This window comes from Sorex fumeus, unplaced genomic scaffold (assembly GCF_029834395.1).
Source record: "Sorex fumeus unplaced genomic scaffold, SorFum_2.1 ptg000044l, whole genome shotgun sequence".
Classification (NCBI taxonomy): Eukaryota; Metazoa; Chordata; class Mammalia; order Eulipotyphla; family Soricidae; genus Sorex; species Sorex fumeus.
This window is the reverse complement of record NW_026606101.1, coordinates 13,256,862-13,502,336: the sequence shown is the minus strand read 5'-3', so window position 1 is coordinate 13,502,336 and position 245,475 is coordinate 13,256,862. Positions and strand designations below refer to the sequence as shown.

At 54.8% G+C, this 245,475-nt stretch overlaps 2 protein-coding genes across 3 annotated transcripts; one reads left to right on the top strand and one right to left on the bottom strand.

Annotated features, from left to right (window-relative positions):
- The first annotated feature begins 25,775 nt into the window (after positions 1-25,775).
- ASXL1 (ASXL transcriptional regulator 1) lies at positions 25,776-89,623 on the top strand. Its single transcript, XM_056121418.1, has 12 exons — positions 25,776-25,920; positions 31,865-31,947; positions 36,175-36,283; positions 77,226-77,346; positions 77,423-77,520; positions 78,118-78,211; positions 78,652-78,804; positions 80,031-80,194; positions 80,524-80,620; positions 83,416-83,521; positions 83,855-84,491; positions 84,943-89,623. Exons 1-12 carry the CDS (start codon positions 25,864-25,866, stop codon positions 87,820-87,822), a joined length of 4,599 nt encoding a protein of 1,532 aa, XP_055977393.1. The 5' UTR covers positions 25,776-25,863; the 3' UTR covers positions 87,823-89,623.
- A 5,935-nt stretch (positions 89,624-95,558) lies between these two features.
- NOL4L (nucleolar protein 4 like) lies at positions 95,559-222,811 on the bottom strand. 2 transcript variants are annotated; one of them, XM_056121385.1, is made up of 11 exons: positions 222,384-222,811; positions 169,031-169,186; positions 162,718-162,829; positions 152,853-152,962; positions 113,146-113,287; positions 101,107-101,378; positions 99,772-99,957; positions 99,482-99,673; positions 98,622-98,744; positions 98,134-98,335; positions 95,559-96,519 (listed from the first exon to the last, which is right to left on the bottom strand). In XM_056121385.1, exons 1-11 carry the CDS (start codon positions 222,702-222,704, stop codon positions 96,299-96,301), a joined length of 2,037 nt encoding a protein of 678 aa, XP_055977360.1. In that variant the 5' UTR covers positions 222,705-222,811; the 3' UTR covers positions 95,559-96,298. The 2 variants fall into 2 exon arrangements, with proteins under 2 accessions (XP_055977360.1, XP_055977361.1); XM_056121386.1 differs by having other exon boundaries at positions 95,561-96,519; positions 222,485-222,606.
- Positions 222,812-245,475: the final 22,664 nt, after the last annotated feature.

The window sequence follows — 245,475 nt, the reverse complement described above, 5'->3', positions numbered from 1 at the left end:
GCAAAAGAAGGAAGCCAAGTTGTCAGGAAGGATTTTTAAAACACGGCCCAGAGGGGCTGTGTGGTGGTCTAAGAACCACGAAAAGAAATCCAGGGGTTGGGGAGCTGTTCCCCACCCCCCGCCCCCAGTCTCTGGTGCTTTAGTTCTCTTAAAACGGATCCGATCGATACTTGGTGAAGATAGTAGACGGTGTTGCTGCCACCAGCAACCTGCTGCTTTGGGCTCTGAAGCACGTGGAGGATGGACAAAGCCCACGAGGGAACCGGGCTTTTATGTCTAGAGCGATGCTAGAATCTTCCAAGCTACCTGAGAACCTTTAGGCCAGCGACAGCTTGTGACGTCTGGAAGCAAGTCTAACGGATCTAAGCCGATGGTCCGGGAGGAGGAGTGTGAGACTGCCCTCCATCAGTGGGCATGTATCTGGTCTCACGATTTCGCCGGTGTCTCCCAGTCCCTTGGCTCAGAACCCAAGGCACACACCCTACGCCAGAAGCACTTTCTGCAGACTCTGACCCCATATCGGACTGTTCCCACTTGAATGCCCGCATGCTGCTTGAATGGCTCCACCCGCCTGCGTGGCCCAGATGCCCAAGAGTCCCGTGGTTCAGAAATGCGCCCCTCGCGTGACTCCTGGAAGTCCTCCCTCTCTGAATGTAGAATCGTTGCCAAGTTCCTGAGAAGTGTCCATTCCCTGTGTACACGGGAGACGTCAGCTCCGCCTCCCATTCCCCAGAAGGGCCAGGCTCCCCGGGAACCTTACCTCGGGCCATCCGAACACCATCAGTGAGTGAAAACGGGGCTATCAATATACTCTCAAAGCCATAATCAAAGTGCTCAGAGGGAACTGGGTAAGACGAGCGGGCCTGGCATTGTCTGTAGCGCAAGGTTTTGTCTTGTACTGTTCAGAAAACTACCACCTTTCCTCCCCACCCTGTGTCTGGAATGAAATGCTCTAAAGGTTATTTATGGAAGAAGGGGTCCCTGGGCAGGCGGGAGGGTGGGCATGATGGCTCCTTAGAGTTGTTACTGATCTTGACCTTCTCTTTGGCTACCTTGAGACAAAGAATCTGCCAATACTTGGGGCTCTGAGTTTTACAGTTGATATTTATTTGTATCATCTCTTTGTCTAGGAATGTAAAAGTGATTCTAAACTAAGATGTGTAATAAAAATCAATCAGATTTATTGTACCTGCGAAAAGGCGTTCTCCTTCTTTGGAAGCTCTGGAAGATGGCATGTCTGCAGCTGGCACACTGGCATTCTCAAGTTTGGCTGTTTTTTTTTTCTTTCTGTTTTTTTTGGGTCACATCCAGTGTGCTCAGAGATTACTCAAGGCAGTGCCAGGGATTGAACCCGGATCAGCCACGTGAAAGACAAGCACCTTAACCTCTGTATTATCTCTCTCCTTGGCACTTTCTGTATATACTTAATTTTTTTTTCTGGTGAAAGGCCGGCAGGGGTGGTTGTAGGTTTAAAGATACAGCAGCAAGGGGCCGGCATTTGTCTTCCATACAGCTGACCAGGGTTCAATCCTTGGTATCCCGTATGGTCTCCTGAGCACTGCCAGGAGTGATTCCTGAGTGCAGAACCAAAAGTAACCCCTGAGCATCACTGAGTGTGACCCAAAAAGCCAAAAAACAAAAAGATACAGCAGGAAGGTAGAGTGTGTGATTGAATCCATTGGCAGGCTGGAATTTCTCATGATTGCCCACTGGCACAGGGACCCAGGAGCAAGCAGTAAAGAAATGCTTCCCACACTTCTCAGAGAGGGACCTGAGCCAGGCTGGTGCCACAGGCATGAGAGTTAACTTGTGGGGCTGGAGCAGTAGTAAGTTGATAGTGTGTTTTTCTGGCAAAAGGCCAACCCAGGTTTGATCCCTGGCACCACATATGGTTCCCACACCAGGAGTGATCCCTGAGCACAAAGCCCTGAGTACCGCTGGGTGTGGCCCCCAAACAAACAAAAGTTAACTTCTATTTTAAAAATGTTAACACAAAAGTATTTTGCTATTTATAAACTACTAAGGACGGAGAAAGAGAGAGAGTGAGTACCCTGAGCCCTACCAGGAATAATCCCTTAACACCACTAGGTGTGACCTCCCCCCCCCCACACACACACCCCCCAGATAAAGGAGTATAGGATTAGAGAGATGGCTTATCAGGCTGGAATACATCCTTTTGCATACAGGATGCTTAACCCCTAGCACCACATGGTCCCCCAAGCATTGAGTCAGGAATAAGTAGCCCCTGAGTACTGCTGGGTGTGTCTCCAAATAACAAAACGCAGACCACACATTGTGATGGCTTCTCGGGTGGGCGCAGACTGCTGTGGGTATGGGGATCCTTGGGATTGGGAAATGCGGACTTTGTAAAAAACAGCAAAACCTTGGCTCTGAGCTGGATTTTATTCTGGTTGCGCCTTTGCTTACTAGCTGTGTGTCTTTGGGTAACAATGTACTTATCTGAACCTTAGGCTCCTGGTCTATAAAACAGAGTAAGAAGATGCCAGAGAAGTAAGGCATTTGCCTTGCTTGACTTCTGTTCGATCCTCGATCCCTGGCACCTTGAATACCACCAAGAGTGATCCCTGAGTCCCGGACTACTCCATACCACCATCCATCCCTAATGCCAACTTAGAGGGCTGCAAAGATAGCACAGGGGTTAAAACACTTGCATGCCAACCCCAGTTTGGTCCTCAGCATTGTATATGGTCCCCCGAGCCCCCCCCCCCCCCGGAGTTATTCCTGAGCACAGAGCCAGAGGTAAGCCCTGAGCACTACCAGATGTGGCCCAACACACACACACACACACACACACACACACAAACACACACGCACGCCAGCTTACACACACCTGCCCCTCCATGGAGTAATACAGCGTCACAAGGGCCACAGTGAGGACTATCACTTAAAGCAACAAGAACCCAGGTTTGTGGACTAGAGCAGACAAAACATGGTCTCAGTGTGAGAGAGCCTGTGTTTAGAAGACATGGAAACAGTTTGTATCCCAAGATGCTTGCAACCTATCCTGGGTCTCTGAAGAGAGCAGCTCACCCTGTACAATTCTGCACCGACCTTTGTGGCATTGGTGCTGGCCACCATCCCTGCCTGTCTGGGGCTTGCTCTCGAATGGGGAGGGAAGGAGCGTAAGTATGAATTCAGAACATACTTGTCTGTAATTGCAAAACTTAAGAAATGCCAAGATGTGCTGTTAGGGTCCTCATGTCAGATGAGGTGCCTCCTAGAAATGGCCTCTTCAGTGAAAACTAGAGGCCAAGGTGTAGCTGGCCAGAGGGGAGGGGTAGAAAGGAGCACAAGGTGAGGGGAGCAGAGGGGAGCATCTGGCTGAACCGAGGCGGCTTCACAAGCTGTCTGCAGTCCCCTCCCACCCTCACTAGAGGGAAGCCTGGAGAACTATTGCAGACCAGATCCCGCGAGGACTTGGAACAATGCTTCCCAGTGAGGCAGGCGTGCAGAGAGGCAAGGGTTCTCTACTGGGGCCACTCCCGAGAGGCTTGCCTGAGTGCAGGCCTGATGGTTTCCTTTAGTCCTGGGGTGATGGGTTGCCCCAGGACCACCGTGGTAGCACTCTGCGGGGACTGTGTCAAGTACGAGTATCCAAATTGGGGTCTCATAAATACTAATTCTCCCTGCAGCCTGCATAAGATTTTTTTTTACAATTTAGCAATTGAGATACTGTGGTTTGTAGTACTCCTTTTTTGGTTTTATTTTTGGGCTACACCCAGAGGTGCTCAGGGCTTACTCCTAGCTCTGTGCCCAGGGATAACTCCTGGCAGGGGTCGGGGGACCATATGGGGTGCCAGGGATCCAACTCCAGTCAGCCACATGCGAGGCAAGCTTCTTGCCTTCTGTACTATTGTTCTGTCCCTATAATTCTATTAATAGTATTAATACTGTTAATAATAATACCATTAATAACGGTTTCTCATGCACATAACACAAAGGATTTCTTAATTGTGCCTCTTCATAATGTATCCTCAAACTATGTTTAATGTCCCTATATCTGCCACCTACCCCCCCAAAAAAAGTTTAAATATCTGGGTTTGTAGAGAGAGTACAGATGTTAAGGCACTTGTCTTGCATCCTGCCAACCTCAGGTCAATCCCCTGCACTACATATCATCACCTAAGCACCTCTGGTTGTGTCCCCAAAACAAACAAACAGAAAAAAAATGTTTGAAATCACAGAACTTGGCATAGCTTAAATTGGTTTAGAAAAGTTCAAAACCAACCCGTAAGAAAGCAAGAATGTGATTTGAGCAGTCCAGGGAGATGGCATGGGAGAAAGGCTACTTACCTTAAACTCAGTCTACTTGGGTTTGATCCGTGCTTGGCTCCACATAGGGTCCCTCAAGCACCACCCTGAGCACAGAGCCAGGAGTAAGCCCTGAACACTGCTCAGTGTGGTTTCCCACCAAAATAAATCAATAAAGTGATTTGAAGAATCATGAGTGAATTATTGAAAGCGATAGAATTACAAGTAGACCAGGGGCTAAATCATCAAGGCAGAAGAACTCACCAAGTTCTAATTTTCTGGATTGCTAGAAAGATGGAAAAAAAACCTATGTGAACCTTGTGTGATCATGATAGGACACACGTGTTTGGGATTTCTCCCTGAAGAGCTTCTCCAGCCCTCGGAGACTCCCCCGTGACAGGTGGCATGGCAGGGATATTTTCTCATATCTTAAGAAGCTCCCTTCATACTGTGCCTGGGTTGATGCTGAAGGGACTCAAGGAACCATTCTTGTGGCCGGAGTGAATGTCAGGTAGGGGAGGGAGACTGGAGAGTGAGCTAGCCACTGCTGGCTGGGAATGTCATCTTTGAAGGGTGGATGGCTTGGGATGATTCATGTGGGGAGACGGGCACAATGACTCCATGCCCTTCCCCTGTGCCTCGCACCTTGCATCATTTCCATTTGGCTGTCCCTGAGTTACATCCTCTATCATCAACGGCAATAGAAACTGACGTGCTTTCCTGAGATCCGTGCACCAGCTTTCTGGCACAACTCAAACCTCACGAGAGGGCTCCAAGAACCCTCTATTCCTAGCTGGTTGGTCAGAAGTATAAGGGGCTGGAGTGGAGGGATGTTTATAGCGCTGAACACCTGCATTGTATGCAGAAGACTCTGGTTCTAGCGCCGAACTGCCCGGTGTGCCCAAGCAATTGGCAGAAGTGATCCTAGAGCCAGGAGTAAACCCTGAATTCTGCCAGGGGTGCGGCCCCAAACCCAAAATACACACAACACACACACACACACACACACACACACACACACACACACACACACACACAAAACACCTGGGACTGACCAATTAGCATTGCAAAGTGGAGGCTGATCTCGCAGGCCTGATGCCTCTGGCATTAACTTGCCTGCTTTGTGTCAAAACAGAGTTGTAAGGGCTGGAGCAATAGCACAGTGGGTTAGGGCGTTTGCCTTGCACGCGGCCAACCCGGGTTCAATTCCCAGAATCCCATATGGTCCCCTGAGCACCGCCAGGAGTAATTCCTGAGTGCAGAGTCAGGAGTAGCCCCTGAGCATCGCTGGGTGTGACCCAAAAACGCCAAAAAAAAAAAAAATACAGAGTTGTAAGATGCCTGACCAGGGTCTGGAGCGTTGGTGAGTGGGTGGGGGGGAAAGCCCAGACATTTCACTGTCAAAAGTCTTGTGAACACAAAAAAAAAACTACTGACCTTGGGACCTGCATTTTGAATCTCACATTGATCCTTTCAGTCTGGGGTGCATGATTTTTTGGCAGGCACCGGTTCTAGAGGTGACATTGGACAGCGTTTATGCTGAGAATCTGGTCTCCAAGGATCCTGTGGTGGTCACATCTGCAGTCGGGGGTTGCCAGTGGCTTTTGTCAAGAACATGACTGTTACTTTCCAGGGCAGCTGCTTCGACTGCTTCTGTTCTCTCTGCAGTCTTGTGGTTAACCGGCTGGGCCTGCCGTTAGGGCAGCTGAGCAGGGGACTCACTTCTGGGGTGGGGGAGTAAGCAGAGGGAGAGGCCGCTCACCATTCTGGGGACAGAGAGGCTCCCCGAACCTTGCTGGGAGCCTCAAGGGCACCAGACATCTTGCTCTGCCCTGAGGGCAGAAAGGAGTAAAAGTTCTTCCAGGCCTGTGGAGGAAAGGGGAGAGAGAAGCACACAGTGAAGTGACTCCCAGGAATCAGGGCGGCTGCAATCCACACGCTGCTCTCAGCATACCTAGGCCCTTGTCATGCATGCTTCCATGTGTGTGTGTGTATGTGTGTGTCTGTGTGTATGCTGTTGTTGGTTTTTAATAGGGATCACACTCAGCAGTGCTGGAGACCTGTGGCCACTCCAGGTAGTGCAAGCCCAACAATTTGATACTGGTCCTGGTGATGCTTGGGTGTCAAGGGTTGAACTCAGAGTCCCCTGAGCACCCCCAGGAGGAATTTCTGAGTGCAGACAGTAGGGCCTTAGCCTTGCATGCAGCTGACCCAGGTTCAATCCCCAGCATCCCATGTGGTCCCCCAAGCACTGCCAGGAGTAATTCCTGAGTCCAGAGCCAGGAGTAACCCCTGAGCATTGCTGGGTGTGACCCAAAAAGAAAAAAAAAATCCCTTCTATTCAGTTACAGGACCCCCATGGAGTTGTGAGCGCTAGCTCCACTCTGGAGAAGCAGGCAGAGTTTCAGGCAAGGGGAGCATGCCGGAAGGAGTTGAGGGGGCTGGAGGAATGGGGAGTAGAGAAAGAGAAAGTGCTGGAAGCGTGTAGAGAAAGCGGCAGAGCCCTGGGCGGCTTCTTGCACTCGCAGAGGAGTGGAGCTCAGCCTGCTTTTCCAAGAAGCCTGTTCTCCTGAGCCCGCATCCCAGGCAGGACTTCTTCTCTCTGCCATAATGGAGTGGCTTCCCTGAGTGCCACTGTCCGTGCAGGCACCTGGGGCTTGGCCAGGAGCTTTCCCTGCACAGCTCACTACCCAAGGAATTCCAAGGAGCTCTTGAACTGAACTTCCAGGTCACGGTTCCCTGGGAATAGGGTCGAGGTGTTTTTCCAGGGCAGTGGACTGGAAGGCAGTTTCATTGCTGAGTCTGGGAATAGAGAAGTTAAACTTCTGCCAATGGTTTCGAAATTTATCTTCCTGTCTGGTCAACAGATTTTTTTCCCCTTGGTGTGGGGGTGAGAATTTGGACCACACCAAGCAGTGCTGGGGGCTGTTCCTGGCTCTGTGGTCAGGGGTCATCGCTCCAGGCCATGCTGGGGGCCAGAGGTAAACTCAGTCTTTACAATCGCCTGCATCTCTAGCTTTCCAGTGCCTGGTCATTGGAATATCTGCCTATGCTGGTCAAGACCATTGTGGAGTGACCATATAGTGGGTAGGGCACTGGCCTTGCACATGGCCAACCTGGGCTTGATCCCAGGTACCACATATGATCATTTGGTGTCCTGAGCCCTACTAGGAATGAACCCTGAATTCAGAGCCAGGAGGAGGAAGCCCTGAGCATGGCTAGGTGTGGCCCCAAAATAAAAACAAAAACATGCTAACTGGATCCATGTGGCTCAGGGTACCCCAGTTCCCAGGGGCATACAAGTACAACTCCAAAAAGAAAATTTGAGGCGAGGGGGGGGGTAGAGCACGTGTGAGGCCTCAAGTTCTTTGTCTTGTTTTGCTTTGTTTGGGGACCACACTCAGCAATGCTCAAGGCTTACTCCTGGTTCTGTGTTTCGGAATCAGTCTTGGTAGGCTCAGAGAATCACATGGGGTGCGAAGGATTGAACCTGGGTTAGCTGCATGCAAGGCAAGCTTTAACCTCAGTATAGTCTTTACAGCCTGAGACCCCAAGTTCTATCCCTGGCACTATTAGGCCCTCCCAAGCACCCCATCCCCACCCGAAGTGCCCTGATTTAAAAAAACAAAATAGGAACATTTGTTGGGAATGGGTTTTGTTTTGTTTTGTTTTTGGGTCACACCTGGCAATGCTCAGGAATTACTCCTGGCGGTGCTCAAGGGACCATATGGGATGCTGGGAATCGAACCCAGGTCAGCTGTGTGCAAGGCAAACACCCTACCCACCGTGCTATTGCTCCAGCCTCTTGGTGGGAGTGTTTTAAAAGGAACTTTCTGGCTGTTGCTATGGGGGGGGAAACAAAGCCTAGGCAGCAAGGGGCTGGGGGGAGAGGCAAGGAGAGGGAGGAGGATTTAAAAAGGGGTGGCAGGAGAGATAGCTCAAAGGGCTGGGGGGCGTGATTTCTATGCAGAAGCCCCAAATTTGAGTAGCCTGGCACTGCATGGTCTCCTGAGCACCTCCAGGAATGTCTGAGCACCAGCCAAACTGGGAGGAGATCTTGAGCACAGCTGGGTGGGAGCCCCCAAAAAACACCTCCTCAAAAAATTAAAATAGAAGGGGTGTGGTGATTGGGATGAGAGATGCGTAGTTGGCAGTGGGAGAGAGAAGGGGTAACATGCCGTGGGCTATATTTTGATTGCTGCTCATTTGATATGAGGCTTGAGAGAGGAAGAAGAGGCCACGAGCATTCCAAGATATGTGGATCTGCAGCTTCTGGAAATTCCACCTCTGCCGCGTTGATCAAGATAGAATCCACCTACCATGCAGTTCACGCCCTTGAAGGGTAGAATTAATTTATTGCTTTTCAGCATATTCATAGACCTGTGTAGCCTCCATCATCATCCACTTTAAACGTCCTCCCTGCCCTCCTCCCCACCCCGTCCCCCAGTATCTGTTAGTAGTCACTCCCACTTCCCTCTTCCTCCCATCCCTCCAACCCAAAGCAACCCCGAATCTACTTTGTCATCTTCTGTCCTAGGAACTTCAGCGTTCTCACCTCCCTGCAACCTTAGAGGATAATTAGGACTTTTTTTTTCTTTTTGGGTCACACCCTGCGATGCACAGGTGTTACTCCTGGCTCTTCATTCAGGAATTACTCCTGATGGTGCTGGGGGACCTTATGGGATGCTGGGAATCGAACCCGGGTCGGCCGCGTGCAAGGCAAACGCCCTACCTGCTGTGCTATTGCTCCAGCCCCTAATTAGGACGTTTTAAAAAGAATATGAGAATATGAGGGGCTGGAGCGATAGCACAGCAGGTAGGGCATTTGCCTTGCACACGGCTGACCCGGGTCCGATTCCCAGCATCCCATATGGTCCCCCCCACACCGCCAGGAGTGATTCCTGAGTGCAGAGCCAGGAATAACGCCTGAGCATCGTCGGGTGTGACCCGAAAAGAATAAATAAATAAATAAATAAATAAACAAACAAATAAAAAGAATATGAGCAGGAGGGCTGGAAGGATGTTCACAGAGCGGAGTGCAGGCTTTGCATGCTGCAAGCCTGGGTTTCATCCCCAGCATGCCATGGTCCCCTGCGTATGGCAGGGTGTGACTCCCAAGTAGCATACTGCCAGGATTCTTCCCCACGTATCTTGAGGTGTGACGCAGAAATCCTCCTCAGAAATGAAAAAGAACATGAAAACACAAGAGTCGGCCTTAGAGCAAAGCCAACGCTCGCCAGATGAATAAAAATGCAGAGTTTTTCATTAATTAGCTTTGGACTTGGATCCACTGGTGCTCAGGGCTCCAACCAGCTCTGTGGCCTAGTGATTTTATTTTTGGGTCACACTCCCCCCCGCCCAAGGTGCTGAGGGATGACTCCTGACTCTGCACTCAGAAATGACTCCTGGCAAAGGCTCGGGGGACCCGAGGGGGTGCTGGGGACCCAACCCAGGACCTGCCACGTGTGAGACATAGGCTCTACCACTTGAGCCACGTTCCTGCTCCTGGAGTGTGGATTCCGAGCTCATCCCTCTGAGCTGTGTGATGGTGGCAAAGTTTCTTAGCCTCTCTGAACCCCAGACTCCTCAGTCACGGAAAAGAAATCCTAACAAGGCTTCCTGAGCTGCCATGAGTCCAAACATGTCAACATCCATGTTAAAATCTTCATGATAAATGGGTTGGAGAGATAGCAAAGGGATTAAAGCGCTTGCCTTCCAGAAGGTCAACCGGGGTTCTATCCCTGGCACCCCTTTGATCCCTTGAGCACCACCAGGAGAGATCCCTGTGCACAGAGCCAGGAGTAAGGCCTGAGCACAGCCAGGTGTGGCCCGAAAACCAAATAAATCAGAGTAAAGATTAAAAAATAAACAAGGGGCCGGAGAGATAGTACAGCAGGTAGGGCGTTTGCCTTGCACGTGGCGAACCTGGGTTCAATCCCCGGCATCCCATATGGTACCCCAGCACTGCCAGGAGTAATTCCTGAGTGCAGAGCCAGGAATAACCCCTGAGCATCGCTGGGGGTGACCCAAAAAGCAAAAAGTAAAATAAAATAAAATAAAATAAATAATAATAATGATAATAATAATAAATAGACAACCAATACCCATAGTAAATATCTGCCTGAGGGTCAGGTGCTTGATCTGTATGTAAGCACTGCAGATAAACCAAAGACCCACGAGAAAGATCTGTGAGGAAAGGGAGCGGACCAGAGACCTCAGGCAAACGGTGTCTCAAGGTGAAGGCAGTGTGTCACTAGATCAGCAGAAATGTCGAAAATGTTGACCTGGCACTCTGTACCTGAGCAAGCTGTTGTGCCTCGGTGGCCCACTTCATACTCACTCTGTTATTCACACTTGTGAAAGGATAAAAAAAAAAATCTATCCAACATGGCGCAGTGGTAAAGCGCTTGCCCAGATGCAGTCCCCAGCACGGCATCACAGGGTCTCCTAAGTACTCAGGATCCACTCCAAGCACAGAGCCAAGAAAGAGGCCCTGAGCACCGATGGGCATGCCCCCCCCACCCCCCGCCTCACATAGGAAAGAGTTCATCAAATATCTGACACTTAGACACACACAAGTTCAGTGCTGGGGGCAACAGCCATGTTCAACAGCTTTCCCTGTTAAGCAGATCTGTGTTCAGATGCTGACTCCTTTCAGAGCAACGGCCTGAACCTCCCCAGCCTTGGGCTGTTTCACTTCCTCCTTGGGCTGTTTCACTTCCTAGGAAATGAGTGAATGAGGGACCAGAGAAATAGTACAGTGGGCAGGGTGTTGGCCTTGCACGTGGCCGAGGCCGACCTGGGTTCAATTCCCAGCACCACATATGGTCCCCGAGCATCTCCAGGAGTGACCCCTGGGCACGGAGTCAAGTGTCATCCCTGAGCAGGGCCAGGTGTGGCCCAACAAACAAATAAAATTAATGAATGGTACATTTTTCTGTATGGAGTATATGTTTCTAGGCTGTATAAAGGGCTTTTAGTTAAGTGCTTTTGGGAGGGAGTACCATGGGTGGGACCCAGGACTTCACATGTACCCAATCCCTAAGCTACATCCAGTCTGTTACATGCTGGTATTTGTTTGCTTGTTTACCTGGGGTATTCCAGAGGGCCACTCCTGGCTACACTCAGCCTGTAGCACTGTAATTCAATGCAGTGCTGCTTGGGGACCCATGGTGCCTAGTACCACGAGGGCCACCCCAGTCAGAGGTCATCAGGTTGCTCTCAGTAATATTCCTGGTGTCTTTGTGATGCTGGGTATAGATCTGGACTCCAGCATGAACCTCTAGTCCCAGTCTCTTAAGTCTCTTAACTATTATTGTCTTTTAGTTTCGGAGTCACACCCGGATGTCCTCTCGGCTAACTCCTAGCTCTGGGCTCAGGGCTGACTCCTAGCTCAGGAATCACTCCTGGTGGGATCAGGAGACCCTATCCCCAGCACCTATCAGGAGGTGCTGGGGATCTAACTGGGAATGCAAGAGAAGGTCACTAGTTGTCCAGACTCTTAAGTACGATTTTAAAGTCATAGTGCTGTGAGATTTATTGAATATGCTAATTGCAAAAATGATGGTTACATTTTTTAAATAGTAAAGAAATTTAAAGTCATGATTGCAGATTACTGAAAATTCCATTACTGGCACTTGATGATCAATTTCTTTACTCAAACTTTCTTAGTTTGACCTTGATGGTTAAATGAAAAACATGGGTTAAATAGCTCATTCAATACTATGTTGTGGTCTATAGATTTATGTTATTATTTAAAAAAAATTTTTTTGGCTACACCTGGAGGTTCTCAGGAATCAATCCATGTGGTGCTAGGGATTGAACCCAGGGCTCCTGCATACATAGTATCTACTCCAGCCCTTGAGCTGAATCCTACATTATTATTTTTAATGGTTACCTAGTGATCTATTGTGTGGTATACCAAAATTCACTTGACACTACTGATTGTCACTGAAGTCATTTCCAGAGTTTCACTGCTCTGCACAAAGCAGTATGAAACAACCATGTTCACAGATTATTGTTCATTGGCATAATTTCCATGCTGAGGTCAAGGGGGGTTTTCCTTTTATGAGTTGGTACATATTGCTATACTAGCTCTCAAAATGACTGTACAAATTTGTACTAGCGCCAACAATGTATAAATAATGCCTATCTCATAACCTTGCTAATACTGGGTTCTGCCCATCTTTCTTTTTTAATTTCATTACTTTTTTTTTTCTCTCTTGGGTCTTCCAAGTGACATTCAGGGGGCCAGGATGGGGTTCATTCCTGGCAATAACTGACCAACTGGGCCTGTGGTTCAATGTGAGACACAAGAATATGGGGTTGCTCAGGCCCTGTGATTCTGGGGACCAGCAGGGCCACCCCATGGTGCTTGAGGGCCTTCACTTCAGGGCAGCATCCAGAGGTCTCTCTGGGAGAACATCACGCGATTCTTAGGAAGACATGTAGAGTCAAGACCTGAACCTGCTGGGGTCGGAGAAATAGTACAGTGGGGATGGGGGGGGTGGGGGTGTATTTTCCTGCACCTGAATGACTTGAGTTCAATTCCCTGGCATCCCCTATGGTCCCCAAAGTACCACTGGCGGGAGTGATTCCTGAACGCAGAGTCAGGAGTAAGCCCTGGGCATCACAGAGTGTGGCACCCCAAAACAAGAAAAAACAAAAACAAAACAAAACAAAAACCTGAACCTGTGTTGGGCACATGTGCAGACCTGTGAGGCCACTCTGCCAATCTTTCACACTTTTTCCTGTTGAGTCTACGGAAATATGGTATTTCATGGCCAGAAAAATAGTGGAACAGGGAGGGCACTTGATCTGATTGCAGCCAACCCAGGTTCAACCCCTGCTACCGCATATGGTACCCTGAGGCCTGCCAAGCTTGATGAATTATTAAGCATAGAGCTGGGAGGAAATCCTAAGCATAGCCAAGTGTGGCACAAAATCTGAAAGAGGAAAACAACAACAAAAAATTTTTTTAATTTAAATCTGTAACTCATAGATTACTAATAAAAATGTTTTTATTTATTTATTTATTTATTGGCTTTTTGGGTCACACCCAGCTGTGCTTAGGATTACTCCTGGCTTTGCACTCAGGAATTACTCCTGGCAGTCCTCAGGGGACCATATGGGATGCTGGGAATCAAACCCCGGTTGGCCGTGTGCAAGGCGAACGCCCTACCTGCTGTGATATCGCTCCAGCCCCTAAAAATGTTTTTAAAGAATTAAAATTTTTTAAAAATTTTCTTTTCCTGGAGCTGGAGACATAGTATAGCTGTGCTTGCCTCGCACAGGGCTGGCCCAGGTTTGATCCCTGGCATCCCATATGGTCCCCCAAACCCTCAGGAGTGTTTCCTGAGTTCAGAGCCAGGGGTAACACCTGAGCATTGCAGGTGTGGCCCCAAAACCAAAAAATTAAAAAATAAAATTTTCTTTTCTTTTTCTTGTTGTTTGGTTGTTTTTTTTTTTTTTGCCACTTCAATGGTGTTTGGAGCTTACTCTTGGTGCTATGCTCAGAGATCATTCCTGGTTGGATTTAGGGAACCATCCATAGTGATGGGGAATTGAACCCTGGAGGGCCACATGAATGGTAAGCATCCTACCTGCAGTACTCGCTCTCAAGCTTCCATTTTTGTTTTTAGGCTACACTCAGCTCCATGTTTGGAGTTTGCTCCTGTGGTACTCAGGGATCATGCAGATCGACAAATGACAACCATGTGCCAGACATGTGGTTGACCAACCAAATCACATGCCCCACCAAAGCTATTCAGCTCTGCCACTGAGCGCCCGCTCTGGCCTGTGAGAAATGGAAGTTCTTTGTCCACTTAAGTGATTAATATTTTCTCCCTCTTCATTACTTAACCTTTGTATTTTCCTCTTGTTTCCACGTAAAAGAGCCTTAATTTTATGGAGTCAAATGTATAGCTCTTCCTTGATGGAATGTCGGCCTGTGCCAGGGAGGGAGCCCAAAAGAACATGTGCTCCACCAGTGAGCAACACCCCAGCCAAGGATGGATTTTTCTTTCCTTTAAAGCTTCCATAACTTCCTTTGAAAGACTTCCAATTCCGGGATTAGAAAAACACTCACTTGGTTTCTCTTTCAGTACTTTGTTTCTTTTATCACATGTTAGTCTTTGATTTCTGTGGAATTTAAATGTAAGGCAAGGAGGTGAAGTTCCAAGTCAAAGTGGCTCTAAAGGTCTAGCCAGAGGTCCTGTTGTACTTATCGATTTGCTTCTTTCCTTCACCAATTTGAAATATTGCCTTTTCTGTGCGTTGCAAGCCCCTAGCTCCATTTCTGTACTCTGGTTTAATCAGTCTGTCTCTTCCTTTGTCAAAATGGCACCGTTTTAGTTGGTATGGCTACCTCATGCATTTTAAATAACTGACAGAAACCCCGGCTCATTTATCTTTTTCAAACTTTCCTTGGCAGTACGATACAGTGATTAAATTCGTAAGGCTGGGCTGGGGAGATGGGGCAGGGCGAAGCTGTTTGCCTTGCATATGGCCGATACCAATTCGGTCCCTGGCAACCCATGGTCCCCTGACCACTGAAGGGTGTGACCCAAGCTGCCCCTTCAGAGCTTTGCTTCATTCTGACAGTCTGAACACTATGTCCCGTTCAGCCATTTATTAGCTTTAATCTTGGGGAAATTACTTTCCCCTCTCCGAACCGCAGCTTCTTGTGTGTATAATACTAAAAATAACCGTACCTGCCTTATGGTGTTTTTTTGTGAAGATGAGATTAAATGATGCATAGTCCTGGGAATGTGGTTAGTAGTTGTTAGATCTTTCTCTCCTGAAAATAATGCATCTACTTTTCCAGTTTAATTTTAGGATAACTTGGATAATAAAATCCGGCACGACCTGATAAGCAAATATGGAGAGTAATTAATAGCCCGATATTATCGGACCCTCTAGTCTAAAGTAAGCTGTGATCTTTATCGGTCCAAGACATTTTTATTTGGGGGCCATATCCTGTTAGTGCTCAGGACTTACGCCTGGGTCTGTGCTCGGGGATCACTCCTGGCAGGGCTCAGGGGATCATATGTGGTACCAGAGAACAAACTCCTGTAAGGTAAGTGCCCTATTCACTGTACTATTGCTCCAGCTCCTTTATTTCTATTTTGTATAATGGATTCTTTTCCACATTGTATCGATCAAGGTTTACTAAGTTTCCTGCCATAATAGATTTTTTTTATATGCTTTGGTATACAAAGTTACGGTGCCTCCACCAAAGCACTTAGGACTCTCCATCCATCCTTACATCACTCCAGGTTCACCTCTTGCCACCAACACCCCTTCCCCCAGCAGGCCCCCACCTTTGATAGACTCAGTTCTGTAGTCAAAGTCCAAGAGTATGTTATCATTAGATAGTGTCCTTTCCCTTCTTTTGTATCTTTATGAATTAAGAATTTTAAAAACAACTGGCATGTAATTGCCATAAAGCTTGCCATTGTAGGATGACTTAATATTTGTCTGTATTGTAACACGATCATAACAGGATGTCTACTTAGCATCCATTACCACACAGTTATAAAAACTTGTTTTCTAGGCCAAGGAAATAGTACAGCCTTGCATGCAGCTGACCTGGGTTCAATCTCCAGCACCACATATGGTCCCCAGAGCCCCACCAGGAGGGGTCCCTGAGCACATTGCCAAGAGTAAACCCTGAGCAGTCACTTGTGATCCCCAAGCAAAACAAAAATGATTCAAATAAAATAGTGAACCACTATTAATCCAATACTTGCACAATGAAATGTGCTTTTTGTAAAAAGAAAATGATTGGGGGACTGGAGCGATAGTACAGTGGGTAGGGCATTTCCCTTGCACGCGGCTGACCCGGGTTCAATTCCCAGCATCACATATGGTCCCCCGAGCACAGCCAGGAGTATATTCCTGAGTGCAAAACCGGGAGTAACCCCTGTGCATTGATGGGTGTGACCCAAAAAGAAAAGGAAAAGAAAATGTTTGGGGATTGGGAGCCACACAGCAGCCCTGGCAGTGTTCAGGGGCTACTCCTGGTTCTGTACACAGGAAGTCACTTCTGGTGGTGCTCAGGGGACAATCTTGTGGATGGAATCAGGTTTTTTTTTTTCTTTTTGGTTCACACTCGACGATTCACAGGGGTTACTCCTGGCTCATGCACTCAGGAATTACTCCTGGCTGTGCTCGGGGGACCCTATGAGATGCTGGGAATTGAACCCGGGTTGGCCGCGTGCAAGGCAAACGCCCTACCCACTGTGCTATCGCCCCAGCCCCCATAGTTACCTATTTCTAATGCTCATTTTGCTCCAGAGTACTTCGAAGGGTTGACCTGGCAAATCATTTCTTCCCCAGATAAAGTCAGCTTTGAGCAAGCCTCTTCCTCTTCTGCAAGAGCACTTAGGCTTCTCTCCCTTGGGCATTGATTGACTTTCCTGGAAATCCATGTATGGAACCCAGAAACTGTGTCTAATTGGGCTGGTAGGCCCCAGGGCAAGGCTCAGAGCTTGCATCCTGGTAGGAATTTATCCAGGCCAACCAAAGAAGGTGCTGGATGCTGTGTTGCTATTCACTGGTATGGAGTGTCTTTTCTAGAAGGCAGGGCTGGCCTGCATCTCTGACTTCATATATGTAATGGTTTATTTTTTGTTTTTGGGTTTTGGGCTACACTGACGATGCTCAGGGGTTAATTCTGGCTCTGCACTCAGAAACTACACCTGGTGGTGCTTGGAGGCCCATGTGGGATGCTAGGAATCGAACTGGGGTGTGGCCAAGTAAAGGCAACCCCCCTGCCCACTGTACTATGTTTCAGCTTCTATGTGGATAATAATTTTTAGAGTGAATTCTCAAACCTAAGAGAGTGCTTGCCTTGAAGGTGGCTGACTCAGATTTGATCCCCCAGTATACCATATAGTCCCCCAAGGACTACCAGGAGTGATCAGGAGTGACCCCTGAGTATTGGGTGTGGCCCAACACCTTTCTCCTCCCCAAGAAAGTGAATTGTTCTTCTTTATATTATATATATAGATTTATGTATGCATATATATATATATAGTCACATCCGGTGATGTACAGGGGTTACTCCTGGCTCTGCACTCAGGAATTACTCCTGGCGGTGCTCAGGAGACCACATGGGATGCTGGAATTAGAACCTGGGTTGGCTGCGTGCAAGGCAAATGCCCTATCCGCTGTGCTATTGCTCCAGCCCCCATCTTCTTTATATTTTAAAGGAAACTTCATGGGTTTGTCTGTTCTTTTTTTGGGGGGGAACTTTGGGCCACCTTGAAAAACCCCATATAGTTTATGCCCAATTTAATCAGATTCATCAATGACTGAATAAATAGCAGTACTCCTACATTATATATCTATATAAAAAAAATACTGTCTCCAGTGCCTGAGGGTAACTTAGGAACTGATGGGAGTGCAGAGGAATTTAGTGAGCAAGTCAGTCAGCAGGGAAAGTCTTGATGGAGGAAAATGCTCAAGGTGTCTGGGATGCCTCTGTACCCCAGTCTTGTGCCACTCTTCTCTAGTGTAGACCCATGTTAAAACTGGTTCTGCTTAAGTGACCCCAGTTAGTATATGTCCACGAGCACCTGCTCTGTGTCAGGGCCTGCAGTTGTGGGAGCCACCATCTGAGCTCGTCAGAGCCCTGGGGATTTCTGGTTGCACGGAAAGCGATCTTCCCTCCTCAGGTGGGACCTACTTCCTGTCCCCTGTGCACAAGCCCCATTCTGACCTCTTCTGCTCCTGCCCCGCCAGATAGCAAAATGTTTACACACAATTGGAGGCTCCTCCGCTTCCCTTTCCCTCATCAAACTCCTTTCCTTTCCGGCCCGGAACTCCTCTTTCCTCTGGGCCTCTAAGGCCCAGCTGAAGTACCAAAACCTCTGCGATGCCTGCCCTTCTGAAGTGCTCCTGCTTCCTAGTTCAGTCAGCATCGACCACAGACCGTCACACTGTCTACTACTGTTTGCTTCTGTAACTAGAACCCTGCGAAGCCCAAGGCTCAGATTCCGTGATGTTGTCTTTGTCTTTTGGGTGAATTATAACACAGATGGGCTCACTGGGGCATTGCCGTTAAAAATGGAGGCTGAGGCACTTAGAAGGGAACCTCTTCTAAGTGGGAGGAGACGGAGAAGGATGACTATGAGGGTCTGGACTCATGGGAAGCTGGGATGGAGGCTAGCTACCCACAAGGCCTTGGAGTTTGTGATGGAGTTTGGGGTTTCAATCTTTTTTCCCCCCCTTTTAGATCACACCCAGCTCTGCTCAAGGCTTACTCCTGGCTCTGTGATCAGGGATCACTCCTGGAAGTGTCAGGATCAAACTGGAATTCGCTGCATGCACGGCAAGCACCTAACCCCCTGAGCTCTCTCCAGATCCTGGCGTTTAAATCTTGACTCAAGCAGCAACTAGTTGTATGATTTGGGGAAAGTTCCTTTGCGTTACCGGTCCTGTCAGTTTTCTCATTTACCTCACATGATAATTTAAGATTTAAGAGGTGCGAGAAGCCATTTGAGCCCTTACTTTCAGATTCAGACATTCAGGCGCTAAAAGAGTAGGAGGGAGAAAAAACATTTGGGGCAGGGTCTCACAGAATGTTTTCATTCTGAAACATTGAAAATAAAGAAGGAGCCCAGCTCATCACAGTAGGAGCACCACTCTTAGATTTTGGTGTTGAAATGCACTTTAAAGTTTCTTTTCTCTACTTTTGCAGAGAAGGAATGCAGGAAATGGCCTGAGACCAGAAAGATTAATGATGGATATGAGTACAGATCTCTGGCATTAAGAGAGATTATAAATTGGAACTGGCCCCTTAATGAGATCCTGAAGTTTCTACCTTAAAATCTTAAATAACCAGCCATAGGTGGTTATTTTCATAATTTTGAGAACAGTTAGCTAAAGCCATCATTTGAGGCGGGGAGGTATCGCAGATCTTTTAAAGTAATGAAAGTGGAATTTATTATTAAAGATGTTTCTCACACTGAGAAATAGAGCTTTTAAGTTTTTCATCATACTCATGTGTATGACAAGCACATATTCATTCTAAAAGTTTTGGAAAATGCAGACAAGTATAAAGAAATGGAAAACATTACAGCTGTCACCTAAATATAAGTTCTGACTTGTGGAGGAAATGAGAAAGTTTTTTTTTTAATTAAAAATGCAACAGGGGCCAGAGACTTAGCACAACTAGAGAGCTTGCCTTGCAGGTGGCAGACCCAGGTTGGATCTCTGGCACCACACATGGTCCCTAAGCCCCATCAGAAGTGGTCCCTGAGCTCAGAACCAGGAATAAGCCCTGAGTCCAGCTAGGTGAGGCACAAAAACAAAACACAAAAAGCAACAGGGCCAGAGCGATAATACAGGGGTTAAAGCATTTGCCTTGCATGTAGCCAACTGGGTTTTTTCCCCTGACACTGCATGAGGTCCCCCAAGCACCACCAGGAGAGATCCCTGAGCACAGAGCCAAGAATAGCCTTGAGCACTGCTTGCTATAATCCAAAAATCAAAAAAGAAAAAAAAAGCACACAAAAAGTAAAAAGTAACACTTTTTAGTTCAAACACACATACATATAGCCATAGTCTTACTTCCAAGAATATTTATTTTTATTTGAAGTAACATTGCATTGTAACAGAGTAAAGCTTTAGATGTCAATCATTATAATGAGGAAACCATTTTTTTGTGCCAAAGACCAGGAACTCACACATGCAGAGCATGAACTGGAACGCTGCTGTGCATTCCTGGCTCTTGGAACTGTGGAGTAGAACAGAAGTTAAACACTTCTCCCAGTTTCATGGAAGACTGAGAAACAGGAGTAGAAATAAACCATGTGTGTCAGGTCAACTGAGTTAGAGCTGTTTATCACACCAATAGAGTCTATACTTCAGGACACAGCAAGATGATGAGGTCTTTATCCCTGAATATCTCTATCACTTGCCAAGGCATGACAGCGGGGAAATCCCACCCCAAACCTTCCCAATTCCACCTGGGCAGCTTCCAAGAACTGTTTAGGATTCATTCAATGAGAAATTAACCCTCAGAGATTTTTTTCCCTGCAATAATTATTGTGTAAGGTCAATCATTCGACAGATTGTGAACCTGTCAAAACTGTGCCAAATGCTGGGGGTCTGATATTAGCAAGAGCAGATACTAAACCCCCCAAAAATCATATAGAGAAATAAAGCAGGGGGGCAGAGGATGTGGCCCTAGCGGTAGAGAATATGCAAAACGCGCCCCGTGCTCCCACCCCTGGCATCACCCACCCTGTCCCTGGTAGCTCCCAACATAGTAGGGACACTGGGACAGCAGGACGGAGAAGTACATATCTGTTCATCATTTGTTAAACTGGGAGTTTGGCAAATGTGATCTCATTTAATCTTCTAGGACCTCAGGGAGGTAACTTGACCTCTCTGAGCATCAATTTAACTTGAAAATGGGGACAATTGTTGAAAAAAAAAAAAACATTTGTTGTAGTGGCAAACTTTGTTCCAGGATTTGGTTTTCTGACAGGATAAAAAAAAATTTTTTTTTTTAACGCTTCAGTTACTAAACCATCTTTTTTTTTTTTTAATTAGTGAAACACCACAGTTATACACTTACATATTTTTGTGCTTGGGTTTCAGTTATACAATGATCAAGTACCCATCCCTCCACCAGCGCCCATTTTCCACCACCACGGGTCCCAGTATCCCTCCCACACTAAACCATCTTAAAGGCAGATTATTTACTGGTGTTTATGAAGGTCTAATTTAATCCAAATCTCACTCTTTGAGTTTGTAAAATGTCTTGTCCAAGTGATGGTTGGGAGTTCATGAGAAAGGTGTTAGAATCAGGACCGGGGAGATAGTACAGCGGGTAGGGCACTTGGCTTACACGCAGCCGACACGGGTTCAATCCCCAGCACCCCATATGGTCCCCTGAGTATCGCCAGTAGTAATTTCTGAGTACAGAACTAGGTCCCTGAGTATTGCCATGTATGATCCAAAAAGACAAAAAATAAAAAGTGTCAAAATCATGGGTCCAGAGTGATAGCACAGCAGGTAGGGCGTTTTCTTTGCACACAGTCTATTGGGTTTGATCCCCAGCACCCTGTATGGTCCCCCAAGCACTACCAGGAGTAATTCTTGAATGCAGAGCCAGAGTAACCCCTGAGCATCACTGGGTATGGCTCCCAAACAAAAAAAAAAAACATAAAAAGAAAGGTGTCAGAATCTGACCAAGGCCACACGGCTGGTGAATGACTACAAAATTGAAACCCAGGCCTGTTGAAGTCCAGAACCAGTGTAGTCAATCTCACAGAGTGGGTATGAGGGTGGGCGACTAATGCATCCCTTTGGGAATTTCTGGGTATCTGCTGGTGACGTGTTTGCTATTCAAATTCCCGAATATGAGCTTTGCTTCTAACTATGCAGTTGGAAGAGTGACTCATCCTTAAACAGGCAGGGTTGATTGTCAGTCTTGCCTATCTTATATTGCCCTATGGCATCTGTGTTGACTTCAGAAAGACTTTGTAATAAAAGCACTATAATGCAAGATGGAAACAGACACATCAAAAAATGTGTACTTAAGTGGATAAACTCATAATAAGGCGTACTCAGGGAGCCACTGGACAGTCCTGCTGATCCTCAGACCAGTGCTTTTCAGGATCAGCATTGAGGGGTGTGTGTGTGTGTGTGTGTGTGTGTGTGTGTGTGTGTGTGTGTGTGCGGCACTCGGCAGCCTCATGACTTACTCCTGGTTCTATGTTCAGGGATCACTCCTGGGTGGCTCAGGGAACCATATGGGGTGCCAGGGACTGAACTTCAACCGGCTTCATGCTAGACAAATGCCCTACTGCTGGACTATCACTCTGGTTCAACCAGGTAGGTTTTATTGAACGAAACTTGCTTAGATAGATGTGAGAGGGGAAATGTGTTGAAAAGAGCACACAGGCTTCTTTAGAGTGGAAATGAGCAAAGAAATCAGAGAGACGGGGCTGGAGCAATAGCACAGCGGGTAGGGCATTTGCCTTGCATGCGGCAGACCCAGGTTCGATTCCCAGCATCCCATGTGGTCCCCTGAGCACCGCCAGGAGTAATTCCTGAGTGCAGGAGCCAGGCGTAACTCCTGTGCATCGCTGGGTGTGACCCAAAAAGGGAAAAAAAAGAGAAATTAGAGAGACAAGCAAGACACATGCTCAAGGGAGAACCTGGGCTTGAAGGACAGTTTAAGGTTTTTTTCTTTTAAGGTTTAGGAGCCACATCAGGGCTACTGACTCTGTGCTGAGGGGGCTGCTCCCAGTTGTTAAAGGATCTTGGGGTACCTGAGATCCAACTCAGGCTCCTTATGCGCTCAGCCCATTTTGTTTTCCAGCCCATGTTTAATTTTTTTTTTAATTTTTGGGTCACAACCAGTGGTTATCTGGGCTTACTCTTGGCTCTGTGTTTAGGGTGCTCAGATATCATTCGTGGTGATGTGCAGGGGACCAGAGGCAGTGCTGGGGCTTGAACCTGGGTCAACTGCTTGCAAGGTAAAGCTTATCTTCAGTATTGTCTCTCTGACCCCCACCCCCATACTTTTCTTTAAATTATAGCTATTTACGATTTAATAAAGAAAACCAATTTTCTAATACAACTTATACTGTCTTCCTGAATGTACTCTCCTTCCACACGAAATGCTGCCAAGTTTGATCGACTCTGCGGAGGCAGAGACCCTGGAATATTGACACCTGAATTCTCTTCATGGCTTGACCCATGAGAATCAGACAGTACTGGCTGAAAGAACGAAATAAAAGCATTCATAGAATTGAATTAGTTTTCTTTCTCTACAGGAAGAGTTGATGACAGATTTAAAGGTATGAAACAACATCCATTTGGATCTTTCATTTCTGGGCCATATGGGGTACCAGGGACTGAACTTGAATCAGCTTCATGCAAGACATGGAACCCTTGTGGCTCAGTCGATGCTCTGCTTGAGTGTCCAATAGGGCTAAAATCAAGGGGTTGGCTGGACTTCCTCCTTTCTGTGGGTTCTGGAAGTGGTGACAAGCTAGAACCAAGTTCTTCCAGGCTGTCAGAATTTAGTTGCTCTCTGTGGTTGTAAGACTGAGGTCTGGTTACTTGCTGGAAAGGTTTTTTCTGTTTCTGGAGACTGCCTACAAATTGGCTCCCTTCAAAGTCAGAAATGGTGGGTCCTGTCCTCCCTCACCATTCTGATTTGCTTCTTCCTCTTCACTTCATCTTTCTATACATAGCATATCTTCTGTTTTTAAGGGTCCATATAGGGTTATATTGGGCCCACCCAGATAATCCAGGACAATTCCTTTCTTTTAAAGGTTCTTAATTCCATTTGCAAAGGTTTTTTGTTTTGTTTTGTTGTTTTTCTTTGCCATGGAATGCAACATATTCACAGATTCCAGGGACCAGAGTGGTTTTTTTGTTTTGTTTTGTTGGAGGGGGATAATTTTCTGCTCACCACAGTCCCAGTACTAAACCTGTAAATTTAGAGCATATGTTCTCCAGTTACTCCTTGAAGCTAAGTGGTGGGTGAAGCTACTGAGAAGAAACTTTTTGAAACAAACTAAATGACTTGTCAAAGGTTCCTGGAACAGTTGTAGATTAAAAAAAAATCTTTGCAAAAATTCAGATCAAACATTCTTTTCAGTAGTGTTAGTTGGTTTTTCCTTTTGACCTCTTAGGGCAAAATTACAGATTTTAAAACCTAACTGTTCTCACCTCCTAAGCCCTATTCACTTTGCAGGATCTTGCAGTTAACTGGGCATGAAAGTCTCTTGTTTAAGGTACATTAGATGCAAAATGCAGCGAGTTCCTGGAGTTAGTTAGGGGTTGGCAGCAAAGCACAGTTCGCTTTTCCTTCTGCAGCTCTCTCTGTGGCTAAGCCGAGGGAGCAGAGGAGGGTGATCCCTGGGAACCTTTCAAACGTGATCATCGATCCTGCTGCTGTTTAGGATGGATTCAAAGAATGAGGGCTATTTCTGGACAATGATTTCACAAATAGGCACAGAAAACCTACGTGCTGGATGCTCAACTCATTTCATTTAACGCTCTGCACTCCAGGCTCAGAGAGGCTAGGCACAGTGCCAGGTATGTGCCCCTCAAGTGTACCAACTGCTCTATGCCAGGAGACAGCTTCCACGGACCTAACCCATGGTGTCTCTTCTTCACCCTCTCTACCAATCTACCGGTTAACTTCAATCTCAATAACGCTCACAGGGCATAGACTAGTGGTGCGGATGGCAAAATCGAGGTGCAGTGAGATCTGAGTTCCTGGTTTGAGGCTCCTGTTTGGGAAGTGGATTACACAGGATCCTAGTCTGGGTCTCTGACTCCAAGGCTGGTGTTCTATTGAGCACTGATTTTATAAAAAGCCCCTCGGGGCGTCCAGGTTGGTAAGGCCCACCAATTCCGTTACACGGCCCCGTCAGCAACAGCAAGTTCAGGCCGCTTTGGCCTGCGGGTGCAGCTTCTGCAAACACACAGCAGTATGAAAGCACAGGCGGAAACGAGGCTGTCTCGAAGTATCAATCGTGGAAAAACCGTTGTACTGGTATGAGAGTGTTTTTGTCTCCGGCTCATGCTGCAGTGAGTCATTTAGGAGAGTACCAAAAGGGAAAGTCCTGCCTCTTGTCACCTACGAGAAACGTAGGTGAGAATCGCTTAGGCGGGCCGAGGCACCAAGTGGGCGCTGGGAGCCCGGTTACTCATTCTCGAGCCCCCACTGGAACCCGCCCAGCGGGCCGGCGAGCGTGCAAGGAGTTAAACGTGGCCAGCGGGGGCCAGCCACCGCCCCTTCCCAGCATCGCCTCCCAGAATGCCCCAGGCCCCCGACGAGTTCCCGCACCTCGCGAGACTCCGCCCAGCCCCTTCCTAGAACGATAGTCCGCCCCCCACCCCCAACCGTGCGAGAGGCGGAGCGAGGGCGGAAAGGCTCGGCCGCGCGGCACGCCGGGAAATGTAGTCCCAGCGTTTCCCGCAGCCATATTCTTCCGGAGCGGGGGAGGCCAGAGAGGCGACGGGGACTACGATTCCCATCCGCCCTTTCGGTTTGTTTTTGTTCAAAAAAAAAAAAAGACCCACACTCCCCCTCCTCACTCTTCACACACTCACACACTCACACACACACACACACGCGCGCGCACGCACACACACCCACGGCCGACACGCACACAGCCCGGGCGCCGAAGGGAACGCCGCGTCTCGCCCGCCCGCCCCGTCGCCGGAATCGTCTCGGCCGCTCCGCCGAGCGGGCGCGCGGAGGCCGGAGCCGTGACCTCTGACCCCGTGGTTATGCGGAGCCGCCGCATTCCTTAGCGATCGCGGGGCCGCCGCCGCCGCCGCCGCCGTGGGCGACTGACGCAGCGCGGGCGCGTGGAGCCGCCGCCGCCTCCCCTCCCCCACCGCCGCCCTCGGCCGGGTCTAGCGCCCGCCGGCCCCCGCGCGCCCGCCCCCTCTCCCGGCCGCGCCCGAGCCTCGCGCGCCGCCGCCGCCGCCGCCGCCGCCGCCACGCGCTCCCCGCCGCCGCCTCAGCCCCAGCCCCGGGCCGCCGCCGCCCCAGCCGCCCGCGCCGCCCGGAGGTCCCGCGTGGAGCCGCCGCCGCCGCCGAGGATGAAGGACAAACAGAAGAGGAAGAAGGAGCGCACGTGGGCCGAGGCCGCGCGCCTGGTGAGCGGGTCGCCGCGGGGGTCCCGGCGGGGCGGCGGGGGGGGGCCGGGGGCGCCGCGCCGCGCGCCCCCCGGGAGGGGGAGGGGCGAGGCCCTGCCCACCGCGGGAGGGGGCGGGGCCCCGCGCCGGGACGAGCCCGCGGGCGTGGGGTGGGGGCGGCCGGGTGGGATGTGGCGCCTTTTTTTTCTTTTCTTTTTTTTTTGCACGCCCCCCGCCCCCACCCACCCCACCCCACCCCACCCCCGAATTCCTGCGGAGGGGCGAGCGGGCTGCCGGCTCCTCCCCCTCCGGGCGGCGGGCCCTCCGCCGCCCCTCCCCCACGGTTTGGCAGCCACTGGGGGTCTGGGGAAGCTTCGTGTTTGCCCTCGGGGGAGTTGGGTTTCCGGGAAGGGTCGGAAGCTCCTCCCTCGCTTCCTGGTGGGCAGCGGGGTGGTCTGTTTGATTCCGGGGGGGGGCGGTCGGGGGCGGCGCCGGGGAAAAGGGCCCCCCGATTTCAAGGACGCGGGGGGCGCTTTGAGCGTTCCCAATGTAAACCAGGTGTGAGCCGGGAGGCCCGGGATGGCTCTCGGCTGGGACCCCCCCCCCACCCCCGAGCCCGGGGTCGCAAACTTCGGGGGTCGGCGGGGGCACCCGCTGGGGCGGTGGGTGGGAACGCTCGTGCTGGGGAGCTCCCGAGGAGCTAGTGGCCCCGAGGTTGGCAAGCGAGGGCCCAGACTTTTCTATTTAACCGGCTTCCCGGCTTGATTCCGATGCAGGTGGTCTGCCGACCTCACTTTGCAAAAAATGCTGACTGGGGCGTTTGACCCGAGAGAGCTAGACTGGAGTCACTGCAGAAAACAGCCTCCACTTTGCAAAGAATGTGTGTCTGCTCGCTATTCCTCAGTGTCTCGGGCATGTCTGCTTGAAGTGCTGGACAAAGACCAACATCTGAAGATTCCGCTCGCTGAGGGCTTAGCTAAGGAGAGTGTATTAGGTGTTTGAAGCTGCCCTTGCTGAGTGCAGTTTATTTGCAAAGTGTCAGAGGATTTTCAGTGAAATGTCTTCATTCTTTTGGATTTGCCCAGACGCTTTGGGACAGGTTCTTACAAAATAATCTTGCTGATGGCAATCACAACAGATAATACCTCTCGTGGAGATGGTACTTTCTCAGAACTGTCCCTGGGCAGGGTTACAAGCACAGATCACGTACTTGTCTCGACACCCTGTAGTTTATATGTAATTGCTATAATTTACTTTTAATAGTGAATGAAGTTCGACCTTACAATATTTCATTTTATTGGAAAGTGAGGTTCCTGTAACAAAGGTGTTGTGTATAAAATATCTGAGTATGTGTTGGGTGTTGATCGAAAGCTTGCTTTCTGAGAGCCTATAAAACTCAGTTATTGATTTGCAAAAATAAAAGCTGTTCGGTCTTAAGGAGAATTATTCATTGACTTCCCATTTTCCTCGGGCAGTTGTAGTCCATAAAACAAATAACAGTTGTTTGTTAATTATATGCTTCGAGTAATTTATTTTGGTTTGGCATGCGAAATTTGAAGATTCTGAAGTTCTCAGTATTTTGATACGATCCAAATTGGAAGCTCTGGAGCTTTTGGAGTCCTTGGGAATTTTAGGATTTCTTGTTGCTTTACCTGGAAACATTCAAGCTTGCAGGAGATGAGGGTAGAACTAGAGGATACCAAGCTTGGGGATTGGACTCTTGAGTGTCCGTTATGCACGTGTTTATGATTCTGGGCACCCAAAGAAAATTTACTTGGCCAAGCTTTATTTGTTAGAGATAGGTGAAAGTGCCCTTACCTCCTGTTTTTTTAAAGCCATTTTGTCTCAAAGTTCTCTGTAAGACAGTAGGAAATTGAGGTTCACCGTTAAGCATCTTTAGGGTCTTATTTTTTAGTTGATCTGGTATTTGAACGCCAGTATTCAGGTTGCTATTTCTGTTTTGGCATTGGCCCAACTTCATGGCAGATTATTGAGGTTCTTCATTTTCTTCCAGTTTCTTCACTAAAAAATAGTAACATGAGGGGCTAGAGAGTGCTTGCCTTGCATACAGTCAACTTGGGTTGGATCCTCAACATCCCATATAGTTCCTGGAACCCCACCAGGAGTGTTCCCTGAGCACTGCCAGGTGTGGTCCCAAAACAAAAAGCTACATGAAGTGTAGTTATTACTGTTTGGTGCGCTTACACGTGTGAAAAGAAATTCCTAATCATATGGAATAAATTTTGTTACCGTTTTAGAATTTTTTGTCCTTCAGAATGGTGAATGAGGGGGAATGTTTGGGACTCCTCTCCCTATTTCCAAGAAATTGGTGTAACATTGTGTAGTGGAGAGTTTTAAGCACTTTAACCCCTAGATGGAGAGAAACTGAGTCATAACGGAAGGGCAGTAGGTTAGGTCTGACCACTCTCTGGGCAGGTGAGTTTTTGCCATGGCAATTGGATATATTTGCTTCAGTGGCACAGTTTTATTAATATTTTGGACCTTGTTCAGATTGGTGGCTAGAGTGTTACTGGTAACCTTTTGGAAAACTATTTTAGTAGGAATAGTAGGAAAATAGAGACAGGAGGATTTTGGTAGTAATTTCTCTCAGGAGGTGTTTGGGTTTTTTTTTTTGCAGAATTATGTTGAGAAGGTGGACATCTTTCAAACATTTGGTAGTTTTGTCTTTTCTTGATGTAAGCGTTGGATGGCAGAGGACAATGAGTATAAATCCTTCTGTTTGTTAGAAATTGTTTGTTTGGGACAGATACTGAGGGGATTTCCCGTTAAATGAATGCCCATGAATGGATTCTCCCCGTCCTGGAGAAGACTCTTCCTTGCATGCTTATCTTCCACTTTGATTCATGACTGACCATTCTTACATCAAACCTTTTTTTTCTCTTTGAAGTAGAAGAGACTTTTTAAAGTGTGCAATAGAAAGAAACCTAGAACACTGCTAAATTGTAACTACACTAAAAGCTGGGATGCATATAAAGATTTAATAATAGTACTTTGTATCTTCTGATGTAATTTCCTTTTAGAGATTTGTTTCCTCTCTTAGATTCTCAGGCTTTTCCTAACTGCTGTTTAAATAAGCCGTAACTAACTTTTCAGAGTCATGCTTTTGAAAGAGAAAATCCCACAAAATTTGTTTGCTCAGATCGCAATATGTATAAGAGAAATAATATCTGTGGTAGTGAACATATGTAGCTTGTATCCGAATTTATGGTGGTTTAAGTCAGCACTTCCTAATTTGGAATTTGCTTAGGTTGAATAAAAGATAGATAAGGTTTGCCATTGAAGAGCTTGTGGTCTTCTGGTAATTGGGTGGGTTTGGACACATGAGTAGAATTTTACTTAAGGGCATGGTAAGGGCCCACATAGGTATAAGTGGTAAACAGACATTCTGGTTCCTGCTTATTCAGGCACAGTTATGAATAGTTCTTCCTCTCACTCAGAATGTTCCACTTTGGAAGAGAAATTGTTGTTTTGTGGAACTGTGAGGAGGCTGAAAAAGATACATAACTCTACCTGGGAAAATCAGAAATTGCTTCCTGAAGAAAGCTGTTTTATACACTGAATCTTGAAGGGTCGGTAGGAGTTTGGCCCATCACCGGTGTCAGCAAGAGTTGATGACAAGTAAAAGCAGAGTGCTCCGGTGTTTGGTGGGTGGTGACTCTGGAAGTTAGGTATAACTACAAATAGTTATTGCAACATAAAGTCTGTACAGTAGCAGTGTGACAATCAGGTAGAGAGATACATCAGATTATGATACAATAGCCTTGTTTGCCAGGCCAGTGGGCACCTACTTTATGCCAGGCACTGGAGGCACTTATGTTATCTCTAGTCTGAAAAAAATAACTGTGAGAGCAGAGAGGAAATAGTATCCTTTTTTCACAAAGGAAAGAAATCTAGGTTCAGGCTGGCTAGAGAACTTAACTTCCGAGGGGGCTTTGAAGGCCAGAATTTTAATCTCCTGTATTTCTAAAGCCTGTGCTTTCCAAGTCGGCCAGTGGATTCTCCAGAACTTCAGCTTTTGTTACATAAGATAAGGTTTCTGTTGAAGGGTTGGTTTTGTGTGTGTGTGTGTGTGTGTGTGTGTGTGTGTCTCGGGGGGGGGGGGGGTCCACACCCATCTGTGCGCAGGCTTTTTCTTTTCTCTCTCTTTCTTTCTTTTCATAGCTTTTTGGGTCACACCTGGCAATGCACAGGGGTTACTTCTGGCTCTGTACTCAGGATTTACTCCTGGCGGTGCTCGGGGGACCATATGGGACTATGGTCCCCTGAGCTGGGAATCAAACCCGGGTCAGCCACGTGCAAGGCAAATGCCCTACCTGCTGTGCTATCGCTCCAGCCTCTGCTCAGGCTTACTCCTGGCTCTGCTGCACTCAGGAATCACTCCTGGCAGGGCTTGGGGGACCACCTGTGGTGCCAGGGGTTGAATTGTGTTGGCTGTGTGCAAGGCAACACTTCCTATCTGCTGTGCTGTCTCTTTGGCCCCTTTTGGAGGTTTTTTTTAAATGGGAAAGGGATGAGTACAAATTGATTTTGTTGGGTTGGCCTCAGGTTTTAGCGAGAAAGTTCTACAAGAGTAAGTTAATTTTGTTTTTTGAGGAATTCCTAGAATACTCCCTGGCACAAAGTAGGTCCTTCATTTCATTTCTGGAATAAAGGACGGCACCAGAGTCAGAGGGGTTTGAAGAAAGTAGGGTGGGATGCAGACATTGGTGAAATGGCTGTTGTGTCAGTAAGAAACTTGACAGTGAAGGTGGGCTTGGGTGGGGGAGCTCCGTGAGCGTGGTATCGAGGTGTCTGTGTGAGATGATTAGAAAGGCTGTTAACCAAGATTGGCAATACTGGAAGAAGACTCTGTCTGGTGGGAGGGGTGGGCCGAGGCAGGGAATACAATTGGAGTTGCTGATTAAGTGAATTAGAGTAGAAATTAAAATAGACAAGGTGGGGTGGGGAGTGTTTAGACTGAACCAAATATTGGAGGATGAATCGGCTTGGGGTTAGATTTCTTTCTGGATCTTGGGGAAGAGATTTGGGAGTTACCAAAATTTAGGTAGTTGAAGCTGAGAGACAATGGTGTTAACCAAGGAGAATGTAAATACTGAAAAAAGAAACTAAAAATGGAACAGAGGGGGGTTTTATTTCAGCCGTGACTTCTCTAAAATTTGTCATACTTAGTGCTAAGGTCTTGTACTCTTACAGAAACATCAGCAGTGGTTCTGTTAGACTTCCTATTTTTATTTTTATTTTTTTTTAATTTTTGAGTAGTACTTAGTTACCATGGTTGTTAAGTGACTACTTTATTGGTCTGATTTGGTAACTGTAACTATCTGTAGAGAGGACAGAGATACAGATAAACCTCTCTTAGATCACATTTCTGAAACATCTTTTAGATGAGGATGCTGCATTTGTTCACTATAAAACTACTGCCATGACTACTAACAAAAACGGGATGTTTGGCACATTGTTTGCTTGTGCCAGTTACACAGAATTACAACATCCTATTACCAAATGGTAAAATCTGCTATGGCTGTTAATATTAGAATTTTGCAGTACGGTGGCAAAAATCATTGACAAACACAGGTACTAGTCACGCTTCCTTGGAAAAGAAAGTCTGGATGCACTTTTGCCTTAACAGTTTTTTAATATAGCAGTTTATTGTTTCAATCACATTAACAGCTTCTTTAAGTAGTAATCAGGGTGCTAAGGCCTACATAACATAACATGTATGTTAAGGAGATATGTTTTTAGAATGGAGAGGTAGAATATTTTAACTACTTGCAGTACTTTCAGTAAATGGGTATGTGTGTAATTTTGTTTCTGAAGTAATTTTACATGGGTAGTTTTAACTTCTCAGCAGTGGTCATTTCATAGCAGAACTGTGGTCCACGGTACAGACCGCTGGGCATAAATGGAAATTCCACATTGAAGTCAGACATTTATATCTCTTCAGGTACTAGAGAACTACTCGGATGCTCCAATGACACCAAAACAGATTCTGCAGGTCATAGAGGCAGAAGGACTAAAGGAAATGAGGTTTGTATTGCTCTAGTTTCTTAATAATGTGAGTATCTTTCTGTAGTTAAGTAATGGTGCAAGTTCTTCTTGTCTGTAAGTTACACGCACACCCCCACTCTCCTGCTGGTAGGGTTCGGCTGTCTTGGTTCTGCATTTCCCTGAGCGGAGGGTGGGAGTGTATAGCCATTCCCAGTCCTTGTGTCCCTAATCTGTTTGTTGGTGGGGCTTGGGGAAACCAGGTGGTGCTGAGGATTTAACCCAGTCCTCCTACGTGCCACTGTATGCACTTCAGCCCTTTGAGCTGTCTCCCTGACTTTATTTTTTCATAGTAAAATACTTGATTGGTACAGTTTTATGTCAGTGTTTCCATCGGTAACTTACCTCTTTAAATTAATAACTAGCATTACAAATACAGAAGAAAAGGTCAGTTTATTTCTGTCAAAAAGCAGACTGCAATATACCTTTCATGTAAATTAATTGTCATTTTAAAATCATTATTCACTCGTCTTCATAATAAATGTATGTGAAAAGAGACACTGGCCTGAAACATTTTACACATCTTTTTAAGAAGACTACATACAACCCTGACTTTAGAAACTGTGAATTAGGAGTTTCTGTAAAATCAAGATCATGTGGCACCAAGAAATTTGAAATTTATAATGACTTTAGGAGTCGATTTACTGAACTAAAAGAGTTAATAATTATTTTTGGTTTTTTTTTGGGGGGGGAGGGCCTAATGTACAAAACTTTAGTATAGATCCATGATTTTAAAGGACCCAAGACTAAATTTTTTTTTTTTCAGTTTTTGAATTATACCTGACAGTGCTCAGGGCTAACTCCTGGCTCTGTGCTCATGGATCACTCTGGCAAGTGCTTGGGGTTGAATGATACGTGGTTTGATTGATCTGGGGGCTGGAGCTATAGTACAGCGGGTAGGGTGTTTGCCTTGCACGCGGCTGACCCAGGTTTGATCCCCAGCATCCCATATGCACCGCCAGGACTAATTCCTGAGTGCAGAGCCAGGAGTAACCCCAAGGCATTGTTGACTGTCACCCAAAAAGCAAAAAAAAAAAAAAAAAAAAAGAAGGATTGATCTGGGGTCGGCCTCCTTCATTGCCTTAGCGTTTGTGCTATCTCTGGCCCAAGACATTTTTAAAAAATGAAAGTGAGGAGCACATCATAATCACTTCTTGGGTACTTAGGCAAAAGGCAGATCTTATTTTCTCAATAACCTTTAGTTATGTTAAGTTAGCCTTTTTTTAGGGTCAAAATATCCTTAATTTTGAAATAGTATGCTTGCCTTGCATGCGGCTGACCACGGTTTGATCATTGCACCACATATGGTCCCCTGTGCAACACCAGGAGTGATCCCTGAACCACTGTCCCCCTACTCAGTGGCCGCCATCATGGATGCCAGCTGCTTGAAGCCTATCAAATTAGCCCAGGTCACCAAGGTCCTGGGAAGGACTGGATCGCAGGGACTGTGCATGCAGGTGCGCGTGGAATTCATGGAGGACACGAGCCGCTCCATCATCCGCAACGTGAAAGGCCCAGTCCGCGAGGGGGGCGTGCTCACCCTGCTGGGGTCGAGCGAGAGGCCCGGCGGCTGCGCTGCGCTGAGCTCAGGCCGGTCCTGGATCGATCTGGCTCGACCCCTTGGCCACCCGCAGATGACCTGTCACTGTTGACCTGCCACTGTTAATAAACCGATTTCTACCATGTGTGTGGGGGGGGAAGGCGTGACCCCTGAGCGCAGAATCAAGCATAATCTCTGAGCAGGGCCGGGTGTGGCCACTAATGTACTCCTCCCCTTCTCACCCCCCAAGGAACAAAACAGCTTCACTTTTCTCTATTTCACCATTCTCTAGTTTTGTTGGGAGAAAAGATAGGATTGTTGATCATATTCATTTAAATTATACCTGTGCATGATGTGTTATAATCACGTTTTATTTTTGTTTTTCTGGGTTATTTCCTGTCATGCTGCTGTCTGTACTGCTGTTGGACCCCTATGCATATAGAAGGTAAATTGGTCCCTTTGGGACAAATAGAATTGAGAACTGAACTTGTTTTTTGCTTCTTGCTCTTATAAGAATTAGGAAGCTGTAGTGGTGCCTTTGATGAGTGAGCAGCACTGTAATTTGTAGGCAGAAGTATAGTGTGTAGGAGTCAAACTGCTCCCAGGACTCTGCCAGCGTGCCGTTCCCTCTTGTAGCAGAGATGTTAGCACACCCACTTGCTACTCTAGATCTGCATAAGGGTTCTTTTAGAGATTGGTTCTCGGTGAAAATTTTTTTAGCACCCAGTGTGTTCCAAAGCAGAATAAGTAATAAGGGTTTTTTTTAACTTCTTTTTTTTTTTTTGACTCAATTTATTTTTAACACTGTATAAATTAGGGCCTCTAGTTCTGAAAAAATGCTTAGAAGCTTTTCTTAAGATGCTTAATGTATTTTTAACATGCTGGGGAGAGGGAAGAAAATGGGCATGGGTGAACTATGACACTTGCTAGAGCCAAACTCAGTTAAAATTAATAATGGGGATTGACCGATATTTTGGACAGTTTATTTTAAGATTCATTAGGTAGGGTTTTTTGGTAGTGGTGGTTTTTTTTTTTTTTTTTCAATTTTTTGGGCCACACCCAGTGATATTTAGGGTTTACTCCTGCCTCTGTACTGTGGAATTATTCCTGGCAGTGCTTGGGGAAACCAGGGATTGAACCTGAATCAGGCACGTGCAAGGCAAGCGCTTTATCTACTGGACTATTTCTCCAGCTCCTCAGTAGATAGCTTATAACTCACTGACTGGTCTTTGTTTTGTATCTTCATGTAGCATGGACCAATGAAATGACATTTTGTCCTTTCTGTTTGTTTAGTGTTTGAGTATTATTGGGTACCAATTTCATTTGACTCACTTTGCTTTTTATTTTATTTTATTATTATTTTTTTGCTTTTTGGGTCACACCCAGCCGATGCTCAGGGGTTACTCCTGGCTCTGCACTCAGGAATCACTCCTGGCGGTGTTTGGGGGACCATATGGGATGCTGGGAATCGAACCCAGGTCGGCCGCGTGCAAGGCAAACGCTCTACCCGCTGTGCTATTGCTCCAGCTCCTTACTTTGCTTTTTATATTAACATTTAAATGGTTGTTCCTGGGGAAATGTTGAATAAAACCCTCCTTTCCACTTCCCAACAGAAAAGAAAGCAGATGTAGTACTGGTTGATCCTTTTATGTGCTCATTAGGAAATATTTAACTGGAAAAAAAGATGTGCTTATTTTCTCAGGCTAACCTCACATCACTTATTTCATGATCTTTCTGTTGATAATGTTCTGTGACAGTTTCTAAGTGTGTTATGCAGGTTGAGATACAGAAACAGGAAACACAAGGTTTTTTGCTTTCAATTGATACTTAAATTTAGCACCACAGAGCTAGTGCAGGGGATAAGGCACTTGCTTTGCATTAGATCTGGTTTGATCCCTGGAACTGTATATGCTTTCCTAAGCACTGCCAGGGGTCGTTGCTGAGTACCAAGTCAGGAATAGCTAGCTCCCGAACACTGTTGGGTGTGACCCCCTGCCAGATTGAGTGTTTTCAGGGGGTTTTGGGAGGAACTCCTGGTGATACTCTGCCAGCCAGGCTGTTTGTTTGGTGCTGCTTGGCAGTGCTGAGAATTACCAGGGACACTCTCTTGGCAGCCTCCAGGGCCACACCCAGCAGTGCTTGGGAGGCTGGGTAGTATCAAGGATTGAATCTGGTTTGGGTACATGATGTGCCCTAATTCTTATGCTGAGATCTCTGGCCCTTTTTCTATATATATATATTTGTTGTTGTTTTGGGGCTACACCTGGTAGCTCAGTAATTATTCCTGGCTCTGTATTGAAAAATAATTTCTGGTGGTACTCAGGGACAGTATCGATGCTGGGGATTGAGCCGGGGTAGATACATGCAAGACAAACACCGTACGTGCTATACTGTTGCTCTGCACCCCCAGTTTCTAACTTAATCTTAAGATTGGTTCATATTTTCAGAATACACTAAGGTGTCAGTATGGAACAAGGGTATTATGTGATGTTACAAAAGAATGAATGTTTTGTTTAGTTACTATTGAGCTACTTTATAGTGAAATAGTCACGGGATCTTAGGATATCTACTGTGGGTTTTTTGTTTTTTTTTTAAAGAATGAGTTAGATCTTTGAGAAACAGGTATATGCATTTGTATGGCCCTCATCTTTCATCATATGTTTTCACAGTGGGACATCCCCTCTCGCGTGTCTCAATGCCATGCTGCATTCCAATTCAAGAGGAGGAGAGGGACTGTTTTATAAACTGCCTGGCCGAATTAGCCTTTTCACACTAAAGGTAACTAATATAAGCTCTGGTGTACTTAAAATACGTAGTGAGTGTAAGAATCACGAGGTTTGGGGAGATAATTCAAATGGAAGAGACGCTTTGAACCTAGCATTGCATAGCTGCTATAGACACTGTGTGGGGACACCTCCCTCTGCCTCCCCCCAACTCATGACACCTTGATTTTTGTTTGTTTCGGTTTTGGGGCTCAGGACATATTCCTGACTGTTCAAGCCCTGCCGGGGCTTGTGGGTAACCATAAGGGGTATTGGGAATTAAACCCGGATTGGCCTCGTACAAGACAAGTGCCCTATCTTCTGTGCTGTCCCCAGTTCCTGAATTTTAATTTCAAATAAGCAGTAAGGTAATCTTGATGGTATTTTACAAATGGAGCTAGATACTTGCTCCATTTATACAATTGGGATTTATTTAGAATGATGTGAGTGGGGAGAGAGGGAGGAGTACATGTTCAGCCGTAAACACAGGCTTCTCCAGAGTAGAAATAGGCAGGCAAAGAAACACTGCAAGCAAGCAAGCTTCATGTTAAAGGGAGAGCATGGACTCGAAGCTCAAACCTACTGGTACAACTGGTTCTGTGGCGTGTTCTATTTTTTAAAACTTTGAGCCACCTCGATTCAGCTTGATATTACTGGAGTGAGTCATGTATACAGTATACCAACCCCCCTCGCGGCCCCCCCACTTCCCCTCAGAGAGTACCCTCCTTTCAGCTTGCCCCTCCACCTCCCATTTGAAATGTTCTGTTACGAATTAGGGTATTAGAAATTATTTTGTCTGTGTTTAGCGTTTGCTTGTCTGTAGCTTTGCAGATTGTGTGAAGTAGAGGGATAAGTCACTGTGACAAAGTTGCAGATGTGCCTTGATGAGGATTTTGTTTGTAATAATATTGCAAAGGATAAATTGCTGGGCAGCTAAAGTATGAATTGTTCAATGGAAAGTAACTGAAATAGCATTTATGGAATTCAATAACAGTAGTTATTGAATTTATTTAGCATTTATTAAATGATACTAATTAAAGAGGAAGATGATATAAATCAGGTAGCATTTAAAATAAAGCTCAAAAAGGGTTGAAATGTATCGGCTAAATTTCCTGCTATTTGTGCTACAGGTTTTTTAAAAAAATTTCTAATTTATTTTTATAACGTTCACAGTATTTGATACATTTAATATTCGAACAACAATCCCACCACCATTATACCTCCCAGCACCGTATTTCCATCCCAAACTCCAAACTCTGCCCCCAAAGCAGAACCAGAATAATTTATTTTGCATTGCTTGTTATGAATAATCTACTAAAAATGAGACAAAAAAGGCTTCTTAGTGGAAAGTGTTTGAAGATTGTTGAATTTCACATAGGAGCCATTAAGCCCTTCTATAAGAGGTTCGTAACATGTTGTTAAAGGTTGAGCCTTGTGTGCTTATATCTATATCTGTATATTTTCCCCTAAGATTGGTTGCCTTCTACTTTAAACCCAATCAAATGTGGTGTGCTACTCTTGGTATATTGGGGATGTAATGAGGTATATGAGGTATATGAGGGTATGAGGGTGTCGGCTGCTGGAACTGGCTCTGTTGGGGCGGGGAGGGGCCTCACCCACCCCCCTCTGGCTTGCCCGAAATGAAACAGCCTTGTGCGAGGGTCTGGTGGCATGGCTATGGCGTGTCGTTACAGTTACTGTTTACACTGGGAGTCACCTGAACACAGAGCCAGATGTAAGCCCTGAGAACCTGGTGTGGCCCCAAACCCAAAATACGTAAATAAACGGGGTCATTATACTTAGGGTTTTTTTTTCTTTCTTTTTGGGTCACACCTGGTGATGCACAGGGGTTACTCTGGCTCATGCACTCAGGAATTACTCCTGGCAGTGCTTGGGGGACTATATGGGATGCTGGGATTCGAACCCGGGTCGGCCGCTTGCAAGGCAAACGCCCTACTCGCTGTGCTATCGCTCCAGCCCCCAGTATACTTTGTTTGTAAAAAGCCGGATAATTAAGATTTTGCACACCATCTTTATTTATATCATAACTGTTCAGTTATGCCGTAGTACCAGGAAAGCAGCCATAGAATACCTAAAGAAATGTGCTTGAATATTTCAGTAAAACTTGATTGTGTGTGAAGTCTTGGGTATTAACCAGGGGCCTCACACATGGCGAACAAGTGCTCTACTGCTGAGCCCTAGCCCCTCCATTAAAATCATTCACAAAGCAAGTAGTAGGGCAGATGAATTGTGTTGTTGACCGTTGGTTTAAACTAAAGATGATTTGTTAATGGTGAGGAAATTGAAAATTAGATACCAACCCTCCTGTTATTCCATAGTTAATCATAAGTCACAGTAGCGATGCAAACCTTTTAGTTTTGTTTTCTTGATAGACTTGTCTTAATTAAAACACATGAACATACAGCTCTATGACTTGTAGGTATAAAACTTGATCTTCATGATCATATCAAGTGCATCTTATGTTCAGATGTCTGCTGGTTTTTGTGCTTTTTATTTCTAATATTTTAAACATTTTTTATTAAGAGGTAACACAAACTAATTTCAGAACCCAATCCTCGGTGAAAGAGTCCTGTGTTCAGAGTCTGGTAAAACAGAACAGGGATAGGATCCGTGTCTTGCGGCTGACCCGGGTTTGATACTTGGTGCTGTATAAAGTTATCTGAGCACCACTAGGTGTGATCCCTGAGTTCTGCTGGTAGTGACCAATCACAAACTCCCCCTCCCCCCAAAAAAAAATTCTTAGTTCAAAACCAAACTTTGTAACTGAGATGAATTTAACCTCTCTTCATGAGGGTGCCAGCACCTCTGATACAAAATCAGTTCTTGGGAGGACAGAGAGACAGTACAGAGGGGTTTTGGCACACTTGCCTTGCACATGCTCGATCAGGTTGGGTCTCTGGCACCACATAACAAACCAAAGTTCCCTCAAGTCCTAGCAGAAGTAATCCCTGAGCACAGAGCCAGACGTAAGCCTGAGCATAGACAAATGTGAACCAAAACACGCCTCCCCGGAAAGAAAAATAGACAACGAAGTCTTTAAAAGGGGTAACCTTGATGGTTTTTCCTTAGGTTCCACCTCTTTAATTGCTTGTTAATGGCATTTTGTTACATATTAATGTGATTATTTGTAATTATCTGCATTATATTATAAATTATGAATACTCTTACTGATTACATTTCTAATTTATTGGGGGCCACTCGTGGCAATGCTGGGTGAAAGTGGAGGCATGTGGTGCAAGTCCTTCCTTCCTCTTACTAAGAACACAAAAATGTCTTTTCCTGTGAGCATAGGTAGTTTTTTGTCTTTGTGATGCGGTTCTGTGCCGAAATCTTGGCATAGTTGAGGCTTAAGTTAGGAAATCAGTTTTATTTTTAAAATTAATTAATTTGGGGGGAGCTAGAGCAATAGCACAGTGGGTAGGGGTTTATCTTGCATGTGGCCGACCCGGGTTCAATTCCCAGCATCCCATATGGACCCCTGAGCACCGCCAGGAGTAATTCCTGAGTGCATGAGTCAGGAGGAACCCCTGTGCATCACCAGGTATGACCCAAAAATGCAAAAAAAAAAAATTTTTTTTGTGATGCCAAATAGTTTTATCTTGAAAAATTTACTTAAGGAAATGTGTGGGGAGAGAAAGAGATGCATGTTCAAGAGAGAGGGGCTGCTTTTCCAGAATGGAAAAAGCTAAATTTAGTTTTTCCTTTTATTCTGTGTGCTGGCTCTGTATTCTTTTAGTCTGTAGCCCTTGTCTGGTTACATTGATGGAAGACATGCTCATTTCACATCTGCATTTGGCTTTATGTTGTTTAGTTTTTGTAATATCTTATTCATTGGACTTAAATGTCAGCTACTATTACCTTTGTTCTTTTGGATTAATGTTTTGCTTCTCTGGTTCTCTTAGACTGAATTCCTTGAGGGCATAGGCTACATTTTATTTTTATGCTAGTATACCAAATGAAGTAGCCATTAATAAATACATATTTAATGAATGAATTAAGAACAGATGCATGCTAGTATTGCTTTGTTCCTCTTTGGTTTTGGCATCTGATAATAAATACTACTCATAATCCTGATGACATTATCATTAGATCTACCTCATCTCAGCTGAAATGAAGAATGCTTACTATGGTGGCTGTGCTAGAATTGTAGCTTGGTTAATTATTTGTGTTTCTTAATATTTTGACCTTTTATAAAACAGTGTATGCAAGTACAGCAAAAAGCAGAATGCAACAGAGAAAGTAATAATATTCTGCTACCTGTAATCTTAACAGATTATATCCTCGTATTTGAGAAAATTGGATTATTTTGTACCAGATAGGTCAGTGAATGTTGGAGGCCCAGGTTTGATCCTCTTGGTTCTCTAGACACATTGCTGGTGGGGGTAGTCTCCAAGCACCACACAGTGTGGGCCCACTTCCCAACTCCAGAACAAACAAGCAGACCAATTGGATTATACTAATGTAGCTTTGGTACATATAGATGAACCTTATTATTCTTTTATTTCTTTTGATGAGCAGGAGATTGAAGCATCTCAAAATGCAAATACCTCCTCCCTGAAAGTATGTGCTCGCTACGGCTGTACTTTTTTTTTTTTTAAGAGTGTTGTTGGAGCTGGAGGAATAGTAGTGGCTAGGGAACTTGCCTTACATGTGGCTAGTTTGAATTTAGCCCTCAGTATACCATATGGTACCCTAAGCACCCCCAAGGTGTCTTCTCCGCATACTGAACCAAGAGTTAAGCCTTATGTATCGCTGGGTATGGCTCAAAACAAAACAAAAAAAAGTGCTGTAGGCTGGTCCCATTAGCATGCACCTCCCATCTGCTCGGGAGGCTGGAATTGTTTGAGTTCTGGAGTTCTCGACTTTAATGTGCTGTGCTGCTAGAGTGTAATATTGGGTGTCTGCACTAATTTTGACATCAATATAGTGGTCTCCCAGTAGAGGTAGACAGTTAGGTTGCCTAAGGAGAGGTAAACTGTCTCAGGATGGAAAATCAGAAGATTGTTGCAGGATTCTAGATTCCAGCTTATGTATTTGTGTTAATAATTAGGTCCCTGGTTTTCACACAAGCTCCTAGCAGTTCTGTCACAACTGACTTTATTGCTGTCCAAGAATGATGGCTAGGAAAAAGACAAAAGAATGATGACTAGGAAAGGCTAAAAGAGAAAGAATTCTGAACTGATTGCCTTCTGTTTTTATTTTGGGCCACACCTGGCTGTGTTCAGGGCGTGCTCCTAACTGTGCTTGAAGGGATCATATAAGGTGTCAGAGATTGCACCTGGTTTAGTATCCTGCAAGGAAAGTGCCTTACCTGCTGTATTTTCTCTCTGGCCACCTGCACCTGATGGCCAACTTGATCACTGAAGAACCCAGCTCTGACCAATAAACACTTGAGTTTAAGATATGGTCTAAGTTATTAAGTATATTTCATTTAAAATTTTTGAGACTTTAATTTTTTTCCTCTTTTATTGGGAGGTGTGTGTCTGTGTTTGGGGCCACTCCTGACAGTGCTCTGGGTTTATTCTGGCCCTGCTCTCAGGGCTCACTCCTGGCAGGGCTGAGGGGATCTTATCCGGTACCAGGGGTTGAACCAGGGTCAGCTGCATGCAAGGCAAGTGCCCTATTGGTTACTATTGCTCCAACCCTTATTCAAATGTTCTTGTTCCAAAAATATTCTTAGAACTTATTTTTAAATTCACCATCTAGTCAGAAATTACTTTCTCAGACTGTGGAGAACGCTTGAAGGACTGGAGCACAAGGCCCTGAGTTCCATCCCTAGCATAGGTTAAGTCCCAGCACCTCTGGACCCAAGCAGGGAATTGACCTAGTGTTCTGCCCCATTTGCCCCTTAGTTCCCTCCACCCCAAAGTGGAGGGGGGGAGGGAGAGAGAGAGAGAAGAAAAAAAAGAAAAAGAATTACTCTTGGCAGAGCTCAGAGGAAGTGGGATCAAACCTGGGTCTGCCGCATGCAATGCAAACACTGTACCCACTGTACTGTTGCTCCAGCCCCTCTTTATTGTAATTCAGTTTAATTTTTTTTTAATGAAAAACATTTCCTTTACCATGTTTTGTCTTTTATAGCATTGATTTTAGGGGTGTTGGGAGATTACACCCAGTTTGCTGCTCGAAATCACTTATGCTGTTGCTGAAGGGAGGTGAACCCAGGACTCCTACATGCAAACCATGCTTTCCAGCTTTTTTTTTTTACTTTTTAGGTTACACCCAGCAATGCTCAGGGGTTACTCCTGGCTTTGTATTCAGGAATTACTCCTGGCGGTGCTCAGGGGACCATATGGGATGCTAGGTTGTCTGCGTGCAAGGCAAACACCCTACCCTCTGTGCTATTGCTCCAGCCCCGTGGACATTTTTTTTATTGTGTATTTTATTCATGTTTAAAGTTGTTCACAGTACTTTATTACATTCAGTATTCCAACACCAGTCCCAACACCATTACACCTACTCACCGTCATTATTTCGAATTTTCTCACCACCATCCAAGTCCCAAAAGCCAGTCCTAAAAAACAAAATATCTGTACGCAGGGCTCAACCTGTAACGGCATGTTAGTAATCTCTTACATAAGGCTTTAATGGCTTCAGGGTGAGATACAGAAGTCTTCACACACTTTCCTCTCAGGAAACTTTCTTGGATCATTTTTAGCAGATTATTGATAGTGATCTTTTTAATTGTATTTGGCTTGTGTAGTAAGATACATTTTAGAAATGCTTAAGTTGGGACTGGAGAGATAGTACGGTGGGCAATTTGCATGAGGCCAACCCAGGTTTGATCCGTGGCATTCCATATGTTTGTCCAAGCACTGCCAGGAGCAGATTTCAGAGTAGCCCCTGAGCATTGCCAGGTATGGCTCCCCCAAAACAATAACAACAAAAATGCTGAAATAAATCTTGGCTATTTTGAGACTCGGTTAGTTTGTACTACTAATCACATCTATTACTCAGAGCCTCTCGCCCATGGAAGATGGAAATAACTCTGTTACCTAATGAAGGGATAACGTAGTCAGATCTTACATGTAATATGGAACGGGAAGATTATTTAACTCTTTCTTTTTGCATTTGGTAGGATATGACTGAAATCCTGTTGGCTTTGTTGTTGTTTTGCCTAAAGTTTGTTTTATTAAGGAAAAAGTCATGATACACAGTCGAATTTTTCTCCTACTTGGAAGTCTTTTTGGCAGGGCTGGGATGGAGTTTGTTACCCAGCAGTGTTTCTGATCCCATGTAATAATGCCAGAATTGAATTTCAGTCTCCTACATGCAAAACATGTGCTCTGGCCCCTTGAGCTATCTCTTTGGCCCTGTTTCTGTTTTGAGATGATACCTGGGGAGAGGCGGTGGCAGGAGGAGGGAACCATGTAGTGCTGGGGATTGAACTTGAGGTCCATTGGCGAAGCGTGTGTTCCAGCCCTTTAAGCCATCTTCTTGGCTCCTGCAAGTTATTATTTTTTTTTTCCCTGCAAGTCTTTTCTAGTGGATCGTCACAGTCAGAACTATTTAACCATGTGGTTTTGCAATTAGTTTTTCCCGCCATTTGTATGATGACATCCATGATTACCAAACATTTTGATAAACTGGTATTTGGTGGCGGTGGGGATGGGGCTGCTCAGGGAACATTCTGGAAAAAGTTGTTCTGGGTAATATGACGGTACGTTTAACACTAATATACAGATAGAAGGTTGCTTTAGTCCTCAGGAGTAGACGGGCTAGGTGAAATATATATCCAGGCTTTGAATTGTTTATTTGCTTTGCTTTCCTAGTTTTTCTTAGTTTTTTACACTTGGCAATTCTTGTCTTCATCAAACCTCTCTGGACTTCTTAGTATGTTTTTAGCACTTTCATGCTGAGCTACTATGCTTTTCTTTGACCTGTGTTGGTAAATGGTCATTCTGGCTCTCGCTATTAAGTATAACTGCAGTCATCTGAACATCGTTCAGTGTTGTGGAATGATGCTCAAATGTCATTGATATCACTTATGGCTGTGTGTACCATGTGGTCATACAGGGCTCAGCCAGCCTTCAGAGTCTATTCAATTCAGTTAGTAAGCTTAGTTGAGTCTTTTTAAATATATAGAAATCTCTGTATGTGTGGTCAGGGATTTGTTCTGAGCTTTTGGGCTGTACCTGGTGGTGCTTGCAGTTGCTCCAAAATGTTCTCATGCGGTGCAGAAGATCCAGACAGGGTTAGCCACTTGCAAGGCAAACACCTTAACCCCTCTGTTATCTCTCTGACTTGGTGCCATGGATTGATTTATTTATTAGTGAAACACCATGAGGTACAGTTGTAGACTTACCGATTTTTGTGCTTGGGTTTTAGTTACACAGTGATCGAGTACCCATTCCTCCACCAGTGTGCATTCTCCACCCCCACCAATCCCAGTATCCCTCCCACTCCCGATCCCCCCCACATTCAACCCTGCCTCTGTGGCGGGGCATTCCCTTTTTTGGTGCCTTGGATTTTAAGAGTTTTCTTGTGTGTATGTGTTGAGGGGGAGGGCACAGGTATTAGGGCCACGCCTGGCAGCATTCACAGAATGGCTTGGTGTTTGGGAGTTGCTCCTGTTGGTGCTTAGGGGAGCATGTGGTGCCAGGAATTGAATCTGGGCCTCCTGCATACAAAGCATACGCTCCAGCACCTGAGCTGTCTCTCCGGCCTAGTGCCAGATGTTGAACCCAGGGCCTCAAATGTGCTAGGTGTGTGGTCTGTCACTGAGTTACATTGCTGGCCAATAAGTACTTTTTACTTTTTAATGTATAAAACCCAAGTAAAAGATAATTACACTTAAACTGTTCATCCATTAAAATTCGTTGTATGCAAGTAAAAATTTATAGACGTAGGAAGAAGAGATTATTGCATCTCCCAGTGTTACTTATTTAAATTGCAATTAAAAATTCTTTGATTGGAGTCAGAGCAATAGCACAGTGGCTAGGGTGCTTGTTTTACAGGTGGCCAACCTGGAATTGCTCCTGGTGGTCTGGGGGAGTGTCTGAGTTGTGAGGGATTGAACCCTGGTCAGCTGTGTGCCACGCAAGCACACTACGCTCTGTACTATCTCTGACCTCGAGTCAGTGTTCTGTTGACAGGCACTATATAAATAAATACTTGGGTGTACAGCAAGCAGATTGATCTTTCAAACCTGCAAATTAGATTACTTCTCCACCAGCTCGTCTGCCTATCTTACTTGCAGTCCTCATACTTTTTCCTTGGTCAGTACTTTGCAAACACTCCCAATTTGAATCCATGCTGTCCCATGCTAGCTCATTACTCTTTGGTAGTGTTTCTTCATTTAGTCTTCGTCTAAATGTATCTTCTCATTGAGGGTTTCTCTACTATAATCTATAATCTATTTCCACTCCATTATGAGGGTTAGTTTGTTAATCCTCTCATCATCAGAAATTACTTCAGTGTTCTAGTTAATTATTGGTTATGGCTCATCTCTGCCAAATAGTATTTCCCACTCTTTTATGTCTGGCCTTTGGTAGATACTTAATACTGACCAAGTGAAAAGTAGAAGATAAGACTGATCAGAATCTTTTTTTTTTTTTTTTTTTTTTGCGTTTTGTGTCATACCCGCTTATGCTCAGGGCTTACTCTGGCTCTGCGCTCAGGAATTACCATTGACGGTGCTCAGGGGACCATATGGGATGCTGGGAATCGAACCTGGCTCGGCTGCTTGCAAGGCAAATGCCCTACCCGCTTGTGCTATTGCTCCAGTCCCCAGATCAGAATCTTTTTTTGGCCACACTCAGTGGTGCTCAGTGCTTACTCTTGGTTCTGTATTTAGTGGTCACACTTGGCAGGGCTCAGGGGATCAAATGGGGTGCCAGAGATTGAACCCAGGTTAGCCAAATGTAAGCCAAGCACTTGACCGACTATATTATCACTCCATCCTTGATCAAAACCCTTTTTTTTCCTTTCCTTTTTTTTTTGTTTTGTTTGTTTGTTTGTTTTTGGGGCCACACTAAGCGAAACTAAGGATACTCCTGGCTCTGCCTCTGGAATCACTCCTGATGGTGCTCAGGGGACCATAATGGATACAGATATTGAACTTGGGTCAGCCGTGTGCAAGGCAAGCACTCTAGCCACTGGCCCCTGGTCAGATAAGTCTTAAAAAGCAAGTGAACCCTCCTTATAGTTCATAATTCTTCACATCAGTTTCATTATAACAAATGCATATTTTAGGTCGTTTTTTTTTTCCTGCTCAGCAGTGGGCTTCAAAGTACCTTTTCCTCCATTGTCCTCTTTAGAGCAGTTTTTTTTTTTTGCTTTTTGGGTCACACCCAGCGATGCACAGGGGTTACTCCTGGCTCTTCACTCAGGAATTACTCCTGGCGGTATAGAGCAGTTTTATATAAATCTGTGAAAGAATATGCTGACACCTGAAATAAATCTTTCCCAGGCACTGACCATAATCTGGTTTTCTTCTTAATTGCTGAAGACGTAAGTCAGACTGTAGGTATTTGTTAGAAACATTATTCCTTTAAGGGTTTTGAACTTTGACCACCTTGCTTGTCAGCAAAAGTAATTCTCCTTTCATTTGAAACAGTGGTGACATTTTAAGATAGTGTCTTTTATAATGTTAGCCTTATCAATTAGCATCGTTTAATGCTTAGAATTCTAAAGTTTTCATGTGGGAGGGGTGTCACATCATCCGATTGATTTCCATTTTGCAGGTGGAAAACTGAGCTTCTAAAAAAAAGATTAAATGATTTATTTGAGGCCTTATATCTGATAAATAAATGGATGCGGCAAGTTGAGTTTTACCTTGGGTTTTGATTTCAGTATGTTGATACAGAAAGAAACTCGTTTCTTTTTAGATTTTACTCTCTTGGACAATTTTTTTTCTTTTGAAACGTCAGTGCATCCCTTACTTTTTCTCAAGATCGTTTTACTCTCAAAATGAAAATTCTTAAAATTGTTAAGCAAAATTGCTCTGCATAGTCTTTATTAGTTTGTCTTTAAATAATTCATTTTGCATATTGTGGGTTTTTTTTTGGGGGGGGGGGCACACCAGTCAGTGCTCAGGGGTCACTGCTGGGGTGCCCTGGGAACCATATGTGGTGTTGGGGATTGAACCTGGGTCAGCTGTATGTAAGGCAAGTGCCTTTCCTGCTGTTCTATTGCTCTGACTCAGTATTGGCTTTTTTTTTTTTTTTTTTTTGGCGGGGGACACCACACATGCAGTTGTGCTCAGGGCTTACTCCTGACCGTGCCTTAGGGGATCACTCCTAGGGGTGTTCAGGGGACCACCTGGGGTACTGGGAATTGAACCTGAGGCAACTGCTTGCATGGCAGGGCACTGTGTGCCAGGCATGGCAAGCGCCCTGCCCTGCCCGCTGTACTATTGCTCTGGACCCCAGTATTGCAATCTGTTTCATGTCAAATGAATGATACGTGTTGTCATTAGAGGTCAAGGTCTGGTAGCATTTCATGGATTAATTATATCCACTTATCTTTGTCTCTAACACTGAGGAGTTTGAAATTGTTAGATTTTATCTGATAAAAGCAGCTTCGGAGTATAAATAGGTGACTCTGAAACTGTTGGAGCTGCAGTAAGCACAAGGGCCATATCAACACCTTGTAGGTTCAGTCATGCTGATCCTCTGCTCTGGATGTCTTTTCCATACCCTGGAGCTCTGCTGAAAATGTCCTATAGTAAAATTTGTAAAGTTCCTATCCTTTGCTCACATCTTTGCATCTAGACTCTTCTGAATAACAGTCAGACCTGGATGTTTTTCTTCTATAATAATGTTGGTGTTTGCCGGAAGCAGGTTCCTTACAACCCTCTTGGCTGTGTGCTGTGGAGTCTGCGCAGTTAGAGCGGCAGTGCCTTTTGCACAGGTTAATTGTAGCCGGCTTTGGTTTTGATGGAGGCTTTGACCCTCTCAGTTGGTAAATGGTTTCTTAATCGTTTGAGTGACTCTCAAGGGATGTCAAAGCCGCCTTTGAATGAAAGGGGGTATTTTATTGTCTGTTAGGATTCCCAGGCAGCTTGGGGAGAAGAGAGAACTTGATTGTTTTCAGAGCCCTGGTCAGACTCTGGTTTTTTGCCTAAGAGATGAGTTGCCTTTTGTCCTAACTTCTGGAGTTCAAAGCCTATAGAAATGAAGTGTGAAGATCAGGTAACAGTTTGAAAAACACTACCACAGTGAAGATTTTCAGGAGGGTGGGTAATAATTTCTGGGTTGCTAGTACTGTGTATTTTAAAGATAAAAACAAAAAAAGATTAGGTTTTATATGTTCCTGACTTATGTGGCCTTTGCTTTGGGTTAGCTAATATGAAAACTGCATTTGATTGATTTCTGTTCTTAAGATTAGACTTTTGGGGGAGAGTTATGTGAGGAACTTGTTTATTCTAAGACAGTTATTTCTTTTCTAGTTTAGCTAAATCTAGAAGAAAAGATGGAAATTGATGTTTAATTGAGTGCTAACTATTCCAGATAGCCATGTTCTTCACATAATTTTTTAAAAAAATACTAACATGTCTTCTCTTAGTGGGGAAATAGCCTGAGAGAATTTGAGTAAATGATACAAAGTCTCACTGTCGGTCTTTTGAGAAACTTATATTTCTCACATGGAAGACAAATTAGGAATTTAAAGTTTCTGAGTTTTCAAATGCTTGAAAAGCAGAGTTCTAGAAAAATCATGAGAGAAGAATTAGGGAGCAGAAAGATGTCTGTTTTCTTTGTCTGCTTTGATGTCATGTCTGGTGGTGCTTGGGACCTTCTGCAGTGCCAGGGATTTCGGGGAGTTGGGGGGAAAAACGCATGCACTGTGAGTACCTTACCTCCTGACTGTCTTTTCAGCCCTAGAAAGATGACTTTTTTTTGTTGGGGGGGGTGAGGGTGGGAGATGGTGGTGGTCTGTTTCATTGTGGAGCCACACCTGGCTGCTCAGGACTTAACTCCTGCCTCTGCACTCAGGGATCACTTCTGGGAGGTGTATGGGGGACTACAAAGGGTGCAGGGGATTGAACCCAGCTTGGCCCTACTGCTGTACTATTTCTCCGTTTTTTTTTTTTTAACTACTTTATTGAATCACTGTGCAATAGACCCTTACAGAGCTGTTCATGATTGGATTTCAGTCATGTAGTGTCCAACATCCATCCCTCCATCAGTGTATATTTCCCAGCACCAGTGTCCCTCCCATCACCCCCAACCCCCTGCCTGTCTCTATGGCAGGTGCTTTTCTCTTCTCTCTCTCTCTCTCCCCCCCCTCCTTCCCTCCCCCATGACTCTTAATGCCAATTTTCCTTTGGGGAAAATAACACTTGAAAATTGTTTTTCTTTTAAGACTCGCACTTTGTGATTTGTTCTCCGTTACCCTTGGCTCTGCCTTAACTTAAATTACCTTTTATGCTACGTATACTGAAGTAGCACTTGCCTGGTTTGCTTGTTTCACTTTGTCCCCTTAGGATCTAGTTTGCTCCTCTGTAATCTGCACAGCAGCCTCAGGGTGGTCTTTGTTTTTGTTTGAAACATGTGAGACTTTTCTGATGGGTAGTCTTGCCGGTAGTGGTTTTCCATGGCATGACAGAACTAAACCGTGCTCAGCCACACTGCCCTTCTTTTACTGCTTCAAATTCAAATTCAAATTCCATCAGTCTCTTTTCCAGTTTTAGGCGCTCTCACTTAGAACTCTTTCTTTCCACTTTGACTTGGCTCTGAGTCTCGGCTTAAATGCCTGTTCTCAGAGGAACCTCTTTTTTTCTCTCTCTCTCTAAATTGGATTTTCCTGTTGTGCCCTGAACTTCACTTTTTGCAATAATATAATTATTTAGATGATTGATAAATTTCTCCTGACATCGGACAACAGTCACATGCAACTTAATAATGTTTCAGACAGAACAAACAGCTCTGAGATAGTGGCTCCAAGAGTGATAGCCTTGGTGTGTGATGGGCGCTACTGTTTCCATTTGTGTAATTAAACCCTTGACTTCTGCAAAATGACAAAATTGCCTATGGATACGTTTCTCAGAACATAACGTGTTGTTAATTTACACTTGGCTATTTGTTTTTGATTATGTCCTTGGCATCCATCATCGTAGGCATTTAATTAATGTTTGTTGGATAAATGCAGTGGAAAAACACACAGAAGGGATTGTTAAAACTTGATTGTTGCCAGTATTTGTCAGACAGCTTTATTGATTTCGGGATAGTAACTTTTTTTTTTTCCTTTTTGGGTCACACCCAGAGATTCACAGGGGTTACTCCTGGCTCATGCACTCAGGAATTACTTATGGCAGTACTTAGGGGACCATATGGGATGCTGGGAATCGAACCCGGGTTGGCCGTGTGGGAGACAAATGCCCTACCCACTGTGCTATTGCTCTGGCCCCACAGGATAGTAACTTTTGATACCAAAATTGAAATATGTAGTATGGAATGTTTACTATAAATCCCATGGGACAGGATTTGAAACCATCTAACATATAAAAAAACGTTTTGGTAAATGTTATTTTTTAAATCTAGTATCCTGTAGATTCCTGACCTTTGATGTTTTTTCTGTTTTGTTTTTTTTTACACTGCTTCTTAAAAGCTTTCAGGATCTTTTCCATGAGCATATAATTGCATGCATATCGTTTTTTTCAACCTGTGTGCTAGGTATTTGGTGATCCCTTAGGGCCTAACAACTCATCTCTCTCAGATCTGGGAACTTGAATTTTTTGATAAGTGGTAGGTAACTGTTGAGTGTTTGTCCTACCTTAAGTTTATGTTAGAATCATTTTCTGGTATTAAAGAATGCTGAGATTGGAGGGGGTTGTGCATGTTTGACCCCTGTTTAATCTCTGACAATAGCATATAGTTCCCCAAGGACCACTAAGAGTGAGCCAGGAATAAGCCCTCGAATAGAATTGGGTATGAACCACCACCCCCTGCCCCTCACCAGCTCCCCAAATCAACAAAATCCAAAGCAAGATATCTTTGTAGTTTGTGCCTTTACCTGTCTCCTGAAGCAATGCGTAGTTGTAGCTATTTAGATGCCTACTTACATAGTAGATGTATATTCACGTCCGAACATGGACTCTTGCTTTTTGGGTCACACCCCGGCGATGTCAGGGGCTACTCCCGGCTCTGTACTCAGGAATTACTCTTGGTGGTGTTCGGGGGACCTTATGTAATGCCAGGGATTGAACCTGGGTCAGCTGTGTGCAAGGCAAACTGTACCATCGGTCTCGCCCCTAACATGGACTTTTTAACAAATACATCTTCTGAAACCCGTGCCTTATCCTTGTTGATCATAGTGTACCCAGATTAAGTTATGAACCTGTCTGGAGTGGAGGGATTGAATCTGCATCTCCCTCTGTAACACAAAGGTTTTATCTTCCTTTGCTTTGCTAACTTGTCTCCTTGACCTCTGTCTTTTTTTGACTCTGCAGCTTCGAAATTATATCCTGCCCTGGATTTTCCTCCGTGGATATCAGGCTTATATATATTCGGTTGGCCTGATTTGACATCTTTATTTAGATACTAATTGCATCTCAAAAAAAACATGTAGGAATTTGTTTTCATACTTTTCCCACCTGGCTTCACCCTAGTCTTGGCCTATATCACGTAGTAGGAACTTCAGTTTTTAGCTGCTTTGACAGAAGCCCTTGGGTTATCACTGAAACCTTTTTCCCTAATCTCACATACATATGTATATTCCCCCATAATATATATACATATATACATATATATGTGTGTGTATATATATATATTGCTTTTTCTTGGTGGGGCTTTCCATGCCCAGTGATGCTCAGGGGTTACTCCTGACTCTGCACTCAGGAATTACTCCTGGCAGTGCTTGGGGGACCATTTGGGTTGCCAGGAATTGAACACGGGTTGGCCATGTGCAGGGCAAATGCCCTCCCCACTGTACTGTTACTCCAGCCTCCCACATATATTTAATGTTATTTTTTAAACCATTCCTGTCAGGGAACCATGTAGTCCTGGGGTTTGAATGTTTTTTTTTTTTTTTTGTTTTTTGCTTTTTCGGTCACACCCAGCAATGCACAGGGGTTACTCCTGGCTATGCACTCAGGAGTTACTCCTGGCGGTGCTCAGGGGACCATATGGGATGCTGGGAATCGAACCCAGGTCAGCCGCGTGCAAGGCAAACGCTCCACCCCCTGTGCTCTCTCTCCAGCCCCTGGGGTTTGAATGTTAAGTTCTACATGTGAATAATGTGTGTGCTCCAGACCTTTGAGTTGTCTTCCCAGTTCCTAGGAAGAAGTTTTTTTGGTTTGTTTGATTTTTGGGCCACACCCAGTGGTGCTCAGGGCTTAATTACTCTTGGCTCTGTGCTCAGGGATCACTCCCAGAAGGATTCGAGGGACCTGTGGACTCCACTTTTTTTTTGAGCCACACCTGGCAGTGCTCAGGACTGACTTACAGCTCTGCACTCAGGGATCACTCAGGGATCACTTGAGGGACCATATGGGATGCCGGGGATTGAACCTGGGTTGGCTGTGCAAAAGGCAAATGCAGATACAGGTGTCCTACCTGCTGTATGATTGCTCTGGCCCCCAGGAAGAGGTGTGTATACATGGGTTTATTTGGGTTTTCAGGTTACGCTTGGGGTTGTGCTCCCAGTGATGTTCAAGCGAGAGCTCTAGCCTGCTGAGCTATCTCTCCAGCCCCAGGAAGAGGTTTTTTTTTAATATATGTTAGTCAGATCATCTCATTCTTCTGGTTGAAGTTCTCCCCTGTATCCTTTCCCCCTTTGTTCACTCCGTCCTTTGGCAGGAGTGACTTGCAGTGCCTTGGTTGGTTTTGCCTCCCACCCGCATTCCCCTCCCTTTCCTCTGACTATGCCCCCTGGGTCACTCCGTGATCTGTGGGCTACTTGGCAAATATTACACAGACCAGTGTCTTCCATAGGTTTTGTTGTTGTTTTTGCTGTTTCTGTTCTTAGTGCTTTGCATCCAGATAGCTGCATATCTGTCTGGATAAGAAATCCAACAACTCTGTTTCTTGCCTTGTTTGTGTCCTTTATATTCACTTCTGTCTGATACATTTGTATGATGTATGTATTTTGTTTGTTACTGTGTGTCCTCTGACTGGAACATAAGTTCTACTAGGGGAAGGTTTCTAATTTTAGTCACTATTATCTCCAACCCCTAGGAAAAAAGGAAACACAGTAAATATTTGTGTGAGTTAATCACAGTTCATTAAAAAAAATGTAGTAAATCATGCTGTTATATATATTAGTTTTTTTTTTTTTAGTGTATCCTTGCAGTACCTGTGACCTTTGGTTTGGCACTTAGATTATGAATAATTTAGAATTTTCACATCTGTATTCATAAGTGACATATTTGTGATCTTCCTGTTTCAAACCTTGTCCTGTTTTGGAATCAGTATTTGATCAAGCAGGTTGGGTCTGGGGGTTCAGTTCTCGGGTTCAGCAGCTCAGTTGGGCCCCAGTGGTGCTGGGGGCAATGCTGTACTTGGATTGAACTCTAGGTCTTGCACATGACATGCATGTGCTTCCCCTTTGAGAGATAGCCCCTCCTGCCCCCATACATGCTTTGAGAAATAGCTTTGGTGGTCTTCTTTGTTGTCAAAGTTGTGAGTAACTGGCAGTGCTAGGTGACTCACCAGGGGTCATACTTGGTGTTGCGCAGGGTTCGCCCGGGCTCTCATACCTGCACAGCTTGTATTTTGCCACTGAAACCACATCCCAGTCCCTGTTTTCATTTTTTTTTTTGTGTGTGTGTGTGTCTTAAAAGTGCTATTTTTTCATTTGTATATTCTTTAGATATTTATTTTGCCACACCTGACAGAGGTGCTCGGGGAAGCATGAGTGCTGGGATTGAGCTTGGTGCTCTCCCATGCAAAGCATGCACGTCAGTCTTTGGATCCTTTCCCTGACCCTAAGGTACTATTTAAAGATAGGCCATAGATGACTAAAGTATATTTACTCTAGTAAATATTGATGCTTATGGTGCTTTTCTCCTCTCCTTGGAAGTTTAGTGTTAGGTTTACAAACAGGAAAATTCGGCCCTTTCATTACACATACGCAAGTGTGTCATCGGGCTGGAGAGATGGTACAGCCAGTGGAGGGCTTGACTTCTGGCTCCTTTCGCTCCGCTGGATACTCTCCATGTCTTTCCATCTAGAATAAGCAGATTTCAGATTTCGTTTTTTCTTGACCACTGCTTAGTATTTCATTGTGTTGATGTCCTGTAGTTTCTTTATCCAGTCATCTGTTTTCGGGCACTTGGGTTGTTTTCCAGATTCTGGCTGTTTTGGATAGTGCTGCAGTGAGCATAGAAGTGCGGATGGCATTTCTGCTGTGTGTTTTTGGGCCCCTCGGGTATATTCCCAGAAGTGGTATGGCTGGGTCAGATGGGGCTCAATTTTTAGTTTTTTGAGGAACGTCCATATTGTTTTCCACAAAGGCTGGACCAGTCGACATTCCCACCAACAATGAATGAATCCCTTTCTCTCTGCATTTGTGCCAGCACTGGTTGTTCTTCTTTTGGATGTGTGCCAGTCTCTGTGGTGTGAGATGATACTTCTTTTTCTTTCTTTTTTTTTTTTTTTGGATTTGCATCTCCCTGATGATTAGTGATGTGGAACATTTTTTCATGTGCCTTTTAGTCCTTTGAGTTTCTTCTTTGAGGAAGTTTCTGTTTATTTTTTCTCCCCACTTTTTGAAGGCGTTGGGTGTGTTTTCTTGTGAAGTTCTACCAGTTGGATTGAGTTTTTCAAGTATGTTTTCACCACCACTATTAGCTTTTTAACTTAGTTCGTTTAATTTTTTTCTAGAAGTTGCTTACTTTAACAAAATGGATTTTAAATCTTAAAATAATATTCTATCATTTCGCATAAAATGCAAGATACTTTCAACACTGTTCTCCCATACTCCCTGCTAGACATTGTGCTGTGATTTTTGTACATTTCTCTTTCATGCAGGTTATACATGTTATAAAATAGCACTATTGATTTATAAAGAAACTTTTAAATGGGGAAAGTCTTTTAGCTTTATGTTTGTCATTTCTGTTCTTAAAAATTTAGATTTTTCATTTGCTACCATTTTCCTTCTGAAAAAGTTTAACTTTTTTTGTAGTGCAGATCTGCTGTGGCAGTCTGAATTTGGTTGTTTGGTGTGGATATTTGTGCTAGATATTATATTGAATTTTAGGTTGGTATGTTTTTCTTCTATTTATTTGGGGAGCGGGGGCCTGTTGGGCCACTCTGGGAGCTGTTCTGACTCTGCTCAGGAGTGATCCCTGGCAGTGTCAGTGGAGGATCGACCGTGTGTGATGTGGTGGTGAACTGCATGGAAGGCGAGTCCCTTTTAACCCCATACTGTTCATCTCTTTGGCCCTTCTTTTATCATTTTAAAGATAACAATTCATTATCTTTTGGTTTGCATAGCTTCTGATGAGAAGTCTGTGGTATACCCGTTAGGTTTTTAAAAGTGCCCTTATCTTTACCTTGAATGTTTATTTAAAATAAAACCTAAATATATTTTTATTGTTTGGGGAAGGGGTTTGGGCCATAACTTGTGTTGCTCAGGGGCTCTTCCTGTGTATCTGTTAGAAGTAACTCCCCAGAGTGCCAGGCAACCATTTGTAGTGCCTGGGATTCTAACCACAGTTGGCAGCATGCAAGGCAAGCACCTTGCCTCCAGGACTATCTCACTGGTCCTGTCTTACTTTGTAAATATGCTTAATGATATCAGCATGAGAAATGTTTCCTTTGTGGGTTTTTTTTTTTTTCATTTTTGTTTGAGGCTCCTTCCTTTATATATTTTGAGGTTGTGTATTTTGTGGCTTAAGTTATGTGTTATGTCTAGTAAACTATCCCAGAACTTCAGCTTCTTTAATTGTGTCTCATGTATCTATGAATTAACTGGGCTGGGAGCGGGCTCCACTTAAAGTCAAGCAGAGTTGCAGTTATGTTTGGCCTTTTTCAGACTAAAATGTCCAAGGTAATTCACTGTTTTGGCACCTGGTTGGGATGGCCCAGAAGACCAAGCTAAGTGCTGGGATTGCTCAAATTTCTTTTCATGCAGTCTCAAAGCTTTTCCCTTTCCCACAGTCCTCTTAGGCTGCTTCTCTAGCCTGAGTATCCAGCTTCCTTATATGGAAGGAAGTGCAGGGATTTAAAAAATGTAAAAACAGGAGTTGCCAGGCATTCTTAGTCTCAGGGTTGGCATAGGGCCACTTCTGTCACAATCTCATAGAGCAGATCAAGAGATGAGCTGAGCTTTTGGGAGAATGCGTAGAAAGAAAAAATGCAAGGTGGTGGGTTGGGAGATGGCCCCGGGCTAGAGCAAATTTGCCTTGCAAGTGTGAGACTGTGAGTTTCATCCCTGTGCTGCCACATGTGCCTCTGGTGATTCTGGTGTTTCTCTTTATGACTGGCATCTCTGTCCTTAATCCTCAGTGCCAGAATGATTTGTAGTCGCATTGCAGTCCAGTTGTGTGTGTGCTGCAGCTCAAGGTTATGACCACTAGTGACCTGCAATTGAGACTGCAGATAAAACATTGCAGATAAAAAGATGTTGGAGCAGGGTATGAGAGATGGTCCAAGGGTTAAGGCACTTGCTTTGCATGTGACCAGTCTCGGTTTGATACCTGCATATGGCCCCCTGACCATGGCCAGGAGTGATCTTTGAGCACAGATCATGAGCACTGCTGGGTGAGACCCAAAAGCATGGGAGCAGTGACCAGGAGGGTGACCCCTGGTGAGCAAGGTAAACTTAGAATGTGTCTGAGCACCTCAACCAAAGGATTTTGATCCACAGTGAACATTTCTTTCAAGTGCTTGGTAATGTGACTGCTGGTGAATACAACTGCCAATGTGGGTGGGACCCCCAGTCATCACAGAAACATTAAGAGGGAAGAGTGTGAGGAAAATACCAGGTAGCTTCTTTCATTGGGTCATTTTTATAGACTAGCTTCCACAATATACATCCAGGCTTTTGGTTGTTAATTTTTGGATTGGTTCTCATTGCTAAAATATTTCTCTTTATTCAAGGTAATGCTCTTTTGTTTTAAGTTCTTTGGTCATTTGGGAGGAAAGTAGTTAAAACTTCTTCTTCAGCTCTTTTAGTTTCCTCCTAATTTTCTGCTGTTTTTGTCCAATTTATATAGCTGGATTAAAAAAAAAAAACTTTACCCTAGAGTTTCTATGTTCTAATATGTGAATTAAAATTATTTATAAGAATTGTGATCACTAATTTTTAAAAATCTTAGTTCTTCAAAATTGTTTCTAGGGCGGCTGGAGCAAGTGGGTAGGGCACTTGACTTGCATGAGGCTGACTCAGTTTGATCTTTGGCACCTCATCTGGTTTCCTGAGCCCTTCCAGGAGTGATACCTGCGCACAGAGCCAGGAGTCAGCCCTGGCTGACTGAGTATTGCTGGGGATAGCCCCAAACAAACAAATGAAAATACTATGGGCGTCAGAGAGCTAGTATTGTGGGGAAGGTACTTGCCTTGCACATGGCTCTCCTGAGTTTGATTCAGGGGCACCATATGTGGGCCCCTGAGCCCATTCAGGAGCACAGCCAAGGAGTAAGCCTTGAACTCAGCTGAGTGTGGCCCCATCCAGAAAATAATTTTTACTATGCCTTTATTGGGGAGAGACCTCCTAGGAGGGACTCAGGAGGTCTGAGCTCCCTCCAAGTATGCTGATACACTTGGTCAACTGGGTCAGTAGTCTGTGCAAGGGCCAAGGATAGGGTGCCGCTTGGACTGTGTGGTACCGTGCATTACCTGGACCACCCTTATGACACCCAGAGCACCTTCAGAGCAGGTGCTGCTCAGGGGCTTTGGGGGCCACTCCAGCAATGTGTGGCTGACCAGATGGCTCAGTGCAGCATGGGCCCAGCAGTCTTGGGGACCTCCAGGCCACCCCAGTGATACTGAGGGCTATCGGGTACTGGGCATTGAACTTCTGACTCCTCAGCTTTCTCCCTAGGCCATATTACATAGTCTTTTTTTCCTTTCTTTTGGTTTTTGGGCTACATGTGCTGGTACTAAGGGGCTTCTCATGGTGCAGTATTTGGAAGATCATGCCAGGGATTGGATTTAGGTTTCCTCCGTGCGAAGCATGTGCTACAGTCCTGCAAGCCGTCTCCCTGGCTCAAAGTTAGACTTCTTATAGCAGTGTTGTTCTTTTTCCATGACATTATCGGGGCAGTCTGATCTGGATCAAAATCTTTCCTGTTCACTTACCTACTTAGCTCAGACCAGTGTCCCACTTACTTGCTGTTGTGTTGGGATTGAACCCAGGGCCTTACACAGGAGCAGCAAGTAACAACACCAACATTGAAGGGATGGGGGTAGGAGACAGAAACATATTTCCCATTTTCATTGTTTTAAATGAGTTTGTGCCATTATAAAATGTGTATGGTAGGATTGGGGAGAGGTAGAAGTTAGAAGCGAGCTCTGGAGACTTGGATTCTTGGACTTTAGTCATTAATAGGAGAACAGCACTGTAGCACTGTCCTCCCGTTGTCCATCGATTTTCTCGAGCGGGCACAATGACGTCTCCATTGTGAGACTTATTGTTACTGTTTTTGGCATATTGAATACATCACGAGTAGCTTGCCAGGCTTTGCCATGCAGGTGGAATACTCCGAGTAGCTTGCCAGGCTCTCCGAGAGGGGCGGAGGAATCAAACCCAGGTCGGCCACATGCAAGGCAAACACCCTACCTTTGAGTAAAAAATCGTACTGAGCCTCAGTTTTGTAATATATACTATAAGGCATTGAGTTACGTGATTATTAAACTCTTAATTCTTTCCAGGAACTGGGATAATAGCTATTCATATAGTCATTTAAAAAAAAAAGACTCTTTGGAAATATTTTAAATGAAAAATTGTAAGACTAGAATACATAATACAAAAAAATCCTTATTCTAGTTATCCATATGAATATATTGTTAATACTTGATAGCAGTGGATATAGAATTTTTTAAATGCTGGTCTTCCTCTACTGAGATTAAGCGTGGTTTTTTTTATTTTGTTTTTTTTTTTTTGCTCTGAATGTTAAGTTAACCCCATATTTGTATAATAAAAGTTTCTTGGCCATGATGTTATTCTTTCTATAGAATATTTTATTGGGTTGCTAAAATTTATCAACAGTGTTTGTTTGCATCTGTATAAGATATGTTGAGGTGTAGTTTTCTTCTAGTGTGCCTGCCTAATTTTCATGGAAGTGTTGTCCTTGTAGAATACATTGGCATCTTTGTTGTGAGTGCTATCATAAAATACCACAGACTGGATTGCCCATAAAACTGAAAACTTTATTTCTTGCCATTTTGGAGGTTGGAAATACAAGGCAGCGTACCAGCATGGCCAAAGTGGGCTTCATTTTTGCTGCACTTCTTGTACCCTCTCGTGATAAAAGGAAAGGGCAGCTCTGTTGGATTATGATGGCACTGATTTACCTTCGTGATCTTATTGTCCCTTCCAAGTCTCCTCCTTTTACTCCATCGTTGTTGTCGTCTTCATCATCTTGGCTTAGGGGCCACAGCCCGCAGAACTCAGATCTTACCCCTGTCTCTGCTCTCAGGGATCACTCCTGGAGGGCTTGGGCGCTGGGCATTGAATCTGATTTGGCTACTTGCAAGGCAAGCACTCTATGCTGGACATAAGGATTTCCTACTTGAGAATTTTGGATGAACATGAATGTTCAGACTATAGAAATGGAGAAGTATTTTTTCCCCCTCCCCTCTCCTCTCCTCTCCTCTTCCCCCCCTCCCTCACCCTCCCTCCCTGGTGTGAACCACACCCAGCAGTGCTCATGGCTCATTTCTGTCTCTGTGCGCAGGGATCACTACTGGCTGTACTTGAGATGGGGGCGGGTAATACTGTGGTGCCAGGGATCAAACTGGGTCACATGCAAGGCAAGCGTCTTACCTCCCATACATACATTAGCCCCACAAATTCAAAATTCAATTTCATACACAGGTACAGACTGTTTAAGATGTTTAACTCTTTAAAAAAATATTAAAAATCCCTATATTTTTCTTGGGTGAGTTTTGTTTATGTCCATTTTCTCTAAGTTGCCAGCATTGTGATATGGATATTCCAAAAATTTTTTTTTGTTTGTTTGGTGACATACCTGACATGCTCAGGACTTACTCCTGGCTTTGCACTCACAGATCACTCCTAGTGGGGGGTGAGGGACTATATGTGGTGCCAGGTGTCAAACCCAGGTTAGGTGTGTCCAGGGCAGATAACTTATCCTCTGTAGTATTTATCTGCCCTCTTGAGTGAGTGAGAGAGAGAGAGAGAGAGAGAGAGAGAGAGAGTATACACATACAGAGATTATAAAGAATATTATATGTCTTTTCTTATGATACTGGCAAGTGCAATTTCTGCCTTTACTTTATTAGTCTGGCTTGGCTTGGTTCATCAGTTTTAATGATAATCACAAAAACCAGCTTTTTTGTTGTTGTTGTTGTTGTTGTTCCCAGCTGCTGGTTTTTATATTTGTCAAGTTTTTAAAAGACTTTTTTTTCTGGTCTATTTATCTCTGCTTTTGTTGCTGTTTAATTCCCTATATTTGATCTGTGTTCAGTTTGCTTTTTTCTTATACATTTACCCCTTTTCATTGTTGTGATTAGGAATTACAGACAGTTGGTGGCATTCCATGCACACTAGGGGGTTGCATGCTTTAGCTGTGGTGTTCACATGGTTTTATTCTGCTGCTATCAGATACTCTATTTTATTTTATTTTTTGCTTTTTGGGTCACACCCGGCGATGCACAGGAGTTATTCCTGGCTCGTGCACTCAGGAATCACTCCTGGCGTTGCTCAGGGGACCATATGGGATTCTGGGAATCGAACTTGGGTCGGCTGTGTGCAAGGCAAATGCCTTACCCACTGTGCTATTGCTCCAGCCCCAGAGATACTCTATTTTGTAAAAGTTGACTGGAGCGATAGCACAGCGGTAGGGCGTTCGCCTTACAAGCGGCCAACATGGCCAACCCGAGTTCGATTCCTTCGCCCCTCTCGGAGAGCCCGGCAAGCTAGCGAGAGTATCTTGCCCGCATGGCAGAGCCTGGCAAGCTCCTTGTGACGTATTCGATATGCCAAACACAGTAACAACAAAGTCTCCAATGGAGACGTTACTGGGCCCGCTCGAGCAAATCGACGATCAATGGGAGGGCCTTTACCTTTACCTATAAAAGTTGATTATCTTGCTGGTTGATCATACTGTTCAAACATTCGTTAGTCTTACTGATTTGCTGTTTATTTAGTCTCTTAGTAATAAAGAACACGTTTGAAATCTCTATCTCTAAAATAAGGATTAATTTCTTTCAGCTTTGTCGCTTTTGCTTTGTGTAGCTTGATATGTACTTGCCTTACCAGGTACTTAAGTACCATGCCAGAGAAGTAGAGCTCAGGAGTCGGGACACATGCACTGCATGTGCAAGGGCCCAGCTTGATTGAAAGCACCACACAGCTTTGAGCAGCAGCATCACCAAGGATTGGCCCCCAGGAGGTCACAGAAAACAAACAAACCAAACAACCCATACACATTAGGATTGACTTTTCTCTTGCTAAGTTGACAGCTCCTCTGTTGTTTTGAGCTGATCCTTTTATTTGTTTTATTTTTGGATTACATCTGGCGGTGCTCAGGAGTTAATTGCTATTGGCTCTGCACTCATAAATTATTCCTTGCAGTGCTCCGGGAGCCTGTGGGATGCTGGGGATTCAACCCGGGTTGGCCGTGTGCAAGGCAAGCACCCTGCCCGCTCTATGAGTTTTCTGGCCCTCTGTATTTTAAGTGCTTTTCTTGTTTACTTTGGTTTTACTTTGTTTTTTGTTTACTTTGGTTTTGTTTGGGGGCCACTTCTAGTGTGCTTTGGGTCTTCCTCCTGGTGCTATACTCTGGGTACAGCCTTGGCAGGCAGCATCCCTGGCACCATGTGTGGTGCTGGAGGTGGCTCCTGGGCCAGCAGTTAGCAGGCCAAGATCCTTACCCACTGTACTATCTCTCTAGCCCTTTCCATTGCTTTTTAAAAGAAGTTGGTTCTTGCTAATATTCAGTTTGATAATCTCTATCTTTGTTGTGAGTCTTTAGACCATTGTAGCATTGTCTGTAGCACTGTCCTCCTGTTCATCAATTTGCTTGAGCAGGCACCAGTAACGTCTCCATTGTGAGACTTGTTGTAACTGTTTTTGGCATATCGAATACGCCATGGGTAGCTTGCCAGGCTCTGCCACGTGGGCAGGATACTCTCGGATACTCTCAGTAGCTTGCCGGGCTCTCCTAGAGAGACGGAGGAATCGAACCCGGGTCAGCCTCATGCAAGGCAAACGCCCTACCCACTGTGCTATCACTCCAGCCAAGTCTTTTTTTTGGGGGGGGGTCACATCTGGCAGTGGACAGGGGTTACTCTGGTGTGCACTCAGTAATTACTCCTGGCGGTGGTCAGAGGACCATATGGGATGCTGGGAATGGACCCGGGTCGGCTGCATGCAAGGCAAACGCTCTACCTGCTGTGCTATCACTCCAGCCCCTCAGCCAAGTCTTTAGACCATTACTTTTTATTGATGACTGAACCTGTGGTTTAAAATCTGCCATATTGTTTATGGTTTTTTTAAATTTTGTTTTTGTTTTTTGTTTCTGTGCTCATAACTTACTCCTGGCTCTGTTTTCAGGGATCACTCCTAGTAGAGTTCCAGGAACAATAAGACATGGGGCAGGCTTGTGAAGAAAGGCAAGTGCCTTACCTGCTGTGCTATTGCATAGGTCCCTTGTCTGTTATTTTCTATTTGTCCTGTCTGTTCCTTCTCCCTCACTTCCCTGCCTTTTGGGTAAAGGATTACATTTTTCAGACTGTCGCATTGTCCTCTCGTTGTTCATCGATTTGCTTGAGCGGACCCGGTAATGTTTCCGTTGTGAGACTTGTTACTGTGTTTGGCATATCGAACACATCCCGGGTAGCTTGCCAGGCTTTACCATGCGTGCAAGATACTCTCAGCATTTCTCTTTTTACCTCCTAGTTATATTCATTTGTTATTTAGGGGCTGCTTTATTAGTATTTGACTTACTATAGCCCAGTCTCAAGCTATATCATTTCTCCTGTATTTTAAGAACTTTATAGCAGCTGTCTTCTCCATAGTCAGTCTTTGTGCTATTATAGTTATAAACTTACACATGTTTTAAACCACATATGTAAAAAGTTATTGTTTTTATTTATAAAGATGCCTAAAGAGATATAGAAATAAACAAAATTTTACTTTTTATTTTCTGTTTGTGGGATGAGTTCTTCCTTGCCTATGTGTATATCTGCAATCCCATCTGGTACCATCTTTATTCTGCCAGGACTTCTATTAATTTTTCTTGTGCTGGTCGCTGCTAGTAGTCTTTCAAAGTGTGTGTGTGCGCGCGCATGTGTGTGTGTGTGTGTGTGTGTCTGAAAATTTCTATTTCTCCCCATTTAAAAAAGATAGTTTCGGGGCTAGGGCAATAGCACGGTGGGTAGGGTGTTTGCTTTGCACGCAGCCGACCCGGGTTTGATTCACAGCATCCCATATGGTCCCCTGAGCACCGCCAGGAGTGATTACTGAGTGCAGAGCCAGGAGTAACCCCTGAGCATCGCTGGATGTGACCCAAAAAGCAAAAAAAAGAGTTTCACCTGATACAGAAATATTGTTTTTTTTTTCCTTTTTGGGTCACACCTGGCGATGCACAGGGGTTGCTTCTGGCTTTGCACTCAGGAATTACTCCTGGCGGTGCTTGGGAGACCATATGGGATGCTGGGGATTGGACCCGGGTCGGCCGTGTATAAGGCAAACGCCCTACGCGCTGTGCTATTGCTCCAGCCCCTGATAGAGAATTTTAGATTGTGTTTTTTCCTTGTTTATTTATGCGGTTGGAGCGATAGCACAGCGGTAGGGCATTCGCCTTACAAGCGGCCAACATGGCCGACCCGAGTTCGATTCCTCTGCCCCTCTCGGAGAGCCCGGCAAGCTACCGAGAGTATTCGATATGCCAGACACAGTAACAACAAAGTCTCCAATGGAGACGTTACTGGGCCCGCTCGAGCAAATCGACGATCAACGGGAGGGCCTTTACTTATTTATGCGGTTAATTTAATTGTTGTTCCTTATGAATAGTGTATCTTCCCCCCCCCCCCCCCATTAAAAAGTTTATTAAGGAAATTTTTCTGTGAGGGCCTGAGTGCAGGAAGGTGCTCACATATGGTTGACCAGGCACCACACGTCCCCAAGCACCTGCAGGAATGACCCTGAGTGCAGAGCCAGGAGTAAGCGCCTCACACCCCACCCCATCCCCACACACCAAAAATTAAACTGTTGAGCCTGGGGCCATTTCTGGCAATGGCCAGGTGCATGCAAGACATGTCACAACCTTCTGAGCTGTCTTCCCAGCGCCCTCTTGGTTGGTTTTAAGATTTTCTTCTTCATTGTTTTCAGCACTTTGGTTATGATGTTCTTTGTTAGGGTTTGCTTTGTGTTGTCTTGTTAAACTTGGATCAAATTTGGTAAATGTTTAATCACTTATTTCTTTAAATATTTTTTCTTTATACCTTCTCTCCCGCATTGGGAACTGTTATTTACCGTGTGTTTTTGGTTGAGGGTGGTCCTGCCGCCAATTTGCTTGTGATTTTTTTCATCCTTTTGCCTAGTTTCTACTAATAGAGTCACATGCTCACTAATCTCTTCCTCTGCAGTATTCCATCTTCTGTTAATCCATACTTTGTATTTTTTTTTAATCTCTAGAAGTTCTATTTTGGTATTTTTTTACATTTCTTACTCTTTTGTATTCAGCACATGAAATACAGATAAAGCATTTACTATCTTGTAGCATTTGTCATTTTTAATTTCTCTTGTCAGTTTGGGTCAGTTTTCCTGTTTTCTTGCACTTGTAATCTCTTTTTGTGGCGGGGTTGGGGGTGCTGCACACTTGGCAGTGCTCAGGAGTTACTTCTGGTGATGCTTGGGAGACCATATGGGATGCCGGGGATGGAACCCAGGTCGGCCACGTGCAAGGCAAGCGCCCTACCCTCTCTACTAATCTCTTCAAGCCCACACTTTTAATAATTCTTTTCTTGGAGACAAATACTTTGAATTTTCAGCCGTTTAATTCATGTCAATATTTTTGAACTTTGTTCTGGGGTTCAGATAAAGTTCATTGGCTGTGGTGTGTCCTTTGGAGTCTTGCAGTCTTGTGCTTGGGCAGGATGGTGCCCTTCTATTTGTGTACCCTCCTCTTGGCTCCCACATCATCTTCCAACACTACATCTCCTTCACTGTTCAATGAAAGGAAAGATTTGTTTGGGGAGAACATGACAGCTCTTTTAAAAAACCCACAATTTTTGCCTTTCATATATGAATTAAAAGACGACTCTGGATACATGTTCCTAGGAGATATGGGTTCTGCAGATATTTCCTCTAATTTCTTGTCTTCATTTTTGTAAGGCATATTTTATTAGAAGTTCTCAATTTTGAGGTTGTGTTCCTCTCCCCCCCCTCCCCACCCCGGTCTGGGGACCAGTGATGTGGCTCAGAGGTTAAGCACTTGTCTTGCATGTGTGAAGTTCTGGGTTTGACTTTGTGGCACTGCCTGCCCCACTTCTATTTTTTTAATACATAAAATTCACCTGAAGATATTTGTCTTTTAAGGATTATATTGATTTCTCCTGATTCTTTGCATTTTCATGTAAAATTTAAAATCAGCTTGTTCATTTTCTGTTCTTTTGTGTGCGGGGAGGTTGGGACAGGGTGGATCATAATCATAAGCTGTGCTCAGGGCTTCTGAGTCGTAGTCAGGTGTCACTCCTGGTGGGGCTTGGGAAACCATTGGTGGGGTCAGCCACGTGGAAGACAAATGCCTTATCTGCTACACTGTCTCCCCAACTCTCTTTCGCTGATAATTACATTTGCTCTGTCATTTTCATGTATGTGTTTTTGTTCTATACCAGGATAAATCCAAATATAATGTAATGTCCTTTACCTTAAATCCCTGGGCCGGAGCCATAGCATAGCGGGTAGGGTGTTTGCCCTGCACGTGGCCGACCTGGGTTCGATTCTTCCGCCCTTCTCAGAGAGCTCGACAAGCTACCCGTGAGATATTCAGTATGCCAAAAACAGTAACAAGTCTCACAATGGAGACATTACTGATGCCCGCTCGAGAAAATCGATGAACAACAGGACAGTGCTACTGTGCTACCTTAAATCTTTAAAAGGGGCTAGAGAGATCGTTTAGTCACCAGAACCTGAGCTCAAACCGTATGGTGCTGACGACATCACCTGCTGCCCTTCCAGGTCCTCCCCTTCCCCTTCCCCACCCCCCTGCTGAATGTGGCTCTAGACACTGCCAAGCACCACGAGGGTGGCTTTGGGAGGGCTCTTGCAGCTCTGCATCCTCAGCCCTACAGGCAGCTCGCTGGCCCTACTGACAATTGCTGGAAGTTTGGACTCCCTGAGCACTGTTTGAAAGACTAAAGAGACACACTGGAAATTCAGTTGCGGAGGTAGCTCGGTAGTAGAGCATTTGCCTAGATTAGGGGAGGCCTGATTTGATCCCCACAACGGCCCCCTCTTCCCTGAGGGAGTGGGCACGTGGTGGAGAGAGAACCAGGGGCTGAATGCTTGCCTTGCTTACAGCCGGCTTCTTTCAGTCCCCACCACCAACTATAGTCCCTTGAGCCGGGCCAGGAATGAGCCCTGACCACCACTGTGTGTGAGGTGATGTCCTACTGTTTGGATTTGCATGTCCCTGATAAGTGATGCCGAGTATTTTTTCATGCTCTCATCTGTATTTCTTCCTCGAAGAATTCATCTCTCCTCCCCACTTTGTAATGTCGGTTGGTTGGTTTTTTTCTTAAGTTTTACAACTGCTTCACTGTCACTGTCACTGTCCTCCCGTTGTTCGTCGATTTGCTCGAGCGGGCCCAGTAACGTCTCCACTGGAGACTTTGTTGTTACTGTGTTTGGCATATCGAATAGGTCACGGGTGGCTTGCCAGGCTCTGCCGTGCGGGCGAGATACTCTCGGTAGCTTGCCGGGCTCTCCGAGAGGGGCGGAGGAATCGAACTCGGCTCAGCCGGGCTGGCTGCAGGCAAGGCAAATGCCCTACCGCTGTGCTATCGCTCCAGCCCACAACTGCTTAGTAGTGGCCAAATATTAATCTACCAGTCTGTAGGGTGTCTTTTTACTCTCTCTGGTCACTGGGTTTTTGTTTTTGTTTTTTTTGGGAGGGTGGGGCAGTGCAAAAGCTTTTAGTTTGATATAGTCCCATTTGTTTATCTTTACTGCCTTTTGCCTGGCCAGTAACACTGAATCATTGAAAATAGCTCTAAATTCAGTCTGACCTTGAGTTTTTTTTTTTTTATGTGATATCGAGTCTCTTAATTTTGCTACATTTTCTTACTAAATGAATCTTTGGATCTTCACTTCAGACAGTCACACTATCTGGAAATTAATGACATTCTTATCTCCTCATTTCTTTGGCTTTGGTATTAGTAACACAAATATATGTTAGTATGTCAATAAATGGTCAGCGTATTCTTAATCTTTAATAGTTTTCATAAAAACAAATTTTAACAATATGTAAATATTTTAATGTTTTCCTAATAGTTCTTTTTCTTGCTTTTTAAAAAAATTTACCGTAAGACACAGTTACAAATCCAATTGTTCATTATTGGGTTTCAGTTGCAAATGTTCCAACACCCAGTAGTACTGTTTCTTATTCATATACATTTATGAATGTATATGTACATAAAAGAATGAAAAAAAATACCTTAGGTCTTCTCTGTTCTTTTGGTTTGAAAAACCTAATTGCAGCCAGTTTATCAGTGTAAACTTTTCAGCATTCTATTTTATTCGAATTTGGAGACATCTGACTTAGTGGAGGGTATTTCATTTAGGTTTATTACTGCTGGTTGATCTTTTTTTCAATTCCTCTCACCAGGATGTCTTTTCAGATTAATGGTATGGAACCAGAGCATTAGTATAGAAGGTAGGATGCTTGCCTTGCAAGTTTTTAAAATAAAAATAACTTTTTACTTTATTTTTTTAGCTCAGTTTTTTTTAATTGAATCACCATGAAGTACAGTTACAAAGCCTTCATGATTGAGTTTCAGTCATGTAATGATCGAATACCCATCCCTCCACCACTGTACATTTCCCAGCACCAATGTCCCTAGTATCCCTCCTGCCACCACACCCTACTCACCCCCTGCCTTTATAGCAGGCACTTTCCTTTTTACTCTCTCTCTCTCTCTCTCTCTCTCTCTCTATTTTTGGACATTATGATTTGCGGTATAGAGAGGCCATCATGTTTGCTGACCTAAGTTAATCCCTGGCATCCAATATAGTCCTGAGCCCAGCCAGAAGTGATCTCTGAACAGAGAGCCAGGAGTAAGCCCTGAGCTCTAAGAGACTGCAGGGGTTAAGCCCTTGCCTTGCAGCAGCTTACCTGAGTTCTATCCCTGCATGTGTGTGGTCTATATGATTCCACAGGCATTATTCTCTATAAGCTCATGTCACTGGTTGCATTCTGAAAAATTTCAATAGATGTAACCTTGCTACCTACTATTTGATTTATGTTCAAATGTTTTTGTAAGTGAGTCAGAAAGAGAGGGACAAACATAGAAGGACTGCACTCCTTTGTGGAATATAAAATAACACAATGGAACACTAACAACCAAGAATAGTAGAGATAAGGACCAGGATGATTGCTCCACGGCTTGGAAGCTGGCCTCACATGCTGGGGGAAAAGGCAGCTCAGAGAAGGGACCACAATGTAAAGGATACTTGGAGGGCCCTCTCGGGATGGGAGATGCGTGCTGAAAGTAGACTGTGGACCGAACACGATGGCCACTCAATACCTACATTGCAAACCACAACACAAACAAAACACAACAAGGAGAGAGAGGGAAAAGGGAATGTGCCTGCCAGAGGCAGTGGGGGTGGAATGGGTGGGGGTGATAGGGGGGGATACTGGGAACACTGGTGGTGGAGAATGGGCACTGGCGGAGGGGTGGGTACTCGATCATTGTTTGACTGAACCGTGAGCACGAAAGTTTGTAAGTGTGTAACTCACAGTGATTCATTAAAAATATAATAATAATAAAAATATCAACAGGGAAAAAAGTAAAAAAATGTTTTTGCATATTTTATAGCATTTTTTTTTTGGCTTTTTGGGTCACACCTGGCGATGCACAGGGGTTATTCCTGGCTTTGCGCTCAGGAGTTACTCCTGGCAGTGCTCAGGGGACCATATGGGATGCTGGGAATCAAACCCGGCTCAGCCGCGTGCGAGGCAAACACCCTACCCACTGTGCTATCTCTCCAGCCCCAGCAATTTTTGTTTTCGTTTTGGGGTCACAACCAGTGGTGCTCAGGATTCTGAGCTTCTCCTGGCTGTGTGCTTAAGGGTCACTTTACATGGAGTGTCCGGATCAAACCTGGGTCACCCACACACAAGGCAGGTGTCCTGTCTGCTGTACTATGATTTTGGCCCCATTCTAGAACATTTTTTTGTGTTTCAGTGGGTGGGGGGCAGGGGTGAAACCTAGAGGCACTCAGGGGTTGCTTCTGGTTTTGCACTCAGGAACCTTTCCTGGCAGCGCTTTGGAGACCATATGGGGTATCAGGGATCAAACCCAGGCCAGCTGTATGCAGGGAAGCACCTTACCCTCCGAACTATGTCTCTGGTCCTATAGCAGTTTTTATATTCAGGTTAAGTGACTCACAGTTTCAGTGGTTCATGTCTGTAGTGTTTTAAACTTTGGATTGGAACTATTTTTCAAAAAAATAATAAATAAATAAACCTTGGGGCTGGAGAGATAGTACAATGGGTAGGGCACTTACCTTGTACACGGCCCACCTGAATTTGATCCCCAGCACCATATGTGGTCCTCCAAGTGCCTCCAGAAATGATCTGTGAGTATAGAGCCAGGAATAGACCCTGAGCACTACCAGGTGTAATCCCAAAATAAAACCAAAAAATGGGAATCCTTAGTTTGGGTGCGTATGATTAGTCTGTTTCATTTTTGTCTTGCTACTAAAGTTTAGAAAGTTAGTTTCAAAATCTAGAATTTATATGGAAAGATTATATTTAAAAGTAAAGAATAAGAATCACAAATCTTGCTTTCATTTTCTTATAGGTTTTATTCTGTTCTGTTTGCTTTTTATTGGAAGTGTTTAGTTTTAGAAACTTTCAGTACATGTTTGAATTGCAAACAAGGGGCAGTACTTCTCTGATGAGATTTGTAATCAGCACTTAAGTTTCTTGAGATTCTGGGACCTCGAGGAAGGAAATTTGACTTAACTTTTTCAGTGTTGTTTTCTTGATTACAAAAATCAGTATATGTTGATTACAGAAATGCTCCAAATCAAAAAGTAAGTAGACTCAACTCCACCACCTAGAGGTGGTGATGGATTAGTTCCATATAGAATATTTCTTTGATCTTTTATTCATGCAAACAGGTTCACATAATTTTCTTTTAAAAATAAACACACACTATTTAGTTGCTTAATTCACATTAGCACTGGCATTTATCATCGTTAAATATTCCAAAACTATTTCAAATGGCTAAGGTGGAAATATTGTACTTTTTGTTGTTAAACTGTTCGTGAGTTTTATATTTTATTGGATTTGGGGATACATGCAGATGTGCTCAAGGATCACTCCTGGTGGGCTCAGGGGACCATATAGGATGCTAGGGAATTTCTCCAGCTTTGTTAATTTTTCAGTGCTGGGTTGTGAACCCAGAACTTGCACTTCAAGGGCATGCCCTCAAACAGTGAGCCACATCCCCAGTCCTTTTAAAATTTTTATTAAAAAATATTTGAGGTGGGGTTTTTGAGCCACACCCGACAGGCCTCTGTGCTCAGGGATCAACTCCTGGTAGGGCTTTGCGGGACCATATAGGGTGCTGGGGATTGAACCCAGGTTGGCCGTGGGTGTGGCATGGCAAATGTCACTCCTGCTGGCCAGGCCCCCCCACGGACCAACCTTTTCTTTTGGTCATGCCCAGTGGTATTCAAGGCTTGCTCCTGGCTCTGGGATCAGTGATCACTTCTGGCGGGCTCAGGGGACCTGGGGATCGAAGCTGGGTAGATCATGTGCGAGGCAAGCACTTGGCCACACTGTTCGATCTCTCGGATGTGTCTTTTAATTTCATACAAATAAAATGGTTACAGTATGCTTTTGTTCAGCGTTTTGTTAAGGGTTTTATTGTGAATAACGGGCTCATTTGTTCTGTTGTTATATCTACTTATTGAATGGTTGTACTGGTGATGTACACTTTGGTAATGGTTAGTCCAGGTTCAGTATGATGCTGCCGTCTGCATATTCTTTCCTAGAGAATCCAGGTATTGCTGCCATTGCTCTATCATAAATGTGTCTTAGCTGAACCAGATAACGGCAAACTCTGTTCAAGGTTAAAATCATGAGTGGATCAGTTTTCAGTGTACCTATTCCACACTTCATTATTACTGTTTGGTATCATTAAATTTTAATTTTACTTGTCTTTAAGGATGTGTTACATCATTTTAGTTCTAACTTGCTCTATTTCATGTCTCACAGTTAGGTGAAATATCTTCCCCATATATGGTGACTCTTTGGATATCCTCTTTAGTACAATGATTAATTTATATCTTTTGCCTCTTTCCCTTCTGAATTGTTCTTATCATATTGATTTCATAGTCCTAATAAATTCTTTTATTCTATTAGTTGTGAATAATATTTAGTTGTAATCATAATATTTAGTTGCAAATATCTTTTCCAACTTTTAGTCTTTTTGACTAGATGATCTTAATTTCAATATGTTTAAATTAGTTTATATTTCTCTTCTTTAAGGACATTTCCATTGTCCTGTGTAAATCTTACAAGTACTAGATTAAAAGGTGTGTACATAGTCCAGAGAGCTAGTACAGCGCATAAGGTATAGGGTCGGGTGTTCATCTTGGAGTCCCAGATTCCATCCCCAGCACCCGATATGGTCCTCTGAGCACTGCCATGGAATGATCCCTGAGTGCAGACCCAAAAGTAAGCCTTGAGTATCACCAAATTTGGCCCCTCCTTCCCCACCCAAAACAAAAATACAAAGTGTGTACATATTTTAGATTTTTTTGCTTACCGTGCTGTGTAAAATTTTAATGCTGTTTTTTTTTTTATCATCGCTGTATGATTTTCTTCTGGAGCTGGAGCAATAGCACAGCGGTAGGGCGTTTGCCTTGCACGCAGCCAACATGGCCGACCCGAGTTCGATTCCTCCGCCCCTCTCGGAGAGCTTGGCAAGCTACCGAGAGTATCTCGCCTGCACGGCAGAGCCTGGCAAGCTACTCGTGACATATTTGATATGCCAAACACAGTAACAAGTCTCATGATGGAGACGTTACTGGGCCCGCTCGAGCAAATCGATGAACAGCGGGAAGACCATGACCCGTGACCGTGACCCATGATTTTCTTCTAATACCTGTCAAATATGGAGTTTTGGGGGGTTGGTTTTGCTAGTTTAACAAATCTCTTCATTAGGAAATATGTTATCTTAGTTTGCTTGTGTGATTAAGAAGATTAAATTTGTTTTATCGTTCCATAAAATCACAAGGTTAATACTAAAACTGCTTTTATTTATTTTTTTAATGTAGGAGTACTGCTATTCAGCCACTGATTAGTTGATTGAATTGGGATGAACTCCACCTTTTTTTTAAAATATAATTTTATTTATTGAATCACTGTAAGAGCAGTTACAAAGCTTTCGGGTTTAAGTCTCGGTCATACAATGAAACACCCGTACCTTTACCAGTGCCCATTCTCCACCACAAAAAACCCCAGCACACCCCTATCCCACACCCTCCCCCTACCTGTGGGCAGATGATTTCCACATTACTCTCTCTCTACTTTGATTACATTCAGTATTTTGACACCAGACCCACCATTATTATTTGGGATTTTACCCCAACGCTCAGATCTGCTGAAAAGGCAGCAGTAGACAATTTGTTTTCTATTGTTGGTTATGAATAACATTCATGATGTCACGTGGCTGCAGTAGTGGCCTTGTAATTTTGAAATTCCGAAATTTTAACAATTAAATCTGGAGGGATTTCTGCCAAAACCTGCTGGGTTCTGAGATTTGTTCCTGAGTCTCTGGGATCATGGCCGTTAAGCAGCTTGATCCGGAGCCAGAGAGGCATTCGTGGGTGGCGATTCGGGGTCGCGATGGGACAGGGAGGAAAGGGCCGACTCCACCTCCATCCTGTGAGGCCCCACGTGTCTTGTCACTGAGGGCCCAAACCTGACTGTCCAATAGCCTCTGGAGGATGGCGGCCATTGAGCTGCCTTGGGGGAGCAGGCAGAGGGACAGCACCCTTTGCCACCTGGGGTGGCCTGGCGACAGTAATCTACTACGTGGTCCAGACGCATTTCTGCCAAAAGCCATTGCGTTCTGAGATTTGTTTCTGAGTCTCTGGGATCATGACCATTAAGCAGCTTGATCAGGAGCCAGAGAGGCTGTTTGTGGCGTCAACTGGGGGTCTTGTTGGGGTGGGGAGGAAAGGGCCGGATCTACCCCCATCCCGATGCCCGGCGTGTCTCTTCACTGCGGGCCCAAACCTGACTGTCCAGTAGCCTCTGGAGGATGGCGGCCACCGGGCCACCAGGGGGAACAGGCCAAGGCATGTTCCAAACCTATTCCCACCTGGGGTGGCCCGGCGCCGGTAACCTACTGCAGGGACTGGACGCGTTTCTGCCAAAATCCATTGGGTTTTGAGGTTTGTTTTTGAGTCTCTGGGATCATGACCGTTAAGCAGTTCTACCAGGAACCAGGGAGGCCATGCCTCCAGTTCTATAGCTGAGCTGGAGTTGGTTTGTGGGTGTGTCTCCCACATACCCAACTTTTGGCCATTTACTTTCTTGGTAAACTTTGCCCCAAGTTTTTGGGGTCTGGCCAAAGGCACGGCAGCAGTTTTGGGGTATCTGGAAGTCTGAAGACGCCATCAGGCTGCCTATACACTTGCCTCACAGGTACAGATTGACCTGCTGGCAGCACCATACCACCCTAAAACTGCTTTTAAAGGCTGAAGAAGTAGCACAGTAGGTAAGGCACTTGCCTTGCATATAGCCTACTTGGGTCAATCACCACCATCGTATGTGGCCCCCTGAACATAGAGCCAGAACTAAACCCTGAGTAATGCCAGCTCCGGCCCCCAAACAATTAAAACTCCTTTACAAATATTTAAAATACCCTTTAATGCACGTGCAGGTCTTTAAGATCCAGAGCCTCATGTCCTCCTCTAGCCCATCCTCTACAAACTAGATAGAATGACTACTTTTCAGCTTAACTGCCAGTAGGGAAAAGAGGAAAAAAACCTAAAACTATGGCTTGTTAATTTTTGGGGAAAAGGGCTATTGGAAGCAATGCTCTAGGGACCCCAAGCCCACTCCTGATGGTTCTCGAGTGCATGATACATGGTCAGATTGTGCAGTGCTCTGGGGCTATGTGGGGCCAGGGATTGAGTTTATAGGGCCTTTGTCTCAGGTGTGCAAGGCATGCCCTCCAGCCCTATTGAGTTCGCTTCCTTAGACCCTGGCTTATTTTTGATTCTTTTAGTTTCCCATGATTTTGACTTGGTTTAACAAAATTGAAGATTTAATCTACTGATCCAGGCACCCATGTCCTTTAGTTTTTTGTATGTGATTTTCTCCTGTTAAAATCTAATATAAAGGGGCTGGAACTACAGTACAGCAGATTAGGTATTTGCCTTGCACGTGGCCAACCTGGGTTCAATCCCCAGCATCCCATATGGTCCCCCAAGCACCACAAGGAGTAGCTCCTGAGCATCGCTGGGTGTGACCCAAAAAAGCAAAATAAATAAAATCTGGTATAGGGCCAGAGTGATAGTACAGTGGGGAGGGCGTTTGCCTTGCACATAGATGACCCGGGTTCAATCCCCGTCATCCCATATGGTCCCCGTACACCGCTGGGGTAATTCCTGAGCGCAGAACCAGGAGTAACCCCTGAGCATCACTGAGTGTGACCCAAAAAGCTAAAAAAAGGACCTGGTATTTTTGTAAGAGTTAAAATCATGGTTTTCCCTAATCTTTTGACACTTTTTACGCTATTAAAAAGAAGAAAAGCCCTGGCCCTAATTTGTCTCCTCTCGCAAAAAAAGTATAGTCGAAGTAACATCTGCACTTGTTTGTTCATTGCAGCACTCTTTACAGTAGCCAGAATCTGGAAAAAACCTGAGTGCCCGAGAACAGATGACTGGTTAAAGAAACTTTGGTACATTTACACAATGGAGTACTATGTAGCTGTTAGAAAAGATGAAGTCATAAAATTTACATACAAGTGGTACTACATGGAAAGTATCATGTTAAGTGGAATGAGTCAGAAAGAGCGGGATAGACACAGAAAGATTGCATTCATCTGGGGAACATAAAGTAACAAAATAGGAGTCTAACACCCAAGAGTGGCCGAGATTAGTACCAGGAATTTTGCTCCATGGCTTGGAGGCCAGCTACGCATGCTAAGGGAAAAGGGAGCTCAGATAGAGAAGGGTATTGGGAGAATCCTCCCGGGATGGGAGAAGCATGCTGAAACTAGACTATAGACCAAACATGATTGCCACTCAGTGCCTCTTTTGCAAACCACAACACCCAAAAGGAGAGAGAGAACAAAAGGGAATGCCCTGCCACAGAGACAGGGTGGGATTGGGGGGAGGGGGGGAGGGATACTGGGACCCGTGGTGGTGGAAAATGGGCACTGGTGAAGGGATGGGTATTTGATCATTGTATAATTGAAACCCAAGCACAAAAATTTGTAGGTCTACAACTGTACCTCAAGGTGTTTCACTAATAAAAATTAAAAAAAAATGTTAAAGACTAAAAAAAAATTGTCTCCTCGTGAGCCCCCAATGTTCGTATTAATCTCTCCTAGTTCTGAGATAAGAGGTAGCTCCTGGATTCCTTGGAAATAGGTGATCTGATTCTGAGACAGCAGCAGTCTGTGGGGCAAATGTTACGGAGATGAAATTTGAATAGTAGATCTCCTCCTCAGCCTGTTTCCATTGTGTCTTACTTAAGATCCTTCATCCACTAACTCTTCCCTTTAATACTTTCCATGGTTGCTTGCATGAAATTCCTAAAATTCACATCATTCTTCTGATCATTGAGACTATAAAACAACCCAGATATTCATCTCTACGCATACTCTTACCATACTATTTCCTGTCCCCTGCTTTCTCTATCATACCCAGTTGCCCACATGAACACAGAAATTATTTCCTTGCGTTTAGTCTTCCACATTTGCTGATTTTGTTACCTAGAAATCCCTGCAATCTCCCTCCTGCCCTCCTGTCTGCCTACCAGCTCACCTGTTAAGACTTGTTTCTCAAGGGCCAGTGATGGTGTACATGTACAAGACTATATAGATTTGATTCCTGCATGGTCTCTGAACTCCTCGGGGCCCCTGAGCAACAAAAACAGCAGCAAGAATAAAAGTCTCACCCTTACTTCAAGCAGCACCTCTTCCTGAAAGCCTGCTTCCTGGTCCTTATTTCGTTCCTGTACCTCCACCTCCACAGCATCTTTCTTCAATTCAGAGATGTAAATGCCCCTTTTTCCATGCTTCCACAGTTCTGATATACCTAGGTCACTGTTCTGTCATTGAAATAGATTTTGTTTTTTCTTCCTCAATTCATTTGAACTCCTTGAAGGCAGGGCCATTTCCCATTTCTTATATCCTGTCTCCACCCAGAAACGAGCATGCTGTAACTTATAGGAGGCAGTCCATAAATGTTTAACAAATGATTGAATGCGCAGCTAAATCCAATTCTCTGTATAAACTTTCTGAGTCTGATCAAATAGAAAGGGACCGCAGCTTCTCAGCAGTCTCATTCCCTCTTCTACAAAGGCAATATGCGTTTAGGAATGAGTGCTGTGCTTGTAGGCTTTGTGGGGTTTTGCTCACCTGAGCTATGCCTTGCTGTCCCAGAAGGATGCCTTGCAGTGGTCTCGCAGTGCAGCTGCTGTGGAAGGAGAAGAGCCAGAGGACACAGCTGACGTGGAGAGCTGTGGATCCAACGAAGCCAGTACTGTGAGTGGTGATAATGACGGTAAGTGCCCCTAACGTTGTGGGCAAGAGAAGCCATAAGCGGCTGCTGGAGGCTGATGTTTATTTCCCTCTTCCAGTATCTCTTGATGAAACATCTTCAAATGCATCCTGTTCTGCAGAGTCTCAGAGTCGGCCTCTTTCTAATCCCAGAGATAGCTACCGAGCTTCCTCACAGGTAGGGAAGAGAGAATTACGGCCAGCCAGAAGACAGGATGATTCTTTCAGCTCAAGCTTGTTTACTATTTTTCCCTCTGTGCTGGTCTCAAAGCCAGGGCCTTAGACATCTGAGGCATGCGCTGTCCCACTGAGCCACAGCCCTGATCTTTTGGCATCTACTGGTCAATATATTTGAAGAGTTGCAGGGCGGGGGGGGAGGAGGTGGGGGGGAGGGGTTAGCTTGGTTTTTATTGTTAGTGACATTGAAGATGGGTGCTGAATTGAGAGCAGAGTGGTTTTGGTTTTTCTTGTTCCCATGAATAGGTCGTTTTATCTATACTTATGACAGACACAGGAACATCCGCATAGTGGGGAGGGCAGGAGTCTCGTGAGTCAGCAGGTAGAGTGAATGGCCCGGCCACTCACTGGCTTCAGACCTTAAAACTTCCTGTCTGTGACATAGAGATGACTCCGTGTTCTTTATAACTTGGGCTGCGGCCCGTGGGCCCGGGCAGCTGGCATGAGCTCTGCTTGACGAGGCAGTGGTCAGGACAGATGGCTGTTGGAGCCCTGCAGGTGACCCAGACTCTTTTTTGTGTTCCCTTGGGGAATGTAGGCTAACAAGCAAAAGAAAAAGACAGGGGTGATGCTGCCTCGCGTTGTCCTTACTCCTCTGAAGGTAAACGGGGCCCACGTGGAATCGGCCTCAGGTACGTAGAAACTCTATGCAGGTGTTGCCCCCTCCTCAGGCCGTGGCAGCAGTTTCCGACCCAGTTAGTGTGGTTAGTCAGGTCAGGAGCGCCTGCTCTGGCGGGCCACAAGCTGTGGCCATGAGACCTGACCTAGGTTCCGGTGCCCAGCCCTGGCCTGCCCCCTCCCACCCACCCACCCACCCCCCAGAGCCACCATGAGGGGACGACGAAGTAGTATGCAGGTGCTTTGTGTGGTGCGGATCAAGGTGGCGGTTTGGCATCCTTACATACTGTTTCAAAGCCAGACCAGGCGGTGGTGGTCTCTGACAGCCTGAGCCCGGGCCCTAGAAGCACCCATATTCCTGGCAGCGTCTCAGGGAGAGCTGGGAGCAGTCAGCTTGTCGAGAGCCCTGGGTGCGGCGTGTGATGCTTTTGACCCATGGAATGTGTGCCTTCAGGGTTCTCGGGCCGCCACGCCGATGGCGAGAGCGGCAGCCCGTCCAGCAGCAGCAGCGGCTCTCTGGCGCTGGGCAGCGCTGCTATTCGTGGCCAGGCCGAGGTCACCCGGGACCCTGCCCCGCTCCTGAGAGGCTTCCGGAAGCCAGCCACAGGTGAGTGGCTTGGCACTCATTTCTCTGCGTGGAAAAGGGGGCCCCTGGAAGAGCTAGTGAGAAGATGGTGCTTTCTACTTCTCTTTCTTTACTCTTTATTTTTACTTCTTGGGTAACCCTCTATTTTTGCTTTATCTTTATATTTTGGTTTTGTTAATAGAGTAGCTCTCTGCTGGGCTGTGTGAGAACTCTCCCTGTGAGCTGATGCCACATTACTCCTTGGTTATCCCTGTAAGGGATTAGCCTTTGCTGGCCTTGGTACTGCTTAGTATGTGAGTGAATGAAAATCGTTTCTGAGCTTCTCAGCGAAGAATTCCAACATCCTTTTCCTTCCTAGGTGCATTCTGCCATGCTTGTCTTCACTCTCTGTAGTCTCCCATTTTAGCCAAGTTGTCATTCTGTTGCATGGATGCCTATAATCCAGTCACCTCCTTCCCCCAGCCCCTTGAGTGTGGATACTAATAAACCTGGGAATGGCTCTTGCTCTTTCAGGGTTCCTTTAGCGATGCCCAGATCCTGCTTCTTTGTAGGTGTGCCACATAAAACCATTGTGATGACTAGCCTTGGCTTTTGGAAATGAAAATAAATCATTGCCCAAGTGAGGAAAGGTTTGCTGCTTGCCGCTTTTTCAACTCAATAGCAGTGCTCAGTCTAATCTTACAGGTTTCTATTCTCGGTGATCCCTCCCCCCGCCCAATCTAGATAAAACTAACATTTGCACAGATGTTCCAAAGAGTGACATTTCAGTGGTCTATAAACAACCCTTAGTTCCTTTTGACATGGGAATTACACGTAGAAGGTTTTCATAGGCATTTTCGTAGTACCTGATACTCTTTGGACAACTTCCATCATTTTCCAAGACTGTGTGGACTTGATTTCTACATCTCCAGTCTTCCCAAGCTCAGACCCTGTCCTCTGCCTGGTTTTCTGTGAGGAGAGATTCCTCTTCAGGCTGTAATATACATAGTACTGTCATTTCTGGGAGGACACAAGCCTAGGTAGTCTCTTACATTTGATGGTGACAGTAGTGACCTGTCAAGAGTCTTTGGCATGCATAGGTCAGGATATATTAGACCATTGAGCAGATTATGTGTAGATAAGTTTGAGTGGTGTGGGGGCTACCACCAAAACTAACCAAAGCTAATACGTCAAGTATGACACATTTTTGGTTTTTAGAAGCTGAAATTTTTGTTTCTTGATTTTTTTAATTGCTTCAATAATCACAGGTCAAATGAAGCGAAACCGAGGGGAAGAGATCGATTTTGAGACGCCTGGGTCCATCCTTGTCAACACCAACCTCCGGGCCCTGATAAATTCGCGGACCTTCCATGCTCTGCCATCCCATTTCCAGCAGCAGCTTCTTTTCCTTCTGCCTGAAGTGGACAGACAGGTGCTGATGGGTCACTTCTTTGCTTATTTTCTTCCCCTTCGTGGGGAGTGGTGGGCTTAAGGGAGAGGCCGTCCTCATAAGCAGTGCTGAGAGGGCCTAGTGGCCACTCCTGGTGATTCTTGGCTTACTATGCCATTCCATTAAGGCTTGGGCTGTATGTGAGGACCTCCCGGGCTGCATCTGGCCATACTTAAGAGGGGGGCCATGCTGTGCCAAGGATCAGATCCAGATCGGGTGCATGCATCTTCCTTGCTGCTTTCTGGACAGGCTTCTGATAGCTTTTTAAGTTTCTTTATTAATTGGGTTTTTTTTTCTATTGATCCCTCTAGGTGGGGACAGATGGCCTGTTGCGTCTCAGTACCAGTGCGCTGAACAATGAGTTTTTCACCCATGCAGCTCAGAGCTGGCGAGAACGCCTGGCTGATGGTGAGTAGACTTTCTTGTCTCGTTCAGCTTAAAAGGTGCCTGCTGTGTGTGGTGTCATTTGTCTCCTGGTATTTAAAACCCAGACTCTGGGCCAGATTGCTTTGCACACAGAGGCCCTCGTTCTATCCCAGACGCCACATCACCCCCAAACAACAGCAGGAGCAATCTCCAGGATCATGGCCAGCAGAGTAGTCCTTGCTCATTACTGGATACAGCCCCAAGATCAGAAGATTTAAAAACAAAACATATATTATTGGGGGTGCTTTTGGTCACACCTGATGGTGCTCAGGGGCTACTCCTGGCTCTGTGTTTGGGTGTCACTCCTGGCGGTGCTTAGTGAAACCATATGGTGCTAGGAATCAGACCTGAACTTCCCATGTGCAAAGCGTAGTGTTTTGTCCTTTGAACTTTCTCTCTGGTCTCAAGGCACTAACTTCTCACCAGTTTGATTTTTGTTTCATTTTTGTCTCTTTTGTGAAGCAAAGTAGATATAAGAAATTTACCTAGGGCCAGAGAGATAGTACAGTGGGAAAGGTACTTGCCTTGCATGCAGTCAACCCAGGTGTGATTCCTCAGCACCCCATATGGTCCCCCAAGCCCCACCAGAAATGATACATTGAGTGCAGATCCCAAAAGCAAAACAGGAAGAAAAATTTACTTAGATGTAAGAGAGAAAAGAGAAAGTTATGTGTTCAGGAGAGAACACAGGCTTTTCCCACCAGAGTAGTATATATCTTTTTTTTTTTTCCTTTTTGGGTCACACCTGGTGGTGCGCAGGGGACCATATGGGATGCTGGGAATCGAACCCGGGTTGGCTGTGTGCAAGGCAAATGCCCTACCTGCTGTGCTATCGCTCCAGCCCTGGAGTAGTACATCTTGAATGGAAATGTGGACCTGTCACCAAGGAGAGGATAAGCCTGGTGTTTCCTCTTTTTTTCCAAAAGAGATACTTAGTATAAGGCAGGTTTTCCTCACAATGTTAATAAAAGTGGTGGCTATTAAAGGTTCATAGTGCTAAGGAAGGTCCAGGTGTATTGGGAATTTTCTTTTTTTTTTTTTTTTGCTTTTTGGGTCACACCGGCAATGCACAGGGGTTCCTCCTGGCTTTGCACTCAGAAATTACTTCAGGCGGTGCTAAGGGATCCATATGGGATGCTGGGAATTGGGCCTGGGTCAACCGCATGAAAGGCAAATGCCCTCCCCACTGTACTATCGCTCCAGACCCCAGAATTTTCTTTTTTCTTTTCTTTTTTTTTTTTTTGAAGAACTAAGGTCTTTTTTTCCCCCAGTAGTCATGGATGGCATTGTCCTAGAGGTGAGGGTTGGAGAAGTGCACTGTGCTAATCTAAATGTTGAGCTCCAGTAGTCGCTGGGGTTTTTTTTTTTTTTTTTTTTTTTTAACATTGTCCTTGGGACAATTGTTAGTTCCTCTTAGTTATAATTTTGTGGGGAAGCGATATGGGATGTGTGTTGGAAGGTCCCCAACACCCACTCTCAGTTTATTTCCTTCAGTTTACTAGGATTCATGGACTCAGCAGATGGTTGTATTCTTGGCAGTTACTTATTACAACGAAACAGTTACTGAGCAGAGTCAACAAAGAGAAAGAAACAACCAGAGTGAAGTAGGGGTAGTTCAGAGCAGACTTCTAGGGTTCCCTCTGCATAGAGTCACATGAGATGGACTTTCTCAGCTATGAGCTTATGTGACAACACATATGGAACATAGTCTACAGGGAAGCTTGTTAACAAACCTGGGTCTGATGTCCAGGGCTTTTCTTCGGAACTCATCCCATAGGAAGCCTCTGCCTAGCACATAGCCCAAATTCCACGTCCCCCAAGGGAATGCTGGCGCCCACTACAAACCATTTTGTATGTATATATAGTCGAGGCACCATGAGCTACCGTGTCAATTATAGGAGGGAGTGGGCGGGCACCTTCCTGAAATCCAAGTTCCCAGATGTCAGCCAAGGGTCAGACTTGTAAGCAGGCCTTTCTAAGAATAAGCAGTCAGGCCTGCTGCGTTAACTTTTTTCTGTACAGGGAATAAGAATGTTTCCATTGTTTGTTGTTCTGCCTTTTTGAAAAATGTATTTGGTTGATGTTAAATGACCATTTATGCTGCAAAAGATCCAATTTCCCTTCTAATAGACCTGTATTTCTCTCCTGAGTATGATCATGATGTGAGGTAGCCTTTGGAAGTGACAGAAGCCAGTGTGAAGAAGAGAGGTGAAGGTTAAAAAGAACTCTTAAAGTCACTGGGGACCGATGCAATAGTACAGCAGGTTGGGCGCTTGCCTTGTATGTGGCCAACCCTGGTTCAATCCTGGCATTTCATATGGTCCCCTAAGCATTGCTGGGTGAGAATCCCCTCCCCTACTCCACTATTCATCACCATCCCCCACCCCCATCCCCCCAGTCATTCGATTTTGAAAACTGCTGACATGGTAGAACTGCAAGATTCAGCTTCCCATGAGCAAAACAAAACAAAACAAACACTGTCCTCCCGTTGTTCATCGACTTTTGCTCGAGCGGGCCCAGGAATGTCTCCATTTTGAGACTTTTTGTTACTGTGTTTGGCATATTGAACATGTCATGGGTAGCTTGCCAGGCTTTGCCGTGCGGGCGAGATACTCTCAGTAGCTTGCCGGGCTCTCCGAGAGGGGCGGAGGAATCGACTCGGCCGGGCTGGCTGAGTGCAAGGCCTTACCGCTGTGCTGTCACTTCAGCTTGAGCTTCCCGTAAGAAAGATAATAATTTTCTAAATGCATACCCTTGGAACTTTTTATTTTCTCTAGGTGAATTTACTCATGAGATGCAAGTCAGGATACGACAGGAAATGGAGAAGGAAAAGAAGGTGGAGCAATGGAAAGAAAAGTTCTTTGAAGACTACTATGGACAGAAGTAAGGCACTTTTTGCCTCATACTCTGATTGCACTGTTGGGTGGGGATAGGGCCAGATGGTCTCTAAATCAAGCAGCCTTACCTCTTAGAAGACGATGGCAGGGACGGGGCATGGATTCGGGGGATTCGGGTCACGTAGCTTGCGTGAATGTCACCACAGGGAAGAAAGCTAAAATGATTTTACTGACATGTTAACACTCACGTGTGGTTAGTGTTCTGTACCATGCGGTTATTTTGTTCCGATTTCTTCTAATCTGGGTGTGTGTGATTCATAGAAATTAAGTAGACTTGGCTTCTCTGGCCTCTAACTGACGGTGTGAGTTTGGTTTGCAGATTGGGGCTGACCAAAGAAGAGTCATTGCAGCAGCATGTGGGCCAGGAGGATGCTGAGATCAAGAGTGATTTGCATATCCCTGGAGAATCAGCACGGCCACAGCGCGGTCCAGCCACCCGGCAGCGAGATGGGCATTTTAAGAAACGCTCTCGGCCAGATCTTCGAACCAGAACCAGAAGGAATCTGTGTAAAAAGCAGGAGCCAGAACAAGCAGGGGTTGCCAAAGACACACAGTCTCTGGTACCAGCTGCACCCCTCTACAAGGACGGAGAGACTAAAACTGACTCGGCAGGGGTGAGCAGTCCCCACCGGCCTGATACCTCCTCTGCAGTACCCAACCCAGAGGGACCCGAATTCCCTGCCAAACCTGTGGCTTCCTGGATCCAGACCAATCCGGACGACCTGGTGCGCGCAGCCTCTGCGACTCCGGACAGAATTCCCAGCTTGCCTCAGGAGACGGTGGATCAGGAGCCCAAGGATCAGAAGAGGAAGTCCTTTGAGCAGGCAGCCTCTGCGTCCTTTCCCGAAAAGAAGCCCCGGCTTGAAGATCGTCAGTCCTTTCGTAACACAATTGAAAGTGTTCACACCGAAAAGCCACAGCCCACCAAAGAGGAGCCCAAAGTCCCGCCCATCCGGGTAAGAGCCCTTTACCGCATGGAACTTTCTGTGAGACAGCAGTGTGTGGCACACTTTTGCAGGACCATATGGCCCGGGGCTGTGTGGATTTATGTAGAAGTTTAGAACCCTCCACACTGAAATCATTGGGATGAAGTGTTTTTATTCATGCTGTTGAAGTGGTCTTTAGAGGTCAGAATCCTTTGGGATTTAAAAGTCTTTCATTAGGAGGTGTCACATTCTTTGATGACTCATCTGATCCCACCAGAAATTAAATTTAGCAATGAAGCATGTAACAAGCACTTGAGCCGAATTCTGTAAGAATGGGATGGTCTTATGGACCATTTTGCCATGATTATTTTAATCTTAAGGGGAAAGTGCTTCTCCTAACTGCCAGAACCATACTTTAGCTTTTTACTGTTTGTAATTCGGATCACCCAGTTAAAGCTGTTTTCCGATTCTTCTCTTGCAGATTCAACTTTCACGTATCAAACCACCCTGGGTGGTTAAAGGTCAGCCCGCTTACCAGATATGCCCCCGAATTGTCCCCGTCACAGAGTCTTCCTGCCGGGGCTGGACAGGGGCCAGGACCCTCGCAGACATTAAAGCCCGTGCTCTGCAGGTCCGAGGGGCGAGAGGCCACCACTGCCGAGAGGCGGCCACCACTGCCATCGGAGGGGGGGGTGGCCCGGGTGGAGGTGGCGGCGGGCCCACCGACGAGGGAGGTGGCAGAGACAGCAGTGGTGATGGTGGTGAGACCTGTGGCCACCCTGAGCCCGGGGGAGGCCCGAGCCCCCCTGGAGAGTGTGCGCCAGATCTACAGCGAACACAACTACTGCCGCCTTGTCCTCTGAGCGGGGCATGCACCCAGGCTCGAGCTGCCGTGTCCAGAGCCAAGAAGGAGGACCAGGCTCCTCTCAGAGCGGAGGAGAGCCGCGCGCTCCAGCGGGGGCCTGAGAGTCTGGCAGGCGGGTTGGAAGAGGCCTCCCAGCTCCCCATTGCTCCCACTGGGGACCAGCCCTGCCAGGCTTTGCCCCTCATGTCCTCGAAAACCTCAGCCCCTGAGCGAGTAGCTGAGCAGCCTCCGTTGAATTTAGATGTGAGAACTGAGTGTGGGTCTGCTGACACTCCTTGGGGAAAGGATGATGACCAAGAACCTCCTGGTTGCCCGGAGAGAAGTCCTGTCCTGTCTGCAGAGGGGGACCTGCTGTTGGAGCAAGCTGGCCCTGCTCTGGACGAGAGCTGTCTTCCTGTGCTGCAGGAGTCTCAGACCCCCAGTTGCGCCTCTGAATCGTCATTGGCTGGTTGTCTGCAGGACAGACAATTTGATGACGAATTAGGACTTGGTGACTCATGCCCACCCACGAGGGAAAGTGCTACTAGACGAGAAAACTTGAAACCTGAGGATCTCTTCTCTGCTGGTGCTGCTCCTTGGATGCCGGGCCTGTCAGGCGACAGGGCAGAGGGTCAGCCTGAACCCCCGCGTGGAGAAAGCCTCCCATCTGTGGTGCCTCTGGTCATAGAAGAGCAGGATAAGGCCGGCGGGCCCCTCGCTCCTGCACTGCCCGAGGGGCTGGCGACCCAGAAGGCTGCTGGTGACGTGGACCGCTTTCCTCTGCTCTGGACAGTGCGGTCCGTGGAAGGTGCTGACGGTGCTGGCGGTGAGGACAAGCAGGCAGGAGTCGAGAGGCTGAAAATCAGCCTTTCCAAGAACTTGGAAGCACTGAGTCCTCACGGTGAGTCGACAGACACAGCCTCTGACTGTGACGGGCACCTTTCCGAGGACAGCAGTGACTCTGAACCTAGTGGGTCCCCGGTGACCAAGGGGTCCCTGGTGGCAGACAAGGGTGAGAACCAGGATTGGGACCGATCTGGCCCACTGGCCAAGGTGAAAGGTGATCCAGGCCTGGTTTCCCGGACTGAGGGGCTGGTCGCTCCTCAGAGCTGGGTGTCCCGTGTATGTGCCATGCCTCCCAGGATCCCCGACTCCCTGCTCTTGGCCAGCACTGAGGATCAGCTGAGGCCCGTATCCCTGGGCAGACCGGGGTCCTCCGTGGAGGCCTCTAGTCCACTCGTGATGCAGTTACTGCAGGGCAGCCTGCCCTTAGAGAAGGTTCTTCCTCCAGCCCTTGAATCCCCACAACTCAAACTCAAAAAAGAGCAGGGCTCCTTGGAATTGGGGCCTTCGCGGGACCCCAAGGAAAATAGCTGTGAAGTTGACAGGAGTGGCCTCGGTTCTCTCAGAGATTCGAAGCTGCCTCTTGCACCTGAGAGCTGCGCAGCGGGTGCCGAGCTTGCTGAGCCGGAGGCCCCCCAGGCTCCTGCAGGGCCCCAGATGATTCCCAAGACAGCCCCAAGCTTAGGCGCCCTGTACACAGTTTCAAATGCAACAACTGCCTCAGGGAAACTTGAAGTGGATTCCAAAGAGCAGTTCTCTTCCTTTAGTTCAGGAGATCAGAAGGAAGCTCGTGACCCATCCCAGTGCAGTGTTTCAAATGCCGCCCCCAGCAAAAGTCCAGGCAATCTCACTACCTCGACAGTCCCTCGTTTCTCATCTCCAAATGTGACGTCAGATCCCGATCAGACGGCTGGGCCCCTGTGCGAGCACAGCAGTGCTGGAGGCCAGGGGAAGAAGCTCTTTGGCTCTCGTAACGTGTCTGCCGCCCTCCAGTGTCCCCGGCCCACGGAGCCCGCGCTGTCCCCCTCTGATGCCCCCTCCAGCTTCCCCAACAGGAAGTTGGGGCCGAGCAAAAATCCCGTCTCTGGTGGGGTGCAGACTGCCAGGGAGGACCGGGCGCCGAAGCCACCACCTGCCTCTGTTAGCATCAAAAGTGAGAAGACTTTCGTGGGGGGCCTCCTCAAGGCGAATGCAGAGAACAGAAATGCTACTGGGCCTGGCCCCCGGGAGCTGCTAGATGACCTGCACGAGGTGCCCTTTGTCCTCGACCTCCCCTTCTGGAAGTTACCCCGAGAGCCTGGGAAAGGGCTCAGCCAGCCGTTAGAGCCTTCCTCCATCCCCTCCCAGCTCAACATCAAACAGGCGTTTTATGGGAAGCTTTCCAAGTTGCAGCTCAGTTCCACCAGCTTTAATTACCCCTCCAGCTCTCCCACCTTTCCCAAAGGCCTTGCCGGGAGTGTGGTACAGCTGAGCCACAAAGCACACTTCGGGGCGAGCCACACTGCATCCCTTTCCCTGCAGATGTTCACCGACAGCAGCACGGTGGAGAGCATCTCCCTCCAGTGTGCCTGCAGTCTGAAAGCCATGATCATGTGCCAGGGCTGTGGTGCGTTCTGTCACGATGACTGTATTGGACCCTCAAAGCTCTGTGTATTGTGCCTTGTGGTGAGATAATAAATTATGGCCATGGGAAAAGTTGTATATTTAGTGTGTGTATTTTGATAATGATCACCCTTAAAGCTGTATACAAAATATCATTGATAGACCGTCTTTCTAGGCAAGAGCACTCTTGCCGCTCCCGAAAACTTCACAGTGCTCCAGCCCCTCTGTCACTCACCAGACCCTCGGGTCTCGCTGCAGGGGTTTCCTGCAGGGCCACGTGGGCTGCCCATGGCCCTCCTGCTTGCCCAGCTCTCTCTCGCTCAGAGCCTGGTGTGATGTGGGGAGCCCGCCCGGACCCGACGGACTTGACGCTGAAGCAAGAAGGTTGTGTTCTCCCCCGAGGGCACACACCTACCGAACTGAGTAGATACGTTAGTCTTCCACTGCCCCCTCCCTGCCATCCATCTTCCTGCTTCTCTGGCGAGTTGGTGGTTGGGAAAGAAGCCAGCACAGGGTTCCACCTCCCAGCAGAGCCCACGAGGGCTGAAGCGCTCGCTGACCTCAGGGTCACAGTTTGCTCATTGTCCAGTTAACGGAACCAGCCTGACATTTGGTTCTGTTGCTGCAGCAAATTTGCAGCGTTACAGTTTCGGTACAATCCATTGGCCGACAGGAGCTTTTGGGACCTTGGATAGACCTGCTAACCCATCTCCGGGGAATGCCATGTGTAGACCACGGGTCAGCCACCCAGACGGTTGGCAGGTGGATTCCGCTTGACCCCCTTCCCGTCACTTTGGACTCTCATCAGAGTGGGCATCTCCATACGCCTGTGTATGTGAACGTCATTTTACATTTCAGAACAGTGTGTGTTTCTTATTTTTATATTTTTAACTCTTTATTCTTGGATGTATAAAGTGAACTTTTGGGCTTCTGTAAGTATGCTCTATGCACCTCTAATGTTTTATCATGTATTTATATGTTGTACACAGTACTGGCCAATTCTGTAAATGGATGTATTGTACAGAGAACACGACCGTCTCCCTCCGTTTACGTCTTCCGCGTCATTGAATTAAAGTCGTGTGACTAACTTCTCTTCCCCTGTGTCAGAGCCGCTGCGTGCTGTGCCGTCTGACATGAGCGTGGGGTAACTGGCCATCTTCTCCGTTGGCCCGTTGTCCTGTCGCAGCCTGCAGAGCCACAGTCACTCGCTCACGACCTGCCAAGCAAGTGCATCTCGCTCCTCTGTGCCCTCTCCAGCCTTCACTGGCTGCTCACCGCCATCTGTGACACCCCCACCACCAGTGTTGGTGCTTCTGGATTCAAGGGTACATGCCCTGGGCTGTTCCCCCAGGCGGTGCTCCAGGGCCACCACTGTCAGCCGTACCCGGGACCTGGCTGTCTTGGGACCCACTGGGCTGTTTCGACACCAGCAAGTTGGGGAAGAAACAGCCATGCCCACTTCCTGCCTTATCTCTTGTACCTCAACTGTGGCGGTGTTGCGAGGTCTCGTTTAAACCAAGGCTCCCTTCAAATGCAGCAGTCTGAAGTATCAAGCTGGTAAGGCCTACGCCAGTCTCTCTGCATCTGAAAGGCTCACCCCCACCTCACCCCTTCCTTTCATCCATTGTGGCATCTTTGTCACGTGAAGCCTGAGGGGGAAGTTGGCACTGATACGGTGGTGATTTAAATGCAGTGTTGGCCAAGTCCAAGTTGGCACCTTCCAGAGTTCTTAACCAAAGACAGGGAGCAGAGGGTCCCCTTTTCCTTGGGCCATGCTAGGTACAGTTGGAAACTGGTCTGGTCCATCGGCCTGCCAGGGAAAGTATTGCTCCTGTATGTCTCTGTGGTATTGGAAATAAACCTGTACAACCTGCCTTGGGTCTCGGTCATCCTTGTGGCCCCCGTTGCTGGGTGGGAAGGTCAGGTTGGAGAGGCGTGGCCACTGACGGAGCCCACGTTCGGCGGTGCCTGGCTTCCTGCCCGTGGTGCTCTGCTTCTCTGAGGTCAGTCCTAAAGGCCACCCGGGGTGCTGTAGGCTGCTTGCCTTGGCAAAGCTTTGCTAGCACGTGGCCTGGCAGCAATAGTGCAAGGAACAGGGTGCCGTCTGTGAGTCAAGCCGGGAGCTGTGAGCGTCTCACGGCCGTCATGCCAAGCTGTGTCCACAAGACACTTGGCTGATGATTCCTGATGCTGTGGGTTGGTGGGGAAGGAAAGCCACAAACACGCCCCTCAGTGCTGAGGAAGGGTGGCAGCTGCTCACAAACAGGCCTAGTGTAGGAGTCAAGTGCAAGACAAGGGACAGAAGTGAGACCCTGGTACGCAGGCTTGCTAGGCTGCCCTCTGGCAGAAGGGCCTTTGGAAAATTCCCTAGGCTCTGGGAGCCCCCGCCTGGTGACAGTCATGTGTCCCAACTGCAGGAAACCAGGCAGTCTTGGCTGTTCAGGGAGAGCAGTGCTGTCGGGCAGAGCAGTGGTCTGCTTTTCCACCTGCCTGTGGACCCCTGCAAGTGAAGAACCGCCTGCGGGAGTACAGCATCCTGCGGCCCCTTGCTACAAAGTTTCCACCTGAACAAAGTGGCTTATGCCTGGCCTGTCAGAAGTGTTCCAGTGTTGCAGACAGGACAGGATTGTGGTTCTTTGATCTGGGTAGAGCTCTGCTGTCGGGAAGATGTGGGCTCCCAGAGAATGTGACTCTGCCCTCACTTCAACAGTTTGAGTACAGTCCTAGGTAGAGAGGAAGTGTATAATAGGGAAGAGGGTTTTTCTTCATGTTCCAAAGAACGAGAGAGTTGAATATGAGTAACACTAACCAGGTACTATCATAGATTTATGTCCAGCCTGCTTTTCAGGAAATCAAACCTTGCCTGTCTGTGTAGAGGACCCCCAAGAAGGGTGTCTTGTCATCACCCTCATCTCTGCATCAGTTTGAAAGCCTGCAGAGAACTGCGAAGAACTAAGAACAAAAAAGCTTAAGGAAGAGTGACAAAAAGACAGCCTTTCTGGGGATAAGGCTTTGTATCTAAGTTTATACTAAAGATCAAGGTGGGGAAAGGTAACTTTGCAAAGGACTTTTGGGTTTCCTGTAACTACTAAACTTCCCTTGTTTCTAAGCCAGCACAGAGGCGGTCTGCTCCGTGCTCAGGAGTGACCCCAAGGGCTTGGGGGGATGGGGGAGTGGAGCGGGGATCTCTATGGTGCCTGGGGTTAAAGCTGGGTTGCAGTATGCAAAGCAAGAGCCTCAGCACCTGTGGTCTGGCTCTTTCCTGAAACACAGTTGCATGCACCGTGACACAAGCGGGTCTGTCTGAGCTCACTATTCCCTCAGGGTGCTGCGCTCTGACACTGTCCTGTCCGCTGTTCACAACAGTGGCCTGGAGTCCCATCGAAGGAGCCGGACAGGGCTGAAGGTACTTCTCACCGTCCTCTACCAGCTTCTCTAGCCCCGGTGCAGCGGCACTGCGTGTCGAGGTGAGCGTTTTTCAGGGTGACCCCTGGGTCTGCGTGCGCAGGGGCCAGGTTGTCCAGGTGTCTTTGCTTTCATGGCAGTGGTGGTCTGGACCAGATAGGTGCTTCTATGGGCTCCTGAGCCTTGGTGGCCCTTGGGCCCACGGTGTCACGTGGAGGGGAGGGAGTGCTTGGGACTGCTGGTCTTAAGGGTCCCGCTCATGGGTCAGTGCTTTCGGACCGTTGGCCCTGTCTGTAATGTGTATTGGACTACTCCATAGAAATTCGATGGGAAGACTCTTCTGCCTTTACAAAGCAGTACTCCCAAGACCCCTGTTGTGCCGTATGTGTCTGGTATCCGTATGCACAGAGGCAGTTTCAACAAACTCATTTATGCCTGGAACTTAAATACTTGTGCAAGAGTGGCCCCTTTGTTTCCCCCGAAATTAAGGGTTTGGGGATGGGTGGGAAGTCTGGGACTAAAGGTTCAGAGCAGCGGCGATGATCTCTCAGCTCCCAAGCCACACCCAGGAGCTGTTTTGTTAGTAATTTTAGTCAATGGAAGCACATACGGGATGCTGGAGGCGGGTGCCTAGTTTAGAGAGAAATCATGGATTTGGGACCTTGCTTGCTTACGGCTTGCATTTCTGAGACGTGGGCGGGGGGAGTGCATTCTCCGGAAGAGCACACGAGACTCCAGCATGGTACTTTCCAGGGCTTGGCACCCAGCGAGCAGTACCAGCCCAGAAGGAGGGCTTTGTCTTCCCCTATGGCGGGCAGGTGCCACAGTGCAGGCGTCCTGATCCAAAAGGTGGATTCGGGAGCTGGTATTTCAGTGGCCAGCTCGAGATGGAAGGAAGAGGGGCCGGGCTCTGGCTGGGCTGCTGCCGAGAGGACAGAGTGGCGAGAAGGCCTTTGGTTTGTTATTCAGTGTTTATTAAGTAGATTCAGTCTTATATATGATATACAGATTCAAAAGAAAAAGGATTCCACATACTTATGAAATCAGTGCATTTAGCAAGTAATACCATGGAGATAAACAGCTCGATCAACAGCTCATTGGTCTTTTGTTAAGTGAGGGGGAGAGGGAGTTGGCCTGTGCTAGTCATTCCACAAACAAAACAGAATTTAGTTGCATCACATAGAGAAGACACATTCTAAGAATTAAAATATTAAGCCACATGTACTGGAAAAACTCACTATATAGAACACAAATTTTTATAGAGCACTGAGGAGGAAGTCCTCGCCTGCTTAGAAGAGCCACGTGAAGTTGCATAGGTGCATGTCTGTAAAAATACCATTCAGAGGTGAAGCCACTGATTCAGTAATAAAGATTCACCTTGAAAAGTGGGTGCCATCCACTGTTTGCTTTAAGTGCCATATGCTAACCGTCTGGAGCCCTCGGCCCCACCCCAGAAGCCGTGCCTCCTGCACAAGCTGCCTCCAGGGAAGCCCTGGAGAGATGTGCTGTGCCCTCTGCATTGCCCGGTCTCAGCTCTGGTCCTGGGACACGCCCACAGTGCCAGAGTCGGGACCTCTCTGTGTCCCAGAATCCAATCGCGGGTGGGTCTGACCCCTGAAGGTCTTGGGGTCCTCTCATCCTCCCCACGGCTGGGCTGCGGGAGGTCCCCCCTCCGCGCCATCCCACAGCTCTGCAGCCAAGTCGGCATCGACTGCTGGTGTCCATGCCGGTGCTGGCCGGAAGCCTATTCTGGGCCTGCTCCTCTGGGGACCTCAGCTGTGCGGAGCTTACAAGAGTGTTCGGCAAATCTCTGTGGTGAGGGTTTTTGTTTTGTTTTTGTTTTTGTTTTTTTAGGTGGAAACATAGGTAAAAAGTGAGAGGTTTTTGTTTTGTGGCTTTGCTAAGCAGATGAGCTTAGTGAGGTGCGCCTTCCTCCTCGAGAGAGTCTTGCAGGACACACAGGGGACTGGGGCATCTGTACATGTAAACAGTACACTTTCACTGAGTCCAAAATTAGGAGCAAAAATACAAAGGTTCACATTGGTCTTAGGTAGATACAGGCGGAAAAGGGTTGAGCTGTTTAGCTCAGAAACAACAAAAACAAAGTCTCTAAAGCACCACTAAATTATATAAAAATCAGACCATGGACGGATTGAAACCGGTATTCTGATGAAATACTTTACTATCTTGTAAAAAGTTTTACAAAAAATTACAAATTAAAAGTATCAACCCTCTGAGTTCAAAGCAGCATTTTGAGAATGAACTGGTAGTTAATCCTATGGCGCCCCTGGAGTGGCCCTGGGGAAGGGGGTGGCCTGGGCTCCACCCGTTTGCAAGTCACCCGATCTGATCCCTGCCTCCGCCCGCCCTCAACACTGTCCTTGGGTATAAATGGTCCCTTTGTAGGCGTGGTGATGGTTCTGAGATGACCCATAGAGACTCAGTCCCTCTCTAAGTCTCTTCTTGACTCAGCCCCCCTACCAAGACTCAGTCTCTAACTTAGGGTACCCCAAGGGCCTCCGCGCGCACAGTGGCTTGAGATAGAAGCTCCAGGAGATGGCTTGGGCTGGGGGGTGGGGAGGAGAGGAGGGGAGGGAAGCCAGGTTCAGCAGAACCAGATGGTGGGTGCTACTCTCCGGGTCAGGAGGTGCGAGAAGGGTCGAAGCTACATCTTCCAAAACCAAAGCAAAACAGAACATGTTCCCTGACTGAACTAGCTAATGGGGTCCTGTTTCCACACAGTAACGTGCTCCTGATTCTGCCCTTCACAGAGCTGCATTGGGTAGCAGGCAAGGAGCCCGCCGCAAGAGGGGGTGTCAGCGTGGCAGAATCGGCTGTCCCGGAGGGGCGGCTGGGAGCCCCAGAGAACGTCAGCACTCTGCCTTTCCTTTCTCTTGGAAACACACCGATGCCACTACGCTGAGCGCAGTGCCGATGGGGGGGGGCCTGTTAGGACAGCTTGAACTCAGGTTAAAAAAAAAAAAAAAACACGCGACTTCAAACGGTAGCGCAAGACTGATCTTTTAGATCCCATCCCTCGTGGGGTGTTGGCGGCGGCGGGAGCCCCTTCCCCAGTCTTCCTTACTCCTGTCTGTTAAGAAACGTGAACCGCTTGGGCCTGGTGTGGGTCCAGCCTCCGGGAGGGAAAAAAAAAATGACATGTTGAGCAATTGAGATCAAGACGTCTCAGGCGGCGATTGTCTCTGCCAGTTTTTAACATTTAAGATTTTCACAAATTGCCTGGGGTAACATTTTGCAAAAGATCTACTGATCGCTTTGTAGTATTGTTCACACACAAAAATAAATATTTACACAAATTCAAACATCCGGGATCGGTGCTGAGCAGGTGAGGGCTGGACTAGAGCATGGCTGGGGCGTGGAAGAGGCCTTGGGCGCTGGAGTTTGTGCTGTGCGAAGGGGTGGGGGGGTGGGGGGGGCCTGGCCTGGGGGAGGCCTGCGGGGTGGGGGCCGGTGGAAGGCAAGAAGCGGTGTGGCTGGGTGGGGTGTCAGAGGCCACTGGAGAGAAGAGAAGGCCACCCCCAGCCTCTGCTCGGAAGCAAGCACAGGGCGGGCGGGCGCGCGTCCCCCCTCCCTTGCCCTTTCTGGCTCTGGGGCCCCCAGCTCAGTCGGGGGTCCGAGGCAGTGTGGGGTAGCCACACGAGGGCCCCCCTCCCTGCCCCTCCTGTGGGTGGCAGAGAGGAGAGCGGGGTGGGGGGCAGGGGGTGCCTGCTCTGGGGGCTGAGTGGCGCTCAGTGGCTGGCCTGGGGTCCACGTGGCCCTGGCTCCCCGGGGGCCTCCTTGCGCTGAGGGAGGAAAGGCAACAACAGGGCTTCTGCCTGCGCTGGGCAGGGGCGGGCAGCGGCGGCGCCGCCGTCATGGCTACGGAGTGTTCCATGGGGAGGCCCCGGGGGCCTCTGAGGTCTGGGCGAGTCCCTGGTTTTAGCAGCACTGGTAGGTATTGCACTGAGCAAGAGGAAGTGCCTGTCGGGGCCGAGGGGACCAAGCCAGCTCTTTCTTCCTGCCTGCCGCATTCACACTCCAGGGAGATGGGTTTGTTCCAGGACTGGTCCCTCGGGGGAAAGGCCTGGCCCGAGGGCACCCCAAGTGGCTTCTCCACTCCTCTGGACGTGCCCTGTCGGCCGAGCACAGGGCCAGGAGTTGCCGTCCACCAGGCCTCGCATCTTCCTTCCTATCCAGCGGCTGCCCGAAGTGGGGGGCTCGCAAAGGGTGGTGGAGGGCCTGGCCCGGGCAGAGCACGCAGCTCGGCTCCCTGGGACGGGGGCTCCCCGCACTCTGTCCCGGGGAGTCACTGGGAGGGCTGGGGGCAGGGGGGGGCGCAGGTGGCTGCTGGGGAGGGTCAGGGCCCCTCGAACCTCCCGGGCAGCCACCAGGATAGGTTCGGGGCACATCCTGGAAAAAGCCCACGCTGGAGTGTGAGGTAGAATACAGCTGACCGTGGGACTGGGGCGTCTGGGGGTGGGGGAGCCATTTCTGTTTCTCTGCTTTGCAGTGGGTGTGGGAAGAGTCCTGCTGCTGGGCGGGGCTGGGCACTTGGAGGGGCGCCGGCCAGCCTGGCATGTGCCTGCCCCGCCCGCCCCGCCGGTCCCTAGGCCCCGCCAGTGTAGTGATATGGAATGTTAGGTCACAGGGACACATCCTTCTGATCAGACAGACACAGACTGGCAATCTGTACAAACACAAAAGAATCCATTTTCAGAAAAATAAATTACTAAAGGGCGAGGAAGAAAGGGTCCACTTTGTTTTTCTCAATAAATATGCGATTCTGCTCACCTAAGACTTGAAAGGTAATTATCGGGGGGTGGGAGTCTAACATCGGGGTCCACGAAGATGATTCTACAGAGAGCTGTGGCCCCGGCGGCTGCTCGGGGGGCACTCCAGCCCTTCCAAAGCTGCCCCGTCCACCTCTTCCAAGCAGGATCGAAGCACCCGTGTGGCGAGATTCAAAAAAAAAAAAAAGTGTCCTTGTGCCCAAAGTTTCAGGTGCTTGGAGTGTGGCGAGAAACAGCGTGTGGATCCCACCTCTTTCAGAAAACAGAATGTACCAACTGGCGAGGCAGGGAGCCGGGGCCAGGACAGCCTCCTTCCCGAGGGTCGTGCGCTCCAGGCGCCGGTTGTGGGGGGGTCAGTTCTGCTGTAAAATGAGGTTCTCCAGTTCGTCTGCGGAGCGCAGCAGGAAGGCAGCCGACTCTCGGTAGCCAGCGATGAGCTGCCGCACCGCGCTGATCTCCGTGGGGCTGAGCTGGGCGCTGGGCATGGTCCTGCTGGTGCTGTTGCCGGAGGGTGTGGGCGTGGGAGTGGTGGACGTGGTGGAGGCCCCGCCTTTCATGCTGAGGTCCGTGGGCCCTGGGGAGAGGCGAGGGGAGGCGTGAGCAGGGGCAGGGTGGGGGGTCAGCCCGGCTCCAGCCTCTGGGGGATGGACTCTGGGCAGTGAAACGACACCCCAACATGAGCAGAGCCCAGCGACCCCAGTGCGAGGCGGGCAAGTTCAGCTATGCTGTTCCCCACCCCCCACAGCCCACCTGCGGGGGGGCAAGGGGTTCGAGATGTGGCTTCAGGCTCAGGGCTGTTTCCAAGGTTGGGGGACACACCGTGGGTGGGATGGAGGCGCTGGGACATTCAGGGTGGCAGGGGAGCCTGGGGTACCTTTGGGGTCCCGCTTTGCTTTCTTTTTGGGAAAGCAGAAGATTCCCAAGGGGACGCTGGCTATTTCCTATTGTTTGGTTAGGTTTGGGGGCCACGCCTGGTGGTGTCCAGGGCTTACTCTTGGCTCTGTACTCAGGATCACTCGTGATCGGCCTTGAGGGGTTTATGTGGGGGGCCAGGGATTGAACCTGGGTCCACCACACGCAGGGCAAACGCCTTACCCGCTGTGGTGCCCCTCTGGCCCCTGGTGGTTTTCTAATCTGGGAACCCGGGCTCAGAGGGATCCCTCAGCCCAGGATCAGAAAGTGGGCCAGGGGCCAGGCAGGGAACCGTGTTTGTGTGGAGAACAGGCTGCTCCCCAGCAGGGCAGTTTCCTGCTGCTAGTGATGGGGATGGCGCGAGCATCTTGGCACCAAGGAGGTGCACGGTGGGCACTGTGCAAGTCTGACATCTGCCAAAAGGAAGCCCGTCTGAGGGTCCCCACAGCCTCAACAGCTGCCCACTCTGTGAGCAGGCCAAACGGGCGAGGGTGTACAGGGCTACGCAGTCTGTCTCCATGACCGGCGGCCTCAGGGAGATATGGGCCACGCCAGCCGTCGCCCCAGCCCCCACCAAGGAAGGTCTGGGTGTGGGGGTGAGCTTTCGACTGGCACAGGCAGGGCAGTGACCCCCCAGGTGAGGGGTGTGGACAGAGGACCCTTCAGTTCCCCAGTGGCTCTGGTCTCCCTGCCTTAAACACCTGCAATCAGGAGGGTCCCACTGAGCAGGGCGAGAGTGAGCGGCTGGCACTCGGGGAGCTGCCCAGGGGATGAGGCGTTAGGCGGGAGTGAGAGGGTGAGCCCAGGTGGAAGTGGAGGATCCATGCAGGGCTGGTGCCAGGGGGATTGGGGAGTGCTCTGGGTGTGTGTGTGTGTGTTGGGTGGCAAGGGCTGAGACCCCACACCTCAGTGAAAGAACCTTCACCTCCCACACAAGGCCAGCTGTGAGGCCTGAAGGGAGGGACAAGCCCCTGCTGGACGTGAGAAGGGCGCCCAGCATACAGCCGGCCTTCTGCTTGATGTGTCTGTGTGGGGGCGGGGTGGTGTGGGACCACACCCAGTGTGCTCAGAGGTCACGCCAGGTGGTGCTTAGGGGGCCAGATGGGGCGCGGGGGATCAAGCCCCAGCCAGGTGTGTGCAAGGCCTTCCCTGCTGCACTAGTTCTCCGGGCCCAGGCTTTCTGCTGGAACCGAGCCTCCTCGCCGAAGGACCCTTCCCTGTGAGTGTCTCGGGAGCGGCCACCCTGCCCCTCCCTGCCCAGAGGGCTCCCACTCACCGTTACTGTGATTTCCGGTTTGGAGGGAGGCGGAGGGCTGCAGATTGCTGCCCAGGGCCCCGTAGCCGCGGTAGCTGTAGTTGAGGCCGCCATTGGCATACACGGGGTCCTGGGAATAGGCGGAGGCTGGCAGTGAGTAGGTGGAGTGGGTGACAGCCGCCGAGTCCCGGGCGTGCTGCTTGTCCAGGGCTATGGGCTCGTCCTGCAGCGGCGGGAGAAGGCGCTGGAAGCCCACCCCAACCCAGTCCAGTCCACCCCCACGGCCCCGCCCCGTTCCTGGGGTCCTGTCGCCTAGAGGTACGGGACATCCAGTTGCTCCCTGGCAAAGGTGCCCCGCCCACCTCTCCGTGCCCCTGCAGGAACACGGGTACTCGGTGTTCTGGGGCTGTGGGGTCCCTCTCACCCAGACCCCGATCCCCCTGTGGTGGCCCCAGCACCAAGGATAGAGCAGGCGGGTGCCCGACGGTGCCCCAGTGCGCGGGGCCCACCTGTGAGGACTGGTAGATCTCCAGGCGCATCCTTTTGGCCGCTTTCCGCGTCTCGCTCTCGCAGGCAGCCGCCAGGATGTTCTCTGCCATGGCCGAGGTCAGGTGGGGAGGCGTGGGTCTGGTCTGCAGTGGAGGGGGAGAGCCACGGTTGGGGCTGTGCTGGCCTGGGGTTCTGGCTCTGGCACCCCCGTTCCACCTCCCGGGCCCGGCCTCCTCCGTGCCAAGGGACTTCTTCAACCCTTCCCAGAGAAACGCAGCCAGGGCACACACTGCCTGAAACAGCCCGGCGGGGGTTCTTAACCCAGCGGGCTTTGTCAGAGTCTGGAGTCGTTCCCAGCTCAGAGACCTTGTAGTGCTTTTGTGCTGGGGGCACGCCCAGCGGTGCTCAGGGCTTATTACTCCCGGCCCCGTACTCGGGGACCACTCCCCGCAGGGCTGCAGGAACCACATGTCGCCTCCAACTCCAACATGCAGGGCAAGTGCTCTGCCCACTGTACATGGATCGCTCCAGCTCAGCCCTTTCAATATTGGCAGATTCTTCCACAATCCCTACGTGAATTTACGTTATCACCCCCCACACCCGCTCAGGGGGACAGGGCAGGACAGGACTCTCAGGGGAACAGCTCGACAGGCTGGAGCACAAGCTTTGTATGTGGGAGTCCCGGGTCTGATTCCTGGCACTGCAGGGCCCACGGGAAGTAAGCCCCAAGCTGAGAGCCAGAAGCAGACCCAAGCACCACCAGGAGTGGTCCCCCAAGCAAAAAGAAAGCTGGCCTCCGTGGGCCAGGGACCGCACTGTGCAGTCACTAGCCGGGTGGGGTGTCCAGGCAGCCCAGGGCGCAGCGGGGCTGGGGGCTCACCATTTCCATGCCGTTCTTCTTCATGCGCCGGCAGGACTTGAGGTACGTGCGGATGCGCTTGCGGGCGCGCTCCTGGAACTCCGGGAACTGCCGGCTGCAGGACTCGATGATGGCCTGGATCTTCTCCTTGGGCTGCTTGGAGATGGGCACCATGCGGTCCAGGTTCTCGTCCACGAAGAGCCGCACAAACATCTGTGGGAGACGGTGGCCGCTGGGACGGGCTGCTCGCCACGGCGCCCTGCCCCCCGCCGCCCCCCTCCCCCCACTCCCGGGCCCCCGCAGGCGCTCACGTTGAAGGCCTTGAGGCGCTCGGGATCCATGCCTTCTGAGTCGTTCATCTTGTCATTGTCCTCGTGGTCATCGTGGTCGTCGTCATCATCATCCGCAGGGGGAGCCCGGCCCACGGTCAGGTCCTCTGGGCAGCCACTGACCTCCGTCTTGATGGAATCGTAGCTCCCCGAACTATAGGGGGGGGACTGAAGGAGGGAAAAGAGGGTCATTAGGGGCCCCCCCCCATGGGTCCCGGGGAGCTCGGGGGCTGGGATGGGCCGCACACCAGTCGCAAGACCCTGAGCAAATGACCACACCCCAGCCCACAGGTGCCAGCGCAGCCCCGGACGCCCCGCCTGACGCAAGGAGAGGCGGGTGCCGAGAGATGCACCCCACCCCGTGCCCCCCAGCCAGCCTCTGCGACTTGTGTTGGCAACCGGCCCTGACTGTGATCCCCGCCCCCTCGGGGCTGAAGCCCAAGCTGACAACTGAGCTGTCCCCAGAGCAGCCTGGTGAGAACAGATGGGCTTGGGGGGGTGGGGAGCGGCATGGGGGGAGCCAGCCGAGGCGGAGGGCCCACAAGACAAATGTGCATTCCAGGAGCTGAGACATACTACAGTGTGGAAGGCGCCTGCCTGGCATACGGCCGACCTGGTTCAAGCCCCAGCACCGCCGGGAGATTCCTGAGCCAGGAGTAAGCCCTGAGCACCACGGGGTGTGCTCCAGAGCCAAAGTAAAATAAAATGAAAGCGTCCCAGAAGCTCCAGGGGTGGGGAGCAGGAGGTGGGAGGGGTCTTCTGTCTACCACCACCCCTCACCCAAGAAACCAGGTAAACCCGGAAACAATGCAGGTGCAGAAAGGGGGAGAGACCCGGGCCGGCCAGCACCCCACAGGACAGGGGACAGGGAGTGTCTTGGTCTTGGGACAGTGGGCCTCTAGCAGAGTCGGCCTCAGGGAGCAAAGAGCTGCTGCTCGGACCCCAAATGTGGTCTGGGGGCTTGGCCCTGGGCTCACCCCTGATGGGTGCTGCCTTCAGCCTGGACAGGCCTGGGGGCCCCCAGGCACCTCACAGTCCCCAATCCCTGTCCCTCAGCCAAGTGACTGCTTTCTTGAGGTCAAGAGAGACCAGAAAGAGTCCGGGTGACAAACTGTTGGTGGGACCCGGGCTCCTGGCTTCTGGCACCCACCTGCAGCCTGGGCTGGCGGGGACCAACACAGGAGCAGCTGGACAAGCCTCCAGTCTCAGGGCAGAACACCCGGGTGCGGGAGCAGGCGCACGCCCCCTCCCCCGACCTCCAGCAAATCCACTTTACAGATGGGAACCTGAGGGAAGCAGGAGCAGGCTGTTCCCTACCTCGGGGGTGGTCTTCACCCCGTACTTGACGCGGCTCCGCAGCCCGTCGGCGCAGCCGTCCGAGGGGTAGGAGGGGGTGCCGAGCGCCGACGGCGGGAGCTTGTCGCACAGGTTGATGGGCTGGTCCTCGGCGGCCGCCGTGAAGTCCATGGGGGCCACGGTGCCGTTGCCGTTCATCTCGGGGAAGGCGGGGTCGCCCTGCGTGCTGCTGGACGCCGAGGGGTTCAGGGTGGAGGACCCATTGCCGCTGCCGCTCTCCGAGGACGAGTCGTCTGCGGGCAGAGGCCTGGGGGTGAGCCCCGACCCCCTCCAAGAGCCCCGGAGCGCCCCCCCCCCCCCGCGCCTCCGCTGGGACCCCCGGCAGGCCCTGGCCCCGTCCCGGGATCCTGGGCACGGATGCGGTGTCCCCGTGTCCCCGTCCGCGCGCTGTGCACGGCCCCCCAGGCCTGCGGGGCTGGGGGCTCCGGCCGCCGTGGTGCCCTGCGATGCCCGGCACGGCCGAGCGCGCCCCCTGCTGCCCAGTGCGGAGCATCGCCCCGGGAACCCGGAAGGACCCGACTAACGGGGCCGGACACCTGCGCTCGAGTCCCCACTCGGCTTCGCGGGGAGGGGAGGGGGGGGGACGGCCGCCCCCACCCCCGGTCTCTGCACCTGGAGCGGGTGGGGGAGGGGCGGCAGCGGCCTGCCCCCTGCCCCCCTCCCCAGGCCAGGGCGCGCAGGACCCCGCCCCTGCCCTCCCCGCAGATTAGGAAGACTTGGTCCCGGTGCCGGGGCGCAGGGCACGCGCGCCGCCAGCGCGTCCCCATGGCGACCGAGCGGCTCTCGGCCCCAGCCAATCACCGGCCTCCTGCCGGCCCGGGGGCGGAGCCGGGCTGCCCATCAAACAGCCGGGGCCCAGGGCCCAGGGGGGTGGGGAAAGGCCCCGTCCCGCGCGCGACAGCCCTCCGCTCGGTTGCCGTCCCGTCCCGAAGGGCCCGGCTGCCCCTCCTCTTCCTCCGCGGGGAAGGGAGCCCCAGTCTCAGCTCAAAGCCGCCCCACAAATGGCTCCCCACCCCCTTGCTCAGCCTACAACCCCTGCTCCCCTGCTGCTTCTGGACACCCTGTCCATCCCCTGGTCCCCTCCTCGGCCTGCACTCCTGCTGCCTCCAGCGCGCCTAGAGGGAGGAAGGAGTCAGTTACCCGCCGCCTCAGGACTGAGCACCCACGGGCGTCCCGGGAGGTGGGGCCATTACCAACGCACCCCAGGGAACTTGGGGAAAGGGCCTCCAGCTGGCCAAACCACTCCCATTTCCTCCCCCCAAGGGCTGCTCCCTGCTGGGCAGTCACACCCTTATCCAGTCCACACTCCTTCTGGAACCTTCCTGTTCTCTGCCTAGTGCATCAGAGTCCAAACTCCTGCCACACTGTGGTCTTGATCCCATGACCTCTACAAGCCCGGGGCCCAAGCTCCCCGTTGCACCTCAGATCTATCTCAGGGCCTCTGCCTGGTGTCCCTGGTCAGGCCCGCTGGCTGCAGTGTGGATTCAGATGGGAAATTCCAGTGAACTGGCCAGGAGGGGCTCAGCACTGCCTCCAGGGGCTGGGCGGACCTTGGCACAACCCCCTACCCAGCCTGGCTCAGGTCCAGGGGCCTGGGGGGCGGGGTAGAGAGGGCATGAGCTGCAGGACAAGGATACACCCCCAGACACACACTCTGCTGGGCAGCTCAACCCCAGGCACCAGGGCTTTCCCCTGACCAGACCCCCTCTCCCCAGGGCCACAAAGTGCTTAAGCCTTTTCTTGCCTGGAAGGAGGCGCCGCTGGATGAGTCCATGATACCACGCCACACTGGCCACACCACTGGCACTGTGCTAGGACCCCAGGCGATACCCTGACCACCTACTTTCCCTCACCAAGTCTCTCTGGGGTGGGTGGGTGTGTGGGGGAGGGAGCCTCGTGGCCTGTACCTCCAGACACCGGTATGCTGGAGGTTCCAGGACTGCTGAGGGTACACAGGTGGGCACTCCTGAGCACCGCCCAGATCAGCAGCAGCTGGACCCAAGCTGCTCCACCAGGGATCTGGGCACTGGCTCCCGTGTTGGACGACAGTGCCCCCTGGGACACCAGAAGCCTGGCCCTCCTGGGCCATGCAATCAGTATTTTCAGAAGAAACTGAAGATCTGCACCAGTCTGAATATCCCCATGTTAATATACCGGAGTGATAGGACAGCAGGGTGCCTTGCACACAGCCGACCCAGGTTCAATCCCCAGCATCCCATATGGTTCACCAAGCACCACCAGCAGTAATTCCTGAGAGCAGAGCCAGGAGTAACCCTTGAGCATCACTGGGTGTGACCCAAAAAAGCTAGAAAAAAAATACTGGTAATAGGCTAATACCCTCTAAGGGGGTTTTTGTTGTTTTTTAAAAGCTAAATAGACCAAATGTGCCCTGTTCATATGGGGAATATTACTCAGCAATGAAAAAGAGGGGGAGAAATGAAATTCAGACTCACGCTATGGCCTGGATGCTCTTGGAAACTATTCTGTCAGGTGGAATACATCAAACCCAACTAGACGAATGAAAAAATCCACTTGGGCGCAATTTCTAGGACAGGCAGATGCAGAAAGCCAGAAAACCAGCTGGGCTTCTGGGGTGGGGAGGGTAAAGATGGCAGGAGATGACCTGTCTGTCTCAAGGTCAGACTCAGGCTGGAGTGATGGTACAGCAGGTAGGATGCTTGCCTTGCACGTGGCTGATCTGGGTTCGATCCCCAGCATCCCATCCTGAGCCCAACGGAGAGTGATCCCTGAATGCAGAGCTGAGTGTAAGTCCTGAGCATCGCCAGGTATGGTAGCAAAACAAAACCAAAACAAAGGGCCAGATCCAGCTCAGGGAGATGCAAACTGTGCAGTGGGCCATGGAGTCGACCACGCCACACCTCCGGCAGGAGTATGCAGGCCAAGTCCACATTCAGGAATGCTAACAGCTAGCTTTCACCACAAGAAAACTCTTCCCCCTCTCCCCACAACCCCAGACCTCAAGCAGGGAGCCCGGGAGAGAGAGCTCAGTGACAGCACAAACCTCGCCTGTGTGACACTGAGTTCCATCCCCAGTGGCCAGAAAGTTTTCCCTGGGTGTAGCCTGGGGAGTTGGCGGGGAGGGGGAGACACAAGCAAACAGGAACAGGCACCCTGAGCAAGGCCCCACCCAACATCACCCGGGGGTGGGGGGGGGACCAGAATGATGAACCTGCAGCTCCCTTGCCCTGCAGAGCTAACCACCACCCCACACAGCCCTCTGCCTAACTGGGGGCGAGGGGTGGGGGTGGTCATGGCATGGCTTTCAAGTGGGCATCACGTCAGACCCAGGCCTGGCCAATGAGCAGAAGCCCCCAGAGTGACCAGGTCAGACAAGTTGGGGCCTTTGCTGGTATGACAAGAAAGATGTGTCCCCCCCGCCCCCGCATCCCAGAACTTGTGGGCGGCCCACAGGGGCCAGCAGGGACAAACTCCCAGTCCAGCCATGCCCGAAGCCAAGAAAGGCCCTACTTTCCCTTCCCTTTTGGGGGGTGGGGGGGACCTTCCTAAGCAGTGCTCAGCCAGGGGGCGGGGCCGGGATTAGTCAGCTACCCAGGAGCACCCAGGTGGGACCCGGGCCAGGCCAGTGGTGCTCCTGGCTGTGCTCCGGGAGCCCAAAGATGGCCAGGCTGGCTCTGGGGGCGGACAGTGGAGCACACGCCCCTGACTGCCGAGCTACGCCCAGCCGCACACTGATCGTTTCCTTATTGCCAGTATGAACCCAGACGGGCGGTGTTCTGGGTGCAGTTTGGTCCCTGGCTGATCCAGGGTCCTCTCCCCAGAGCCCTGGGCGGCAGAGGTGAAGCGCAAGCCAGGCTCCCTCCTCCTCACTGTGACCCCCAGGTGGGACCCCACTGTTCTGGTTCACCCCAGTGCCAGGCCTGGGCAGCGCCTTCGGTGCAATGGGACCCCCCCCCCCCCCACACACACACACACTCCGCCACCCCCAAAGAGGGGATAGAGAGCTCAGGCTGGCTCCCGTTCCCCTCCTGAGGCCTCCCCCGCACCCCTCCAAATGGTGCAGGGTTGTGGGGAGACACAGAGGCCCCTGCAGGAGGAGCCCCACAGGGCGACCTTGGGCACTGCCGCCTCCTCTGCTTCCTTATCTGCAGCCAGGGAGTTGTCCCTTGCTCCTGCCTCGAGGCCTCTGGCCCTTTATGGCTGGGGAGGGCGCACAGCTGGCCCCACGCGGGCCCCAGGCTCCAGCCAAGGGGTGCTGTGGACAGGCATTTGCCCCACACCCGAGCAACGCCCGCCCCCGGGACCCCAAGGCCCTCAGCCCATGACCACGTGGGCACAAGGGCCCCTGGGGGAAGCCAGCCTCACACTGGGGCGACTCCTGCCCGGGAGCACCTGTGCCGGAACCCTGCGGGCAGGGAAGGCCGTGCCCGTGCCCGTGCCCGTGGGCCCTGACGCGGGCAACGCTCTGCTATTCAAATGGGGGAACTGGCCATGAATGGGGGAAATTGTTCCTCCCTCTGTCCCGTCTCCAGATGGAGACAAAAACCCCTTTTACCTCAGCAAACAATGCCCTTATGTGGGCGCCAGCGCCCTGCGGCCCACACAGGCCCTGCTCTGTGCGAGCAGGACTCTGGGCGCTGGCCAGCGGCACCCTCGCCTGGTGGGTAACCCGCACCAACCCCGGGAGTGGCCCAGGACCCCAGGACCATGGGCCAGACTTGGGGTCATGCCAGCCAAGGGCCAAGTCAAGGGACGCAACCGCGGGGGCTGGCCTCCCTCCCCGCTGGGTTTATGTGGGGGGCGGGGGTCTCTGAAGGGCCAGCCTCCACCCCAACCCCACCCTGTGGGTCTGCTCTGCTCTGGGGGGACACAGGCGTGCACCTTGCCAGCAGGCCCCCGCCCGCTCTGACAAAGGCCAGTGGCCGGCTCTGTTTACACGATGCATAGCTCCCTGGAGCGCCGGGCTCCTGGCGGGCCACCCTGCTCTTCCTCCCGGAAGGAAGGGGGAGGACCCCGGGGTCAATCTGGGGGCACCGAGGGGTGGAACCCCACGGGCCTGGGTGGGGGGCACCCTGCCATCTGCCCTGTCTGGCCTTCGGGATTTGGCTGCTCTTCTGAGAACTCCCCCACCCCGGGCACAACTCCAGACTTTTTTTGGGGGGGTGAGGGCCACACCCAGCGGTGTCAAGGCTCGCTCTGCTCACAGACCACTCCTGGTAGGCTTGGGGAAACACATGGGGTGCTGGGGGATCAAACCCAGGTCGGTCGCTTGCAAGATCGGGGCTCTGCCCACTGTGCTCTCTTTCCGGCCCCTGAACTCCACCCCTGCCTCCCCAGGCCATCAGCCTGGCAGATCCAGGACCTGGATTCCACGGCACCAGCCCTCCTGCCCCACCTTCTGTGCCTCATTCCTTAGGCAGGGCCCCCCCACAGCCCCCCTCCAGCCCTCAGACCTAGAGCAGCAGCGGCCAAAAGCAACAGGACTGAGGCCCCAGGCGGGAATGTCCCTTTCCCGGCTGCCAGAGTCAGAAGCGTGAAGAGAAACAGGTGGGAGGGGCCGAGACGGTCTATTTTATTTAGCCGATATGATCCAAAGCAGCGTCGCGTCCCACGAGGCGCAGCCGGCGCTGACTCTCCCGCAGCCCGGCACATGGCAGGAGCCCCGGGGTGCTGGCCCCCGTGGCGGAGGACCCCAGCCGGGCTGGGACGGGCCATCACCAGTCCATGATGCCTCAGGTGTCCAGCCAGAGCCCCCCCGACCCCCGCTCCATCCTGGGCTCCTCCTTTCCTAGGTCTCCCTTTGCTTACCAGAACTATGGGATAACGACCCCCTCTTCCCTCCCCCCCCCCCCGCAGCCCCTGCCCCCAAACGCATTCCACCCACGTGTGTCCATCCAGGAGGCTGCCCGGGGCTCCCCAGCTGCTACACCCCTGCCCAGCGCCCACAACTCTCCAGGCGATGGAAAGTCAACACCAGCTCCAGGCGGAGACCCGGGGTGGTGGGGGGGGGGGGGGAGAAGCCCGCCCTGGCCCCCGACTCCCGAGTCACGTGCTCTGAGAGCAAACAGCCCGCCCCGGGCGTCCGGTGTCCGTGTGGACGTGAATCATGGCAGCGCCTGCCAGGCCCCGCGCCAGCCTCCCCGGAAGCCAGCCTGGGCCCGGCACACGCCCGTCCTTAGGTCAGAGCTGTTGAGACCAACCGTGGCCCTGCTCACTTCCTGCTTCCTGGCCACGCCGCCCCTGGAAAGGCTGGGGGTGCCCGTGCCTCGGATGTCCCCACCACCATGGGCCACCACTGGAGCACAGTAGGGAGGGACTCTGCAGGGGTGGGGGCAGGGTGACCTCAGCAGGTGACTTCCCCCACGGGGGCTCTGGTGGCCCCTGGCTCCTGGACCCTCTCCGTGCGACCTGTGGCCTGGCTGATGCCTGACCATCTCCTGCCACTGCAGGCTGCCGGAGGGGGGCTCCCAGCCAAGACCCACTCCTGAGAAGAGGCACAGGGGGCTGGGGTACCCACGCCTCCTACCCTCAGGAGCACAGAGCCCGCGGAGGAGGGGAGGTGACGTGTGGTCGCGAATGCGGCCCAGACCCAGAGTTCAGGGATGGACAGGCTCAGGGGGAGCCGGGGGGAAACCCTCAGATCTGACCAGGGAGCCACTGGGAAGGGGCTGCAACTTTCCATCCGGGTGACGGACCAGGGACAGGTCGAGCCATGGGTCGCCAGGAGGCTGACCCACTCGCCAGCACAGTACATCAGAGGCCTTGGGAGGGGCCGTGCGGGGTGGCAGCCCAACGCTCCCTGGGATCCCAGACCCCTCCCCCCCAGCTCTCAGCAGCAGCCCCGGGGGGGGGCGGGGGCAGCAGGGGCTGGAGGTGACACGTAGAACTTTGGCAAAGGGCAGTGGGGTGCGTGCTGGAGGGCCAGCTGGGCTGCGTGGCCAGAGGGGACTGAGAGAGACTGGACACAGGCCACACCCGGGGGTCAAAGTGGCGAGGAGAACCGAGAACCCCTCCCTTGTTCGGGAGAAGCCACTGCTAATTCCCCTGTAGCCCCTCAGCCTGAGGTGTGTCCAGTCCGGCCGGCCCTGGCCACCCCACCACTCAGGGCACTGAGTTGTGTTCACCGGACACAAGGCTGTGCCCCAGGACAGAAGGCTGTGCCCCAGCCAGGCCAGTGGGGACGGGGGGTGGCGGACCTGCACTCCCACTGCCCAGTACCAGGGCTCAGAAGGCCCAGAAAGGTGAACGCTGGCCCGCGGTCACCCGAGGCAGGAGGCCTGGCTCTGCTGGACCAGGTGTCCAGGGCACGTCGGGAGGAAGGTCAGCCTCTCATCCTCCAGCCAATGGCGTGGCCAGACTCCGACCGTCGTTCCTGATGAGCCTAGGATCCCAGGGAGTGTCGGGCTGCCACCCCGCACGGCCCCTCCCAAGGCCTCTGATGCACCTGGGGCTGGGACCCTCAGCCACCACCCTGTCACCTGCTCAGGAGGCGCAGGGAAGAGCCCAGGGAGGAACATGGCCATCAGCTGCCTCTACCCCACACCCATTTCTCCCCCACCCCTCCTCTGCAGCGGGGGTCTCAGCTCCCCACTCAGCCCCCCCTGCACGAGCCTGTGCCTCCTTTCCTAGGCCAGCAGGACAGATGACACCCAGAGAAAGGGGCCCCCAACACCGGCAGTCCTGCTGCTCATTCCTTGGCTCCCCTACCTTGTTTGTTTGGGGAGGGGGCTCACACGGGGCAGTGCTCAGGGCTAAGCTCCTGGCTCTGGGTTTGAGGGACCATCTGGCGTCTTTTTTTTTTTTTTCATTTGGGCCACACTTAGTGATGCTCAGAGGTTGCTCCTGGCTCTGCACTCAGGAATTACTCCTGGTGGTGCTTCGGGGACCGTATGGGATGCCGGGGATCGAACCCGGGTCAGCCGCATGCAAGGCAAACACCCTGCCCACTGTGCTATCGCTCCAGCTACCCATCTGGTGTCTGAAGAGGCTCTGCAGCCCTGGGGGGGGTCAGTGCTGTGAGGAGCAGGGAGGCTGGGGCCAGATGGCCCTGGGGGGGCAGAGGTGAGTCGAAGCACAGGGATGGACTCAGAGGGATGCCCAATGCCTCAGCTTGGGGGCAGCACAGCCTCGGGGCCGTCCCTCGGGTCCAAGACGCCAGCAGCCTCCCCAGAAGGACTGAGGGCTTCTCCTCGCCACTCTGAGCCCCACCCGCCACCGTGTCTTCATCATCTCTCTTGGGCCCCTCTGGCCACTCGGCCTTGCGGGGTTCACACCCCAACTCACACCATCCTGGCTGTATGGGGGTGCCCGCTCCCTCCACCCCTGCGGGAAGGCAGCACCAGGGGTGGGCCGAACGCAGGAGCGAGCCCCGCTAGAGAGCAGGGGAGCAGCCTGGTCCTTGACGTCCGTGTCCAGCTGTCCAGCCTGGGGGAAGAGACCAGCCCTTGAGGGGCGGGCAGGGGGTGCTCAGCCCAGGTCCTAGGATGCGGGCTGGGACACGAGTCCAACAGGAGCCTCTCGACGTGCTGAGGCGCCACAGCCCCTGCCCGGGACCCTCCCCCCAAGCCTGCAGGAGGACGGAAGCAGGACCCTCGGCTGCGGCTGTCCGCTGGTGCTGGCTTCCTGTCTGCCGGGAGGTGAGTAATGTCCGCTCCCCACCCCCGAGGCATCCCTTTGGGAGGCCAGGCCTCACATTTTCCGCTCAGGAAGGGGCAGAGCAAGGGGCCCCGCAAGGCACATTCAGGGGAACAGGAAGGAGCGGATCCCGGCCTAGTCTGGGCCCACTGGTCGTGGCGGGAACCCCAGCCTGGCCCGATCGTGCTGACCACTGGGGGACCCTGGCCAGGCCCCATCCAGCTGACAGTGGTGGGGACCCCGGCCTGGTCCTGCTGTGATGGGAACCGTGATCTAGTCCCGTCCTGCTGACCGCAGCAGGGACCCTGGCCTGGCCCCGTCCTGCTGGCAGTGGGTGGCTGGGTCCCCAGCCTGGCCGTGGAGCCAGCGCTGATGCGGCTTGCAGGCTCAGATGCCCACGCCCGTGCCGGCACCCCCTTCACTCCCCACCCTGACCCCTGCTGTGCACAGGGTATGTGGGCTGGGGAGGGGGGTGGTGATTCTGGCAAATTCACCCTAACCACAGTGTCCCCAGCTGATTCTCCACACACAGCCTTCTCTCGGGCCTTCCCTCACCACCCCCTCCTGAAGGCCGCACCTGGGCTGAGGGTTCGTCCAGGCCCCAAGGATGACCCCGGGGCGCTGCCTGGACTCAACGACGCCCAGTGCCTCAGCTTAGGGGCGGCGCAGCACCAGGGCCGTCCCTTGGGTCCCAAGACGCCGGCAATGGGGAGTCGCCTCAGCTTCCGTAGCCCACTCCTAGGGGAGCCCCCCTGGTGGCCCGTCCACCAGAGAGGAAAGAGGAAGACCCCAGAGTCCTGGGCCCACTGCCGGGGAGATGTGGGAGGGGGCTCCCCGCCAGGAGTGCACGGTTGGCTTGGGGAGCAGGAGACCGGCCTGCTGAGAACACGACCTGCTCCCAGCACCTCTTTGCTGAGAAGTGGGCGGGGGCTGGCGAGTGCCACGCGATCCCTGGCGCCATATGCAATCCAGCCCTGCCAGGAGCAAACCCCGAGAGTGCGCGGGTTGTGGCCCCAGGACAAAACACATGGAAGCCGAAGAGGAAGGCCCCGACTCCCAGCCCACCACCTGCTGTGGACCGTGTAAGCTGCCCCTTCCCCCGCCCCCCCCCCCCCCCCCCCCGCCCAAGTGCTCCCAGCTGTGCGGCAGGAGCGAGACAGCCTGGGCAGGCCGTGGGAACTCCCATTCTGGGCCAGGCTGGAGGGCTCAGAGAGGACTCCTCGCTCTGTGCTCAGGGATCACTCCTAGAGGGGCTCTGGGGAGCACATACGGTGCTGGGGATCAAGCCAAGCCCCTTGAGTGCAAGGCAAATGGCTTCTCCAGTCCCTAAACCTGCTTCCTGGCCCAGACTGGGGGGGTCCCCAGAAACAAAGGGTCCAACTAGCCCCCCCGAGACGGGTGGGCCGGGCCTGCAACCCCCTCTGGAAGGGGGGTTTCAGGCTCAGCTCTCAACCACAACACGTTTGTGCCCTTCTCACCAGGGCCGCAGCGCCCAGCAGGCCTGCTCCCCACCCCCACCCCCAGGCACAGACACCCAACTCTGAGCCGGACCCCCAGAGTTGGCGGGATGAGGAGGCCTCCAGAGAAGGCCGCCTGACGGTCAGGGAGGGGGGGGCCCTGGAAGGTGGAAGTGGGGTGCAGAGCCGAGGAAAGCCCCGCCCCGTCTACTCTCTGACCGGTGGACGGGAGCGGGGTGGAGGCCGCGCTGGCCGCGCCTTCGGGGAGGGCAGCTGGGGCAGGGCTGGGACTTGGGCCCGACCTGAAGCCCATGGGGCACCCGCTGCTCTGCCCAGGCCTGAGAGAGACACTAATGGCTCTAGGCCCCGGCAGGGAAGCAGACACCAGGCCCCAGCCAGCTGGACCTTCTCGACGCCCCCCCCCCCCACCCCTGGGTCAGCTGTGCACTCGGGCCTCGGGGTCAGTGGCTGAGCTGACAGCCTCGTGGCCACCACCATCCTGCCTCCTGCCCCGACAGACAGCCTCCCTGCCTGCGTCACGCTCAGCCCAGCCCCCCACGTCCACCCAATCTCTCGGCCTCCTCCCCCCCCACCCCCCGCCAGCCGCCGGGTACAGTGGCCACGAGGCTGAGGGAGCCCTGTCGCCCCCCACTGCTCCCCCCAGCACTTCCCTCTGCCCCTCATCCTGCCCCGCCCCCGCCCCCAGCCCCACAGGAAGTCTCCGGGCCAGGGCCAGGGCGTGAGGAGCTCATGACTTTGGGGAGCGGGAGGGGGAGGTATGTGGGCCCGTCCGGTCTCCAAGCACTCTGGATCCTTCTCAGGAAGACAGACCCACAGGCGCAGGTCCGGCGGAGCGGGTGTGACCCCCGATCCGTTTAGAAGAAGGGGGGGCCGGACAGCCACTGGACACTTCCCAGGCCCCAGAGCCCTGCCCCCAGCTGTGGCCGCGTGGGGGAAGGGGCGCTGCACACGAGGGGGGTCGTGCTGGCCTTACTCTGGCGTCAAGGCACAAAAAGCCCTTTCTTCACCCCAACCCCCCCAGCAGCCGCGCCCGCAGCCCTCACGGGACCAACCCCTGGACTCCCCAGCCCCTGGCCCGGCGGTCCCAGCTGCCTCCCTCCGGGCAGGCGGTCCACCTCCCAGACAAAGCCGGATTCAGGCAGGAGGGAGGCGGCCAGGAGGACGATTCCGCCATGGAGACGAACTTTGACCCGCACTTCGAGGCTCCTACCCCCTATTTGCTCTTTAAGGCTAACCCGCGGCGGAGTTAACATTACACCCCTTTTTAACCCTGCGCCTCCCTCTCAGCATTCCAGGCCCCGACCTTCGACCCCTCCTAATGGCCGCGCTACACCCCAGTTCGCTGGCTCTTCACTCGCCATCCATCGATCCCATCCCGGAAACGGGAGCCAGGCCGGGGTGGCCCACGCCCACTGCTTCACCTGGGGGCGGGGCCCGGAGCCCCCCACGCTCCCCCGCCCCATCCCACCCCACAAGAAGGGAGCCCCTGGGATGTGGGAGAGGGGAGGGGGCAGAGGCGAGGGGACGGTCCACACAGCTCCCCAGCCAGGTCACGGGCTGGGGGTCCACGCGGGACAATGTGGACCCTGGCTTGGCGACTCACACGGAGCCAGAGGCCCGGCCTTTCCTCACCGAAGGGCCCGGGTCCAGCACACTTGTCCCTTCCCTCAGCCTCCGTGGAGGCGACTTTGAGACCTGTCCCCGACCCAGCCTGTGCCCCACGGCCCCAGGGCACACACCACCAGGTCTGATGAGCTCTTTCCCAATGCCCTGGAGTTGCTGCTTCTTGGGGGGGCCTGGGCCCATGGCAGCGGGCCATGCCATGCAGAAAGTCTCGGCACCCTGGAGGCCCCCCCGAGGCGCAGGTTCCGGGCCCCGCCCCGCCCGCCAGCCACTCGCGGCCACTCACCGTCCTCCTGGCTGTGGAGGTTCTGGGGGCTCCTCATCCTCTCGTCCTGGCTGGGGCTCAGGCTGGAGGCCAGGTGCGGGTCAGCTGACATCCATGTGGAGTCGTTCATATCAAAATCCTCGCTGCTCACAGAAGTCTCATCCTGCCGGGCAGAGGCGGCAGGGCTCAGCGGGGCCCAGCCCGGCCCAGCACATCTGGACGTGGCACCAGAGGCCACGGCGGGGCGGGGGGGGGGGTAACCTCCAGCCCCGCGTCCCCCACCCCCCCAGTGGAAGTGGCCTGCACTCTGGTTCCTGTCGGAAGCTGGGGCCAGGCTGGAGCCCAGGCTGGGCCCGTCTGTAATTGAAGACAATTACGAGGTCTCACATCCTGTGGGGCGCTAAGGGGCCTGGCCCTTCCCCGGGAGCCCAGACTGGGAGCAACACAGTAAACAAGGGCCACCGCACCCCCACGCCCGGCCTGCAGCTCACCCAGGGCCCAGGCAGCCCAAAGTGGGGAGCAGAGCCTGGGGGGGAGGGGGGGTGAGCACGCTGGCCGCCCCCACCAGCTGGCCGCCTCCCGCCTCCCAAGGAGCATACATGGAATTCCTCTCTCCCACTCCCCCGGCCCAGAGGACATTTCTGTCTTCCTCTTCCTAACCTTTGCTGGGCTTCAAAGATAGGCTCTTGGGCAGCTTCCAGACCTGCAAAGGCCAGCCCCGAAGTGTGGGGAAGGAAGGGGGTGGGGCAGGCCAGGGCTCGGGGGTTCGGCTCTGGGCCCTGGGGGGCCGCCAGGGCCTTCCACACTTCCACACGGCCGGGAGGCCTGCCGGGGAGGACCACGCCTGCCTCCTGGCCCCTGGCTCGCTCTGAGAGCCTTTGGCCAGTCATCTGGGAACCCCCGGGGTGGGGCCCCCTTCCATCCAGCCCTCTGGCGGGAAGGGACCCAACCTCCCTCCCGGTGGACCGGCCTCTTTCAAGAGCAGCAACTGTGCCTGGGAACTCGTGGAAAACAGCAAAGACGAGGCCAGCAGCCCCATACCCCACACCCGCTCAAGCCTGGCAGCCGGGCCCCGCCCTCTCTGCGCCACCAGGTCCCCCTCCTCCTCCCACTTGGAACTTTCCTGGGCTGCCGATCCCCGGGCGGACACATCTGCTATCCAAGTGCCGGGGAGCTGGCATGGTCAGCCCCTGCCCTGCCACGGGGGCTGGCACGCAAATTCCTGGCATTCACGGCTTCCCTGCACGGCACCCTCTGCCACCAAACGCGGAGATGTGACCAAGCCTGGCCACCAGCTCTGCTCAGCTGGGAAGGGTGGGGGGGAGCCAAGCAGGAGTCTGGGGGAGAAGGGAGATGGGGAACCCTCAGGGGGCCCCTCCCTCCCAGTCCCTGCCGCGGGACCCCAGCTCCTCCGACACTAGGGAGTCCAGGGTCATCTCCCCAAGGCCCCTCACATTCACTGGGGTGCCTGTCTGCGCGGGCCTGGATGGCACAGCCCCACCAAGGGCACTCTCCGCAGAGCAAAGGGCTCCCTGCCCCTGCCCCGCTGGAACAGGAGGTGCCCACCACGCCCAGCGCAGGGTAGGTGCCAAATCTCCTGGCCCCCGGGCATGCCGCACCCCCCCCACCTGCGACCCCCTGCAGCCTGTGCCTCCACCTGCCCCGTCCACTCACCCCCAGGGATTTCCCAAGCAGGGGCTCTCCTCGATGTGGAATTCCAGATGCTCTGGGCCGGGGGGAGGTGGGGAGGCAGAGGGCACGGCTGCAGGGAAGCACATCTGAGTGCCAGCCACAAAGGGAAGTGGCCCCCAGCAACTGAGGCGACGCGGGTGGTCAGTGACAGGTGGGGTATGGGAAGCCCCTCTGAGGGCCTGCCATAGTGTGAGAGGGGAGGGTGGCCATGGGGGGTGGCCATGGGGAGCACGGGCCGTAGGGTGCCGGGAATAGCCAGGTACTGAGCGGTCACGGGGCAGCGTTGCCCCCACTCCAGGCAGAATTTTGTCCAGCTCAGAGGCGGGTGAGGGTCCACTCAACACACAGGGGTCTCGTGGGGCAAGGGAAAGGCAGAGCACACCACCCAGCTCACGGTGCCCCACTCTGCCCAGGAACTGAACAGTCTCTCCCCAGGAGGGGTGGTCTCGCTTCGCCTTGCCCAGGTCGGTCGGGAAAGTCCAGAGTCTGGCCTCCTTGCACAGGAGAGCAAGAGCCACAGGAGGGGTACAACCCTCAGGTCACCCCCTCCCCTGCGCTGCCTCCCAGCCTTCAGGCTTACGGTCCAGCTCCTCACCTAGACCTACGTGCTCTGCAGCTCTGCCACAGGGGTCCAGGCACGCCCCTTCCTCTGTGGCATCCGGCCAGCTGCCTCCACTAGGCCCTCACAGAGCCCCGGGCTTGGCCCAGAGACGCGGGAGTCCTGCCCAAGAGTGCCCAGTGGCCTCTGTTTCCTGGGCCCCCATGAGGCCAGTGAGGCTGAGCCCTTCCCACTGCCCGGCTAAGAAAGAGGACGCGCCATGAGTCAGACGACCGGGGACCCCACTCATCATCCTGGAAGGGGGACCACATGTGGGGGACAGTCACTGCCAGCTCACCATCTCTCACTCACAGCTGCACCAGAGTCTAGGCTTTTTTCAGGCTCAGGTAACTTCAAGATCCACCAGTGATGCCCCCCAGCGCCAGCTCTGACAGGTCCAAGGGGTCCGAGAGGGGCAGTACTCAGATAAAGAAGAGCCCAGTACACGCTCTGGTCTTTCTACATCATCTCACCATCGCCCTGTTTGGTTTTTTTTGGGGGGGGGGGTCACACCTGGCAATGTTACTCCTGGCTCTGCACTGAAGAATTACTCCTGGCGTTGCATTCAGGAGACCATATGGGATGCCGGGGATCGAACCTGGGTCGGCAGTGTGCAGGGCAAATGCCCCACTCACTGTACTATCACTCCGGCCCTCCATCGTCCTCTTTGAACAACCCGAGATCTGCTACCTGTCCCGGGAACAGCGGCCCCAAAGCACCAGAGCTGGTGGTACAGCAGGGATGTGGGAACAAAGACGGCCGGTGCCAGAGCCTGGAGCACAAACCACCACACCCAGGGGCCTCCTCACCATGCTGCCCCTACAGCTGCAACAGAGCAAAGGCCTCCTAGTGAGACCCCGGGGGGACCCCCCGGCCACACGCTTGCCTCCCGGCTGGCTCTCCCCAGCCAGGCCAGATGTGCTGGATTTGCATCTCCTGTGTGCAGGGACACAGAATGACGACGGTCTGCTTCCTCTAAGCAGACAGAGTGGCCGATACTCCGAGGCTCCTCCAAACCAGGTGGGAAAGGGCTTGCGGGACCTTCTCCCCAACCCTCCGCCGACCGCAGAAAGGCGCTCGGACACACGGAACTCCGTTTTGTGACCTTTGATTTCAGACGTAGATCCTGTTACTCTATGGCTCACAGTAATTTTTTTTCTAAAGGGGAGAAATTTAGTCATCTCGCCAAATTTTAAAAATATAGACAGGGGCTAGAGTGAGAGCACCGCGGGCAAGGCACTTGCCTTGGTGTCGCCAACTCAGATTTGATCCCCAGCATCCCACACGGTGTCCCAAGCGCCACCAGGAATGATGCCTGAGTGCAGAGTGCAGAGCCAGTAAAGTGCCGTGTGTAAGTCACCTGGCCTTGCGCTCAGCCAACCCAGGTTGATTCCTGATCCCAGATCTCCCAAGCACTGCAGACTGACCCCTGAGCACCACCAAGTGTGGCCAGAACTCAGACAGAAAAAAAAGCAACAAAATCATTCAAAACAACAGGGGGCTGGAGCAGTAGTACAGAGGGTAAGGCATTTGCCTGGCACATGGCTGCCCCGGGTTCGATCCCCAGCACGCCACACGGTCCCCTGAGCCCCGTCAGGAGTGACCCCTGAGCGCAGAACCAGGAGTAAGCCCCGATGGTATACAGGTGTGCCCCCCAAAACACTAATAATGACAAAACACACTAAGTCTTGGGTGTTTTTTTATTTTTGGGTCACACCTGACGATGCACAGGGGTCACTCTTGGCTTTGCACTCAGGAATTACTCCCGACGGTGCTCAGGGGACCATACGAGATATATGGGATGCTGGGGATCTAACCCAAGTCGGCCGCGTGCAGGACAAACGCCGCACTATCGCTCCGTGCCCAAAATGCACTAAGTTTTGATCTCACTTGGATCCCGCATCCATACTCTCCCAGTCACCCACTGCCCCTGAGCCCCGGCTACAGAACAGACCAATTACACAGGCATTTACCAGCACACGCAGCCCAGATGTGCAGGGTGGGGGCAGACCACCCGCGTCTCAGGGGCTGTGCGGGAGAGCAGCCTGCACAGGCTTTGAGCTGACAGGGCCTGGGGCCTGAGCACCCGCCTGCAGCCTCCCCGAGCCCCAGCCCACCCAGAGCCCACAGGGTAAACTCCACTTGACTTTCCTCCTGCTGGGATCTCAAGGGAATCCTGGCCTCGGTTCTCCTTCGGTAAACACACTTCACTCAACTTTCAACAGGAGTAAAGGGCGGGAGAGAAGTAGTACAACAGGTAAGGCACTTGCCTTGCATGTCGTCAGGCTGGGTTCGAGCCCTGGTGCCTCCTACCCCGGAGCCCCTCAGAGATTGATCCCTGAGCCAGGAGTTAGCCCTGAGCACCCTGGGCGTGGGTGACCCCCAAAGCAAAACCAAAAGGGCATGAATGACCCACTGCCTCTGGCCCCTCCTGCCCCAAGCATCGGCCTGCCCGCTGTCCTGGGCCTGGCTCCTCTGCTCCTGGCTCCTGGACCCCGCCAGAGCCTGCAGCCTTGCCCACCTGTTCCTAACAGCCCATTCCTAGCTGAGTACCACAAGGCCTGGGCCACTGAGCCACTGGGCCGGGCGACCCGCTGCTCTGAGAAAGGGGCTGAGGAGTGGGGCTCGGGGGGTGGGGGTGGGGGTGGGCGTCACAGGCAGGCAAGCAGCACCCCACCCACCCAGGGCCCTGACCAGATACAGGGAAAGGACACAGGGTCCAGCTCTCCGGCGCTTATCTGCAGTCCAAAATTCACGGGCAGGCGGGTGCTCTCCGCCCGGTGCCCGGGCACTGGCCCTTCCTGCTTTGCAGACAAACCAGCTGCAGGAGCGAGCAAGGGGCCCAGCCCAGGAGGAGGAGGAGGTGAGCTGGGGAGCTGGGGGGGTGGGGTGGGGGCGGAGGGGGTGGCCGCACAGCTGTCTCCGTGGCGTGTAACTGTGTGCAGGTGCTATCAGTAACCTGATTAGTTTACAACTGGGGTCAATTTCTCGGGAACTGGGTTCCTGGTGCCTCTGAAGTGGAGCCATTTGCATCCTCCAGGACAGGGATCCTGGGGTGTGCCTCGCACGACATTTTCCAGGCCTTTCCTCCCGGGCGCTGTAACTCTATCTCCACCACTTGCTCAGGGGGAAAGAAAAGGGGGAGGATTTGCTGAGAATTTAGTGAGCCTGTGGGCCAGCAGCCCTGAGCCTGGGGTGTGTCTCAGGGAGACGTGGGGGGCAGGGATGTGCCTTGCCTAGGGTTGCTGCTGGCCAAACAGAAAGCACACCCACCCTAGGGCCAGCTCCACCGCCCCCCCCACGCTCCCTGCTGGAGAGACCCCCAAGCTCAGGCTGACTGCTGCCCCAGATCGGGCACTATACAGCTGGGGGGGGAGGGGGGCATCAAGGCGCAGAAGGTGGTGCAGGGCTGAACCCCTCCCGGATCCCAGCCATCTTCTGTCCCAGGCAACCCTTTCCCTGGTCTCCATGTCAGCAAGCCCCACGCACGCAGTCTTCAGAGCATGCCAAGAAGGTACTGAACCGCGCTTGACCCCCCCCCACCCCCACTTAACCACTTCCGTCCACCCGGGCTGGACCCGGGAAGCCCCCCTCTCCCAGCGGGACCTCGGGTGGTCTGGGGAGGGGGAGGTGAGGTTCCCCATCACCACCACCACCACCACCACCACCACCACCACCACCACCACCGTCAGGGGTGGGGGAGCGGCCTGCACGCACAGGCGCCCCTCCCCTCCCCCTTCTTGCACACACAACCGCCTCCTCTGCTCACAAGGCACCAGCCCTTCTGGGAAATGTCAAGTGGGGAGGGCGGAGGCCTGGCCAGGCATCTACCGCACTCCCCGCCCCCTTAGAGACCCCTGCCCCAGCTCGTACCTGGAGGCCACCAGGAGCCCTGCGACCCCATGCCCCATGTCCACACACACAGGGATGCCCATGGCCGTGATGCCGGGATGCTGGGAGGGAGCTTTTCCAACACCTTCCTACTCGCCGGGCAAGTGTAAAACGAGCTTTTGTTTCTTAAGCAAAGGCAACTGGCTCTTTTCCCAGGGCTCTGCACCATGAGGGCCCCACTGATAGCCCAGGCCCTGCTGTGAACTGGGGGCAGGGGGGGTTGGGGGGTGTCCCTTGAAAAGGGAGGCTGGAGAGATGAGCCTCAGAGTGCAGCGGCGGGCCAGGGAGCCCCCAGGCACCACCTCTGCTCCAAGAGGCAATCCCCTGCAGGATTCTCCTTCCAAGAAAATGACTCAGGCGAACCCAAAAAAGTTCTTTAGCAACTGTTGGGGTAGGGGGCCAGGGCAATGCAGCCCCGGGGCTGTCAAGACCCCAGAAGTTCTCCCAAGTCTGACTTTGGGGGTGCTGGGCTTGGAGCGTTTCAGGCAGGAAGGTGCCGGATGCTGAATGGGGGCGTTGTGTCACCCCACACTGGGAAGCATGGGGCAGAGGGGGGGGTGCTGAGGGAGGAGGTGCAGTCTGGAAACAAGCTCAGCGTGAGCTGGGATTAGACAGGAGCTAGATATTATTCAAGGACACACACACACACACACACACACAGGCCCCGCCAGCTTTCCAAGGAGGGGCTTGCTGACCAGCTGGGGGTTAAACCATCACAGGGGCCTGGAACACAGATGGGGCTCCCCTTCCCGCCCCCATCTGCCCCCCAATTCCCAGAGCAGAGCTCCAGCGAGATCTGGGTGCCCGGGTCCCATTACAAGGATGGGTTCCCACCCCCACCCCCAGGCGCTGAGAGAGACCCCACCCCCACCCCACCCCCCTTGGTAGGCTGGGCCCAAGCTGGGGGTTCCAGCGGATTCTGGGATAAGTAGGGCTTTATCTCAGGGGAGAATCTATTTCAAGCCAAGATCCTTCTGAGAAAGAGGAGGAAATCACAGAGTCCAAACACCATTTCAGGTGAAATCAGGAGGTTATTAATCTCCCCTCAGAGAAGGCAGAAAGGAAAATCAATGTTCTAGAGGGGGGAAAGAAGGGTTCCATTTGAATTAATGGGTTTGTGGCTTCTCCATTGATCTGCGCCTCTTCACACTTTCTTTTTGTGCTTTTGTGCTCTCGGGGAGGCGGGAGGGAGGGGATCGGGGAGGAGGGGGTGGGCCTCCGGGTACGGAAAAGGACGGTCTAACCTTAACCTTTCCCGGGGAATAATGCTAATTAGCGCGGCTTAATGAGAACTTCCCCCAGGAAGCGCGGCCGGGCAGGGGCCACCGGCCTCAGCTCCAGGTGGGACCCCGGAGCCCCGGTCACTTCGGAACCCCGGCGGCCGGCGGAAAAATGCGGAATGCACGCCCCCACCCCGCCCCCAAGCGTCCGGACCTGAAGGACTCGGCGGAGCGCGGAGAGCGCGACCCGCGGGAGGTGCCAACGCAACTTAACCCGAGCGCTCGAGCCCCCCGCGGGCGCGCCGCCCGCGCCCCGCGGAGCCCCCGGCCCGAAGGGTGCCCCCCGGCACACCTGCGCGGCAGGAGCTGCCGAAGTGGGCGCAACTCTGCCAACCCCGTCCCAACTCCCCGCGCCCAGGCGGGGAGCCCCTCCCGGCCACTCCGCGCTTCCCGTCCTCACATCCCCAAACACAGTCAGTCCACTTCCCTTCTGGCCGCGGCCGCCCCCCGCCCGCCGGCCCGCGGACGCCTTCCCAGCCCGGCCGCCGCACAATACCGCGGCGCGGCGCGCACAATCGCCGCCCCCCGGGCCCGGCGGCGCGCGCGGGTCCCGGGGCAGTCGGGGCCAGGCCCTCCGGGGCAGGCTCCACGGACCCCCGCGCCCCCGCATCGCCGCCGGCCACCTCGGCCGCCGCCCCCGACCCCGCCGGCCCCGGGCGCAGCAGCCGCTCCCCCGCGCCCCTTTGCCCCGGCCCCGGCGCAGGAAGCGCCCCCGCTCCCCTCCCCGGAACCCCTCCAGCCCCCCGCCCCCCAACCGCACATCAACGGCCGGCGGCAGGCGGGGGGCGCGGCCGGGGGCCCGGAAACGGCCCGGGCCCGGGCGCCGGGCCGGACTCCGTACCTGGGCGGGCGGCGAGGCGAGGCGAGGCGGGGACGGGCGGCCGCGCTCGGCGAGTGAGCGGGGCGGGCGGCGCTGACAGCCCCGCGGCTCCAGCTGCTGCTGCCGCCGCCGCCGCCGCCGCCGCTGCTGCTGCCGCCGCGCCTGCCCGGGGAGAGGGGCTGGCACCGCCGCGGCGCGTCACTGCCCGGCCCGGGGGCGGGGGTGGCCAGGGGGAGGGCCCAGGCGAGCGGCGGCGGCGGCGGCGGCGGCGGCGCCGCGGCCGGGAGGGAGGAAGGCGGAGGAGGGGGGCACCGGGCACGGGGAGGCGGGGGAGGGGGCGGGACCGGGCGCGGGGCGGGGGCCGGGGGGAGGGGAGCGCCGGGAGGGCGCACGCCGCGGGAGGAGGCGGAGGAGGAGGTGCGGGGGCGGGCGGGGAGGAGGAGTGGGCGCGGGGGCGGGGGAGGGTGGAGAGAGGGAAGGAGGCACCCGGAGAGCGGAGAAAGGAGGGAGAGGCGGGGGCTGGGGGGAAGGAGGAAGGCGGGGGTGCGGGGCCAGGTAGGGGGGAGGGCTGAGGGCGCGCTGGACGCGGCGCCGTGCGCTCCGGGGGGGCCGGGGGGAGCGCGTCCTTAAGGGGGACGCGCTGGGAGCCGGAGCCCGGCCGCGGGGGTCTGAGTCCGGAGCCTCGCCCCCCTCTCCCTCCCCACCCCGCGGCACCCGGGGCCGCCGCAGCCTTCGGATCGGGGGCTGCCGGGTCACCCGACCGGCTCTCGGCGTGCCGGCCGAGCGAGGAGCGACTTAGCCCAAAGAAAGTGACTCAGGCCCCATTAGGAACTCCAGGCGCCCCGGGGCCTTCGCGCAGACCCGGGGACCCCCGCGCGCCTCCCAGTCCCCGACGGGCGCGGGTCCCCGCTGGGCGGGGCTGCAGGCCGGGAGGGAGTGTGTGTGCGTGTGTGTGTGTGTGTGTGTTGGGGGGTGGGGAGCTGGACCCCCCCACCCGGTCGGCGGGAGCGAGACCGGGTCTGAGAGAGCCAGGCACGTGGCGAGCTCTCGGCCGCCCCCCGGCCTCGGCCCCGGCCCCGCTCACGCCCCCCGCCCCCCCAGCCCGCGTCTTGATCAAGTTCAAGCTCGGCGCGGCGCGCTGCCCACCCGCTGCCCCCTCCTCCCCACTCCCCTCCCCCTCCCGCTATTCCGCACCGTCTCGCCTCTTCACTCTTCCTTTGTCTCTTTCCCACCACTTAGTTCACACCCACCCCCGCTCCGCTCCGTCCGTGCCCCCCGGGGCGGGCGCCCGGGCGCGGGCCGCGCTCACCTGTCCGACCCGAACCTCTCAGCGACGCCGAGCGCCCGGCCCGCGGGTCGCGGGGCCGCGGGCTCCGCGCGGCGCTTCGCAAAGGCGCCCGAGGAAAGTAATGGGATGCGCCCGAGGACGCGGCGCCCTCCCCGGCCCGGGCGCGCGCCGGCCGCCGACGCGCAGCATCGCCGGAGCCCGGAGGAGCCGCGCGGCGCGGGGCGCACGCGGGCTGGGGGGTGGGGGGGAGGTGGGCGCGCGGGGCCCGCCGCCTCCGCGCCGCCGCCGCCGCCCGCCGCTCGTGCGCCCCCGAGCCGGGAGGAGGAGACCCCCGCGGAGAGGAGGGCTCGGAGCCGCCACCCCCACCGCTGTCGAACGCACTCTCCGTTACCGCCGAGCGGCCCCCGGGAGGGAAGGCGAGGGGCGAAGGGGAGCCGAGCCCAGCCTGCGCTCTCGAACGGGGGGTGGCGGGGATGGTGTGCCCTTGCGGGGTTTCTGCGGAGGAGACGGCCGGAGCCAGACCAAAAAGCCAAGGCAGAAGAAACAACAACTCAGCCCACGGCGGTCCCCCCGCCGCGCTCCCCGCGCCGCATCCCAGAAGGGCGATTGCCGACTGACTTGACGCCACGACTCGTTCGCGGTGGGACCCGCGAGGACGAGAAAGCCGGACAGCCTCGGCGATTGTTGGCGATTTTGAAACTGACTGCCTTTAACCCTCCCAACTTTTTTTCTGGGTTTTGTGGGTTTTCTTTCTTTTTCTCTTTCTTTTTTTTCCCCCAAAGCCTTTTTCTTTCTTTGCACCGAAAGCTTTGCATTGTGGAGCATCGGAGGTAAACAAGGCTCCCTCTTCAGGTGGGACTTGGAAGTGCACCACGCCACGGGCTCGGCTGAGTGTTTCACCCCATTAGAAGAAGAAAAAAAAGATGACAACACATAGCGCATTAACGGCACACAGGCGTCCTCGAGCAGCCGCCAGAGCCATCGCCCGTCGATAGAAGGCAATCTCCGATTTGAAAGAGGGTCTGGGCGTGCTGCTCATTAGCACCTCTTATTCCTGAAAACACACGCACTTCCAAACCAGTTCCCCCCAGTTCTCTCTTAGGTGGCTCCGGGCCCCCCTCTGCGCCCCGGGACAGCGGGGAGGCTTCCTTGCCGGCGCGGCCACACATTTGGGTGCCTCACACTTCTTTTTTTAGCATTAATTAGTGGCCAAGACTGCAGTTCATTCCCAGGGGACTGGGCTTTTCCCGTGTGGAGGAGATGGAAAGCAGGCTAGTGCCTCTCTCTGCCTTGCACCTCCTTTCTGGGGACCTTTGACATCGCCAGGCCTGAGTCACTGTTTCACAGGGGCAGTGGACATCCGGGCTGGAAATAAGTCAAAAGCCACCACCGGAGTGCAGGAAGTGCAAAGGTGCACTTGTACCCAGATACCCACCTCTTCTCTGACTAATAAAAGCTGGTGGGTGCCGCCCAGGAGGGCAGAGCAGAGATCCTCTCTGGGCACGAAATGTGAACTCAACTCGGGTGCCACCTCTGCCATAAACTGGCACAGAGAGCAGCTGGGAGCCCTGGAATTAGGCGAGGATCCGTGTGTGCTGAAGCCTGCAGAATCTCCCCTCCGGATTCCCGCAGAAGCGGCTGCGCCTGGAGTAACCTTGTGTAGGTTGCTTTCCGGAGAAGGAGGAGGAGGCGGGGCGGCGTCCTTGTGCCTCTGGACAACTCCCTCCATCCTTAAAGTGGCCACAGCCCAGGTCCCAGCAAGGAATGTCGTGACCTAGTTTCCTGAGCACTCCTCCCAATAGTGAGTCCCCTCTCCCAGCCGGGGTCTGGGGGAGACGCGGCAGAGGAGGCTGCTCTGGGCTGCTTAAAGGGGCAGTACTGCCTTTGTGCCTCCTCCGCCTCCACCCCCAGGAGCTGCAGACAGTGGGGGCCTTTGTCAGCGGGTGTTGCAGGGGGAGCTCCTTCAGCATCTCCACCCCAGCCCCTCCAGGCAGATTTCCTCGAAGAAATGAGAGTGTCCCCCCCCCCCAAGTGGAGCCTGGCCTTGGGGACCCAGGAGTTGGTTACAAAGGATGACAGGAGCTTCATGTGACCAGAGCGTAGGAAAGTGTTCAAACAGCTCATTAAAATAAAGACCAAAACATTTACCCAGACCCTCAAGGACGGAGAGGGAGTTCCTTGCACGGCCAAGGAAGAGATCTGCTGGACATCCCTGAGAGCAAAGGACCAAATGCCCCCTGTGCTGGCCTTTGGCGTCACCAGTGTGGTGTCCCCCACAGGCTGGAGGACTGAACCCAAAATGACCTGTCACAGCCAGACCAGAAACGCAGAGAGGGGGCTGTCCCCGCCAACAGCCCTGCACTCTTGAAAGATGCCCGGTCATTTACTTGACTGGTCTAAATCAAGTAAAAGAAATAACTGGGGCCGGAGCAATAGCACAGCGGGGTAGGGCCCTCTGGTCTTGCCCGCAAACCATCCATCCCCAGCATCCCAAGTGGTCGCCTGAGCACTGCCAAGAGTAATTCCTGCACGCAGAGCCAGGAGTAACCCCTGAGCATCACCGGGTGTAACCCCAAAGCCAAAAATGAAATAACTATGTGCCAGGTTTGAATCCTAGAGACAAGGGAGGAGGTGGGGACAGGGGACAGTAGAGGCAGGGGATGGACAAGGGAGGAAAAGAAGCAGAGACGGGGGTGGGGGGAGCAAGGATGAGAGCTGAAAGGTCAAGGGAGGGCCCTCTGAGTAAGCCCACTTGCCTCTTGCTGCCTCCCCTTGGCAGAAGTTGACAGATGAAGACTTGGGGCAAAGGGAATGGTTGGTGCAAAGGGCATGAAGGGGCTTGGCATGTTTGAGGAACAGAAAGGAGACCAGTGTCCCTAGAGCAGCAGGCTGGGGGAAGGGAGGAGGCGGTGAGCGGGTAGTGAGGAACAGAGGCCCCGATCTTATCCTTGGAGGGGGGCAGGACAAGTGTAGCTCAGAGGAGCTGGGATTTGAAGGACAGCAGGGAGCTGAGCTCACAAATGGGATAGGACGAGATTCTAGCTCTTGCATAAGATGAGCGGTGAGGGCGCCAAAGGCACCGCTCTCAGCCTCAGTTTCCTCCCCCACCAAGTCAATACAAGACTGTGTCTAATGTAGTATTGGCAAAGTTTCCACAATGGAGGTCGGAAACAGAGGCAGCCAAGGGCTGGAGCAATAGGACAGAGAGTAGGGGGCTTGCCTTGCACACAGCTGATCAAGGTTCAATCCCCGCTATCCCCTGTGGACCATCAGGAGCACTGTCAGGAGTAAGGAGTAATACCTGAGTGCAGAGCCAGGAGGAACCCTGAGCATTGTTGGGTGTGACAGAGAAAGAAAGAAAGAGAGAGAGAGGGAGGGAGGGAGGGAAAGAGAGGAAGGAAGGGAGGGAGGGAGGGAGGGAGGGAAAGGGAGGGAGGGAGGGAAAGAGAGAGAGAGAGAAAGAGAAGGAAGGAAGGGAAAGAAAGAAAGAAAGGAAGGAAGGAAGGAAGGAAGGAAAGAAAGAAAGAAAGAAAGAAAGAAAGAAAGGAAGGAAGGAGAAAGGGAAGGAAAGGAAAGAAAAAAAGAGAAAGAAAGAAGAGTGAAAGGGAAGGAATGAAGGAAGGAAGAGAAAGAAAGGAGAGAGAGAAAGGGAAGGAAGGAAGATGAAAGAAAGAGAAAGAAAGAAGAGAGAAAGGGAAGGAATTAAGGAAGGAAGAGAAAGAAGAGAGAAAGGGAAGGAAGCAAGATGAAAGAAAGAAAGAAAAAGAAAAGAAAGGAAAGAAGAGAAAGGGAAGGAAGGAAGGAAGGAAGGAAGGAAGGAAGGAAACTGAGGCAGCCAGCATTTTCAAGCCTGACTGACCATCCCCAGCCATGAGGATGGTCAGTAGGGCTCTTGCCTTGCCTTGCCAGAATCCCATATGGTCCCCTGAGCATTGCCAGGAGTGAGTCCTGAGTACAGAGCCAGGACTAACCTCTGCCTCCCCAACCTCATGCCCCCAGGCCAGTCATGTGCTTAGGGTCCCGGAGGCAGGGAGCAAAACGGTGCCCTGGACTCTGCCTGGGCCGGAGTGTAGCTCAACGGGATGACCACAGGCCTGGGCTCCATCACTGGCACAGAGTTCCCCAAGTCGTAAGCCAGGAGTAGCCCCTGAATGGTATGACCCACCCCCCCACACGAAAGATAGGGATCTTTGCTCCAGGGAGTGGAGGGGGGAGCTTCTCATCACCAAAATGGTCCTTGGGGATGGCCAGGCCTCCCAGTGACCCTGTCCCTGCCGCGCTGAGCATTTATTTTATCTTGTTGCAGCCCATCTTGGAGGCATGGAGGAACCTGACTCCCCTCACCCTCTTCATGGGGACTGGAGCATGGACGCATCCAGACCTGAGTTAATTTAGTTTCTTTCCGTTTTATCTTTCCTTTTCTTTCTCTCTCTCTCCTTTTTCTCTTTCTTTTTTTCTGTTTTATTTTTTTTTTCTTTTTTGAGTCACACCCGGCAATACACAGGGGTTACTCCTGGCTTTACACTCAGGAATTACCCCTGGCGGTGCTCAGGGGACCATATGGGATGCTGGGTATCGAACCTGGGTCGGCCGCATGCAAGGCAAACGCCCTACCCACTGTGCTATTGCTCCAGCCCCTGTGTCCGCCCCCCCCTCCGGGCTATAGCTGGTGATGCTCAGAGGTTAGTCCTGGCTCTGCACTCAGGAGTCACTCCTGGCAATGCTCAGGGGACCATATGGGATTCTGACAAGGCAAGGCAAGAGCCCTACCAGCTGTACTTCTTTCTTTCCTTTCCGTCTTTCTTTCTTTCTTTCCTTCTTTCTTTCTATATCCCTTGCCTATCTCTCTCTTTTGCAAGTGAAAAAAAAACTCATACATTTTATGAATATGAAATCCTTTCCTTTTGTTTGTGATGGAATTTTTTTTTGGCCATGTGGAAATTTTACATTTTTATACCAGTTAATTATCTTTTCATTTTAGATTTTTGGATTTTCAGTCAAAATAAAGGTGGTTCCCCCAACATCCACATACTCTAAGATGATGAAAGTAATTCAATATTTTCTTCTGGAGCATTTTAACTTCCTTACATTAAAATCATTATTTCATCTGTAATTTATCTCCAAATAGTGAGATGAAGAGCTAGCTAATTTTTCCTTTTGGTGGCTAGACAAGTTGTTGCAAAACTCTCTGTCTCTGTCTCTCTGTCTCTGTCTCTCTCTCCTCCCTCCCCTTTGTGCAGGTCCCCATTCAAGTCTCACCTCGCCCTCTCACTTCCTTGTGGCTCTGACATCAAATTGGAGGTTGGGGTGCCTTGGCCCCTGGAAAACCTTCCCAATACAATCTTTTTAAGCAAGTCAACTCTGTCATGCACTCATTCCCCATGATTTTTGTCTATTCCCTCCCAATCCCAGTCTCGGCACTCTAGAACATAACTGAGGACCTGGTCGGGTTAACACTCTCCTCTACCTCCACGAACAGCAGTGCCAACTGCCCCCACAGAGCAAGACCAGAAGTATACTCCAGCAGAGAGTACTCCGGCTGAACTGGAGAACAGAGGGGAGTTTCTGCCTTAGGGGCTGTTTTGAGTCACACCTGGCGATGTTCAGGGGAGGGAGATGGGGGGCTCAGTGGTAAAAGCACCCCCGCCTTGCAAGCCTGAGGCTGTGAGTTCGTTCCTTGGTGCCACCACAGACTCTGAGCATGGTCTCTGGGGCAATGCTATCCAGAATTCCCCATGCCACAACCAGTTGTATTTGGGCACCAAGGCCAAGAGTGGCACTTCTGTCAAGAACTGCCACCAGAAAGTGCACCGGCACCACGGGTCTAAGAGTGAGTCCCTAAGTGTGTGAGCACACTTAGGGTGAGGCTCTAAGTGTGTGAGCACAGCAGTTCAGTGAGAGAATAGGTGTAGGTAAGTCCCAGCAAGCAGCCCTTCCTTGCAGCAGAAACAAAGGGATAGGGATTTTAAAAAAAATACACTGTTATTTTTGTTTAAAAGGTATGCAAATCCCGGTGAGCACCTGCCCTCTGCCCCCTTGGTAGGGCAACTGCACCAAAGGGAAGGGAAGAAGAAGAAGAAGAAGAAAAACCCAACCCAACGGGTTGGGGCCATGGCTCAGGAGGAGAGCACCTGCCTTGCAGGCGAGAAAGCAAGAGTCCCATCCCCAGCACCCAGAGTAGACAGTTCAGCGGGGAGGGTGCTGCCTTGCACCCTCTGATCTAGTAGCTGATCCAGTTCAATCCCCCAACTTCACATCTCCTGAGCCCCACCAGGAGTGATCCCTGAGCGAAGAGCCAGGAGTAAGCTCTGAGCACGGCTGAGTGTGGCCCCCAAATTCTCGAACAAACAACAACAACAACAACAACAAAAGAAACATCTGTAAGTTCCTTAGCGGCTCAGCTGATCCTTCTCCACAATCACTGGATTTTGCACAGCTTCAATCTCATAACCAGTGGGGCCCTTTGCTGGAGTCAAGGAGCACTGGTCTGGGGCCGGGGCGATAGTACAGCCCGGAGGGCGTTTGTAGCCGACCCCAGTTGCGATCCCCGGCATCCCATAGGGTCCTCTGAGCACTGTCAGGAGTGATTCCTGGGTGCAGAACCAGAAGGAACCCCTAAGCGCTGCTCTGTGCGAAGCCAAAACAAAAAGAACAAAAGAAACCCAAATCACAGTTCAGCATCAAACGTTTCCTCTTCCTCCTCCTTTGAGATCCATTTCCCGTTATGAGTACAGCTCAAATGTACTATTTCCTGGCCTGTGGAAATACACTCTCCTCTGGACCCAGCAAAATGAGAAAATGTCAATTCTCGAACATTATCAGCCAACCTTTGTTCACATCAGCCCTGTGCCCAATCTCGGGCAGCCCCCCATGACAGGCACTGGCCATGCCCTTCTCGGCAAGGAGTCCGAAGTCCCCCACTGACGGCCATCCAGAGTTAACCCTGCTTCACAGGCCCACCATCTTCTGACACCCCCCACCCACCACCACTTATGTGTTACCCGCTCTGGGCCGTGAATCAAGCCTGCTTTGGGGAACTATGGAAGTATCCTCAGTGTGCACTTGGACCATTGTGCAGCCTGAAAGGAAGCCCATGCCCAGGGTGTGAGAAGGATGCCGTAGACATCCCTGGAGGGCTCCACCGAGGAGGTATTGCTGGAGCTGGATGTTGAAGTATGTATGTGTGCATCAGGTGGAAGGGCCTCAACAAAGACACCGTCTACCCCAACCAAATCGAAACCACTCGGAATGCACAGCACTGGACCATCACCTGGGCCACTCCTTGCAATGCACCTAGAGTTACACCTCACTTCCCCCAGCTGGACTATGAACTCTGGGGGAGACAGGGACAAGAGTCACTGGCAGAGTCCCCGAGGCATCGTTCTGCTGTGCTAGGTGGGGCTCATCACCGGTCACCGGGAGCTGTGTCCTGCCCGTGGGACCCCGAAATCTGAGCTAGCACACCACCCCCCGCCCTCACCCCCAGAGGCCGTGCTCTGTCTCCCCCAGAACACACACCCGCCCTTTTCTCGTCCTTCCCGCCCTTCTCTCGTCCTTCCTTCCAGCAACTCTGCAGAGGCCTGGCCAGGGCCAGCCACCATCCAGTGCTTCCTCTTTGGGTAGTGCTCACCATGAAAGCAGGTAAAAGTAGTCCCTAAGGAACACACACAAGGGCTCAAGAAACCGTATCCCCGGAAAAGCACATGGACAAGTCCTGCTCAGTCCCCAACTCAGCACAGGGTCCCCAAGGCCTGCCAGGAGGGAGCCCCGAGCCCCACCAGGTGTGGCCCCAAACTAAAGCAGACGCACAGATCCACATGCGCACAAAGAACATGAGAGTATGGTCAGAGCCTCAGAGTTCACCACAACCCCAACCGGAAGCAGCCACATGTCCACGGCAGCAGGAAGATGCCTGGTGGAAGCAGGCCCCAGTCCGAGGCCTCCCTCCTCTGACATGCTGCATGGGCCCAGTGACCAGGGTCGGGGGAAAGGCCCCTGGGCTGCCCGATCAGGGAGCAGGCATTCTTGCTGGCAGAGGACCAAGGGGACCCAGAGTTTCCTGGGATGCTGATGTTTTTCTGTTGTTTGATGTTTCTTTTTTTTGTGGGGGTGGGGGATAATGCACACTTGGCAGTGCTCAGGGCTTACTCTGGCTCTGTGCTCAGGGATCACTCCTGGCAGTGCTCAGGGGATCATATGTGGTGGCGGGGATCAAACTCAGGCCTGCTGTATGCAAGGCAAGTGCATCGCTGTACTAGCTCTCCGGTGGTTTTTGTTCTGTTTTGCGGACACACCCAGCTCTGTGCTGGGGGCCAAGGGTCACTCCCAGTGGCGTTGGGGGACCATGCAGTGACCCGGGCTCACACACAAAGTATGTGCCCACTGAGCTAGCGACAATGTTTGGGTCTGGGGCCACACTGGGCAGTGCTCAGGGGGGCTATTCTTGGCTCCATGCTGAGGGACCCCTGGTGGTGCTCAGGAGACCACAGTGCTGGGGATGTGAACTGGGGTCCACTGGATGCAGGCAAGCGGCTGAGTTCACCCCTAGACTATCTCTCTCGCACTGCGATGTTTTGTTTCTTGCTCTAAGAATAGTCATGGGAGCTGGATTCAGGTTGGCTACTCAAGGACATTGGTCATTTTCATTTCTCGTGTGTGAGTGCGTGTGTGTGTGTGTGTGTGTGTGTGTGTGTGTGTGTGTGTGTTTTGGGCCACACCCAGTGGTGCTCAGGGCTTTCTCCTGGCTCTGTGCTCAGGAATCACTCCTGGCGGTGCCTGGGGGATCGTATGTAGTGCTGGGGACTGAACCCAGGTCGGCCACGTGCAAGGCCAGCGCCCTCCCCACTGTACTATGGCTCCGGCTCTCTTCTATCAAAATTCCACCAAAGTTTTAAAAGGGACCAGGCTGATAGTCCAGTGGGTCGGGTGCTGGCCTTGTACGTGGCTGACCTGGGTTCAATCCCCGGCATCCCATAATTTTTGTGTGCAGAGCCAGGAGTAACCCCTGAGCACCACCAGGTGTGCCCCCCCCCCAAAAAAAAATCAAAAAAACAAAACAAAAGAAAAAAACTAAAAATCAAACAAAGTTCCAAGGCCAGGCTGGTTGGTCAGCTGGGCAGCCTCGGGTAGAGACGGTCCAGGGCTGCAGTCCCACTAATCAGATGCTGGCCCCTGGGCTGCAGCCTGACATCACAGCGCGGATGTGAGCTGCCTTTCACACAGGGAGAGGAGGAGGCTGCGGCGGGCAGATAACAGGACCTGCCCAGACACCCAGGGCCCAGCAGACACGCTCGGGGTCCAGGGCGGGGCCCAGGGTCCACTCGAGTGACTGCTGGGGCTGGAACCAGCATGGGTTGGTCTCTGGGGTGCGTGGGGGGCCGGTCTGAGCGGGGACTGCTGAGCCTGACTGTGGGGGTGTTACGCTTCATTGGGCACCAGTGGAGCAAAGAGAGGAACCTGGCAGAGCAAGTCAGGACCAGCCAGGAGGCAGCCAGAGGCCCCTGGGGCTGGGCCAGGGAACGGGCCGGGCTGCTCGAGACACTGGGCTGGACCCCAGGCCCTGGGGCTTCTGCCCCAAGCTGCCCTGGGGGTGATGGCACTGTGCAGAGCCTCTGTGGGGCCCGGGTAAGGCTGTGGACAGCTCACCCTCCCTGTGGCCAGCACCCCGAGCTGGGGGCAGGGCAGAGGACGCTCCCATTCATACCCACAGGCAGGTCTGTGTGCGCGTGTGTGGGACGGTCAGGAGTCCCACAGCCCCAAGACCGCTGGCCAGCGTCAGGGCTGGGCGCTGAGCCGGACACGGGGAGGTGCTGAGGTTCAGGTATGACCTCGGGCAAGTGACGCAGCATCCCTGCCTCTTGGTTTTCTCATTTCTAAAATGGGGGACGGTGGGGGGAATATGAATGGAGCAGAGACAGTGGGGACAGAGCTAAGGATCTTGCTTTGCCTGAGGCAGACTCGGGTTCAATTCCCAGCATCCCATATAGTCCCCCAGGCACCACCAGGACTAATTCCTGAGTGCAGAGCCAAAGCCCTGAGCATCGTTGGGTGTGACCCAAAAAACTGAAAAGAAACAAAAAGAAAAGAAAAGAAAAATAGGAGGTGGAGAGACCATGGACCACAGACAGCGGGTACACAGGTAAGGCTCTTGCCTGGCATGAGGCAGACCTGGGTTTAATCCCTGGCACCAGGAAGGGTCACTGCTGAGCACAGAGCCAGGGTCGGCCATGGCCCAACACGGGGCACCAGCAGGAAGGTCTTTATTTGCCTCGAATAAAGGTCATGTGGGGAAGCTGCTGTTTACAGAGCCTCTGCCTTGTGCTGGCGCTAAGACGAGCAGCTCCCATGAAGCTCAAGGCACCGCTGCTGCTGGGCTGGGCCCGGCCGGGGGCGGGGGGGGGGGGGGGGGGGCGCTCAGCTCCACTTCCTTCTTCCCTTCTCTTCTCCAACCAGCACTAGTGTTGGAGGGGATGGGTCTCTCTTTGTCACTGATTCTCTGACGCTGGACCAGTTCCTTCAGCCTGCTGAGACTAAGCCCATTTCCCCATGTTACCTGGCACACAAAGGCCCTTGGGGAATCTTCTCTCCTCCTCCTCCTTGCCCACCTCCCTCCCTCTCCTCTCTTCCTTGCTATTCGTTTCCTCTGCCCAAGCCTTTGGCATCTCAACGCCCAAAGGAATCGTCATGCTCAGTTGAGGATGCCCAGTTCCTGGTGGGTACGTGATGAACTAGCTAACCAGATCACCCAAACTCAGTATTTCTTCCTTCCCTATATCAACTCCATGGGATAGGTGGTGGTGCAGGGGATTTTTTTTCAGATGTGGCCAGGTGACCTTAGCCAGTCAGGCGACCTTAGTCTACGAAACACTGCCGTGGCAACTTTCTGGGGTAGCTTGTGCCTTATTGGACGACATGGACACCTCCCCTTCCATTTTCATCTCAGCATTTTTTTTGGCTTTTTTGGGGTCACACCTGGTGATGCTCAGGGGTTACTCCTGGCTTTGCACTCAGGAATTACTCCTGGCGGTGCTCAGGGGACCCTACGGGATGCTGGGAATTGAACCCAGGTTAGCCATGTGCAAGGCAAATGCCCTACCCGCTGTGCTATCGCTCCAGCTTTGGCTTGACTTGTGGGCAAGACGGCTGGAACAACAGCAGCCCACCTGGAGGCATGAGGAGACCTCCAAGAACATTCCAGAGACAACCAGCCAGTATGGCCAACGGGCGCACCCACTGCAACTCCTCCACACTTCCTGTTTCAGGAGGAAAGTCAGTTCCTGTTTTGCACTACAACCAGTCGGGGCTTTGTGTTAGCAGTCAGAGCTGTCTCCTACACTCCATGTTGTGAACAGACAAGATGGTGAGGACCCGCACGTCTCATTCTCTCGAGTGTCAATGCCTGAAGTGATCAAGGATGGGGGGGGGAGAGAGAGAGAGAGAGAGAGAGAGAGAGAGAGAGAGAGACAGACAGACAGGGACAGAGAGAGAGACAGAGAGAGAGAGAGAGAGAGAGAGAGAGAGAGAGAGAGAGAGCAGGTGGCCCACTTGCCCCAGGAGTGAGCACCACCAAGGAGTGATCCCTGAGCACAGAGGCAGGAGTACCACTGGGGGTGCCCAAGACATAAAAAATAAAGAGAACAGAGAAGGGGACTGTGTCCTGGCCCCTCAGAGCATGCTGCGGCGCGGGAGCGTGTCAGGGCCAGTGGACAGCAGCCAGCACGTGCCAAGAATCTTCTGCACCTGCACTATTCCCTCTGGGGGCCCCTGAGCCACTCCACATGTCCAGGCTCCAAACCACCCTGGGGGTGGGGGGGGGACTGGCAAGGCCGGAGTGCTCATTTTTAAATTTTTTTCTTTCTTTGTTGTTTGTTTTGGGCCACATCCAGCAGTGCTCAGGGGTTATTCCTGGCTCTGCCCTCAAGGATCACTCCCCGTGGTGCTTGGGGGACCATATGGGATGCTGGGAATCAAACCCAGGTCGGCTGCGTACAAGGCCAGTGCCCTCCCTGCTGTACCAACGGCTGGCTGACTCCATGACACATTTCCACCAGCAGGAGAATGAAAGGTGCTGAGGCTGGTGGCACAGGGTCCTGCTGGGCCGAGATTCCCCAACCCAAAGTTCTGGGACTAGCCCCACTCTGCTCCTGGGACCTGGGGGAGGGTCCCGTGGCAGGAAGTGGTGGGAACAGTGCAGGGGGTCCCTTCCCCAGTTTCTGCCTGTGACATGCCTGCCTGCTGGGGGCCTTCCACACAGCCAACTTCCTCCCACAGGAGTTTTGGTGAAGGAAGGGGTTCCTCTGGCCAGTGGCCAGCGGCGAACCTTGGGAACCGCGGGGATCTACTCCCACCTCCTGTGCTGCCCAGGAACAGGGAAACTGCGGCCCAGAGAAGTGGAAGTCAGCTAGACGCTAGTTGTAGGGGGGAAGGGCCTGAGGACCTGAACCGCTATAATCTGGGGTGCTGGCCTCCACTGCCCCCAAAGAAGGGGGGAGGAATGGGAGACTCCACCCATGCTGGAGCTCATCTCTCGCTTCCTGGGTCCTGGGCCCCACCCCTGGCGGTTCCCCTCTGGGCCAGCCGTGGAGGTTCCCCGCTGTTCTCAAGGCCTTCCCCACCCAGGAACCCCTTCCCCGCTCCCCCGCTCGGTGTGCAGTTTCTAGTGCAAATCAGGGTTTCTCACTCAGAGTGGTATAATGGGCCGTCAACACTCTTCCCCAAATATCTCATTTGTGTGTATCTATTTTTTTTCCCTTTATGGGCCACACCTGACAATACACAGGGGTTACTCCTGGCTCTGCACTTATTCCTGGCGGTGCTCAGGGGACCATATGGGATGCTGGCAACTGAAACCCGGGTCGGCCGCGTAAGGCAAACGCCTTACCCACTGTGCTATCACTCCAGCCCCGTGTGTATCTATTTTTTCTTGTTTGTTGTCTTCTTCATCATCTCTGGGGGCCATGGCACCCCAGCAGCGGGGTCCTGCGTGCTCTCATTCAATTCTGTGTCTTCAGCATCTAGGGCAGAGGGGAATATTTGGTGGGGGCGAGGGTTGGGCCACACCCAGCAGCGCTGGGGCTTACTCCTGGCTGTGTTTGGGGGCTGGGGGGTTGCCCCCAGCAGTACAGAGGGGAGGTCTGAGCCGTCCCAGGCCTTAAACTGGGGCTGCCACCTTAACTCCTGTCCGATTTCTCCTTCGCCACACCTCAGAGTAAGAACTTAAATGATTTGTGAATGAAAAAGAAAAAAAAATTTTTTTTTCTAAGCTAAAAAAACATGGGGTCACAGGGAGGACGAGGGCCTGGCAGGCTGGGAGCAGCAGAAGGGGCGCTTGGCTGTCTCCTCCATTGGAGTGGGGGTAGGGGTCCCCGCCCAGACACCCTGAACAGAGAAAGCAGTCGGCACAAATTCACAGCCTAACACTGCCCTCCCACCCACTGCAGGAGAAAAAAACAGGCCTGTTAATGAGGTAAACATAATCATAACCAGGAAAAATCTTGGCCATGCTTCTTGCGTCCACCCAGAGCCATTATCTCTAATTGATCTCCAGACATCAGCTGCCTCCCTGCACCCTCCCTCCCTCTCCAGGTCAGGTTTCAGAGCCGCCCACCCACCCCCAGCTGGGGTGCGGGGAGACCTGTCTGCGCCCCGCCCTTACCCCCAAGAGTAGGCCCAGGATGGGTCAAAAGCCCAAGTCGAAGCCGGACAAAGGGGAAAGGGCTCAGCTGCCCAACACAACTGCCCAGGGGCAGGAGGGCAGGCAGGAAGGGGCCAAAACTTAGAGAGAGCCTGAGTCTTCTGCCCCAGCCACCCCAGGATTCTAGAGATGCAGAAATGGAGTCAGGAATTTAGTTTGTACACACACACACACACGGATTTCACCACAGGGCCACAAGGGTACACACACTCACACACACACACACACACACGGATTTCACCACAGGGCCACAGGGGTCTCCAGGTCTGGGTCAGGCCAGCCCGGAGTTAGGGGGTCAGAGGTCGCGGGCAGTTCAGCGACCATCTGGCCATTTGGAACGGCTCCTTCCTGGCACTGCGGGAAAGACGCCTCTTGGCTCTTTCCTCCTCCTTGGAGCTGGAGCTGGAGCAGCGGTGTGGGGTCAGCAGCCCGGGCTCCCCGCAGGGCCTGAGGACTACCTCCCCTCCTGTGTGGGGGCTCGGGGAGCCCTCCCCCCAAGCGCCCCAGCTGTCCCTGTGACACAGATAAAGCACCCACGGGCCAAGCCTGCGCACAGGATTCTGCTCGTGGCACCAGGCAGCTCTCCTGCCGGCACCAGTAAATTATGGGCACTGCGTGCATTTTCCTGGGGATAATGAGGCTGAAAGGCCACGAGGCATCCTGAGTGCAGGGGGAGGGTGTGGAGAGGGAGGGTGGGGGTACAGAGGTAGCCTGGAAGGGGTCAGAGCCTTTAGGGGCTGATGGGGACAATGGGTTGCTTGGGGTTCCGGGGAGTAGCTTTAGAGACAGGATGTTGGCTGTTTTCCTTGTGTTTCCCACACTCACAGCTCGGAGGAAGCAGGAGGAAAGGGGAGAAGAGGAGCTTGCCTGCTACCCGGAGGAAACCAGGAAATGCTCATTTCCTTGCCATGTTGGGAAGCTGGACTACGCCAAGGATGCTCAGTAACAGCAGCGGGGACCCAGAGAACGCCCCCGAGCACAGAAGGCAAAGTGGACTTTGATTTTCTTTGGGTTCTGGTGTTTGAGCCACACCTGGTCGTGTTCAGGGATCACTCCTGGCAGGGCTCAGGGGAGCATATGTGATGCTGGGGAACAAACCCAGGTCAGCAGCCTGTGTGATAACTATCCTCCCTGCTAATGGACTGTCACTCGCCTCTTTGTCCTCTAAAGAAAGACAGACCTACCTTCCTTCCTTCCTTCCTTCCTTCCTTCCTTCCTTCCTTCCTGTTTTTGGACCACACCTGGCAGTGCACAGGGCTTACTCCTGATTCTGCACTCAAGGGCCACTCCTGGCAGGGCCTGGGGACCATATGAGGTGCAGGAAATAGAACCCAGGTAGGCAGCGTGCAAAGCAACCAACCACCTTCCCCGCTGTGCTGTCTCAGGCCTCCGAGAAAGAGGTTTCTCAGAACACTTCCGCGCTCAGTTTCAGAAATGTGCTGCAGTGCTTGCTGGGGTGAGATGCCAGGCTGGCCATACTTCGAGCCCCCTGTTCTAACACTGGCATCTGACTGCTCCTGGCTTAACACCCTCTTCCCCCATTCGTTCTTGAACACAAAGGCCGGTAGCAAAAAGTCTCTTAGTTTAACAACTCTGTGCTCCTATCAATGGTGCTTCTGGCGTATTTCCCACCCACTGAGGGAGGCAAGAAGTTAAGACATGGAACAATTTTTTTCGAGACACGTTTGTTTTGTTTTGGGACTACACCCAGCAGTGCTCAAGGCTTCTTCCTGGTGCTGTGCTCAGGGATCACTCACTCCTGGAGGGGCTCAGGAGACCATTAGGGGTGCTGGGGATTGAACGCAGACGGCTGCATGCAAGGCAAGCGCCCTCCCCACTGTACGATTACTCCAGTCCCATCTTTGCTTTTTAAACACAGGCCAGGGAACGGTGTTGTGTTGTCTGGGACTACACCCAGCTGTGCTCAGGAGCTACTCTTTGTTCTTTGGATAAAGTGACATCACTCCTGGCGGGGCTCACAGGACTATGCGGTGGCAGGGACAAAACCCAGGCCCTCCCACACGCAAGGCACGTGCTTTGCCACTGAACCACATCCCCAGCCAAACCCGGGAAAACGTTTTTAAAAAGGAGAACAAGGCTAGGGAATCATTTCAATTAGATATTAAAACATGTTAATCTTACTATTTTACATCGTGTGGTACATGAACAGAGAAGACAGATGACTAGTAGATTCAGATGAAAACTTAGTTCAATTATGAAAGCCGCGGCGGCAGGAAGCAGACACTTGAGGGGCCTGGAGGCAGAGCGCCTAACGCCAGCTTTACAAAGCTCTGGTCCACGAGTTCAGATCCCGGTGTCCCCACAAGGCATTCAAGCAGCCCGGCGAGCTATCGTCCCCGAGAACCACCAGCAATATCTGGCTCTGCGACAGGCGGGCACGTGTAAGCAACACTAAAAGATGTGCAACCCCCAGCGAGCTCCACAACTAAGAAGTTGTAAGAGGAATCCCAGGCCATGAAGCATCACCCCCAGAGAGCACGAGTGTGACGCCTGCAGTGAAACCGTCCACCCGCCGTGAACGCGCCAGCCAGAAGACACGTGAGCACCAGTGAAGAGTGTGAGTCCAGGTGAACAGCCGTGAGAGCCCAAGCAAAGGACTGCAGCCCTCGGAGAGCACCGAGGCCAAGCGTGAGGGCACTGAAGGCAGATGCTCAACCCCCGGCGAGCAACACAGTTAAAAAAAAAAAACACGCACAGGCTCCAGCAGGGCAGGCGTGCTCCTGGGCTCTGCGACAACAATGGAGCTTGAGATTGTCCAGTGGGCAGCGCATTTGCCATGCACCTGACCAATCAGTGTTAGATCCCCACACCCTATTGGGTCCCCCGAGCCCAGACAGAGTCAACAGTGATCACTGAGCACAGCCCGGTGTGGTCCCCCAAGGACAGAAAGACTGAGGGGCCGGAGTGATAATACAACGGGGAGGGCATTTGCCTTGCACGTGGCCAACCCAGGTTCAGTCTCTGGCATCCCGTTATGGTTTCCCCAAGCACCACCAGGAGTGATTGCTTGAGTGCAGAGACAGGAAGAATCCCTGAACATCCCTTTTTGGTGTGGCCCAAAAAGAAAAACAAAAATAACCCCCCCCCCCCATCAAAGAAAGAAGGAAACACTGAAAACAAAAGACAATAAAACTGGATTTAAACATCCCCTCCTCCTCACGCCCACCCCCGGGGAAAGAAATTGATGTCACTTTGTCAAAAGAACAGAGGAGCCCAGAGAAACCCTCTTAGTGGCCACGGCTGGCACAAGGTCAGCATCAAGTAAAGCCCTACTGCATAAAGAGTCGGAGAAATAAACGATGGGGCAGGAAAGAGAGAGAGGAAACAGCGGGTACAGCACAAGTGTGTGTTGCCTCGCGTATAGCCAAACTGGGTTCATTCCCCGGCATCCCATATGGTCCCCCAAACACTGCCAGGAGTAATTCCCGAGTGCAGAGCCAGGAGTAAGCCCTGAGCACTGCTGGGTGTGGCCCAGAAACAAAACAGAGAGAGAGAGAGAGAGAGAGAGAGAGAGAGAGAAAGTAACAATGGAATCCTGTTATACTGTTATAAGGGAGGAGGGAGTACAATTTCCCTTGCAAAGATTCACAATGGCTACATGCACCCTGTCTCACCCTGAGGAGAGACAGCCCAGCCATGCTCACCCCTCCACGGCACTGCAGGCACCCCAACTCCCGTAAGGAAAGGCAGGAGAATGCAACTGTACAGCAAGGACACTTGACAAAGACCCCAGAGGGTGTGACAACCATCCAGTCTGTGAGCACAAGTGCCCTTGACACCATATGTCCAAATGGCAGCTGTGGGCATCCCCAGAACTCAGAGCCCCATTTAACATGGGGAAGAACCTGGACTAGTGTCAACGTGCCACATGGCCCCCGGCTGCACAATCTCAAACTGCAGAGGCCACCACACAGGAAAACCTCAGGCGGGCTGAGGTGAGTCTTCGCTTTTTGGGTCATACCCGGCGATGCTCAGGGGTTACTCCTGGTTCCACGCTCAGGAATCACTCCTAGCGGTTCTCGGGGGGGGGGGGGACCATATGGGATGCTGGGAATCAAACCCGGGTCGGCCGTGTGCAAGGCAAACGCCCTACCCGCTGTGCTATGGCTCCAGTCCCATGAGGTGATTCTTATTCCAAGTAGGACAATGAGACAGGAAAAGGATAATAAGCACAAACTGGGGGGTTCCCACCACCAACTGTGACCTCCCATCAAAACAATGCAGCAGTATAGGCTCACTAGTAAAAAACAGACAAATCACACTATGCAGGGTGCTTGTCACTGCATGGGAACCCTCAGGGGTCAATGTAGGGATTCCTTACTAGCCTCTCAATTTTTTGTTTCTTGTCTGATTGGTGGTGCTGTGTTGGGTAGGGGGTGGTTTGAATATATATATATATATATATATATATATATATATATGCAAAACACACGTCAGCAGCAAAATCAAAACACCAGGGGTAATGTTGGGGAGGGGAAATGATGTAAGGGCTAAATCCAGGCCACTGAAAGGAAGGAAATGTGATCACGGTATGCTAATTGGCTCCACTATGTATAACACAAACACGGGGCATAATAACATGCAGAAGACAGTGGTTTATCTACAAACAGAAGCACAGACACATTAAGAAACAGAGGAAGGCGATGTAATAAGTGTGTTTTTCCAAGGATGTGAGCGTGTACATACTCAGCACCTACAGTGAGAGATCACACAGAAAAGTGAACACGGAAGGACTAAAGGCAGGGCCCGGGGGACAGGTGAGGGCGCGGGTCGGCCCACTCTCGGCCTCTGAAGGCTCAGTCTTGGTCCCTGTATACCACCTGGCACCCCCCAAGCCTGGCACAGCCAGGAGCCACCCCTGAGCAATGTGTGGGAGTCACTCCTGAGCAAACAAGAACAAGCACTTGGGGTCCAAGCATGTAATTTAGAAACAGGAGGTAGGAATCCCAGAAGCGGGGGGTGGGGGGGCGCCCCAGGGACTGAGGCACATGCTCTGCCTGGAGGAGACCTGGGGTGGGCCCCCCAGCACCGCTGGTAAAGATCCACCCATGCCTAGCACTGAGCTCAGGAGGTGCCTCCAAGCACTGGCTGGTGTGGCCCCCACAAAACACATGGCAACAAAAGCAAAGCCAACAACCCACAAGAGACAGCTGGGGCGGGGAATACAGAAAAGGTGAGGGGCCAGAGCGATAGCACAACCGGTAGGGCGTTTGCCTTGCACGCCGCTGACCCGGGTTTGATTCCCAGCATCCCATATGGTCCCCCAAGCACCGCCAGGAGTAATTCCTGAGTGCAGAGCCAGGAGGAACCCCTGAGCATCGCCGGGTGTGACCCAAAAAGAAAAAAGAAAGGAAGGAAGGGAGGAAGGAAGGAAGGAAGGAAGGAAGGAAGGAAGGAAGAAAAAGAAAAAGGTGATTTCTGAAGAGCAGAGATTGAAATGAGGAGGCCGGAGCAGCGTCTACTGATTTTCTATAGGATTTTCCACCTATGAAGGAAAATGAAATCTGAATGTTCAAGCTAACAAAGATCCACCCAGCCAGAGAGATTCTGCACTCCAGGAAGCTGCTTGTGGGGTGGGGGGCTTGCTGGGGGGGGCTCGAGACGGGCCTGAGGAGCACGACCCCAGCCGCACAACTTCTCCCGGCCAAAATGCTCCCAGGATCCTTCTTGGCCGAGAGAAATCCCAACAGCCTTGGTCAAGGTCAGTGTCTCTGTGGCGGCAGCAGCCCATCCACGCGCAGAGCCAGGGATTTACGGAGACAGGAAACGGGAAACGGTTTGGATGATGGCTGCGTGGATCTGCAGAACGGGGCCAGTGGCTTCTAGGTATGCCCTGGGCTCTCAGAGAGGCCAGGCTGGAGCCCCTCTCGCGCCCACTGCCTCTGCCACATACCAGGTACCAGGTGGGCTGCAGCCAGAGGCTGAGGGTGTCTGAGAGCCAGGGCTGGAGTGAGGGAAGGGAGCCAGCCCGGGAGCAGGTGGCAAGAAGGGAAGGGGCTAGAGCGATAACACAGCGGGTCGGGCATTTGCCTTGCACACAGCTGACCCGGGTTCGATTCCCAGCATCCCATATGGCCCCCTGAGCACCACCAGGACTAATTCCTGAGTGCAGAGTCAGGAGTAGTAACCCCTGTGCATCGCCGGGTGTGACCCCAAAAAATAAGAAGGGAAGGGGTAAGGGGGCAGGGAGCTGAGGACGCCGTTCCAGGACACCTTGGTGGGTGATCCGGGGAAAGGGATGAGAGACTAGAATCAAGGTGGCAGGAGCAGGGGGTTGACTCACACACAATCCCTACCAGGTCCACCCAAGCATGGGCTCCGAGCACAATTCCAGAGCGTGGACACTGGGCGTCGAGACAGCGGCTTAGAGGAGGAACTGCAGTGGGGGAAGAGGCTGGGATGGGGAAGATGCAAGGGGACGTGGCAGAAGATGCTGCATCATGCTCAAAGGACCCCCAGACCTCCTCCACCTGCCCCTGGGGCAGACCTTCAAGAGGCTGAGATCTTACTGGGGACACAAACTAGCTCTCCTGGGGGCGGAGCGACAGATAGTACAGGGGTTAAGGAGCCTGCCTTGCAGGGAGCCAACCCCGAGTCTATTCCCCGCACCACATATGCCCCCCATCAGCCCACCAGGAGTAATCCTTGAGCACAGAGTCAGGAGTAAGCCCTGAGCATCACTGGCTGTGCATCCCCCCCCAAATCTATCAGCCAACAAAATACCTCATTTCTAGATCACTTACCCTCTATGCTAGGTAAGGTTTTTCTGCCTTGAATGTTTGCTTCTTTGACACTGGAAGCATTGGACTCTTGATTTTATTTCCTTTAGTGCGTCATTTAAAAAAAAAGTCTTTTATAGGTATTAACTGTGTTTTGCCACCAGAAAAAAAAATCCCAATCTGGGGAACCCGGAGAAGCCTTAGTGGTAGAGGCAGACGTGAGGCTGAGTCCATCGCAGGCACCGCCCGACATGCCAAGGGCCATCCTGGCCACAATGCCATGTGGGGTCCTGTGTGCCACTCAGTGTGTGTGGTCTCTGCTGAGAAGAGAGAGCAAGCACCACAGCCAAGGGATCCCCACCACTGCCATGACAACGGAGAGAAGGAAAGGGGGGGAGAAAGACACAAATCACTATTAAAGGGAACAAGTCCCCACGGGAGCGATAGCATAGTGGGGAGGACCATTTGCCTTGCATGTGGCCAACCCGGGTTTGTTCCCCAGCATCCCATAGGAGTAATCCCAATTCCTGAGTGCAGAGGCAGGATTGCTGGGAAAGTCACTGTCCTCCCGTTGTTCATCGATTTGCTCGAGCGGGCCCAGTAACGTCTCCATTGGAGACTTTGTTGTTACTGTGTCTGGCATATCGAATACGTCACGGGGAGCTTGCCAGGCTCTGCCGTGCGGGCGAGATACTCTCGGCAGCTTGCCGGGCTCTCCGAGAGGGGCGGAGGAATCAAACTCGGGTCGGCCATGTTGTCTGCATGCAAGGCAAACGCCCTATCGCTGTGCTATCGCTCCAGCCAGAGGCAGGATTAACCCGTCAGTATCGCGGGTTCCCTCCTCTCCATGAAAGAAGAAAAGTCCCCGTGGAGCCTCTTTTTGATGGTCGTGGAATTTAACCCATTTATACTTATTGTGACTGAGTGACTCGCAGCCTTGTTCCTGTGACCATACCTAAGGGTTTCTATCTGACTTATCTCTTTTTTAATGACTTTTGCTAGACCAACGACATTTTATTTGGTTTTCTCCCGTGATTTAGCAGTTCTGCGTGGAGCTTACTGTTCTGTGGAGCTTACTTTTTCATTTAATTATAATTTTTAAAAAAAAGTTTTGTTATTTGGGGCTGGAGCCATAGTACAGCAGGTAGGGTGTTTGCCTTGCATGCAGCCGACCAGGGTTCAATTCCCAGCATCCCATATGGTCCCCTGAGCATTGCCAGGAGTAATTCCTGAGTGCAGAGCCAGGAGGAACCCCTGTGCAACGCCAGCTGTGACCCAAAATGCAATAAATAAATAGCACTGTATAGCAGTGCCCTCCCATTGTTCATCGATTTGCTCGAGCAGGCACCAGTAACGTCTAAAAAATAAATAAAAAATAAAGATGGAAGTTTGAAAAAAAAGCTTTGTCATTTACGTTCATTACTGGGGAGGGGCTTGGTGGCACACCCGCTCCTGGCTCAGGGACTCCGGCTGTGCTCAGGAGTGACCCCTGACAATGACCAAGGGACCGTACATGGTACCAGGGATTGGAACCCGGTTCATGGCAAGGCAATGCCTTAACCCAGCACTAGCTCTTCAGACGTTCGTTTCTTTTTTGGGTTAATTAACTGTGGGTGAGGTCTGGGTCCTGCCCAGCGAGCTGGAGACCACTCCTGGCTTTGTGTTCAGGGGTCACTCCTGGCGGTGATGGGGGATCCCGTGTGGTGTAAGGGAGCTAAGTGCCAGGGTTAGCTGTGGGAGAGGCCCTCGTTGCACTTTAAAGAAGCACATCAGAGCCTCTGTTTCCACAAGGTGATCAAAGGCTACGCAGGCTGGGCCTCAGCAGCCCACTTGGCAACATTCCTGGGCTGCCCTTTCTCCCCCAGTACCCCTGTCTGGGCCACAGGCAGCCCGAGGGTGGGAGGGGAAGCAGACACAGCTCCTGGGCACAGTGCCCCTGTCCTGGGGGGAAGCCCTGGGACTGCTGCTCTTTCCCTAAGTGACCAGAGCTCACTGCTGCCCATCAGCTGTACTGTATCCTGGGTCTCATCCCTCCCTCCCTCCCTCCTTCCTTCGATCCTCTTTCTTTCTTTCTTTCTTTCTTTCTTTCTTTCTTTCTTTCTTTCTTTCGTTTTTGGCCACACCCGGCGATGCTCAGGGCTTACTCTTGGCTCTGCACACAGGAATTACTCCTGGCAGTGCTTTGGGGGACCATCTGGGATGCCGGGGATTGAACCCAGGTCGGCCGTGTACAAGGCAAACGAACACCCTACCCACTGTGCTATGGCTCCGGCATGGGTCTGCCAGTTTCTCTGGGTCCTTCTGAGCAAGTGAGCGCTGGAGAGTTTGGGTAAGAAAAATAAGGGCCTCCAGCAGGATGAGAACAGAGAGAAACAGAATCCTGTGTCCGTCCCTCCGTGTCCCACGACTCAACCCAAAAGACAAAAAAGCAGATTCAGGAGCCCAGACACAGCAATGGCACTGCAGTGCCTCGACCCACAGCAGGTGAACGGTGACACCAAACGTGGCTGCTTCCTGGCGAGCCTTTGACTCTGCTGTCAGGGAAAATGAGGCCCAATGCCGTGGCACAAATGGACCCTATAAACATAGGGCTGGGTGTCACAGGACAAATAGTACACGGTTCTTTTTTCTTTTTTCTCTTTTTGGGTCACACCCGGCGATGCTCAGGGGTTACTCCTGGCTCATGCACTCAGGAATTACTCCTGGTGGTGCTCAGGGGACCATATGGGATGCCGGGGCTTGAACCCTGGTTGCCCGAGTGCAAGGCAAATGCCCTCCCCGCTCCACTATAGCTCCAGCCCCAGTAGTGCACAGTTCTACTGGAAGGAAAAGGCTAGTTTGTCAAATCGAGTTTGTTTCTTTGGGGTGGGGGTGGAGGATGGGAGATAACTAACTGGCAGTGCTCAGGGACGACTCCTGGCTCTGTGCTCAGGGATCACTCCTGGCGGGGTGCCACGGACCAGACGTGGTGCCAGGGGTGGAGCCAGGCCAGTGGCAACCCCTACCCGCTGTGCCGGCTCCAGCCCGGAGCTAGTCAAGTTTGCGGAGGCAGAGTAAATGGTATTTTACCAGGGGCTGGCGAGATGCTGCGTCGTGATTACTGGGTTTCCGTTTGGGGTGAGCGAAAATGTTGGAAGTCGTGATAAAGGTTGTACAACACAGTGAATGTGCTTAATGCCGCGGAATTGGCCAATTTTCTCTTACACAGTTTCCAGGAGAAGAGAGAAAAGGGAGTGTGGGGAGGCTTTCCCGGAGGATTGGCTTCCTTCTCCAGGGAGGGAGCTCAGAGTGTGTGTGTGTGGGGGGGGGAGGGAGGACAGAGGGGGTTGTGTTGTACTCACTTCCTGTCCTGATCCTTCATCCTCTGGGTATTCCCCCCCACCCCGTCCCCACCCACAGCTCCCCCAGACTCTCAGCTCCAAGAAAGGACCATGCCCAGTGGCTCTGAGTCTGTCCCTCCCTCCTCTTTGTCCTCCTTCTCTTCCTCCTCATCTTCCTCCTCCTCCTCTTCCTTCTCCTCCCCCTCCTCTTCCTCTTCCTCTGCCTCTTCCTCCTCCTCTTCTTTCTCCTCCTCCTCCTCCTCCTCTTCCTTCCTCTCTCCTGGCAGTCTTTGCCTTCCTCCAGCTAAATCCTCCCAGAAACCTCTGCTTTCCTCTGCTTGCCCAATTCTCAGCTCCAAAGAAGCCCGAGTCCCCAGCTGCCTGCCAGGTTTCAGCCTCTTCTTCGTGATTTTGCTTTTCGGGTCACACCTAGCAATGCTCAGGGCTTACTCCTGGGAGCCCGGGTGAGCCGCGTGCAAGGCCAGCACCCTGACTGCTGTCCTGTCTCTCCCACCCTGCGGCCCCTTCTTGCTGCTGGGTTTTGGTTCTGCCCAAGGCTGTTACCCTCCCAGGCTGCTTCTTCTCTGCTCTGCTGGACAAAGGCTCCTTCAGTGACTGGCTCTCACTGTAGCCCATCAGCTGCGCAGTGACCGTCTGGGGCTTCCTTCTGGCCCTGGTCTCATGGGTAAGGCCATTCCAGGGGACGACAATGAAATATAAGCTGCAGGACAGACCACGGCCATTTCCTCTCTGCCTCCAAGGGGCAACCCCCCCCCCCACAATGTCCAAGGCACGGAGCTGGCCTGGCACCACTGAACACTTGGAATAACACCATGGAGTCGCTCTACTGTTTATCGCTCTCAAGGAACAGATGGGGTGGAGAGCACAGAGAGGTGAAGCAATATTTCCGAAATCACACAGCTGTAATATTCCTGAGATCACACAGCTGCTGGGTAGTGGGTGAACTGGGGCTGCCACTCTGCTTCAGGGCCCTTGGCTGAGGTGGGGCATCCTGGCACAGAGCTGACAGGCTCTGGAGGGCCAATGCTCTGGAGACCCCAGGAGCCCTGAGCAGGGGGCGGGGCCTCGGAGCCAGCAGAGACTGTAAGCCAGGGGGCATGGGGAGCCCTGGGCCCCCTCCCCCACTCTCCAGGACCCAAGGAAAACTCCGGAGCAGGAGAGAAGAGGGAGGCAGAGGTTAATGGAGACAAGTGAGAGCCTCGTCACAGGGGCTTAAACAAAGGAGCTCGTGCCACTTCATACAGGGCTGGGAGGACCATTAAAACCATTAGTGGGACATTAGCTCCAGGAACTGGAGGCAGGGGAGGGAAGGGGGTGCTGACAGCCTTCCAGCTGCGGACACAGTGGGGCAGTGGGGGGCAGCCTGGGGACAGCCTGGGGCCTCAGCCTCCAGTGTCATAAAACACAAGTGTGAGTGTGGGGCAGGACCCCCGCCGGGTATGGATCCTGTTTCAAGGCTGCAACCTCAGGGAGACGGGCATCCCCAGCCCTCCTAGTCGCCTGCACCTGCAGAACACGGGGTGGGGAGCTCCCAGGCCGGGTGCTCGGGGCCTGAGCGATAGCTCTGTGGGTCAGGCGCTTGCCTGTCTTGCACACGCCCCAGCCGGGTTCCATCCCGGGCATCCCATGTGGTCCCCACGGGGTATGATCAGGAGAAACTTCTGAGTGCAGAGCCAGGAGTAATCCCTGAGCATCTAGGTGTGACCCCCCCCCCCCCAAAAAAAAACAAACAATCAAACCAAACCCAAACCAAGTGGGGTTCCCCACTCCCTCCCCGACCACAGTCCTGAGCTCAGGATATATAAGGTAGCGCCCCAGCCCCTACGCCAAGGCTCGGACCTACTCTGCCACCATCTCTGCCTGGGACAGCTCCTTGCACCGAGCCAAGGGGTGCCCCTTGCAGGTGGCACACCCACTTCCTGTTCTGCCTGGACGGTGAGTCAGGGAGAGGCTGGGTGGGGGCTGGCAGGTGCATGGAACATTCCGGGAGGGACGGGCTCTGTCTGGCTTTCCCTGATTCCTGTCTGTGCGCCCTGTGACCAGCAGCTGGGGCTGCAGCCTCTGCGCAACACAGCCAGGGCAGAGGGAACTGAGCCGGCCCCGGGACAGGCACCCGATGGTGCCCCTCCCCTCCTCTGACTGCTCCAGCCTGGCCAAAGGCCCCACAGTGCTGATTTGGGTTGTCCTTGCCTTTGCTTCTGAGAGCTGGCCAGGAGGGCAGAGTCTCGGCTGTGCTCGCCTGACTGCTCTCTCTCTCTCCCTCTCCTTCTCCCTCTCTCTCTCTCCCTCTCCCTCTCTCTCTCCCTCTCTCTTTCACTCTCTCTCCCACTCTCTCCCCCCTCTCTCTCTTCCACCCCCTCTCACTTTCCCCCCCTCTCTCCCCCTCTCTCTCCCTCTGTCTCTGTCTCTGTCTCCCTCCCTTCCTCCCTGCCCCCCCCTCGTGGGGCCACACCCGACTGTGCTCAGGGCTTACTCCTGCCTCTGTGCTCAGGGGCCACTTGCAGCAATGCAGGAGGATACTCTGTGGCGCTGGGGATCAAGCTGGGGCCAGCCTAGTGCAGGGCCAGCACCTTCCGCACTGTCCTCCCTACAGCCCCTGCTTTGCATCTCGAGGCCACTGTAAATACTGGCTGTATTGAATCAGGCCTCAAGAGGGATTTTTTTTCCCTCTTTGTGTGAACCTGGTGCTTGCATTTTCATATATCCAGAGCGCTCTGCAGAGATGCCTAATCAGACTCAACGGGACAGCACACACGAACACCCTGGGGTCCTGTCCATGCGGGAGCCCCACCACCGGTGACAGGGGTTCTCCTCACCCCAAAGGCCCAGGTGGGCGGGAATGCATGGTCCTTCCCTCCCTCCCACCCCCCCGAAGTGCAGTCCCTCCCACAGTAGGTGTTTCCCTGGCACCTGCAGGAGGGAGGTGGCACGGGGCTAAGTCCTGCCGGCTCTCTGTGCCGAGTGACGCTGGAGGCAGGACACAGCAGCAGGGCGGGCGCTGGGGGTGCTGGGGGTCCCAGGGCCATCTGCCAGGCCCTTCATGTGCCCTAGGGTGGGGGGGCGGGTCCTGCACTGACTTTGCTGTCCAGGAGAGAAGCTGCTAATTTAGTATTGTTATTATTGTTATTTCCTCCGTCCCTCTCGGAGAGCCCGGCAAGCCACCGGGAGCATCTCACCTGCACGGCAAAGCCTGGCAAGCTCCCTGTGACGTATTCGATATGCCAAACACAGTAACAAGTGTCACAATGGAGATGTTACTGGGCCCGCTGGAGCAAACTGATGAACAACGGGAGGACAGTGACAGTGATTATGATGATGATGATGATGATGTTAGGGCTGGAGCAATAGCACAGCAGTAGGGCATTTGCCTTGCATGCAGCCAACATGGCCGACCCGAGTTCGATTCCTCCGCCCCTCTCGGAGAGCCCGGCAAGCTACCGAGAGTATCTCGCCCGCACGGCAGAGCCTGGCAAGCTCCCCGTGACGTATTCGATATGCCAAACACAGTAACAAGAAGTCTCACAATGAATATGTTACTGGGCCCACTTGAGCAAATTGATGAACAACGGGAGGACAGTGACAGTGACAATTATGATGTTAATGCTTTTTGGGTCACACCCGGCAATGCACAGGGGTTACTCCTAGTTCTGCACTCAGGAATTACTCCTGGCGGTGCTCAGGGGACCGTATGGGATGCTGGGACTCGAACCCAGCTTGGCTGCGGGCAAGGCAAACAGCTTCCGCTTTGCTATGGCTCCTGTCCCTTAGTATTGTTATTTTTACTTCCAAATCAAGGCAAAGAAGCAATGCAGGATTGCTTTGGCCTTCCTTGGCCCTTCCTGGAGGCTGCAGGGAAATAGCGTGTGGACAGTATGGTTTCCCTTCCCAGTGAGCCCACCCACAACGGGGCGGGGGGGGGGGGCGAGGTGCCAGCACATAGGACATCTGCACCTCTCAGGGTGGTTGGGGGAAATGTGATGAAGATGCAGCTCTCCCGCCCAGCTCTGCGCCCCCCCCCGGCCCCCGGACACTCAGAGCCCCCTCCCCACACATTCCCACAGACCCCCCTGCCTTCCGCAGCGGAACTTGCTCTCCAAGCCGCTCATCAACCATGAGAGCCCAGGAGCCACGGGTCAGTTCCCTCCAGCCAGCGCACTGTTCCCTTGACACCTCCATCTCAGCTCAGGCTTCCCGTGCAGGGTCTACCTCCCTGGACTGTGCGTCGGTGTTCCTCGAAGCTGCACCCCCACCAACTGGGTGCTCTGGGCACTGCCTTCACCCCTGCGGACAGGCCCCTGTTCGGCTGTTTCAAGCCACCTGCCCTGAGCCGGGGCCAAGGGAATCTCACTATGGTCAGTTTCTCCGTGGACCGAAAGAAGAACTGGGAGGGGATTGTGCAAGGCTAAGGCGCTTGTCTTGCACGCGACCGACCCTGGTTCCATCCCTGACACCGCTTATGGTCCTCCAAGCTCCAGAAGGAGGGATTCCTGAGTGCAGAGTCAGGAGGAAGCCCCGAGCACCACCGAGAGGGGACAAATCCCCCAGTGAAACAAAACAAAGCCAAAGAATGAGAAAGGGCACAGTGACGGAGCATTTGCCAGAAGCATTCACCTCCTCAGCCAGCGGGCCTGGCCCTCCGCGGGCAGAAAGAACCTGGAGCCCCAAGACGGCCCAGGGGTGAGAGACCGTGGCTTGGGCTCCCCTAATAAGACAGGACGTGGGGTGACCTGGATGGAGCCAGACCGTTTGGCAGGAAAGCAGAGGCAGGGGCAGTGCCCACGGCTTCGACCTTTACCCTTCATGGCAAAAGCCGTGATGAGAATGTGAGACGCGGGGGGGCGGGGGGCGGGGAGGAACAGCCAGGCCTCTGATCCCCTTCTGTGGGGGTCCGAGGAGTCTTCACACTGAGCCACCAAATGTGCAAAGAGTGCTGGGGTCTGTGGGGAGGGCAATGCTTCAGCTTGATGGTGACAATGACAAACAAAAGTCACACCCCTACTGACGTTCCCGCCCTCCTGGCCGAGGTTTCTGAGGTGAGGGATGAAGTTCCTCAGGAACAGACACAGGGCCGGGAGACCCCCACCCCATCGCTACAGCAAAGCCGGAGCTGGAGAGCCCCATCTCTCCGTCCACCCCAGGGCGGTGCGGGTCTGTCCACGCCGCCCAGCTCAGCTCCTCAAACGTGGCTCCAGACGCTCCCATCACACCTGCGATGACCTCTCCTGGAGCGGAGGTCCCCGACACGCTTGCTCAGGGCAGGACATGGGTGGCCAGGGGACAGTGAGCACCACCTGGCATCTTAAGAGGGCACCCGAGACCCGCCTCACCCAACACGGGGGGGGGGGGGTGTCGGCAAAACTCTGGCAACAGTGAAAGGTTTCCTAGCGAAAGCGGAATCACCCGGGCACGTCTGAGGCACATTCACCTTCCAGCAGGGCCCACCCATGCCACTGCCTCGCTTGGGCAGAAAGAAACGATGAACACAGAAAGCGGAAGGGGCGCTGGCCTGGAAGACCACGTGCAAGCCGGGGAGAGAGAGACCCACTTCCACATACACAGGTTCCCCAAGGAGGGCTGGAGCCATAGTCCAGTGGGGAGGGCATCTGCATGCAACCGACCCAGGTTCGATCCCCGGCATCCCATATGGTCCCCCTAAACCCTGCCAGGAGTAATTCCTGAGTGCAGAGCCAGGAGGAACCCCGAGCAACAGGCCAAAAATAAATAAATAAATAAATAAATAAATAAGACAAAGATCCTGCAAGGACTTTGGGGGGGGGGGGGCGCGTGTTGAGATGGGGTGACCGAAGCGACCACATGGACCTGGAGGGCAGGGGAGGCTAGCCAGCTCGGCTCAGCTCCCCCTCGGAGCCCCCTGGGAAGGGCGGGGACCTCAGCTCTGCAAAGGGCTGGACAGAGGGCAGTGGGGGAAGCAGGAAGAGCTGGGGTTTCTTTTCAAAGCCTGTTTCCATGGCTCCTGCAGGCCCTTGGCAACCCCCAGCTGGGGCTCTTGGTTAGCCAGGGGGCCCAGAGCCTTATCTCGCCTGGGCAACCCTCAGAGGCCCCAGGAGCCACACAGAGGCCACAAGCTGGGGTCCTGGCCCACTCTCTCTCTCACCTGGGGGGGTGAGGGGAGAAGGAAGCGAGTGACAAAGGGCAAAGGGGGGGTCGCTGCACGGTCCCTCTGCCGCCTGCACCCCGCAGACCCTCCACCAGGACACATTCCTTCCCGCCTGCTGCCCAGCGAGCCAGATAAGGGCCTCTTTGATTTCCAGGGTGTTTAGGGGGGGGGGCAGGCTTGGAATAGATCATCAGTTATATCCAGGCAAGTCCAGGCTGCAGCAGCGCCTCCAGGCAGGGCGAGGGGTCTGGGCTGGGGGCCCCTTACCTGCTCCTGGGAGTTCATCACACGCAGTTTCATCTGCTTCAGGTAGGTGGAGGTCAGGGGCATGTTGTAGTCGATGATCCCCGAGACCAGAGGCGAGGCAGGCTCGTTTTCTGGCAGAGAGAGCAAAAGGATGTCTGCTTCAGTGGGGTGCTGTGGGGATTCCCCCATCCCTACACCCAGAAGGATCCACAGGCAGGACTCAGCTGGCCTCGCCTCGGGCAGCCTGGCCAGGAGGCCATACCCCAGGGGACGGAGAGTCCCATCTCTGCCGGGTGGGGGGGGGGGAATGAGGTGGAGGAGAGAGCCAGGGGCCCCAGAACCTTATCTGGCCTGGGTGAGTCCCCTCTCCTCAGAGTTCTCAGTGAGGGAACAGTGGCGAGTTTCTGGCTCAGGGGCCACACCTGTAGTGCCTAGCACAGAGCTGGGGAGGAAGACCCCCCTCCTTGGTGCTCACGGTCGGGGACACACGGGGTTAGAGGTGAAACCCCGGGCTCCCGCTCAGACCGCCCAGCCAGCCCCCCCAGCCAGTGCCAGCGTTCTAAGATTTTTTTTTCCATTTTAAAACTCAGGAAATTGGGGCTTCTTTAGGGGGGGAGGAGAAAGAGGATCCTGGAATAATGGTACAGGGGTGAAGGTGCTTGCCTTGCCAGAGCCTCCCAGGTTCGATCCCTGGCACCCCAGAGGGTCCCCCAGTACTTCCGGGAGTGATCCCTGGGCACAGACAGAGTTAGGAGTAAGCCCTGAGCACCATCCGCTGTGACCCCAAAAAATTGACAAAAGTTTGGGGGTGGATCTGAAGATCTGAGGGTCTGGGGTCTGTGTCTGGGGTCTGGGGTCTGTGTCTGGGGCCTTGGGTTTGGGGTCTGAGATCTGGGTCTGGGGTCCGTGTCTGGGTTCTGTGTCTGAGGTCTGTGTCTGGGGTCTGGGGTCTGTGTCTGTAGTCTATGTCTGAGGTCTGGGTCTGGGTCTGGGGTCTGTGGTCTGTATCTGGGGTCTGGGGTCTGTGTTTGAGGTCTGTATTTGGGTCTCGGGGATGTCTTGTCTTATAGGAGTCTCCTTCCTCAGCCTCTCTCTGCTGTGATCCTCCCCACTTCCTGCCGTGCTCCCCTTTAGCTGGGGTTATGTCCAGGTTCCCATCCTGGAAGGAGGCAGCCCCCTCCCAGGAGGGCACCCCTGCCAAGCCAACCTGCCCAGCACCCTCGGGTGCCACATGGCTCCGGGGTTTGGGGGAAGCCTCCAGTTGTCCCCCCCCCCCCAGCTCCGGCTCCTCCTTAGTCATCCTGAGAGGTGCATTGTTCCTCCCATTTATTGCTTTGTTGTCCTGAAGATCAAAGTAACTCATGTTCTTTTTGTAGCATATTTGCAATGTAGAAAGATGTAAAAAAAAAAAAGGATAATTGCACCATGCAGCTTGGCATATGCTTTTGTTTATTTTTCCCTGTGATTTCTCTTCACATGCTGGCTATCATAATGCATACAAAGAACTAGAATCTGCGATTCCCCCCTGCAACATTGTACAAGAGGTACCGTCAAAAACAATCTTGTTTGGGGGTCTGGAGACGTGGCTCAAGGGGTAGAGCATATGCCCTGTCTGCGAGGGCCTGGTGTGATTCCCCGCATGGAAGAGCCCCAGAAAACAGCTGGTGTGCCCCTGCACAACCCCAACACGGCACCTTAATTTAAACCCTGCTTTGCCCTGCCAATCGGGTGTTCATAACCAGGTGCTATTTTACCATCGTTTACTTAAATCATTTCCTTATTGGCTATCAAGGTGGCTTCTGACTGGGGGGGATGTTATAAACAACGCTGCAGGGAACATCTTGGTCCATGGGTACCCATCCAGGTTTCTGATCCTTTCCGTTACCGCCAACAGATTCCAAGAAATGGATCTCATGGGTTAAAGGGTGGGAATGTTTAGTAACTCCCCGAATCTCTAACCAATGGCGTTCTGCAGAGGCAGCTGCGGCGGGGAGAGATGCCCCCTGATTTCTCCCATTCACAGGCTGGATCTGAGTAGCGGGCGCAGAAGAGGGAGCCACTCCCCGACCAGCAGATGTCTGCCCACTCTCACAGTGCCCAGGACTGAGGGGGGAAGGGACCGGAGGAAGAGGATGGAGGCGGAACCTGCAGCTCGGGTTGGAGAGGCTACGGAGTTTGGGAAAGCATGACGCAGGTTGTAGGAAGGCAGACGCCAAGGGACAAAGAGGGGATGACTCCAGGGAGACGGCCCAGCTAGAGGAGGCAGGTACCTGCAGCCAGAAAGCGGAACAGAGGTTCCTGGGGTTGGGGCAGCCCTAGGAATCTGCTGCGTCCTGGGGCATATAAATCTGTCTGGGGCGCAACAGCGGTGACAGTTGATCGGCATGAATGGCATTCGTGCCGCTGAACTGATCTCTCGATTATTAAAATGGGGCGGGCTCAGACAAGACAGACAAGGGTGGGGTGAAGGCACTGGCCTTGCTCGTGGCTGACCCTGGTTTGATCCCCAGTCACTGCTGAGGATGACCCCTACGCACTGCTGGTGTGGCCGAGCCTCCCTCCCCGATGGTGGGGCTCACACCTGTGTGCCTTGCACATGGCCGACCAGGGTTCCATCCCCGGAATCTCATATGGTCTCCCGAGTCCCACCAGGCGTGATTCCTGAGTGCCAAGCCAGGAGGTAGCCCTTGTATGTATGAGGTTCTGTGTAGGATTCTGGGATTCCCCCTCCCCCAATTCATTAAAATGAAAGTTTCTTGGGGTGATGTTATGTGATGCCACAGAACTGGGGTCAGATGCATGCATGAGCCTCCCCCCATTCCCTAGGTTTTAATTAATTAATTCAGGTTTTGGGGGGACTTTTTGGGGTCACACTCAGGAATGCTCAGGGGTCACTCTTGGCTCTGCACTCAGGAATTACTCCTGGCAGTGCTTGGGGGGACCATATGGGACGCCGGAGATTGAACCCGGGTTGGCCGCATGCAAGGCAAATGCCCTACCCGCTGTGCTATTGCTCCAGCCCCTCGGTCTGTCTTTAGAGAAGTCTTTCCTCATTTGCAGAGGGAAAGGGGCTCCCTGACACCAATATGCACCAGCCCCTTTTGCCCTGGTGCTAAGGTTGCAGGTGGGAAAGCTAAAATACACTGTTCGCCTGCCTGTGCCCTTCTCTCAGAAACCCCTCCTAAGCCCTGGGATATGTGGGGGGCCTGACTCGCCCTAAATCTATGGGACTGGCTGAGAGGGTCTCTCAGAAGAGCCCCGGTTGAGTCGGAGCCATAGTACAGCGGGGAGGGAGGGCGCTTGCCTTGCACGTGGGTGACCAGAGTTCCGTCCCTCACGCCCCATAAGGTCCTCTGGGTCCCACCAGGAGTCATTCCTGAGTGCAGAGCCAGGAGGAAGCCCTGAGCACCACTGGATGTGGCCCCGAAACAAAGAAACAAACAAACAAACAAATAAAAACCCCAAGCAAAAAGAGAGCCACAGTCCTGTGTTCAGACTATGAGTCCAGACCAAGCTCAGCCTTGGCTGTTTCGTTTCCTCAAACTCTGGGGTTGTCTGGCGCAAAGCTGGCGCAGGAGAGGGACTTCCCCTACCCACAGAGGCCCCCACACACGGTGCAGGGGACTTCCTGGGCGTGGCGGTGGCTCTGCCTGGGGGACCTCAGGGGACAGGGCTGCTGAGAAGATCTGCTCCAGACCACCTGTCCCTGCTGGGACTCAAACAAGGAAGGGGAGCAGAGGCCGGGACCACAGGTGAGGTGTTGGCATGAGGCTGACCTGGGTTTCATCCCCAACACTTCATACAGTTCCCTGAGCCGCACCAGGAGTGGTTCCTGAGCACAAAAGCCCAGAGTGAGCCCTGAGCAGCTCTGGGTATAGCCTAACCATTCCCCGCCACCCCCTCAAAAAAAAAAAAAAGAGAAGAAAATAATTGTGGCTGGGAACGGGCCCACAAGAGGGGCCCCTAGCATTGCCACAGATTCTAAGCCACTGCAGCTTTCTGTCCAGGGTGAGCCCAGACAGCTCGGAGGGGGCAGAGCGCACTCCTCTGGGCGCAGCGGGGCATCCTGAGTGCCCGCACACACAAGTGGACACCGGCGTGGTGCAGCCACACATGCATTAGAGGTCAGTGTGCCCTGCAACGCTGGATTCAGCAGTTCTGGAACTGAGCTCTGTCCTTGGTGGGGCGGGGACCTGGATGCGAAGGAATGAGCTGGGAAGGGGGGGAGTGTGTTCGTGTAGGGGTGGGGGGGGCCCAGGCACGGCCCTCAGCAAGGAGACAGGTGGGGGTGGGGGGTGTCATCCTAGGGAGCTCCCCCCCCAGATCTGGAGATGACAAAGTGGCACAGCAGGAAGGAGGGAAGGAGCAGGGGCTAGTGGGCACCGGGGAGGGGTGGACACAGGGACCGGGAAGACGTGCTCTCCTGGGCCCTGGGGAGGTGGGCTCGGCATGATAGGGGTCAGCACAGAGTGGCCACACTCTGGCCACTAATGACCTGTTGCCATCAGTGAGTTCAGAGCGACCAAGTAACCCAGTAGGGGGAGTGGTCTGAACAGAAAGCCTCCCCCAAACCATTCAACACTGGGGCTGGAGCAACAGCACAGCGGGGAAGGCATCTGCCTTGAACGGGGCCAACCCCGGGTTCGATTCTCAGCATCCCATAGGGTCCCTTGAGTACCGCCAGGAGTAATTCCTGAGTGCAGAGCCAGGAGTAAACTCTGCAATCGCTGGGATCGCTGGGTGTGAACCTCCTCCCCACCCCACCCCCGCCCCCGGCAAAAAAAAAAAATTTTTTTTTGCTGTGCTCAGCTCCCTGTGGGTGCCCGGAGACCATGTGGTGCCAGGGATGGGACCTGAGCCTCCTACATGTAAACCGTATGCTCAGCCCAGTGAGTCACTTCTTCGGCCCTTGACCCTTCTTTGCCAAGGAAAACTGAAACCAGCCGGAGCTCCAGGAGTCAGAGAGGGAGGTTGGGGAAGCATTGGCGCAGCAGAAGGCTCTGCCCAAAGCCGAGTTGCGCCCGGGGCGAGGTGGTGAGGTGGCAGCCAGGTGAGGTGGCAGGCCCATAGTACAAACCTCAGCCCAGGTCTGACTCCGGGGCCGGCCGGGGGTGAGACCCTGGAGGTGGCCATTCTCGGGTGCTTATGTAGACAGAGTAGATGACAGTGGAACGATTCTTGGGTTCAGGGATGCTTTGGGGGGGTCTGTAGGCAAGGTCAGAGCGGAAGGCCACCTGTAGGAGGGGGCCCTGGGTCGGGGGAGTCCAGCCGTCCCGTCAAGGGGTCCAGCTTTGGAAGCAGATCCCAGGCCTGGGGCGATGGGGAAGCTCCTTCCCCGGGGAGGTGAATCTGGGGAGACTTTGGGAACACAGACATGTGTGCGGGGGGGATGCAGGGGGGGAGAGCTGCCCAGTCCAGGGGTGTGGGTCCTGGAAATCAGCACTAGGAGCCAGTCCGGGAGAGCGCCGAGAACAAGCCCCCCAGTACCCCCCTTCCCCAGTGTCCCACCCCCACTTCACAGAGGAGGCAACAGGACTGTCTGCAGCCCCCCCAGCGGGGACGGGGCCTGGGGGAGGGGCCACATGGGGGAGAGGTGGGGAATGGGTACCAGCAGAGGGGTCACAGCTGTCATCCTGAGCAGTGTCTGTCACTGCCGAGGGGACTCTTGGGAAGGTGACCAAGCCACCCCCTAACTCCTCGTTGAACAGCTGCATGGAGAAAACAACCCCCCCCCCACCACCACCACCGAGGCCCCATTCCCCAACTTCGGGGGCTCCTTTGTTTGTACTCCTGGTTCAGGGGGAGGACACGGGAGGGCCCACGGGGCTGCAGGGGACAGACCTTGGGGGCCGGCAGATAGCTCTGCCTTTGCCCTTTCTGCCTAGCATGAGGCCAGGGAGTGGACCCTTCTTTTTCCCCATGGCACCTCAGAAGTTTCTGCCCTGAGCCCAGTGCCCGGCCCACCCGCCCCCCTCTGGGCAGGCTGCGGGAGGGAGGGGCCGCAGGCAGTGTGCAGCTGAGCGTGGCCCTGTGATAGCATCTCACCCTGCAGCTGGCCAGGAGGCGCAGGGCCTCTCCCAAAACTAAACCTTTCCTTCCCTTTCATTTTTCTATCTTTAAAAAAAAATTGGGGGGCCTGGAGCAATAGCACAGCAGGTAAGGCATTTGCATTGCACGTGGCTGACCCAGGTTCGATTCCCAGCATCCCATATGGTCCCCTGAGCACTGCCAGGAGTAATTCCTGAGTGCAGAGCCAGGAGTAACCCCTGTGCATCGCCGGGTGTGACCCAAAAGGCAAAAAAAAAATTGGTTTGGGGGCCAGTTGTGCACGGGGGTTTACTCCTAGCTCTGTGCTCACTTCCGGCAGGGCTCGGGGACCATGCATGGGGTAGGGGGGGGTGATGGTGGAAATCCGGTCAGTGTTGTGCAAGGCCAGTGCCTTAACCCCTGCACTCCCCCTCGGCCCAGACCCCTTCCTCTGACTTCCCTTTACATTTTGTTAGTTCGTTTCTGGGTTACACCTGGTGGTGCTCAGGAATCTCTCCCGGTGGACTCAGGGACCTTTCATAAGGGGTGCCGGGGACCAAGCCTGGGTGGAGAGCCTGCGACCCCTCCAGCCATACTTCCTTTGCTCTTGACAGGTGTGGCCCTGGGGTACTGGCCCAGAGGTATGTGGGAGACATAACAGACAGCCGTGCTCTTGCCTCTGGGGCAACCATATGAGCCCCCCTCCCTGCAGTTCCCGGGGGCTCCCATGGTGCCTAGGAGACAATGGCCTCACCTCTGGGGGGTCCTGACCAAGCCAATGAACCAGTCACCCCTCAGCTGTAAAGCAAGTGGCATTTAGGTTTGGGGGAGCTGCCTTGGAGCAGGGGGTGCTCAGCGAGCCTGCTGCAGCCCCCCCCCCCAGCTTGCCGGGGCACCCCGCAGGGAGCAGGGTGGCACCCCCAGGTCTCCTGCCTCTTCCAGTCCAGGGAGCCTCCACCCCCCTGGCCTGGGCCGGCTTGGAGCTGCCCCCAGAGGTTCCTACCAACGCCTAGCCTAACCGCGGAGCTGGTTTATATTCCAGGCAGCTCCCGCTGTGCTCTCTCCCTGCCTCCGCCTCCCTCCCCTGCTCCTCTTCCCGCCCCTTCCTGGGGAGGGTGGGGGCACAGTGGGGGCAGGACACAGAAGAAATGGGCCACTGCCCTGCCTGGCACCCGCCCACCAGGGCTGAGGGGGAGGAGGAGGGGGAGACCTGGGCGCCTCCGGGCCAGGAGGGGGAGGTGAGAACCGTCCTTCATGCCAGCAGGGGTGGGGGGTGGAGGGCGAGCAAGGCAGCAGAATAGCAGGCAGACACCCTGGAGAAGCCCACCACCCTGGCCCCTCTTGGCCTTGCCTCCGTTCCTCCAGGCAGGCAGGCGACTCTGAAGCTGACTCCCCCCACCCCCGTTGCTATGGAAACAAGGAAGACAGAACAGGAGGGGACCGGCTGATGGGTGGGGAAGGGACCAGGCACGGCCACTGGGACATGTGCCTCTGGGACCCAGAGCTGCCCTGGCCCCTCTGTCATCCCAAACCTGATGACAGGGGGGTGGGGTGGAGATGACTCAGCTGGGGCCAGGGCAGGGGGGGTGCAAGCAGGGGACCCACTGGGGCAGCCGGGGGCAGGGCACGGGGTGGAGGGTGTGAGCAGGGCAGGGACTCAGCCTTGGCCTGGGCATGGGCCAGCGCGGGGATCCCAGCTCTGAACCAAGTGCCCAAGAGGGGGCAGCTGGGTTCTTTCTTGTCCCAGGGGCGGCTTTAGAATCTAGCCGAGGTGGGGCTGGAGCGATAGCACAGCGGGTAGGGCGTTTGCCTTGCACGCGACGGACCTGGGTTTGATTCCCAGCATCCCATATGGTCCCCTGAGCACCGTCAGGAGTAATTCCTGAGTGCCGAGCCAGGAGGAACCCCTGTGCATTGCCAGGTGTGATCCAAAAAGCAAAATAAATAAATAAATAGAATCTAGCTGAGGTTCTCCCAAGAAGCAGCCCAGCCTCTGGATTCAGCAGGTCGGCGGGTGCCCACTCACCCAGGGGGCTGAGAGGAGGCGGGCTGGGGGCTGCGGTGCTGACTCCTTGGGGACCACCTGCTTGGGCTTCCTGGCTGCTCTTCCCTCCCTCCCTCTGGTGGGGGTGATTCTGGCACCGCCCAACAGGCCAGGTACAGAGGCCGGAGCCATAGCACAGCGGGGAGGGCGCTTGCCTTGGATGCAGCTGACGCGGGTTCAATCCCAGGCATCCCACACGGGCCCCCGAGCACCGCCAGAAATAACCCCTGAGCATTGCCAAAAACAAAAAGGGCAGGGGGAAAGAGAGAGCAAGAGAGCGAGAGAGAGAGAGAGCGAGAGAGAAGCTGGCACAGAGCAGGGAGTTGAGGAAAACCTAGACTCCACCTTTGCAGGATGGGCGGGCCCAGGGGAAGCCTCGAAGCAAGCCCACCTGGCCAACTGGCCATGTAGGCACCATTTCCCAGGGCACTGTGGTCACCCTACCAGCGAACCTAGTGGCCCTGTGTCAGAGCCTCCTGCCAACAGAGACCTCTGGGGAGATGCAGGCTGGGGGGGGTGGGGGTGGGATGGCTTCCCCCCACTGCGGCAGAGCTGGACAGTGTGGACCGAGGCCGGGAGGTCAGCCTGGGTTTGTCACAAGTGCTCTAGGTGTTTTATTTTTACTCATCTGTCTTGGGGGGGCTTGCGGCTATACTGGGCGGTGCTAGGGGAACACACAGAGCCAGGGATGGAACCCAGCCCCCGTTCCCCAAGAAAGAAAGAGCTCAGACCATTCAGGGAGCCCTCCAGCCCTGGCCCTGCTCCAGGATTTTAAATTCCAAGCAATTCCTTTAGATCTGCTGGGTAGATCTATAGGGGATAAATGATACGTAGGGGGGGACCTAGGGGGGTCACAAGAGGGAGGACTCAGAGGACAAGGGGTGCTCCTTTTTTTTTGCTTTTTGGGTCACTCCCGGCGATGCATAGGGGTCACTCCTGGCTTTGCATTCAGGAACTACTCCTGGCGGTGCTCGGGGGGACCATATGGGATGCTGGGAATCAAATCCAGGTCGACCATGTGCTAGGCAAACGCCCTACCTGCTGTGCTATCGCTCCAGCCCGATAAGGGGTGCTCCTGAGGGGTCAGAGACCAGAGTGGGAAGCAGGCAAGAGCCAAAGGATGGGCCTGGGGTCATTCCCTCGCGGAAGCTGGGGGTGGGGTGGGGGAGAGGGCCAGCCTGACTCTGAAGGGCTGGGTAATGTCTTTCATTTGTTTGGGACAGTTTGGGGCAACTCCTGGCACTGTGCTCAGGGATCAGCCTTTTCTGTTTGTTTTATTTTAGTGCTGCACCCGGCGACACTCAGGGCTTCCTTCTGGTTCTGAGCTCAGAGGTCACTCCTGGTGGGCTCAGGGGACACTACGGGGTACCAGGGATCAATCCCAGGTTGGCCATGGGCAAGGCAAGCACCCTGCCCCCTGTACTGTCGCTCTGGCCTCATCGGGGATCCTTCTTCCCTGGGACCAGGGGCCCAGAGGCTGGTCCTGGGGCAAGCACCCTGTCCGCTGTTCTATCCCTTCGGTCCCAGGTGGAGGGAATAGTCAGTCAGTTTTAGTCTTTTTTTTTTTTAAGTCACACGCTGCAGTGCTCACAGGCTACTTCCAACTCAGTGCACAGGGCTAGGGCCCTAACCCCAGGCTCCTACATGCAAGCGGGCACTGGGCAGGCAGCGCTGGTTTCTGAGCAAGAGCTTCAAAACACAACCCCTCTAGCACACCACTCCCACCGCCCAGGAGAGACTCTGAGCCACCCAGGGGTGGGGGGCAAGGGGGAGACTGTCTGTCGAGGGGGCGGCCCTCTCCCGCACAGCCCCTACCTTTGGGCTCCAGGCCATTGGAGTTAAAGTGCATCCTCTTCTGACACTCCGTGCAGCTCATCAGGAACCGGGTCACGGCCTCTCGCGGGAGGAAGGCATAGGTCTCTGCGATCTGCGGGCGGGAGGAGGGACGCTCGTCACGTCGCTCTGCCAGGAGGCCACCCGGACACCAAGGGCAGAACGGAGGAGTGACCCGTCATAGCGGGAAGGATGGTGGTGGTGGGGGGGGGGCCCAGGAGCCAGGAGTGGGGGTCCAGCCTCGGAAACCAGTCAGCTCTGTTCTTGAGGTGGGAAAGCACCAGCTTCCAGAGTTTTGCATGCAAGGGCACTGTCACTGTCACTGTCCTCCCGCTGTTCATCGATTTGCTCGAGCAGGCCCAGTAATGTCTCCATTGTGACAATTGTTACTGTTTTGGGCATATCGAATACGCCACGGGTAGCTTGCCAGGCTCTGCCGTGCGGGCGAGATACTCTCGGTAGCTTGCCGGGCTCTCCGAGAGGGGCGGAAGAATCGAACTCAGGTTGGCCATGTTGGCTGCATGCAAGGCAAACACCCTCCCCACTGTGCTATCACTCCAGCCCACATGCAAGGGCAATTAAAAAAAAAAAAAAAGACAGAGGATAGCACAGCAGGGAGGGCGTTTGCCTTGCACGTGCCTGACCCGGGTTCAATTCCCAGCATCCCAGAGGGTCCACCGAGCACCTCCAGGAGTAATTCCTGAGTGCATGAGCCAGGAGAAACCCCTGACCATCGCCGGGTGTGACCCAAAAAGAGAGAGAGAAAAAAAAATCAGAGCGAGTCAAACCTTTTTCATCTTCTGGTTTCTAACCTGTTTGAGAGCAAGATGGCCCTGAATCCTGAAAAATATGTTCCTCGGCAGCTCTGGGACAGGATCGACCATGTGCCCTCTTGGAGATGGATAAATCAAAACCCTGCAGATAAATCGCACGCGCAGGGGTCTGGGAGAGAACACTGGGTTCTCCCGGGCCATTTCCAGGGGGGGCTTCTCTCTGGCAGAGGTCCCGGGGATTGGGTGGGGGAGGGGATTGGGGTGGGAAAAGAGGCTCCCGGGGACCTTCATACTCCACGGGAGGTCCCCTGGGGTCGTGAGTTCTTCAGTGGCAGTGCCCCCCTAAAGCCCCTGGCCTGGCCGCAGGGCCCCACAGCTGGGGAGGAGAAAGGCGTTGGCAGGGAAGGTCAGAGAGAGGAGGGGGTAAAGGGAGGCTGAAGGAGAGGGCCGAGGCCGCGTGGGGACACTCCTGCCGGCCGGCGTCTGGCTTTGGGGACCGCCCTGATGGGGCTGGGCCCTCGCCCGGGTGTCCTGGGCTGGGGCTGCCCAGTGGCTAGTTTCCTCCCTTCCCGGCTCGGAGTCCTCCCGCTTCTGTCCACTAAGGGGCAGCATTACCCCAGCCTTCCGCCCGCCGCTCGCAGCCCGCGGGGAAAGTTGGCAGCGGGCGCCGGGCAACCGACAGGGGGCGGCGGGCTGTGTCCGGGGACCGGCCGGTCCCTCGGCACTGGCCGGGAGGGGGGCGCGGGCGGGCGCGCGAGGACCCGGGCTGTGCTCCCTGCCCCAGGCCTGAGGCTGTCCAGGGCCCCTGCGGCCGGCGGACGCCCGTGCAGAGGTCAGCCGGGCGCCGTGAGGATCCGAGGGTCCGTTCTCCGAGGAGCCGGGGCCAACCAGCCTGGGCCTCACCTGGGAAAGGGGTGAGCGACCTGCCAGAAAAGGGGCGGGGACGTCTTCATCCCAGTCCCAGCTGCCCATCAGTCTCGAGGGTCCTGGGAGGGGAAGGGTCGGGAGTGGGAGGGGTTAAGGGGGATGGTGGGGTTTGGGGATGGGAGGCATGGGCGAGGGGGAGAAAGTGGGGGTGGGAGGGGTTAGGGTTAGGGTTAGGGGGTGGGAGGGGTTAGAGAAGATGGGAGGGGTGGGAGGTGGGAGGAGTGGGGATAGATGGGAAGATAGCGGGGAGGGAGGATGGGGGGGTTTGGATGGGAGGGGCTGGAGGAGGGGTGGGGAGGGGGAGGGGTTAGGGGTTGGGAGGGGCTGGAGGAGGGGAAGGGTTAGAGAAAATGAGAGGCATGGGAGGTGGGAGGGGTTAGAGGGGCTGGGAAGGGTGGGGGGTAGGAGGGGGGATGGGAAGGGAGGGGGATAGGAGGGGGGATGGATGGGTTAGGGGAAGGGGGGTTGGGATGGGAGGATGGGGGATGACGGGTAGGGGGATGATGAGCTGGGGATGGGTGAGGTGGGATAGGGAAGGGTTGGGGGGATGAGAAGGGTGGGGATGGGAGGGGTGGGGATGAGAGGGGTTGGGGGATTGAGGGGGCTAGGGGGATGAGAGGGGTGGGGGATGGGAGGGGTTAGGGGTGATGAAAAGGGTGGGGGGTGGAAGGTGTGGGAATGGGAGGGGCTGGAGGGATGAGAGGGGTTGGGGGTTGAGGAAGATGGGGGGTCAGAGGGGTTGGGGGATGAGAGGGGTTAGGGGAATGGGAGGGGTTGGGGGGGTGAGAGGGGTGGGAGATGGGAAGGGTTGGGGGTGGGAGGGGTTAGGGGATGGGAGGGGATGGGGGATGGGAGGGGCTAAGGGGTGAGAGGAGTTGGGGGGATGGGAAAGGTTGGGGGGGTGAGAGGGTTAGGGGGATGGGGAATGGGAGAGGCCGGGGTGGGTGGGATGGAAGGTCAGTGGGAGAACGGGGAGATGGGAGCACTAGAGGCAACAGGAGTGAAGGGGCCAGGACACCCACACGGACTGCAGCTGGCCGACTGACCAGGCCAATAGATGCCTCCTAGGCTCCGCAGGGGCCACGGCCACCTTATTCCCCCAGGAGCTGGAGCAGTCTCCTGGCCCGGGGGTGTGTTGGGTCACCAGCTGAGCTGTGCTGGAGGGGCCGGGGTGGGCCTCAGGTTGGCTGCTCTGCAGGGTGCAGGGCAGATGGTGCCAGGAGTGTCCTGGCCTTGCAGGGGCCCGGGGTAAGCAGAGGCTGGGCCACATGAGGGGCCACTGCAGCCCACAGGAAGGGGAGCAGCTTGTGGTCTGGCTAAGGCTCCCCGCTGAGCCAGTCCGGCCCCACAGACCCACATGGATGGCAGAGGGTCAGCCCGGCCTGGGCAGCAGCCTCCTGCAGGCAGTTCCGGGTCTCCCAGGAAAAGCAGGAGCCGGTGCAGGACACGCTGGGCCAGGCTGTGGGCCAGGGGGCTGGGAGAGGTTGGGGGGGGGGGTCTCAGAGCCTCCGGTGCAGTTCTGGGAACACACCCCGGTCAGGATGGCACTGGGGGCTGAGGCGGGGGTTGGAGGGGCTGCCTGGTCCGCGGCCGGGGAGGGGTGCCCCCGTGGGAGAGCCGCGCCATTTCGCCGGCCGCCAGGGCAGAGGCTATTTGCAGAGTCGCTGACTTGCAAGGCCCCTTCTCGCTCCTGCGCTTGCTCGAGGCCCGACAGAGACAGATGAAGCCAATTGGGGGGATTTGGGCCACTTTACAAGCTCCCCCTTCTGCCCTGGGGGCGGATTAGCTCCCAGAGGCCCCGAGCAGCTGCTGACCACATCTGGCCAGACCGCTGCATGCCGTGGTCTGGGCCGCTGGATCCGGACTCCGGAACCCCATCGCGCCCTCCAGGGCCCTGGCAGGGAGGGGTAGCCTCAGAGGCGGGTGCCAAGAGACACCCGCAGGGCCCCCAAAGCCAGGGCCGGTCCCCTAGGGGAGAGGTGTGGAGGGGGGCTTTGTATACCAGCAGGACCACCCTGGGGACCCCGGGGCCTCTGACTCACCAGCATCAGAGGGACACGGGGACGAGTCTCTCTGTCAACATGACCCCATTTCAGAAAGCTCACGCCCTGCCCTGCGCCACGTGCTGGGTGGCCAGAGGGGCCAGACAAAGCCTCGTCCCACGGGGTTAGGTGTCCCCCCGTTCCTCCCCGTGCGTCCATTTCCCATCGGACCCTCACAAGCCTGTAAGAACACCAAGTGTCTGGTGCCTGGAATGGGCTGGCAGTGCCCGGGTATTGGAGAAGTACAGAGCTGGGGACAAGAGTCCCTCAGCCAAAGGTGGCAACCCTGGGGCACCAGGCTGGCCCCCCTGCCCCCACCCGTGGCCATGGAGGCCAGGTGCCCTTGGGGGTTCTTCTGTCCACAGAGGCAGCAGGGCCCAGGCCTGGCTGGAGGAAAATGGGAGCAGATGAAGAGGGGCACAAAAGCATCCAGGCACCACCCCGTTACTCCTCCCGAACGAACGAACGGGGAAGGGTGGCAGATGGGAAGAGGAGGGAAGGGAGGAGGCGAGGGGAGGCGGGCGGGTGGCAGCCCCCTTGGCCTCACACCCGCCGCAGGAGGGCCCTGGCCTGCTCCGCTCGGGCTTGGCCCTGCTGCTGAAATTCCAGCTCTGTGCACAGCCCAGCTGGCGTGCTGCCACTCATGTGCCAGCTCCAGGCCGGGCCGCGGGAAGTGGGGCACGCGGCGGGCATATGGACAGGCAGCCAGGAAGTGCGGAGCAACGCGCCTGGCCCAGAGCTGCGACGGGCGGGTGGGTCGGCGGCAGCGGGCGAGGTGGGAGCGGCCCTCCCTGCCCTCTCCTGGGCACAGACACTGCAGAGCGCCCTGCGCCCTGGTCTTCAGGAGCACCCGAGGACGGCCCCTGGGAAGGCCCGGCCAGGGGAGGCACACCTGGGCTCTGTGCTGACCACGGGAGACTGGCGAAAGGCAGAAGGTGGCCCCCAGTGGGCTGCCTGGCTCTGAGCACTGCTGCTTCTGCCCCTCGGAGCCTCGGTCTCCTCATCTGTGAGATGGGCACCCGGCCTGCAGCCATGCCACCTTCTTGAAAGCCAACAATGGCGCAGGGCTGAGTCCAGAGCCTGGCACAGGTCCATTCAGGGCCGGGAAAATGCATGGGGTCTCTGTGCCAAGGGGGCCAGACTCCCCGCTGGGGGGGGTCTCTCCCTTTGTCTGTGACCTCGGAAGTCCCCTCCCACGGGCCATTTTCCCAGGGTCACTGCCCAGTGACAAGCGAGGGGGAGGGGCAGATGGCACTGTCCTCCCCTCCCTCTCCTGCTCCCCCCCTCGTACCCCCCCACTGGCACATCCTGAAGGCTTGTTCAGGGCAAAGGCCATCGTCCTCCAAGGCCACAGACCAGGGCCATGTGGGGAGATTAGAGGCATCTGGCGGCCACCTCGACTGCAGCGCGGCGGCTGAGACCAAGAACGTGGGTGGGGGCGGGGGAGGGCGGGAGGCCCTCACAGGGACACCGAGATGAGTCCCACGCAGATGGTGCTCAGGGGACCCCAGCTAGGTTGCCCGGCTCCCTCTCCCTCGGCCTGAGTGCGGGGGACCCCTGCCTGGGTCACAGGACTGTCCAGCGGGGCAGGGCTAGAGAGGGTCAGTCTTGCCTGGACAGGTGTGCAGTATGTAACCAGCTCCCAGCTGTGTGTGGGGGAGGCTGCAGGGGGGCCGGGGGGTGTGGGACCCAGAAAGCAGGCGCCGGGCTCTGCCCCACACCCCCTCCGTCAGCGTGGGTGCCTTCTCCCGCCCCAAGGAGCCTATCATTTGCTTCCCTCCTGCCTACCCAGCTTCCTGCCGCCTTCTCCGTGATGGCCCCCCTGGCGCTCCGCGCGGTGGCTGAGACTGGGGGTCTGGGGGTGCCTCTGCTAGGTGCCCGGGCACCCAGGCTCGTCTTGGGGACGGTCCTGTTTCTCACATCTTGGTTCTGCTCTCGGTCTCCCCGCCCTGATGGACCAGTGACCCCTCCCTGGGCACCTCTCCCTGTGCGTGGGTGGGAGTGAGGCTCAGGAGCCGGGGGTGGGGGGCACATCAGACTCCCCCCTGGGGAAGGCCTGGTCTAGACCTCCCGGGGGACGCAGGAAGCCGCGTGCACTCACGGGGACGAAGCATCCTGGGCAGGCCTGGCCCGGGGCAGATGCCACGGCAGCGACTGTTCTACTATCACCATCATCCATCATCCCCCCACTCCCAATCAGAGCCCGAGCAGGCTGCCAGGGCACAGGGGAGGGGTCGGAGGGCGGGGGGGCCAAGGCGGGGAGGGTTCGAGTTCCTCCTGCCCTCCCCAGCCCCGTCCTCTTCCCCTCAACCTGCTTCTCCTTTGTGCTCGGACCCCAGAGCCCGCCCCATTGCCCCGGAGCCGCCACGGCTGGCTGCGGTGCCCTTGCCCTGCGCCCCCCACTACCGTACCCCCCCCCCCCGCCCCGGGTCCCCACAGGCCGTTTCATCACGCCTCAGCTCCCTGCCCCGCCCTCTGCTCCCAACATGTGCGGAGCCCGTGGCCTCCTGCCAAGGCCCGGGGCTGCCAGCGAGGCAGAGACAGAAATCTCACCGCTCGGTAGGTTTTCTTCTGCCCCGCGTGCTTGGGGGCTTTGCCGGGCTCCGCTGAGCTCTCCACATGCATCGAGTAGATGATGTCAAAGAAATCTTCCACCACAGCGACCCGCTTCAGAGAGACGCCCTCGGGCTCCGACAGGCCATCTGCCCCCTGCGACAGACAGGGTGGACGGGGGCGCGTTAGCGGCAGGGACAAGGCAGGGGCTGCTCCCTGACCCCTCCCCCAGGGCCTCCTGTATCCCCCCACCCCCCGTCCCCCCATCCCCCGCCCCCTGTCCCCGGCTGAGGTCTGGAGGGTGGAAGGGCTGGGGTAGGTGGCTGAGAGCCCCCCCCCCCCCGCAGAGAGGAACCTGGGGGGAAGTGGGGGGGTGAGGTCACCCGACGCCGGACAGTTACTGCTGGAAAATTTGGCGGACATAAGGGGCAGGGCACGACACCACAAACACACACGTGAAAAAAAAAAATGAGAGAAAAAGAGAGAGAGAGAAAACCCGCCACCAAAGGGCCCCCATGTTCACAATTTCAGACAGATTGTGCCAGACTCGGGCGGCAGCTCTCAAATCACACGCTGTGCCAAGACCATCCCCGGAGTCCCCGGGGAGGGGGGTGCTAAATAGATGCGGCCCATCAGGAGCCGCCAATTAGCTCTAACCTTTCACTGTGGTCCGGGCTGGGGTCCCCAGAGAGCGGCTCCCATCACCTGGGCGACTGCTGCCTCGCCCGCCCGGCCTTTCAGAAGAGCCTTTTCCCGCCCGCCCTCTCCGCCCCAGGAAGCCACCGAGCACCCCGGCCAGGCCCCGGGGCTCCCCCAGCTCTTTGTATGTGGAGCTGCCATGGTGGAGAATAACAGACACGAGGACACGTGGAGGTGCCCAGGGTCCTCCTCCCCCAGCCTCTTCTCAGGCGGGCATGAGTGCTGTCAGCTGGCCTGGACGAGGGGTGCCAGGAGGGAGGTGGGTTCTTCAGTGGCAGAGAGCTCGGCGCCAGCCCCCGCGGGGCATCAGGCAGGGGAGGGGGGAGGGAGTGCAGGAGCAGGAGCGAGCGAGCAAGCTGGAGGCTGCCGAGGGGCAGGAGCCCGGAGTGGCGGCTCCAGCCCCCAAGGCGGGGTGCACACAGCAGCCGTCCTGCAAGGATGCAGCCACCGCAGAGACAGAGAGCAGCGTGCCCGCACCAGCACCGCAGGTGGGCAGCTTGTCTTATACGCAGCGACCTACCCAGGTTTGATCCAGCATCCCCGAGGGTCCCCTGAGCATCACTGAGAGCGATTCCTGAGTGCAGAGCCAGGAGTAATCCCTGAGCATCGCCCAGTGTGGCCCCAAAATAAACAAAATAAAACCAAAGTGTGTGTGTGTGTGTGTGTGTGTGTGTCTGTGTGCGCACGCGTGTTGGGGAGAATAGGGAGCTGATTTGGGAGGAAGTCAGGTTTTCTCCCCAAAGACCAATCTCTAAGAGAACTCCCCTGCCCCAAAAGGCCTCCACTGGAGAACCACAAGCCTTCTGATGGGGGGTGGGGCGCCAACTGTCTGACCCCAGCTGGGCCCCAGAACCTGGAGCCAGGCCGGCTGCCAAGCACAGCCAGAAATGGTGACCCACCCCGAGAGCTGGTGGCCTGGACTGTGGGGGCCAGGCTGGGCCCGGAGACGCAGAGCTCCCCAGGCTGAAGGGCTCCCTTGATCTCACAGCCCTGATCTGGGCTCAGACTTTGGGGCAGCAGCCGGGCAGCAGGGGCCCCTGAGGAAGAAGAGCTGTCCCGGAGGTCGTCTCCCTCACAGGGTGGAGGTAAGAATCGGGGGACAGGCCCCCACCTGTGCTGGGTGGGCGGGAAGGGCAGTGCTGCCTTAAGGCTTGGTGCATTAGGGCCATATACCAGGATCTGTTTTCACCAGCTACATCCTGGTGTGCTGGGATTGGGGGGCGGGTGTAACAGAGAAACAGTGGAGAGGAAGGGCTGCTGGGCATCTGAGGCTAGGAGACCCCAGAGCAGGCAGGAAGTGTGACCTCCAGGGAGGTCTCCTGGCCCCCTCTCTCTCAGGGCCACCGGCTTCCTTCCTGGCCGGGACCCACTCCAGTGACGGCACCCCAGATAGCGTGCGCCCACAGAACCAGGGGGCCCTTCAGCCTGCCCAGCTTCACTTTCGGGCGGAGCCCCCAAATTCAATGACTTCTTGTCTCTAAACTCAGGCGTCTCAGGGCCAGAGCGACAGACAGTACAGCGGGGAGGGTGTTTGCCTTGCACAAGGCCAACCTGAGTTCCATCCCCAGCATCCTGTATGGTTCCCTCAGCCCTGTCAGGAGGGATTCCCCAAGCACAGAGATAGGAGTACCACAGGGGCGGGTGGGTGGGTGCGTGGGTGGGGTAAAAACCCAAAATAAAATAAAACAAAAAGAAAACCCAGGAGTCTGCTACCTGGTCTTGGGGTTGCTCTGAAGTCCCCACCCCAGCCCCGGGTGCCCAGAAAGACTCATTGATGACTAGCTCATTCATTACTTCACATTACCCCACATTAGGGGGATCTTGAAATATTGCCATGATAGAATCAGATAGGAAAAATATTGTGACAGGTCAGTTAAAATAGACTTCTAACCGGAGGCTCATGTGGGAAAACATCAAAACATAAATAAACCCTTAAGAATGAAAGTACGACCAGGTTTCTAATTCTTGTTCAAATAGTTGTATCGAGCTTATTTTAAAAGTCCTCAGGGCCGGAGCGATAGTACAGCGGGTAGGGCATTTGCTTTGCACGCAGCTGACCTAGGTTCGATCCCCAGCAACTCATATGATCCCCCGAGCACCGCCGGGAGTAATAGCTTGAGTGCAGAGCCAGGAGTCAGTTCTAAACACCTCTGAGTGTGGCCTGAGGACTGAGAACCGCTAGGTGTAGCCCAGAAAGAAAAAAAATAAAGTCCTCAATACAAAGACTTAGAATTTATGTATTTTCCTGTGTGTCCCTATTTCTTCTTCTTCTTCTTTTTTAAGTCTTTGGGCCAGAAAGATATTCAGGGGTTAAGGCGCTTGCCATCAAAGTGGCCAATTCAGGTTATATCCCTGCCACCACAAATGATCCTTTAAGCCCCACGAGGAGTGATCCCTAAGCACGGAGTGTAGGAAGAAAACCCTGGGCACAGCTGGCGTGGCCCCAAAACAAAAACAAAAGAACAGATTTGGATCAAGTAGGATGGAGTGATAGTTCCACATCTTGGTCATCTGAAACCAGTGGCATAATGATGGGTTTAACTGATTAAAAGTGAATAAGCCTCTTTACTCAATTATTTCAGGACTGGAGAGGCAGTACAGGGGTTAAGGTGCTGGCCTTGCGTGTGACCAACCTGGTTCAATCCCCAGCACCACAACGGTCCCCTTGAGCACCGCCAGGAGTGCTCCCTGAGCAGAGTCAGGAGTCGCCTCTAAGCACCTCTGGGTGTGGCCCAGAAACAAACAAACGAACAAAATAAAGTTTCAGGCCAAAAGAGGAACTGTCAAACCAGGGTCAGCCTCGTGCAAGGCACGAGTGCCCTCCCTGCTGCACTGTCACTGTGGTCCCCAATACAGATATTTCTGGGAATGGTGATACCATTTGGTGGGAAGAAATAAAAATAAAAAAATCAGTTGCTGAGAAAAGAATGTTTTTGGACAGATGGGAAGGAAAGTGCCCCCTAACCTTAGGGAATTCGGGGAGCCCTTGACCTTTTGAAAACTCAATTTCCTCACCTATAAAATGTGCCTAACAAGCACGAGTTGAGGGTCCAAGGATCAGGAGAGAGGGAATTGGACAGGCACTGCACACACGCTTATCAGAATCTGCTCTTCCTTCATGTAAGACTGAGTTTCGGCCCGGCAGAGGGCTCAGTGGATAAGAGCAGGCATTGCCTGCAGGAACCCCCGGTTCGATCCCCAGTACTGCTTTCACCACAGAGGACCAGCCCTCGAGCACTGAATCATGAGTATTTTCCAGCACCCACACGGTATGGCCCAAAGAATAAAAAAGGAAAGATCTGCTGAATTTGGACGTTTTCCACTTAGGAATCTAGGTCCCTTGCCTGTCCCTCTCATCCACTGAGGATATAGCATATAGCACCCACCCTTTTGCTGGTATCGGCCCCCCCCCCACCCCCCCGCTCTGAAGAAGACATCCATTGTCTTGTGTCCTGTGATCCCGTAAGCCCTTGGAATGCACTTTCTTTAGCTAACCATCCTGGTTAAACAGCAAAACTGTCTGCCTCTGTCCAGCCTCCCAAGCAGACACTGGTCACCTCACAGCTTTGCACTTCAAAAGCGACCATCAGGGACCCAAGTGACAGTACAGTGGGTAGGGCATTTGCTTTGCACGTGGCTGACCCGGGTTCAATCCCCAGCATCCTGTATGGTCCCCCGAGCACTCCCAGGAGTGATTCCTGAGCACAGAGCCATGAGTCAGCCTGGAGCACAGTCGGACATGCACCCCCACCGGGACCCCCACCCCCAGTAAAGCGACCATCAAACTATTCCAGAGAAACTCCCCATGGGAGCCTTTTCTGCAGCTCCCTCTGCAGAACAGACATCCACCCCAGTCCTGATGCTGATGCCTGGGTCCTGTACGTCCCTTGGTCTGCAGAGCCACACCTTGAACTGTCCTCCGGTGAGCCGTGGCACCTGGACACTCTGTGTGCTGCACCCTCAGGGAAACACGCCAGGGTATCTGTGCGGCCTTCAAGGAGAACCCAAGGAAGAGAACAAAGGGCTCCCACAGCAGCCACGTGCCCAGAACCCGCCGCCAGGCCCCGCACCCGTGCCGGTAAGCGCCTTCCTGCTCCTTGCTGGGGAGAGGCTGGCCAGACACAGCGTGGCCAGGAGCTGCCGCTAAAGCAGAGGAAAGCACCGTCCCCCAGCCTAGAGATGTCCCTGCCAACATCCGCTTCTGCTTGGTATCCAAATGAGCTTGATCTGCTCCATTGCCCTAAGCACGCTGGGCCCCGGACTGACAAAGGACCAGAGGGCCTGGAGTCCACCTCCGGAAGGTGCCCAGCATGGGGGTGGGGGGTGCCAGCCCAGAGTGATGGAATGGAACCCCGCAGCGCCCCCCAGAGGCAATGCAGTGAAAACACGTGGTCAGCTGTGCACGACTGACCTGGGGGGGGGGGGGGGGGGGGCTTCCTGCCTGGGGAAGACTATTGCCATGGCAACATACTCCATCCTTGTGAACCAGCCAACTCCAAAAGTCGGCCAAACCCAGGCCAACAAAACTAGACAGGCAGCAGCGTTTAAAGATTCATGGACCTGCTAATTCTCACCAAGGGATACTGCCTTCCTTCAAGTTCGCTTGAAAGCCTGGGGGCCAGGAGGAAAGGCACACACGTCGACGGAAAACACTGCCAGTTTCAGAATATTTACAAGAGCCGCAACGTGTGGTCCCTAGACCACCAACCTGGGCATTGCCTGGGAAACCTGAAATGCATGTTCTCAGGCCCCACCCGGGCCTACCGATTCTGACACAGCTGGGGTTTTAATAGCTGTCCCCCCTCCCAGATGACTGCGATGCATGGGAGATTTTCAGGTCTCCTGATTAGAATATCTCCATGATAGAGAGAGGGAGGTAACTTGTAGGGAAACTGGTTTTGGCTCATTAAATATAGACATGCTCTGTGCTCCTAGGCCTGATATATTAATATTTTCTTCTTCAATGAAGGCCAATTTTTCTAATGGTGGGAACAAAGGAATCCTATTGGGCAACATTAGTACAAATTCAACACACTTGCCCGGATACTTACTGGGGATTATGTGACGGGAAGGGCAGGCGCACCCCACATCCTGATCAGACTTGGAAGTCCTTCCGGGCACGGTGAATTTGTGCATAAGCAGGTCACCCCTTGGCAGATCCTCTCTGTCTCCTCCCACACTCTGAATGCTTAGCACGGGGGGCGTGCGCTCCATGAGGGCCATTAAGCAGGCCCAGGGGGTGGCCTCCCCCAGCCGATGTCAGGAGATATCCCTCAGGGCAGCCCCCCGAGTCCCACTGAATTTTGCCTGTCTCCTCGCTTGCGGGGACTAAGGTGCATGGATCAGGGTGGGCTCACCAGTCCGGGCCCCCGGAGTGCCATTTAGCTCAACCCCATGGCTATCTCAGCAGTGCAGTACCTCCCAGCAACAAAGAAGTCACAGTGGAGAAGATGACGCTAAAGAGACGAGGGGATGGGATTTCCCAATGGGGTCTCAACAGCAGAGGGAAAACCCCCAGAGGAAGTCCTTGGGATGTTCCCCCTGATAGCATCTCATCACTGGCTCTTGACAAGATAGAAAAACAAGGAGCGGGTGGGCAGAGCGGACAGGCATTCGGCAGAGCCCCGTGCCTCCCCCACACCCCCACTCTCCTAAGGAAACACACCTCTGGTTCCCACTTGTGTGGGAGCCCAGGACTTCGGGGGGTTGATTGCACAGGCAAATGCGAGGCCGCCCCTCCATGGCATCTGGGCCAGCCAGAGAAGTGGCTGAGGTTATTTATAAGCTACTGCCCATTAGCAGCAGCTGTTCCTGTGCTCCCAACGCTCACACACAGGCAGGCAAGACTGGAGCTCTGAATGGGGGAGGCACATTTTTTTGGTGGGGGGGCTTCCTACAAAGTCCCACTCCAACTCCTGGCTAGGCTGAAATATGATGGGAGAGGAAGGGGTCCTCTGAGGGAAAGAGGCAGAGAGGACATTTTCAAAACCCCACTAAACTGAGCACAAAGTGAACAGCAAACCAGAGGGAAGACCGCCACCTACATATCCAGAGATTCCTGTGTCCCCAGGAGTAGCCGATCACAAATGGGAAAGGACCAGGCCAGAGAGACAGTAGAGAGGGGAGGGTGCTTGCTCTGTAAGCCGCGGACGCAAGTTGGATTCCTGGCATTCCCATATCGGCCCCCAAGTACCACCAGGAGTAATTCCTGAGTGCAGAGCCAGGAATAATCCCTGAGCATTGCTGGGTGTGCCCCTCCCCTCCCCCCCCCCCACACACATCCAAAAAAAAAAAAACGGAAAGGACCATCAGATGGGTGAGGGGAAGTGATTGCTGGAGTGGGACAAAGCCAATATTTGCATATTTTTCCCCTCGCTGGTACATTCTACCTCCTATGGACCAGAAACCCCTCCATTATAAAGTTTCACCCCAGAATTTTAGGACCCATTGTTGCATGAAGCTCCCTAGGTCCAGCTGGGACAGAGAGAGACAGGCCCAATGCAGGGCTAGTGGATGAGTAAACACACAAATAAGGTGCAAACGGCACCTGCCTTCCCGCCCCGCACACAGCTTCCCACTGCGAGCCCAGAGCCGCCACCTCGCGCACCTGCCATCTGGACGGGCCCTGCCATATTCCAAAACCTGCTTTCTGCTTCACTGAGTCTCCATCTTCTTTCAAATCACGCCGGGACGGAAATGCACCCCCGGCCCCGCAGAAAGATGCCTGGGAGCAGCCCGCACATGGCAGCGCCCCAACTGAGGGGTGCCATAGCCTTCAAACTGAGTATTTCTTCCCCCTCTCCGCTCTTTTCTTTGGGGAGGGGGTGTCAACTCTGGAATGCCTGTACTTGGAAAACGGGGGTGGGGGTGGGGGGAGGATGAAAAGACAAAGGGGGTGCTCCGCTTGGAAGGAGAGAGGCCATACCCCGGCTCAAGATCTGGGGCTGGGGGAAGGAGTAGCCTGGGATTGTGCGCGGGTTTGGGGCCAGCTTCCAGAATTCTGTCCGGGAGGTCCGGGGAGGGTGCAGGAGCTCCAGGGGTAACGTCACAAGCCTGGTGACCGTTCTGCCCCGGCCCTGGTTGGCCTGGGCCTCAATTTCCAGCGGTGCGGAGGGGGCACGCCGGGCACAATGGCTCTCCCCGCGCGAAGGCTGCATAAATAGCATCCTCCTGGGAGGAACCACCCAGAAGGCCGCCGTCGCCCCGGAGAGGAGCGCGCTCCCGGCGCCCTGCGTCCCTGGGCGCGGCGGCGGCCAAGGGCAGGGATCGGGGTCGTGGGGTGGAGGGGGAGCGGGAGGGTTCCGCGCGGCTGGGGGCGGCCCAGAGCCCGGCAGGCCCCGCGGGCCGGTCCCTCCGGGCGCGCTAACGAGCGGGGGCCCCAGGTGCGGGCCCCACCCCGGGCCGGCGGGGGAGGGGAGCGGCCGGCGCGCTAATGACTGTTGACAGCGCGCTCCGGGGCCGGCCGGGCCGCGCGCGCCGCTGACAGCTGCTCGGGCGGGGGCCGGCGCGGGGGCGCAGCGGCCCGCGGTCCCCCCACGGCGCACGCGCGTGCGCCCCGCCGGGGAGGGGCGGCGGCGCGGGGCGGCGCGCGCGCGCCGGGCCCGGGTTCCGAGGGCCTGCCGGAGCGGCTCGCGCGGGCTCCTCGCGGGCAGGCAGGTAATGAGAGTAACCATGGCAACCCACCAGAGGAAGTGTATTCTGCAGGAGACGTTAATCCCCTCTCCCCGGAGCTGGGACAGCCTGACTTTCCATTCTCACACAGTAATTAGATACCAGCTGTCAGTGCAGGGGGGACGGCTCCGCGGCTGCAGCCCGGCTGGGTGGGTGGGGGGTGGGGGGGGCGCACACAGGGGGCGGGGGGGGGGGGACGCGGGGAGGAGGGCGTTAAAGACACAGGGACGCTTTCCCGCGGCGGGCCGGGGCCGGGCGCGCGCCCGCTCACCTGGAGACCCCGCCCACCCGCACGCACCTGCTGCGCGCGCGCCCGCCCGCGCGTCCCCCGCCGGCCCGGCCCCTCCCGCTCACTCCCCGCGCACCTGCCCCGCTCCCGCCCCTCCTGGGCCGCTGCCCACCTGTCCTTTGTGCGGGGCGGTACCATTCGATCTGGCCGGCTCTCCTTTGGGGAGCACCCGCTAGGTGCCAGGCGCCGTGCCAAGCCTGATCTGTGTAATCCTCGCAGACCCTCGGCGGGAGGCGCCTCTGCCGGTCGCCCCCCCCGCCCCGCCCCAGGCGCGGTGGGGTGTGGTCAGGGCACGGTCAGGCACCCTTGAACTCCCCGTCCTGAGGCCCATTTAACCACCAGACGACAGCGGCGACCCATCCCGTCCGCATCCGTTATCACTGGGGGAGGCGGGCGGGGAGGGGCGCTCCCACCCGTTCAGGGAAGCAAAACAATCGCACGGGTGGCCCGCAGCGCCGCGCACTCCTTGCGTGCCAAGCGGTCACTGCCTGGGTTTTCCTGAGAGGCCGATTAACCCCATTTCACAGATGAAGGTGCTGAGGGCTGAGAGCTGACGGGACTAGCCCACAGGCACCAGTAGAGCCCAGCGAGTCAGCGCTGTCCATCCTCCACCCCCCACCCCAGGATCCATGTGCCGGCCACTGGACACTTTGAAGGCCACCATCGCACTGTTCTGCAGCTGGAATGACGCCCAGACCTTGTCACTGTTCTAACCACCCGTGTCCTTTTCCAGCATTGGGGGGCGGGGGGGGGGGGAAGACAAGTGTCTAGGCCTGAAACCTAGAACCATTAGCACATCCCACAGGCTAGCCAGACCCCTGCCCCCCCACTAGGAATCCACCAGCACTTGGGAAGGACTCTAGGGCAGCCCCGCTCGCTCCCCAGGTGGGTTCCAAAAGCCCAGCAAGGCCAGAGGCCAGTCCAGGGAGAGATGGCCTGGGGTAGCCTTGGTGGGAGGGGAACTCAAGGTGCTCCCTGCTGCACCCCCCCCAGGGCGCCTGAGCTTCCTACCTTCAGGACCCAGCCAGGGGAGGGGACCCAGTGGGGTCAGGAAGTGCTGAGGAGCCCTGGGCGGGCGTCTGGGCAGGAGGAGCTATTTGATCCTTTCCCCCACTGCCCCGGCCATGACCTCCTCCCTCACGGCCAGGGGAGCCGGTACCCGGGGCTGAAGCGGAGAACCCAGCGTTCTCCGACCCAGTCTGCATTCCTGGGAGAGGAGGGGAAACGGGGGTGGGGGGGAGGTTGAGCCAAGGGCTTCAGGGACCGGGACACCCCCTCCCCGCCACCGCCACCCACCGCCTGGGCGGCCCCACCCCGCGCGGGCCAAGGGCATGTTTCCTGCCTCGCTCTCCCCATCTCTGGGTGGCAGAGCCGCCTAAATTTGGCTCCAGGAGGGAATGGGGGAGGCAGCAGCAGGCGGGTGCTGTCAGAGGCCAGGGCGCAGCTCCCTGTCTAGCCGGCTGGCATTTTTGCTGTCTGGAGGAGGGCGGGCCCCCACCCCACCCCCCACCCCAGCAGCCAGCCCTCTCTCTCTCTGGGAAAGAGAGATGTTCGTACCTTCTGACATGCACTAATGTGCAAACGACATGCAAACCCGAGCTTAAAGCCGCCTCGCAGGCAGCCAGCGAACAGCTTGGGTGCTGCTTTGGGGAGGAGAACAGAAGGACCAGCGCGCGCTCCCCAGCGGCAGCCGTGGGGGCGGGGTGAAGGGCAGTGGGGGGCCTGGGGCTGGCTGGGGAGGGACTCCGTTTCGTGCCAAGGGGAGCGGTGGGGCTGGCAGTCCGCTCATGGCAGAGCCTCTGAGCCCCAGTGTGCGGGCAGGGCCTTGGCTTTCTCTCCCGGCTCTGCCATATCTCGGGCTGGGCGCACCCGGTCACGTGGAGGAAGCATGGGCGTCCGGCGGCGGCGGCTGCCCTGGCCAGGTTTGGACCCTGGCTCTCTCTGCTTGCCCACTGGGCCAGTTCCTCAACAGCAGAGACGGGGCAGACAGCTCACGGGATCAGACATTCCTTTTTGTGACAGGCCCTCCCTTCCCTGGAAGGTGAAGACCGATCGGGGCCTGGCCTAGAACCAGGCTTTGGAGCTGGACCTGGATTCTAGGTGTGACTCAGCCTGAAAGCCTCCTGAGGGGGCGGAGGGTCTCTCAGTCTGTCAGCGGCGGTGACAGCCACCAGAGGGCCCTGCAGGCCCTGTGCCCCCCAGAAGTCTGGGCGTCCGGCGGCCCTCCCTGCTTCCCGTCCCCTCCCCCTCCCACTCTGTCTGTCCCATTCCTTGCTCTCACTCCCCTCTGGTCTCAGGCCAGCTCTCCAGGGCCTGAGCGCGCACATCTGCAACCTGGTGGTCACGGGGGGGGGGGGGGGCTCTGTCCAGGGTCTGGGGTCCCAGCAGGCACCCCTTGTCCCAGATGACCAGGGCGGGGAATGGGCTGTGCCCTCAGCATTATCGGCCACAGGGGGTTGGGGGCCCTGTTTCTCAGTAACTCTGTTTAACCCCAGATAACTGCTCTCCTGCCCCTCAGCTGGGACCGATAGGAGCTGAGTCCAACTTCCTGCCACCCCAAAGCCACTTCCTGCCAAACTCGAGCAGATACCAGAAGAACTTGTTTTCTGTGTGGGGATGGCCATCCACCGGGGCTCGGGGCGGGGACATTTTTTCCATTTGCCTTTCTGCCCGGTGAGGCCACGGGGAAGGAGGAGCGTGTGGGCCTACCTCACCTCTGAACCCACCAGCTTCCCCCCACCAGGCCAGGAAGGGCACCCCGTGTCCGCCTGGGCTCAGACAGATGTGTGTCGGCAGCAGGACCCCATCTGATGCAGCCACACACACACAGACACACACTGGGTCTGACACAGTCTCTGTGGTCACGGGACAGGTGGGCCAAGGCCTTTAGAGGGGACGAGTGTCAGACGCGGCCACCCCTGTTGGCTAGGCTCACGCAGAATCCCACACGGAGATTCCTGCCCTGTGCACCCCCAAGAGGACACCTCCTTCCTCACACCCCATGCTCCCCCCGTCCAGATGGGGGGGCTGTTCTGGGCCAGACCTGGAGCCAACCCCCAGCGAGAGACTGAACTGGCAGCAGCCAGCTGTGCCGGCCTTCAGCGTCCTGCTCTACGGCCAGGGGCCCTGGGGTGGTCAGTGGGAACAAAGCCCCCACGTGGCTGGCACCAGGTGTGCCCTCTCTTCAGGACCCCACAGCATCCTGTGCCCAGCTTCACCCACGACCCCCTGGTCCAAAGTCCCCAATGGTTGATGTTGCACTTCTTCCCAGGAGAGGAAACAGGCTCAGATGAGAGGGTCTCCGTGGATGCGTCCCCTGCCTCGCTGCCCACCTGCCACACACTCAGGGTTTGGCCTGGAAGGGTCTTCCTGGCATGACCAGCTCCTTTTTTTTTTTTTTTTTGCTTCTAGGGTCACACCCGGCAATGCACAGAGGTTATTCCTGGCTCTGCACTCTGTACTCAGGAATTACTCCTGGCGATGCTCGGGGGATCATATGGGATGCTGGGAATCGAACCCGGGTCAGCTGCGTGCAAGGCAAACGCCCTCCTTGCTGTGCTATCACTCCAACCCCAACAAGCTCTTTCTGAGCGCCTAACGCCCCCAACTCCCCAGAGCCGTACAGGGCAGTCCCTGACCATTCCCCGGGGCACTGCTCATCTCTAAACAGTGCTCCACTCCCACCACCAGGCTTTAAGGACCAAGAGGCAGAGCCATGGGGACACACAGGGGTCAGCTATCCGGAGGAAATAATCCACGAGGAGCGAGCACCCCCCATCACAGCTACTGAGAACAAAGTCTGTTTTTGTTTTGTTTTGTTTTGTTTTGTTTGACTTTTTGGGTTATACCCAGCAATACTCAGGGATTGCTCCTGGCTCTGCACTCAGGAAATACTCCTGTCAGTGCTCAGGAGACCATGTGGGATGCCGGGGATGCAACCCGGGTCAGCCACTTGCAAGGCAAACACCCTGCCTACCGGCTGTACTGTCACTCCAGCCCCTGAAAAGAGAGTCTGGAGTCACATTCAGGATCCCCAAAGTCAGAGCCCCTTGCCATCTATGACACTGGCCACATCAGCACAAGTCCTTATGAATGAATGAATGAATGAATGAATGAATGAATGAGACAGAGCAGCAAGATCCTAGCCCCCTGCTCCCTATGCTGACCCCTTCTCGTTCCCCACAGTGCTCTCTCCTTTATGGCCACGCCACGCCCAGGTGCCTGACTTGTGAGTAAGGAAGGAGCTGGTGCTCGCTCGCTCGCTGGGTCCGTCGGCTGCGCCCGGTGCTAACCTCCTTTCATTGCCTGGCCGCGTGGACAGACGCCAAGCCCGGCCGCCAGGGCTGCTGCGGGGCGCGGGGCCGCCCGAAGCCGGCTGTCAGGAGCTCGTCTGGCCTTCGCCGCCAGCAGGGGAGACCAGCTGGCGGTCCAGGGTCCATGGGCCCAGGCCTGGAATCTGAGCCGCCCTGAGAGGCCCCGCTTCTCTCGGGCCCCCACAAACTGGCCTTTGTTCCCCTGACCGGCCAGGGCAGCGCGGCGCGGGCTGTCTCTGGCCGGGGCACCCGCGGAGCCCAGCCGAGCCGGCGGCGGCGGGGTAACCGGGCCAGCCTGCCTCCCTCCGTCCCAGCCCAGAAGCCCGGGACGGACGTGGCTTCAGGTCTAAATGGAGATGTAATTTTCTATACAAATCCATGACAATTTAGATGGAGTGATTGTAATTGGCTTTTCAATGGGGGTTTTGTCCAGCGCTGGTGGCTAGAACCGGGTGGCCTGTTCCAGGCAGGCTCCATTTAAATGACAATAAAGCAATAATATTGAGGACTTGTACGGGGCCCAGAGCCCCTCCTCGGCCCAAGTGGAGTCTCATGTTTATGGATCTGGTCCTTCCCTGGGGCTGTCTGGACAGCCGGGTGGTGGGGGGCACCCAGACATGGGTGCATGGGTGTCTGGGGCAGGGTCACTACCCTCCGCCTCCCTGGCCTCCCGGCTTATCCCTCCCTGGTGAGGGCTGGGGGTGTGGCAGGTGAGAGAGGGAGCGGCTGCCAAGGCCAGCTGGCCAGCATGAGGCCACAGAGGGCCCCAGAGGACAGGGCGAAGACTCCCCCACTCCCCCACTGGCTTCCTGCTTCTGCACGCTGCAATCTCTCCTTGCCTCTGTTTCCCCACGATGACGACCGTGAACGCCCCACAGAGAGCTGGGCCAGGCGCTGGCGCGGGGGAGGTGCTCCCTGGAAGGAAACTGGTGCTTGTGGACCGGCAGGCCATGGACACAAGGCTCAGCCTCAGCAAGAAGGGACCCCTGGTGTCTTTTGGAGTGTGTGTGGTGGGGAGGGAGTTTGGAGAGACCACCCATGGGATTGTGAGACTTCAGGGGAGCACCCGGGGATGTGCCCAGCAGAGAGCTGGCGCAGTGGCCCGGGGGCTGGCCTGCCATCCAGGGATAATTATAAGGTTGCGTGTGGCACCCAGAAGAGGGAAGGAAAGCCAGTGCACAGGAAGCCAGGATGTCACCGGCTGTCTCTGCCATCAGGGGCCGCACCCGGAGCCTGTGATCTGGAGAGGCCTTGGGGACAGGGATGGGGGCGCTGGACTGAGGTGAGCAAGGCGGGTTTCCCGGAGGATGTGACCTTAGGCTGGACCTTGAAGGATGAGTGGCACTTGGGTGGACACGGGAGAGGATACCAGGGCGGGCACTGTGGCTTGAGTAGCGAGCGGGGGGGGGGGGGGGGGGTTGGGGGGGGGCAGCCTGAGTCCGGTCTCCTGTCTCCTGCCAAGAGGCTCCCACCTGCGGGAGCAGCTGGGCAGAGACCCTCAGGGGAATGCCAGGGCGGGAATCGAGACAGGAAGGGAAGGCCCAGACGCAGGGGCCGTGGGTCAGTTTTGGTTTGGCTTTTGCAGGGGAAGCTCCCCAGCTGGTACCCGCCCTTCAGTGGTACCAGGTACCTGGCCGTGCAGGCCATAGGGTGGGGCTTTAACTCAGGGGTGTGGGGTTCTGCTGGGGCAGGGCACAGGTGTGGAGCTGGGGGTCTCGCATGTGCCAGGCCTGTGCCCCAGCCTTGGCGGATCTCCCCACCCACTCCCCACCACCCCCCAAAAACACAATTTTTACCTTTTTATTTTTCTTTTAGAAAACACTTTTTTTTTTTAAAGGATCTACTTGTGGTTTATGGGCTGCAGAGAGGAAGGGGGGTGGAAGATGGTGGGGGACTGCAGAGAAGGGGGTGGATCCAAGAACTCGCTGGGTGTGGGGAGGGGGTGCACAAAGGAGAGAGAGGTGCAGAACCACTCCCCCTCCCCACGCCGGGAGCGACTCTTCCGACTCTTCCCGGGCTCACGAATAAACGCTCTGAGCAACACCTAGGTTTTTTTCCCAGGCAGGAAAAGCCCCCGCTGAGATTTGTGCTCTGGAAAGATCACTCTGGCTGCAGGGGGCAGGGTGGGAGGTGGTGGGTGGGCGAGGCTGGAGGGCGGGAGGCTCGGAGGCCCCAGCAGGCGCCCGATGCGCTCCCCACCCCAGAGCCACACGATTGGTCCCCTGGAGGTCTGAGAACCAACGAGTGCTGGGTCACTGGCAGGGTAGAGAGGGGCTCCCCCATCCCGGCTCCCACACCCCCACTGTCAGACTATGCTTCTGTCTTGCTGGGTATCATCTTGCCTGTGTCTCTGGGTCTGGGGAAGCACAGGCTTTAACCCCTGGCACCGTCTGCCCCACCCATGCTCCGCCCCTCCCCCGTGGCTCTGGTAACCCCCCTGCCCTCCAGCGTCACCCAAAATAGTATTCCAGCCAGACAGCTCCCTAGAGCGCCCTTCAGGGAGCCCCCCCCCAGAGATTCTCTGTTAAAACTTCGGAGCAGGCTCCCAGGAGCGCAGCCACTCGGGGTACTCTCAGCCACACACAATCCAGCCTCTGCAAGGACTGGGGTGGGGGCAGGGGGCAGTCCAGACAGACTCAGGACAGTTTTGACTTTCCTGCTAATAGCTGCAAGTTGGGAAATTTCAAGAAGGTAGAAAAGCTTGAACTTTGCAACCAACTGCCTGATGTTGACAGCCCCAAGACCCAATGTGTCAACCTCATTCACCTTGGGGTGACACCTTCAGCAGGGGCCTCTCCTCTGCTCCGCCCACGCACCCCAGAGTCAGCAGGTCAAATGGGAGGGTGAGAGCTAGCTCGGGGTGGGAGACACCCCCCCCCCCGGGGCCAGAGAGAGCCTCCCCCAACTTGGCCCTCTTTTTTTTTCTTTTTGGGTCACACCCGGCGATGCACAGGGGTTACTCCTGGCTCTGCACTCAGGAACTACTCCTGGCGGTGCTCGGGAGACCATATTGGGATGCTGGGAATTGAACCTGGATCAGCCGCATGCAAGGCAAATGCCCTCGCTGCTGTGCTATCACTCCAGCCTCCAGCCCGCCTTGAGCCTCTGGCCCACCCTCCTCCACCCCCTTCTCCATGGCCCCTTGCTCGACCCAAATCCCCCAGAACCATGGTCCTGTGACTTGCCCACGTGTGGCGGGAGCGTGATGGGGCGAGGCGCTCTCCTCTCTGCGTCTGTCCCTCTGCAGGAAGGGTCAGATGGACAGACAGGCTTGTTTGTGTTTGTTTGGGGTACACACCAGGCAGTGCTCAAGGCTTACTCCTGGCTCTGCGTTGGTGCCTGGCAAATGCCCTCCCCACTGTATTACTGCTCCGGCCCCTCAAATGGGTGATTTTTTCGCCTCTCTGGCCCAGGTCTGGGAGCTGGCAGGGCAGCCCACAGGCCGCTAGTTGTGAAATGCAGTTTTTTGTCTGGCCCCCGGCAGGACCCAGGAGGGCTTGGGCAGAGTCTGGACCGCCACCCCGGGGCCCGTCAGGCTGCTCTGCTCATCAGCCTCCCAGTCGCTGGAGGCAGGTGCTCCAGAGCCATCTGCTGAAAGACTGGACGCACTGGCCTCCAGGGGGCCCGGGTCACTCCCTGGTCTCCAGAATCGACAGTCCCCGCTGAGTTACGGCTTTCCTCTATCACGACAGACACCCACAGAATACTCTACTCCATTCTCAGTGCTGCTGGGAGCACTGTGTCCAGGGACACACAGAACCCAGGACCTGAAAACTGCTCCCTTTGATGGAAACAGACTCAGAGAGGTTTAGTGACAGATCAAGGTCACACAGCACCAACGTGGCCAAGCGAGGATGGTCTCAGGCCACGCGGGCCGTGCCAGGTGCTCGTTCTTCCCTACAGACACCCTAGTCTGTGATACTGCGCCATTTCAGGGGGAACAGTCTCACAGCTCTGCATGCCTCAGTCCCTCCCCCGAAATTCTGGTGCCATCGCATTACCTAATGGCCTCTGCCCATTCCTCCCGCCTCCCTTACCCTGCTCCCCTACTACTGCCATCGTTTGACCGGGTCTCATTGGTATTTGGGGTTGTGCTTCTGGCACAATTTGTCTGCTTGGGTTATTTACATTCCACATCTAGGGGCCAGGACAGCAAGCAGGTAGCCCGCTTGCCTTGAGTTCAATGCCCAGCACTCCATATGGTCCCCTGAGCCTTCCAGGAGTAACTCCTGAGGGCAGCGCCAGGAATGAGCCTTGGCCACTTGCCAAATGTTGTCCAAACTGCACTCCCCCCAAAACAAAAGTGAATGAAACTATCTGGCAGTTGTGTTTCAGTTACTGACTTTTATCTATGCATGTGTGTACATACACACTCATGCACACACACACACACACAATTTAATCATTTTTCATGGCAGAGTAATATTCCCTTGAGTACATGTACCACACTTCTTTACTGATCTGCTGCAAATGGGCATGTGGTAGAGTCTGTTGAATGCTTAGCTGTAGTTTTGTCAGACCAGATGGCATTTCCTTTCTTTTCTAAAAAATCTACAATTTTGGGGGCCCAAGTGACAGTACATTGGATAGGGTGTTGGTCTTGCATGCAGCCGACCTGGGTTCGATCCACAGTATCCCATAGGGTCCCTCGAGCACTGCTAGGAGTAATTACTGAGTGTAGTCTGAGGTAAATCCTGAGCATCCCTGCATGTGCCCCAAAACCAAAAAAAATTGTTTTTTAATTTAAAATTTATTTTTTATTGTATCACTGTGAATCACAAAGTTACAAAGTTATTCATGATTGGGTTTCAGGCATACAATGTTACAACACCCAACTCTTCACCAGGTAATTTCACTTTGCGTTTTTTTCCCTTTTTTGGGTCATACCCAGCGATGCACAGGGGTTCCTCCTGGCTCTGCACTCAGGAATTACTCCTGGCGGTGCTCAGGGGACCATATGGGATGCTGGGAATCGAACCCAGGTCGGCTGCGTGCAAGGCAAATGCTTTCCCTGCTGTGCTATCGCTCCAGCCCCTCACTTTGAGTATTTTTAAGGACTCCCCATGCCATTCGTGATCAATGCCCCCTGCTAGCTCTCAGGAAGAAATGTAGTTTGGCGGACAGGGTACTCCAAGCATAGCCAGGGCTCCCAACTGCCTGGGAGCTGCTCCCACTGCCTTCTCTCCCTCAGGTGTCAACAGAAATCTGGCACTCCGGATGATTCTCTCCCCATCAGCCCCGGGTCCGGCCAGCCGACGCCTGGACACAAATGATGCCCTCTGCCCTGGAAGCGTCCGCTGGCTCCAGAGTCACCCCTCCTCCGCCAAGGCTCTCTCAAATGCGCTCCTCCTCCCCTCCCCCAGCCATATTTCTGATCCTTGATTTTCCCAAAAGCACTTTGCCAGCAAGAATCAGGAAGTGGGGGGCCACAGCAACAGTACAGCGGGGAGGGCGTTTGCCTTGCATGCAGCCGACCCGGGTTCGATCTCCAGCATCCCATATGGTCCCTCAAGCACCTCCAGGAGTGATTCCTGAGTGCAGAGCCAGGAGTAACCCCTGAGCATTGTCCAGAGTGACCCAAAAAGCCAAACAAACAAACAAACAATCACGAAGTTACAATGTCTCAACAGACCAACAGATACTGTTAACCCATAGATCCCGTATCTCAGTAGACACATCACAGGCCAGTAGACACTGTTCACCTGCTTTTCTACAGGTGAGAAAACACAGGGAAAATGAGGCAAAAAGAGCTGTCCAAAGGAATAGGGGAGGGTCCCAGGACTGAACCTGCAATTACCTGACCCAAGCTGGATCCTCCAAGGCCCCAAGTCCAGGGTCCTCCCAAGTCCATCTCTGCCCTGGAAGCTGTGGCCACTTCTCACCCACCCTGGCAACCCCGGCTTCAGCACAGGAGACACCAGATGCTCTGCAGGAGCAGCCACTTCTCACCGCCATGCATAGAGCAGTGACTGAGCAGCCTCTGCCTTCTGCGTGTGCGTGTGTGGACTGAGAAAGAGAGTTTTTACAGGACCCAAGGTCTGCACGGAAAGTTCTGGAACTGAAGCACTTTGAAGGCATAGGGGCTTTTAAAAGGATGGAAGGTGAGCAGGGTCCAGACAGACCATGGACTCAAATGGACACGACCACGGGCCCTTAAGTCGTGCTGACCTTTAGGGTCACTGAGAAGGGCTGCTGGCATCTGTCCATAGGAAGTGCTCAGTGATCAATCAGTGGCTTGTTCCAGACATGTGGATTGTAGAGCAAAATCTGGCATTCTCCATATAGACCAAAAGTACCCTGGATGCCAGAAATGCCACTTCTTAGAATAAACTCACATGAGTATCAGATGGCCATCGGTATTCAAGGCTCTTCACCCATGTCTTCTTGTGAGAGCAGATATTGGAAAACAAACAAATATCATAAAACAATTTCCCTGGAGGATGAAGCAAGGGGACTGTGGTATAACCACAAAGTGGAATACTACACGGCTATAGAAAGGAAAAGACAGCTCTGTACACTCCAACATGCTTAGGCACTGACAGCATATAGGTCTACTGTTTGATGGTAAAAGCCGCCGAAAGGTGTAAGAGCAAATATTACACACAACTCATGAGTCCCTGTGACCTTAGACTAGGAAAAGTTTCCTTACACATGACATCAAAAGTACGAACAATGCAAGGAAGACATGGTGTGTTTATCAGAATTAAAAATATTTGTGCTTTGAAGGACATCATTAAGAAAGTAGCGAGGTGCTCACTCTGGACAAGAACTGAGTGTTGAAAGTGGGTAAAGGGATATACATCATAACCTTTCAGTATATGTATTGCAAATAATAATGCCGAGAGAGAGAGAGAGAGAGAGAGAGAGAGAGAGAGAGAGAGAAACGAGAAGGAGAAAAAGGAGGAGAAAGAGGAGGAGGAGGAGGAGGAGGAACAGAAAGAGGAGGAGAGAGGAGGAGGAGGAGGAAGAGGAGGAGAAGGAGAAGGAGGAGGAAAGCACCTGCCATTGACAACGGGCGGGGTAGAGAAACTGGGGACATTGATGGTGGGAATATGCAGGTGAAGGACAGGTGTTGGAACTTTATATGACTGAAATCCAATAATAAACAACTATGTAACTGTGTTTATCACTGGAATTCAATTTAAAAAATTAAAAATAGGGGTTAGAGCAATAGCACAGTGAGTAGGGCGTCTGCCTTGCACACGGCCGACCCAGGTTCGATTTCCAGCATCCCACATGGTGCCCCAAGCACTGCCAGGAGGAATTGCTGAGTGCAGAGCCAGGAGTAACCCCTATACATCGCCGGGTGTGACCCAAAATAAAATTAATTAAAAATAAAGCAAACAACAGTAAAAAAAAAAAGTAAATAGAGGCTGATGGTACAGCAGGTAGGGAGTTTGCCTCGCAAGTGGCTGACCCAGGTTTGAACCCTAACATCTCATATGGTTCCCCAAACACTGCCAGGAGCGACCCCTGATCACTATCTACCAGGTATGGCCCAAAGACCCAAATAAAAGTAAATGGTTGGGGCCAGGAACGAGTTCAGCTGTGAGGTTGCAACTGAGCCTAGCATGCACCCGGCCCAGATTTGATTCACTGCAACACGTGGTCCCCTGAGCACTGCTGGGCGTGGCCCTGGAGGTCCCCAAGTGGCCCAGATACCCCCAGGACCACAGGGTCTGGGCAGCACCACATCCTCAAGTCTCTGAACTTAACTGCTGGCCTGGCTGCCCCATAAATGCAGGTGGGGCTTCCTGACCCCTAACCAGCAAGCAGAGGCTTCAACCCCCAAAATAAAGTGAAAAAAAGGTAACTTACAGACCCCCCCTTTTTTTAAAGTCTACATCAGTAAGGAATTTGAACCTAAAATATAGTGAGAATTTATTTTATCTTATTTTGTTTTTTGTTTTTGGACCACTCTTGGCGATGTTCAGGGCTCTGTGCTCCGGGATCACTCTTGGCAGGGGTTGGGAGACCATAGGCAGTGCCAGGGACAGAACTCGGGTCAGCTACGTCCAAGGCAAGCGCCCAGCCTGCTGTACCATCACGCTAGCCTCTATGGTGATAATTCTTTTTTTCCCCCTTTAGTTTTTGGGCCACACCTGGTGGTGCCCAGGGCTTATTCCTGGCTCTGTGATCTGTGTTCACGGATCACTCATGGCGGGTCTCAGGGGATCATACGGGATGCTGGGAACTGAGCCCGTGCAAGAGAGAAACGAGGAGGAGAAAGAGGAGGAGAAAGAGGAGGAGGAGGAGGAGGAGGAGGAGGAGGAGGAGGAAGGCAAGCACCTTACTCTCCGTACTATTTCTCCCCCCTCATCCTCTCCCAGTATAAATTCTTACAATTCAGTATTAATGCAACTGTAGCACTGTCCTCCTGTTGTTCATCGATTTGCTCGAGCAGGCACCAGTAACGTCTCCATTGTGAGACTTGTTGTTACTGTGTTTGGCATGTCGAATACGCCACGGGGAGCTTGCCAGGCTCTGCCATGCGGGCGAGATACTCTTGGTAGCTTGCTGGGCTCTCCGAGAGGGGCGGAGGAATCGAACCAGGTAGGCCGCATGCAAGGCAAACGCGCTCCCCGCTGTGCTATCGCTCCAGCCCCATTAACACAACAAGTAACACAATTTTAAAAAGAAGCAAGTGTGTTGCTAGCACACAAGAAACCTGTGGTTCAATCCCGACACAGCCAAAAACAGCCAAAGTAAAAATAGGCAAAGGTTCCGAACCGTCATTCCTTCCACGAAGACATACAAGCAGCTAGGGAGAGATGGACAACATCATCGGTCACCGGGGAAATGCAAACCCAAACCCCACGGGATGGCTCCCATTGGAAAGGAAAATAAAGTGGAAGAGGGGGGAGCTGGGGAGATAGCACGGCGGGTAGGGCGTTTGCCTTGCATGCGGCCAACCCGGGTTCAATTCCCAGCATCCCATATGGTCCCCTGAGCACCGCCAGGAGTAACTCCTGAGTGCAGAGCCAGGAGTAACCCCTGTGCATCGCCAGGTATGACCCAAAAAGCAATAAATAAATAAATAAATAAATAAAGTGGAAGAGGTGCCGGAGAGGTAGCACAGTGGCTAGGACACTTGTCTTGCATACAACTGACCCGAGTTCAATCTCCAGCACCACAAATAGTCCCCTGAGTTCCACCAGGAGTATAAGCCCTGAACTCAGAGCCAGGAGTAAGCCCTGAGCACTGTCAGGTGTGGTCCAAAAACCAAATTTAAAAAAATTATTGTAAACAGCATCACTCATAATAGTCAAAACGTGAAAACAATTCAAATGTCTCTATCTGCTATTGAACGGATAAACAAAACATGGGGGGGGCGGAGCGATAGTACAGTGGATAGGGCGGTTGCCATGCATGCGGACGACCCGGGTTCTATCCCTGGCATCCCATATGGTCCCCCAAGCACCGCCAGAAGTAATTCCTGAGTGTAAAGCCAGGAGTAACCCCTGAGCATTGCTGGGTGTGACCCAAAAAGCAAAAGAATTAAATTTTTTTTAAAAAGTGGTACATCATCAGGTGGACTATTATTCAGTAATAAAAAAGCAGGAAGTATATGCTTCCACACAGGAAAATCTTGAAAATGTTATGCTAGGTGAAAGGAGTTAAGGAATCAGGCATAAAAGACCACAGAGTGAATGATCTTATCTCTCGCTAATGTCCAGGAAAGAAACACTAGAAGAAAGTAGATTAGCTGTTGCCTAGGGCTGGGGGAGGGGTCAGGAAAATGGGGGTGACTGCTAGTGGGTATGGAGGTTTTTTGGGGGAAGGGCAATTTAAAGGACCTAAAATCACTGCAAAGGTTACACAGCTCCAGATAAACTACAACTGCTGTGTTTTGAATGGGCGAATTATGCACTTGGTGAGTGTCATCTCAATAAAGCCTCTCTAAGAAAAAGCAACCTGGGGCCAGAAAGATAGTCCAGCAGGCAGGGCACTTGCCACGCACATGGTGGACACGGGTTCGATCCCTGGCACCTTATGTGGCCTCCCGAACCAGGAGAGCAGAGTCAGGAGTAAGCCCTAAGCACAGCCAGGTGTGGCCCAAAACAACAAGGACAAGCAGTAGAAGAATCCGAGATAGTCTGTGTGAAAAACAGAAACAAACCTCAGGTTATCTATGAGCACACAAGCTCACAGTGAGTCTCTGAAAGGAGACCCAGGAAATAAAAGGCACTGGGGACGAACTGATAGTACAGTGGGGAGGGCATCTGCCTCGCACGCGGCCAACCCGGGTTCGATCCCTGGCATTCCATATGATCCCCAGAGCACTGCCAGGAGTAATTCCTGAGTGCAGAGCCAGGAGGAACCCGAGCATCGCTGGGTGTGACCCAAAAAGAGCAAATAAATAAATAAATAAATAAATAAACAGGGGCTGGAGAGACGGTACAGCGGGTAGAATGTTTGCCTTGCACATGGCAGGCCCAGTTTCAATCTGCAGCATCCCATGTGGTCCCCTGAACCCACCAGGAGTAATTCTTGAGTGTAGAGCCAGGAGTGACCCCTGAGCATTGCTGGGTGTGACCCAAAAGCAAAACAAACAAACAAACAAAACCTCCAAACCAGGGGTGTACTGCTCCCTGGCCTGTGCCAGAGGAAGCTGTGCGGAGAGAACACCCTCTCCCCTTCACATTATTCGGAAGTAGCTCTGCTGCCCACGCATGTTTATTGCACTCTGGCCCAGCCCCTGGTTATCAATCGAAGGCAGAGCCTCACAAAGGCAAGCAGATGCTCTGCTACCAGGCCACATGCCTCGAGGGCCCCTCTCTCAAAGCAGGCTAAGGATTTGCCACTTCTCACCCTCCAGAGCCACATCCCCCACCTGGTTCACCAGGCTCAAGACACCAGCATTCTCTCAACTTCCCCTGAGTCTGCAGGCCATACAGCTCTGTCAGGCCCTCACCCAGTCATTGTGCCTCAGACTCCTGCCCCAGGGCCTTTGCACATGCCCAGCTCCCTGCCTGAAATTACTCTCCTACCTGCTGGGAGATTCTCACCCCCCACAAGTTCCTGCTCTCCTACCTCCTCAAGCACAGGCCTCCAGAGCCCTTTGTGCCTCTAGGGCAGCCCAGCTCCAGTTCTTTTCCCTGTTGCCTTCGCCTCCAGAGGGACTGACACACTTCAGATTCACACTGGTTGATGATGGTGTCTCTCTCTCAGATATAAGTGCCAGGAAAGGTTGCTTCTGCTTCCTTCTACAGCACCAAGAACAATATACATTGTGGTTGCTCAAAATATTAATTGAGATAAAAAAAATGGATCCTGGGAAATGGCTCAAGGGGCTAGAACGCATATATTCCATGTGGGACCTCTGGGTTTGAGCCCCAGAACTAAAGCCCCTGAGCACCATCACAAGCGGACCCTGAGTACAGCACCAAGAGTTACCCCCCAGGACCAGAGCGATAGGACAGCAGGGAGGGTGCTTGCCAGGCACACAGCCAACTTGGGTTCAATTCCCGGCATCCCATTTGGTCCTCCTGAGCCCTGCCAGGAGTGATTCCTAAGTGCAGGGCCAGGAGTAAGTCCTGAATATTGCCTAGGTATTGAGCCTGCCCCTAAAAAAAGAATAAATAAATAAAATAAAAATTAAAAATGAGTAACCCCACTGCCAGAGGTACTCCTCCAAAAATGTATTTTTTTATTTTTTATTTTATTTTATTTATTTATTTTTTTGCTTTTTGGGTCACACCTGGCGATGCACAGGGGTTACTTCTGGCTCTGCACTCAGAAGTTACTCCTGGCAGTGCTCGGGGGACCATATGGGATGCTGGGAATCGAACCCAGGTCGGCCGCATGCAAGGCAAACACCCTACCCGCTGTGCTATCTCTCCAGTCCCCAAAATGTATTTTTTTTTAAATAATGTGTATCACGACTGAGATTGTAGAACAGAAAACAGACATTAGGGGGAAATAGAGCAATCCCAAATCAGTGAGAGTTCCATTGACTGGGTCGACCCACTGTTGGCTTTTTTTGTTGTTGTTCTGTTTTGCTTTTTGGGTCATACCCAGCGATGCTCAGGGGTTACTCCTGACTCTGCACTCAGGAATTACTCCTGGTGGTGCTCGGGGGACCATGTGGGATGCCGGAGACGGAATTTGGGTCGGCCTAATAGTAGGGCCCCGGCCTCGTCCCTGTTGCTTTCTTGAATGTGACAAACCTACCTTGATAAGGTCAGACAGGGAAAATGGGGGGAACTCTCTGGAGTATCTCTGCAACTGTTCTGTAAGTCTAAAGTTATTTCCAAATAAACCATTTTTTTCGATTTCTTTTAATTGTTGAATGGAACTGCAAGTGTGCAAGTGAGAGGTGAAGGTGAAGGTATTTCATTCGCCAATCAGCAGGTGGGCAGGAGAAGAGTGTGGGAATGCAAGGGGCAGGGTGGTGCTCAGGAGGAGAAGACCTCTCTCCCTCTCCCTCTGTCTCTCTGTCTGTCTCTGTCTCTGTCTCTGTCTCTCTCTCTCTCTCTCTCTCTCTCTCTCTCTCTCTCCCTCCTTGCCTCCCTCCTTTCTGTTTTCTCCTTCCCCTTGGTTTTTGGGCTCCACCTGGCAGTGCTCAGGGCTTACTCCTGGCAGGGTTCGGGGGACCATCCGGGTTCAAACAAGGCAAGCAGCCTCCCCGCTGTACTATCTCTCTGGAAAGAGTTTTTCGATACAGACATCACTGAGCACCAAGCTGTAGGGTGGGACGCGTCACTCCCCATGACACTCGGAATGAGGCAGGCTCTCCCAGCCAGCATCCTGAGTACCAGGTTACCCTTGTTTCTCTGGCTCTTGGGAGGGGCCCCCGACCCCACCCCATCCTCCCTGGCCACTCTGAACCTCATTGCTCCTGACCCCAGGCACCTGGTCCTCACGCCCAGGAGTTCAAGCTGGGTGATTTATATAAATCAGGACGGGGGGAAGGGGACAAGGAAAGCACTCAGGATGGTACAAGAAGATCAAAGGGAGAACAGGGCCTGGGCCTGTTCGGTGGGGAAAGCTCTTGTCTGGCATGTGACCACCCCGGGTTCAATCCCCCGCATCCCAGAATGTTCCCTGAGCTTCACCAGAAGTGATCCCTGAGCACAGAGCCAGGAGCAAGCCCTGAGCACCACCAGTATGACCCCAAAAATCAAAAAAGGGGGGCTGGAAAGATAGCACAGTGGGTAAGGTGTTTGCCTTGCACGCGGCAGACCCGGGTTCAATTCCCAGCATCCCATATGGTCGCCTGAGCACCGCCAGGAATAACTCCTGAGTGCAAAGCCCGGAGTAACCTCTGTGCATTGCCGGGTGTGACCCAAAAAGCAAAAAAAAAAAAAAAATCAAAAAAGGGGAGAAAATTGAGGGGTGATGTAGGGGAGACCATGAGTGTGTGCTTAGAGCTGCCACGGACGGTATCTAAGCCAGGGGTCGTGTTCGGGTACCCACCCCACCAGGCTGCTCTCTACTCCTGCGTCACCCCCGGGAAAGGGGCAGGAGGGGGTGAGGCAGGGGCCTCGCTGGGACCCTCTCGACCCTCTCGAGGCCTCATGCTCACCCCTTCTCTGCACCCCCAGGCTCTGCCGCACACGGGGTCTCAGAACTATACCGGCCTCATCTGTCCTGCGCCGGGCCTTTGCCCGATGTGCCCTCGGCCCCTCTCTCTCTGCCTCCCCGAAGTGAACTTCCGCTTGACCTTCAGCCTCGGCTCAAGCATTCCTGCCTGCGAGGGGCTGAATCACGCCCGCCACCCCCAGCTTCGCCTCACTGCAAATCCCTCTGTGGAAAAGGCTCCTCCGAGATCATCCAGACTCTGGCCTTTGAAGGAGGGATGAGAAGGCAGAGAAGGAAGCAGGAGCCACGGGGAGGCAGAGCGGGAGACCTCAGGGGCATCCCCCGGGCTCATTTCCCTGCCTCCCGCTGACCAGGAGGGGCCACGTTCTGGTTCTGTGGCTGCGGCCCCCGTCTGTGGCCTGTCCACGGCAGAGGTGCCCTGGCTCTGCAGAGGACCCAAGTCGGCCTATTTCCCTGGCACCTGCGTCCACAGAAGTGCCCGACTCTGTGCCACTGACACTCCAGGCACTCTCCCTGAAGCAGGAACCTGGGGAGGGCACCGATGTGGGGCCCACCCGGGCACAGCCAGCTGCAGGCTCCAGAAACTTCTCAGCCTCACTCCTCTGGGAAGGAAGTCTGTATTAGGGGAGGGGCCCTCTCTGCTGACCTCGGTTCTGCCAGTCAGTTAAAATCAAATCCTTGGGACTGGAGTGATAGTACAGCAGGTAGGGTGTTTGCCTGGCATGCACTTGACCCGGGTTCGAGCCCTGTCATCCCATATAGTCCCCCAAGCACCGCCAGGAGTAATTCCTGAGTGCAAAGCCAGGAGTAACCCCTGTGCATCGCCGGGTGTGACTCAAAAAGCCATAAATAAATAAATAAATAAATCAACTCAAATCCCTGCCCATAGCCGGGGGGGGGGGGGGGAGGGTTATTTGCCCATCACTCGTCCAACAAAGGGTTAATATCCAAGATATATAAAGTACTGGTAGAATTCTACATGAAAAACACACCCAACCCCATTAAAAAGAGAGAGAAAAGAAGAAATGAACAGAATGAAATGAAATGAAAAGAAGAAATTCAAATGGCAATAAATCTTACGAAAAAGAGGCTATATATCACTAATCATCAAGGAGATGCAAATCAGTACAGCAATGAGACATCACCTCACACCACAGAGACCGGCTCACATCAAGAACCACCAGTGCTGGCGAGGATGTGGGGGAAAAGGGACCCTCACTCACTGCTGGTGGGAATGTCGACTGGTTTAGCCATTGGGGAAGACAATATGGACATTCCTCAAAAAACTAGGAATTGAGCTTCCACAGAACCCAGCAATTCCACTCCTGGGATGAGTCCCCAAGGGTCCCACAGCACAGATCATAAAAGACATCCACACTCCTATGTTCACTGCAGCTCTATATACAATAACCAAAATAGGGAAACAACCCAAATGTCCGTGAACAGGTGGCTGGATAAAGAAACGAAGGTATAGATACACAGTGGAATACTACTTAGTCTTAAGAAAAGATAAAGTCATGCAATTTGCGGCAACGTAGATGGATCTGGAGAGTGTCATGTTGAGTGAAACCAGCTAGAGGCAGAGGAACAGACTCAGAATGATCTCTCTCATATGCGGGATAGAAAGAAACTTTGGGGGCCGGAGCGATAGTACTGAGGGCATTTGCCTTGAACACAACTGACCCAAGTTCGATCCCCGGCATCCCAATATGGTCCCCTGAGCACTGCCAGGAGTAATTCCTGAGTGCAGAGCCAAGAGTAACCCCTGAGCATCACTGGGTGTGACCCAAAAAGAAAAAAAAAACAAAAGAAAAAGAAAAGAAAGAAACTTCGTATCAAATAGCAATAGAAACAAAGTACAGAAGTGGTCTTCAGTAGGAAGCTTGGGACTGAGGCAGGGGTAAGGGGGATAAGTTAGGGAAGGGAACCCTAGGATAATGGGGGAGGGGGAAGTGCCCACCACAGAGGCAAGAGGGAAACTGGGGGCACTGGTGGAAAGCAGTGGGAAGAGATGAAGGGACTGGTGTTGGGACAATATATGCCTGAAACTCTGTCATAGATACCTTTGTAACTCATGGTGAGTAAATGAAATAAGTCCTTGTCACAGGAGGAGCCAGGGATGCTCCTGGCCTTTGAGTCACCTCGTAGTGGCAGCTGCCCAGCCCAGGGTGCTCGGTCTCAGGAAAACTGCAACATGCACCTCCACCCTCCCCACAGGTGCCCCTGAGACTGAGGAGGGACTAAAAGGAGCCAGCCTTAGGGATTGTGGAGGCCGGGTCCAAGTACCCATGCCGGAGCAGGGACCACCCCCTCCCAGCGGTGGCTGTTGAACTATGACACAAGGTCAGCTGTGCTCTCCAGCCGGCATTGGTCCACAGAGCCGGCCACTGCAGAGAGCCTGGCCACTGGCTTGGCGCATTCCAGGAAGTATGCTTTCATTCCCGCCCCCCCTCCACCCTGCTGCCTGGCGTTTCTGGGGTCCTATCTGCGGAGTCACGACCCCAACGCTCGGATCACTTGCTTAGTTGGTGGCGGCATGGAAGAGCTCAGGAGAGCTAGTTGGGATCAAGTCAGCTCCAGGAATCTCCACATCTGGGCAGGGAGAGAATGGAGGGTGGGAGGGCACGTTACCGAGCTCTGCACCCCCCAGCCAGCCCCTCACAGTGGTCAGCGGGATGACCACCACCGACCAGAGCCTGCGAGCTCTGCAGGCTGTGAATTAGCATGTGCTGACACGTGCATCAACCCCTCTGAAGGCCAGAGAGCGCCAGAGGCAGTGGCCGCCTTTGGAGGGTGCGGGGCCCATGCAGCCGGGCGGAACCAGACCTGTTCTACACCTGCACGTTTCAAATCATTGCAAGGCCCGTGTATGCTGGAGTAAAATTATTTTCAGTGTTGGTTCTGTGGTACTAGAGATTGAACCCAGGGCCTTACCCACCCAAGGCATGAGTCCCTGAACAAAATTAAAACTTGAAATAATAATGGAGGGGGACTGGAGCAATAGCACAGCGGGTAGGGCATTTGCCTTGCATGCGGCTGACCCGGGTTCGATTCCCAGCATCCCATATGGTCCCCTGAGCACTGCCAGGAGTAATTCCCGAGTGCTGAGCCAGGAGTAACCCCTGTGCATCGCTGGGTGTGACCCAAAAAGCAAAAAATAATAATAATTACTAATAATGGAGGGACCAGAGAGACAGCACAGCAGCTAAGGCCATCACCTTGTGACCAACCTGGGTTTGATCCCTGGCACCTCATATAGTCCCCCCTGAGCACTGCCAAAAGTGACCCCTGAGCACAGAGCATAGGAGTAAACCCTAAGCACCACCAGGTGTGACCTAAAAGCAAATAAAGGCCTTGGGGTCTGGGTGGAGGCTTCGAGCCCCCAGTTCCCTGAATTTGCAGGTGAGTGACAGTTACCCAGAGGGCCTTGGTTTGTGCAGAGGGCACCGGGGGAGGGATCTGCTCCTTCGGACGTTAGCATCTCCTCAAATTCCTACCCTGACCCCCCGCACAAATCTCTTCTTTAGGATCAGAGCAGGGTGAGCTGGAAGCATCTTAGCCTGGGACCCACTAGGAAAGGGCATTCCCACAAGCTCTGTTTTACTGCTGGGGAAACTGAGGCACAGGGCCAGAGCTGGACTGTGCTGGGCACGTTCCTGCCCATTGTCTGGTGCCACTGTCCTCCCACCCCCACCCCACCCCGGGCCTTCGAGTGGCCCGAGTTTGTCCCCTGCACCTCCAGGAGCCAGTGTGCACGGCAGGTGGTGGGTCTGGCCGGGCCAGGAGGCTGGAGGGTCGGCGGGCAGCAGCGCCAGGGACAGGCTGGGCCCCGCAGGCTGTGGTCTGGAGTCTGGTCTTTGTCCTAAGAACCCTCCGGGGAGCCACTGAAGGATTTTAGGCGCGGAGCTGATGCTGTCTGATTTATGTTTCAGAAGATTGCTCTGGCTGCCGAGTGAAGAAGGACCAGAGGGCCGAGCAGAGGAGCGGGCGGGGGACAGATGCGAAGGCCGCTGCAGGCTGGGCCCGAGGGGAGCCGGGGGAGGGCGGGGAGCGGGTCCCCCGGAAGGCAGCCGATTGCAAATGGAAAAGAGAAGATTCCTTCCTGGGAAGTGAGTCCCTGTCCCAGGACATGTCAGAACGGAGCCCAGATCCCGGTATGACAGAGCCATTCCCGCGGGACTCAGAACCACAAGGCGAAGCCAGGTCCCAGGTCACTTCTGCCCCGAAGCACTTCCCAACGGCCCCGGTCCCCACAGCTGCTGGGGGAAGATCCCCTGCTTCCCTGGGACATCATCCCCCCCTCTTCCCCCTGGGGGTCACCAGCATCTGGTTCTCAGACTTCAGGGGTTCGGTGGTGCCGGCAGAAGCAGAGCAGCTCAGAGGCCCCCCTCTCCCTCCCTTCCCAGCACCCCTTCTTCTGGGACTCTCATCTGGGCTGCCCGGATGCCCAGCTCAGAGGCGAGGCTCCTGGGAAATGCTCAGGGGAGGCCTCTGGAAGGAGATGCTGACTCTAGACCCCTGGTTGGGGCGGGGGGGGGGTCTTCAGCACCACAGCAGCTGTCCCCCGCGGGGTGACTGACCTGTGAGAGGGGCCCGGGCAGGGGCTGGAGGCGGAGCAGGTGTGGAGACTGTGGCCAGAGGCTGCAGCTCTGCTCCAGCCTCAGGGCTTTCTCCCTCCCGCCACACGGGGCCAGGCTGTCCCAGGGGGCCGCTGCCAGCCCAGGCCTGCCCAGACCCGGCTGCCCACGCGGCCTCCCCGAGCCACCAGCAGCCTGGCAACATGGCCTGCCCCGGGGAACTGAGCCTTGGCTGCTGGGCTTGGCCACTGGGCTGGGCAGCTGAGACAAAAGGCCGGCAGACTGCCCGGCCCCCTGGCACTCAGGCCTCCTCCGAGGCCACGGCTGCCACCACCGCCTCCTCTTTGCCCTCCAGGGCCCGGTGGGGGCAGAGGCAGAGGCTGTTTCCAGAAAGGAGGGGCACGAAGGAAGGCGCGAGCAGTGCCAGGGCAGAGCGCGGCCATTAGGACTCAGGGCACAGGCAGCCCTGCAGGGACTCCCGCCAGGAGACCAGCTATGGGGGGGAGGGGGGCCCAGAAATCAGGTGTGTGTTTGGGGGGCTCGAAACCAGGCCTGTGGGAGGGGGGCTGGAAACCAGCTGTGTGTGGGGGGGGAGGGTGTGGGCTCAAAACCAGAATTGAGGGAACTCTGGAAACCTGGTGTGTGTGTGGGGGGGGGGGCGGGTTGGAGACCAGGTTGTGTTGGGGGGGTTTGGAGACCAGGTGTGTGGGGGAGGCTGGAGACCAGGTATGGGGGAGTTGGAGACCAGTTGTGGGTGGGGGGCTGGAGACCAGGTGTGTATGGGGGAGTTTGGAGACCAGGTGTGGGGGGGGGCTTTGGAGACCAGGTGTGTGGGGGGGGAGAAGACCAGGTGTGTATGGGGGAGTTTGGAGACCAGGTGTGTGTGGGGGGGGTGTGGAGACCAGGTGTGGGAGGGGCTGGCTGCCCCCACAAGCAGATAGGCACCCATTCCAGGAAGCTGAGTAAGGCTCCCTGGCTGGGACCCTGAGCCCATGGCACCCCCCACTTCTCCAGGCCCCCAGGAGAGTGGACACATGGAGAATCCATCCACCCTCTCCTCACAGAGCCGGCAGAAGCAGGCCCTGGGGCCAGGGGCTTGCCTAGGGTCACGGAGCTAGTCGTTCACACAGGCCTCATCCCGGAAAGCCGATGCCACAGACCAGAAGCTTCTCGTTATCCCGACTCCCCAATCCACATCATGACGGGCACAGCGCGGAGCACCTCAGTCACTGGTCTCTACAGAGCACTTGCCACGGGCTTCACAACACCCCTCCAGACTGAAAACCATGACTCTGCCCATTTTACAGTGGAACAAACCGAGGCCCAGAGGAGGGGTGGGGGAGGTGACCAAGGATAAACAGTGGCCCTGAAGTAGGGCAGGGTTTTGGCCAGTCATCTGCAGTCTGCTTGCCCCCTACCTTTCTATTCCTGGATGAACAGAGGGGCGGGTGGATGGATGGATGGATGGATGGATGGATGGGGGGGAGGGAGGGACGGATGGATGGATGGATGGATGGATGGATGGATGGATGGAAGATTGGGCAAAAGGAGGAAGAAGCTGGGCAGATGGACAGACAGATGAATGAATGGACATGGAGGAATGGATGGGAGATGGATGGAAGGATGAAGGATCAGGCTGGACAGAACAGAGGAAAGGATGGACGGACGGATGGGGGATAGCTGGAAGGATGGAGGGAGGGGGGACAGACAGACACAGGAGCCCCGCCCGGTGCCCCTCAACAGCCCTCTGTACTGCCTCCCCAGGCGGCCCCTGAGGGGGAGCTGCTGTCCCTGCAGGGCTGAGCCGGCCGCGGGCTGTGTGCCCGGCTACTGGGGCGGCCCCAGCTCCCCGGCTGAGCCGGGCGGCGGCATGACGGATGTGCCCGCCGCCGCGGGGAGCCCAGGCTAGCGCAGTTGCCTGGAAACGGCTGCTCTGGCGGCCCACACTCAGACCTTTGTCACATCTCAAGGACCTGTTCCTCCTCCTCCTCCCTTGCGGGAGCCAGCTCTGTGCCCAGGTGAGGAGCGACCGTCGCTGGCCAGCAACCCACCCGCCTGTCCCTGGGGACCTGCCGGTCCGGGCCCCGGGAGAAGGGGCCGAGGCGAGGAGAGCAGAGGAGCGGCAGGGCTACGCAGGGCGGGCGCATCTCTCACTGGCTTCACTGCTTCTCCCCAGGAAGACAACAACAACCCCCAACAAAAACCCAGCCCCTAGACTGGGTCCCGGAAGCGCTGGGAGCCCAGAGACCAGAGCAGGGGGGGCCTCTGGGAGCCTGGCAGGCGGGCGGGGCGGGGGCAGGTGCGGTGCCCCTCACAGCAGGCACTAATTGGCCCGTGCTGGGGGCCTGAGAGGGGATTAACTGGGCCCCTGGGAACTGGCCAGGGCCCCACTTGGAGACAGGGTATGAGGGGTGAGCAGTGGGGTTCAGGTCGGACGCCCGGGCTCAAATGTCCCTCGGGCCAGTGGCACCTCAGCTCGGGCCAATGAGCATTGGCCCGGGGGAAGGGCCTGGTGACAGGCCAGGGCAGAGGCCCGAGGGCACCCGCAGAGACCACAGGGGAGCAGGGCCGTGGGGTGCTGACCCTCTCACCAGACAGTGCCCCCACAAAGCCCTTTGTTCAGGCCTGCGGTCGGCAGCGTGTCCCACGCAGGTTTGCACAGACACCCTCCAACCCCCAGGGCTTCTGCCCGGAGTCCCCTCCCTGTCCCGCAGCTGCCCACCCAAAGTCCCGACACCCAAGCTTCTGGCAGGCAGCGGGGACCACACTCCAGCCCTGAGCCACACTGCAAGGTCACCTCACTGCAGGGCCATGTGCTCCGCCTCGGGGACAAACTCCCGCCCCACCTCCACTTCGCTCCTGCCCAAGCCTTGGATCCCGGAGCAACTTTTCCAGAAACTAACCTGGAAAAGCGGTGCCCCAAAAAAGAAGCACATGTCCTGTGCTCTGCAGGGTCGAGGCTCCCCATCTCCACCCTGGAGGCAGCCACAGGTGTCCACTGTCATGGGAGTGTCTGTGTGCGCCCCTCCCTGCCCCCCCCACCCCACGCAGGTCACCCGCAGCCCCCGTTCCCTTAGCCTCTGGCAGCTGCCTCAGCTCAGGTCAGTGGGGTTCTGAGGCAGGAGTGGGGTAGGGAGGAGGGAAGGGGGAGAGGAAGGAGTGGGAGAAGGAACAGGAAGAAAGAGTGAGAGCAGAGGAAGGAGAGGAGGGAAGGAGAAGGAAGAAGAGAAGGGGCGGAAGCGATAGCACAGCGGGTAAGGCATTTGCCTTGCACCTGGCAGACCCGGGTTCGATTCCCAGCATGCACATATGGTCCCCCGTGCACCGCCAGGAGTAGCCCCTGTGCATCGCCGGGTGTGACCCAAAAAGCAAAAAAAAAAAGAGAGAGAGAGAAGGAAGAGGAGGGAAGGGGAAGAAAAAAGAAGAGAGAAGGAAGAAGAGGAGGGGAGAGGAGGGAGGAGACAAGGGGAAGAAGGAAGAAGGGAAGAAAGAGGGAGAGAGGGAGAAGGAAGGAGAACAGAGAGGGGAGGGAGAAGACGGGAAGGAGGAAGAAAAGGGAAAGGAGGAGGGAGGGGAAGGAAGTGAGGGGGAAGGAGGGAGAGGGGAGGGAGGAAAGAGGGGAGGAGTCTCACCTTTGGGAGCACTTGCCCCGGGTCAGGCCCTGCTCCAGGCACACGAGCACTCAGTGCTGAGCACTCAGTGCCTTGAGTTCTCTGTTCCTTAAAGAAGCTGACCGGGCCGAGTCCTGCCCAGTGCTGCCCTTACCCACAGGCCTGAGGCCCAGCTGGGCTTCTCCTCTTGCCCATCATGCCAAGGGCTGTCAAGGTGGAGGCAGCAACAGCTCCAAACCCACACAGCCCTACAGGGGAAGAGGAGGAGACGGAGGCCCAGAGAGGCAGAGCGACTCCGCCAAGAGCGCACAGCTCAGAAGCCACGGAGCCAGGGTCAGAGGCCCGAGTGTGCCAGAGCCCAGGGCATCGCCGGGTCCTCCAGCAGCGCTGGCACCAGCCGCAGGCAGCTGGAGCCCCAATTCTGGCCACTCTGGCCTGGAGCCTCTCCCCAGAGGCCACCCCCTAATTAGCCAGGCAGCGCCTGCCTGCTCAGTGGCTGCTCCCCGAGCAATTCTCCCAGGAAAGGCCGAGCTTGCAGAGCAGGAAAGGTAATTGCTAATTTGCACGAGAGGAGACAAAGGGGACAAAGGCGCCCTTGGCTGCCCAGTGCAGCCCGGGCTGGCCTCATGTCCACACCCGAGAACCACCTGCCGCTGCCCCTCCCCTTCTGAGTAGGGACAGGGTGTATGTGTGGGGGCGGGGGGCACAATGAGTACAATTCCAGCACGGAAGCCCCTTCCTAAGAAGAGCGCCACCACCGCGGGGTGCCCGGCTGCTCCCTGGCACCTCTCAGGTCGAAGCCCAGCGCCAGGAACTCTGTGCTGCTCAGGGCCTGGCGGGCATGCGAAGGAGCCCGAGCGGGCCTCAGTCCCCATCTCTCCAGACGATGTGTCCCTGACAGCCTCCCTTAGCTGGGACTGACCAGCCCGGGCCCCCATCTTGCAGCTGAGTTGACCGGGGATGAGAGGACCGTTAGGATCGGGGAACCCAGCCATGCTCCCTGTTGCCCAGGGGCGTCACTGCTCGGTGACAGTAGGAAGCAGAAACACCCAGCGTACATGTGCTGTCTCTCTGGGAAAAGCTGTCTGGGCGAGTACCGAGCACAGACGGACCCCCCTCCCCCCCCACCCCCGGCCTCAGTAGAGGCCACCGCAGCGTCCCCAGCAGGCGGAGGCAGGGAGGGCTGAGAGTCGGGTCCTGTTTCCCATTCCTGGGCAGAGCCTTCCTGGAGGCTGGGCCCAAGCATGGACAGAGCCCCGGGGAGAAGGGCCCAGTCCGGGGGACCAGGCGGGGCCCCACGCTGAAGCTGGGCTTCCCTTACTCCCTTGGCTCAGAGCTCCCCAGGAGCCTCGCGGCTGGGAGGCCAGTCGGTGCAGGGGGGGTGGGGGGTGGGGGCAGCCTTCCCCACACTGGCAGGCCAGACACCGGATGGACACTCAGGCCGGGTGGACAGTCACGTGAGCCCCAGCCTCTTCCTCTTCTCCGAGACCTGCCTGGGACGCTGCCCGTCTGTGGCCTGGGTTTCCCCAGACGCTCAGCGCCTTTCGACACCCTAACAGCAGACGGCCGGGTTCCCCAAGCTGCTCCTTACGAAACCTGCCGGGGACCACAAATCTGATGATTACTGCTCCACGGTGTGGAGGGGGCCACCCTGGGTCCCCAGGATCCACCCTCCATCTACCCTGCCTCACTGTCACCTGGGCACGCCGTGCACCCCGGCCCCTGGGTTCCTTGCCCCCTCTTGCTCCCGGAGTTTAAGGGATGGGCGAGATTCCCAGTGTGGAGAGGATGGGAGAGGTCCCGGTTGGAAGCATTTCCTGGGTAACTCAGACAGGCCAATGTATGCTGGGCTCCTGGATCCTCTCGGTGAGTCTCCTGTGTGTCCCCATGAGACTGTGACCTGCAGGTACTGCCACTCAGGAGTCTACAGGCAAGACACAGAGGCAGCTCTAGACAGGGATTCACTCCTCAGCTCACCGAGCCAGAAAGTTTTAGACCCAGGAGGATTTGAACTCAGGGCTGAGGAAGAGGCAGCCTCTGGCATCAGGGCTAGGTTTATACACACACACACACACACACACACACACACACACACACTCACACACACACATCTTATTCGTTGGCCACACCCAGCAGTGCTCAGGGCTGTCTCCTGGTTCTGTGCTCAAGGATCACTCCTGGTGGGCTCAGGGGACCGTATGGGGTGCTGGGGATGGAACCCAACCACACACAAGGCAAGTGCCCTCCCCGCTGTCCTATGGCTCCAGTTCCAGAAGGAGTCAGGACTAGTCTACAGACCCATCCTCCAGGCTGAGAGCTGGGCAGGAAGACCCTGTCCCTCCCCCGGCCACCCCAACCCTCCACCCCACACTGATATCACTGATTTTTATGTAAGAAATGACTTGTTCTGTGCCCTCCAAGGTCCTGCAGTGTCAAATAGGGCCTTGCAGCTCCCAGGCTCACTGTTCTCCACACCTGTCAGATGCACTCCTGCCACCGGGCCTTTGCATGAGCTGCACCCTCCACCGAGAATGCTCTCCCGCCACACACCATGCCAATTTGCTCCCCTCCCTTTTTCTCTGAGCATCCTTCAAAGTGCCCCCTTCTCTGTGGGGCCCTTTCTGACACTCTGATTAAAATTCCAATGCCTCCCACCCTGGCACCTCCAGCTCCCTTTCATTCTTTTCTCCACCGTGCCCCTCAAGCAGGTGACAACTTGGACATTGCTCTAAATTCAACATGCACTTTGCCCCCAGGCGTTGGGTGTCCATTCTCCACAGGCAGAGATCTTCACTTGGGTCTCCAGAGCTTGGTCAAGTGCCTGGCTCTGAAGCCCCTCGTGTGGATACTCCAAACAATCAAATCCAAGAGGTCCCCAGGGAAGAGGTGGGCCCGGGGCTGCGTGGGGCTCGCAGAGGTAGCCCCGTGCCCAGGCCCTCTGCTCCTAGCCCCCTCCCACACTCTGCCCCCTCTCAGTTTGGATTTCCTCCAGCTGGGGGTGCAGGAGGCTGGTCCTCAGCCAGGGGTGGGAAAACAGCCCCGCCCTGGTCTGCAAGAGGCAGCGAGAGGAAGTACTTGCTGGCCCAGGAAGCTGCCGCCCGCCTGCCCTGCAGGAGGGTCTGGGATAGACTCTGCTCCCCGGCTCACCTCGCTGCTCCAGGGAACAGGAGGCCCTGGACACTTAGGCCAACGCCGGGTGAGTGGCGGTTCCTTGGCTCCCCAGTGGCGTCCCTGGAGGGCATGGATGATTTCCCCCGGCACAGGCCAGGCCCAGGAGCAGTGGGCCAGGGTGCTCTGGAAGGTGGAGCCAGGTGGACAGACAGACTCCTGCCCTCCCCACAGACTGGGGAGACTGCACCTTGCCAGACGCTTACTGGCCCCACGCTGGGTCCCACCCTCCCCAGGGTGGAGAAGCGGAAGTCACCTGCGGAGGGGGCTTCCTCGGGGAGTGGCAGTGAGCAGGCGGCCAGACAGTGGCCCTGGGTCACATCCGGGGGCCGCCCTTTGCTCACAGGAGGCCTCGGGCAGGTTACGTAAGATCTGGGCGCCTCACGGGGTTGCTGATGGCGGCGTGTGCACAAGCCCACAGGAAACACGGAGAGCAGGTCGGCAGTGGGAGCTCAGGAAGCGTGGGCTGACACATCCTCACTCTCACCGGCGCCATCGTCACCTTTACTACCACCAACGGTGCTGCCGCCACCACCACATCACCAACATGGCACCATTATCACCCCCATCCCACCATCACCGTCTTCAGCATCGTCACTAAGATTACCATGGCCGTGACTGCTGTGTTGGCCATCACACACCCCCACCACCATCTTCACCCTCACCACCATCCTCACCACCACCACCCCCATCACAACCACCATCCTCACCATCACTACCATCACCACCACCACCATCTTCCTCATCACCACCACCACCACCGCCATCCTCGCCATCACCACCATTTGTGCCTTCTAACATTATCAGCACCCACCTCCATTGCCATCACCCCTGAAATTCCCATCACCGTCACTGCCATAATCACCACTGCACCACCACCACCATCACCGCTGCTGCCGCTGCCGCTGCCGCTACCACACCTGTGGGATCTGCACCCCAGGAGGCGTCCTGAGCCATATCTCGGGGCTCCTCGCCCTAGCAGGCTCTCTCCAGCTGCTGAACTTGCAGGTAAATGAATAAAGGAGTGAGAGAAAGGCAAAGAGGCTTTTCCTGCGGCGAGCAAGCCAGCTGAGCTGAGGAAGAGGAGGCTGTCAAATCCACCCCTTCCTGCCCAGCCATTTCTGGGTCCTTTCGGTAGAGTAAGTTCCCTCTAGGCTGCTGCCCGCCCCAGAACCCACAGCCTCCGCCTGCGGGGGCTCCAGGGTCTGCTCCCTGAGGCCTCCTTCCGCTGCCCCACCCCCAGGGCCGCTCTCTCTGCCTGGGCCCTGGCTCTCGGGGACCACCCAGCCACGGAGCTCCCGGCCCCCGCCCTCCTTCCGAGCCGGCTCCTCTGCCCTGTGCCCACGGCCTGTGTCCTTGCCCCACCTGAGGTTCCCAACAGCGCCAGGAGCCGGTTCAAAGACGGTCACTGAGCAGGGGGGTGGGGGGCAGCTCTGTGACCATCCTCCCTCTAGTCCCTCCATGTTCCTCACCCTAGGCCTACAGGACTGCGCTTACAGGGCAGGTGGGACACTGCTAGACAGGGCCCTGACCATCAGGTAAGCACCTGGCTTTCAGTCCCACAATTCTGGTTCTGTGTTTTTTAGAGGAAACTGAGGCACAAAGCAGAAAAGGGAAAGCTTGCATCTTCCCTTTACCAAATACTGACCAAGTGGCTACTAGGCACCAGGTGCTGGGAACCGAGCTGTGAGCAAGACCACAAGATCCCCGTCCTCAGGAGCCCAGGAGGGCAGCTATACAGACCACAGACCCAGCATCTGCCAGACGCTGATAAGGGCCCTAAAGATGAATAAGGGCCAGGAGAGATAGGAGAAAGAAAAGAAAGGGAAGGAAAGGGAAGGGAAGGGAAGGGAAGGGAAGGGAAGGGAAGGGAAGGGAAGGGAAGGGAAGGGAAGGGAAGGGAAGAAATCCAGCTCTCTGGGAAGACAGTCTCGGAGGGCCTCATGGAGGAGGTGACATTCCAGCAGGGCCCAGCAGGACTACAGGAGCTCGGTGTGGCTGAGGGGCAATGAGGAGGCACAGATGAGAAGGAAGGGGCCTTTGGGGGCCTGGGTGGCTTTGGCTGGGAGGGTTCTGGGGACCCGACAGAAGGCCTAGAGAGAAGCAGGAAGTCGGCAAGGCCCACCTATTTCAACCAGCCCCTGGGTGAAGAGGAGAGAAAACAGGCGGAAAGACTGAGTGTTTCTGCCAGGGGGGAGGCGACAGGACTCCGTCACAGGAGGGTGACGGAGGGGCCCAGCACCCCTCACCCTGCGTCCTGCAGAGACCCAGCCTGTGCGTGTGGGTCGGGGAGGGGTGGGGGACAAGCAGGAACGGGACAAGCAAAGTCTGACCAAATCCAGAGCGAGCCGTGGCGGTGGCCCTGTGCCGGGTGCAAGGGGGTGGCTGGGGTTCCTCTGAGAGAAGAGAAAAAAGAATAAAACGTGGTGCATTGGGGCGGGGAGGGGGGTCTCTGCTTCCAAAGAGCCCGTGGCGGGAGGGCAACCTCGGCCGTGGCTCTGCCCAGCTGACCAAGGAGGAAACTGAGGCTCGAGACGCCCCAGGGTCATGCAGCCCCACAGGAGCCCGGTGGGGTTTGACAAAGAGGCTTTCAGAGAGAACAAGGCAGCTGAGAGCCGCGCTGCTGAGACCTCCGGCCGGGGCCCCATCAGCCTGAGCCCCCGGTGCGGGGGGGGGGGGGGGGCGGGGATCGAGGAGGGACCCCACTCCCCAGTCCCAGCCCCTCAAGGGGCACTGCCCTGGCTCAGAGCTGCAGCCCCGCCCCCCACCGCCTCTCCCCCCCCCCCCTCCTGATAAGGAGACCAAGGCTAGGCGCTGGGAACTTTCTCAAGAGCGGCCGGCCTGCAGCGGGCAGAGCAGGGCCTTGAAACCCCAGCCGCTGGGGCCCGGCCAAGCGCCCTGGGCAAGGCCCTTGGGCCTCCTGCACCCCCACAGCCGCATCCCCAGCTCAGGGACAGTGGCGACAGGGCTGGGGATGACAGATGACAGAAATTCCCTCCATGCCGGAGGCCAGTCTCGAGATCTGGGCCCCCCCCACCAGCTGACCTCCGGGGCTGACCTCTCACCTCTGCCCCTAGCCTTAATGAGCAGAAGCCAGGAAAGCCGAGCTGTGGGAGCCTGGTCTTCACTGCCGCTCATGACTGGCTATGATGGGGAAGGGGGGACAGGGGTTACTGGGCCACACCCAGAGGTACTCAGGGCTTACTCCTGGCTCTGTGCTCGGGGATCAATCCTAGTGGGGCTCAGGGGACCCTTTGTGGTGCCAGGGATGGTACCGGGGTTGGCTCATGTTTTAATCCCTGCCCTATCTCTCCAGCATGCCCCCCCACTTTTTAGATATAGAAAACAGGGGCTGGTGGGATAGTCCTGCGGGGAGGGCACTTCCTTGCATGTGGCAGATCCAGGCTCAATCCCCAGCACCCCATAGGGTCCCTTGAGCCCACCAGGAGTGATTCCTAAGCACAGAGCCAGGAGTAATCCCTGAGCATAGGCAGAGCCAGGAGTAAGCCCTGAGCATAGCCAGGCATGCTTAAAAAAAAAAAAAAAAAAGACTGCCCCCCTCAAAAAAAAAAAAAAGAAAGGCCCAGAGAGGCTGGGGAGTTAGCTCATGCCCCACAGCAGATTCTCAGATGTGATCTCAGATTCACACCCAGGCAGCTGGGCTCCAGAGCCAACCGATGCAGAAGGGGGGCTGGGGACAGGGAGTGGGCCAGGCACCTCTCCCCTCCTAGGATGCCGCTGTGTCCCGTCACACACACCTTCCCATGCCCCTCATCCGCAGGTCCCACTTCTGGGCCTCCCCTGGGGGCCTCCAGCCTCCATGCCAGTCGCCCAGCCCAGAGCTTCATGCCGCCCAGACAGCTGGCCTGGTGGGGTGGGGCGGGGGATGGGCTGTGCTTTGCTCATGAGGGTGGGCCCAGAGCTCCCCCTCTCAGCTGAAGTGCAAGACCCTGGCTGAGGTTCGACCCCATCCCCACCCCCTCCTGCTCCTGGCCCTCCTGACCCGCTGACCCCAAGGCCAGGCCTCCCCATGTCCCGTGCCCAGGACGGGCTCCCGGTGCCTCCCTGTTCTGGAAAGAGCCTGTGTTGGCCGGTGTGGGCCCACAGAGACGCGGGGGGGGGGGGGGGGCGAGTGTGTGAGCTCTGCTGTGGAGGGGTGGGGCACCAGGGGGACCCAACTCCTAAAAAGTCCCCTTTGTCCCGCTCTGGCCAGGGCAGCTGGCATGGAGCAGCCCCTGCGGTAAGCACTGGTCACTGTGGACTCAGGGGCAGGCCCTGGCGGGCAGTACCACGAGGACCCCCGCTGGACGGATGCAGCAGGAAGGCTCAAACCCTGTCTGTCTGAGGCTGCACAGCCGGTGGGAGAGGTGGGAGCTGAAACTACCCCCTCTGAAGCACCCCCTCTCTGGCCCCCTCCCCCAAGAGGCAGCTGGACTCAGGCAGCCTCTGACCCTGGGAGCGCCCCCTTCCCTCACAGACTGCTTGATGGGAACCCACAGGACAGCCTCAGTTAGGGCTCGTCCCCCCTCCGCCCCCCCTCCTGCACAAAGGGGCTCCCATCCCGGAGAGGAGCAGGCAGCCCCCCACCTTGGGGACCTGGGCCCCCTCCCCAGTCGCACTCTCCTCCCTTCTCCCCTGCCTAGTTTCCCAGGCTCCCACGGCAGGCCCTCAGGCTCCCCCAGCACCCAGCCAGGTCCCTCCAACAGAAGGGGAAACTGAGGCTCAGGGAGTGGCGGCGACTTGCTTCATGGGCTCGTGAGTCCCAGAAACTCAAGCCTGGGGCCGTGCTGAGCTCCCACTGCAGTGTCAGGGCTGAGGGCTGGGGCTGTCTCCAACACGGACACAGCAGGCAGGACAGACTGGCGCGGACCATCGGACCATTGGTACACGGTTACAGAGAGAGGAGACGGAGGGTGGAGGAGAAGAAAGGCCCAGCTCGGCTCCCTGCCCCGCCCCTGCTCCCCAGCTCCCCAGGCCTGCAGGCTGCAGGGGCTCAGAGCTCAGAGTCCACATGGTGCCCTTTGCCCCTCCTCCTGCTCCATCCCGCTCTGGGTCTCCCCAGCAGATCAGAGTTCTAGGAACTGCTTCTCCTGACCCCCCTTGGCCCAAGCTTTTCTGTCACCCGCAAAGCGGCCTCCTAACTAGCACCGAGAAGGCCAACGGCCCTTTTGGGTCTGTCTGGGCCCCCTGCAGTAGGAAGGGTGGTCCCCCTAGGGGATCCAGAGAAGGAACCGCAGGATTTCAGGGCCACACCCGGGTGGTGCTCACGGAACCATGGGGTGCCCGAGACAGAACCTGGGCTCCTGGGCATCTCTCCGGCGCCCGCTGCTGTGGTTCTGTGCCATCTCCCCGGGTGTCCACCTGGGCCTGTGGGTTGCCGGCCTTCCCCGACAGACAAGGCCAGCCGTGGAGCCGGCCCGCCATTCACACAGAACCAGATGCTGGGACCCAAATGCGGGGTGCAGCCAGTCACGTCCCCAAGGAGAGCAGAGCCCGGGGGCCTAGGCAGACGCCCCCCACCCCACTCCTCAGTGGAGTTCCCTCCCAGTGTCCCTGCTGGAGGCATCAGGTCCCCAGGGCGGGGCTGTCGAGAGGGCTGGCATAGCCTCCCTCTCACTTGGGCTCCCGGAAACCCACCCTGGGGACACTCCCGGCCAGCCCCAGGCCCTGAGAGCTCACTCCGAGAACCTGCGGCACCAGTCAGGACCCAGCCTGCCAAAGCAGGACCCGTGTCTCCATCTCCTCAAACATTTCCTCAGCCCAGGATGCCGAGAAAACGATGAGTCATCGGCCCAAGCAGGGGCCCAGGCCGGCGGGTTGGGGCCCCCGCAAACAGGCTGACAGGGAGCTGGGGCCCCACTGGGGCCTGAGTCACCGGGTCTTCCGCGGCGGCCACTGACACACACCTCCCACCTAAAGAAGGGCTCGGGTCCACCCACCGGGTCTGTCCCCTGTGCGGTAGCCCAGACAGCCCAGCCTGTCCACATGCCCGATTTCCTCAATGCCCCTTCTCCCACCAGGGGTCCACCAGGGCCCTTGGCCTCCCACACTGGTGTCACAGAGTCCAGCCCCTCCTCTCCTGTCCTGGGCAGGCTCTGCCCTGGCCCGTGCCCCGCACCCTCTTGTGTCACCACCTCGTGGTGAGGGCACCTTCCAGGCCTGCACCTGCCATACCTGAGCTCTCCATTTTTTTTTGCGGGGGGGGTGTCACACCCAGCAATGCTCAGGGATTACTCCTGGCTCTGCACTCAGGAATCGCTCTTGGTGTTGCTCCAGGGATCATAAGAGATGCCGGGGATAGAACCCAGGTCAGCTGTGTTCAAGGCAAACGCCCTCCCCGCTGTGCCATTACCCTGCCCCCTCCTCTTCCTCTTCCAAGCCCCCTGCCCCTCCTTGCTTTCCTCCCAGATGGGGCACCAGCTCATCTGAGTAACTTTCTAGAGCTTTCTCTCCTTTGCGCCCCAACCGGGTTCACCTGCCCATCCCTCAGCCCCCCGCAGCAGTAGCTCATGCCCTGGGCACCCTGTCCACAGCCCACGCTCTGCTCAGCTCTGCACCCCGGCAGTGGGTGCCCCGTGCTTGGCTCTCTCCAAAAGGCTCTTGTCCAAGGTCACGGCCCTGAAGGTGCCCTGGACTCCTGCATGAGGGAGCAGGGGTGAGAACCCTGGGGTCTAAGGCCGAGCACTGGCCTGGGCAGTGGCTCTCCCCACTATCCCCCACCTTGACCATAGGGACAGGGGCTATTCTAGGCCCTGAGAGGTTGACCCGGGCTGGACAGGGCTCTCTGTGCGGGAGGCTTCCATCCCCAGCACCCCCTATATAAAATAACAACCAAACCCAGACGGGCCCGGCCTGGTGGGGAGTTCGCAGTGACAAGGACACAAACATGACACCCAGAGAATGACAGGGGCCACCACAAGGGCCAGAGAGGCATGGGAGGAAGCAGAGATGCCAAGTCGATCCTGATGGGGTGGGCAGAGAGGATGCAACGCAGACAAAGACTCCAGAGAGAAGAGGGGGCCGTCAGAGACAGGGAGGCGGAGGGGGCGGCAGGCCCAAGGACCCAGGGCAGGCGGGACTACAGGGGGTGGGGGGGGCGGGGGGGCATGGCTGGCAGGCGACTAAGGAGGCTGTTTGAACTCGGGCGGGGGGGGGTGCGGAGGGCAGGTGCAGAGGGGCGCTCCGGCCAGCAGGGGAGAGTGGACAGGGTGCTCGACCCTCAGGGCTCAGGAAACACCCCAGCTCTCGGGGAGACGGAATTCCGGAGGGCTCAACACCCAGGAGCCTGAGAATCTGCTTTCTGTCAAGTTTCCTCTGACTGTGTGGGGAGAGGATTAGGGGACAGGGGTGCTGAGGACACGAGGAGCCCAATTTGCGCAGCGGCTGCCCCTCCAGGCCTGGAGTCACAGGGGCGTGAAGGGGCGGGGGCAGAATCCACCGTGGATTTAGAAGGTGGACTTAACAGGCTTGGCCACAGGCAGAGCAGGAAGGCAGGAGAGCAGGTGCAGGGGTGGGGGGTGAGGAGGGAGCCACAGTCTCCCTGCTTCGGAGCCAGTCCAGCTTGGGCCCTGCTCCCTGAGGGGTCCTTGAGTGAGCACTGCCTCTCCCTTAAGTCTCTCCACCTGCCGCACTGGCCAGCACTGGGGTGGTGGTGGGGGGGGAGGGAATTGGGGTGGAGAGGGAAGGGGCACCTAGCACTGACTTGGGTGGGTCTGGCCAAGCGGGTGGGGGAGTGGGTGCAAACTGGATCTTGGGAAGCTTTTTTTTCTTTGAGTCACACCCGGCAATGCACAGGGATCCCTTCTGGTTCTGCACTCAGGAATCACTCCTAGTGGTGCTCGAGGGACCATGTGGGATTCCCGGGATCGAACCCGGGTCAGTCCGCGTGCAAGGCAAACACCCTACCCACTGTACTATCGCTCCAGCCCCACCCCCACCCCTGGGAAGCTTTTGAGGAGTCCCTCAAGCAAGGGCCACCCAGACCGGGTGGGGAGGGGGGGGAACCTGCTTCCAGGCCCTGGGGCCACTTGCTCTGGGTGAAGCTTGGGGAGCAACCCAGGGTGCTCTGAGGCCAGATTCTCGACTCCCCACCCAAGTCAGCAGCCTCGATGGGCTGAGAACACGGAAGCTGTGCTCTCGGACCCCCACTGGGAGCTGGTGGGCAGCAGGTGCAGGGGGTGTGGAGAGCTCACCCTTCCAGCAGGGGGTGCCCACACGCCCTCACCCTCAGCACCCATCCTTGGACTCCCAGCACCTGACACAACCAGCAGGCATCCGAGGCTGGAGGGCGTCAATAAAGTTCCCTGGTCTGGGCAGAGTGAGCCCCTGAGCTCTGACACCCCACCCCACCCTGCCCCACATGGGGACCTTGGGGCAAGAGGCTGTGTGAGGGGGGTCATGCAGCACCGCCCAGGGCCCAGGGACACGGAAGTGACTCAGATAATGACCCCCAGGGTGCAAATCGTTGCTGAGCACTGCAGTGTGCAGGAGTTCACCCCACCATCCTGGAACCTGGCCAAGACTCCACTCCTGACTAACCCAGGTGCCAGGTGAGGCAACGGGCTTCGTGAGAGGCCCACGTTTCCTTTTTGGGTCACACCCGGCCATGCAGAGCCGCTACGCCTGACTCTGCACTCAGGAATCACCCCGGCGGTGCTCAGGGGACCATATGGGATGCTAGGAATCGAACCCGGGTCGACCGCTTGCAAGGCAAACGCCCTACCAGCTGTGCTATTGCTCCAGCCCCAAGGCCCGCGTTTCCTGAAGCGCCTCTCCACAGCCTCTCGGGTGGGCTGCCGCTCTCCTCTCCACCCCAGTCCGACCAGGAAGAAAGGCGGCTCCATTACACAGAGGGAAAACTAAGGCCAAACGAGGAAAAGGGAAGGCTGGGCCAAGAAGCTGGGGAGTCCAGTGACCGGAAGTCCCAAGTGCCATGCGCCTCCCCGCCAGGTGTCGATGGGCCAGGAGCAAGCGTGGATATGGGGGGCATCCCTGGAGTCAGCGGCACCCAGACAGTGCTCGCCCGGCCTTCTTCTTTCTGCCTCTTGCATCAGCACACAGGTTCCCAAATTTACTTGGCTTATCACCCCCTTTGCAGAAAAAAAAAATCACTCAGCACCCTTCTGGAAATCTACTTTCTTCAAGTGAATAAACCGAAAGTGCCCCCAATTTCACCCCAGGCTGCTACTGCTACCACCTGCCCTGGGGGGGGGGCAGGAAGCACTTTATTACTCTCTTTGGGAAACTGCTTTAGGGTGAGTGGCAGATTTGCTCGGCTGAGCCCCAGCCCTTCCCACTTGCCCAGGTTTCTGGAAGTGGCTCTTCAAGGCCCATTTTCCAGATGAGGAAACTGAGGCTGGGAGAGGTGGAGCAAGCCCGAGGCAGTGGCTGAGATCCCATCCATCCTGGCCGTGGACTCAGGCAAGCCCGGAGCCTCTCTCTAGAAGCAGGCCAGGTCCCACCCCGGCCACAGGCTCAGCATCGGCTCCTAAGCGGCGCTGGGGTAAAGGTCACAGCTCTGCCCCGCTTTCCTTCCAGAGGGCCAAGAGGGCAGGGAGAGGCAGCAGCCTGCAGACAAAGAGGGGCCTTGGGAACAAAGAGGCGTCCTGGGTCCCTGAGGTGGCATCCTCCTGCAGGCCACGCCCTCCCCCCCTCGCCTTCCGTTAGGGGGCTGCTGAGACCCCCTGGGCAGGGGGCCGGGACGCCGGGGAGGCTGACTCGGCTCTGAGGAAGGGCACCCCCAGCAGCTGTGCACGACCAGACGGACGCTGTGTGCCCTGGATCAGGCACATGTGTGCAGGCACACACGGTCACACGCATGGCCTGCCAATGCCCACACCCCAGGTGCCCGCACATCTGCCAACACAGACGCGCACAGTCACACGGTCTCCCTCAACCAGCGCACCCACCCATATGCACACATGTGCACGCGCGTGCGCACGCACACACACACACACACAGACACACAGGCACGCACAGACATGCACAGACACACACAGACACGCCCAGACACAAAAACACACACAGACACACACACAGACATGCACAGACACACACACACAGATACACACAAACACGCACACACACACAGACACAGAGACACACAGACAAACCCAGACATACAAGCACACACAGACACAGAGACACACAGACACACCCAGACACACAGACACACACACACACAAACACACACACACAGACACATGCAGACACACACAGACACGCCCAGACACACATAGATGCAGCAGACACACACACAGACACACAGGCATACACAGATACACACAAAGACACACACAGACACACACACACACACTCTGCCCTGGGCACACGGCAACCCCATCCGTACATGGGCAGGCACCACACACTCACGCCCACACGGTCATACATGCATGCACACAGCCGCCTCACGCATGTCCCCTCCAGCCTGCAGCCTCTGTGGTAAGCGCCAGCTGGGGCAGCCCGGACACCTGAGGATGGTCAGGCCCTCGGCCTTCGTCCCTGGCCAGTCCTCTGAGCAGAGTTTCTCCAGCAGCCTGTAGCGGGATGCAGGAGAGAACATCCACGCCAGCTTTGTCCTGTGGGGCAGGAGACTGTCCCACCCCCTCCCACTGAGAGAGAGGACTAGAAGGCTGGACAGAGCCCTGGGACACCTACATGCAGAGTCAACCCGTCCCCACAGAGTGGCCCCGGGAACTTGCTCAGCTGAATCGCCAAGACTTAATGACCAACATAGCTGCCCAGGCCGCGCCTCTCCTGAGAGATGCAAGGGTCCCCACTCTCCCCCAGAACCCAGCACAACAGAGGGCTCCTCCCGTCTCATCCTCGTGAGGCCCAAGGGAGTCCCCCGGGCCCCCCCCCCCATAGAGCCAGGCCAGGCTCCAGCTGACCGGCCCATGATGCCAGTCTGCGACTGTGTTCACGGGGATTCTCCCTTACCAACTCAGGACCTGGACTCCTTGCAGTACCTGGAAGGGCCCCCCTCGGCCAGGCTCAGCGTGGAGAGGTAGACAGAGGGCACCTGGACTCCAGGCCGGCCCACCCCCAGCACCAGTGATCTGGCATCGTGGGGAAAGTCCCTAAGCCTCAGTTTGCTCATCTGAAGCCTGGCCACAGTCCCAGCCGCCCCAGCCTGGGAGCTGAGCCTCGTCGTCACCGTGACAGGCGTGCGGAGAAGGTCTCTGGGGCGACCATTCATAAACACGGAGGTGTTCAACCCAAGGTCACGGCCAGCCACAGCATCCAGGACACCATGCTAAGTCAGGGGCCATTTCCCGCCCCGGCCAGTGGCCGCAGGTGCCAAAGGGTTATACAAAAGCTCTGGGGAGACTTGTGGAGAGTGTGAAAACCCTCTGCACTAAATGAACATTGTCTGCAAACTGGGAAGAGATCACCATTAGTCAATTTACCCTGCACAGCACCTGGGGTCCCACTCACAAGAGCATGGGGAGGACAGGGAGGTTGGCAATCTCCAGTTCCCCTTGGGGAAAGGGGGCTAGGACGGGGCGGGGGAGGGAAAGGCATTCCTGGCTGGCCGTGGGTCCCCACAGAGAAGCAACCGGATCAGAGATTTGCATCTCAGATTTGGCTCCTGGCCACTGGACTCTTCCTCTCCCCAGGCCTCAGTTTTGCTATCTGGGAGATGGCAGAGCTGGAGGAGGGCAGAGAGGAGGACAATAAGCTCCCAAAGGGCCTCAGGGCTCTCTGGCTGTAGAAATTAATAAATGGCCTGGGGCACCAGCCCAGACACAGAGCTGGTGACCCTCGCAGGCCCCTGGAACGCCCTGCCTGGCTCTGGAGAGCAGAGGAAAGGGAAAAGTTCTCCTGGTGGCCGAAGCTGGAACGGAATCGGGTCTCGCCTCCCTCCGGGGGGCGTGCTTGTCTGTTTGGCCAAAGCCGGCCCAACACAAGAAATAACGAACCCTCCGGAGGAGGACCAGGTGGGCTCTTGTCATGAAAAGGATCTTGCCTCGTGAGCGCGCCCCGTGCCCGCTGGTGGGGGCCCCGCCCTCCGCCTGCACTTCTATTTCCTGTGACGACCTGCAAACTGAAGGCCAACTTGCCCCCCCACCCCCCTCCACCCCGCCGCACCCCACCCCACCCCCCACCCGGGCCCCAGCTGCGGGAGGCCCCAGCAAAGTGTAATTCCCCTCACCCTCCTCCTCTCCGCCCTGGGCCCGTCCGGACAGATTAAGCCTTTGTCACACACACCCAGAAAAGCTCAGGGCCAGATGGGACGGGACAAGTGGTGTCAGATCATCGACCCGCGGCCGGCCGGGACGAGGGAAGGGCCGGAGCACAGCACCACATATGGCCGGGGGAGGAGGAGAGGGGGCCCCGGAGAGGGGGCGGCCCAGAGAGAGCCGCATGCAAGAGCGATGACACACCAGGGACGCCCCCCCCCTTGGGACCGTGCCCACGAGGGGGCCCGCGGTCAGCTGCTGGATGACCCCGCTCCCCAAGCCCCTCTCCCCGCAAGTGCGCCCGTTCCCCTCCCTTGCAGTTCTCAGGGCTTCCTCACCCGTCCCTGGGCTGCCCCTCCCCTCCAGCGGGGTGCCCCAGGCCAGCACGGAGTTCCACCCGCTCCAGTACCCACTGCCCCCCACAACACCCGTGGGTGCTAAGCATTTGCACAAGACAAAGATTTATGGGCCAATGACCTTCACCCAAACCCACCCAGGACAAAACTACAGGCTCTCTCCCGATGGCCACCAGAGGCCATGATAAGTTTGATCGGGGGTCTCTGTGGGTGCGCGAGGGGGCGGGGGCAGCGGATGGAGGCAGGGGACACCCTCCGTACCCTTTCAAGGAGGTGCCACTCACCCCCTCCCAGGAAGAGGCCAGGCTGCCCCAGGATTCCAGCAGAATTTGTTCCTTCTTAGATCAGTGAAAAGGAAAATGGGAAGAGGGACATTATCAGTGGGCGCCAGGACGGTGCTGAGAGGGGGTGGCAGGATGGGGCATCTCCCATGCTGGCTGCGGTTGGCTGGGCGAGTGGCAGGTAACTAACTGGCTCTCTGGGGACCCGCGGGGGCCGGGCAGGCAGGGAGCTGGAGGGGCGGGCTGTCGCAGGAGGGCACGGCTGTTGTGTTGTCGTCCTCAGGCTGCCTGGCCAGGGAGGCCTGGGTCCCCTTTCTCTGCCTCCCGGGCAGGTGGTCCCTTGGGGAAGGCTCATTATTGGTCTGGGAGGCAGGATGGAGGTTTGCGAGGCCCCCTGCTGCCTGGGGATGGGGGGCAGAGGGGGTGAGGGGGGCTCAGGAAGGAGCTGAGGGGATGGGCCAGGCGGGCAAAACCCAGAGCCCAGCCCGAACACCCCCTTTTCGGCTCTGGTCTGTGGGGGCATGTGCCTGCCTTAGCTCCACCTTGAAGTCCGCTGGGCTAAGGGGGAAGGGGGGCTTCCCATGATGCCCAGGCCCTAGGGGAGAGGCAGACCCAGACACAGACTCAGCCAGTGAGTCAGCTGCCAGCTCTGAGGGTCACCTGCCGGCAGGACTGGGGCGCCCGCCTCGGACCGGGCACCCCGCGCCCCGGGGGAAGGGATGCGCAGGCTGCGATGGGGGCGGGGTACGGAGGGGCCGGGAAGCCTGGAGGGCTGAGGGCTGGAGCCGGGGCGAGGAGCAGACCCAGCCCACCATCTGCCGGGGCACTGGCCTCAGGGAGGGAAATCACACTTAGAACTGGGGGGACACTGCCCCGGGAGGGGGGAGGCGGCGGGAGCTGGCCGGGTGGGGAGCGCAGGGCCCGGCTGCGGAGAGTCGGTGACCCCCCACTCCGCGGGTGGGAAAGTGGGCGCAGATTTGGGCTGGGGGAGGGGTCCCCGGCTCGACCGGGAGGGAGGCGACAATGACCCGGACTCCCCCGGGTTCGGGGGAGAGCACTGATTTGGGCGGGGGGCGGCCGGCCCGGCCCGCCGGGGACGGGACCCTGCCCGCCCGGCCGCCCCCGCGGCGCGCCCCTCGGCCCGGCCCCCCGGCTCGGGTCCGGCCGGAGGCGGCCGCGGCGCAGATGGGCTGCTGGCCGCCGCGGCCGCCGCGCGGTTATCAGCGCTCCTCGCAGATGGGCCGCCCGCCCTCGGCGCTCGCGGCGCCCCGCTCCCCGCGGCCTGCAGCCCCGTCCCCTGGGCGCGGGGGGAGGCGCCTCCGGATCCGCTCCCCGGCTCCCGCCTCCCTCCCGCGCGGCCCCCGCGCCCCGCGGGCCCGGCCCGGGCGGCCGCCGGAGGGGGAGGGGGAGGGGACAAGTGCACTTTTCGTAACGACCGAATCAATTGTGTGTGAAGAGCCCGCTCCGGCCGGGGCCCGGGCTGCGCGCGGGGCGGGCGGGCCGGCCGGGGGAGGAGCGCGGAGGGGGGAGCGGGGGAGCGCGCGAGGGAGGGAGGCCGGCGCGGGGCGGCCCCGCTCGCTCGCTCGGGCCGGGCGAGGCCGGGGAGGGAGCGGGCGTGGGGGGGCAGGGCGGGCGGCCGGGCCGGCCGGGCCGGGGTCGGAACGCACCCGCGGAGGGTCTCCGCGACGGAAAGTTCAAAGCTCCGCGGCGCCCCGGGAGCAGCCCGGGGACCCCCCCAGCCCCCACCCGCCGCAGAACAATGAGGTCCCGGCGGGGAGCCGCGGGGCCCGCGCCGCACGCCCTCTCCAGGGCGCCCCGGGCCGGAGGGGACGCCCCCGCCCAGCCGCCCGCCTCCTCCTCCCCGTCCGCGGCTGCGGTTCCCCGCCCCCTCCCCCACGCCACCCCGCCCGGACCGGGCCGGCCCCGGGGACGGGGGAGGGGAGGGGATGGATAGGTCAGGCCGCCCCCGTCCCGGGGAGGGGGGAGCTAGGGGCCCGGGGGGCGGAGGGGGCGCCCCACCCACCCGCGGGAGGCTGCTCCTGCGCCAGGCTGCGGCTCCGGCCGCCCCTCCCCGGGCCAGCCCCGGGTGGGGTCGGGGCGCCAGTGCCCCGGCGGGGCCCCCTCCCCAGGCGCTGGGGAGCAGGACTCCCCGTCCCGCTGCTGCCCCTGCCCACCCCCTCCCGCGGCACCACCCTCCCCACACACAGACACACACACACACACACACACACAGATACACACACACACAGGCACACACGCACACGCCGCCCAGCCGGCCCGGGGGCGGGAGCGCGAGGCGCCCGGGACAGGCAGCCCCGGGGCGGGCGGGGGCGCGGGGGGGAGGCTCGGGCTCCCGAGCAGCCGCCTGCTGGCGGGGGGAGGGGACAGGAGGACGGAACATGCTGGGGTGAGCAGCCCGGGACAGCCCGCCCGGCACGGCCACGGCCGGGCAGCGGCGCAGAGGGGGGCAGGGACGCCCCGAGCCCGGAGCGCTGCCCGGGCGGGCGGGCGAGCGGGCACGCGTGCGCCTCGGGCGGGCCGGACCCACGGACAGGCTCAGGGACACCCGTTCGGACACACACCCACACGGCCCACACCCCGCCCCCGCCCGCCCCGGTCCCCGCGGCGGGACCGGCCCGCGGCCGCCGCGCGCGCACTCACCGAGCCCGTCTTGACCGGCACATACACCACTTGGCCCATCTTGGGTTCCCGGCCGCTGCCCAGGCGGAAGCCCTTGGAGCGCACCCAGAACTGGAACTTGCCTTTCTCGCCGGCCGCGGGGCCGCTGCCCGCGCCGGTCCCGCCGCCGCCCTGCAGGACCTCGGCGATCCGCTGGTATTTGCTGCGTGTCACCGTCTTGGTTTTGGCCGAGTCGCCGTAGGTGCGCAGGCACCAGTCCCGGAACTGGCGGCCCAGCTCCGAGTCCCCGGGGCTGCGCTCGCGCTCCCAGCCCCCGCGCAGCAGCAGCGTCGGCTTCGGCATCCTCCCGCCGCGCCCGGCGCCCTCGGGGGCGGGCCGGCTGTCCGGCCGCCCGGTGCCGGCACGGGGCTGGGCTGGTCCGGGCCGGGGCGCGCCGCGGCCCGGGCTGTCCCGCGGTGTGGCTCTGGCGCGGCTGCCTGATGGGCACGGGCGGCGGCCGGACGCGCGGGGCTGCGGCGCGCTCTGTCCTGCTCGGGCGGCGGCGGCGGCGGCGGCGGCGGCGTTGGCGGCGGCGGCTCCGGCTCGCCTCCTGCTCCGCCTCCTCCTCCCCCCGGCCGGGATGCAGGAGCGATGGAGGCAGCTCCGGGCCCGGAGGTGCAGAGGGGGCGGGCCGCCCCGCGGGCGGCCGGGGGGAGGCGGGAGGCGGGGAGCGGCCCCGGGCGCGGGGAGCGAGACCGAGCCTGGGCGCGGGCGGCGGCGGCGGCGGCGGCGGCTGTCAGCTCGCGCGGCTCATCCTGCTCCTGCTCGGGCTCCCGCTGCCGCTGCTCTTCCTCCTCCTCCTCCTCCTCCTCCTCCTCCTCCTCCTCCTCCTTCTTCTCCTCCTCCTCCTCCTCCTGCGCCCGCCTCCACCACGCCGCGGGATCCCACCTGTTAGAGCGTCGCAGCCTTCGCCGCCGCCCCCCCTTCCCGCGCCCGCCCGCGGGGCCCAGCCCCCGCCCCGGCCCGGCCCCTGGGGGCGCGGGGGCTGCCGCGCCCGCAGTCGCCTGGAGGGCAGGCGCGCGTCCCCGTCCGGGGCAGCCACTTTCCTCGGGCCGGGCCTGGCCCCGAGCCTCTCGGGCCGCCCTGGGTCCGGACCGCCGGGGCTCACGGCCAGTGGGGCGCGGCCCCTCCCGGCTGCGGCGCCCTCGCCTTCGCGCGGGGCGCCTCCAGATTTTTGCCCCGCGCGGAGGTTCTTACCCGGCAGGTTTCCTGCTCGCCTCCCCTCCTGCGACCGGCCAGACTTTTTGGCGAGCGAGCCGGGTGTCAGAAGACCAGGGCTCCCCTTTAGGGTACCCCCCTCGGGGTCTCCCGAAGTTCCCTCCCTTCCCCCTTACCCCGCACCCCAAATTCCCCTGGAAGTTTAACAGGCTTCGCTTGGGCCAGTCCCGGACCCCAGAGAAATCGTTGCCCTGGGTGGGGGAGGGGGGCGCTTATTCAGAACCCCCTACCAAGGCTCTGGGTTATGCTCAACACTCACGCAAACCCCTTCCGTGGCACCCTCTCTTGCTGGCTGCATCTCGGCCTAGTGGCCCTGACCTCCCACTCTGGCCAGTGCCCCCGAGAGGACTGACCAGGGTGGAGCTGGCCTCACTCCCTGAATGAAATTCCTCACATGAGTACTGGCACAGACCGATCACCCACCGTTTCTGCCCTCTTATCCTAACAGGTGCCCCGCCCTTACCGCTGCTCTGCCCCATCCTGCCTGGGGGCGCCCCTCTCCGCGTATGCAGCCCACTGTCACAGGCAGGCCACACCCCACACAGGCCTGGGTTCTGGCCAGTGCAGGACTATTTTCTGCCTGGAAACAGCCGCTACCCCCATCCCGGTCTCCACCGCGGGACCAGCAGTGGCCGTGTCCAGGCAAGTCTGAGAGGCCTAAGGACCTGGCCCTTCTCACTGAGGCAGGCCTGGTGCTCATGGAGGTGGCCGGACCCGTTCAAGGTCATGCAGGGAGGAGAGGCAGGTTTCCGTCCAGATCTGCCCGGCTCCTGCCCTCCAGCGAGGGGGACCCCCCCAGACGGTCAGTGCCCAGTGGACTGGGAGCCCCAGATAGAGCCTCTGCATCTGAGTCACCCCAGTCCCAGCTTGGTGGAGGTGCCGGTACAGGCTGAATGAGCCTAAGAGGTCTTCCAAGTCCCAACCTCTCTGCATTTCACATAGGAGATTTATTTTTAGATAATTTACATTTCCATGTTACTTTATATACACCAACTCCACAGTCATTTTTCCTCTGTATCTCCCCAAGAGCTCTCTTTTTGGTTCCCTGCTAGCATGCCCACTTTTCAGAGTGACCACTGGGGCTCAGAGAGAGGAAGGTAGTGCCTAAAGGCCACCCAGCCGCAGGGGTACAGGCGGGGGCCTCCGTGAAGCCTGGAAGCCCCCTTAGTGTGTCCACGCCACTGCCCTGATGTGGGCACCCTCCCATGTGGGAACCGAACTGCACAGGAACCCTGAGGAGCGTTTCCAGCGAGGGTGCCCGGGTGGCTCCGGGGAAGGACAGCTGGGGCGTGGGCCGGGTATGGGGTGCAGGGGAGACTCTGTCCAGTCCTAAGACATGCTTCAAGAACCAGCCCATGGCTGGAGCGATAGCACAGCGGGTAGGGCGTTTGCCTTGCATACCGTTGACCCGGGTTCGATTCCCAGCATAACATATGGTCCCCCAAGCACCGCCAGGAGGAATTCCTGAGTGCGTGAACCAGGAATAACCTCTGTGCATTGCTGGGTGTGACCCCCCCCAAAAAAAAGAACCAACCCAGCCCACTTCTCCCTGTCATCTGGGTCTCTGCCTGCCTATTAGAACCTCAAAGCCGGATGGTGATGAGTTCTAGTGTGGTCCAAGATGTGGCCTCATAGAAGGACCAGGGGCTTCGAGTAGCATCACTCGGGCTAGGGAGCGGATTCCAAAGACTCTGCCAAGGAATTCCTCACCCCTGCAGCTCCCAGGCAGCTGCTTCCCCGCAGAGTGAACCCATCCATCCCCCCATGCAAGCTGACCTTGGACAGAACCCTATCTTTGCCCTCTGTCTAAGGGCAGGGCACTGTAGATAGAAAGACTAAAGCAATTATATAGGAGCGTGCCTCACATTTAAAGGTGTCCCACGGACATCCCCGACTCTTTAGAGGCTAAAAAGTACTCCAGGATCCCAAGAGATAGTACAGTGGGTAAGACATTTGCCTTGCACATGGCTGACCTGGGTTTGATCTTTGGCACCTCATAGGGTCCCCCATGCATTTCCAGGAGTGATCCCTGAGCACAGAGTCAGGAGTAAGACCTGAGCACTGCTGGGTGTAACCCAACAGCAAGAAAGCAAAGTGCTCGGGGCCAGAGAAATAGTACAACGGGTAAGACGCTTGCCTTGCACTCACCCGAACTGGGTTCAATCCTCAGCACCACATAAGATCCCCTGAGCCCCACCAGCAGTGATTCCTGAGTTCAGAACCAGGGGTGGCCCAAACGTGCTCCCTCTGCTATCCCCATGTCCCACACACCCCGCCCCCCCCAAAAAAGAAATAGTGCTGAAGCAGGAAGAAGAGCACTGTTGATACACTCTGTGTTTCACTGAACAAACATTCCTGGAGCAGCCATACGTGCCAGGGGCTGGGGATAGACCCCGGGAGTCCCAAGGTCCTCGCTAGGTGGGGAAGATGGGCACTGAGCCCACCTTTCCCCTAATTACAGGGAAAGCTCCTGCATCTGCCAGGGAAGGGGCCCGGGAAGCCACCGGGAGCTGTCCACACACGCGGGCTGGGAGGTTCTGCTCCTTCCCCCACTCCTCTCTCTAATTTGTTTTCGTGACCACACCTGAAGGTGCCCAGGGCTTTCTCCTGGCTCTGCATTCATGCATCACTCCTGGACGTTCTGGGAAATCCATGTGGGGTGCTGGGAACCGAACCTGGGTTAACTTCATGCAAGGCAAGCATCCTACTGATTGTATTCTCACTCTGGTCCCAAAACTGCTTTTCTTACGGGGGATGTAAGGGGTGGCACAGGGGTGGAAGGAGTCAGGGAAGACACCCTTAGGACACCCTCAGGGAAGGTAGCATTTGAGCTGTGACCAAGTCAGAGGTCTTTTTTTTTTAATTTTTTAAAAATTTTATTTATTTATTTATTTTGCTTTTTGGGTCACACCGGCATTGCACAGAGGTTACTCCTGGCTCTGCACTGAGGAATCACTCCTGGTGGTGCTCGAGGGACCATATGGGATGCTGGGAATTGAACCCCGGTCAGCCGCGTGCAAGGCAAAATGCCCTACCCGCTGTGCTATCACTCCAGCCCCCAAGTTAGAGGTCCTAAACTGCCAGTCCACAGACCCTTCCAGGCTTCTGGGTGGAAACAGTTGGAAACTACTGACTTAAATGAAAGGGAGCAGCCGAGTTCAGGCCTGGGGGTACAGCAGGCAGAAGCCTGGGGTGGGGGAGAGTGGTGTTTCACAAACCAGCAGAGGCCAGTGTAGCTGGAAGAGAGCGAGTGAGAAGGAACGGGTGGAAATTGAGGCCAGGGAAAGATACTGGATTACATTCTAGAAGTATGGGGAAGCCATTAATGAATTTGTTTGATTATTTTATTTTTTTTGTTTTTTTTTTTTGGTTTGCGGAGGCACGCCCTACAGTGCTCTGAGGCTATTCCAGGCTCGGTGCTTGGGGGACCAGGAGGAACCAGTGATCCAGCCCAAGGCTCCTGCATGTAGAACATGTGCTCTGGGCCATCTCCCTCCCTTCTCCCACTGGTGAATTTTATTTTACTATTATGAAAACTTTGTTTGCTCGGAGGCCACACCTGAGAGTGCTCAGGGCTTTCTCCTAGCTCTGTGCTCAGGGCTCGCTTCTGGCAGTGCTCGAAGGACCAGACGGGGTCACAGGGATAGGATCTCAAGACAAGTTGGCCACATACAAGGCTAGAGCCTGACCCTCTGTTCTGACTCTCTGGTCCTCCGTTGGTCTATTCTATCTTCTGTTTTTGTCTTTTTGCTTTGGTTTGGCCACATCTGGTCGTGTTCAGGGCTTACTCCTGACTCTTCGCTCAGGGATCACTCCTGGTGGTGTTTGGGGAACCATATAAGGGTGCTGAGGATTGAACCTGGGCTGGTTCTTAGAAGGCAAGTGCCCTCCCCACTGGACTATCTTTCCGGACCCCACTGGTAAATTTTTTTTTTAATCAAATCATCATGAGATACACAGTTACAAAGTTGTTCATGATTGGGTTTCAATCATACAATGTTCAACACCCGTCCCTTCACCAGTATACATTTTCCACCACCAGTATCCCCAGATTCCCTCCTGCCCCCCTCCCCACCTGCCCCCATCCCTCCACCCCAGCCTGCCTCAATAGCAGGCACTTCTCTCCTCTCTCTCTCTTTCTCTCTCTCTCTCTCTCTCTCTCTCTCTCTCTCTCTCTCTCTCTCTCTCTCTCATCCCTTCTGGGCATTATGGTTTGTAATACAGGTACTGACAGGTTATCATGTATATCCCTTTACCTAGAGTGATCATTGCCAACTACCGTTGGTAAGTTTTCAACAAGGAGAGATGGTGGAGAAGAAAGCCCGCAAGGCACAGGCCTGTTGCAATGGCCCAGGGGTCTTTGGTCAGGAGGCTGGAGATGAGGGTCCTTGATTGCTCCTCCAGCTCACTCCTTCAGCGTCATGCCCCAGAGGTACTGGAAAGGGTGGAGGGAAGGGGGCTGGGCCAGCACCTGAAAGGGGCCCGCTGTGGCTCTGCCCCTTCTGCGGAAGCAGATCCCTGGACCTCTGAGCTGCTCCTTCCAGTGGCACCCTGAACTGAGCAGCGGCCCTGCCCTGGAGGATGCTGGGGAGGAGGGTACTGTGGGGAGTGGGCCATCCTAGTCCTTGGGGCAACTGCTGCTCCTCTCACCCCCCTCCAGACAGCTGCCAGGAGGGCATAGTCAGACTGGCCGCTAATCACAGGACCTGGGGCCCTCGGATTCTTTCTTACCCTTAGTCCAGATGTCCAAGGGAGGCTGAAGTGTGGGGACTCCAGGGTCCCAGGACTCCTGTCCCTTCCAGTGCTGACGGTAATGTCAGGAGAGGCGAGAGGGGAGGATCTGCAAGTTTCCGTTCCACTCGACCTTCCGCACATGGCTGAGCAACGTCTTACTGAGGGTGACCCCCTCGCTCCACCTGCAGTGCTCACCCGGGGTGTTAGTGGTGTCACCAAAGATCCCATTCTCTGGCCGAGCTGCTAGGAGTGTTCTTGCAGGCACAAGTGGGCGACACCAGGGACCAGACTCAGGGTATCCCGCTTGCAAGGCAAGGTGGAGCCACCATGTCATCCCTACCACCCGCCAGACCACCTGCTGTGTTCAGGGCTGACTCCTGGCTCTGCACTCAGGCATCAGGACCACTTCTGGTAGTGTTTGGGGGCCCTTAAGGGGTGACGGAGATTGAACCTGTGTCAGCTATGTGCAAGACCAGACCCTTTCCTGTGTTTCACTGACTGAGCACAGATGACTGGGCATCTCAAAAGTGAGGCAGCGGGGCCAGAGCCAGCACAACGGGGAAGGGGCTCACACTGCATACGGCCGACCAGGGTTTACCTCTGCCACCTTATATGGTCCCCCTGAGCCACAGCCAGGAGTAGTCCCTGAGCCTCACCAAATGAGCCCCTGCCGAAAAAAGAGAGGTGACTCTTGGGGCTAGGGAGATAGTACAGTGGGGAGGGTACTTGCATTGCACATGACTGAACCTGGGTTCGATCCCCGGCATCCCATATATGGCCCCCTGAGCACCACCAGGAGTGATCCTGAGTGCAGAGTCAGGAATAACCCCTGAGCACTGCTGGGTGTGACCCGTCCCCCAAAAAATGAAGTGAGATGGCTCCGAACCAGATGAGGACAAGACAGCCCCACAGAGGCCTGTGTGCCAGGAGCAGCAAGGAGGCCCCCATTTCCACTGCCTGACAAGGTTTCAGCAAGGGCTGGCGTGACATTGCCGCCGTCCCCCACTCCAGCGCACCTCCCCCTGCAGGTGGCCAGGGCAGGCCCACTGCTGCCTCAGACCCACCTCGCCCAGGAAAGGTTTCTGATCCCCCAGCTGGGGTCGGGGACTTCCCTATGCCCACACAGACCCCCGAGCTTCATCCCCTTCATCTCCCCACACTCTGCCCTCCGCCTGCTGTGCTGTGCTGCCAGCCCAGGCACAGGGGCTGAGGATGAATAATCAGCGAATAAATGAAACAATGAGAGAACAAGAGCACAAAGAAATGGAGTGTGGACGGCTCTCCAGTCCAGGGACTTCCGCCTCCCCCGGGGGCCGTCGTGGGTGTTTCACTGGGAGGCTGGACCTGGTGGTGCTGGCAGCTGCTTCCTGCGGTGCAGGGATGGGACCTGGAGCTCCCACATGCGAAGCCTGCCCCCAGCCCTTTGAGCTGCTTCCCTGACCTTTTTTTTTTTTCTTTTTGGGTCATACCTGGCGATGCTCAGGGGTCACTCCTGTATCTGCACTCAGGAATTACTTCTGGCGATGTTCAGGGGACCATAAGAAATGCTGGAAATCGAACCCGGGTTGGCCGCATGCAAGGCAAACGCCCTACCCACTGTGCTATCGCTCCAGCCCCTTTCCTGACCTTTTCTACTCATCAGGGCCTTTTCCCAGCAGGCTCTGGGGCTGCTCTGTGCTTCCATGATTTCTGCCAGCTCTGTAAACCTCAGGTTTTTTTTTTTCCTTTTTGGGTCATACCCAGCGATGCACAGGGGTTACTCCTGGCTCATGCGCTCAGAAATTACTCCTGGCGGTGCTCAGGGGACCATATGGGATGCTGGGAATCGAACTCGGGTCAGCCGCATGCAAGGCAAATGCCCTACCCGCTGTGCTATCGCTCCAGTCCCAACCCCTTGTTCAGTGCCAGTAAAAAGGGGACTAGGGTAGTGGTTACACCTAATTCCCAGGGCCGGAGTGAGGAGAGGTGCTCCATACACACACACACACACAAGCTCCTGTTACCCCGTGTCCATCTGCCGTCCACGCTGCTGCTCAGCTGAGCTTCCTCCATGCCTCAGATGCCAAGCTGGGTGCTTGGGAACATGGCCATCCAGTCCAGGGACTTCCGCCTCCCCCAGGGGCCGTCGTGGGTGTTTCACTGGGAGGGCCCTGGCCCTCAGGAAGCGCAGTGACTAGCTGACTTTTAAAGATCATGACACATGGGTCGAGAAAATAGAAAGGAACCGTGAAAACGCATGAAGCGGGGCTCTGAGCTCCTCACCGCCCCGAAGGATCCCCTGGAGGTTAGCGCGCAGAATGGGAGAAGAACCACAAGAAGAAAATTGTCTGCACAGCCCCAAGGGCACGCGCCCTGGCCCCTGAGAACCACGGGGGACAGCCACGGGGGACTGCCACACTCTGCCCGCCTCAGAGTTTGAGAATCCTTGAGTCCAGCCTCTTCAGCTTTTTCTAGAATCTCAAGCATAAAGGCATAAACAAGATCGTTCAAATGAGCCCTCCTGGATGGCCCTTTCAAAGATAGTCTTGCAGGGGCCAGAGAGGGCTCAAAGGGCTGGAGCACTTCCTTGGTGTGTTAGAGGCCTGGGTTCAACCCCCAACACCCCGGCGCCTCCCAGCACACTGGAAATGCGCCCCCCCCCCCCCACAGCAGGCACCATACTCCCCCTCCCTGAACAGTGTTCCATTGATTCTTCCTCGCCTTCATTCATCTTCAGAGACTCAGCCTTGCCTTCCATTAGAATTTGTATGTGTTTGTTTCCTTGTTTGTGTTCATCTCTGCTGGAAGGCGCATTCCGAAAGGGCAGGGATGCTGTCTGTTGGCGGCAGTATCTCCAGCATCTAGAACAGCCTGACACGCAGACGGGTTCAATACAGACTGACTCCTCGAAGAAATGAATGAAGACTGATGTACGTGTGTGTGATAAGAAAAACACTGCAGGGACTGGAGCGGTGGGGTGACTGTCTTGCACTAGGCTGACCGGGGTTCAACCCCCGGCATCCCAGATGAGCTCTGAGCACCTCCATGTGTGGCCCCAAAATAGAAAAAAGAAAAAAAAACAGGGTTGGAGCAATAGCTCAGTGAGTAGGGCGTTTGCCTTGCACGCAACCGACCCGGGTTCGATTCCCAGCATTCCATATGGTCCCCTGAGCACTGCCAGGAGTAATTTCTGAGTGAAGAGCCAGAAGTAACCCCTGAGCATCGCCGGGTGTGACCCAAAAAGTAAAAAAAAAAAAGAAAGAAAGAAAGAGAAACACGGTAGAGATCCGTAAAGACCAATGGTCATTAGGAAAGGAAGGAGACTCTCCTCTGCAGTGCTAATTTTATCCATCGCCATCGCAAGTGTCTGCCCTTCAAGAAGCCTCAGTTTCCTCATCTGGAAAATGGAGCTAGTGCCTTTTCTATAGAATCATTGGGTGATGCCAACCAGATGTGGTGCAGAGTGCCCGGAGGGGACTTGGCACACAGTACGTGCCTTGTGAGTAGCTCTATTATTTTGATGGGGCCCCAGGCTGGGGTAGGAGCATGGATCAAAGGGTTTCCCCTGGGCCGGAGCCTTCCTGCAGGGCACAGAGGAGGCTGACACTGGATCTGTCTCGTCACCTGAACTCATGGTAATTTATTGATGCTTGGTGCTGGCACTTAGCGGCCTGCTGGGTCAGTCTTGGGAAGCAGGTGTGGGACAATCGGGACCTAGACCCACCTCAGCGGGGTGGGGGCAGGTGGGGAGAGAGGGCAGCTGAGCTCGGGAAAAGAGATGGGCCCGTCCTTCCAGCTTGTCTCATGATGCCAGGCCTGGCCTGGGGCAACCAGGCACCGGTCTGAGGGAGAGGGGGTGTCATTCATGGTCTGAACAGCAACAGGGACAGACATGGGACCTTCCAGGAGCTGTGTATATGGAGCCCCATGGAGGCCCCAAGAGGCTTGTTCATATGACAGGTAAATAGATGTCACCTCGGAGAGGTCAACCCATGTACACAAGGTTAACAGCATTTGAACATTCGCTAGGGGCAGGGAGTGTGGCAGAACCCAAACCTGACCAGGTCCTAAAGCCCAGACAAGGCTTATTGCCACCCCGCCACCACCATCACCGTCTGGCTATGGCACGTGAAACAAATCAGATAGAATCCCTCGATGAAAAGCTCCGGGGTTCTGGGGCCCGAGACGTAGGCCAGCGGGGAAGGCACCTGCCTGGCACACACCTGACCCAGGTTCAATCCCCGGCATCCCATATGGTCCCTGATCTTGCCAGGAGTAATTCCTGAGTGCAGAGCCAGAGAACTGCCAGGGGTGGCCCAAAGACAAAAGCAAAACAAAACACACACACAAACACACACACACACACACACACACACACACACACACACACACAAACGCTCTGGGGTTCTGAAGTAAGAGGAGGCTCTCATTCCACTGGGGGCTTCCTGGAGATGGAGGCCTCTGACTAACCAACAAGGAGAGACATCGCTAGGGGGCGGGAAGACAGACAGAGAGAAGGAAAGGAACGGAAGTGTGATGGGCAGGAGGGCCCTATCTGGGAGCAGCGGGCAGATGGGGCCTTGAACACTGGCCAGGCCTTTGGGCCTCTTGGCCAGGACAGGCCCTGGGAGGGGTTGAGCAATGCGCCTCCTTCCCCTGATCTATGTGTTTGAAGTGCTCTGCCTGGTGGGGTCTGGCATGTTTGGACTCTACCTCCTCCTTCCCCGCCTACCTGCTTCTCCTCCTCCTCCTCCTCCTCCTCCTCCTCTTCCTCCACTCCCCAACCCCCTCTGCAGCCTCTGCGTCTGGCCTGCCACTCACTCTCGCCTCTGTCTGCAGATCTCTCCTGCCAAGTGGCCCCTCCAGCTCCCGGATCCCACTCCAAGCTCAGTTCTCACCCCCAAGCCCCCTTTTCAGGATTTGCACCATAGCAGCTTTGGAGGAGGCCCCAGGCCAAGGCACCAGCCCACCTGCCGCTGAAAGCCGCCTGCTGTCCAACCGCGTGGCTGGCCGCTGCTTTTGCAGGCCTGAAGATCTTGACCTGCTCATCAGAGAAGCCTGTTGAAGCTGCCCCTGCCTGGCATTCAAAGCAGAGAGCTGGAGCAAGACTGACCTCAACTCGGGACCTTGATATACCCCTGACATATCCCTGTGCTGGGGCCGGCTGCACCCCTGGAGACAGCCATGCCTGCAGTCTCTTTTCACATTCACTTGTATCTCCTGGTGTGGGGTTTCTTGACTCTCATCAGACCAGCTGGCTGTGTGTCCCATGCACTTTGGGGCTGCTCTGTCTAACCCAGATCTTTATTCCAGCCTCCTCCTTGGCTCCTGGTCATAGGTTTTCTCCTCCACCCGAATCCACAGACTCTCCGCTCTCCCTTATGAGTTCTGTTACTCCCCAGAATAAAGTCCAAACTTCCGAATATGATTGCCACTCAATGCTTCTTTTGCAAACCACAGCACCCAAAAGGAGAGAGAGAACAGAAGGGAATGCCCTGCCACAGAGGCAGGGTGGGATGGGGGAGATGGGGGGTGGGAGGGATACTGGGACCCGTGGTGGTGGAGAATGGGCACTGGTGGAGGGACGGGCACTCAATCGTAGGGCGTTCGCCTTACAAGCGGCCAACATGGCCGACCCGAGTTCGATTCCTCCGCCCCTCTCGGAGAGCCCGGCAAGCTACCGAGAGTATTCGATATGCCAGACACAGTAACAACAAAGTCTCCAATGGAGACGTTACTGGGCCCGCTCGAGCAAAACTGAAACACAAGCACAAAAATTTGTAAGTCTACAACTGTACCTCATGGTGTTTCACTAATAAAAATTTAAAAGAAAAAAAATAATAAAGTCCAAACTCCTTGTCTAAAGGCCTCCCACTGCCAGGTTCCAGCTGGCCTCTCTATGCCAGCCACAGTAAACTCTCTGGTCATCCGACCAGTAGATGCTTTACAGAACTATGGCTTGTGTATGCTGTTCTCCTCTCTGGTATTGCCTTTCCCCCATCCCCAGTTAGTTCTCTTCCTGGAAAACTCCTACTCATCCTTCGAAGCCCCTTCGGATTTACCCTGTCCACCACACTTGCCCTGACCACAGGCAGGATCAAGTGTCTCTCCGCCTGGCACCTCAAGCTCCCCAGCTGGTCTACTGTCGAGGAAATGAACCCGTGGGGTAGACTGGGAATAGCACGGTAAAACTTGAGGTCGATTACCAGAACCAGTTAGGCAGGTGCTGAGCATGGTCCTGGTAGATCTGCAGTTTGGGTTTCTCCGGTGCTCAAACCACAAAACCAAAAATAAGTGTGTCTTCTCTGGAGCCCACCACCAGGTATGTGGCTCTGTGGTCATTGCAACACAAGAGAAAAGAGAGAGAGAGAGAGAGAGAGAGAGAGAGAGAGAGAGAGAGAGAGAGAGAGAGGAGGGTGACAGGAATAAGCAACCAATGATGGCACTCAGCTCAGGCCTGGGGCTGTGGCACTCAGCGGGGCATCACTGTGCCCACTGTGCCGGTGAGCTCTCAGGCCAGCCCTCGCCCAGGGGCTTTGCTTTGGGTCTTCGCAGAGCCTTGCACATGTGCACAAACCCTGTGAACCAGCTTAACTCACCAACTCACCGGATCCCGTTGCCCTATTGCAGGGAGGGACACCCACGTGGCCAGGCAGCAGACGGCAGAATGGCCAGGGTACCGCCTCCCACACCCTCGGTCTGCTGCCCCCTTGCACACCCTGGGACCCTGCAGGCACAAGTGGTCCCTCCAGCTCCCGAATCCCACTCCAAGCTCAGTTGTCACCCCCAAGTCCCCTTTTCAGGATCTGCACCATAGCAGCTTTGGAGGAGGCCCCGGGCCAAGGCACCAGCCCACCTGCCGCTAAAAGCCACCTGCTGTCCAGCCAGCCACGCGGGTTTCTCCAGTGCTCAAACCACAAAACCAAAAATAAGTGTGTCTTCTCTGACTTCTGACTCAGTTGTCCTGGTAGCAAAGTATGAAGCCTTTGTCTCAGTGTAGACGTGGCAGCAAGGCTCGAGCCGGACCTGAGACTTCTCCCTGCTCTGTGACATTGATGAAGACTGAACCTCTCTGGTCCATGTTCTCTCCGGTAAAGTGCTGACCATCACAGCAGCACTTACCTCCTGAGGTGGCCCTGAGCACTTGAGGAGGTTCTCGTGCCGGAACTCTCATCACAGTGCTCCTCAGTAAGTTGCCATCAGCGCCTTTCGGGCCCCAGTTCTCAGGGAGAGACCAAGCACCTGGGCCCTACTATCTTTGAGGTGCTGGGTGGGTTCTGGAGAAAGATGCCACAGACAGCTGTGTCCAGGCTGGATGGCCCTCTGCCCGGCTGGGGCCCAAGGCACTGGGCACTGCCCGCTGGGCTGCAGGGTGACTGCCCCTCTGTGGCCTCTCCCAGATTCGTAAGAGGCATTTCTGCTGTTGTTTGGAGGCATTTCCCCCATTTCGCATGGGCTCTACAAATTGGATTTTGTTGAGTGGTTTCTGACAAGTCGGCGGGACAGGCGAGAGCACGAGAGCACGGAGGAAATGCAAGGCCACTTCCGGCCTGGGGCGGGTTGCTGGATCAGAAGCCTTGAGCCTTGCTGGGTCTCTGGCCACGAGCTCAGCCCTGCTGGGGAAGGCACGAGCTGGGGAGACTGTGTCTCCAGGAGGGGGCGGGGGCAGCTAGAAAGACTTCTCCTCTGGCCATTCCTTCCAGAAATTGCTCAGGACCTTTCCTAAGAGAAGGGCCCCAGGGCACAAGGCTGGCAACAGCCCCTCCCCCATCCTACCACACAAGCACTCGGGATTCATGGCCAGCCGTGGCCAGGAGAGGGGCCTGGGGCTTCTCCTCCTCTTCAGGCAACCGGCCCAGGAGGAACTGCCTGGGGGGAAGAAGGTCAGTTAGACTCTGGGCAGGACCGTCCGGCCAGCTGACTCAAACCCGAGCTCTCAGGATAAGCACTTAACAGGGAGATGACTCAGAGGGCTGGCGCATGTTCCGTGCAAGCAGGCGCTGCGGGGTCCCCTGAACCCCGCTGGGAAGGCCCCTCCTTGCCTTAAAAGCAGGGAGTCAGGCCAGCTCTCGTCATCGTTGTCGTCGTTGGGGTGACTGTGTGTGTGTGTTGGGTGTGTGTGTGGGGGGATGATCCCAGCCTCTCCTGTTTCTGCTCTTGGTTTGCTGCTCCACAAAAGGGGGTTATTCTTGGTTTCCTTATGTTTTAGGTCTGGGGGCCTCACACAGTGGTCTCGGGGACAGCAGGTGGTGCGGGGGATGGAGTGAGTGAGCACAAGCTGAGCGAGTACCTTACCTGCCGTGTCTCCCTGCTGTGTCTCCCTGTGTTTCTGGCCACTCATCAGAGGCAGAAATAGCCGGGGCCTGGGGTAGGGGTGGGGGGTGGAGGTGGGGGGCGGGGAGGCAGTCCTGGGTGATCCCAGCTGGGTCAATTTGGCAGTGATATTTTTTTTCTTTTTGGATCACACCTGGCAATGCACAGGGGTTACTCCTGGCTCTGCACTCAGGAATTACCCTGGCGGTGCTCAGGGGACCATATGGGATGCTGGGAATCGAACCCGGATTGGCCGCATGCAAGGCAAATGACCTACCCCCTGTGCTCCAGCCCTGACTTGGCAGTGATTTTAACCGGAATCTTCATTTTTCCATGGATCCCAGGCCACTTCTAGCTCTGTCCTCGGGGTTCGTTCCTGGTGGGGGTGGGGCAGCGCCAGGGACTGACTTGGGGTCAGCTGCAGGCAAGGCAGGCAGGCGCCTTAACCCTGGCACTGTCTCTCTGGCCCTGGGTGGTTTCTTGCTCTGACACTTGTGATCCCCGCCACACACCAGTGAGACTAGACTCCCATTGATCTGGTCCCGAGGCCCTGCCCACCACACACAGGGGCCTGCGCTCAACCTCCAACCCGGTCTGAACCCACCTTGGGATGAGCCCAGGCGCTCTCTCATGCCACCTGACCTCCAACACTGCGTGTTGTCCCAGCCCAGGACCTCACCCGCTTGCCACAAACTCAGCTCATGAACTGCAGCTCGTCCTGACAGCCCTCCCGGCTCACGCACCCCGCAACACCTCCTCCTCCTGGATCCCTTCTCCCAGAGCCCTGCACCCCTTCTTCCTCATCACACACCACCATCTAAGTGACAAAGCGTGTGGTTTCTCTGCAGGTCTCCATCCCCTTCCCCCCCATCCCGCACCCCCAGACTGTGAATTCTAGGACAGGGACGGCATGTCAGGCCTTGCTGTGTCCTGGTGCTCAGCTCAAGGCTTGGCTCACAGTAGGTGCTCAGGGGGCCAAGGGATAGTGCAGCAGGCAGGGTGCTTGCCTCACATGCGGACGACCCGGATTTCCCGGCAACCCATATGGTTCCCTGAGCTCCACCATAATTCCTGAGCCAGGAGTCAGCCTTAAACACTGCTGGATGTGGCAAAAAAAAAAAAAAAAAGAAACTAGGTGCCCTTTTTTTTTTTAATTTTTATTAGTGAAACACCATGAGGTACAGTTGTAGACTTACAAATTTTTGTGCTTGGGTTTCAATTATACAATGATCAAATACCCATCCCTCCACCAGTGCCCATTTTCCACCACCACGGGTCCCAGTATCCCTCCCACCCCCCACCCCCCATTTCACCCTGCCTCTGTGGCAGGGCATTCCCTTTTGTTCTCTCTCTCCTATTGGGTGCTGTGGTTTGCAAAAGAGGCATTGAGTGGCAATCATGAAACTAGGTGCCCTTGAGGGTGAGGCTAGAGGAGCAGATGAAAGACCTCCTGATTCTGGGGCTGGAGTGATAGCACAGCGGGTAGGGCATTTACCTTGCACACGGCCGAGCCAGGTTCGATTCCCAGCATTCCATATGGTTATCTGAGCACCGCCAGGAGTAATTCCTGAGTGCAGAGCCAGGAGTAATCCTTGTGCGTTGCCAGCTGTGACCCAAAAAAAAGGACCTCCTCCGTCCTTCACGCCCTACCGAGGTCACCAGTTGCCCCCCGCGAGCGGCTCTCCAGCACAGCCACGGCCCCAGAAGCACAAGGACTTAATGCAGAACCCGGCAGCTTGGAGCAGAAAAGTGAACAGACTATGCGTTAATCCAGGCCATCATGTCTGTCCGGAGGGGAAAGGGTGTTGCCCCATTCGCCCTTTCCTCTCTGGAAAGAAAGATGGCGGCCGCATGGGAGCCTTGTGGACAGCAGGTATGAGCCGGGGGTGTGGGGGCGACTAAAACCTCATGGGAAGGGGGGCGTTTCAGTCCGCCCTTCACGCCCTACCGAGGCCACCAGTTGCCCCCCATGAGCGGCTCTCCAGCACGGCCATGACTCCAGAGCACAGAAACCAATTTCTTAACTATCTGACTTTCAGTAGAAATACTTCCAGGGTCAATAAGTAAAATAGCAGAAATCCAAAACCAACATTTAATTCTTGAACCCAGCTGTAGAAAGCAAATCACTTCACAATGCTTTTTCAGCATGTCTGATTGGGGGGGGGGGGTAAACTCTAAATAATGTGGTGAATCTTTTAATGAAACAATGAATCTAATCAAAGCAGATAGAGTGTTAACTAGAATTCATCTGCCTCACAGGGACTGGGAGGGGTGGGGTGGGGTTTTATTGGGGTTCTTCATGGTAAAAAGGGCTGGAGCGATAGCACAGCAGGTAGGGCGTTCGCCTTACAAGCGGCCAACATGGCCGACCCGAGTTCGATTCCTCCACCCCTCTCAGAGAGCCTGGCAAGCTACCGAGAGTATTCGATATGCCAAACACAGTAACAACAAAGTCTCCAATGGAGACGTTACTGGGCCCGCTCGAGCAAATCGACGATCAACAGGAGGGCCTTTACCATGGTAAAAAATAAGTATTGGTAAAGGGAAATGTGTTTGATATTTGCATGACTGAGACCTAAACCTGAAAGCTTTGTAACCTTTCCCACGGTGATTCAATAAATAAATAAATAAATAAATAAATAAAAAGGACCTCCTGATTTTTTGTCTGAAACCAGAAACTATAGCTCTCTGTGGGCTGCCACTGCTCCATCTGGGAGCGACCTGCAGTGTGCTTGGGCCAGGTGGTACCAAGGATGCTCATGGCCAGTGTGTGCTCCACCTCCTGAACCACCTCCCTGTTTGTCACACAAGGGAAGAAGTCCCAAGCAAGCAGCTCGATTGAGAAAAGAAATACCACAAATGCTTGACAGGGTTGGGGTAGGACACTCTGAAGCTGCATTGATTTATTTGGCAGGGATGGGGGGAAGTGCACACACTCACACCACCTGCATTTACTCCCGACTCTGAACTCAAGAATCACCCCTGGAGGTCCTTAGGGGGCTCTAGGGGGTGCTGGAGACGAAACGTGGGTTGGCTGCATGCAGGGCAAGGGCCCTCCCCGCTGTACTACTGCTCCAGCCCTTCTTCATTTCACAGGAGTGGAAACTGAGGCATGGAGCGGGAAGGACCTGGTGCAAGGTTTTCCTGGCCAGTCAGCAGCAATGTAAGGATGAGAAGTCAGGGTTTTAGGGTTCTAGACCCATCTCCAGCGTGGACAGAAGGAAGGACTGCCCAGGTCAGCTCCTGGATAACGCACCAGCTTCGGAGGAGAGATCAGAGCAGGGGCCACTTCCAGGAGTGAAGCATGCTGGGAGAAGCCCGGGAGGAGGTGGGGGCACGTCAGAATGGCACCGGGATGCCTGGGTCGAATCTTAGTTCTGTCACTCACCAGCTAAGTTATGTCTCCTTGGTGGGTTCACTGGTGTCTCTGTGCCTCAGTTTTCTCACCAGCAACATGGATGCAGGTTGAGGTAAGCCAACAGAACGAAGCACTTAAGAGAGCCAGCGAATGGGACAAGTTCCCGAGCGTGTGAATGGTGGCGCGCCTGGGGGGCTGAGGAAGCCATCCTCTTCTCTGTGTGTCAGGACCTAAGTACAGAGCTCTGATCTCAGCTTCGGGTCCCTGGAGGCCGTGGGCGAGGACGGCCACACTCCCGGCATCCACCGCTGAGCCCCTTGGTACATCACAATCCACCGAAGCCACTGAGCCAGCCCCGGAAGCCGACTATCATGGCCCATGACAGAGGCAAAAGAGCAAGGGCTGAGCAGGTCCCACGACGTGTGACCTGGGCTTGTGGTGGCCTGGCTCTAAGGCACAGAGATGTGTTGGCCTGGGCAGGGGGTGGGGGTGGCAAGTGCCGCTGCATCCCCACTTCCCAGGGACTGGGTGCTGGGTGCACCCTCATGAGTCACACCCTGACCTGGTGGCTGGGTGTGGATGGGGCTCAGTCTCTCATCTGCTGTGTTGGGAGGCCCCAGCCCAGGCCCTCACTGGTGGCTCCCCACCCCATGAGTAGCTGTCAAATGAATAGGTTTGGGGACCGGAGTGATAGCACAGCGGGTAGGGCAGTTGCCTTGCATGCGGTCAACCCAGGTTCGATTCCCAGCATCCCATATGTTCCCCTGAGCACCACCAGGAGTAATTTCTGAGTGCAGAGCCAGGAGGAACCCCTGAGCTTCGCTGGATGTGACCCCAAAAGGAAAAAATACACACAAAATAAACACAAATGGACAGCTTTAGGGCACCCCACTCCTTTGCTGCCAGATGCCCCAACTCTCGGGAGCCCTTGGACAGGCAAGAAGACCAGGCTCCATGCGGGTGTGGGTGCCTGAGGTCACTCAGGTCTGCCCCTTCTCTCTCGTCAGGCACCTGAGTCCAGGACACCTCTGAAGGCAGGTGAGATGGGGGAGGGGAGAAGGGGACACCTGTCCCTGAGCTCCCCAGGCAGGGCCTACTCTTCTCCAGGGCTCTGGGAGCTTCCGATGTGGAAACTTAACTCTCTGCAGGCTTGGAGTACTAGCCCCCCTTTTGTTATTTGGGGGCCACACCCTGCAGAGCTCAGGCTCTACTCCAGCTCTTTGCCCTGGGGTTGTTCCTGGTGGCAGCTGGAGAACCGTGTAGTACCGGGTATCAGACCTGGGTCTCCTGCATGCAAACTGTGCATCCAACCCTTTGGCTGTGTCTCTGGTCCCACGCTCCCCTTTGACAGGGGTGGGGAAACCAGGGCCCGGAAAAGGGATGAGCCATGTGGGTCGGGACTGAGCAGAACCCGGCAGAGCAAAGACAAAGGCTCTGAGACGGGTCCCAAGTGTGAAGTTGGGACCACAGGCTGCAGAGACAAGGGCTGGGGCCAGGCCGAGTTTGAACTCTAGGCCAGAGGTCAGAGCATTGGGAAGTCGCCAGCTGGGAAGGTGGAGCAACCGCCTGGCTTCAGACCCTCTTTTTGTTTGTTTTGTTTTGGGGCCACACTTGGAGATGCTCAGGGGTTACTCCTGGCCCCGCGCTCAGGAATCACTCCCAACAGTGCTCAGGGGGCCATATGAGATGCGGGGGATCGAACCTGGGTTGGCGATATGCAAGGCAAATGCTCTCCCCGCTCCGCTATAGCTCTGGCCCTGTAGATTTTTATTTTCCTTGAAGGTCAAAAGTCCAGACCCTCAGGCAATAAGGATTCCCTCAGCATACGCTCAGCCTCACGTTTACCTGGCTGCGGGAGTCATCATCTAGGTCCCTCTCAACTGGGACTATGCACAGCAGGCTGGTTGGGGCGCATGTGGTAATTCTGGGAATCGAACTCACAACCTTCTGCTTGCCTGGCTCACACTTTAAGCCACTTTGCCATTTTCTAATCCCCAGACACCAAGTGTGGCCTAAAACTTCTCCCTCAAAAAATAACAAGGGGCTGGAGCAATAGCACAGCGGGTAGGGCGTTTGCCTTGCACTCAGCCGACCTAGGTTCGATTCCCAGCATCCCATGTGGTCCCCCGAGCACCGCCAGGAGTAACTCCTGAGTGCATGAACCAGGAGTAACTCCTGTGCATTGCTGGGTGTGACCCAAAAAGGAAAAAAACAACAACAACAACCCCTGGGCTGGAGCGATAGCATAGCAGGTAGGGTGTTTGCCTTGCATGTGGCTGACCCGGGTTCTATTCCCAGCATCCTATATGGTTCCCTGAGCACTGCCAGGAGTAATTCCTGAGTGAGTGCAGAGCCAGGAATAACAACCACTGAGCATCACTGGGTGCGACCCAAAAAGCAAAATAAATAAATAAATAAATAAATTTAAAATTTGAAAAAAATAACAAATTCAAACATATTTCAGGGGCCCAAGAGATAGTCCAGGGTCAAGGCACTCGCCTCACATGTGGCCATGCCTATTTTGATCCTTGACTCCTCGTAGGGTCAGTACTTCAAGCACCTCCAAGGAGTAAGCCCTGAGCACTGCCTGGCGTGACCCTAAACCCCAAATCCAAACGCAAACAAAATAATCATAATTTGAGGGGAATCTCCCAAACAGTGCTCTGGGGCCCTGGTGGCCACTAAAAGTATACTCGGCTATGAGTTGGATTGTCCAACGATGTGGTGCTGCTCTGTCCCAGGCAGTGGGGCCTCCAGGCGACCCCAGCAGTGCTCGGAGGGACATGCATGCCAGAATCCCAGAGGGGTCCTAGCTCCTGCGAGGCCTGAGTCTCTCGGTCCCAGTTTCTGTGCTAAGGGGCCCTTCTGACTGTCCTGGCCACCCAGAGAGCCCCCAGCGGGAGGCTGACTCCTGTCCTGCCGCTCCGTCCCCGTCTCTAAACCAGGTTGCCTACCTGCCGCTTCGGCCGCCCAGCCCAGAGGGTGGGGGCACCTGGGCAGAAAGTGTTCAAACCTGGGCCAGAGTGATAGCACCGCGGGTAGGGTGTTTGCCTTACACGCGGCCAACCTGGGTTCGATCCCCAGCATCCTATATGGTCACCCAAGCACTGCCAGGAGTAATTTCTGAGTGCAGAGCCAGGAGTAACCTCTGAGCAAAGCTGGGTATGACTCAAAAAGCAAAAAAAAAAAAAAAGAAAGAAAGAAAAGAAAAAAGAAAGTGTCCAAGCTTGAGCTTGCGATTCCCAGCCCCTCGCCTGGGCTCCCCTCTGCCTGCCCATCTCAGTCCGTGAACTCCCTCCTTCTGCAGCTCAGACCCCAAACCTTGGAGGCGTACTGCCCCTCCCTCGCTCACCCCTGCACGCCATCCGTCAGTAAATTCCTTTGGCTCTACCTGCAAAATACAGTGGGCATCTAGAAGGCTGGAGCGCGAGTAGAGCAGGGAGGGCCTTTGCCTTGCATGCAGCTGACCCGACTTCAATCTCCAGCATCCTATGTAGTCCCCTGAGCACCACCAGGAGTGGTCCCTGAGTGCAGAGCCAGGAGTAAGCCCCAAGCACTGTGGCTGTGGCTCAAACACCCACACCCAAAATATCTTTAGTAGAAATCTGACCCCATAGGCTTCCTTCAGGTCCCCTCCAGGGTGGCGTAGTGGCTTTTCCCTGACCCTGCCTGACCCTACAGTACTGGTGTCTGCTCTAAGCCATCAGAGGGGAGCTACCAATCACAGGTTGGATCTTGTCCCGCCCCTGCTAGGAGACCCCGTGACTCTCTGCTTGCATTGGCTCCAATGATGATGACCGCGCCGTAGAGATGGGGATATAGGAGGGCAGAGACGTCTCTCACCCTAGCCCCTCCCTGCTGACCTTCAAATTCCTTAGTATTTGGGGAGTGACGCCCAAACAGTGCTTAGGAGGCCTGGAGACCCGTCCCGGCAATGCTCGAGGAATCCTATGGCTTCATGCGAGGCCATAGTCCCTGTGCTGTCTCCCCCGGCCCTCCTCTGGGCATTTCTTTTTTTGCTTTTTGGGTCACACCCGGCGATCCTCAGGGGTTGCTCCAAGCTCTGCAGTCAGGAATTACTCCTAGTGGTGCTCGGGGGACCATATGGGATGCCGGGAATCGAACCCTGGTCGGCCTCATGCAAGGCAAATGCTCTACCTGCTGTGCTATTGCTCCAGCCCCTCCCCTGGGCATTCTTGCCTCCAGGAATTTTCCCAGCTGTTCCCTCTGCCGGGAACACCCTTCCCCACACATCCGCAGAGTTCTCCCTCCCCTCCTTCACATGCTCAGCACACCCTCCTGAGAGCAGCCCGCCCACCTCCCATTCCGCTCACCTTCTCTTGGCCCTTTCTTCACACTGCCACCCCTTCTGGGGGCCTCCAAGGCAGTGCCCAGGGGGAGGGGGCACTCCTGGTATCACTCGGTCAGCCCAGAGAGGTGGCTCATTGCTTGGGCCCTGCCAGGCTGGGGGTTGAACCTAGGGCCTCACACATGCAAAACACGTGCTCTCACCTGTGCACCCGGCTCAGACACACGATTGAATCCACCTTTTTTTTTAAGTGTTCAGGTTTTTTTTTTTTTTTTTTTTTTGCTTTTTGGGTCACACCCAGCGATGCTCAGAGGTTACTCCTGGATCTGTACTCAGGAATTACTCTTGGCGGTGCTTGGAGGACCATATGGGATGCCGAGAATTGAATCCAGGTAGGTAGGCCATGTTCAATCCAAAACCCTACCCACTGTACTATCACTCCAGCCCCTCATCTATTTTTTGCTTTGTTTTTCTTTTTGGGTCACACCTGGTGATGCAAAGGGTTTACTCCTGGCTCATGCACTCAGGAATTACTCCTGGCGGTGCTCGGGGGACTACATGGGATGCTGGGAATTGAACCTGGGTTGGCCACGTGCGCAAACGCCCCACCCACTGTGCTATCGCTCCAGCCCATCCTCACCTATTTTTAATGTCTGCCCTCAGCCCCTGGGTTGCCCTCCTGCCCACATTAGTGGTTCAGCCTGTCCAGGGAAAGAGCTGTGTTGAGAACCGTGTTGGTGTCCGCACTGTTCAATGTGTCCAACCCAGTGACCCCAGCACCCAGGGCTGGGGGCCGCCCTTGGTTCATCACAGAGAAGGAAACTGAGGTTCAGGGAAAGGGCACGAGATGCTTGAGGTCACAAGCCCATGGCCCGAAGGGCGGGAGACCCCAGCTTCCCGTCCTGGGCCGCCCTGGCCGAGCGTGGCTGCAAACAGGAGCGTGAAGCCCATGCAAGACAAGCCGAGAGGCCCGGGCAGGGGCTGCGGTCAGTGCCCCCCTCCCGGAGGCACAGGGGCTGGGCAGCCCCCCGCCGGCCCCCGGGGCAGCAGAGGAAGAGGTGAGAGGGTGGTGAGAAAGGCCCCGTGCCCCAGCCCGGGCTACGGTTGCTGGCACCTCCGAGCCCGAGTGCCACGGGGAGAGAGGAAGTCAGCAGGATCCAAAA

What these genes read in the sequence shown, in the direction of transcription:
- ASXL1 (XM_056121418.1), top strand. Translation starts at nt 25,864, where the DNA reads ATGAAGGACAAACAGAAGAGGAAGAAGGAGCGCACGTGGGCCGAGGCC. An exon ending in GGGCCGAGGCCGCGCGCCTG is followed by an intron (nt 25,921 to 31,864) that starts GTGAGCGGGTCG and finishes ATATCTCTTCAG; the next exon opens with GTACTAGAGAACTACTCGGA. An exon ending in GCGAGAACGCCTGGCTGATG is followed by an intron (nt 80,621 to 83,415) that starts GTGAGTAGACTT and finishes TATTTTCTCTAG; the next exon opens with GTGAATTTACTCATGAGATG.
- NOL4L (XM_056121385.1), bottom strand. Translation starts at nt 222,704, where the DNA reads ATGCCGAAGCCGACGCTGCTGCTGCGCGGGGGCTGGGAGCGCGAGCGC. An exon ending in CAATGGCCTGGAGCCCAAAG is followed by an intron (nt 152,963 to 162,717) that starts GTAGGGGCTGTG and finishes TCTCTCTGCCAG; the next exon opens with AAAACGAGCCTGCCTCGCCT. An exon ending in AGATCTACCAGTCCTCACAG is followed by an intron (nt 98,336 to 98,621) that starts GTGGGCCCCGCG and finishes CCGCCGCTGCAG; the next exon opens with GACGAGCCCATAGCCCTGGA.